The sequence below is a fragment of the Diceros bicornis genome, chromosome 11 (genome assembly GCF_020826845.1).
Source record: "Diceros bicornis minor isolate mBicDic1 chromosome 11, mDicBic1.mat.cur, whole genome shotgun sequence".
Taxonomy (NCBI): domain Eukaryota; kingdom Metazoa; phylum Chordata; class Mammalia; order Perissodactyla; family Rhinocerotidae; genus Diceros; species Diceros bicornis.
This window is the reverse complement of record NC_080750.1, coordinates 66,946,653-67,228,203: the sequence shown is the minus strand read 5'-3', so window position 1 is coordinate 67,228,203 and position 281,551 is coordinate 66,946,653. Positions and strand designations below refer to the sequence as shown.

Genomic DNA, 281,551 nt, shown 5'->3' with positions numbered 1-281,551 from the left:
TCAAGTCTTCACAATAACTATGTGAAGTAAGTCTTATTTTAGCCCCATTCTATTTTCTTTTGGTTTTTTTTGGCTTCATAAGCAAATTTAATGATGAATGACAGTACACAGCATTTTAAGGAAATTTCTAGCAAGACACATATAGATCAATGCTAAGCAAGTCTTGTTCAGCCCCATTCTATTTTGTTGTTTCTTCATTGGATCCCAGGTGCACAGATTGGGTTAATCATAATCCTAGGTTTATGACACATTCTTGTTAATGTGTCACACATGGTCTACTTTTATTTGCATAGTTGGATGTGTTTTATTAATGTGATAAACACCCCAAATCCGTGGCCCCAGACAAAAGCTAGGATCTTGACAATAGCCACATCTAGTCACATGGGTTCTACTTCTGTTACGGAACCAAGTGGGCTCGCCTCCTGCTGAGTTAAATAAGACTCTACAACAGTGGAAGTTGTCTCACAAAGTAAAGTGTATGTGCAACAAATAGGAGGCCATGAGGCATCATTTCCAAAGTCATGGTGTCCCCGGACAAAGGGATGCAGGGACTCGTATTTCAGATGGGGACTGAATATTCAAAAGGGAGAGGGAGGTATTCACTTGCACAGGCTCAGTTGGTGAACATGCTTCTGCATAATGAGGCCTAAGCTCCTCCTGGAGAGAACTTTGCATTAAAAACAAGGCAAAGGTCATGGGCATAGCTCTTGTGGTGTGGGTGGGTCAGTTTCCGGATGGTTGGTGGTTATATCTCCTTAACATACAAAAGGGAAAAAACAACTTGGAAAAACAGTTAATTGCTTCCAAACCCACCCTTGAGTTTCTCCAGGCACCTAGTCGGTGACGCTTCCATCTCACTGATTCCTCCCAACCAAGGTAACCATCATCCTGGATCCTATCTTCATTATTACCTTATGTTCCTTTTTATATCATTTTATTGCATCAATGAGTATCCCTCTACTCTTTTTAACTTTGTAAAATGTATGCAAAGTGGCTTGTATTTTTTGAAACCTACCTTTTATATCCATTGTGATTTGCTAAGGTTTGTCCATATTGCCATTGTAGGGGGAAGAGGGAGAATCTCCCTCTGCCCTTTCCCTTAAGGTTCTTATGGCTGGCCAAATAATTAACAAGACAGGTTAGCAGGAGAAAATAATACCAAGTTTAATAACATGTATACATGGGAGAAAGCAGGGACACTGCGTTTCTCAACACAATAGCAGAAATTCTCGTCTTAAATACCATGTCCAACCAAAGACAAGGAGGATGTTGGGGGTGGGGGTGTCAGTTACAGGAGATTACCACTAAAGCACACTAAACAAGAGTAAGGTTATTATGCAGCTTTAAGGCCTCAACTCCCACATTGATAAGCCTCTAGAAATGAGGCCATCCCCTTCTCTTTTCAAAACAGAGAGGGAGATACCTTTACAAATGGAGATTTCCCTTATAAATGTAAATGATTGTCTGGCAACTCCTCGCAGGGTCATCCAGGGTCATCCAGAGAATGTGGCCAGAGAGACAGAACTTCTGATAAGAGCGGCTTGTTGGTGCCTTTCCTATTGTAATCTCCATCCTACATTATCTTTATAGCCATCATGATAGATCTGTTCCAGGAAGGAGCCACCATGTCAAATTCTTTAGGCAGTTAGTGGGGGAGGTCAAATGTCCCTAGAGAAAACAACCAAGGTAAAGAGATAGATTTCAGGGTGGCCAAATCTTGATCTCCCACACCATGGATGGCCGTATTTCATTCATTTTATCTACTGTATCCTATTCCCTTGTGTGAAGACATCACAGTTTATCCCCTCTCCAGTTGATGGGCATTTGAGTTGTCTCCAGAATTTTACTTTTGTGAATGGTGTTGCTACGAACGTTCTTGTGTGTGTCTCCTGTTGTCCGTGGGTTAATCTTTCTCTTGTGTGTATTCCTAGGAGTGGAATTGCTGAGTCACAGAGGTATATACATGTTCAACCGTAGAAAATCACACCAAACTGTTTTTCAATATAGTTGCACCAATTTTCATGTCTATGAGTAATCTATAAGAAATTCAATGGTTCCACATGCTTTCCAGCACTTGGTATTGTCAGACTTTTACATTTGTTTCTCACTAAATTGGTATAAAATGGCATCTCCTTGTAATCTTGATTTACATTTCCCTGAACAAGATGGTGTTGACCATCTCCCCATGTATATTGACTACGTGTATTTCTTCTTATGTGAAATGTCTCTTTACTCCCATTTTACAGATAAGAAAACCTAGGCTTACAGAGGTTAAATATCTTGCCTACAGTTATGTAAGCATCACGTGGCAGATCTGGGCTTCAGACTCAGGTCTGTCTGGACACAAAACATTTGTTTTCTCCACTGCCTAACACTGTTTCTTTAAGCAACGGGACTGGTTTTTAATAACCATCAGGAGTCATTCACTCAAATAGCTGCTTTTGCTCAAAGGACTCACTTTACAAGTCTATGCCTTTATTCCAACAATGAGGCCATTGTTTGAACAATTTATAGATGTGTTTTCACACTTGTTACCATTTGAGACAGTTTGTTTACAAGACTTGTAAGAAAAATAATCTCGTTAAATTAAAATTTTCTCACTTTTTTTGGGAATCCAAATGATATTCCCCAGATCTTTCCTTTACTTGAGGAACTAGATCCATTCTGAATCACTATTGGCTCTTTCAAGAAGCAAAAATACCACTAAAAATATTGAAAACAATGTGTCTCATGGGTTCATTTTAGTTGTTTCCCAGCTGTGTCCCTTGAAGCCCTAGGGCCTGTGGACATCCCCGAGGGCTGGAGGGGACGAGAGGAAGCTGAGGGCTCCATTTTAACTGGACATTTTGTGTTTTCTATATTGGGATTCTATATAACATTTATTTTGGAGGAAAAAGAGCTGACAAAAATCAATTTATGAGGCGCCTTTCCTCAACCCTTACGCCCCTCCACCACTTTCCACTCCCTCATCTGCTTGATGCTCTTCAGAGCACTTGCTCACTGATCAAGTTCTTTGGTGGGACGTGAACGCCATACCCACTGGAATGTGACTTCCTCAAGGTGGGGACTATGTTTTGCTCTCGCATCCTCACCATCTACAAGAGTGACAGACACAAAAGGTGTGTTTAGTAACTATTCAATGAAAGAAAGCATGAAAAATGTTATACTGAGTGGCTACTGCTTTTAGAGGCACTCTCATTCCATCTTTACTTGTTGTTCTACCCCCACTCGCGGAGAGCGTAAAGAAGAGGGAAGACGGCCAGGGCGCATTGCATCATGAGAAGTTTAACACTCTTCTGCCCCCCATACTTAGGCACTCTATGTGGAAGTCAGAGACTAAAAGAACTCGACAGTAGTACCTTTGGGGGATTGTAGTTTTATATGTGCTTCATCTATTCACAATATCAGAGAGCCAGGTACTGGAAATAAAATTTGATTCCATTTTATCTTAACAGAATCACATCAGATAAAGCTTCCTAGACATGAAAATTGATCCGGAAGCTGAATATATCAACTCCTCTCCAGCTGCATATTTGAGAATAAAATTCAGTCAGCACCCTTTTGGAGAGAGTTCAGGGCCAAGGACAGTCCACACACCTTGAATTTTAGTAAACATTGAGTCCAGATGGATATCTTCTCTTTACTGACTAAGTCAACAGAGAACATTTCATCACGGGGCTTATGAAATCCTCCTGCAAAAGAAAGGAGAGGGAGCATCTTCCTGAATATTTGTATGGAGAGTCAAGTCAGAAACAACCTACTGCAGAAGTAGAACATTGTAGGGAATCATTTGCATAACAGGATGCAGGAAGACATGGCTTCAGTGACGAAGGGATAGGAATTTATAACAGGAGAACATGCTGCCTCGAAAGCGTAAAAAGGATGAGTCAAGAAGGGAGTTAGGTAAACCAAGGAACCACAGCAAAGCAATTAAAAATGCAATGGCTGAATTGCTATCCACACTCAAGGCAGTAAACTGCAGGGTGGACAGAAAACAATGGAACCACTGAGGAGGGGAACAAACATTATAATACATATACATATACACATATATGCATATACATGCATACACATGCATACATTAATATACATTTATTGATTTATTATAAGGAATTGGCTCATGCAATTATGGAGGCTGACAGGTCCCAAGATCTGCAGGCTGAGTCAGCAGGATGGAGACCCAGGAAAACCAATGTGTCTTTCCAGTTCAAGACTGAAGACTTGAGAACCAGGAGAGCTGGTGGTGTAGTTCCAGTCCGACAGGCCAACAGGATGACAGGCTTGAGATCCAGGAACAGCTGATGTTTCAGTTCCAGTCTGAAGGCAGGCAGGCAGGAGGGATTCTTTCTTACTCATGAGAGGGTTGGCCTTTGTGTTCTATTCGGGCTTTCAACTGATTGGATGAGGCCCACCCACATTAGGAGGGAAATCTACTTTACTCAATCAACTGATTTAAATATTAATATCATCCAAAAACCCCTTCACAGAAACACCTAGAATAGTGTTTGGGCACCCTGTGGCCCAGTCAAGTTGACACATAAAATTAACTATCACAGAACCCTCGCCTGTCTCTGATCACATATGCCAATTTTTAATGTTTTTTACCTTCTGTGGTTGGGGAAGGAGGGGCCATAGTGAATTGGGAATAGCCCAGAAACACAGGACTCTAGTCTTTTCTATGTCTCATAGGACTACTTCTGGGCATTGGGCAGGGGCCCCAGAGGTAGAAATCTGCCCTATCCATAAGGAAAAGCATCTCTTTGAGAATCACATCATACAAACCTATCTCCTACCCAAACCTGTGGCAGGTGGTCCTGACTGACAGTTTGCCTCTGTCAGGAGGACAGAAATGGGCTGCTGACAAAGCAGCAACTTTCCACGTCAAACAAACATTACTGGCATAGACCAGTGTTTCTTAACCTCGACTGCACACTGGAAACCCTTGGGGAGCTTTAACAAATGTGGATGCCTGGATCCCACCAGAAATTCTGAATTAATTAGTCTGGATATGGCCTGGGCATTGAGATTTAAAATAAAATATATACAGTAGTATTTACTTTTTTAAAATGTACATTTCTATGAGTTTTAATACATGCATAGACTCTGGCAACACTCACCACAATCAGGATACAGAACAATTCTAACACCCCCCGAATTTCCCTGGTTCCCCCCAAATTTCCCTTCGAGGTCAGACCTCCCACCCCCAGCCCCCAGCTCCAGTCCCTGGTAACCACTGATCTGTTCCCTGTCCTTACAGTCCACCCCCACCCCTGCCTTTTAAGGATGTCATGTAAATGGAATCATGTGTACGTCATTTTTGGAGCACTGAGATTTTAAAAAGTTTTCCAGGTGATTCTAATGTGCTGCCGAGGTCGGGAAGCACTGACACAGTCTTTGTAACTTGTTCCTTCAATAAGTGTGAGGGCTGCTTCCTTCCTAACTGAGCAAGCAGGAACGTTGGATAGAGACCCACGAATATTCCAACAGGAGATCCAGAAAGGTGACCCAATGGAAAAAAGATAAATCATTTTTAAAAGGAAAAAAAGTGATGCAAATTATCAAAAAGCTAGTCCAGATAAAAAATACCCTAAAATGGGATTGTTGTAAGAGCTGAAAAATAGGGAACAAGACTTCCTTGGCAAAGAGCAGCATCGGATGACATGTGAGCTCTCTGTCTCCTCTAATGGCCATACTTGAGGATTTGTACATAGGCGAGGAAATAAGACACCATTCATTCAATCCAAATGAGTAAATTATGATTGTGGCCAGATGTCCTTAGGCAAAAATAGAATTTCAAGCAAACGATGAAGCTGTCTCTTTTTGTGGCATTTCTTTGTAAGACTGTCGCTGAACTAAGACTATTACAAAAGCGAGATTCTAATTAAAGCGCCATCTACCACGGAGCCAATTCTCAGTGGGGGAAATCGCAGATGGCTTTGAGGATACAACTTGTGGGTCTTTCCTGCATTCCTCTGTGTCGGGGGCTCAGGGAGGAGTTCCCCTGGAGAAAGGACAGCCTCTGTCTCCCTTTTATGAGCTGGTTGTGAAGGCAGGATTGCCTGCTTCCCTTGCACCACGTCGTTTCTCTTCCAACCCCTCAGTGGACATTCCCCTGCTGCTATCAAACCTGTCCTCGGGCAGCACCAAGAAGAGCGTTGAAATTCAGACCGGAGTGGAAGGTAATTTTGAGGAAGCCCCTGGAGCCCATCAGTGTCCACAGAGGCGTATGCAAACGCACCTGGGGGTGAGATTTATAGTTGAGGATTCTCTAATGGAAGTAGAAGCCTCTCTGGGTAATGCTAGGAGGCCAGGAATAAGAAAATTAAGCTTCATAATTTAATTTACCTGCCTCTTCTGGTTTTGTGGAATGCATCAGGGGAGCCAGTGATGTTACAATTTTGGGTTCACCTAAAAATAGCCAGACTACAGACCTGAGACTGTAGAAGTTGTCCTTCTGGCAACAGGGACACTAGTCTATCGATAATAGAACAAATTTTGCACGCTGTTTTATTGAAAACAAATTGTGGTTTTCACCAAGAAGTTTCAGGATTGGGAGCTTATTCACTCTTCACTCTGTAAAGGTCCTGACTTCCTGTCCTGAGACTCTACATCCGAGGTCAAAGGACTATTATTGTATTATTGCTGCTTCATTAGGAAATACACTTTTTTCTTTTCTGTGTGTGAGTCTCTTATTGGACGGAAGTTCAGGCTGGATGATTTTTAATTCATTTACTTTTCAATCATCATAACAAGCAAGTGCTGGACAATGAATCAATAATTGAAATGGTTGCATCAGTTGGATTGCTTTAACAAGAGCCAAGCACAGGCTGTAGGGATCCCAGCCATCTGCTCGGCTGCGTGGCCATTCACACTGCCCGTGACAGGCCTGGGCAGATGCAGATTCAGCTCAGCAGCCGCGATCTTTAGTGTTTTTCCTCTTCTCTGAGGTCTGCACACTTGTGTATCAAGAAGCAAGTGATGTTGCAGCCCCGTACATCCATGGCTGATAAGGGTGAAGGACTGAGGTCAAAAGCCAGAGCAGGAAGAAATGGATCCGATGTTCTAGGACAGGATTTGGAGTTTCTCAGCACAGGCACTTCCGGCGTTGTGTGCCGGAATCTCCCATGGATTGCAAGATATGAGCATACTTGGCTCCCGCCCACTGAATGCCAGTAGAAGCCCCTCCTAGTCGTTTTGAGAGCTCAAACCTAACAAATCAACCAACTAACCAACTCGACAAATCCTGCTCCACACATTTCCAAAACGCCTTGAGAAGTGCTGAAGAGTAGACAGAATTTTTGGCAAGGAAGATGTCTAGGGAATGACCCAAAGTGATCAAAGGGTTGTGTGCCATATCTTCTTTTAAAGAGGTTACGTGTTTTAATTTATTATAAAAGTTACACGCTCACTACAAAAATTTAAGCAATACCAGCAGTGTGTAAAGTAAAAAGGAAATACTAATAATATCCCTGATAAACACATTTTAAACAGTAAACAAAGACATATCTGTATTTGGATTCAGCAATATCATTGCAAGGAATCTATTTTTTAGAAATAGTATCACTGTTATGTAAAGACACATGTATAGGAATGTTTGCGGCAGACTTGCTTATATAATAGCAAAACAGCAGAAGCAACCTAGATGTCCATTTATAGGGGAGTTGTTGAAGAAGTTATGGTGTGTGCCGTTAAAAGTGGCCGAAGTAGAGCTGGATGTCCTGATTCATCCCAGATACATTATTATTCCAGGTATATTATTAAATGAAAAAACAAGATGCAGATCATTTTGAATAGCAGGATTCCTTTTTCATTTTAAAAATGTGTGTAGATATGTATATGTATGTGTGTGTTTCTGTATATGCTTTGGAGTCACGAAAGAGATGTAGTGAATGGAGACTTTTTGGGGTTGGGATTAGATAGGAGGAGGGAACTTGGAGGGGAAAAGATGACCTGCCTTGACATAATTTTTTAAAGTGGTAGAATTATTGATGACTTTCAATTTTTTGTGATTTTTAAAGTGTTTTTAGTGATATTAATATTTTGTTTAATTAATTTGATCCTTTAAAATTATGTAATAGCACAGGAAGATCAATCTGTTATAAAGCAAAGTTGAATGGATGTATTTAACACTAGTAGACAATCAGTGACATTTAGTAAGTAAATTAGAAACAGCAGAAATCAAACTGTGTATTTTACTTGGGATTTTTAAAAGAGTAACTTTTAAAAAAAATTAAACTTTTTTATTTTGAGATAATTGTAGATTCACATGTAGAAGCCATCTCATGTACTCTTTACCCAGTTTCCCTGGTAGTAACATTTTGCAAAACTTATAGTACAATATCACAACCAGGATATTGACCTTAATAAAATATGCTAATCTTATTCAGATTTTCCCAGGTTTACTTGTACCCCTTTATGTGTGTATGTATTTAATTCTGTGCATTTGTATCACATGTAGAGCTTCCTGTACTCATTACTACAGTCAAGATACTGAGGAATACCATCACCATAAAGATCCCTTTGTTGGGGCCGGCCCGGTGGTTTAGCGGTTAGGTTTGCACATTTCATTTCAGTGGCCTGAGGTTCGCAGTTTCGGATCCCGGGTGTGGACATACACACAGCTCATCAAGCCATGCTGTGGCAGCCTCCCACATACAATATAGAGGGAGATTGGCACAGATGTTAGCCCAGGGCCGATCTTCCTCACCAAACAAAAAAAGATCCCTTTGTTGCCTTTTTATAACCACATGAATGTTCATAGCAGCTTTATTCATATTAACACCAAACTGGAAACAATCCAGATGTCCTTCCAGATGGTTACATAAACTGTGTTATATCCAAACAATCAAAATCAGCAATAAAAAGGAATGAGCTATTGATACCTGCAACAACCTGGATGAACCTCAAGGGAATTATGCTGAGCGAACAAGAGCCAATCCAAAAACGTTACATATGGTATGGTTCCTTTTATATAACATTCTTGAAATGACAAAATTTCAGAGATGGAGAACAGATTACTGGTTGTCAGGAGTTAGGGATTGGGGGCTAGTAATGAGAGAGGTGAATGCAGTTATGAAAGGACAAAATGAGGGATCTGGGTGGTAATGGAACTGTTTTAAGTATTTTTAAAACAAAATTTATATATTATCCTTTTTCACATGAATGGATCATATTATACATACTCTTCTGAAATTAAGTTTTTTCCACTGAATATGTATTGCCTATCTTTTCATAATATAAGGGTATCTCATTTATAAAAGTAGTTACATATCATTTAATAGGATGGATGTGGCATATTATTTAATCCCCTATTAATAGATTAGAAGGTTGTTCATATTTCAAATAGTAATGTACATGTTTAACAGTAAACAGTTAAATGGAAATGTGCTGCAATAAGCATCTTTGTAAATATAGCTTCGTGTACTAGTATGACTTTGTAGAATAAACGTATAGAAGTGAAATTGCTGGGTCTGGGGGCAACCACATTTTAAATTTTGATGTAGATTTGCCAAATCACTCTTCAAAGTAGTTATACTAATTTACGCTCCCACCAATATTAGATACATGTCTATTTCCCCACACTTACATATCATTTTAAAAGGATAAAGGCTTGTTTGTCTACAGAAGTAGCAAGCTGTTTAGAAATAGAAGCATTTACAGGGCCATGATCTGTTGCACCCAGGCCCATACAGTCAGTAGCATCTCTGCTCAGCTTTCTGATCAAGGCCTGTAGAGGCTTACCTCCAACTTCAAGAATGACCCAAATTACATGTAGGCCTGTATTAGTCAGTGTTCTCCAGAAGAACAAAATCAATAGTATATATATAGCTGGAGACCCAGGAGAGCTGGTGGCTACTTCAGTCTGATTCTGAAGGCCTGAGAACCAAGGGAACCGTTGGTGTAAGTCCCAGTCAGAGCATAGGAGCAGATCGATGTGCAGCTCAAGCAGTTGGGCAGAGGGAGTGATTTCTCCCTTCCTCTGCCTTTTTTGTTATATTCAGCCCCTCAATAGATTGGATGAGGCCCATCCACACTGGGGAGGGCAATCTGCTTTACTCAGTCTACAGATTCCAATGCTATTCTTTTCTGGAAACACCATCACAGACTTACCCCAAAATAATGTTAACAAATATCTGGGCACCCCCTGATCCAGTCAAATTCACACACATATTAACCATCACAAGGTCTATTGCTTGCCAAACCAGGAAAATCTCAGTTCCATTCCAGTGGGGAGAGGGCAGCACATAGAATGGCTCAGGACAACGGCTGGCCTAGGTAATTTCCCAGAACCACCCCATAATTGCTCTTGTCTCTGGCTGTGTGCTCATCCCACTGGCTCTCTGAGCCCTGGCTCCATGGGCTCTCAGTGTCTGAGGTTTTGTCTTCAGTTGTGATGGCTTTTTCCAATTTCCCTCTTTGACTTACTTGACTAGAGTCTTGGGTCATGTCTCTGTTCTGCACGTCCGTCTGACTTTGGTATCCCTGGACCTTCAAGGAGAGACCCCCTCCAGCACTCAGTTGAGCACGGGGTTAGGAGCACAGACTTCGGTGTTAGTCATGTTTGAGTTTGAGTTTGAATTCCAGCTCTTCCCATTAGCAGGCCTGTGATCTTGTGCAAGTTATTTAAAGTCTTTAAGCTTCAGTTTCCTCAGCTGTAAAATGAGAATAGCAATACAATGTCATGGTACTGTTGTAAAGGATCAAATGTGACAAGGCATATTAAATACTTAGCACAGTGCCTCACACTTATACCTTCCCAGTCTCACCATTGTGAGCCTATAAAGTGGGATTATATAAACTTTTCATACACTGACTTACTTTTTGGAAACATTATCCCCTGAAAACGTCAATCCCCTCCTCCCCGAGCTATTTCTGAAGGCTTCCCGGGGCCCTGACTTGGGGGTGTCTAGGATCAGTGCCTGAGCTTCCCTGGCTCCTCATGTGGCCTCCACCCTGCTGCCTCACAGGCCCATGTTTTGCTGGGAAACCCTGTCTCTATTGGTGACCACCACGGACACCCCACACTCTGGCCTTTGAAAAGGAGAAATGCCCTCCCCATGTCCCTCCAGCACAACCACAGCCAGGCTGTGGCTTCATGCACAATTAATTGAATGTTCAGGGCTAATGGAAGTGCCGAGACTATCCTACAGTAGTGAACAGAGGAAGGGGCTCTTGGAGACAACAGGCCCAGGCATGCCCTGCCTGGTCCTGGCAGGCCTGGGCATGGTGGGCCCACATCTAAAGCACCTCCATAGCTCAGAGTCCCGGCTGAGTCATCTTCCCCGGCCCAGAGCCCCGTTAACTGCCCAGGATTAACTGCTCTCCAGGATGACTGACCACTGGAGACTCCGTCCCTTAGGAGGACACCTTGACCCTCATTCCACCCTCAGGGCCCAGATAAGGCAACCACAATAGAGATTTCTCAAGGTGTGGCTTATTTTCTTTTTAATAATCACTTGTGCAAAATATCAACAGTCCAGTTGAATATGCTTTGTACCAATTTCTGTGCAGGCCTTTCCATAATCTTTCCTCCTGAAGAAACCAAGTCTACATTTTCCTCCTGCTGCATTCCAGACTCACCAGTCATTGCTGGTGAGCAAATGCCTGGACACAATGGCATGCACACATGCCCCAAGGGCAATTAATAATTTTCAAGATTGGGAAGTCAAAATAAAAATTTAAGGAAAACCTTTTCGTGTTTCACAAATGCAAGCGTTGCTATGCTCCAGAATCACTCAAGTGACCTTGCTGAATAGAGCACTTAAGCATCTGAGCCTGAGGCACCTGCACATGAATTATTTCCCGATGTTCAGAGCATCTACAAAAACATGTGAGTAACTAACCAGGTCTCACTAAGTGGTCTCTTCCAGAGCAAAAGAAACTCTGTCTTGAAGACAGTTTTGTTTTTTTCACTGTAAAGTGCAGAAACTACTTGCAACATTCCAAATGCCAGCTTTGGGGGCTTCAATAATTTGGAGTGCCATTGTAGGGACCCTGTGTTGACCAAGTCTCTGGCCCTGTGGGCGGGAGGGAGACTCAGACCCTGAATGAGGCAAGCTCTCCTTTGGTGCGTGAGCTTCCTAACAATCCTGAGAGCTGAGGAGGTCAGGAGTTAGTCACATTTTACAGATGAGGAGCTTGAGGTTCTGAGAAGCTAACTGAAGGCTGCACAGCTACACATACATTTGAGCTATGACTAGACCCTAGACTTTTTGAGTCTCAACCTCAAAATCCACATCATAAACACTCTGATCCAAGTCTTCCTCATAATTTTCCTGGGCTAATGCATTGGCCTCCAAGATGACGTTTTGGGGGTTCAGTAGATATCACCTCTTTTTGCCTGCCTGAATTCTGGACCAAATGAGAGATGGGACCAGGAGTAAGACTTTGGGTCTGAAGGCCAAATGGTTTGGCTTGTAGGTCAGTCCTCAATTAGCCAAGTTTACCCACACAGTCACAGGCAGCATTGACACACACAGGCCTCCCTGTAGCGGCCTGCCCATGTGAAACTTAGGGCGTGGAGGAGCCGAGAGCCTCCAAGGGAAGGCTAGAGAAAGGGGCTGAGCCTCCGATGCTCAGCTTCTTGACCCAAATGCACTGGGCACTCCTGCAGCCAAGGAGCGGAGGGGTGGTGGGAGGCCAGAAGTATTCTCTAATGGATATCTCAACACGAAGTCAGGAGAAAGGAAGTGCCCCCATAACACAGACCTTAATGTCAGTGTTTTCCTCGTCCAACCTATTCTGCCTATTGATGCCAGATAAATCTTTCTGAAGCATCATTTTTTTTTTAGTGTAGAATTTCTCTGAATACCAAATGTACATGTCTCTCCATCAACCCCAAATTTCTCCTAGGCGCCTCCCTGTCCCTATAGTGTATTTACCTCTGATTTCCAAGGGGGACCCTCTCCTCCAGCCAGACTGGGCAGCCCACTATCCCCACACAGGCTCTGCTCATTCTCACATTTACATATTTGCTCATTTTCCCCCCACATGAAGTGCCTTCCTCCCACCTTCTTCTCTATCTTGCAGTCTTCCTATCTTTCTAATCCTGAATGATGACCAAGCTCCTCCATGAGATTCCGTGGCAGCTCCAGCTCATACTCGTCTCTTCCTTCTCTCATAGCTCTTTCAGTCCTTCCACCTAGTTCTCTAGGGGTAAGGTCATAATTATTCTTTTGTTTTGTTTTGGGCACTAGAGCTAAATTACTTTAGAGCAGGATTCGTGTCATACTTTTTTGATATCCACCCAAAGCGACCATTTGTCATATTTGCCTATTTAGTAATCGAATCAATTCTCTTCTTATTATGGGGGAAACCCAAATTATGTGAGTCTTGGTGGAGGACAGGGTCCCTCCAATGGGAGCTGAGGGGACAGAAACTCTGTTACTCCTTGTCTCCATGCCTGGCAGATAGATGTGGACACACAATGTAAGCTTCGCTAGCCTGGAACTTTGATTTTGCAGAGTACTGTAAAGATGCATGTTAAGAAAAAAGAGCTAACAAATTGTTCAGGGTGACGATGGTGGCACTAACGGTCTAGCACAGGAATGGTTATCCATTGACAAATGCTGTTGGTGGCAACAGAGGAATCGGAGCCAGGAATGGCATCCTCACCTGACTGATTCCCTGACGTGACCTCATCTATGTTCCTCCTGGGACTCTCTTGATGGATCCTGCTCCTTTTCTTAGCCTGGTTCTCCAGCCTTCCTGCCAATTCTCTCAGCTTGTTGATAGTCTTCTAGTAAATTTCAAGTTTGTGAGAGTTGGTTTCTGTTGCTTGCAGTCAAGAATTCTGTCTGCTACACCTGATGCTGTTTAGTACAGGCTGAGCTCAATTAAGATGTACTGACTGTCCTTGGACCTGAGTCAAATGATCTGGCCCTCTATTGGGAGCTTGAAGTCAGATTGTGGAGGTCACTGAAAACCAGGCTAAAGAGTCTGCAAACTAAGGTTGTTTGAATCATGGAATAGCAATCATTTGAAAAGTCAGAGACTCAACCAACTAATTCACTCAAGGTTTCAATTTGTTAGAAGTAGTTTTCTTCCAGAGTTGATGCATGCCTGGGCATATGTAGACATACGCTGTATGTGTGAACCTTTGTACTAGATTCCCCCCTACAAGAGAAGTGGGTAATTCGGGATGGGAGGGCACTGATTATTTAGCTTCAGAAGTTTATATTGTGTGTTTGCATGTGAAGATCAGACTTGGCGATCTGGAGGGTCCTAGGGCTGAGGGCTGCCCAAGGTCAGGTCTGAGGTTTGACTTTTACCCTCCTTCCAAGCTATGGAGTTAGCCTGTTACTGTTTCATGGAGTCTGGCAGAAGACACAAGTCTCCTGAGTCAGAGACATAGGACTTTATCACTCCAGGTACATACTTATACTAAAAAATTATTTGTTGTTTATCTGAAATTAAAATTTAACTGGGCAAAAATTTAACTTTTATTTGCTAAATCTGGCAAATCCAAGCACAGCGCTCTGCATGAACATCAGCATATTTGTGTTAGCTGGTGGTCAAACTCTTGCAACTTTGGCGTACCCAGCAAGGCACACAGGAAGCTGAGAAACCCATGGGGACAGTGGCAGCAGCATTGGCAGGTGGCTGAGGGACTGCAGGCACCTGTGGGCTCCAGCAGCAGAGGTGTTTTCAGCAGTAACAGCGGGCTCCTGGTGACCTGAGCCAGCAGCAGGGTGCCTCTCGCAGCAGTGGCCACGCCTCTGGTAGCTCAGCACCTACTGTGGGCTTGGGGTTTCCAGGCCAGCTCTTGATAGCTCGGTGACAATTCTCTTTTCTCTTTTTCCCTCCCAGCTTCCCTTCCACACCCTTATTCCTTTGCGCTTCCAGCCATTACAACACATTTAAAACTAATTCCCTGCGTTATATTTCTCTTTGGATTATTTAGAGAGATGCTTATTTTTGTGGCTGGACGTTGACAGATACAGCTGCAGTGGCATATTCTTAATTAATAAGCTCATGAGTATAGCCCAGTGCTCAGCATGTAATGGATGAATTAGAAATGCTTACTTAAAATGAGTTAAATTATTGCTGGAGATTCATAGGTACAGACGCAGGATAACATTATGCTAAAATAAATGGGAATCAAAGGCACTGGGGACCATCACAGGCAAACTTTTTCAAGCCAAGTGTAAAAAAAGGTGGTGTTAGGTAAGACATTATGCATAGCTCAGAAGTGCAGGTAGTGGAAGATAGGCTATTGGACTGAAGGACTTTATTTTATTTTCAGTACACATTCATAGTATTAATCATAGCCTCAAATTGTTATTCTTATTTAGAAATATCCCAAAATGATGACATGAAATACAACATCACATTTATAGGAAGAAAGTGTGAGCAGAAAAGTAAAAATAGATATTCTGCAGTCATTGATTCAACAATATTTATTACGTGTTACGTGCAAAGCACAGGGTCTTAGGTGTGAATTACCAGGGTTAAAGTGACTTTTCAGATATAGCACATCAGTGCAGTGTAATGATTCTCAAGGGAATCTTAAAACATTCCTCTTGGAACCTATGAGCTTGATTTCTCAGTCTCTCTCAAGCATAAATTGTCAGAGCTGATTGCATGTGGGACGTGCACTGGGAAGATAAGAAGCCAACAGATATTTACATTGTTATTTGGTTTGCTAATAAATATTGCTTTATTTCATTGTTCCTGTTTCAGGATCCACTAGAGGAAGAGCAATTGCCTCCCATTACAAAGGAGAGATTCTGGAAAAATGTCTCATTCAAACTATAGCTGGAGAAAACCTGCAGGAAGTTTTAGTGCTTCCAGGTTGCTGAAGCTCTGGTTTTAGGGATCAGTGGTGCTTTATTCTTTTAGTAGAGTTGTGGCCAATTGCTACCCCTGTGTATCTCTCTGTGATGGTTAATTTTATGTGTCAACTTGACTGGGTGGTGGGATGCCCAGAGCCCATGGTCAAACATTATTCTGGATGTGCCTGTGAGGGTGTTTCTGAATGAGATTAACATGTGAATCAGTAGAATGAGTAAAGCAGATTGCCCTCTCTAATGTAGGTGGGCCTCATCCTATCAGTTGAAGACCTGAATAGAACAAAAGGGCTGAGTCAGAGGGAACTCCTCTCACCTGAGCACTTGAGCTGGAACATTGGTCTTTTCTCGCCTTTCGACTCAAACTAAAACATCAGCTCTCCTGGGTCCCCAGCTTGCCTGCTGCAGATCTTGGGACTTCTCAGGCTCTATAATCACATGAGCTAATTCCTTATAATAAATTCTTTCTCTCTATACATGTATGTACACATCCTATTGGTTCTGTTACATGGAGAAGTGTTGGTAGAAGTGTTGACTTGAGGTAGGGAAAAAAGAAGAAAAAAGGAGAAAATAAGAAGAAAATAGGAGAAATAAGATTGAAGCACAGGCTGAAGTAAAACTGTGGAGGAGACTGAAAACCAGGCTAAAGAGTCTGCAACTAACTTTATAGGCTATATATTGCCACTGAAGATTTGCCTTTCAAATGATACTTGAGAAAAATGAGTTTCATGGGTATATTGGGTTAAATGGTATCTCCCCAAAGGATTGTCCACCCAGAACTTCAGAATATGACCACCTTATTTGGAATAAGGGTCTTCACAGATGTTATGAAGTTAAGGAATTTGAGATGAGATCATCGTGGATTAGACTGGGCCCTAAATCCAATGCCAAATGGCCTTAAAAGAGATAGGAAAGGGGAAGATGCAGAGACTTACAGAGGAGCAAGCCATGTGAAGATGAAGGCAGAGACTGGAGTGATGCAGCTATAAGCCAAGGAATGCTGAGAATTTCCAGTAATTACCAGAATCTGGGAAAGAGGCATGAGGCAGATTCTTCCTCAAAGATTCCAGAAGGAACCAACCTAGCCCACACCTTGATTTTGGACTTCTGGCCTCCAGAACTATGAGGAAATAAATTCCTGTTGTTTTAAGTTGCCAAATTTGTGGTAATTTGTTATGGCAATCCTAGCAAACTAATGCAGTGGGGATGTGTAGGTAAATTTTATAGAGCAATGAGCCTGGAGGCAGAGCAGCCAGCTAGTAATAGGATATTTTGACAACTCAAGTTATTTTTGTGAGCTCTACTTTATCAAGGACCATCATCCTGTGTTGATTTTTTTTTTATTGCGGTAACATTGGTTTACAACATTATATAAATTTCAGGTGTACATCATTGTATTTTGATATCTGTATAGATTACATCATGTTCACCACCCAAAGACTAATTACAATCCATCACCGCACACATGTGCCTAACATTCCTTTCGCCCTCCTCCCTCCCCCCTTCCCTTCTGGTAACCGCCAATCCAATCTCTGTCTCTATGTGTTTGTTTGTTGTTGTTTTTATCTTCTACTTATGAGTGAGATCATACGGTATTTGACCTTCTCCCTCTGACTTATTTCACTCAGCATAATACCCTGAATGTCCATCCATGTTGTCACAAATGGCTGTATTTCATCATTTCTTATGGCTGAGTAGTATTCCATTGTGTATATATACCACATCTTCTTTGTCCATTCGTCCCTTGATGGGCACTTAGGTTGCCTCCAAGTCTTGGCTATTGTGAATAACGCTGCGATGAACACAGGGGGGCATGTATCTTTATGCATTGGTGTTTTCATGTTCTTTGGATAAATACCCAGTGGTGGAATAGCTGGATCGTATGGTAGTTCTATCCTTAATTTTTTGAGGAATCTCCCTGTGTTGATTTTTCATAAACTCTGTCCACATGACATGAATACTACTGGTTGAAAAAACGTTAGTCAGAATTTTGGGTAGCATAAAATCCAAATCCCAACAGAAAATTTAAAAAATACAACCCAATGTTTGTAATTATTGTTGTGGATAATTTTTGTCAACTTGAGTGAGCCATGGGATGCCCAGATATATGGTTAAACATTGTTTCTGAGTGTGTCTGTGAGGATGTTTCCAGAAGAGATCAGCATTTGAATTGGTGAACTGAGTAAAGCAGATGGTCCTTACCCATGTGGGTGGGCCTCATCCAATCTGTTGAGAGCCTGCGTAGAACATAAAGGTGGAGGAAGGTTGAATTCATGCACACTGCTTGATTACTTGAGCTGAGATATCGATCTTCTCCTGCCCTCTGCTCTCCTGGTTCTAAGGCCGTCAGACCTGCACTGGAATCTACACCACTGGCTCTCTGGCTCTTAGTCCTTTGAACTATACCAGTGGCCTTCCTGGGTCTCCAGGTTACAGATGGCAGATTGTGGGACTTCTCAGCTTCCATAACCATGTGAACCAACTCCTTATAATAAGTCTTTTTGTAATAAATATAATAAATCTTTATATATGTATGTCCTAATGATCTGTTTCTCTGGAGAACACTGACTAACACAGTTGTGTTTAACTAAATTTCGTGAGACAATTTCTTTGAATGGATGAATCCTTAAGGACCCACTCCTACAAGTTGGCCTATTTTGCCCCCTCATCCTTCTTAGTGCAGCCCATCCCCATGCTCATTCTGGAGACAGCTACTGTGCCTCTGAAGGCAGCCTCTGTGGGCTGGGGTGAGGAGATTCGATCCTATAAATGAACATGGCCCAGGAAAATGATGATACTGATGACATCCACAACAACTACCCTTATGAGGACTAGGAACTGTTCTAAACATTCACAAACACCATTTCATTTTATTCCTCCAATGACCTCATGAGGTGTCTTACTATCCTCCTCTTATGGAGGAAGACTCCCAGGCCTTGAGTGATTAAGGAACTGGTCAGGGTCTCACAGCTGGTAAATGATTGACAGAATTAGAATCTAAGTTTGTCCAACTCCAAAGGCTTATGACTGCCAACCAATCCCCCCGTGAGTAATCACATAATCATGGAATTGCAGAGCACTAAGGTTGGCAGTGCTGTTAGAAATCATCTAGTTTAGGGGTGAGATTTGCTTGCATACCAAGGCCTTAGAGTGCAATTTTTTCTGATCTGAGACCAGGATCCAGGGTTTACCAATGAAGACATTTTCTGCAGCACATTGATTTTGCACAGGTAAAGATGGCATGGCAGAGAGAAGATTTAATGGCTTTCATTTTTCTTTTAAGGGCAAAGAGCTTTCTAGGAAAAATAGCAGTAACTCAAAGGCCCAGGCTGACGCCTTGTGGGAAGAGCAGGACAGATCGATTTATGGGGAGTGGAACAGAAAATGTGGCTTAAGAATGACAATGAGGAATAAAATAACATGGCTTGGCTGACTGTGTTCCCGTGCTTGTTTGCGTGAGCCTGGTTAGGGAAGGCTTGTGAGAATGCTCAAGTCATTTAGGGAAACTGACACTGTCATTTGCAGGAAGGATAGAACAATTTAAAGCCAGAGTGGAAAGGAAATTAGGAACTCTGTGGTTAGCATTAAAACTGGAGCCCCACTTATTTTATTCACCTAGTCAGCAGAAATTTTTGAGCTACTGCTGTGTGCCAGGCACTGTCCTAGACACAGAGATCCAATAGGAATTCTGACAGATATGGTCCCCGCTCGCATGGAGCTCACAGTCAAGTCAGGGAGACAGATGTTGGCCAGATAATTACAAATTCATTATATAATTATAATTTAATAAGTGCTACCTTGAAGTATGGGATGCTATAAGAATGTATATAAAGAGGATCTGACCCAGTCTTGGGGTTGGGGAAGGGGCTAGTGAAGCTTAAGCTGAGATCTGAAGGATGAGCAGAAAGAGGCTGAGTGGAGAGGGGAGGAGCTTTCCAGACAGAGGCAGGAGGGAGCAGGTAAGTTCAAGGAGCTGTAAGCTGGAGTGGGTGGAGAGCAGAGAGGAAGGGGAAGAGGGGCCTGTTCAGCTGTGAACGTGTTAAGGATTTTGGATTCTACCCTAAAAGCAATGAGAAGTCGTTGGAGGGTGTTAAGCAGGAGTGACGTGATTGATTTGGCAGGAGACCAGGGAGGGATTTAGGCCAAATCCTCATTAGTAATGGTTGGTTAGTTGTCACTTGTCTGGCCTTGTCCTTTTTGCCTAAATGGCTGGAAGCCCAGCAGGAATGGCTGTGAACAAAATAGGATGCGAGGTTTCTGGATCCTGCCCACCCCCTCATCAGAATCATAAGCAACACCTACACTGCTGGGTAGCCAGGGCATCTGCCCAGGGGCCTGTGATTTCTGCAGCATTGTTCTTCCAGGTCCTGCCAGTGTGGGACCAGGGGCTCTTGTCTTGGACAAATTCCCATAGGAAGAGAGCAGGCCGTTGTGGTAGGAGAAGTTCTCAAAGGAGGAACGGGTATCGCTGGAGAGCAGCAATCAATTCTAGGGCCAGAGCAGAGTCAGCCTGGGCAATCACTTTCTGTAGGCCATTTCCCCAGTGAAGCAGGTGAGATCTGACCCCGGGAAAAATAGAGATTAATCCAAAGGTCACAGTGGACTCAGCTCAAATAGACCTCCAGGGTGCAGGCTTTTAAGATTGGAGGATGGCTCACCCTTGTCTCTTTATTTCTTTTTATCCTGCCCCTTGGCCCAGCTGACAGTTCCTTAATCCGGCACTCCAGAAAGAAGAGATTTAGGTGGGTACTACTGTAGCATGGAAATTTAAAAAAATAGACATTTATGTTTCCAATAAGCTATTGATGTCTATCCTAGGAACCAAATCATTGAATGGCATGGTTTTCTAGAGAGACATGGTATAGACGGTGGATCCTGGGTACAGGTGTGGTGGCAGCTGGGACAGAAGCAGCACAGAGCTTAGACTACCTTGGGATTGGTCGTCTACTTAGAAACGTAACTAGAATGACAGCTCACTCTCATATACCACTCACATATAGTCAGGCCACCCATGTGTCTAATCCTTTCACATATATTAGCTCATTTAATCCCTACAACAATCCTACTAAGTAGTTGATATTATTATCACTTCTATTTTACAGATGAGGAAACTAAGGCACAGAGTGGGCACTTCACTGCTAGTAAGAGGCACAGCTGGGATTTGAACCAGGCTGTCTGATACCGAAGGCCATGAGGTCAAACACTCTACTACACATATGCCTCTCTAGAATGAAGAACAGTGGGCTGGGCTTGCGGCCATCTATTTTGATGAGTGCTTCTTATGAGTGGTAGACACCCTATGTCTTAGTCCACTCAGGCTGCTATAACAAAATACCACAGACTGGGTGGCTTATAAAGAGTATAAATTTATTTCTCACTGTTCTGGGGGCTGAAAGTCCAAGATCAGGGTGCCAGCTCGGTCAGGTTCTCGTGAGGGCCCTCTTCCGTGTTGTAGACTGCTGACTTGTTGCTGTGTCCTCACGTGGTAGAAGAGGCTAGGGAGCTTTCCGGGGTATCTTTTATAAGAGCACTAATCCCACTCAGGAGGGCTCCACTCTCATGATCTAAGCATCTCCCAAAGGCCCCACCTCCTAATACATCACCTTGGGCATTAGGTTTTCAACATACGAATTTGGGGGACACAAACATTCAGACTATAGCACACTGTAAGTCAGAGTGGAGACTGTATCATTGGGCAGAACATACACTAAACTTGGCTTTGAGGCACCAGAGACTCAGGGATCAAGAGAAAGATGTAAAGAATCTCTGAAATATTGAAAATGGAATTTAATTGGAAGAGACACTGAGAGGAATAAGCGGTCTTCAGAAATGGCTTGGGAATTAGAAGGGCCACAATGCACATTGTGAATTAACTAAAAATTTTAAGTAATCACAGCTATTTCAAACATCTCTTTATGAGAGAGGATCTAGTTTCTCTTATTGATGGTTTCCACTCCCCCCCCCAAAAAAAAACTGAGTACAAATTAACCCTTTATTGGGCACTATCTCCCAAATGAGTTTGAGTTCACAGCAACACTCCTTTAGATTTGCTGATAGCCTGGAAAAAGAGAAGCCATGAATTCTTTTCCTCTTTCTTCTCTCCATTTTCTGTTTACTTATTCTTGTGAGAAATACACAAGTGCCAATTACAATCCATGGTTGGTACTAAAAATGTGTAGTCTTGAACCCCATTATGTGTGGGGTATCCAACCAAATAAAGGAATGAGTGCTTGTTTTGGAAGCTGCTGCAAGAAGTCACATCTGGTTCTGAGATTGTTTTTGTTTTCAGAATTCTGAGACTGGAAGGAAATACAGAACTTTGGAAAAGTGTGACTCATGGGTGGCTAGGCCTGGTCCACTCCAATTTTGGAGGTACTGAAGGAGCTACATCAGTTCTAGGGCATGACGGCCTGGCTCTGGCTGCTAAGGAGCAGACTCAACCCCCAGGCACCTGGAAGATGCTCTTCTGTTGGGCCAGGCAGCAAAAGATGGGGTTGGGAGCTGTTCTGACTCATATTTTATAATTTACATTAGAGGCATATAGGAAGATTCCTTTTGTAGGGCCATAATTTCTCTATGGCGATAGACCATTCAATTGATAGAAAAGTAAGGTTAAAAAGTAAAATTTTTATGTGGTAATGAGATATTTTAAATATCTGGAGCACATTGAATTAGCTTATCTGTTGAGTTTGGATGGATGAGACAATTGAGTATAATTGGAAATGGAAAATAAATGAAGTGGCTTCTTGATATGGTATTTATTGTGACATTGGGATAAATCAAATTCAAAGATTTATGGGCATAACAGAAAAGACACATTTGTCAAAATTCTGAGGGACTGAATACCTACCTCCTTTATTCCAGTGGTTTTATAGAAGCAGTGGCAAAGACTGAAAGTCAGCCACTGGAATTTGTTGGAATAATTAGATAACTATTTATAAAAAAAGAAATTTAGAGCCTGACCTTATATCATAAACCAAAATAAATTCCAAACAGAAGGAAAGAGTTAATTCATAAATACTTAAAAGAATAAGAAGAAAATGCAGTTGAAAATCATGTGATGGCAAAGGCCTCTCTAAACATAACCCAAATGAGAAATCACAGAGGAAAATATTAACAAATTTGACAACATAAAAATTTTAAAAAATGAAGCAAAATAAAAGCATGTTACATAAAAACATAATATAAACAAAATCTAAAGATAAGGAAAACACTTGGAAAATATTTGCTGCATATGTAATAAAGAGTTGAATTTCTCAGTATGTAAAGAGTTCTTACAATTTAATAAGAAAAGGCAAACACTACAGTGAAAAAGAGACAGAGGATGTAAAAAAGAATGAAGATATACAGACTGTCAATAAATTTATGAAGTAATGTTTCACCTTCCCAGGAATCAAATACATTTACTTGGCAAGCTGCCATTTTGGTCTGTCAAATTGAAAAAGAATATAACAGAATGATAATACTAAAACGAGTAGTGTGAAGGCATAGGCACATCTATGCTTTTGAACACTGCTGGCGGGAGAGCAACTTGGTCATCTGTATGAAAGACTTAAAAATTTGCGTATATTTTCAACCATAAATTTCACTTCCATTTATTATCTTAGGGAAGTACTAGTGGATATGTGCAAAGATTTGGCCATGAGGGTGTTTATGAAAGTGTTTTATAATAGAAAAAAATTGGAAATAACCTAAATATGCAACAATGGGCATTGGTTAAGGAGCTCATGCTATGAACGCATAACAGAAAACTCTGTGGTTATTAGGAATTAGTTCTATGTCCTACTTACTGACTTCATAATATCTGTGTATGGTTAGGTGTGCAAATTCTGGAGTCAGACCACTAGGTATTGAGCCTAAGCTGTATTTCTTGCTGACTGTGTGACCTTCAGCAAGTTACTTAAAACCTGTCTGTGACTTGGTTTCTTCATCTGTAAATTGGAGAAATATAGTAGTGGGTATGTCATAGGTTGGTTGTAAATATTTATTGAACTAAAGCACTTAGAATAATATTAAGTATGTAACATTAGCCCAAAAATGTTAGCTTTTTTTAAATACTATTGGTAAGTGAATAAAGCAAGGTATATGTTTGTTAAATATATTTTAATATATGCAAAAGAAATTATTCAGGAGTCTAATCACTAGAAGAATAAAAAAACGGCATTGTTCTAAAAGATTTCGTACATGTTCAATCGTGTAAAGGAATCACATAATTACAGAGCATGGAGAAGGAGCAAGCTGGTGGGCTGTGTATGACTGGCTGCGATGCAATAGCTGTGCTTCAGGGGAAAGCCTGACTGACAGTTGTTCTTGAAGACTGGACACACACACACACACACACACACACACACACACACACATATAATGGGCCAAAATAGCTGTTAAAATCACTGTGTTCTTTTAGAGATAAGATATCTCAACTCCAAAAATGTAAATTTGGAATAGTTGGGTTTTGGGGAAGTGACCTTCTACTCTAGTACATTTATATCTACAAAAAATAATAAAAATATACAGGTCATATATCCAAATATTAACCGTGATTGTCACTGCATGGTGATTTTTGTTTGTATTTTCCTATGTCCTTAATTTTAGCTTCTGTTTTTGTAAAGAAAATCTCTCTTTGGTAAAAGAGAAGAGGCATCACAGAAGATTCAGGTGGGATTTTTAGCACATCTGTTGATCTCCTCCATCAATGAAAGCAGCAGCATAAACATACGAAAATCAGTTGCATTTCTATCACTAACAACAAACCATCTGAAAAAAAAATCCTATTTACAATAGCATCAAAACCAATAAAATACTTCGAAATAAATTTAACCAAGGAGGTGAAAGATTTATACACTGAAAACTATAAGACATTGATGAAAGAAATTGAAGATGACACAAGTAAGTGGAAAGATATCCTGTGTTCACAGATTGGAAGAATTAATATTGTTAAAATACCCATACTACCCAAAATGGTCTATAGATTCAATGCAATCTCTATCAAAATTCCAATGGTATTTTTCACAGAAATAGAAAAAACAATTTTAAAGTTTGTATGGAACCAAAAAAGATCAGGAATAGCCAAAGCAATCTTGAGGAAGAATAACAAAGCTGGAGGCATCACACGTCCTGATTTCAAACTACATTATAAAGCTATAGTAGTCAAAACAGTATGGTACTGGCAAAAAAATAGACACTAGACCAATGGAACAGAACTGAGAGGCCAGAAATAAACTCATACGTGTATAGTCAACTAAATTTGAAAAGGGAGCCAAGGATACTCAATAGGGAAAGGATCATCTCTTCAATAAATTGTGTTGGGAAAACTGGATTTTCACATGCAAAAGAATGAAATTGGACTCCTACCTTACACCACTCACAAAAACTAACTTGGAATGGATTAAAGACTGAAATGTAAGACCTGAAACCATAAAACCCCCAGAAGAAAGCATATGGAAAAAGCTCTTTGTCATAGGTCTCGGCAACGATTTTTTGGATTTGACACCAAAAGAGCAAGCAATAAAAGCAAAAATAAACAAGTGAGACTACATCAAACTACAAATCTTCTTCATAGCAAAGGAAAACATCATGTTTCCTTATACATATACAAAAATGTATAAGGAGCTCCTATAATTTAATAGCAAAAAAACACCAAATAATCTGATAAAAAACGGGAGAAGGATCTGAACAGATATTTTTCCAGAGATACAGATGGCCAACAGGTGCTCGACATCAGTAATCATCAGGGAAATGCAAATCAAAACCATGAGAGCTCACCTCACACCTGTTAGAATGGCTATTACCAAAAAGACAAGAGATAACAAGTGTTGGTGATGATGTGGAGAAAAGAGAACACTTGTGCACTGTTGGTGGGAATATAAATTGCCACAGCCACTATGGAAAATAGTTTGAAAGTTCCTCAAAAAATTAAAAATAGAACTACTATATGATCCAGCAATTCCACTTCTGGGTATATATCCAAAGGAAATGAAATTACTATCTCAAAGATATATCTCCATCTCCATGTTTGTTGCACAATTATTCGCAATAGCAAAGATATGAAAACAACTTAAGCCTCTGCTGATGGATGAATAAAGAAAACGTGATATGTGATATATACACACACACACACACACACACACACATGCATATATGTATATATATGATGGAATACTATTCAGCCATAAAAAGGAAATCTTGCCATTTGCAACAACTTAGATGGACCTTGAGGGCATTATGCTAAGTAAAATAAGTCAGAGGAAGACAAGTACTGTAGATCTCACTTATATGTGAAATCTAAAGAAGTCAATCTCATAGAAACAGAGTAGAATGGTGGTTATCAGGGGCTGAGGGTGGGGGAGATGGGGAGATGTTGCTAAAAGTGTATAAACTTTCAGTTATAAGATGAACAGTTCTGGGGATCTAATGTACAGCACGGTGACTATAGTTAACAATATTGTTCTTTCTTTTTCTTGTATCTATGTGAGATGATGGATGTTAGCTAAACTTATTGTGGTAATCATTTTGCAATATATGTAAGTCAAGTCATTATGCTGTACTCTTTAAACTTATACAGTGCTGTATGTCAATTATATCTCAATAAAATTGAAAGAAAAAAAGCAATACTGTATTGTGTACTTGAAATTTCCTACGAGAGTGGATCTTAAATGATCTCACTACACACAAAAATAGTAACTATGTGAGGTGATGGATGTGTTAACTAACCTTATTTTGGAAATCATTTCTCAATATATATGTACATCAAATCATCACATTGTATACCTGAAACTTACACAGTGTTGTCAACTGTATCTCAATAAAGCTAGAAAAGAAAAGAAAAGAGCAGCATCTATCCGGGACTGGTTGTTTTGGGGGCAGGAGGATCCTGTGTGTGTCCCTCTAACCTCGCTCCCTTTCTTACTCCATCCCCAGCAGGAGAAGTGCTGATGTGGGTCCTGGATGTGTGTACTAGGCTTGGGCCGGGGGCTCCCCTGGGAGAGGTGAAAGGACTGTCAACAGAGCTGAGCTGGACTGAGAGCACCCCTGGTCCTGCCTCAGATGGCTCTGTGCGCTCTCCTCTCCCTCCGCGACGCTGGTGTGGTTAGTTAAGTGTTTGGAGGGAGGTCCCCCCATTCCTCTCCGCATCCCCACTGAAAGAGGTGTAGAAGACACCCTTGCCCCGTCCTGGCTCCCACCTCCAGCCTGGCTGGGCTTAGGGGTCCCCCTGCCCAGGAAGAAAGGCCCATAGAAAAGATATGAATTATCTTAAATTAACTTATGGATTTAATTCAATTTTAATCAAAATCTCAGTGATTTTTCTTGACTGGAACATGGTAAACTAATATAAACTGTAGGAAGGGGGCAGGGTTGGTTTGGGACTCAAAGCATGTCAAAGGTTTCAGCAGCAGCTGAGGAGAGTGACGCTGATCAAGCACGAGTGTGCCTGAGGGCCTAAATTGAATCGGAACTCATCAATCAATACATAATGGTTCACAGTGCTGATTCTCTAGCTGCTTGACCCTGGGCAAGTTACTTAACCTCTTTAAACCTCTGTTCTCCAATATGTAAAATGTGGATTAATAATTACCGTAATTACTATAATACTGCTATGAGCAAGAAATGGTAGTGCATGTAAAGCATTTAGTGTATTGTCTGGCATGTGGGGAGTACTCCGTAAGTGCTAGCAATGACTATTTTTGAGGCAGATGGTTGGTTTAGCTGTGCTGTGCTGGGAAGGATGACTGAGCCAGGGCACTGAGGGCTCCTGTGGTCCAGGGCTCCAGGTGCGACGAGGAAAGAAGTAGGACCACATGGGGAGAGAGAGCACGGAGCCATCAAGAGAGATGGGGATATTTCTCTTGATATTTCCAAGCACAGTCATAGTCATTCTTGTGGCCTTCGATTTGCCTCGTCAAGATCAGGCTTGTCCATGTATTGGCTGCTGCTCACCGGCCAACAGCTCTGCCCTGGCCCCAGGAGTCCACTCTGCCCTTTCATTGATGAAAGTTCGGAAACTCAAACCATCTGTCGTGTTGTTTTTCTTTGTAGAAGCACCATTTTAAAGTTGCACGAGTGGAAGGATGGTCTTCCTCTGGCCAGGCGCTAGTTAGAATACAGTTCTGGAAGAATTTATTTCTTGTCTGTAGGCTTACCCCGAGCATTTTTGGACCAAGGCCAGAGTGTCAAATCTGACGGCCAGATTGCCATCATCTCAAATCGAATACAGTCATCCTCACTATTCCCAGATTCTGTATTTGCAAATTTGCCTACTTGCTAAAATTTATTTATAACTCCCAAATCGATACTTGCGGCATTTTCACAATCATTCGTGCGTTCCCAGCTGAGGTGGAAGAGGGCGACACTCTGCCTTCTTGTTTCAGCTCTCATACTGTAAACAAATGTCCTTTAGGCAGTATATTTAGTGTCATGTTTTTGCAGTTTTGTGTTTTTTTGTTGGGGATTTCATTGTTTAAAACGACCCTCAAGCATAGTGCTGAAATGCTGCCTGGTGTTCCCAAGCGCAAGAAGGCTGTGATGTGCCTACAGAGAAAATACCTGCTTCGTTCAGGCATGAGTTACAGCGCTGTTGGCCGTGAGTTCAGTGTTACTGAATCAACAATATCTAGAGTTAAATAAGATGTCTTCAAATAGAAACACACATAAGACAAGGCTGTGTACTGATCAGTTGACAGATAGTTGTGACCACAGGCTCGCAGCAACCTAACCCTGAATTTCCCCGAGGGGCGATGGTTCAGGATTTGCTAATTCAGTGTTTGTGGTGACTTTTCAGTACAAAACTGCAGCGAATAATGGGAATCGACTGTATCCTCTTCCTCCTACCATGACAAATATACATTCAGAACGACCTGGAAAGCAGGTTCAAATGACCGAACCTGTGCGAAGAGCTGCCTCTGGCCTGCAGCTCACTTCTCCCTCCCCACTTCCAGCTCCATGGTGTGCCTGTGTCTGGATCCTGGGGCCCGTGGGTCCAGGCTCCACCCACAACCCTGTAAACAAGCTCCTGGGCCACTGCCTGGGCTTAAGTGGGCAGATTGAGGAGGAGGCCTGGGCAGGCTTTGGAAGCAACCTCAGGGCCGTCTGGGCATTCCAGGGTACCTGGGCCATGGTCTAGAAAGTTGGGGGCTCACCTGGCTTCATGGATTTCTTGCCATATCAAAGTGAGGCCTCTGAAGGTCGAGGCTGAGGACTCTACTGCCTGCCTACACAGCTTTTAACCCTAAGCAAGAGGGAAGGTGACGCTTGTCAGTCCGTGTAATTTTTCTTCATTTCTATTGACTATTTCCCCTAAAGCAGTGCACAGGGACCTTGTGCCCGAGACATGAGAATCTTATCTTTCCTGCTTTGTTCTAGTATTTTCTCCTCTAGGTTTACAGTGGCAGGCACAACTTGAAGATATCTCTTCCAAATATGGACGTGAATTCTTCTCACACCTCAATATTCTCGAGTGTTCACGGAGGGCTGAGCTGGACAGGAGACTCTTTTTTCTCTTACTAAATATTTATCCTAATGTGACAGGCCTCCTCCGGTCCTTTACGTGGGTAGTAGGGAGTGATTAAAGTAGCAACTCTCCAATTACCAGCTAACTAGGGGCCAGGGTATTAACTCTGGGGCTGTTTTTGCAAGCAATTAAAAAGAGTGTTACTGAGATGAATTCTAGGGGGAAATTTTTCTGGAAGCGATATCCACCATCTGGAGAATTTCAAGATCTGAGTCCTAAAGGAGGCATCCAGCTGCAAGGCCAGAAGTGGCTGCAAAGGAATGATAATTTTCAGTGCCTCAATGCTGGTGTCCACATTTTATTGGCGCTGGTTTCTTATTGCCTTCCTCATCAGAAAGTCATGAAATTGGAATGTATCAGCCCACTCATGGGATCATGAAATTAGTTTAGGGGCGACTTAATGTAGCTGAGCAGAGGAGAGTGTTAAACGGAGGATACTGGCTGTGAGACCTGAGGACCAGTGCAGTTCAGCAACCAGGTGTCCACGGGATGCACCCACGTCGAAATGTCTTGTCTTCTTTTTAAAATTGCACACCCTAATTTTGGGATGAGAGAATAATTGTCAACTGTGGGTGGAGAATGTGCTTTTGTAGAGAAGCCACAATAAACGTTTTATTAAATGCTTTATTATATGCAGTGGAGAATTTTTAAAGCAATGTTCTAATTTAAGGCAGCATTTGAATATTTTGCAATGCAGCAAGTTTCTTTGCCAAAAAGTGAGGTTTACTAGAGGCAGAGAGGAAACATGACTGGCATTCCACAGCTGGGAAACTGTGAGCAGGTGCTCCATCTTGCTAGGCCTCAGTTTCCTCACCTGTAAAAGGAGCATCCTATGTGCTGGAAAAGCCGGCTGTCAATGGCAGGGTGGGCAGTGTGTGTGACGCGCCTGTCATATAGGAGTCTGAAGGCACGTGACGAATGTGTACACGTAAAACGTTTAGAACAATACCGCCCCACCCCCCCGCCCCCGTCCATAGCAAACAAGTATTAGTCATCAATTTACTCAGAACTTGCTCAGGGAAGGAGCATGGTGGGTCTTGGGCTCCTTAGGGAGCCAATCTCAGTTCCTGCTCCACCATCGCCACTGCTCCTGAGCCGGGGCCTCTCCTGACCACCCCACCTGCCTCGGCTATAATTCCCAAGAATTTCTTCTTAAATACATGTGCATTCCTTTTCTAGTTTTTAAATAGATTATTCTCTTTGCTGGAGTGAAGGGAGCAAAATGAAAATTGAGTATTTGTCTTCTCTGTCATCATTACACTATTCACCCAGGCCGTGGGCCTATCCCCTACTCATTCACATTATTGATTCAAAGAGAGTTAGTGCGCCCTCTCTGTTTTCCACAGCCTTCATAAATGTCTGCTTGCTCTGGATTTCAGCCTTCAGGAAATCGTTCCTGAATATCTGAGCCCCGTTTGGTAATAATCTTTGGTTAGCAGCCCTCCGCTGATCATTAGCAGGATTCTTTAAAAACTGACCTCTATAGTAAGACACCCTGTCCCCCATAGCCTTTACTACCTATTCCCTCCCTCACTTGGGAAACCTTTATTGGCTGACTGCTACGTGCCAAGTCTATGAGAAGGTAAAGTAACAACTGGTCCAGAAGAATGTGTAGTTCAGTGGTGCTTAAACCCTGCTCCAGGCCGTCCTAAGGGTCCTGTAGAGACCCCTCAGGGTTCACGAGGGAGAGGGTGTGTGTGGTGGGGGTGTCTGAGTGGTTGGGGTTTTATGCTGCTCCCTACATTGTTCCACCACTGCCCTGCTTTTCTTTGTTCTGTATATTGGGCTTCTGCATAAGATTCCAACCAAAGAGAGGATTGCACTGTCAAAAAAAAAAAAAAAAAAAAATTTAAAACCATTGACCTAATTTTTTCCACTGAATTTGTTCAGAATGGCTTTTTATAGTGGTTTGACCCTTCCAGCTTGTTTTTGGCCAACAGGACGACAGAGCAATTTGGCCAAAGCATTGGCACCAGTCACATACAGAGTCAAACAGAGAGGACCTCTGAAGTTGTCCTCTTTGCTGAAAGGCTCACCTTCTGGGCTTCATGGTCAAGGCTGGTTCTATTTACGGTAATAAGTAAACAACATGGGATTTTATGGGTGAGGTGCCACACATAAATTGACTCCAAAGGCAATCTCAAAAGAGTTCCAAAAATACTTTAAGCAGTGACACACCATTGAAATAAGTTTATGGCCCCTAAAAACGCTAGAAGCTCTAAAATAAGCTCTCAAAATCTTTTTGTAGGACTCGTAATATCAAACCGTAACTTTCCAAAGGGCAGGAGACTGGACTTTGCTTTATCAATTTTGTGGGTTATTTGTTAAGGCAAAACTTCAGAGATCTAAGATAATCAGGGATCGACCAATTACTCAATGACAGACCTATAAAAATGCATCTAATGTAACCAATCAGAATATCTGGCTCATTCTGCTTTTATAAAGATATTTAAAGGATCCATATATTTGCATGTGCATAGAGTATTTCTGGAAGATGCTCTAGAGTGGAGGCTTCATGGGGCAAGCCTTTTTGTCCCTGTTTTGTTCATTAGTGTACCCCGAGATGATGCCTGGCATATAATGTATGTTCAATAGATAAGTGTTGAATGAATGAATTCACAAGAAAATGGTATGGTGGTTACCTCGTAGGACTGGAGGCTGGTAGAGCTATTAATTTTTCTTTCTTTCTCTCTTTCTCTCTTTCTCTCTTTCTCTCTTTCTCTCTCCCTCTCCCTCTCCCTCTCCCTCTCCCTCTCCCTCTCCCTCTCTCTCTCCCTCCCTCCCTCCCTTCCTTTCTCCCTCTCTCCCTCTCTCCCTCTCCCCCTCCCTCCCTCCCTCTCTTTCTTTTTTTTTGGTAAGGGAGATTGGCCCTGAGCTAACATCCATTGCCAATCTTCTTCATTTTGCTGAGGAAGATTAGCTCTGAGCTAACATCTGTGCCCATCTTCCTCTATTTTGTAGGTGGGATGTTGTCACATATGGCTTGATGAATGGTGCGTAGGTCCACGCCTGTGATTCAGACCTGTGAACCCTGGGCCGCCAAAGTGGAACTTGCAAACTGAACCACTATGCCACCGGGCCGACCCATATTAATTTTTAACTTATACCTGCATGTGGTATTTCTAGGGGTGGGTGGGAAGAATGTCTGCTTCTTTCTTTATGCTTGTGCCTTTGCCCACAGAGATGAATAAACTTCTGCCCTTGTTTCACTGTTGTCTTTTGCCCTTATGACCTCCCCGGCCCTGGCCAAATGGAGGAGAAATGCACATTCTGGCCGGTTGTACCTGTATTCTTAGCGGGCAAGATTCCACTCTTTCTGGTCCATTTCCCATCCCCATTGCATTGTGATTGAGGCCTCGCTTCCAGAAGGAGGCGTGGCCATAATTATACTGTCATTTCAGCTTTCTTATCAGTGCCTTGCTCCTGGGGCTGGATGGAAATAGACTTTGGGGTTTATTCCTCAAACCTGGACATTTTAGAATCAAGCAGGTGATTGTAAGAAACCTTGAGTGGGAATGGAGCTCTCCGGGGGATTTATAAAAGTTGTCCTTTGTTCCTCATTTGCCTCTTGTCTTTCTGTGTATAGTTCCTGCAGAAGAGAACTGCAGGGCGGCGTGTGGTAGCATCCAGCAACCCCAGATTCACCCCAATCCTGTGATGCTGTAGGGCTTCTATTCATGTAGTTTACCGTGTGCATGTGTTCTCTTTGAAAAGAGCATATGGGTCAGAACCTGATAATGAAGTGAGGAGTGCGCACAGGGATGGTGGGTTTTGTCCACCTATGCGACAGAATAATTTTTCATAAACTCTGTTGAAGGCAACTTGTATAAACAGAAGTGATAATAATAATTGGATGGCAGAATGGTTTGGCATTAAGAGGCTCTGTGTTTGAGACAATTGGTTCATAGAATCATTAAATACTTTGGTTAAAATAAAAATGTAAAGAAGCAGAATTATTACTGAAAAACTCTGGTGTCTGAAACAGACATTAACAAATTTAGTGTGGGTGGGGGTGAGGGGTCAGTTGCTACAGAATGTCTGAAGAGGACTGTAATACTGCCACACACGTTTAAGAAGAGTTGCTCCATTAGGAATTAAGGATGGACGCTTTCGCTATTCTGAGATGGTTTCTGCTTTGTGCCTACATGAAGCAGTATTATAGTAACAACAATAATCGCTAACATCCATTGAATGCTGACTGCGAGCTAAGCACAGAAATTCTTTACACGTATAATCCAACGGGGAAGGTGCTGTTATTATCCCATTTTACACACGAGGAAATGAACACACAGATAAACGTGGTCACACACTCCTAGGGGCAGGGTGGGATCCGTGGCGTGCTGAAGTTGGTTCATATGGGCTCCAGTAAGATGATTGTGCACATCTCTCCTTAACACAGTGCTCAACGACATCATGTTGGCAGCTTGCTATTGGTCACTGTGGGAGAATTTACATCATAGGAACTGACAAATGCTGCAAATTGTGGGGTGTTTTTGTTTGATTATTTTTTTCCTTGAGACGTGGTTGCTAAACATTTATGGACACATCACTGATAGGATTCAAACCCAGGCAGTTCAATTCCAGAGCATTTTGGTAAAGATGAATGTTTGATAAATTTGACAAATTATTGATAAAAGTGTATTATAAATTTCCTTATTGTGTGAGCCACTTCCATTTGGGTATTCTGTTACTTCCAGGCAAATGCACTCTAATTGATTCCCGGGCTTCCTTATAGGATTGTTAGGAGGATTAAATGAGATGATGCATTTGAACCAGTTAGAACAGGGCTTTCCATAGTAAATGCTAGCCATGGAAGAATGCACAGCAGAGACATGGTCCTACTGTCATTATAGCCATCTTTTTCAAATTGTTTCTCCACTTCTGTAGGGACTAATGAGTGGCAAAACTGACCATATTTCCACATTCTCTCTTTTCCATAGTCTATATCTTGGAGCAAAAAATAAATGAGTTAAAAAGAGAAGTCAACACGATAATCCAGTGATGTTAGTCTACAAACTAGTTATGCCACTTCCAAGCTCCATGAAAACAAAGCCTGAAAAACTGCAAATTTTGTGTACCTTAGGATGCCCTCTCACTCTGCATCTGTCCTCTACTCTGCACCTGGGGTCCAGGGAGTAAGGCCATTTTCATGCCAACTGAGCGTTGTGACCAGCAGAGCATCTGCAGGGCATCACACAATTTGGCAAAACCCAAATCAGTGTAGGAGATGTGGCACTATCATTTGACTTAGATGCTAAGGGCTTTGGGTAAAAAATAATGAACCCTCAGCATCAGGAAGGCAATGTCCATATTTGTAACCAAAAAGACAGCCACAACAAAAACAGCAAGATCAATGAGAAAAAGAACAACCTATAATTTCTGAGTGCTAACTAGATGTCAGGCATTTTTCTAAGTATTTTACACGCATTGTTTTATTATCCCAGCAACCCTCTGAGTGATGTACAGCAATTGTCCCCATTTTTGAGAAGAAGAAACTAAGATTCAGAGATGCTGAATAACTGGCTTGAGATAGTAGAGGTGGCGAGTGGTTGAGGGAATTTGAAGCCTGTGACAATTTGATTCCAGAGTTCTTATCCCCAATGATGACACCATGCTGCCGAGGAGTCCCACTGCGGGAATGGAGCTAAAGGAGTAGTCCTGGGGCTTCCAGGTTCTGAGAGCACGGTCAGAGGAGAATCTCCATCTAACAACTCTCCTTGAACTGTGTTGCCCAGGACCTTCTCTGACTGCTAGCCCCCCCTAACCTATTGTACTGGCTTTGGGTCACTTAATACATCCAGCCTTGAACACATTCAACATTTTTATGTGTCTGACTTCCACTGTCACCTGCCCCTGGCTCTAAACCTGATGATGCTGTTGTATTTTGGCTCTTACCTGTGCCTTGAACACTGCTAACCAGCACATCTTACGTACAATCTACCCTATTTAGCTAGCCAAAGACACCAACTCTCCTTCTTAGAGCTATAACTCCACTCAACAGACATATTAACGATACATTTTGAATGAAGAACTAGGGCATTATCTGTCTAGAAAGAGGTTTAAAACATTTTATTAGAGAACATACACCAATACTGAACAACACAAATATTATGGCATTCATATTTAGAAGGACAATATAAATGCTTATAATTTGAACAGTCACTTCATTAAACAAACAAAATAAATTCCTTTTTAACAGTGGATTGCATTATCCATAAAGTATATTATTTCAATAATTTATTCATCTGCTTAGTAATATATACATTTGTTTTCTTCAAAGAAAAACAAAACAATGTGATTGATCACCACATCACATCATAAACAAATGGACCTGTAAAAATGGTATGTAGAAAATTCAGGAACACTTAGCACATTCCAAGGATACTGAGTCCATTTCAAAGGAATTAAATGCTTTAGAAGCCATTGTAAGCAGCCTAGGTGTCATATATATGCATCCGTACGAAATGCTGTGGTAAATTCAAGTATAACAATTCACACTATAAACATATTTATTTGACATAGGAGAGAATCTCCCTCTTATGGCAGAGAGCACAGACCAAACTCTTAGCGGATTCAGATGAACTCTGTTACCTGGAGGGGAACGTGGTAAGATCAGCTCAACTGAACAAATGCCAAAACCTGGACAATGTGGGTGTGGTTCCCCAACACCACACAGGGAGAACTGGTACCTTACAGGGATCCTATTGCCACAGCAATCATAAGGATTATAGGGAAACCACAGCAGCTCAAATCAGCCAGTCAGCTCACATTTGCGTCCCTGGCAATGTGGAAATGCCGTGTTTGTAGTTTGAACAGATCTAATAAGGAATCAATCAAAAAAGCTGCAGTAAGCCAGGAAATGTCATGGGGTTCACATTTAAACCACATTGGCTTTACTTACTAAAATACAGTTTTAATTCCACAGACAAAATAAACCACCAAATTTATTTTCCATAGCCCCAGCAAGTCAAGTCCTTCCGAATTGCTAGTTGATGGCAAAAGTGCAGTTCCAAGGCCTTCACTTTTGTTTGCTTCTCCCACCCCCTCTGCTGCTCTTGGTTCGTAATGAATTCCCAGGCACCCTTTGCTACTACAGCGGTGCCCTCATAGAGCCGAAGACACCGACCCTTTGGTGACGGACCAGGTGAAAGCCAGCCTCTGGGGTACTATAGGGATCCAATTATTTTCTGCTTTTTTTTGTAGGAAAAACTCTTTCTTTTAAAACTTACTGCACAACATTTTCTTGCTAAAAACAATTCCTCAATTTCTAAAAATGCTGAATTGCCTCATGTAAGATTTGCTTGTTAAGATTTCCAAAGCGTTTGGTTATTCTTATGGATTAGCCACTTCACATTTGAGCAAATGTTTATTCAAACGATGAGAAAGAAATAGACATTTTTTTCTGTTTGGCCACTCACTGTAATGCTGTGCTAAGCCTTGAGAACAAAGAGGATCAGCAACTGAAAAACCAAGGCCTTTTGATTTTCAGCCAAGCCAAACATAGGAGCTTGGTCAGGAAAGCCCCTGAACTCTTTCTTCATTTATTCGCTGCTCCTTGGCCCTTCCTTGGCTTAAAAAGGAGTGAGAAGGAAAGCAGGTGTGGTTTGCCTGCAGGGGACTTCAGGGATGAGGTTTGCAGAGCCAAGTGGCCACCATGATAAGCAAGACTGACTTCCACGGGCCCTGACAGACTGGAGGGGGAGCAACTCCAGCACATGCCTGAGGTTCAAAACCCCCGGGCCTTTGCACGGGTTCATTCCCTCCTTGCCTGGAACAACTCCTTCTGTTCCTCACTCCATTTTGCCCTGCAGGCTCCGAGGCTGGGTTGGGTGCCTTCCACCACACTCCCACGGTGCTGTGTGAATACGCATGTCACAGTGCTTATCATGCTCTATGGAATTGTTGACTTGACTGTACTCATAGGTGCCTTGAGGGCGGAGACCATGTGTCCACCATTGTTTTTCTCCACCCTCTGGAACCCTCACTGAATATGACAAAATGCATAAACGAGTAGAAGAGCCACTGGGTGGCAAGGGCAGCTTCGCTTGGAGGAAGGTGATTTTGCTTTGCTGTAGGGCTTCTACTTCTACGTGCTAGAATTTGAGGGACACGAAGAGAACTTTAGTGTTTAACCTTTAAGAACACAACAGGGGAGTTGTACCAAGCTGACTTTCAAAAAATTGAGCTATTTATCTCCCAAATCTGTTTTTCTCTTTCTCTTTACATCCACAATCACTCCTTAAATCACTATTGTCGCAGTGTTGACAACGGTCATATGTTAGATGTGTGCCTTGGCTGGATGAATGCTTGATAAAGAAGTAAATCCACGTGGCAGGTAAGACTTATAGGCTCCTGAGGTGGATTCAAGACAGTGGGTAGCAGGAAAGGGGGCTGGGCTGGGTGCTCTCCTTCAGTGGGTGGCGAGGACAGCACTCATGGACACGAAGCTGGCTTCACATAATGGGTGTGCGTCCCCTCAAAAAACAAGGCAGACTGACCTTTAATGAATTATATTAATACTTTTAACATACTAGGTATCGTGCATCAACATGACTAAAATTTTATCCTTCTATAGAGTAAGAATTCTTACTCCAAACCCAATGTATCCATTTTTACAAATTCAGACTTCAGTAGAGCAGGTTCTTTGCAAATCGAGGCCCACACATATTTCCCTGTTAGCCAGCCCAGTCACATTCTGCTTCCCATGGGGTGATGCTCTCAGTTTTCCTTCTCCCAGAACTGAAAGAACGGAAAACTCTTCTTTTTAATTTGGGCCAACACCAAGCTGTTCACCCTTGCCACAGCTCAGCAGCTGCTTCTCAAAACCCAGAAGACCGAAATAGCCATAGACCGTGTTTATACCAAGCAGAGTTGGGCCAAGAACCTCTTCCCCAAAAGTGACTTTTCCTCTCTGTTTAAAACAAGTTTGAGATTCCAAGTCACAAGAGACCATTTGGCAGGAAGATGGTGGCAGGTCCCTGCCAAACACAGCCGTTGAGTATGGCTGACTGCCCTCAGCAGACTGCATCGTGGTGAACCGAGCTTGCTGTGTGAACTTTCCTGTCAAGCCATCTGCCCAGGGGAGTCCTGGAGATCATTTAATGGGGTTCACAGAAATGCCGGGGCTCTCACTGGCCGACCTTGAAATTAGAGCTGAGACTGTGATCCAGTGCTCCCATGTTGTGGGTTTGAATTCCGGCTGAAATCAAAACGCCTCTGGGTCATGACTGAGAATGTGCTCTTTGTCTTGTGAACACTTAACTTCTGACAGTTACCCAGGCCAAGCAGTGCCTGGCCTTATGTCCTGAGCTGATTTTAAACTCAAGCTTTGCTTCAAGTGCTCTCCTCTCTTCCAGTGGTCAAGATTACTTCTCTTTCTCAGAACGTCGGTTATATAAACACACATACCTCCTTTATATAGTGACTGCAGTCTATACAGTGTCTTTCATAGACCACTATGATGACAAAATACTTCCTATTGCCAAGTAAGCAATCAATGTGAGAAAGATGACAACACCAGCCCTGGGTACTCTTGTTCTGGGCTGTCTACAATCTGAAAGTAGTGCACTGAGTCTGAGTTTTAAAAATTAAAACAAAATGTTCTGGTGGGGATATTTCCAACCCAAAGAAAATAGTATAGTAGGGGTGGGGAGAGAAAGAACTGAAACTTGGAGTTTGGCGCCCAGCATTCCAAATTTAGGAATGATAGCCCCCAAGCAGTGGTACGACACCCCTTTTGGGACTTCCTTTCTAATGAAAGAGTAATTAGTGTCTTGAATTGGTGATGACCAACTTCCAGAAATGAATCACCAAGAACTAGGATAAAGGGCAAAGGAAATGGAAAGACTCATTCCATTTTTACCCCTGCATGTGGAGATCTCCACATCAGCTTCAACGTGATCTAATTTACAATAATGTTTTACTTATGTAGCATTTGGGAGGGGAAACGAAGGCAAGGAAAGAGTGTTAGCATTTATTGGGGGTGACTGATTTCAAATGTCTTGTTAGCTCACGAGGCATTTTCACTTACACCGTTTCGTTTGCTTACCCCATTTCACAGGCGAGGAAAACGGGGCCAAGAGAGGTGAAATGACTTGTCCAGGATCACTTAGTTAGGTACAGAGATGGGGCCTGAAATTATGCCCAGGCCGTGTGGCTCCCGGGCCACCGCTCTTCCCATGACACCACTTACAAGATCCCGCTAGTTCACCTGCTATGCTGGCCTTGTGGTGAAGGTGGTAAGGTCAGGCCACGGGCTCAGCGAGCAGGGTGGCCAGGACAGGAGAACTCCAGGAAGAGGTACACGGAAGGCTCTACTCTTTCCGGATTCTCTTTTTCCTGAACTCCCTACAGACTTCGCTGTCTTTATTCTTCTCACACCCATATCACAGTATTGTTCTCTGTGAAAATGTTTCTTTTGTAACGTGACTGCAGATTCTTATATTTTACCATATCAAAATGTGCAAAGGGATTTTCATATAGTAGATGCTCCAAAAATGTAATTTGTACTACTTAAACATTCTCTCTGCATACTTCATCACAGCGCATGGTATGGAGCAAACTCAGTTCATTGTCTGCAATATTGAGTTAAGTAGGTGTGGTAATACTGGAAAGTGGACTGCTTGTGACTTATACCCCAGAGACAAAAGTAGCTATTTTCCTCCCTCCACATCTGATGAAGAAAGCATGTGTTTTGATTCAGGCTTAAAAGGCTGAAGCAAAAGTTCTGTTGCAGAAGGTCAGTTCTCATGAGCTGAGGTTGAGGTATCAGGGTTGTGTGTGATGTTCAGAAGGGGAAGGCAGAGGGTCAGGTGAACTGCTGGACATGGAGACAAAGCAAGCGTGGGACCCCACTTTTTCATTCAATTACTCCCTAGTAAATGGGTAACTCCTTTAAGAAAGTATGTAGAAAACTAGCAATAAAATGTTATTTAAATATTTGTAATACTTGCTTGTGTTGTTCTTAAAAATACTTCATCAGCTCACTTTCTAATAGCCTTCGGATTGGATTTGGGCATCCTTATTTTTGATGAAAGCTGCTCATTTGCCTATGCATTCATCAACGCTCCCTCTTTCCCCGCACTTTACAACTGTCACCTCTGCTGTGGCACAGGGGCTGGTGGGGGAGGCACTGTGGACTGAGACGCATTCGTCCTGATGCTCGGCTTTTGATTAATGGGCCAAGGGCCCTCCAACTCTTGAGACAATTAGCCACATTGCAGAGCTGAGATCTTTTCATCAGGAAAGATAAGGCTGGGTTCAGCAAAAGGAATGGGGACCAGAGTGGGAAGAAAGACAAATTCTTTTAGTGGATAAATCAAAAAGCCATCGCTACACTCATTCAAATCTGTTTTTGGATGGTTTTGCCTTAAATACATGTAATGGTTTTGTAGGCCCTGCCTCTTCATGTGATTTTTCCTCCTATAATTTATAGATTGGACCGAAGCTGGCAAACCACAGTACTCTAGAAAATAAGAGTGTTCCATTGTGACGGATATCATGGGACCAGAAACACCTCCAATGTGAGAGTTCCTGGGGAGGGGGAAAGGGGACAGGAAAACAGCGTGGCGGCGTTCCTCGCCCAGAAAGCACCACAGCAGATGCCGTGCAGTTAGAGCAGTCCGGGTATTTCCAAATGAGAACGGACACTCTTCGCGTCTCAGCAGGAACCAGGCAGAAGAGAAGACATCCCTCTACGCTTGTCAGGGAAGCACCAGGCAGGCAATAAATTTGTCTACAATAGGGCCTTGCGTGGGTTGATGAAACAGAAATGGGATGGAATTTCTCGAGACAAACAAGGTGACCAGGGATGGAATTTCTTGAGACAAGCAAGGTGACCAGGCCAAGACACTCTAAGGCCATGCAGAATGGGCAGCGGCACCCAAGACGCAGGTGCAGCAGCAGTTAAGACTGTCCCATTATAGCCACTGGGGGCTTAGGTAGTGAGAGTGGGAGGCAGTCTTCAGAAGGTCTGAATTAAAGTGCCTTTTAGCAGGAATAGCCGTCTAGATCCTCCTATCCAATCAAGTCAGTGTAGCTTCCTTTCCTCTACTCTCTCTTAGGCTGTGAGATAAGGTAGAGGAAAAGCTACCCAAAGGCTTGTTGGCACCCATTTCCCAAGCTAACCCTCATGCAGGGCAGATGTCATTGAAATAGTGTCAACTCACCCATCGCTGGGACTGGGCCCCGTAGTGATTACAGCCTCCCATGTGGTCCTCCATGACCCATCTCCCAGGACTGGGTTCTGTCATTGGTTCTTGATCCCATCTTGCTCTGTCTCATCTTGCTCTCAGGGTCTAGCAACTATCCTCTTCAGTGATGGTGCTCTGCTTTCCTGGGTACAGATGTGTCTGAGGGGATACCACGCCTGCCTGACTCCAGATGGTCACTAGATTGGGGTTCCCCACTGCTGTGCTCTGTACCTCTGATGGGAATCTTACTGTAACTTCTCAAAAGCCCAGTGTTGTCAACTATTACCTGAGCCTTCTTGGTGGGTCATCTGGTATTTCCAAGTCCCTGTGGACCTGGTCTCCCAGACCCTGCCTGTAACTATTGCTTGAATCTTGTCCCTTCTTCTTCGTCCCCTTCCTGCTTACCTGCTCAGGAGGCACCCAGGTCCTCACATATGAATACCCAGGGCTGAGGACTGTTGTGTGCGTACGAAACGATATGACTGTTCCTGCCCTCTTGGAGTTTTAATCTAGTTGAAACGGCAGGACCCAGACAGGTACAGCATAAAGTGGGTTTTAAAGTGAAAAAATAAGTATAGGTTTTAAAAAGCAACAGAAAGAGCACAGTAAAGTGCACACTTAGTTGCCAAATACGTTTTATAGACAATTGCTATAGGGACTTGGTGAGGATGATCAGGAAAGCTTGAATTTGAACTTCTGATCCGGGAAAAGAATCGTGGATAAATTTTTATGGGCAGAAAGGAGAGAGGGGGGAAGGAAATGTTATGGGCTGAATTACGTCCCCCTAAATTTCATACGTTCATAACTCCTAGTACCTCAGAATGTGACTGGATTTGGAGATAAGGTCTTTAAAGAGGTGATTACAATTAAATGAGGTCATTGGCCGGGGCCCTATGTGACTGGTGTCCTTTTAAGAAGAGGAGATCAGGACACAGACACACAGAAGGAAGGTAATGTGCGGACACAGGGAGAAGGTGGCCATCTGAAAGCAAGGAGAGAGGTCTCAGAAGGCCCTGCTGACACTTGGACTTGGACTTCCAGCCTCAAGAATTGTGAGAGAATAAATTTCTGTTGTTCAAGCCACCCAGTCTGCGGTATTTTGTTATGACAGCCCTAGCACACTAATGCGGGGGATTACAAATGCATGGAGCTGCGTCAGCTAAAGCAGGAGCACGTCGGGTAGGAGGGGAGCCTTTGCTTGGAGTGGAGAGGCTCCTGGCACGAGGACATGAGGAGAGAATCGAGAGAGTCCGTGAGCAAGTTCCAGGAGCAGACGGGCTGGTGGGATAGGGCCAGGGAGCAGGAGCACCAGAAGAGAAGGACCCCCCTTCACCCAGTCGAGCTCAGCTTAGGGTATGCCGCTAAGGGAGTAATCACCGCTTAGTGTGAACAGGGACCCAAGTCTACTTTACGGGATCAATCAAGGCCTTGAAGGCTCTAAGGGAAAGGGAAAGGGAAAGAAACAACAAAGGCAAGAGATGAAAGACGGAGAAGAAGAGAAAGAGAAGGTGGCTTTGCAGGGCTCGGAAAAACTTCTGAACAGTCAGAGGGAGAGATGGGAACTGGTAAAAGAGAGGAGCACATCTGGGGTGGGGTAGAAATGCCACAGAAAACCCTCCTGCCTAGCAGCTCTGTCTCCAATGTGGTGCCTGTCGTGTTTGCACCCTTCATTCAGAATAATAGCATAAGAACAGAAAGACAGCAATATGGGCATAGGGTAAAAGTCCCTGGGGACGGGGCCTGGAGTGTGCCCTCACCCCCTGGGCGCCTCCTGCCCTGGGTGCACTGGAGGCCACAGGGGCTGAGCTTGTAGCACCAGGCCTGACCGGGGGAGGGGACGGAGCAGCTGAAGGGGCCCCATCTTGTCACGCAGGGCTGTGCACGGAGCATTGTCTCCCATGGGAACTGGCACCTCTGGAGCGAGGACACCTACCCCCATATTGTGCATTGCTTGTAAGTTTGGCAAGAAGTGGAGGGTGGAATTATGGAGAGAGGAAGGGATGAGCAAAGGAGAAAGGGAAAGGGTCAAGACAGACAGGGGACAAGAGAAGAAGGGAAGCTGCCACACAGCTGGCCCAAGCCTTCCCTTCTGTGCCCAAGATGGGCAGTGGCGTTATTATTGATTAGCCTCCATATTTCCAGGTCATTCCATATCAGTTCTGCACCCACTACCATTCCACGTCCGTCCCCCGAGCCCTACTGTAGAGTCTCATCTCTCAACGCTGTGGACAGCCTGCCCTAGGCCACACACCTTGTTTCCAACCAGGAACGTCTTCCTCCCCCTCACTGCCCATGTGGACTGGAGAGAGGACGGCGAAAGAAGTCCCTTCAACAAAGTGTGAGCTCAGGGAAATACGGCTTCGCCATCCCAGGGGAGGGCTAATTACGTTTCCCCATGGTAACGCCATTTCGAGTCTAGTTAGACTATTTCAGACTTAAACAAAAAGGAAAAATAAGAAAAGAAGAAGGAAAAGGATGAGGAGGAAGAGGGGGAGAAGAAATCCTGCTAGAAACTAGTATTTGTCTTTTGGAAGATGTCTCTCCCACCCACAACCGCTTTCTGTACCCCACTTCTTAGAGAGTTCCAGTGCCCTGATGCAGGGTGCTGTGGTTGGAGGCTTGCCCAAGGAGCCAAATGTGGCCCTAGAGCCTCTGCGGACCTCCACTTCAGCAGGCTCTGGGGGTCTGGGAGGGATTTCACATCAGCCTTGGTCAAATGGCACCCACTGGTTACTACTGGCTACTCACAGAGTCAGCCAGAGTGTGCTGGGGGATTTTGCTACCGAGGTGAAAAGCTGAAAGACCCCCATGGACTCCCCTGAGCTTCTGCTGACCTGCCGGTTCTACAGCATACAACAGTGGGTGCTTTCCTCTTAGCCTGATGCCCATGTAGAGAATCACAACGATATATACTAAAGTCTACCTTTTGGGTGGGCAGGTTATATGGAGCAGGCACCCACCACTGAATATGAGCTTGTCACTTTGTGTAACAACGCATGCAGGTGGGAACATTAACATTGCCAACTGGAGATGTGTCACTGGCATATTAAAAAAGATGCTTGTACGCTGAACACCAAATCCACTGCTTAGTATCATTTGCACTGCACTGTAAGCTAGCGATGGCACAGGTCAAGGATGGCAATTTACGGCCCATGGAATAAATCCAGCCCACGGCCTGTTTTTTGGCATGGCCTGTGAACTAAGAATGGTTTCTACATTTTTAGAGGGTTGTCCAAGTAAAAAAAAAAATCAAAGAAGAATATGTGACAGAGACCATATGGCCCAGACTGCAAAAAATATTTACTATCTAGACATTTACAGAAAAAGTTTGCCAAACCCTGGTGTACATTAAATAGATTTTTATTTTTTCGTTCATCTGGGAACATCCCCCCGCCCCTCCCCCCCCAATTTATAACAATGCCTCTTGGGGAAATGCATCCTTGACTTGCAACAGATGAGCTTAGAACACAGCCAGCTCATAAGCTAGGGACTGTCTGTGCCTCTCTGTACTTTTTGTGCCAAATACAGCGCCTGGTGCAGGAGAGGAAGTGAGCAGCTTGCTGATGGTGATGATCAGGGTGTATACAACTCTCAGGCTCACCGGAAAAGGAACGTTCCCAAAACTCCCTTTGAGACCTTTGCATTCCTGAGGTCCTTAAGGTGTCAATCACTGCTGGCTTTGCCTTTCATGCTTCACCCTGTTGAGCAAGCCAAGAGCCCCCTGCCCTGCTTATTCCCTTAGCTCTGCTGCTGCCTATCTAGGGAGAAAGAGCAGAATTACGTCTGCTTGTCTTTCAGCCAATGAGAGAAGCATAGACAAATATGCACTCAGCCCCTGGAATAATCTTGCACTGCCCAGCTACTGGAGAGATATAACAGGAGAGAGGGTGCAAATAGAGCTGAAAATACAGATCAGTGACAAATGAGTGAAATATGAAAGTTAGGGTGTCAGGAAACACAGCGAACCCAAGGGATACTGAAGCCATCCTGGAAAAAGGAGTCAGAGGCTGGATTTGGGGCTAGTCAAAGAAATCCTTAAACTTCTCCCTATCCCCCCTCACATCTTCATATGCTAAGTATAGATAATAATCTCTTTCTTCTTTTTATACCTCACAGGAATGACTTGAGATGGGCAAAACTGACAAGTATAAAGTGTTAAATAAATAGAAGAAAATATTAAACTCATGTTGGGACTTTTGTCTTAGCTTCTTTTCTACTGCATCTGAATGTACCCACTGTACTCAGGCTTTTTAATTGACCAGCAACTTCATTATTCTTTTCTCCAAGTACAGTATAAATTTGCTCTTAGATTTTTTTTTACCTAATCAAGTCTGTATTTCTCATAGTTTAGCAATAATCATTTCCAGCTTATAACGTGGCCCCATTGACTATGATATGGAGGGAAAGTAATGTAATAACTTCTGAGCCATAAGAAAAGACAATTATTTTGTCTTTGGAAATGAATAAGCAACCAGCTTTAGGGCAGTTCCTTGCTTATCAGTTGCAGCAAAGTATTACTAAACCATCCATCCTGCTTTGAGTAATGTCCGTGGTAAGTCTTCCCCCTCCTTCTCAACACGCCCCCCTCCCCACCATCATAACCTTCTCTTTAGGTGGGAGACTCAGTAATCCATGTTGCAGTAGCAAAGAAGAAATGATATTTTCCTGCATAGAGCAGATAAGGTCCATCCTCAGCGCCCATGATGTTTGGGTCGTGGGGAGCATGAATGAGTTAACGCTGATGGGAGCATTGGCCAGAGGCCGGGTGTCCTCTGCTGAAATCCTAACTTGCTTTTGCCAGCCGAGCCCCACAACAGTCATCTCCACTCACTCATCTTGCAGGGACTTTGGAGGGCCCGGAGGCCATTGCTGCCATTGCTTTTTGAAGATGGTGGACCCCACAGCAGTCTAGGCTCAGCCCCGCTCCACGGCACAGTTTGTAGACAAGGGGCAGGCGCCAACACTGTTCCAACCGGGCTTGACCGGCGCTGTGTGCAGGTGGTTTTCGTGGTTAAAAGTCCTAGTAGTGTAAAAAGAAATCAGAGTAACAAGTGAGCATACCTCTGATGCCTCCATATTCGCCACCTCTGTCTTCTTCTTGGTCACCCTGTTTTTGCTTGCAGAGTTTACCTTCCATGCGCTTGGCCTCCCTTCTCCCTTTGCTGATGAGCAGAGCTCTTTCCTTAATTAAGTCAATGAGTACTCATATGCAGAGGCAGCACCTCTTGTGGCAGGAGGACCTGAGCAGAACCAGCCCAGAAGCAAGTGAGAATGTTTGTCAAGCTGTGATTAAGCAGCTGTGATTAAAGCGTGAATAATTACCTGCCAAAGCCAATAGGTCCTCAAAAGTTCTCACTCCCAGGCCATAACCATGAAACCTACTGGGCCAGAAGGTCTGCGTGATGGTTCACTTTGAGGGGGTGGAGGGAGCTGAGATGCTGAGGACATAAAGCTTTCAGTTGTGGAAAGAAATCCAGGAACAAGTGATGCCAGCTAACGAGTAGCCACAGCTGCCAACCGATTCTTCATTTTCAAAGATTGCCTAGGCCTCTGGCTACCTGTAGATCAGCCTTCTGAACCACTTCCCCACCATGACAGATATGAAATCCACATGTTTGACACATTCTCTGAGCTCTGTGTAATTCCTAGCGAAATACCTACAATTCCTTCTCTCTCTCTCTCTACAACTCAAAAAAAAAAAAAAAAAGATGTTGGAATACAGGTGAGTGAGAGTGATGTCTTATTTAATTTTTTTTAAAAAGGGATATACTTCCTGAAAGCATGCCAATCATCTGTGGTTGGTAGTCAATAACTTCAACACACTACACCAAGTGTTTCGTGTCCACACTGCGTTTTGCTGTTCTAGGCCAATGCAGCCTCTTCTGCATTTTCTTATATGTCCATCTTCTCCCAATTTGATATAATTTGTCTTTGTTGCAAGGCCTGAATAACACTCCAGGCCATTATCCCCTAAAAGAGTGGTACATTCTGATGGTTAGAATCGTAGGCACCAAACCCTTCCAATTATGACCTGCTCTTGGGTTTAGCTGGGATGGAGATTTGGCAGCATATTTACTGAGGTTAATTGGAAGGCAAATCCCAAAGGAACAAAACATTAAAAAATTTGAGTATGATTTAGTATCCTCAGCATACCCAATCTCAACTGGGAGACTTTTACCCCAACAATTTATGAGGAAAACAGACTTTAGTGTTAGGGAGTCCCAGGATTGAATTCTTGTTTCCTCCTTGGCTTCGGGCAAGTCCTTAACCACTCCTAACTATCAGATTTTTATCTCTATAATAGGAATGTGGAATTGCTGTGAGGTTTAGAAACAACGGGAGAAAAACGCCCTGCTGATGCCTGGCACACAGTAGCAACAAACAAAAAAATCTTAAGAAAATATTTATTTACCCAAATATCACTATCTACCACAGATGGACCAGTCTAAGAGGTGGTGAGAGAGTTAGCAGCCTTAATACTTTGGAGAGTGGTAGCATACAATAAGTGATTACAGGCAGAAGCGGTCTTCGAAGAGACATGAGAGAGGCAAAAGGAAGAAAACTATGAGAAGTAAAATGCTTTTCTGAAGTCCTTGCAATAGTTTGGGGAAATTTTTGAATAAAGAGATTCAAGGTCTCTCAATGCACACAATTTGAGTTGCAGGAGAAACTCAAATTTCGCTTATCCTATAATGTCAAATTGATTTTTTGTGATATTTAGACAATCCCAAAGCAACTGCTTTTTACAACACATTAGAGAAGACATTTTGACCACTGTTACTCTGGGTAAATTCTTCAAACTCCAAATAGAAGCAGTAAACATGTGAGTATAAATATGACAATCATTTGTTTAACTGTGACAATTTTAGATAGTTTTTGGCATGCTCAAAGGTACAGAGATTTTTGTGGATGAGTAAAAAATAACTCGGATAATGTTTATCCCACTTTGACTAAGTCTTGGGTGACATTGTCAATTTCTTGTAAAATTGGCATGTTTATACGTAATATGTTATGGGAAAGGAAAAAAAATGTTAAAGTTTGCCTCCCTGGAGGGAGTGGGGTTGGAGAATAGCATAGCAGACAATTATTTATGGATAGTTTTACATGAATACAATTGTCATGGCTTTTATATGATGACCAAAAGATTTCTGATTAGAAGTAGTAGTAATGTTCGCTTTCTGGTGATCTTAAGCTTTCTAATACCTAAAATTTAAATTTGTCTGTAAAGGTGTTAAAAGATCATCTTAAACACGGAGCCATATTTTGCTGATGAAAAACTATTGCCATTCGTTTCAGGGGGATGTTTTTCCTCTAAGGGGGAGCCTGGCAAAAGTGGTTTTTTAAATTCAGATTCTGAAAGGAGCTTTTCTCAACAATAAAACTTATCTTTCCTATGAAGGCCACGAGAGGTGAGATTTGCATATTCAAGTCCTTCCCTGATGCCTACATCCATAAGAGAACATCCACATCTGGTAGAGCTGTTATGGCACAGGCAGGCAGACCAGAAGAGTCTGAAAATCCAGCCAACATCTATGCCAGAATCCAAGTTATGAGCACCAGGCAGGGTGTCTATCTGGTCAACAAAGAAGACACCTCCAGAAAAGGCTGAGAAAGCAGTAATATTCTATGTCCAAATGCAATCAACAACCAAGCTCAAATGCAAATGCAAATGTACCCTCCATGGCAGTGTGGAAAGATATTAGCCTTTTAGAAGGATTCAAGGAAATTATCATTTTGCTGCAAGGGAAGAAGGATAAGATGATGGGGCCACAACCTTTGCCATAAAGGTTAAATAATGGCTATAATCTGCTTTGAAATTCTTAGAGGAAATTATCCTAACAGGGGAAAGAGGCCACAGAAATGGTCAGGAGTTTTAGACCAGTGATTCTAGTCAAAAATTATTCCAAAACCATAAATCTTATTCTACATTCTTATTGCGGATCGTGAAAAATATTTTAATATTTACATATAGTTACCATCTTCCTCTTTAGTAATATACTGAGTTATTAAGGTTTACCAAAATTTGGTATATATAAGGGAAAAAATAGCATGTTTCCCAAGTTCCTATAAAAGTGGGAATAGAGGAAGTGAATAGGCTACTGGATTTTTTACCAAAATAAATGAGCTTCTGTCAAAAACTGTTTGCAAACTCCTGCTTTAGACGAGTTTTTGGTGACCAGTCTGTATTCTCCCAAGTTAAGCATTTGTATCTTTCAAAGTTCAGGAAGGATATACGTGGATCATGAGGCTCATTCCAGCATGACACACCTGCATTCAGGACCTTGAATCTCATTCATTATGTGATAGTGAAGCAGCTGAGAAAAAACGGAAGTGAAGACGTGCCTTCAAAATACTATAGTCTCTGGATTTTCATAATGGAGTTCTGGAAAAGGTAAGTGATTTGTCAAGAAAGGCCTTTCTAGGCCATGGCAAAAAGGCTGTGGAGCAATTTTGCAGTCTCTATCTTGCATGAAATCAGCACCCATCCCACTGCAACCTCTTGATCTTTAAATGTTACACAAGAAGCCTTCCTCCATCTGATCTGGGAACTGTTTAATGGAATTTTGTCTGTAGTAGCTAACTTGAAAAGATGACCCTCATCTCTACTGTTTTCCATTAGTGAAAGCCATCTTTTCCCTGACTGGTTCTTTCAACACTTTCTGGACTCAAGCATAGAGGATGTGCCTCCATTAGTTCAGAGACATAACGAGTGCCCCTCACTCTCATCCTCAGGGAATCAGGACCAGTGTCCAGTCAAATTGCAGCAAAAGGTAAATCCCACTTTACAATTTCACCCAAGTTGAGAAACTGGATGCATCAGAAATGGTGGAGTTTAAAACTTGCTCTAAAAATAATGTGCCTGGATATCAGCCACCATCTCAAGGCTCTTCCTCTCCAGGCCTGCTCCCCGTAAATATCCAACGTAGCTGTCAGTAAGTTTAGCCTGAAAATAAAATCCCCTCACTCCATCAAGAAATAGCTCCAAACTTAGAGTGTATGCTCAAAATATTCATGATGAAATCATAATCTTATATTTATAGTCTTCTGGATTGTGTATGAAATTTTGTTTCCCATGGCGTTTTTCATTGAAAGGGCCAGACGTGGAAAGTGGGCTCAGAGGATGACTGAGAGAGCATTAGCCTCAAGGACATGCTGTTTATCGTCATGTTGAGCTGGATGGTTGTGTGATGTCCTCCCTCTTACCTGATCCCTACTCATTTCCCATGAGTCAGGTCTCCTCCGCCACCCCATTCCCAGATGGTCCCTCGTTTGATGGTCCTGTATTGTCATCCAGGAAGAGTGAACTGGCATCCTGATAAGGAAGTGGAGTGGGTACCTAAGATCATCCCCCCTCCCTTCTGACCTTTCCTGTCCTCTAGACTTCCTCCCCGTTTTCACTGAGCGAGATGGTGTGGATCTTAATGGTTGGAACTTGATGGTTCTCTCCAAGGCTGGGGGTTGAGGGCCCCAAGCAGCAGCAGACCTGCAAAAAGCTTTTACTTCTCACCCGGGCTGTGGTGCAGGCTGATTGGTCTTTGTGCACTGTAATCCTGGCAGATCCACGGGGCAGAGAAGAGAAAAATTTCCATTCACAGACCCCATCCGTCTTGGAGATCTTATAGAAGGTCTCTCCTGATCCCACTGGAATCCGCACCAGGTCCTTGTGCTGCCCCTCCAGGGCATGGCTGGGTGGGTGCAGGGCATAGCCCAGGGCATGTTTGGAAGACTGCTTTCTGCGGAGACACTGGATTCTCAAGACATTCTGAAAGGCCTTTTTAAACTCTTGACTGGAGCATGGGTATATAATGGGGTTGATGCAGCTGTTTAGATATCCGAGCCAAAAAGCTATTTTAAAAACTGTTTCTGAGGGCTTGAAATCAGGGAAGAAAGACCCTGGAAGAAAACACACAGATTCATACATATTATTTGCAAGCCAACAGGCCAATTGGCTAGGAAAACAAGCAAACAAACCAACAAACCTCATTTTGTATCTTTAAAAAGTTCCAAATGATTCCAAACACATTTGAGTTTCCTATATTTGACTGACTAGCCCCTGCGAATATCCTCAAAGAACATTCTCACTTGGTCCACATGTACAACATCAATTATGGGAGCAGACCCAACAGGTAGGGTTGCACCTGTTCTCAGTGAAAAAATATCACTTGACATCTGCTATGAAGCTTTAAATAATGAAAACATGAAATTTAGGCTGAGTCATATGCAAATTGTTTTGCCTGAATTTAAAAATAAGTTGGAATCCATTCAAATAATCCATATTAAAATTGGGTCACCTGAATATTTCCTTTGTTCTCTGACACAGTGTTATACAGGCACAGCCTAAATAATTATGAATTCCTTTTCTCCTGAATATTAGAATTGTCTATTTTAATGAGAAGCCTAAATTAACAAAATATTGGCTTTGCCAACTTTTGGCCAGTGATTCTCGATTATTTTTCTTTGACGATGCCTTTTCAAGTTACAGTATACTCCCCTGCTGGGCATACTCCAGTGGCTGCCAAATGCTTGTCAAATGCTTGTCACTTACTGGACATTCAGGGTCCTCCACAGCACTCAACCTAATAGCTTTCCAATGTTAACACTTTTACTTTAGCCTGACTCACTACAAACTTGTCTCCAAGTCATTGCTCATTTTTTTTTGTTCTCTCCCATTGAGTCTCTATGTCTAAAATGCCCCTTCTCATTCTCTTTACCTACTCAAGTCCTATCCACTAATTTACACGGCAGGAATCAAGTTTCTATTTTTTTTTTTTTTGTGAGGAAGATCAGCCCTGAGCTAACATCCATGCTAATCCTCCTCTTTTTGCTGAGGAAGACTGGCTCTGAGCTAACATCCATTGCCAAGCCTCCTCCTCTTTTTTTTTTCCCCAAAGCCCCAGTAGGTAGTTGTATGTCATAGCTGCACATCCTTCTAGTTGCTGTATGTGGGATGCGGCCTCAGCATGGCCGGAGAAGCGGTGCGTCGGTGCATGCCCAGGGTCCGAACCCGGGCTGCAAGTAGCAGAGCGCGCGCACTTAACCGCTAAGCCACAGGGCCAGCCTAGGAATCAAGTTTCTTTACATCTCATACAGTAACTATCACATAGCTCTTGGCAGCAGAATAACAAAACCATGGAACCTTAAAGTAGGAACAATCTTATGGATTATTTAATTCAATTACTCAATTTCTAAGTAAAAAAATGATAACTAAAGAGGTTGTCACCAACATGACAGCTACAGTACTAATAGAGTGATGGATAAAGGGATATGGAACTCCCAGTCCAGTGTTCTTTATTTTCTGCTCTATGGACCCATCAGAGTCATGACAAACTGATGAGTGTGCTTAAAATCTGCTCTGGCAAACAATGCCCTGAAATTTAGTAGAGGACCTCATAAATATAAACAAAGAGCAAACATAAATATTGCAGAACCAAAGAAGACAAAATGGTACAGTGATCAACGGGAGCATTTATTATCTCTAAAGCACACTCCCTGCTAAGTTCAATGTGTCTCAAAGAAATTAACACACATGAGTGATGGCTGTTAAGTGACAAAGTATTATTCTTTAGCTCCAAAGCTTTTAATGTTGTCCTATAATAATAACAAAATTTACTTATTGAGTGCCTGGTTGGAGCACTCTGGGCTAAACACTTTACATACAATTTAATTATCATTAACAACATAAAAATTCATCTTATGTTAGGATGCCTGTATTTTGCCCAATGTTTCTTCCCCATAGCCACAGTGACATGATTAAGGGAACCAGCTTCACAAAGGCACGCCTTGCCCTGGGCTTAATGAGATAATGAGCAGGGCACACCAAAAGCTGTAAATCATCTAGAGAAAGGAGCGTATTTCCCTTATTTGAAGAATTTCAATAAAAAAAAAGAATATATGAACTATGAATGTCAATGCTAATAAAGTGATTTGGGAGCCTTGGAATTTCCCATAATTCCTTCAAGGACACTCTCTGCTTACAGAGCCCAGTTTTGCATTTATAAATCTCAACACTTTTTTAATCCCTCTCTTCCCATTCCTCTTCCCTCCCTCGAGTGCCCCCTACTCCTCAATCCCCCTTATTTCCAGGTCTGGCTGATCCAGAGTGAGCTCTTGGGCTCTTTTTGCTTTGGCCTTCTTGCTGTGTCCACAGCTTCAGAGGTAAATACTAGTTTCCCCTCTATGTGTCCTTCTCAAAACACCTATTTCCTCCCTGCAGCTGAGGTACAGGTTGAGAAAGGGAGATGGTTAAAAAGAATTTACACTAAGATTTGAATGTCAGATGGTCTCCAGCTTTAACACTCCAGGGACATTGCCTTGCTAATCCAAGCATATCTCTAGATGCCATCTCCAGACATCTCTAGATTTTTCTGGGCCAGAGGCATTCCCATAAATGACACCATTTGGTTTATCCCATGAAGTGTGTGCCAGCACCTAGGTGGGTCTAAGCCCAGCACGATTTGCCCACTCCCAATCTGACAGTTCCAAAGGGCAGGTCACGGGATCAATTTTTCCTTGCAGTGTTCTTCTTCTCTGTGTGTGTGGGGGTGATTCTCTTTCAGCAGCTGCTGGCTGGGGTTAGGAGAGGGACTCATAAATGTACTTCCTTCAGGAAATTTCCAAAAGGTAAGAAAAGACAGCAACGGGCTGTTTCCCTCCCTCCTTATTTGCATTATCCACATCTTCAGGTCTTTCTTCCCTTCGTTTTTCCTCTCCTAGGAAGGGGACATTGAGCTGGGTTCAGACTTGGAAAAGAGCTGTTGCTGCCGGGTCCCAGTCAGGGGCCCCTGACCCCACTATCTTCTTCTCTGTCCAAACCTTCCTGCTCACGCACTCTCTTCTCTGAACTCTCCATTATTTCTATTCTCAACCTCAAATTCTCCTCAGATCCCTTTCTTCTTGAGGATGATGATGCTTTTTATTTATTTTATTTTTTTGTGAGGAGGACTAGCCCTGAGCTAACATCCAATGCCAATCTTTCTCTTTTTTCTTGAGGAAGATTGGGCTAACATTTGTGCCCGTCTTCCTCTACTTTATACGGGACGCCACCACAGCATGGCTTAACAAGCGGTGTGTTGGTGCGTGCCGGGATCCAAACCTGTGAACCCTGGGCCGCTGCAGCGGAGCGCGCGCACTTAACCGCTGCGCCACCCGGCCGGCCCCCATGATGCTTTTTAGAATGGGAGGCAGCTGGATCATGCTTCTCCCTGTCCTCCACCCATCACTGCACGGAGCACCAGGGTAAAACCTGCCTGGTTTAGAGATGGACACCTCTGACCCAGTCACTGGGTTGTAAGCTCTATCTGAGCAGGTACCGTGTCAGTGTTGCTTGATCATGGGGCTCCAGAACCCAGCACAATGCTGGCATATCAAGGCATCCTCCCAGTTTTTGCTGAATGAATGGCCAGCTCCCTGACTGACTGACTGAATGCGTCTCCCTGTCCTCTCCACGACTCTGCTTCTCCATGTGGCCCAGCTCTCTTCTCTGCCTGACAGCTGTAGCCTTGTATTTTCCTTCCTGCCAGTGCCTTCCTTCTGTTGTCTCTTTCCCTTTTTCTGCCCAGTTCAATCCTCTGGTTTTCTCTGTGATACTATTTCGCCATCTTTTTTTCCTTGCTGCACTACCTGGTATCTAACACTCTAGTTTCTCCCCTCATGCTTCATAGCAAGAGCTAGACTTTTGAATCATCCACAGGAGCACAGGGACTCCTATTCCTCCTGTCACCATAGGTATGTTGTGCTCCTCAACAACTTCTGCCCAGACTCTGCTTCAAGAAGCATAAACAGCGCCCGGCTTAATTCCCTGAAGCCCTCGCCCTGTAGGTCAGGTCATCCTTGCATGCGAATCTGTCTGGTTTAATTCTCGAGCTTTGGAAAATCCCAAGCCCCTAGGGACTCTTCCCTTCACTGAGTTTCTTCTGCTATTTGGTCTGCTATGGAATTTCTGACTCTTTTCTTTTCAGGACCCTCCAAACATCCTGGTCAACTAAAACTTGGCCAGATTGAGATGGCTAGAGCATGAGTATATCCTGGAACACCATCAATGTCTTCACCCTTGGAGATGCAGAATCCTCACTCCACTGTTGAGGCCTCTAGATTCCAAGGGGTAATTGAAACTGATGATTTCAAATGATGCCACTTATGTCTCATCACCTGATGTCCTCTCCATCGGGAACATCTGATGTCTCATTTCTGTTGTGGGGCTCATCTGTAGGCTTATGATGGGGGACACTGGGGCAATCCTAGTGAAGATTTGGCCATTGTAGTCACATTTTAGCCACAAAGTTACAGCAAAGTTTGCTCTCAATGCCTCCTATACAAGAGAAAACCATTTTTCTGCCAATGTTGGTCTCCTAAGTGAGTTTTCTCCACCAGTGCTCACTCTAAAACGCAGTGAAGATAGAAATGGAGTTCTCAAATTCCAACCCAGCACTGGCAATTAGAAGGTTCCTCTTCAGTTCAACTCTTTCAGAATCAAGGTGACTCAGTATGGAAGCAGAAAGCTATGAGTCAGTCTTCGTTCTAGTCTCCCAGCTTCTATGCTTCATTTCACCTACCTGAAAACTTGACATCTTAATGACAACTTTGAGAGACATAGGGTTATGAAAAACCCGAATTAGCTGGAGTCATAGAATGCAAGAATGTGAAGACTGGCAGAAACTTAGAGACTAGCAAGTACTGTCAACCCCTCCTTTACAGATGAAGATAGTAAGGCTGAGGAGGGGAAGTGGTTTTCACAAAATCACCTGGCTCCAGTCAAGACTAGACCCAGACTCTGCTCTCCTTCACGCATTTCTGCTCCTGATCTTGTGTGCCATTTAGGAACCCCACAATGGCACTGGAAATGTTAATGCCAATATGCCCAGCTGTTGTCATAGAATGATAACAGGTTTTGTAGAGATAATGAGAAAGAAGGGGGAGGAGAGTGGCAATATCCGTAACTATATCATTTAAAAAGTCGTAATGTACTGTTCAGACACTGGAAAAAAGAGCAATGGATGATGATCTTGGAAGGGCTCATCTGCAGGGTATCACATTCTGAAAATTGGAGTTTAAATGACTCCAATTAAAAAAACATGGACTCTAAAGGGGAAGCTAATGTTATGCCACCATAAGAGAAAATAACCTTTAATTGTTTCTCCTTGTCCAACCAGTGGTCTCTCCGTGCATGTGGTACCAGTCTAACGTGACTGGTGTACATCCAACGAACAGAGGAGAGACACAAGCTGTCACACAAATAGGCCGCCAGTTCCCCAGGCCAAGACGCTCCAGTGCCTAGCAACGTTCACACCAGATCACTTGGCATCTTCTTGCCAGGAAGAAAACTCTGCCCCATTGAAATAAACCACAAAAGCTGTAGGAATCAGAGTGTAAGCATAGCCCCGATTTTCTTATCATCTTGGAGTCTACTAGATGCCTCCGTGTTGGGCTGGCACGGAGATTCACCCAGGGGCCACCCTTGGGCAGTTCTCAGCCAGACCCGGTCTTTAGGTTATCTACCTAGAATGGTGGTGAGGAATCTCTAAGAATGCTGGCCAGATTAACCGCGGACTAGAACCCTAGACTCTCAACCCAAGATTCATGGATAGACTTCGCATGAAATGAAATACAAGTCCGTGTATGTACAGAGATTCATTGTCCTGAGAAGAGGACTTCAGCTTCTATGGGCTTCTCATAGTGGTCTTGGGGACACAAAAGATGGCTAAGCCTTGCTCCCAGCTGCTGAGAACAAGCTCTCCCTCTGGCCGGTCCACCTCACTTAGCCCATATGTCCTGATGAGAGTGTCAAGCTTACAAACAGGGCAAAAGGATGTTAGTTCAACACCTCTTTAGAAGAACACGCTATTTTCTTCGACTTAACTGGGGCTCGAAATAGCACAGTTCTCGTCTTGTGCCTCTGAGGGAAGTAATGTGGTTGCTCCCTTGAGAGAGTTAATATGTTGAGTCTTTTCTGAACTTTCTGGCAGGAAGCTTGAATAGTAGTCAAGGTGAGGAAGAATGGAGGTGAGGGAGGGTGCAGTGAGTAGGGGCAAAGATGCACACCGTCTTCTGGGTACATAGCACCAAACAGAACAAACCCGGGGCACCACGGGGGCTGTGCAGTGTGGGATGGGAGCACTTTTCCCTTTTTCCAGGGACTGAGGTATATTGGCTTACTGTTACTGTTGTCGAGAATCACTGCTTCTTCCAACCTGGGCAAGGAAAGAGGTCGCTTGGGGAGACATTCTCTCATACCTCAGACTTCTGCAGGTGGGGGACACTCTTCATGGGGTCCTTCTGACGGCCAAGTGTAGCTCTGCAGAATCAGGGATTTTACCCTGGTTGAGTCCAAGCTGCTTGAAGTAAAGCTCTTCAAAGAGTTTCTCTCATTAATCACCAAAGCCCCAAACAGTATTTCTCCTTTTAGAAAGGGGGATCATGTCTCCCAGAGCATGCATGTTTGGCCCAAACACCCACGATAACCGGGAGAGAGTAACCCCTGACCCAGCTGTGCTAACTCACCGTTTTCCCAGAAGAGCTCCCTGTGTTGTGTGTTTCCTTTTGAAATGAATAAATAATTCAAACACTTTCAAAAGATAGCAAGATTTCTTTCCCTTTACTTAACAAAAATAATTTGATTCAGGAAAACGCTAGCAATGAAGTCACCATGTTCTTTATAGGTTGTTTCCTTAAAAGCAACCTCCTTTCATAAACCAGCTTAATTTCCAAACTTTGCCACTTTCACTAAGGTCACCATCATTTCATGAGTTTCACATTTGAAACATCTTCTGATCATCTCTACACAAAAGCTTTCTCCAACCACCCAGTCTAAAGAAGAGTAGTCCTCAGACACACACCAATTAGCATGGTTTCTTTCTTTCATGGCACATATCATGGTTTGTAAGTATTCTTTCTTTCTCAAAAACTTTTTGTTCTCTTTTCTTTTTTCTTGTGATAAGAACGTTTAAGATCTACTCTCTTAGCAACTTTTAAATATGCAGTACAGTATTATTAACTATAGTCACCATGTTGTACATTACATCCCCAGGACTTATTCCTCTTAGAACTGGAAGTTTGTACCTTTTGACCCCCTTCACCCATTTTGCCCCCTCCCCCACCTCCCTGTACGTTTTCTTGTTTACTTGTTTTCTTTGACTGTGTCGTCCTCCAGAGTGTGCAATAAGCTCTACCCTGGCAAGGCCCGGGCCGTCTTTCTTGCGGTAGTGCAAGCGCAGGGCCTGGCTCAGTTCCTGAAAGGAGAACGTATATTTGACTCCTGCTCCTCCTCTTTGTCTCTTACATTCCAACCAGTCACCAAGCCCCACTGACATTTTCCTTTGAAACATCTTTCAGACTTGCCTTTCCCCTCCACGCCCATCCCTAGCACCCCTGTGTTGTGCAGCAAAGCATGGAGGGGTCTCTTCACTTCCAGCCTCGCTCATTGCTAAGCTAATGGTGCTCAACTCATCACCCTGCAGCCTTGTCAGGATGGTGCCACTTTCCTGCTCAGAAATCAAGGGAGAGCTCAGGACCAGGAATCAGGAAGGCTTGGATTGATTGTTTAAAGCTGAGAGAGTCACTTTCCCTTCCTGAGCCTCAGTTTCCTCATCTGTAACATGAAAGATCTGGACCAGGTAATTGTTACCACTCCTTTCCCCCGTAGAAGCATATGCTTCCAGGAAAACTGAAATAGCCAAAAGTGAAAACCAGTGTGTCAAACAAGATGATTAAGGAACCCTGTGGGGAGATGGCCAGACAAGAGCGGACTAGAAGGGAGAGAACCCAAGGTTTTGGGTTAGGGTTTAGGGAGGACATCCTGAGGTCCATCCTGGAGATTTGTGTCTGAGCTGGAGGGAAAGAATGGCTGGGAGGAGAAACCTAAGGGCTATTGTCATGTGACACTCTGAGGCCCACTGACAGTGGGTTACACTGAGTAGGAATGGCATTTGCTCTTCTTCTGTGTGGAGCACAGCATGGTCCAGGCTGTTGGCAGCTCCAGAGCTCCCATGCTCCTTGGTAGTATGGGGGCTGCACACATGCACATCTGGGGCCTGTAAGGCTATGGCAGTGGTCATCTGGTCATCTTTAAGGGGATAGGATGGAAAAGGAAGAAAGTAGTGTAAGCCATGAGGGAAAATTCTCAGAAATAACTAGAGGGAAGGGAGGTTTTTCAAGGTGCTCAGTAATATAGTTAAAAGAACCTCATAATAGTGAGATCTGCCAAGACATGTGTTGTGCATTATTTTTTGTTGTTGATAAGATCAAGTTCAAGCTCATCACCTTGTCATTTAAGGCTCTTCATCATTTGGTTTCACCAGTCTTACATAACCTTCTCTCCCATTATTCATTCACTTAACAAATAATTTGCCTAGTACCTTCTATGAGACAGGCACTGTTGTAGATACTGGAGACACAATGGTCAGGAAAATGCATAAGGTTCCTGCCCTTGGAGTTTACATTCTATGAGAATTTCCAATAAATGCCTGTTAAATTGGATTGTGAATTTCCAACACAAAGGCTTTCTTCTTGCCATGGTAGACTTTTCACTGTGACTTTGTTGACCAACCAAGGTGACTACGGCCTCAGCTTGTGTGGTTCTCCGCTTCACTTCCTGCCCCTCTCTCAGTGACCTGGCCCTCTCTCCCCTATCTATTCAAACCTGAATCCATTCCGAGTCTCAGCCTATCTTGAAAGCTGTCTTCAAAATCCAGCTCATCCGCGAGCCCCTCCTTCATTACAGTCTGTATTTTCTCACTGTTTCCTCTAAGCATTACCCTTAGTTACTCTTCTCTATAGCACTCATCACCATCTTCTATACTTATTTCTCTTTTTGTTCCCTTTCTTGAATACGAACTTCTTGAAGGCAGAGGTTTTTGTCTCTTCATTTCGCTGCTGTATCCACAACACCTATATGAGCTATATGTTTACAGCACATAGTAGGCTCATGACAAATGATGTTGAATAAATGACACATTTCATCCTTGTGATTTCGGCCTCTTTAAAGACACATACTACTTCTTATCCTTCATTTATATCCCCCTCAGTGATGAACACAATTCTCAATAAATGTTTATTGAATCAACAGATGACATTTGTTGATGGAAGAAAATGACATTTTGAATAAAAGTCCTGCTTCAACTACTTACAGCTGGAAATATACTCTTAAATGGAGAAAGAGAGCCTGTCTTAACTCACATTCCAACATTTTATCTTCCTGATCTTTAAGACACTCATATTTACATAAAAACAAAACCATTCTACAGATAATTTTATACAGCTACGTCGCAGGCACTTCATAATATTCTTACTTCCAGTACTTATAAAGACATTTTATAGGCTCCTGTAGGAAAGGTCAAAGCCTGCAATTAAGATGAGATAGTCATCAGCAGTCTCTCATATTTGTGGGATGTGAATGCAAGGCCAAACACCGCAAATCCGAAGCAGTGACATAAAGAGTGAAAATTGGTTACCCAGGGAGGAGGTGCAGGAGTTTTTCAGGATGATGTCCCTTTGCTTTCAGCTTAAAGGCTAAGGCAGGTTCCATTCCAGAGTCTTGCCAGCAAGGACATGGGTGAATTGGCTGGTGCTTATGCAATAAGAGGTGAACAGCGGAGCAGGCAGATGGACTTTTGGTTCTGGACTGCCTGCAAAGATGCTGAATCAGAGTTCTCTGGACAATTCCCTACTTGGAAATGACATTCCAGGTTCTCTCACTGGCCACTGGGTCACCCAGAGGCATGTCCTCTGATACTGTAGCCATCCTCCAGGAATATTATCTAGCTCTGTATCAGGCAGAATATGTATAGCACTTTGCTCTCTACTCCCAGCTTCTGCACACCCCCTCCCTTACCTGGATGAAGCCAAGGATTGGGGCTGTCTGTGGACCCCTGCTACTTCTCCCCAGTATCAGGCTCAAGCTGGGCCAGACCAGCAGAGAGCCTGACCTCCATCAAAAGTGGGTGGTATTCAAACTGACATAACATATACTCATAGGCATTTTAATAGCTTATTTTCAAAATAAAAGGTGTCTTTTTGGAAGCTGTAATATGGCTTTTAAGTACAGGTGAGCAAACCAATTTTAAAGTGCAGAAATGGATTGGGAAAATTTACTCTTTAATTTTAAAAGACAATAGAGTATGGCACTGTTTTGATTATAGATGTCTCTGAAAAAAGAATTGACCATGCCTCCACCTTTCATAATAAATGCAATGTTGGGAAATCTCAGTTTTGCTTGCAGGGCACATCCTCATTCTCTTCAAACTTAACCCAGCCTTCTGCAGTCTCAACTGAGAACTGTCTGATACTCTAAGGGGGAAGATAGAGGTCACAGAAGCTCATCCATTTCCACAGTTTCAAGTTCCTTTTTAACCTTGATGACTCTCAAATCTCTATCCCTAGACCACATCTGGCTCCTGAGCTCCAGTCCTGCACACACAACTATTACCAAACATCTCTCTATTACCAGAACATCTTGATGTTCCCAAACCCTCTCACCCTTAACATAACCAAACTGAACTTATTGTCTCTCACAAAACCTACTTTCTTCTCTGCTCCATCCTCAGTAGATGGCACACCTTCCCCTAAGTTGTCCCAGCCAGAAAGCCACTGTCATCCTCAACTCTTCACTCTCCCACCTCCTCCACTACATCCAATCACCCAGTCCAGACCACTGGACATTCATTCTGCTTGTCACCATCCATCCTAGTTCAGGCCACCATCATCTCTAGGTGGGACCCTTTATCAGGTACTAACTGAGCTTCCCGCTTCTGGTCTTACCTCCTTCCAACCCACTTACCATAGTGCTGCCAGAGAGATTCTGAGACAACAAACCCGATTATATCTTCCTTGATTAAATCATTTCAGTGACTCTTCAGTGAATTCAAAACCAGATCCAAATTCTGTACTAGGAGTTATAATGTCCATAGGTCTGAGTGACTGAAAATCCACTTTACTAGATCACTAGTTAATGGAGTATGGTGATCTAAGTATCCATTCAAAGACTCTAATTAGTATTGTAGAAAAGCAGAAAATTATAATCAACAGGATTTGAACATTTGTGTAATTGTTAACTGAGTGATACAGCATCTTTGATTCACTATAATGTGGTTTAGGTTTATATTGGTTGATGTATCATAGTTTAATCCTAAGGAATAAATATCTGGCTTCCAGAAGGCAGCATTTCTACTAAAAAGTCTTCCCAAGGCCAAAGAGTAGAAACCACTCATGAATTTCCAACTGTTCAGTGGCAGTGATGACAATGGTTCAGAAAGTTTTGCAAGATCTGGAAGGCCTGAGTCAGGAATAAAGATATCTGAAGGATAAACACGGAAAGTGGCGAAGAAAAACCAAAGACAGAGGCAATCGCATTCGAGGCTGCCTGAAAAGAATGCATTCCTGGTGCATGGTGTGATTTTCTATTACCAACAACAGTCGTGTTTCTAAGGAAAGGTTGTTCCCCACTGTCACGATTCCCCTCTGAAATGCCCACTCAATACTTGCTCAAATTATGATTAATTCAGAACACATCAGATAACCACAAACACTATTTTCTGGATGTGCTGTTCAGAATAGCAGCCTTCCTCAGCAACTCCAGCACAGCTGTGTTCATTACCCAGGCAAATGTTGAAGCAACAGAACTTTTACCTTGCTGTTGTTGTCAATTGTCTTTCTCTCATTTACAGAAAAATTTTCATGAGAAGAGAAGAAAGCTACAGTAGTTTGTCAAAATGAAAATAATGACACTCATTGTTTTTGTTTATTCCAATTTGATTCTGGTGAGTTAGAAGCTCACTTTAGGTCTTAAGATAGATATAAGTGTTAGCAAGTGGCTGGCTTAGGAACATGTTTGGACCTGGTGGCTCTGGAAGGTTTCCATTTTCCTAAGTTTTTCATAAGCTTACACTTGTCTAAGAATAACTAAAGAGGGAGGCTGCTAGGGACAAGGAGACCAACTAGGAGACTAGCCCATTGGTCTGGCTTAGAATTCTGACTAGTGGCTAAAAGCTGTAGGAAGACAGATTTGGGCTGCCCTGGAAGTTGGTCTTCCCATCAATGGAAGTATCCTAGGATAGGATGGATAACCACTCACTGAGATTTAACATACTGGAGATTCAAGCATCATAAAGCATCCTATTAAAATACTCTTTTAGGTGCATTCTAAGTCTGAAGCTTTAGAATTTCCTGAAAAAGCAAACACTACTGGGGGAGAAACAGTTGTTTGTTCTGAATGTCTCACTTCTTTAATATTGCAATAAAGAAATTGTGCATTAGAAGCATTGTAAGAGGCACACACATATAGGAATATGGACATATTATTGGATCTGACAAATGATTTATTTAGTATAACTTACTTTTTTCTGAGAATGGGACTAGTCTACATGTATTTCAATAATTCCTAAATTTTCTTCATAGTCTACTTGGGATACAGTATACACATTTTGATCTAAATTGTTATTGAAATCATTTACAACCATTTCCTATAAACCCTTGAGGCACCAAGAACAAAGCTGACATCTAGGCTACAAATAGACAATGATGTGAAAGGGTAAGGCACTTGCTCAGGGTTACACAGTGAACAGAGGACTAGATTAAGAACTCTGCTCTTCAGACTCCCAGTTCAGAAATCTTTCAATGAATTAACACACTGAATTTTTCAATGCAAGAGTAGAAATATCTCCAGTTATTTGAGAGTGCTCAGAGAACTTACTCTAAAATATATGGACACCTTCAAGAAGACACAAAGAAATGGAAAGATATTTTGTGCTCTTGGATTGGAAGAATTAACATAGTTAAGATGTCTATACTTCCTAAAGCAATCTATAGATTCAATGCAATCTCTATCAAAGTTCCAACATTTTTCACAGAAATAGAACAAAGAATCCTAAAATTTATATGGAACAACAAAAGACCCCGAATAGCCAAAGAAATCCTGAGAAAAAAGAACAAAGCTGGAGGTATCACACTCCCTGATTTCAAAATGTACTACAAAGCTATAGTAACCAAAACAGCATGGTGCTGGCACAAAAACAGACACGGAGATCAATGGAATAGAATCGACAGCCCAGAAATAAACCCACACATCTATAGATAGCTAATTTTTGACAAAGGAGGGAAGAACATACAACGGAGAAAGGAAAGTCTCTACAACAAATGGTGCTGGGAAAACTGGACAGCCACACGCAAAAAAATGAAAGTAGACCATTATCTTACACCATACACAAAAATTAATACAAAATGGATTAAAGACTTGAATGTAAGACCTGAAACCATGAAACTTCTAGAAGAAAACACAGGCAGTGCGCTCTTCGACATCTGTCTTAGTAACATATTTTCAAGCACCATGTCTGACTGGGCAAGAGAAACAATAGAAAAAATAAACAAATTGGACTACATCAAACTAAAAAGCTTCTGCACAGCAAAGGAAACTATCAACAAAACAAAAAGACAACCTAACAATTGGGAGAAGATATTGGGAAACCATATATCTGATAAGCGGTTAATCTCCAAAATATATAAAGAACTCATACAGCTCAACAGCAAAAAAACTACCACCCAATTAAAAAATGGGCAAAAGACCTGAATAGACATTTCTCCAAAAAAGATATACAGATGGCCAACAGGCACATGAAAAGATGTTCAAAATCATTAACTATCAGGGAAATGCAAATCAAAACTAAAATGAGATACCACCTCATGCCCATCTGAATGGCTATAATTAACAAGATAGAAAATAATAAGTGTTGGAGAGGATGTGGAGAGAAGGGGACTCTCATACACTGCTGGTGGGAGTGCAAGCTGGTACAGCCACTATGGAAAACAGTATGGAGATTCCTCAAGAAATTAAGGATAGAACTACCATAGATCCAGTTATTCCACTGCTGGGTATTTATCCAAAGAATATGAAAACACCAAAGCGTAAAGATACTTGCACCCTTGTCTTCATTGCAGCATTATTCACAATATCCAAGACTTGGAAGCAACCTAAGTGCCCATCAAGGGACGAATGGATAAAGAAGCTGTGGTATATATACACAATGGAATACTACTCAGCCATAAGAAATGATGAAATACAGCCATTTGTGACAACATGGATGGACATTGAGGATATTATGCTAAGTGAAATAAGTCAGAGGGAGAAGGTCAAATACCGTATGATCTCACTCATAAGTAGAAGATAAAAACAGCAACAAACAAACACATAGAGACAGAGATTGGATTGGTGGTTACCAGAGGGGAAGGGGGGAGGGGGGAGGGCGAAAGGGATGATTAGACACATGTGTGTGGTGATGGATTGTAATTAGTATTTGGGTGGTGAACATGATGTAATCTATGCAGAAATAGAAGTATAATGATGTACACCTGAAATTTATACCATGTTATAAACCAGTGTTACTGCAATAAAAAAAAAAAGAAAAAAATATATGGACAACTTCAAGATTAATGTTGGTAGCTAGCACTTAGACATCCCTGTATAACTTGAGTTCTTGTTTATTTCTTTAGTTCATGACCCATACATGCATTTCCACCTAGATGTCTCACAGGAACTTCAATATTAATGTGTCCAAAATCACACACTCTAATCTGCTTGTCTTCTAGCATGCCCTATCTCTATAGATGATAATTAACATTACTTACTTGTTTGTGACAAAAATATGGCAGTCAATCCTGATACCTTCTTTTTGATAGCTCCAGAAGATTATACCACCTAACATTGCCTCTCCACATCCCTCTCTTTCCACTGTCATGGCCCAATCCAAGCTACCACCATCTGTCACCTGCAAGAGCCTTCTCAGGTCTCCTGCATGCATGCATCATCCTCCCCTTTCTCTACGATCATCTCTATGAAATGCAACTCCAGTTCAGTGACATCTCTGCTTATATGTCTCCAACACCTTCCAGCGATCTTTGATGAAATCCAAAATCACTAACACGGCCCATCAGGCCATATGATCTGTCTTGCCTCCCGCTCCTGCCCCATCTTGGCCTTGCACACTTTCCCTGACTCTTCCTCTGATCACCCTGATCTTCTCTTGATTTTAGAATGTTCTCTGCTCCAGGACTTTCACATCTGCTGTTCCCTTTACGTGGAATGTTCTCTCTACCCCCAGCCCCTTTGTGGTGCTAACTCATCTGCAACCTTTAGGTCTTAGCTTAAATTCCACTTCTTCAAGAAAACTATCTCTGATCTCTTTCCACCCATCTACACACCTCAGATTCCAGACTAGGAGAGTTTTTCTTGTTAAATGCTACCAAAGCAGCCTATACTCTTGATTCATAGCACCTGTCACAATTGTTCTTCTATGATTACATGTGTGATGATTTGCTTAACGTCTCTCCCTATACGAATTTCATCAAGATAGGAACCGTGCCTGGCACACCGTGGGTGTTTAGTAAATATCTACTCATGAATAAAATTAACATTAATTGCATCCTTATTATATGCCAGACATCATGCAAGATATTTCACAAACGTTATCAAATTTAATTCTCCCTACTGCCCTATATATTATCAACCCCATTTTACAGATGCAGAAACTGAGGCTTAAGCAGTTTAATTCACAACTAAAGAAATTGGCTGAGTTCAGATTCAAAGCCAGGCCCATTTGATGCCAAAGTTCATGCTTTTAAACTTCAGATTATGCCATCTAAGTGTCGGTCTCTGCTTTGCTGGCTTTACGGTGAAAACAGTGCACAGTGTTACAGTACTCAGAGTTCAAAACAAAACGATCATCTGAGTGGCCAAAAAAACTAATCACACATTTCATGTACTATTTTTCGGAAAGCAGAGATATGTATAACTCAAATCATTAAAACAAAAATAAATTCTTGAAAGTTAAGAATTTTGGCTTGTTCGAGATAGACACGGTTGCCCACGTGAAAAACCGGGAACATTATGTTCTGTCAAAAAACCTTCGACAAAACTATTAATAAGTATGCTTAGAAAACAATCAGGTAAGACACGGTCAGAAGGTACGACTTGTCATTTACAAATAAACATTAGACAAAGTCTAGGCCTAAAAGGCGATGAAACCTCTAGTTCTGGAACGTGGAGAGTCAGGGAAAGGGGAAGGAGAGGAAAATGGAAATAGTCACCATCAGTTGTGCTGCATAAAAGTACCAGTTCCTGCCCCAGACTTTTTAGAGCTGCCCTTGTCCCTGGGAAGAAAACCCTGAGAACTCAGCTCTTAGTCCACTGACGAGGACAAGTTTCTTATCTTCTCCGTGCCTCAATTTCCTCACGCTTATGGGCACAGAGGCTGGCTGTGGGCACTCATTACATTTGAGCTGTTTCTTCTTCCAGGCAGATCAGTTCTGCACCTGCTGCTCCTTCCTTAGTGTTCATCTTGTCCATGTTTAACCTTCAGGGATGCCATGTGAGGTCAGAAGCCAGGCCTTCTGACTGTCCATGAGTTATCTTCCTACTGAGACGCATCTGGGATTGTTTTGGCTCTATGACTCTGGCCATCCATGAGCTCTCCCTAATAACCTGCACACTTGCTTATCTCCTTAAACCATGACGAGCCAGGAATTTCACCTGTCACTTTCTCAGAGCAGCTGCTCTGAGAATCTCCAAGTACTTTGAGAGAACTTGCACTCTTATTCAGTGTATTGGGGAACAGGGACATTCACAGTGATTTGTGTCCACATTTCTTGAATAGCCTGCTGCCTGATAATATCTAATTTTGCCTACAAAAAGGAAAGGTCCGCTTGAGAATTTTCCAGGACTAGGTTGAGTCTAATTAGGTAGATAATAGGTCCTTTTCCAAGTTCCAAGCTATGTCCAGACTAGAGCGAGGGTCACATGTTATTATGTTGCATTTCTCTCTGGAATTCCTTCCTCATGAAGAGCCATCTGGCCTTTCTACCACATCTGGTACTTTGTTTCTTATTTTCATCTGTTTTAGATGAGAAGGCTCCTAGGAGTTAGACATAGTTTTTTTGTTTTGTTTTGTTTTTAAAGTTGCATGATCCCATAAAACCTACAAGAGTTCTTCAGAGCACCATGAGGGTGATGATGGTGGTTCTAGTAGTAATAACTATAATAATAGATGTAAACTATTGAGCATTTTCAAGTGCCCGGCATCATTGTGTTAAGCGCTTTTCACACATTACTTCATTATCTCGTTACAACCCTATAATGTAGATACTATTCATCCCCATTTTACAGATGAGGAAAATGAGACTTAACAGAGTTTAATAACTTGCCAAAGAACAGTCAGCCAGGAGGAATGAAGCTGGGTTCAAACCCACCTCTGCCTGGCTTCAGACCCTGCACTTCACCCCTGATACTGAACGTGCCGAACATCTGTACCGCTGCTGTCTGTGTGGGGCTGAGTGCTCACTACCACATTCGCAAAGGCAAAATCAGATTCTGATTTAAACAATGAAAACGGGGCAGTATTGAATTGATTCTTAAGAAATTGCTGGAAAATTCCTAACATAAAAATTGATAGTGACTTTCTTTTTGGAATTAGTTTATCTATATTTAGGCAACAAAACAGTTTGGAAAAGGTCAAAGCAATTAAGTTAAAAAATACTATATTTTTTAAATTACAAAATTAATACATACTAAATTTGTACAATCTGTAGTATCCATATGTGTGCCCACACGCATGCATGCACGCACACATACACACACGAAATAAAAATCAACCATGATGTTACAATCTAGAAATAACAACACATTTTAAACTGAGATGGCACTTATAGCACATTTTTGTGACCAGGCTTTTTTCACTTAATATATCATGAACATTTTTCTATTTTATTTTTATTCCAGAACCCTATTTTTCATGGCATCTTAGTATTTCATCATATGAATATAACAAAATTTATCTGCTCTTGCTAATTTGAAATTTTGGTCCTTCTAAGTTTTCCCTATTATAAATAACTATGAAATACACATTTGTGTGGATAGATTCAGAGGCACATTATGGAGTATTTTCTAAAGAAAAATTCCTAGAAAAAGAATTCTGGGTCATATGATATAAATTTTTGTAAGTTTTTTGACACATATTGACAAATTTCCCTCTGGAGAAGATATAACTATTTGCACTTGTATGCTAATGAAAAACAATGACAAAATTTTGTTGATGATGACAATGAATTATGATGAGTGCCTCCTGTGTGCTAGGCACTGTGCTAGCTTTCACACGCAGCAACTGACTTAATCTTCACATCTGCTCAATGAGGTTGGGTGCCATGGAGCCCCTCTCACACAAGACATCACTTCTCCTCATAGAAGCTAAGAAATAAATCCTGGCCGAGGACACAAGGGGCTGCTGACCTGGCCTCTGTCATTTGGTGAGAAAGCGTTTCATAGTTGTGCTGAACCTCTTTTTATTTCTTAAACTGCCAAGATTTCCCAAACTCACATCCTTGGTGCCTGTGTTCTGTCTTCGTGAGATGTTCTTCCCTTGGGTTTGCATGTCTAGATCTTTCTCTTTTACATCTCAGCTCCAAGGATACCTCCTCAGAGAGGCCTTAGCTGAGCACACCATCCAAAGGAGCGCCCATTTCATCTCTCTGCTCCCTGCCCCCTACCCGCCCACCCCCACCCTCAGCCACCCTATCACATCAGCTAGTTTTATTCCTTATCAGCTCTTGTCACTTTCTGAAACATTTTTTAATTGTCTGTTCCACCAATGAAATGTAATCATCTTAAAGGCAAGAAGCGCTAACACTGATAAACAGGAGGAACTCAATTCACGCTTGCAGGCTGAATGAACAAATGCCCGTAGGAAAGAACAACTAGAAAAAGCCATCAATATTGGAACCCAGATCCCCTTCAGAAACTCTTGCTTTTAGCACTGCAACATACGGAAAACACCCATCGTCTCCACCCTCAGCAGCAGCATGTCTTTATTATCTCTTTGCCAATTTGATAGGCAAAATATGATATCTTTTTATATTCTATTAGTCACTTGTATTTCTGCTTTTGCAAACTGCCTGTTAATTATTCCTGCTCGTTTTTCCATCGAGTGGTCTTCTTTTTTCATTATTTGAAAAATGTACATAAAGCCTATTAAATATTTCCTTGAGAGGTAAGAATAACAGATAAAAAAAAGAATATATGATTAACTTGATAGATATAAAAGGCACTTAGTGAAATTTATCAGCTACCCCTGATAAAATCCTCTTAATGCTCAATGACCAGGAGGACACTTCCTTAGCAGCACAAAGAAGACCTATCAAGTTCTGCAATAATATATAACTGAGAAATGCTGAAATCAGTGCTTTTTGCTAACTCTCTTTGCCTCAGTTTCCTCATATATTAAATACTTACCTCATAATCTCATGTTGTGAGAATCAAATGAGCTAACATGGTAGAGCTTTTGGATTAGTGTCTGCCACACAGAAGGGTCACACACTGGTGTGTGGTTAACCACACATTGGTGATTATTATTGCTTAATCCTATGTTACATGCAACATTAAAATAGTAAATTTATAACTATTTACTAACTAATGTTTATATTTTTAATATATCCGTGTTCACCCTTTGAGGAGTAAAATAAATTACAATGATGTTCAAATATACCAATTGAAAAGATACATGTAAATAGCTTAAGGTCTTGTATTAAAAGACAAAATCTGATAGTCTTTTCAACATATGGTGTCAGAAAAACTGAACATCCACATACAAAAAAATGAATCAAGACACAGATTTTACACTCTTCACAAAAATTAGTTCAAAATGAATCGTAGGCCTAAATGTAAAACACATAACTATAAAATTCCTAGCAGATAACATTGGAGAAAACCTAGGTGACCTTGGGTATGGTATTATTTTTGAGATACAACACCAAAGGCACAATCCAGGAAATAATTGTTAAGCTGGGCTTCATTAAAATTAAAAACTGCTCTGCAAAAGACAATGTCAAGAGAATGAGAAGACAAGCCACAGACTGGAGAAAACATTTGCAAAAGACACATCTGATAAAGAATGGGTATCCAAAAAATATAAGAACTCTTAAAATTCAAGGAGAAGAAAACAAACAATCTGATTAAAAAATGGGCCAAAGACGTTAACAGACACCATCAAAGAAGATATACAGATGGCCAATAAGCATATGAAAAGATGCTCCACGTCATATGTTAATAAGGAAATGCAAATTAAAACAACGAGATGCCACATTACACCCATTAGAATGGCCAAAATTGAAAACACTGACAACACCAAATGCTGGTGAGGATGTGGAGCAACAGGAACTCTCATTCATTGTTGGTGGGAACGCAAAATGGTACAGTCACTTTGGAAGACAGTTTGGAAGTTTCTTACGAAACTAAACATTCTCTTACTATACGATCCAGTAACTGTGCTCCTTGATATTTTCCCAAAGGAGCTGAAAACTTCTGTCCACATAAAAATGTGCACATGGATGTTTATGGCAGCTTTATTCATAATTGCCAAAACTTGGAACCAACCAAGATGTCCTTCCAGAGGTGAATGGATAAATAAACTGCGGTGCATCCAGACAGTGGAATATTATTCAGTACTAAAAGAAATGAGCTATCAAGCCATGAAAAGACATGAAAGAACCTTATATATATAATACTAAGTGAAAAGAAGCCCACCTGAAAAGGCTACATATTATAAGATTCCAACTATATGACATTCTGGAAAAGGCAAAACTATGGATACAGTACAAAGACTGGTAAAAAGCAAAGGGGGGTTGGGGAGAGGGAGGGATGAATAGGCAGACCACAGAGGATTTCTAGGGTAGAGAAACTATTGTATGATACTGTAATGGTGGATACATGTCATTATACATTATTCAAACCCATGAATGTACAACACCAAGAGTGAACCCTAATGTAAACTATGGACTCTTGGTGATTATGATGTGTCAATGTAGGTTCATCAATTGTAACAAATGTACTACTCTATTGGGGATGTTGATAATTGTGGAGGCTACGCATGTGTAGGGACAAGGGGGTATGTGGGGAATCTCCATACTTTTTCAATTTTGCTGTGAACCAAAATTGCTTTAAAAAAGTAAAAAATTTTATAAAACAAAAAAAGACAAACACTCTCAGAGTTAAAAAAAATTAAATATGTACTGTTTGTGAAAGAACCAAAATACAAACAAAATAAAACACAAAATACCATCTCATGGTTAAAAGAATAACATGGTTTGGAACTTTATACCAAACCAAGGCAAAAAATCCCTGGGACAGCAATATTAGTATCAAACAAAGCAGAATCCAGGGCACAAGGCATTTCACGGGATAAACAGGCTTATTTTATGTTGATGAAAGGCATATATCCCTAGAGAGCTATATTTGTTAAGTTTTATGTACCAAATGATATTGAATATGTATATGTGTATATGTATGTATATTAAAAAAGCTCTTAGAAAAAATTGATAAAATGATACGCAAAGTAGAATGACTAAAATATAGAGACAGCAAAATATCTGTTGATAATTTTCCAGTCGAAGAGTAAATCAAAACTGCAATGACAGACACCTTAGAAAATACTGAAATTTGAATTTCATGTAATTTTCATGTGTCATAAAATATACTTTTCCCTTGATTTTTTCAATCATTTAAAAATGTAAAAATAATTTCTAACTCACAGGCCATACAAAAAAAGGAAGCTGGTTGGGTTTGGCCCGGGGGCCATAGTTTGCTGACACCCAAAGTAGGATTTACCCCTCACTTTAAGGGGCATTTGTCTGAAAGCAGAAGTATTTTTTCTGTCCTTTGATTATTAAAAATGTTTTTTATGAACAAAAAAAGTCTAAAATTATAATTAATAAACGATGTTCTAGAAGACTAAGTCAATGCAATGACAGAAGAAACAAGAGATATACATAATGGAAAAGATAATTTATTATTATTTGTATACTGTATACTAATAATTTGTTACATGGAAAACAGATGGTGTATTTTATCTTTAAAAAAATCATATTTCCTAGCTTTGACTACTAAAAAGAACTAGAAGCAATGATCAATGCAGTTGTAATAAGCACCCCAGTAGATTATGTCCTCCAAATACTGTTTCCCACCAACAAGAACCAAGGATTCTTGGAGAAATGACTGATGCCAGGTCTGCACAGGAAACAGACAAAAACAGACACAGGTAGGGTGGTTATGAGAGACCACAGGCTCATGTCAAAAGAAATCAGAAACTAACCTGACCACTGACCAAAGCTGCCACAGTTTAAGACTCAATATGGATTTAAAAAGCACTAATCATCACAATAAGGATTAATAATGTGTTTCAATCTGTAAGTTTTAATGATGCTGGGGAAGGGGGGGAATGATTACTGATTACCTTTGAAGGAAGCTAAATACCTACTTTATTATTTTTAAAATTGGTAAATAAGAATCAAACATTTATCCAGCCATTCTTATAAAATCTACACATCAGTTAATCCAACAGTTGATGAGTGGAAGTTGCTCCTTGTAGATGTTTTCCAGTTAATAATAAGTAAAGATAGAATGATAGAGTTAGAAGGTTACCATTTTGCAATCCTAGTAAATAAAGCAAATTGATGAATCTAGGCAATGGTCATCATTATTGATATCTTAAAAAGAGAGTCAATAAAACATTATGTCCCTCCCGATGGAAGTATACACCATCTAAGCACTAACAAACATCTGATAAAGCTTTCTGAATCCAACGACCAATTTCCAGGAAACACAAGGAGAAAAGGAACATATTAAATGATACCACAGGGATGAAGGCAGCAAAATCCAGACTATGGAAACTGCTTGTTCACATAAAATAAAAATAAAAGTTTCAAGGAAAAGGAAAGAAAAAGAGAGAGGAAGGGAGTAAAAAGTAAAAAGAGTAAAAAGACTTAAGAGACATAAAACCAACCATAATATATGGACCTTATTTGGATCTCAATTCAAACAAAAAGATTCTAAAAGTATTATAAGAAAATTGGAGAACTGTGAACACTGACTGGATATTTGATAATAAGAAATTATTACTGACTTTTGTTTTAGAGATGATAATGGTATTATGGTTATGCTTTTCAAAAAAGAGTATTGTATAGAGGTACACGGTGAAATATTTACAGATGAAGTGATGTGTTGTCTAGAATTTGCTTCAAAAGAATCTGTGTGTGATGGGAAATTTGAATAAAACAAAACTGCCTACATATCTATTTATAATTGTTAAAATTAAGTGATAGGCACAGCATCCTTGTTACACTATTCTCTCTACTTTTGTGTCTGATAATTTTCATAATAAAAATTTTAAAAATTAAAAAAGAATGAAAGCAGATAACTATAAAAGCAGTTCACTTATTACCTGATTTTTTGTGCTTTTATCTGCATTTCTAAGCTTCTTAAAATTCTCTTAAGCAAATTTGCTCTTTAATTCATCCTACTTGAAGACTGAATGTATTTGGGTCGGTTGAGGGACAAAGAGAGGTGAGCCTTTGTTCTTCACCTCCCGGGTCCATTTTGAACCAAGACTCGTAGAAATCCACCAGTAATTCACAGCACTGAATGCCATGACAAGCATAAGAGGAGATGGTCAGCGAGGCATGGAAGCACTCATGGAGGAAAGTTTCGAGGACCAATGTACCCTACATGTGGCCTCAGAGAATAGATAACGTGTAGACCTATGGGACAAGGGAGGGGAGGGAGTTTCAAGTGAAGAGAAGGATCACAATGAACCTGGGTGGAAACATGATTAAATTAGAAAGGTTGGGCTGAGATGAAAGGAGTCCCCAGAAATTAAGCAAAGGCATTTAGATTTGATACAATGATAGTCCAGCAGCTTCTGCAATGTGTGATCACAGAAAACTCTTGGATACAGCCTTGCTTTTAAGACAGATATATTCAGGATATACTGGAGAGGTTTATTCACTCACTGAGCAAATATTTATAGAAATGAGACTAGAATCGAGTCTGAAATGAAGAGAGTTGTATTAGAGCATCAGTTCTCAAAGTTCTCTTCCAGAGGGCACGTAAGGTGGAAAATATGTTCATAATAACACTAAGACATCATTTTCCTTTTCACTCTCATCCTCTTGCAAGAGTACAGTGGAATGTTCCAGAGATGACACGATGTGTGTTATTGTGACAGATTGAATGCAGAAGCAGATACGAGAATCTGGCTGTCCTTTATAACCAGATATACAAGAGATTTGCAAAAATGTAAAATATTATTACTTTTTTCACTATACTTTTTTTCAGTTTGGAAAATGTAGTTTCTTTGCACAAAAATATGTTATTCTAACATGCAATGGGTTTATTATTGTTATTTTAAAAGAATTAATAAATATTTAAAATATTTCTCAGTTTTGGTTTCTAATATGGTAACATCAACAGATATAATCCACATAAATGGAAGATGTTTGATGGTCTCAATAATTTTTAAGAGTGTAAAGGAGGCCTGAGACCAAAAAGTTTGAGAACTGCTGAATTTGAGTGTTTATTAAGGATGTGGAGAAAAAATGGGATTCAAGGGGAATTTCAAGGAAAATTGGTCAAGACGTGGTGATTACTTCAATAAATAATCATTAAGCACTCACTATGTCCAAGGTACTGAAATGAGGCAGGAGAGATAAAAGATGTCTTCAGGCAGTGAAGCTGGCTTTCTGATTCAGTCAGACACAAATTGTCATCTGCATTGACAAGTAAGTTAGTTTTGAATAACTTCTAGTGATGCTCCAAATTATCTGCTCTTTTAGCTGAGTGGATGAGCAAATTTTTGAACCTCTCTCACTCAGAAAAGCATAGCTTTATTAACTCATGTAGAAAGAACATGTTCTAAAAAGGACTTCTAATATATTAAGCAGATCTAAATATCCTGTCCCTTTGCTTACACAAGTCATAAACACTGTCAACTCTCACCTACCTCCTGCTTATTCTCATTTACTTTTGTTCCAAGGACATTTTTCATTCCCAAATTATTTCCCCAGATAGAAATAATAATTTATTTATCTTGACATATCATTTAATGTGTGTGTAGCAAAAGCCATCTCATTTGACTATCTGGAGTCCAATGAAAAATAGAGATAGGATGGTATCTCCTGCAAAAAAGACACAGAGCTTATTAAATATTCTAAAGTTTACAAAAAGGGGATTTTTGGGGGTTTTGTAAGTTACCATTCTTCAAAACCCAAATGAAAGTTTACTTCTTTAAGAAACTTTTCCAAAACACCACTCACCCACCACCATCCCCAGGTCAAAATTAAACACTGCCCTTGCGCGCTCTGAGCACTTGGAATTTTATCCTACGGCATTTATTAACCTTTGGTATATGACATTTTGTTACGCTTCTTTCTGCTTTACCTCCCTGCCCAGGGAGACCCTTCAGAGCAGGTGTTCTACTTTATTCATATTTGATTCTCAACAATGCTTTACGCAGTGCCAAGTTTCAATAATGGCTGTTGAACTTAATTAGCTAAAAAAATCCTGAGAGTCATCTATGTTGCATTTGTTTATTTAATGTATGTAGTTGTTCAAACGCTTCTTACTGGGTTCTAACCATGACACAGTAATGGGTATCGACATACTCTCCTAGCATGAAAAATGATAGAACTGGACACAATATATGAAGTACCTGTTTTTAGGCAGTGATGGTCTTTTTTTTTTTTTTTTAATTTTTTGTTTATTGCAGTAACATTGGTTTATAACATTGTAAAAATTTCAGGTGTACATCATTGTACTTCTATTTCTGCATAGATTACATCATGTTCACCACCAAAATACTAATTACAACCCATCACCACACACATGTACCGAATTATCCCTTTCACCCTCCTCCCTCCCCCCTTCCCCTCTGGTAACCACCAATCCAATCTCTGTCCCTATGTGTTTGTTTATTGTTGTTATTATCTACTACTTAATGAAGGAAATCATGCGGTATTTGACCTTCTCCCTCTGACTTATTTCACTTTGCATTATACCCTCAATGTCCATCCATGTTGTCACAAATGGCTGGATTTCATCGTTTCTTATGGCTGAGTGGTATTCCATTGTGTATATATACCACAGCTTCTTTATCCATTCGTCCCTTGATGGGCACTTAGGTTGCTTCCAAGTCCTGGCTATTGTGAATAACGCTGCAATGAACACATGGGTGCATGTACCTTTACAAATTGGTGTTTTCAAGTTCTTTGGATAAATACCCAGCAGTGGGATGGCTGGATCATATGGTAGTTCTATCCTTGATTTTTTGAGGAATCTCCATACTGTTTTCCATAGTGGCTGCACCAGTTTGCACTCCCACCAGCAGTGTATGAGAGTTCCCTTCTCTCCACATCCTCTCCAACACATGTTGTTTCCTGTCTTGTTAATTATAGCCATTCTGACGGGCGTCAGGTGATATCTCATTGTAGTTTTGATTTGCATTTCCCTGATAGTTAGTGATTTTGAACATCTTTTCATGTGTCTGTTGGCCATCTGTATATCTTCTTTGGAGAAATGTCTGTTCAGGTCCTTTGCCCATTTTTTAATTGGGTTGGTAGTTTTTTTGTTGGTAAGATGCATGAGTTCTTTATATATTTTGGAGATTAAGCCCTTATCAGAAGTATGGTTTGCAAATATCTTCTCCCAATTGTTAGGTTGTCTTTTCGTTTTGTTGATGGTTTCCTTTGCTGTGCAGAAGCTTTTTAGTTTGATGTAGTCCCATTTGTTTATTTTTTCTATTGTTTCTCTTGCCCGGTCAGATGTGGTGTTTGAGAAGATGTTGCTAAGACTGATGTCGAAGAGCGTACTGCCTATGTTTTCTTCTAGAAGTTTCACAGTTTTAGGTCTTACATTCAAGTCTTTAATCCATTTGGAGTTAATTTTTGTGTATGGTGTAAGGTAAGGGTCTACTTTCATTTTTTTGCATATGGCTATCCAGTTTTCCCAACACCATTTGTTGAAGAGACTTTCTTTTCCCCATTGTATGTTCTTGGCTCCTTTGTCAAAGATTAGCTGTCCATAGATGTGTGGGTTTATTTCTGGGCTTTCGATTCTATTCCATTGATCTGTGTGTCTGTTTTTGTGCCAGTACCATGCTGTTTTGGTTACTACAGCTTTGTAGTATATTTTGAAATCAGGGAGTGTGATACCTCCAGCTTTGTTCTTTTTTCTCAGGATTCCTTTAGCTATTCGGGGTCTTTTGTTGTTCCATATAAATTTTAGGATTCTTTGTTCTATTTCTGTGAAAAATGTTGTTGGAACTTTGATAGGGATTGCATTGAATCTATAGATGGCTTTAGGAAGTATGGACATCTTAACTATGTTAATTCTTCCAATCCAAGAGCACGGAATATCTTTCCATTTCTTTGTGTCTTCTTCAATTTCTTTCAGAAATGTTTTATAGTTTTCGGTGTACAGATCTTTCACCTCTTTGGTTAAGTTTATTCCTAGGTATTTTATTCTTTTTGTTGCAATTGTAAATGGGATGGTATTCTTAATTTCTCTTTCTGCTACTTCGTTGTTAGTGTACAGAAATGCAACTGATTTTTGTATGTTGATTTTGTATCCTGCAACTTTACCATATTCGTTTATTACTTCTAAAAGTTTTCTGGTGGATTCTTTAGGGTTTTCTATATATAAAATCATGTCATCTGCAAATAGTGACAGTTTCACTTCTTCCTTTCCAATTTGGATCCCTTTTATTTCTTTCTCTTGCCTGATTGCTCTGGCTAGGACTTCCAGTACTATGTTAAATAGGAGTGGTGACAGTGGGCATCCTTGTCTGGTTCCTGTTCTTAGAGGGATGGCTTTCAGTTTTTCACCATTGAGGATGATATTAGCTGTGGGTTTCTCATATATGGTCTTTATTATGTTGAGGTACTTTCCTTCTATACCCATTTTATTCAGAGTTTTTATCATAAATGGATGCTGTATCTTGTCAAATGCTTTCTCTGCATCTATTGAGATGATCATGTGATTTTTATTCTTCATTTTATTAATGTGGTGTATTACGTTGATTGATTTGCGAATGTTAAACCATCCCTGCATCCCTGGAATAAATCCCACTTGATCATGGTGTATAATCTTTTTAACGTATTGTTGTATGCGATTTGCTAGTATTTTATTGAGGATTTTTGCATTGATGTTCATAAGTGATATTGGCCTGTAATTTTCTTTTTTTGTGTTGTCCTTGTCTGGTTTTGGTATCAGGGTAATGTCAGCTTCGTAGAATGAGTTAGGGAGCTTCCCCCCCTCCTCAATTTTTTGGAAGAGTTTGAGAAGGATAGGTATTAAGTCTTCTTTGAATGTTTGGTAGAATTCACCAGGGAAGCCGTCTGGTCCTGGACTTTTATTTTTGGGGAGGTTTGTGATTACTGTTTCGATCTCCTTACTGGTGATTGGTCTATTCAAATTCTTTACTTCTTCTTGATCCAGTTTTGGAAGGTTGTATGATTCTAAGAATTTATCCATTTCTTGCAGATTGTCGAATTGGTTGGCATATAGCTTTTCATAGTATTCTCTTATAATCTTTTGTATTTCTGAGGTGTCTGTTGTAACCTCTCCTCTTTCATTTCTGATTTTACTTATTTGTGCCTTCTCTCTTTTTTTCTTGGTGAGTCTAGCTAAAGGTTTGTCAATTTTGTTGATCTTTTCAAAGAACCAGCTCTTGGTTTTATTAATTTTTTCTATTGTTTTTTTGGTCTCTATTTCATTTATTTCTACTCTGATTTTTATTATTTCCCTTCTTCTACTGAATTTTGGGCTTTGTTTGTTCTTGTTTTTCCAGTTCCTTCAGGTGCATTGTTAGATTGTTTATTTGAGATTTTTCTTGTTTGTTGAGATAGGCCTGTATCGCTATAAACTTCCCTCTTAGAACTGCTTTTGCTGTATCCCATAAATTCTGGCATGTCGTATTTTCATTTTCATTTGTCTCCAGGTATTTTTTGATTTCTTCTTTGATTTCTTCATTAACCCAGTCGTTGTTCAGTAGCGTTTTGTTTAATCTCCACGTATTTGTGGCTTTTCTGATTTTCTTCCTATAGTTGATTTCTAGTTTCATACCGTTGTGGTCAGAAAAGATGCTTGGTATTATTTCAATCTTCTTAAATTTATGGAGACTTGTTTTGTGGCCTAATATGTGATCAATCCTGGAGAATGTTCCATGTGCCTTTGAAAAGAACGTGTATTCTTTGGTTTTTGGATGGAATGCTCTGTATATATCTACTAGGTCCATCTGTTGTAGTGTGTCATTTAAGGCCAATGTTTCCTTATTGATCTTCTGTTTGGATGATCTATCCGTTGGTGTAAGTGGAGTGTTAAAGTCCCCTACTATTATTGTGTTACTGTCTATTTCTGTTTTCATGTCTGTTAATAATTGCTTTATATATTTAGGTGTATCTACATTGGGTGCGTAGATATTTAAAAGTGTTATACCCTCTTGTTGGATTGTTCCCTTGATCAATATGTAATGCCCTTCTTTGTCTCTTTTTACAGTTTTTGTTTTAAAGTCTATTTTGTCTGATATGAGTACTGCTACCCCAGCTTTCTTTTCATTGCCATTTGCGTGGAGTATCTTTTTCCATCCCTTCACTTTCAGTTTGTGAGTGTCTTTAGGTCTGAAGTGTGTCTCCTGTATGCAGCATATATATGGGTCTTGTTTTTTTATCCAGTCAGCCACCCTATGCCTTTTAATTGGAGCATTTAGTCCATTGACGTTTAAAGTAGCTATTGATAAGTATGTACTTACTGCCATTTTTTAACTTTTTTTTTTTTTCTCAGTGTATTAGTAGTCATTCTCTGTTCCTTTCTTCTTCTATACAGAATTGATGGTCACTTTAGTTTGTGATGGTCTTGATCCTCGAGAGAAGGAAATGCATGAGATGTGCTCCACCTTTACCGTGGCTTTCTCCCTGGGGGCATTTTCTAGACTCTGGCACAGGGAAGTGCAACTGAAACAGAGAGCATCTCTCTGGGTAGAACAGACAGAAGGTTGTTGCTTAGGGAGACAGAGACGGATGAAATTTGCGGGGCGGGTTCCAGAGACGAGAAAGCTGTGCAGGGAAGTCCCAGCGAGCTGCAGATGGGTCCCTTTGAATCTATGGCCAAATAGATGTGCAAGCATAGGGCAGGTGCCCATAAGAAGATCTGGCAGGCAGACCAGTCTGATTCTGTTGAGGTTGGCTTTAGGCTTTGTCATTGCTTCTAGGGCTAGAGCAGCCCTGCTCCTAAGTTATGGTTTTCTGGGGTCTTAGCCAAGCCCCGAGTATGGAACAAGGTCTGCGCTCTAGTTGGTTTCTCCTTCAGTGTGACCTCTGGAATCTCTGTTGAGCTCCCAGCCCCCAGGGATAATAAGTGAATATTTTGGACTTTATGCCAAAAAATTCAACAACCTAGATGAAATGGATAAATCCCTTGAAATATACACATTTTCAAACGTGATGTACGAAGAAATAGAACATTTGAACATATCAATTTATATGGAAATATTAATGATCTAAAATTGCCAATACAACTTGGAAAAGGAGAACAAAGTTGGAGGAGTTATGTTACCTAACTTAGGTAACTACAAAGGTATGGTAATCAAAACAGTATTGTATGAGTGTAAGGACAGACTAACAAATGATAGAAGAGAATAGAGACTCCAGAAACAGACCACACCCGTGCAGTCAACTGCTTTTCAACAAAGGTACAAAAGCAATTCGAGGGAGGAAAGGAAAGTCTTTTTAACCAATGGTGCAGGAATAATTGGATATTCTATATGGAAAAAAGATGAGCCTTATTGTACCTTACACCATACACAAAAAATAATTTGATACGGATTATGAATGTAAACATAAAAGCTAAAATTACAAAGCTTTTACAGGAAAACAGAAAAATACCTTTGCGATCTTAGAGTAGGGAAATATTTCCTAGACAGGACTTAGAAAGCAATAACCATAAAAGCAGATAAATAAGCTTCATCAAAATCAAAACTCCTGCTCATCAAAACATAACATTAAGAAAATTAATAGACAAAACACAGCCTTGGGACAATATATGCAATATAAATATCTGAGAAAATACTTGTATACACAACATACGAAGAGATTCTACAACTCAATAATAAAAAACAAAAAATGCAATAAAAAATAGACAAAAGACTTGAATAGCCATTTGACATAGGAAGATATGTAACAGCTGATAAGTATGTAAACAGATGCACAGCATAATTAGTCATAAGGAACATGCAATTTAAAAGCACAGTGAGATACTACTACACACCCACTACGACAGCTATAATAAAGAAGACTGACAACATCATATTGTGGTGCAGCAACCAGAATTCTCGTACATTGCTGACGGGAATGTAAAATAACTTTGAAAAACCATTTGACAGCTTCTTATAATGTTAAATTTATGTCTATCATATGATTCAACAATTCTATGCCTAGGTATTTACCTAAGAGGAATGAAAATATATATTCACACAAGAGAGGTTAGTACCTGAATGTTCAAATTAGTTTTATCCATAATAAACCTAAAACTGAAAACAGCTAAAACATCCATCAACGGGAAAAAGGATGAATAAATTATGATATATTCACACAGTGAAAAATACTCAGCTATAAAAAGGAACAAACTACTGATACTTTAACAAAAGGGATGGATCTCAAAAAACATTATGGCGAGTAAACAAGCCAAGCTCAAAATAGTATACACTGTATGATTATATTTACATGAACTTTAAGAATAGGCAAAACTAATCTATGGAGATGAAAATCAATACTGTGGTTTGACTGAGAAGAGCAGGGGTTCATTAAGAAGGGGCAACAGGCAATGAAATACTCTATATTTTGATAGAGTACACAGGCGTACCTCGGAGATATTGCAGGTCCAGTTCCAGACCACTGCAATAGAGCAAATATTGCAATAAAGTGAGTCACATGAATTTTTTGGTTTCCCAGTGCATATAAAAGTTATGTTTATACTATACTGTAGTCTATTAAGTGTGCAATAGCATTATGTCTAAAAAACAAGGTACATACCATAATTAAAAAATATATTATTGCTAAACATGCTAACCATCATCTGAGCCTTCAGCGAGTCATAATCTTTTTGCTGGTGGAGGGTCTTGCCTTGATGTTGATGGCTGCTGACTGAGCAGGGTGGTGGTTGCTAAAGGCTAGGGTGGCTGTGGCAATTTCTTAAAATAAAACAACAATGAAGTCTGCCAAATTGAATGACTCTTCCTTTCGTGACCGATTTCTCTGTAGCATGCAGTGCTGTTTGATAGCATTTTACCCATAGAACTTCTTTCAAAATTGGAGTCAGTCTTTTCAAACTCTGCTGTTGCTTTATCAGCTAAATTTATGTAATATTCTAAGTCCTTTGTGGTCACTTCGACAATCTTCACAGCGTCTTCACCAGGAGTAGATTTGATCTCAAGAAATCACTTTCTTTGCTCATCCATAAGAAGCAACTCCTCACCCACTAGTTTTATCACGAGATTTCAGCAATTCAGTCACATCTTCAGGCTCCACTTCTAATTCTAGTTCTCTTGCTATTTCCACCACATCTGCAGTTAATTCCTTCACTAAAGTCCTGAACACCTCAAAATCATCCATGAGACTTGGAATCCACTTCTTCCAAACTACTGCTAATGTTAATATTTTACCCTTTTCCCATGAATCACAAATGTTCTTAATGGCATCTAGAATGGTGAATCCTTTCCAGAAGGTTTTCAATTGACTTTGCCCAGATCCATCAGAGGACTCACTATCTCTGCAGCAATAGTCTTACAAAATGTATCTCTTCAATAATAAGACTTGAAAGTTGAAATTACTCCTTGATCCTTGGGCTGCAGAAAGGATGTTGTGTTAGCAGGCATGAAAACAACATTAATTTCATTGTACATCTCCATCAGAGCTCTTGGGTGAGAAGGTGCACTGTCAATGAGCAGTGATATTTTGAAAGGAATCCTTTTTTCTGAGCAGTAGGTCTCAACACCAGGCTTAAAATATTCAGCATGTTATGAAAGATGTGCTGTCATCTAGGCTTTGTCGTCCCATTTATAGAGCACAGGCAGAGTAGATTTAGCATAATTCTTAAGGGTCCTAGGATTTTCTGAATGGTAAATGAGGTTTCACTTCAACTTAAAGTCACCAGATGCAGTAATCCCTAATAAGAGAGCCAGCCTGTCCTTTGAAGCTTTGAACCCAGTCATTGATTTCTCGTCTCTAGCTATGAAAGTCCTAGACGGCATCCTCCTCCAATATAAGGCTGTTTCATCTACATTGAAAATCTGTTGTTTGGTTTAGGCATCTTCATTAACTATCTTAGCGGGATCTTCTGGATAACTTGCTGCAGCTTCTATATCAGCACTTGCTCCTTCCCCTTGCACTTTTATGTTATGGAGATGGCTTTTTTCCTTAAATCTCATAAACCAACCTCTGCTAGCTTCAAACTTTTCTTCTGCAGCTTCCTCACCTCTCTCAGCCTTCATAGAATTGAAGCGAGTTAGGGCCTTGCTCTGGATCAGGCTTTGGCTTATGGGAATATTGTGGCTAGTTTGATCTTTTATCCAGACCACTAAAACTTTCTCCTTATCAGTGTTAAGGCTGTTTCACTTTCTTATCATTCGTGTGTTCACTGGAGTAGCACTTCTAATTTCCTTCAGGAACTTGTCATTTGCATTCACAACGTGGCCGACTGTTTGGTGCAAGAGGTCTAGCTTTCAGCCTATCTCGGCTTTTGACACGCCTTCCTCACTGTTGTTATGTGCCATCGAGTTGGCTCCAACTCTTGGCCACCCTATGAATGAGTGATGTCCACAATGTCCTGTGCTCAACAGTCCTACTCAGCTCTTGTAGACTCAGGCCTATGGCTTCCTTTATGGAGTCAACCCATCTTACATTCAGTCTTCCTCTTTTCCTGCTGCCTTCTCCTTTTCCCAGCATTATTGTCTTTTCCTAAGAATCCTGCTGTCAAGTGATGTGCCCACAGGAGGACAGCCTCAATTTTATCATTTTTGCCTCCAGCGATAGTTCAGGCTTAATTTGCTCTAGGACTCACCTGCTTGTCTTTCTATCAGTCCAGGGGATCCATAGAGCTCTCCTCCAACACCATATTTCAAATGAGTCCATTTGTTTCCTGTCAGCCTTCTTCACTGGCCAGCTTTTGCACATCGTAATTAGGAATATGAGGGTGTGGCTAATCTTAGCCTTGGTCTCTAATGACACTTCCTTACACTTGATGATCTTTCCTATTTCTTTCTTCGTTGCCCTTCCAAGTCTCAGTCTTCTCTTGATTTCTTGGCTGCAGTCCTCATTTAAATTGATGACAGAACCAACATAAACAAAATCTTTAACAATTTCAGTGTCTTCATTGTCTATGTTAGAGTTGTGTAGTTCTTCTGTGGTCATGATTTTTGTCTTCTTGAAGTTCAAATGCAGTCCTGCTTTGGCACTTCCTTCTTTCATTTTCATCAGAAGTCGTTTCCAGTTGTTGCTGCTTTCTGCCAGTAAGATAGTGTCATCTGCAGATCTTAGATTGTTGATATTTCCTCCACCAATTTTCATTCCTCCTTCATCTGAGTCTAGCCCAGTTTTTTGTATGATACGTTCTGCATACACATTAAACAGACAGGGAGATCAAATGCACCATTGTCTGACACCTTTCCCTATAGGAAACCATCCTGTCTCTTTATCCTGTCCCCACAGTGGCTTTCTGTCCACAATACAGGTATTGCATCAGGAAGTCTAGTGCTGAGGCACACCTATTTCTTTCAGAGCAGCCCATAACTTTTCACAATCAGTGTAGTCAAAGGCTTTACTGTAGTCTATAAAACATAGATTAACCTTACTCTGAAAATCTTTGGAGCATTCCAGTAGCCAATAAATAATCACAATTAGATTTCGTGTGCCTCTCCCTTTTCAAACTCCAGCTTGGACATCAGGCATTTCTTGCTCCATATAAGGTCAAAGCCTTTGTTGCAGCACCGTGAGCATGATTTTACTTGCATGGGAAATCAGAGCAATGGTCCTAGTGTTAATGCACTCCTTGGCATTCGGATTGGGATATCTATAATGAGTGTTTCTAGTCTGTAGGCCATTGTTTTGTTTTCCATATTTGTTGGCATATTTTTGTTAAGATTTTGACAGTCCGTCTCTGTGGCTTGAAATAATTCTATTGAGATCCCACCTACGCTGGTGACTTATTTCTTCCCAGTACTTTCAGGGCAGCTTTCACTTCACTTTCTAAAATTATACTTTCTTCTTTGTAAGAATCTTCTTCAAAGGAATCTGTCATCTGTTTGTCTCTTCTGTGTAGATCTTCAGTATATTGTTTCCACCTTTCCTTTATTTTCTCCTGATCAGATAGTGTGCTTCCCCATTGGTTGTTCAGCAATCCTAGTCTAGGTTTAAATTTTCCTTTGATTTCTTGAATATTCCGAAAGAGAACTCTTGTTTTTCCTTTTTTGTTGTTTTCTTCTCTTTGCATTGGCCATTATAGTAGTTCTCTTTATCTCTCCAGGATAGTCGCTGAAAAACTGTGTGCAGGATTCTAACTCTACTTTTGTCACCTTTTACTTTTGCTTCTTGCCTGTCCTTAGCAATTATTAGTGTTTCTTCTTTCATGCATCTCAATTTTTCTTTTCTTTCTACCTCAGGCATTGTCTTTTCGCTTTCTTCCTTAATAATATTTCTAGTTTCAGTCCATAGTTCTTCTGGTCCATGGTCAATTAAGTTCAACAATGCAAATCTGTGTTTTATATGCACTTTAAATTTGTTGGGAATGTTGTTTACATTATATTTTGGCACTATGATTCTTTTTAGTGCTCTTCTTCACTACGCTTAATCATTTCTAGCTTTTGATTTAAAGTGAGAGATGTGTGGCTCTTCCTTTCCCTTGAACACTTAGAGGCCATTGTAGGATTATTAATTTGCCTAATTTCAATGTTGCTGGGTCTCAGGGAATAGGGAGGCCTGAGGAGAGGGAGAGAAGTGGGGGAATGGCCAGTGGGTAGAGCAGTCAGAACACATACAACATTTATTGATTAAGTTTGCCATCTTATATGTGTGCAGTTTGTGGCACCTCAAACAATTACAACAGTATCACACAGATCACCATAACAAATATGATAATAATGAAAAAGTTTGAAATATTGCAAGAATTACCAAAATGTGACACAGACACAGGAAGTGAGCAAATGCTGTTGGAAAAATGGCGCCAATAGATTTGCTCAATGCAGGGTTGCCACAAACCGTCAACTTGTAAAAAACACAATTTCTGTGAAGCACAATAAAGTGAAGTGCAATAAAACAAAGTATACCTGTAGTTTACACGGGTATATGCATATGTCAAAACTCATCAAAATGGAGACTTAAGATCTGAGTATTTTACTATATGTAAATTATGCTTCAAAAATAGATACTTATTTGACAATAAAAAGGTAAATAACCCAATTAAAAAATGGGCAAAGGATTTGAATAGACATTTCTCCAAATAAGATATACAAATGGCCAATAAGCACATCAAAAGATGCTCAACATCATTAGTTATTATGAAAATGCAAATTAAAACCATAAGGAGATACCATTTCACACCCACTTAAAGACGGCTATAATAGAAAAGACAGACAATAGCAAGTGTCAGCGAGGATGTGGAGAAACTGGAACCCTCATACTTTGCTGGTGGGACTGTAAAATGGTGCAGCCATTTTGGAAAACGATTTGGCAGGTCCTCAAAAATTTAAACATAAAATTACCATATGACTCAGCAATTTCACTCCTAGGTATATACTCAAGATAATTCAAAACATGGCCACAGAAAAATTTGTTCATGAATGCTCATAGCGTCATTATTCATAATAGCCCAAAAGTGTAAACAATCGATCAATGGATAAACAAAATGTGGTATATCCATAAAATGGAATGTTATACTGCCATAGACAGGAATGAAATACTGATACATGTTATAACATGGATAAACCTTGAAAAAATTATGTTAAGTGAAAGAAGCCAGACACAGAAGGTTAAATATTGTATGATTTCATTTATATGAAATATCTAGAATAAGCAAATTCATAGAGACAGAAAGTAGATTAGACGTTACCAGGGACTGAGGGAGAAGAGGATAGGAGATATCGCTTAATGGGTACAGAGTTTCTGTTTGGAGTGATGAAAAATTTTGGAAATAGATAGTGGTGATGGTTGTACAACATCAGGAATGTAATTCATGTCACTAAATTATACACTTAAAAAGGTATGTGAATTTTACAGCATGTGAATTATATTTCAATAAAAAACTATATGAGAAACAGTACAAAAATAAGGCAGATTAATGGCTATATGAATGCATGGATAGATATGTGGTAAAGGTGGGCATATGGGAATTCACTGTGCAATTCTTTCAACTTCTCTCTATGTTTGCAAATTTTCATCCTAAAAGGTTAGGGAAAAAACAGAGAGAGTTCCTATCCTGCCATGGCATCATCCCTCTATACCCCATCCCTCTTGCTGGTTAAAACTAAAATTTCTGGACAAATACCTAAAACAAATAAACAAACAAACAAAAAAAACCCGAGTTCCCTGAAAAGTCAGAAAAGTAAATAAAAAGTAAAGGGAAAAGATGCTAGACTGTGCGTGAGTATCAAAATCTGGAGAAGCAACTTGCAGGGGTAGGGTGGGATGGGGAGAGTCCAATTCGTTTTGTTTTCTTCTTCCTCATGGCTTTGCCCTGAGGGTAGACCCCGGCTGTGGAGCTAAATGGTGGTAGTTGCATGAGTGGTTAAACTTCCAATAAAAAACATCTTTCTGGTCAGATGTACCATTAAAAGGAGTCTTTGTGGGCCAGAGAATGGGGGAAATCCCAAAAAAGAGATAACTAGAGAAGTGTACACCCTAATTATGTGTATGAACCTAGAGAAGTCTCAGGCTCTTGTCTGAGTCACCAAGCACTATGTATGTGTGGGACAGACTCAAACGAATATAGCAAAGGCTTAGAGAACTCAACTGAATCACTTCCCACAGAAAGCAAGAATGAATTTGTAGTCTCAAGGAAACTTGATATTCAAAAACATCAACAGTTTCCAGAGGATAACAACAGGACTCAGAGTCTACACAACATAACACTCACAATGTCCATGATACAATCTAAAATTACTCAAACTACAAAGAAGCATAAAAATGTGACTGTCAAAGGAAAAGTCAAGCAAAAGATGCCAACCCTGAGATGACCAAGATGTTTAAATTACAAGAAAAGGCTTTAAAGTATCTATTAAAACTATTGTCTATAAGATAAAGGAAAACATATTTGAAATGAATGAAAAGATATGAGTTCTCAGCAGAAAAACAGAAACCATAAAGAAGAACCAAACAGACATTTTAGAATGGCAGAATACAATACCCTGAAATTTAAAAAAAATCACTGGATGAGCTCAGCAGCAGAATAGCGATAACAGAACCTAAAGATAAATCAATACAAATTATCCAATCTGAAGAACAGAGAGAAAAAAGATTGAAAAAAATGAACAGAGTCTCAGGGACCTGTGGTCCAGTATCAGAGAATCTAACATAGACATCACTGGAATTCCATAGAGCGAGGAAAAAGAGATTGGGGCAGAATAGAATATTTGAAGAAATTATTGCCAAAAATATCTCAAATTTGGCAAAAGACACAAATTTACAGATCCAAGAAGCTCAGTGAACCTGAAACAGAATAAACTTGAAGAAAACCATGCCAAATACATCATACTCAAACTTCTGAGAACCCAAGATAAAGAAAAAAATCTTAAAACAGCTAAGAAAAAAGATTACACACAGGGGAACAATGATTCAAATTCTTGCAAATTTCTTATCAGAAACCATGGAGCAGAAAACAGTGAAACAATGTCTTTAAAGTTCTGAAAGAAATGAACTGGCAACCCAGAATTTTATGTTCAGTGAAAATATCTTTCAAAAATGAAGGGAAATAAAGACACTTCCAGATGAAGAAAAACTAAGAATTTGTCACCAGTGGACCTGCTCTACAAGAATTGCTAAAGGAAGTTCCTCAGGATAAAGGAAAATAATACCACAGGGAAACCTGAACCCTTGGGAATAAAAGAGAAATAACACAAATGGTAAATATAAATGCCTATTTTTCACTCTAAAGTTAAGTCAATATTTATGACTGTTGAAGACAAAAATGGTAATGTCTCATGGAGTTTTACATAGATATATAGAAAGCAACCACTTAATGCACATCTATACAGAAAAAATCGAATAGGTGCATTAAAAAAGAATACCAATAAATACTCAAATAATGCAACAGAAAGCAGAAGAAGGAGAGTGAAACAGAAAACACAGAGGACAAACAAAAATAAGTAATAAAATGGTAGACCTAAATGCCGCTACATAAATAATCATATTAGATATTAATTAGTCTAAATCATCCAAGGAAAAGGCAGAGATTGACAGAGTGGATAAAAAAACCAAGATCCTACTACATGCTGCCTATAAGAGACACACTTTAAATATACACACAGACACTACACACAGACATACGTAAAAAAATACAGACAGTTTGAAAGTGAACAGATGGAAAAAGGTACTAAGCAGTCAGTAAGCATAGCAAGGCTGGAGTGGCTATATTAATAACAGAAAAAGTAGATTCCAAGACAAATACAAGAGATAAAGAGCAACATTTTCTAACAATAAATGAGAAAATTCATCAGGAAGATACAACAATTATAGATATGTGCCTGCCAAATAACAAACCCTCAACATCCATGAACCCAAAATTGACAAACATAAAGGGAGATAGACACAATTCCACAATTAAAGTAGATTTTAATAGTCCTTTCTCAGCAAAGAAAAATGAGTAGACAAAACTCGGTAAACCATATGCACTCTGAACGTTACCAACCACCAAGATCTACTGTCATCTATAGAGAACATTATATCCAAGGAGTGCAGGGCACATATTCTTTTTCAGTGCACATGGTGCGCTCACCGAGATAGACCCTAAGTTGCTTCAGGAAACAAGTTTCAATTTGTTTAAAAGGACTGAAATCATACAAAATCTGACCACATAAGAAATTAATAACAATAAGATATGTAAGAAAACCCACATTATCTTATAATTACACAATACATTTCTAAATAATTCATGGATTAAAGACGAAATTGGGAGGGATATTAGAAAATATTTTGAACTGATAGGTAATAAAAATAAAACATACCAAAATTAATGAGAAGCAGCTAGAGCATATAATGATGCAGCTACAGCTGAGAGGGAAACTTAGAACTTCAAATGATTACATTAGAAAAGATCTAAAATCAATGACCTAAGGTTATACCTTAAGAAACAAGAAAAAGAAGAGAATAGTAAGTTCAAAAATGAGTAGAAGGAAGAAAATAATAAAAAGGAGAAATCAATGAAATAGAAAATTGTAATATGATAAAGAAAATTAACAAAGTCAAAAGCTGACTCTTTGAAAAGATCAGCAAAATTGATAAATCTCTAGCTCGACTGTTCCAAAGAGAGAAGGAGAAAGAGAGAGAAAGAGAGAGAGAGAGAGAAAAGAGGAATCACCAATATCATGAATGAGAATGATGTTACCACCACATACTATATAGACATTAAATGGATAATAAGATAATATTATGAACAACTATACAGCAACAAATTTGGCAACTTAGATGAATTAAACAAGTTACTAGCAACATATGAAAAGGATACTACATTATGACCAATAGAGTTTATTGCAGTAATGCAAGATTGGTTTAATCTTCAAAATATCAAATGATAAAATTCACCATATTGACAAAATAAACGAGAAAAACTATATGATCATTTCAATAGACACATAAAAATAATTTGACAAAATTAAACACTCAATCATGATAAAAACTCTCAGTAAACTAGGAATGGTAAATTGATAATGGTATCTATGGAAAACCTACAGCTAATGGTGAAATATTGAATTGTTTTCCCTGATATCTGCTCAGGATATCAGGAAATAAAAGGCACAGAAGTGGAAAAGATGAAACAAAACCATCCTTATTTGCAGATGATATAATTGTGTATATAGAAAATCCCAGGGACTCTTCAAAACAACTACAGGAATTAATGAATGCATTTAGCAAAGTCACAGGATACAAGATTAATATATAAAAATCAATTGTATTTTTATATACTGGCAGGAAACATTTGTAAAACTTAAAGTTAAAAAAATCCCATCTACAGTAGGACTAAAAACATAAAATACTTAGGAATACATCTAAAAAATTGTCAAGAATTTCTAAACATTTTTCTGTTTGATGACTGCACCTGAAATCACCTTAGCATATTTCCAGAATTTAATACAGGATTACTAAGTATAGTAACCATGTCTGTACATTAGATCTCTAGATTTCTTCATCCTACATAATTGCAATTGTGTACTCTTTGACCAACATCTCCCTATTTTCCCTACCTCCTCAGCTGGTGACCATCGTTTTATCCTCTGCTTCTATGAGTTGAACTTTTTTTTCATGTAGATTCCATATATAAGTGAGATCACACTGTATTTGTCTTTCTCTGTTTGGCATGTTTCACTTAGCATAATGTCCTCCAGTTTTATCCACGTAGTCACAGAAGGCAGGACTTCCTTATTTCTCATGGCTGACTAATATTCCAGTCTACATATATATACACCACATCTTTATCCACTCATCTGTTGATGGACTTGGGTTGTTTTCTTACCTTGGCTATTGTGAATAATGCTACAATGAACATGGGAATGTAGTTATCTTTTAAAGATCTTGTTTTCATTTCCTTTCGGTAGATATCCAGAAGTGAGACTACTCGGTCATATGGTAGCTCTATTTTTAATTTTTTGAGGAATCTCCATACTGTTTCCATAATATCTGTATCAATTTACATTCCCATCAACAGTGTACAAGGGTACTCTTTTCTCCACATCTTTGCCAACACTTTTTTCTTTTTGATAAAGTCATTCTAACAAGTATGAATTGATACCTCATTGTGTTTTTGATTAGCATTTCCCTCATGATTAATGATGTTGAGCACCTTTTCATATATCTGTTGGCCATTTGTATGTCTTCTGTTGAGAAATGACTACTTCTCATTTGCCCATTTTTTAATCAGGTTATTTGTTTTCTTGCTATTGAGTTGAGTTCCTTATATATTTTTGATATTAACCCTCATCAGGGGATGGTTTGCAAATATTTTCTCCCATTCTGTAGGTTGTCTCTTCACTATGTTGATTGCTTCCTTTACCATGCAGAAGCTTTTTAGTTTGATGCAATCCTATTTGTCTGTTTTTGCTTTTGTGGCCTGTGCTTTTGGGGAAATACCTAAAAAATCATTGTCCGGAACAAAGTCAAGATGCTTTTTCTCTATGTTTCCTTCCAACAGTTTTATGGTTTCAGGCCTACACTTAAGTCTTTAATTCATTTTGTGTTGACTTTTGTATATGGAGTGAGACAAGGGTCCAATTTCATTCTTCTTCCTGTGGAACACCAGTTTTACCAACATCATTATTGAAGAAACTATCCATTCCCCATTGTGTGTTCTTGGCACCTTTGTTGAAGATCAGTTGACTGTAAATGCATCTATTCTGTTCCATTGGTCTATAAGTATGTTTTTATGCCAATACCATGCCATTTTGATTACTATAGTTTTGTAATGTATTTTGAAATCAGGTAGTGTGATGCCTCCAACTTTGTTCTTTTTGCTTAAGATTGCTTTGGCTATTCACAGTCTTTTGTGGTTCTACACCAATTTTAGGTTTGTTTTTCCTATTTCTGTGAAAAATGCCATTGGAATTTTGATATGGGTTGCATTGAATTTGTAGGTTGCTTTGGGTATTATGAACATTTTAACAATATTAATTCTTCCAACCCATGAACACGAGATATCTTTCCATTTATTTGTGTCTACTTCAATTACTTTCATCAATGTTTTATGGTTTTCCATACACAGATCTTTTACCTTCTTTGTTAAATTTATTCCTAAGTATTGCGTTGTTTTGATTCTATTGTAAATGGGGTTGTTTTCTTAATTACTTTTTTTTGGATAATTTGCTGGTAGTGTGTATAAATGCAATTGATTTTTGTATGTTGATTTTGTATCCTGCAACTCTAGAGAATTAATTTTTTAGTTCTAACGGTTTTTTGGTGGAGTCTTTAGGGTTTTCTATATATAAGATCATGTCATCCGAAAACAGAGAAAATTTTATTTCTTCTTTTCCAATTTGGATGCCTTTTATTTCCTTTTCTAGCCTAATTGTTCTGGCTAGGACTTCCAGCACTATATTGAACAGAAGTGATGAGAGTGGGCACCTTTGTCTAGTTCCTGATGTTAGAGAAAAAGCTTTCCACTTTTCACCATTGAGTATGATACCAGCTATGGGCTTGTCATATATGGCCTTTATTATGTGAGGTACATTCTTTCCAAACCTAATTTGTTGAGAGATTGTATCATGAAAGGGTGCTTAATTTTTTCAAATGCTTGTCTGCATCTATTGAGATGATCATATGACTTTTATCCTTCATTCTGTTAATGTAGTGCATTGCATTTATTGACTTGCATATGTCAAACCATCCTTGTATTCCAGGGATAAATACCACTTGATCATGGTGTATGATCCTTTTAATGTGCTGTTGAATTCAGTTTTCTAGTATTTTGTTGAGAATTTTGCATCTATGTTCACCAGGGATATTGGCCTATAATTTTTTTCTTGTAGTATCCTTGTCTGGCTTTGGTAGGAGGCTAAGGCTGGCCTCAAATAGAAATGGATAAGTTCCTAGAAACATACAACCTATCAAGACTAAATCATGAAAAAATAGAAAATCTGAACAGACCAACAATGAGTAAGGAGATTGAATCAGTAATCAAAAATCTCCCAACAAATAAAAGCCCAGGACCTGATGGCTTCACTGGTGAATTCTACCAAACATTTAAAGAAGCATTAATACCAATCTTTCTCAAATTCTTCCAAAAAATTGGAGAGGAAGAAGCACTTCTAAACTCATTCCAGGTTTTTGTTTGTTGAAATCAATAAGCTGATTCTAAACTTTATAAGGAAATACAAAGCATCTAGAATAAACAAAGCAATTTTTAAAAAAACAAAGTTTGAAGACTCATGTTGCCTGATTTCAAGACTTAGAAAGCTAGAGGAACTCAGACAGTTTGGTATTGGCAAAATGTTAGGTATCCAGATCAATGACACATAATACATAGTCCAGAAAGGGACCTACATCTATATGGTCATTTGGTTTTTGAGAAGGATGCCAAGGCACTGTGTGGTAGGCAGAATAATAGCCCCCTAAAGATGTCCATGTCCTAATCCCAGGAACCTGTAGAATATATTGCCTTACATGGCAAAAGAAACTTTGCAGGTGTGATTAAGTTAATGATATTGATATGGGATGATTATCCTGGATTATCTAGGTGGGCCCAATGTAATCAGAAGAATCCTTATAAGTGAAAGAGGGAAGCAGGAGGGTTGGTGTCAGAGACAAAGACGTGACAATGGAAGCAGAGGTCAGGGCGATGTGAGTGCTGACGTTGTAGACGGAAGGGAGCCGTGAAGCAAAGCGCGCAAGCAGTCTGTCGCATTCTCTAAGAGGCAAGGGATGGTTTCACCTCTAGAACCTTTGTAAGGAACACAGCCCTGCCGATACCTTGATTTCAGCCCTGTAAGATTCATTTCAAACACCTGACCTCCAAAACTATAAGACCATAAATTTGTACTGTTTCAAGCCAAGTTTGTGGTAATTTGTTACAGCAGCATTAGGAAACTCACATACATCTAATGGTAGAGGAAAGTTTTTTTCAACAATGTTTCTGGATCATCTGGTTATCCATATGGAAAAAAGTGAACATTAACCCTTATCTCACACCATACACAAAATTAATTCAAAATGGATCATAGGCCTAAGTGTAAAACCTAACCTGTGAAATTTCTATAGGAAAACATAGCAGAAAATCTTTGTGACCTTAGGGTAGGCAAAGGTTATTTAGATAGAACACCACAAGTATAAAATATAATTTTAAAAACTGATAAATTGGATTTTACCAAAATTAAAAACTTTTGTTTCTGGAAGACACTATTAAAAAAATAAAAAACAGGGCATAGACTGGAAGAAAATATTTGCAACATACATATCAGCCAAAGGATATGTGTCCAGAATATACAAAGAACTCTTACAACTCAATAATAATATGTCACACACACAAAAAAATGTGCAAAAGATTTGAAGATAGACTTCACCAAAAAAGAAACAAATGGCCAATAAGCACATGAAAAGGTAACACACATTGTTAGTCATCAGGAAAATACAAAGTAAAATCACCATGAGATACCACTGCATATTCATTACAATGGATAAACTTAAAAAACAAACAAACTGACGAAAGCATGCATTGGTGAAGAGCAACTGGAAATCTCATACGCTGTTGGTTGGGATGCAAAATGGTTCAATCACCTTGTAAAAGAATATTTTGGGAGTTAAAACGTTAAAACATATACCTATCATATGACCCAGTCATTTCTCTCGTAGATCTTTACCCAGGAGAAATGAAAACATGTGTCCACACAAAGGCTTATATATGAATGTTGAAATCAGCTTTAGTTGTATAGCCCCAAGCTGGAAGTCATCCAAATGTTCATCAATAGGTGAAACCATAAACAAATTATAATACACACACTGCTCAGCAATAAAAAGAAACAAATTATTGATACACACAACATGGATGCACCTCAAAATCATGGTGCAAGAAGGGAAAGAGGCAGAAAAGAGTACACACTATATGACTCCATCCAGGCAAGATTCTGAAATTCCAAGCTAATAAACAGCGACAGAAAACAGATCAGCGTTTGCCCTGGGGCAGAAGTCTATGACTCCACGGGAGCCAGAGTTATGCTCTGAATTACTCTAATGTACGTCACTGTTTGTTTAATGAAGAAATGATCATATACAGTGGAAAATCTCTAAACTAAGAGTTTGGGGGCTAATTCCAGAATGACCACTGACAAGTCAGGTAACCTCTGTGTGTACCACCGGGAGAATATCTGATGCCTTAGAGGTTGGTTGTATTTAGAGATCAAATGAGACAACATATGTGAAAAATAATAGCAATTATAAGGCCTGATAGAAATTTAATTTATTCTTATTGTTTGTTACTAACAGCCAGAGAGAAGCCATGAAATTGGGCTTTCATAGCTCATCAGTGAGCATCAACCACGGGTGTGCATTAAAATCAGCTTTGGAGTCTCATATACACACACATGCACACACACACGTACATACATGTATACACACACACATCACCCAGGTTCCACACATGTTGATTACGCAGATCTGGGCACAGCTCTGACATTTTTTCTAATGCCTCTGGTGAGCTGGATGCTTATTTTAGGCTAGGAATCAAATCCTAAAAGATCAGTTAGATGCCACCTAATTGTGACCACTGAAAATGGGGGTCACATAGGCCTACCTATCTCTTTACCTACCATCAGCTTCCTGGTTTGTCCAGGGCATTCTCAGTTCACGCTTGTTCTCTTGGCATAGTTATTCACAGTACTTCCTTTCATTTTCTAGACTGTCATGGGCTGGACAAAAAAATTAACATTGAATTAGGTTAGGGTCTACAAGGTGGGTATAATTACCACTTTAAAGATGAGGCAAATCACTTGCTGCTATGAAGGGAGATCAAGACTCTAGGTCAATGAAGACCAAACCCTACTGCATGTTCACTTGGTGCCTGGTACTTTCTAAACGCTTTCCATGTATTATCTCATTTAATTTTCCAAAATTTCTACGAAGTAAAGTATTATTACAGATGAGGAAACAGGCACGAGAGGCTAAGTAACTTGCCTGACACCATGCAAGAAAGAAATGGAAGTGGATTTGCGTTCCTGCAACCCAGCTCCAGAGCTGATGCTCTTAGCCTCTACACCCTCCTTACCTTACCTCGCCACAGGTGGCCACATCCTTTCTGTTTGGAGGAGGAGCTGGCATGCCAATCTAACAGTTTTCTTCCTCTGAAGGAAAAGAGAAAATCTCTATCATGACCCCACTTCTGCCCCACCTAGCTCTCCCCCTACCTTAAGCATGACCCACTGTGGGGAGTGATTACTGTCCTATTTTTAACTGGGCTGCAATTCATTCAGCCTCCTATCTCTGTTTGTTTCAAAACAATTTCCCCACAACCTTCCTTCAGACGTGCTGAAACTGGCCCCAGAAGCTAAGTGTTTACGCTCAAGAACTTATTTTTTAATTGAAAGCAGGTTTCTGTTTTGCTCTTCCCTTGTAGTATAATAGATAAGAGCGTGTAAAAGCTCTTTATCAAGTTAATACAGTGGCCCTAGGTGGAAAAAAAGAGCACAATTCAAGTTTTCTGTGACTTCTGGCTCAGTTTTAATGGAATGTAAGTGCAATGCCAGAGCCTGATAAAAATAGCAACTCTACGGGGTCCAGCCTCTTCTGCAGATGCTGCGTGGGAATCCAGACAGCCACTCATCCCTGCGAAGAGCTGCTATTAATTAGTGGGAAGATGTCATGCCTCACATGGGGCAGGAAATGAAAATGGCTTCGAGTTTGGGGTGGAACTGCTGATATTGCCAGAGAATCTGGGTTGTTCCCCAAGTCTCTTTGCTCTGGATTAATTGAGAGTTCAGTCACTATATCAAGATGCCACATGCCTTGAAGGATGAAATAGGAAAACCTGTGCACTTGGCCCTGGTTAGAAATGGCCTGAAGGAAAGTCCTGGAAAAAGAGAAGGAACCAGTTACGGACCCACAGGAAGGATAAGTGACATTCTGGACTCCACTCAAGAAAAGTAAATGGAGAAACCGGAGGACCCCACCACCTTGGGTCACCAGAGTGAATGAGGAGGGAGCAGACACTTGTGAGCCCTGAGAGAAAATGAACTGGAGGGAGGAGCGCCAGCTCTCAGATACGTAATGGACCATCTGCTCCTTTACTGAGGGCTGACAGAGCTTGACTTAGGCTTTGTTCATAATGTAAAACTCATGTAGAGGAAAATGCTACAAAAATAAATGTATTCAATGAATGAGCTTAAAATTCCAGAAACTCTTGGTTCATCAAGGTCCTAGAACCAGGTGGAATGGATATAAGAATTCAGAGCCTTGTAATAGTTTTCACAACAAGAATTATTTTCCTTCATAAATATCACAAACTTAACCTCCTCTCATTAAGCACAGCCTCCTAAGAGGAATTAGCTTTTGGCCTTGGGCAAGCCACTTACCTCTCCAAGTCTCCCTTCTTTATCAATATAATGAGGAAGATCATAGCTATTTTCACAGGGCTTTGTTTAGCAATTAAATAACAATGTACGTGCAAGAATCAAGGAGGGTGACTAAGCACATATGTGGCTAAAAATATTAATTTAAGAAATGAAAGCAATACAAATGATTGGCACAATTAAGTTAGAGAGATTGGGATCACTCTGATTCTTTCTGATTTGTCTGGAGGGAATCTCTTCCCTGGTCAAGTCTTACAAATTTTTACCATTTAGAGTCAATGTCACCTATCTGACAAGCTGTTCCAGAATGCCATGCTACATTACTAATCTCAGTGTCTGTCTCTCTTAATAGACAGTGAACCCCTTTACAGGAGGGACTGTGCCTCATTTGGGTCTGGGGTCTGCCACTGTGTCTAGTGAAAGGAGGTGCTTGGATATTTATTGAATAAAGGAATGAATGATGATTTGTGTTGGTGGGAAACGTTGAGGAGAGTGCTCCCTTTGGTGGGAATGTGGCACAAACGAAAATAGGAACATACTTAGAATATTCAGAAAAAGATGGGGGAGGGCAGCCTGGCTAGAGAACAGGGGTTGAGGAGTATTGAGAAGGGGAGACGTCAGAGAGGCCAGGACCCACCTGCTTTTGCTCCCCACCTGTAAATTCTTCCCCCTCCCTCCTTTTCAAGGCCTCTCAAGATGGCTAATTCTTTCCATTATCACCTCCTTCTCCTCTTTGGAAACAGACCCAGTTCCCCAGCCCCTTATCTAGACACAGGGCTATGCACTTTGCACTTCCTTATTTTTTTTAAGTTCATACTTGAATAGCTAATACATTTACTTGGTTCAAGAATTAGAACAATATAACAAGGTATGCACTGAAATGTCATACCCCTTGACTCTACCCTGTTCCCCCTCAACCCTTACAGGTAACGTTTTTTTTTTTTTTTTTCGTGAGGAAGATCAGCCCTGAGCTAACATCCATGCCAATCCTCCTCTTTTTGCTGAGGAAGACTGGCCCTAAGCTAACATCTGTTGCCAATCCTCCTCCTTTTTTTTCCCCCTTTTTCTCCCCAAAGCCCCATAGTTGCACATCCTTTTAGTTGCTGTATGTGGGACGCGGCCTCAGCATGGCCGGACAAGAGGTGCATCGGTGCGCGCCCGGGATCCGAACCCGGGCCGCCAGTAGCAGAGCACGCACTTAACCGCTAAGCCACAGGGCTGGCCCCCAGGTAACCATTTTTATTAGTTTATTGTTCATTCTTTCAACCTTTTATTTTATGCAAATATAAGAAAGTAGGTCTATATAGTCTTATTTGCTTAGATTTCCCACACAACAGGCAGCATATGATTATATACTTCTACACCTTGCTTTTTTCACTTAATACATCCTGGTACTCTCTTCTCTATCAATGTGTAAAGATCTTGTCAGCCTTTTTTATAGCTGAGTAGTATTCCATCATGTATATTTAGCATAGTTTATTAAACCAGTCACCTATTGCTGAATACTTGGCTTGATCCCTATTTTTCCGACTATATACATGTGGAAATGGATAACCTAGTAATTTTGAAGAGTTTTTGAACTTGGTTTCTTACTTGTTGTTGCCTTTTGTTCCTTGGTGACCTCAGTCATTCTTAGGACTCCATAGATGACTTCCACGCTGATAACAAAGCCCTCTTGCCAGTGTGTCCCCTCCCCTGTTCCAGCTGCCTGCCTAATATGACGATGTTATTACCTCACAAACATCTCAACTGCAACTCTAAAATTGACCTCATCTTCTCCTTCCACCCTCTCTGCTTGTAGGTTTTCCTAATGAAAAGATATACACTGAGATGCCATGCTCGCTCTCCTCCTTACTAAGATGAGAAACTTCTGTTGCCTGTGCTTTCTTGCCTTCCTTGACCTCTACACTGGGGGCGGGGGGGGGGCGGGGCGTGGGAGGGGGTGTCAACAAACTCAATTTTTTTTTCTTGTACAACATTTTAGCCATGTGTCCTTTCTTTTTATTCTGATTGCTACTGTCTAGTTCAGGTCCTTGTTAACTCATACTTGGACATTTTTAAAAACAATATATAATTCGTTTTTCCACTCTAACTGTCTGGAAAACTCTGGGAGGCAAATTCCTACAATTTTGATGGGATTATTTCCTGCCATCAGGCATATCCCACTGTCTAGTGAAGAAAGTGTACACTACTGTTTGTAATCAGAGACTTAGATGTCTCTCTATTGATCTGTGAGGTCTGTAAGAGTAGGGACCTACCCGCCTGTTTACCATCTTATCCCAAGCATCTCTCATGAGGAGGGGCACATGCACGTGCTAAGTAAACAACTGTTGAATTTATCTCTACAACATAATTTCAATGGGCATTTCCAATCTTACTTCCCACTAATCTCTCATATGAACTTTATACCAAAGCCACCTTGAACTATAGTGAAGTATGCCTTTTTGGCTTTCATGACTTGGATTATGCCATTCTCTCTGCCTGGAATAGTCTGTCCTCTTCCCTCATATGTCACTCTGGCCACATACTGAGAAACCATTAGCCTCCAGGGCCCAGCAGCTCTGAGAAGTGCTATCTGATTACCCTAAAAACACTGCAGCCCCAAAGGAAGCAATTTACTCAAGTGGAGGAAATTAAACCAGAATCCCGGTGTCTCAGTTCCAGGAGCCAAGAAACAGTAGAGACTCTAAGATGAGGAACTACTCATTTCTATTTCCCAGTGAGCCAAGTCATCCTGCCCCAGAAGGTTAGACTGATACTTGCCTTGCAACTTTTATTGGAGAATAGGGAAGATCCCATGGAATAATACATAGTAACCATTTGTGAAAACACAAAGTCTTATCTACTTTAGTGAAGCATATATTACACTTAAATTCAAATAAATGAATGCATTGAGCTCCTATCTCTCTTATACACTGGGCACTGGGCTATACATGGAGTACAAGGATGGTCTCTTCTTTCAAAGGGCTGACAGATAGTCATGACCACCGATTTAGCCTCATAAAATGTAAAATGATGTCACCTACTCAAAGACAAAAGAGTGACAATCCTGGACATGGCTTACCTCCATAAATGGCTTGCTATACAATTTTTGAAAAGTCTCTCAAGCAATTTGGTCCTCAGATTTCCTAGATAGTTAATGGTACTTCTTTCTCAGATTATTACATTCTGTTCTGTGTCTTAGCTGGCAACTTTTATCACAGCAGTGGAACTCGGGTTCTAAGAGGGAGATCTTTCCTTGAAAACTGGCTGCCCTTCCCTTAACCGAGCTCCTCTGGCATGTACATGTCTTTTTTGTTAACTATTAATATTTTAAACTCAGAGGTCAAGTCAATAAAGCCAAGATCTTGACTGCTCAACTACCAAAGCAATTTTTACAAAAAAGAAGTCATGCAAGTTCTGGTAATTCACACAAATTCCACATTGAGTTAATTTCACGCTGCATTTCTGAATCCCCACTGCAATTTCGACTGAACATAATCACGACTGTGGATTTTTAACTTGTTCCATCCTAAGAGTTGGTGACAGGCAACAAGCTTAAAACAGCCGCTCTGTTTCACTGGGGAGAGAGGCTGCACGTGTACTCTGAATGAAACCATCTGTTGGAATCTTTCAGCAGTGTGCTAAGGAAGGAAATGGTGGAGAATCTTTCAAGAAGCTCAGCTAAAGGTAACTGAGTATTTAAGGGATGATCTGAAGCATCTCAAATAAGAAGGCAAGCAAGCCCTTAGTAACATCCCATTCTGAAGTCATACTGGCAAGGCAGACCTGGCATGTTCCAGCCTAAAATATGCCCAGTGATATTCCTTGCAGAAAACCAATTAGTTCATTGGAGAGATGGCAATGGAGACTTTAGCAGAGACCAGAACCCATATTTCAGGTCAACCCTCCAAACCCAACATACCTACTCTCATAGACTGGCCAATGCATCTTTGTACCTTGAATGACAGGTTTTGCAATTTTCAACTAGTATGCTTCCTATTTGACTGACACCAAATAGTTTGAAAGTAAAATAAAAAGTTGCCTTAATTTAAACTATGATTAACCAATTATTTGAAAAAGTATCTAAAAAAATCAAGATTCACCTAGCACGACATTTTCTTCTTTCATCATTTCCTCCACATGTGCTTCTGCGCTCAACCAGTTTTTGGAGTTAACCAATACAGAAACATGAATTTAAAGGAAATGCTTTGAATTCCTGCAGGGCATTCTGTATCAAACACTCAGTCCACTAACAAACAGACTCCCACAGGTGCCTTTATTTGTTCATCATAATTTTGTGTGAGGCCCTTGGGGGGAAACAAAGAGACAGAAGGCTGGATCCTGCCTGTACAGGGTTCACCATCTAGCTGTCTAAAGACAAACTGGTCCTTACACCAGTCTTTCTTCAGTCATTGCCACTAAACTCCAGTCCATTCAGAGCCCACTCACAAAACTTTTCATCAACCCATGGGAGCACGTAAATGAGTATCGACTCTCAAATTTCTTGCATTTAAAAAAAAATAGAGATATAAGATTTATAAAGTGTCCAAATCTTCAGTATCCAGCTCAATGGTTTTATACATATGTATACACACAGAAAATTGCTACCCAGATCCAGACTCAGAACATTTCCAGCACCTCAGAAGGCTCCCTTATGCCTGCTCCCAGATAATATTCCCCATAAAGGTAATGACTTTTCCAACTTCTAACACTATAGCTTAGTTTCACGTGCTTTTTTGAATTTCATGCAAATGGAGTATATACTCTTTTGTGTCTGACTTTGTTCACTCAAGATCATGTGTGTGTGATTCATTCACATTGTTATATGTATCAGTAATTTGTTTTTTATTGCTGTACAGTAGTCCACTGTAGGAATATAACACAATGTATTTACCTATTTAACAGGTGACGGACATTTGGGTTGTATCTTGTTGTTGGGCTATTACAAATAAAGCAGCAATGAACATTCTTATAAATATATTTTGGTAGACATAAGCCCTTTTTTAGGGGAAAAAAAAACCCAAATATCTGACTTGATAAATTAGATACAGTTTATGTCTTTTCTTTTTGGAAGAAGAAATGTGGTCTATTGAAATGGGAAGCAAAGAAAACTGGACTTTGATCAGATGAATCCAGAGGTAACCTCTGCAAATTGTGTCTTTTCTGTCTTTGATGCTCCCACTCCTGCCTCTTCCTTCCCTTCTGCCTCCACTCCTACTCACCCATTTTTGTTCTGGGGTTTTCTTCATACTCCATCAACTTATATCTAAAGAAAAAATTATAATCAAGCAACTAACACTTAGGTTTAAATGAAAATGACACCACCTTCCTGATTACACATGCATATCAAGAGGAAACAAATGAAACATAGTTTGACTACAATTTTTAAGCATTAATTACAACCATATCTGTCCTACAAATTCCCAGCCAAGGGACATGTAATGAAAGATTATACTTGCTTGAATAGTAAACTATACTAGAGGAAGGTTTTTCAGTTAGAGGTTCAGAGTAGTGAAAGCTGTCTAGTTGCTCTAAAAGAGCAAAAACTGAAAAATATTTGCTTCCTCTTATTATATTCATGATAGGCAACCTAGTCTAAGCCACCAAAGGAGCAGGTAAAATGATTTTCAGTGACATGACTAGCACGAGGCTTTTTTAGGCAAGATTACAAAGAAGGTAAAACAAGTATTTGGTGCCCTTTGTCTTTCCTTTCCCAACCCTACTCCCTCAAACTTTCTGCTTCATTGATCCTACTCCTCACAAAAAAGTGAATTAACAAAGACTCTTCCTGGAGGGGAACCTGTAGTTGAAAGAGATCTTAACTACCCTTGCATACATCCATCTGTGCATCCACTCATCCATCCAACCGTCCATACACCCATCCATCCATCCATCCATCCACCTATCCATCCACCCACCCACCCACCCATTCATCCATCCATCCATCCATCCATCCATCCATCCATCCATCCATCCATCCAATGCTTGGATCCCAGACCAGTATTCCACACTGTGGACATTCACTCTATGTTTAGTTCTTCCCAGTGATATGGGACTCACACAAGCCAACAGCCAGCTCATTCCTGACAAAGTAACAAGGTCAACAAGTAGCTTTGATAAGTTAGCATTCTTTCATTCTTCTCAATATTTTATTCCCTATTGCTATAACAGTTGTTTCAACTGCTGGGCAATAGGATATTAGAAACACAAGGCAATTTCATATGTAAAGGCCTTTTAAGACTGGACTCCAAAACCTAGATAAAATGAAGAAGAATCTGAGAGAAGAAATTTTTCTATAAGATTTGGAGGAGGAGAATAATTTCTGTATAAGTGATATGGTACTGATTCTCATTAGATCAAGTTTTGCAACCTGGGGCTAAGAGATGTGTTCTGTTTGGCCAGCATGATATTTCTAAAATAATAAATCACTTGCAAAACTTTAACATTAGACTATTTCACATAAAGCTTGAGTCTAGCTTATCTAATAAAAAGAGGGTGCTTAATGATTTTCATGATCTTTTTTCTTAACTTAAAAAAAAAATACCTTTAGTGATTATCATCTGATATGGTGAAGAAACATTTCCTGGGATTGAATAATTCCTTCAATTAGCTTTACTGTATTTTTTTCTTCTGTTAAGTAAATTAAATTTAATATTTTAAAATGAAAAAGTATACATGACACCATTTTATAATTTTCTTTCTATCTATTTATCCATCCACTCATCCAGCTAGAGAGACATCTAGACTGTGTTGGCCAAATGATAATGGTAGGTATTTCTGGATGGTGGGATTTTACTTGGCCTTTAACTTTCCTTTTTGTATTTTACTGAGTTGTTGTCATTTTTAGTATTCAACACATATCATTTTTACATAACAATAGTCCTTGTCATTAAAAAAATTCCTTTAAAATTCAAATATACCTCTTTTCTGTTATCTCTTGAACTGAACTTTTAATGAATGTGATTCAGTGAAATCTAAATTAATAAAAATGTCATTTTTCAGATCATAAGAAAAATTTAAAAATCAGAGTTTCTCTATTAGATAGCTTCTTCCCCTAATACCAACCATTATGTATTTAACTCATTTTAATAATTTACGAAGACATGTGTTTTACTCCTTTTGTTGCTCAATATCATCTAGACATATGGGCCAAAATGTTAAAAATTTTCACTACCAAATTCTCATCAAGACATACTGGATTAAATTCTATGGTAAAAGTAAAATAATTGTCTTAAAGAGACTTAAAGATCACAGGCAGACTTCCATTTCCAAAAATAAGACAGGCAAGATATATTGAAAAACCTCCTGTAACAGAACACGTAGACACAATGGATAAATTGAACAAGCTCCTTCTTTAAATACACAGTTAAGTTGCAAGATAGCAAAAAATTCTCCAAAGCCCAGCAACAAGACGTAGCTCAAAACAGAGTATTTACATGACACTGACCTAAAGCTGCCTTATGGGCATTTGTTGTTCTTGATTATCAAGAGATGCAGCTTTTACGAACCACCCGAGGACAGAAGATTAGGCCTTGGGCCTACATAAGACTGGGAGGAATATAAACTGAGATCCCTGTCTGAGAGCTGGAACCCTCAAAGGCCTAGGCCTTCACTGAAAAGTAGATGACTAGGAATCTTATCAGTATCAGCCTGGATCCTGATTGTGGGAGAGAAAAGTCTCTGCTGAGAACTGAACCATAACAAAAATTAAATATATCCACACTTGTCAGATGCAGCGAAAGCAGTACTTAGAGGGAAATTTACAGCCTTAAACACTTCTATTAGGAAAGAAGAAAGCTGAAAATTAAAGAGCAAAGTATCTGTCTCTGTTCTCTATAAAATACAGATTGATGTAAGATCAAGTGCTAAAGTTTTATTTGGAAGATTTACTCCCAGGAAAGAATGAGGAAAAAGTGAAGTGAGGCAAGGAAGGATAAGAAGCAATGTAATGTGATATATTTGTACACTGGCCATTGATTTATTATAAGCCACAGTAAGACCCAGCTGCTTGCTTGAGAAGTGTACCAATTTGGTCATCCTTTTCTATCTCTAGACAGGCTATCCAGAGAAATAGTGCCTCAAAACAGAATCACGAAAAAGCATCCTCCCTCCCTGTGTAGGACTTGGGGAAGGGAATTGCAGCACTTGCAGGAAAGGTATAAAATCTCACCTGGATCCTTCTCCCATATATCTCTAATGGAACAAGAGCCTTAAACTGATGTGGGAAGAACAAGAAACTCTGTCACTTTTAAAGCATTGGAGAAAACCTAGCAGGATAAACACAACAAAAAACAACACAAGACTGCTGATAACCAAAGACAAGGAGAAAATTTTGAAGACAGGCAGAGAAAAAAAAATACCTATTACATGCAGAGGAACAAAAATAAGAATTATAGCAGAGTTCTTATCAGAAACAATGCAAGCCACAAGACAAAGATGTGACATCTTTAAAGTGCTGACAAAAAAAGTCACTCTAGAATTCTATACCTGGTGAAGATATCTTTCAAACATGAAGGATAAATGAAGACTTTCTCAGACAAAAGAAAATTAAAAGAATTTATTGCCAATAGTCCCATACTATAAGAAATGTGAAAGGAAGTTATTCAGGCAGAAATCTGAATTTACACAAAAAAATGAAGAATGCTAGAAATAGAATAAATGAAAGTAAATATAAAATCATTTTCTCCTAATTTTAATTGTTCTACAGATAACTGACTAAAGCAAATATAGCAGAAATGTATTGTATGTTTATATCATTTGTAAAGGTAAAATATATGACAACATTAGCACAAAGAATGGGAGGAAGGGATTGGGAATATACTGTTGTAAGGTCCTTACATTACATGTAACTGATAAACGTTTATTTGAGGGCAGAGTATAATTAAAGATGTATACTGTAAATGCTAGAGTATCCATAAAAGTTTTAAAAGAAGCATGAAGAATAACTCAATAGTAAAGAAAAATTGAAATAATAAAAAATACTCAGTGAAATCCGAAAGAGGGCAGAAAAAGAGGGGGAAAAAATCCAAAGATGAAACAAGTAGAAAACAGCTAGCAAGGTAGTAGATTTTAACTGAAATGTCAATAATTAAATAAATATAAAGACTAAAAAGACAAATTAAAAGATAGAAATTATCAGACTGGTCAAAAAGCAAAACCTAACTATATGCTGTTTATAAGAAACCAACTTTAAATATAAAGACATAGATATGTTAAAAGTAAAAGGGGCCGGCCCCGTGGCTTAGCTGTTAAGTGTGCGCGCTCCGCTGCTGGCGGCCCAGGTTCCATCCCGGGCGCACATCGACGCACCGCTTCACTGGCCATGCTGAGGCCGCGTCCCACATACAGCAACTAGAAGGATGTGCAGCTATGACCTACAACTATCTGCTAGGGCTTTGGGGGAAAAAATAAATAAATAAATAAATAAATAAAAATTAAAAAAAAAAGTAAAAGGAAGAAAAAAGATATACTAGGCAAATACTAATTAAAACAATGCTGGAGGAGTTATTAATGTCGTACAGAGTAGCTTTCAGCTGGGATAAAGTGGGATATTACACAGTCAAGTTTCTAAGAAAATATAACAACCCCATAGGTGTATACGCTTAATCACAGAGCTTCAAAATACATAAGCAAAACCCAATAGAAATAAAAGAAATAGACAAATCCACAATTAAAGTTGGAGACTTCAACACTTCTCTCAAGTAAAGAGAAAATAAGTAAGGATATAAAAGGCCTGGAACAACACTTTCAAACAACTTGACTTAATTTATGGAACTCTCCACCCAACAAGAGCAGAATACACATTCTTTTCAAGTGAACATGGAAAGTTCCCAAAGACTGACTGTATTCTGGCCATAAAGAAAACCTGAATAATTTTAGAATAATTGAAATTATAATATTTATGTTTTCAGACCATAATAGAGTTAAAAGTCAATTAAAAGAAGATAACTGAAAAATCTATAAGAACTAAGAAAGTAAATAATTCACTTATAGATAACTCACAATCAAAGAGGAAATTGCAGAGAATCCATAGTCTTTTGTCTGAATGAAAATGAAAACATAACTTATCAAAAATGTGGTTCGAAGCTAAAGCAGTACTTACAGAGAACTACAGACCCTACAGATATTAAACTGATAGTGAGGAAATTCTACAAACAACTCTATGATCATTCAACAACTTAGATGACACGGACAAATTCCTCGAAAGACACAAGCTGCTAAACTTATTCAAGAAGAAATAAATAACCTAACTAGTCTTATATCCACGAAAGAAATTCAATTTGCAGTTAAGAACCTTACAATAAAGAAAAATCCAGGCCCAGATGGCTTCACTGGAAAATTCAACCAAACTTTTAAGTAATAAGTAATATTAATTATACACAAACTCTTTCAAAATACAGAAGATTCATTTTTGGGGGGTCAGAATTATCCTGACACCAGGTAAGACATTATAAGAAAGGATAACTACAGTCAAATACCCCTCATGAACATAGATGAAAAAAATCCTTAGCAAAATATTAGAAAATTAAAACTAATAATATATAAAAAGGATAATATAACATGACCAAGTGAGGTTTATCTCACAAAAGCAAGCCTGCCTCAATATTTGAAAATCAATCCAGGTAATTTACCATATCAATGACTAAAGAAGAAAAACATATGATCATGTCAATAAATGCAAGAAATCATTTAATAGTATTTAATATCTATTTGCAATAAAATCTCTCAGGATGTTAGGAATAGTTGGGAACTTTCTTAATTTTATAAAGGGTAACTACAAAAAACTGAGTCAATATTGTAATTGATGCTGAAAGATTGACTACATTCTCTCTTATATCAGGAACAAGCCAAGGATGCCTCCTCTCACTACTCAGATTCATCATTGTACTGGAGGTCCTCAACAGTGAAGTAAGAAAAGACAAAGAAATAGAAGTCACACAGACAGGAAAGAAAAACATAAAAGAATTAAAACTGTCTCTATTTATAAAAAATTTCAAAGAATCTACAAAAAAGCTACGAGAACTAATAGGTGAGTTTAACAAGACCATGAGATACAAGGCCAATATACAAAAATTAGCTGTATTTCTATATACTAGTAATGAACATTGAAAATTGATTTTTTTAAAAAAGTACTATTTACAATACTACTAAAAACATGAAATATTTAGGTAAATATCTTACAAAATATATATAATATGTAGCTGAAAATGCCAAAACACTAATGAAATAAAAAAAAAACCACCTAAACTTCTAGTTATAAAATAAATAAGTCCTAGAGATGTAAGGTAAAGCATGGTGACTATAGTTAATAATACTATATTGTTTATTTGAAAGTTGCTAAAAGGGTAGATCCTAAAAGCTCTCATCACAAGAAAAAAAACTGTAACTATGTGTGGTGATAGATGTTAACTAGACTTTTAGGGTGATCATTTTGCAATATATACAAATATCAAATCATCACGTTGTAGACCTGAAACTAATATGATGTTATATGTCAACTACGTCTCAATTAAAAAAAGAAAAAAATTTCAAAAGGGAAAAAAATAGTTTAGTAGATTAAAAAACCTCACCTGAATAAATGGAGAGATACACCATGTTCATGGATTAGAAGATGCAATATTGTTAAGATGTCGATTTCCCCTGAACTGATCTATAAATTCAACACAATTCCAGTGAGAATACCAGAAGGACGTTTTGTAGAAGTTGATTTTAAAATTCATGTGAGAAGGCAAAGCAATTAGGATAGCCAAAATAATTTTGAAAGAAAAAAAGAACAAAGTCAGAAAAATTATATTATCTGGTTTCCAGATCTACTATAAAACGACAGTAATTAAGACAGTGTAAATGTTAGACAAAGGAAAGACATAGATCAATGCAACAGGACAGAGAGTATAGAAACACTCCCATTTATATCTGGCTGATAGATTTTTTCTGAAGGTTTCAAGGCAATTCCACAGAGAAAGCATAGGCATGTCAACAAATGGTGCTGGGAAATTTGAATATTCATTTGCAATAAAATGAGCCTCAATCCCTGCCTCCTGTACGTCATAAAAAATCACCTTAAATGTAAAACCTAAAACTATAAAACATCTAGAAAAAAATTTAGTAGAAAATCTTTGTGACCTGGAGTTAGTCAAAGATTATGGGGTTAGTTAAAGATTTCTTAGATATGACTCCAAAAGCATGATCCATACAAGAAAAAATGATAAATTGGGCTTCATCAAAATGAAGAACTTGTGTTACTTGAACAAATTTGGTAACAGAGTGAAAGGCAAGCCACATACTGGGAGAAAAGATTTGCAAGTCACATATCTGATAAATGACTTCTATCCAGAATATTTAAAAACCCTCAAAATTCAATAAAGATGTGCACAAAAACATTTTAACATACACTTCACTAAAAAATAAGTAAATGAAAATGACAAATAAGTAAATGTTTCTGGATTGGGGCTATTACAAATAAATCTGCTATAAATATTCCTGTACAGGTTTTTGTGTGAGCATAAACTTCTCTGGAATAAATGCCAGGAATGCAATTATTGAGTTGTATGGTAGTTGCATGTTTAGATTTTTAAGAAATTGTCAAACATATCCTAAGTGTCTGTATCATTTTACATTGTCACCAGCAATGTTTCTCTGCATCATTGCTAGCATCTGATGTTATCACTATTTTTTATTAGGCATTCTGATAGTTGTGTAATGATATCTAATCGTTGTTTTAATTTGCATTTCCCTAATGGCTAAGGATGCTGAATATCTTTTTTTTTTCCGAGGAAGATCAGCCCTGAGCTAACATCCATGCGAATCCTCCTCTTTTTGCTGAGGAAGACCGGCTCTGAGCTAACATCTATTGCCAATCCTCCTCCTTTTTTTCCCCAAAGCCCTAGCAGATAGTTGTATGTTATAGCTGCACATCCTCCTAGTTGCTGTATGTGGGACACCGCCTCAGCATGGCTGGAGAAGTGGTGTGTCAGTGCGCACCCAGGATCCGAACCCGGGCCGCTAGTAGCGGAGCGCGTGCACTTAACCGCTAAGCCACGGGGTCCGCCCAGGTGTACATTATTATATATCAGTTTCTGTATAGACTGCATCATGTCTAGTTTTTATCTGTCACCATACATATGTGCCCATTTACCCCTTTCACTCTCCCCCTACCTCCTTCTCCTCTGGTAACCACTAATCTCTTCTCTTTATCCATGTGTTTGTTTATCTTCCACATATGAATGAAATCATATGGTGTTTGTCTTTCTCTGTCTGGTTTATTTTGCTTAGCATAATATCCTCAAGATCTATCTAAGTTATTGCAAATGGCATGATTTCATCTTTTTTTATGGCTGAGTAGTATTCCATTGTATATATATACACCACATCTTTTTTTTTTTTTTGGTGAGCTAACATCTGTTGCCAATCCTCCTGTTTTTGCTGAGGAAGATTGGCCCTGGGATAACATCCATGCCCATCTTCCTTTACTTTATATGTGGGATGCCTGCCACAGCATGGCCTGATAAGCGGTGCATAGGTCTGCGCCTGGGATCTGAACTTGCGAACCCCGGGCTGCCAAAGCAGAGTGCACGAACTTAACCACTACACCACTGGGCCGGCCCCCCACATCTTCTTTATGCATTCATCTATTGATGGGCATAAAAATCAGTTGCATTTCTATACACTAATAATGAACTAGCAGAAAGAGAAGACAAGAATACAATCTCACTTACAATTGCAACAAAAAGAATAAAATATCTAGGAATAAATTTAACCAAGGAAGTGAAAGACCTATACATTGAAAACTATAAGACATCATTAAAAGAAATAGAAAAAGACATAAAGAAATGGAAAGATATTCCATGCTCATGGACTGGAAGAATAAACATAGTTAAAATGTCCATATTACCTAAAGCAATCTACAGACCCAGTGCAATCCCAATCAGAATCCCAATGACATTCTTCACAGAAATAGAACAAAGAATCCTAAAATTTATATGGAACAACAAAAGATCACAAATAGCCAAAAGAATCCTGAGAAAAAAGAACAAAGCTGGAGATATCACCATCTCTGACTTCAAAAATATACTACGAAGCTATAGTAATCAAAACAGCATGGTACCGGCACAAAAACAGACACACAGATCAACGGAACAGAATTGAAAGCCCAGAAATAAAACCGTATGTCTATGGACAGCTAATCTTTGACAAAGGAGCCAAGAACATACAACGGAGAAAGGAAAGTCTCTTCAATAATGGTGTTGGGAAAACAGGACAGCCACGTGCAAAAGAATGAAAGTAGACCATTATCTCACACAATACACAAAAATCAACTCAAAATGGATTTAAAGACTTGAATGTAAGACCTGAAACCATAAAACTTCTAGAAGAAAATATAGGCAGTACACTCTTTGACATAGGTCTTAGCAGTAAAATAAGTTCTGAAATTGGATAGAGTGATTCCTCTTACTTGAAACTTCTTTCCAAATGTTTTTGGCTATTCTCGTTCCTTTTCTCTTCCACACAAATTTTAGAAGAGTCTTGTGTTGTGTATAACTACAAAAAAGTCTTGCTAGAATTTTGACAGTGATTGTGTTAAACCTGGATACCAATTTTGGGAGAATTGATGTCTTTACTATGTTGAGTCCATGGACACAAAATGTCTCTCCATTTATTTAGATCTTTGATTTCTTTCATCAGCATTTTGTAGTTGTCAGCATACAAATACCATATACACATTGGTAGATTAAAGCTAACTATTTCATTTTATGAGCAATTATAAATGGTATTGTATTTTTAATTTTGGTGTCCATGCGCTCATCACTAGTATATAAATATACAATTTTTTGGTTTATCTTGTATTTTGAGACTTTGCTGAACTCATTTATTAGTTGTAGAAGTTTTCTTTTTTAAACAGATTCCTTGAAATTTTCAAAATATATATCATATCATCTACAAATAACGCCAGTTTTATTTCTTCCTATCTAATCTGTGTGTCTTTTCTTTCATTTTCTTGCCTTACCGCATGGGCTAAAACTTCCAGCAATATGTTGAATAAACGTTGTGAGAGTGGACAGCCTTGCCTTGTTCCTGATCTTAGGGGGAAAGCAGGTACTCTTTCACCATTATGTTTAATGTTACCTGTAGGTTTGTTGTAGATAATTTGTATCAAGTTGAGGATGTTCCCCCATCTATTAGTAGTTTTATGAGAGTTTTTATCATAACTGCATGTTGGATTTTGTCAAATGCTTTTTCTGCATCAATTGATATGACCATGTGATTTTTCTTTTTTAGTGTGTTAACATTAACTACATCGATTGATTTTCAAATATTGAACTAGCCTTGCATCCTTGGAATAAATCCCACTTGATAATGATATATAATTCTTTTTATATATTGCTGAATTCTATTTGCTATTATATTGTTAAGGCATTTTATATTATATTCATGAAGGATATCAGATGAGTTTTCTTTCTCTCCTCTCTCTCTTTCTCTCTTGCCTGTCTTTGGTTTTGGTACTAGCTCCAAAATGAGTTAGGAAACATTCTATCTTCTATTTTCTAGAAGAGATTTTGTAGGATTGGTGTCAATTCTTTTGACAAAATTCTTCACTGAAACCATCTGGGCCTGGAGATTCTTTTCTGGCAGTTTTTATGTTATGAATTCAATTTCCTTAATAGTTATAGGGCTATTTAAATTATCTATTTTATATTGAGTGATTTGTGGTAGTTTGCACTTTTCATGAAATTAGTCCATTTCATCTAAGTTGTCAAATTGATATGTATAGAGATGTTCATAGTATTCCTCATCCTTTCAATGTCCGTAGGATCTGTAGTGATATCCTGCTTCATTCCTGATATTGTCAATTTACATCTTCTCTCTTTTCTTCTTGGTCAGTATTGCTAGATGTTTGTCAATATTATTGATCTTTTCAAAGAACCAGATCTTTTTGTCATTGGTTTTCTCTATTATTTTTCTGTTTTCAATTTCATTGATTTCTGCTCTTATCTTTTTATTTCCTTCCTTCTTCCTGCTTTGGGTTTATTTTGCTTCTCTTTTTCTAGTTTCTTGAAGTAGAAATTTAGATTATTTATTTGAGACTTTTCCTTTTTTATAATGTAAGTATTTCCATCTCAGCACTATATTAGCTGTGTCCCACACATTTTGATATGTTTTATTTTCATTTTCACTCAGTTCAATGTATTTTTGATTTCTGTTGATACTTCCTCTTTGGTACATGGATTATTTAGAAGTGTGTTGTCTAGTTTCCAAGTGTCTGGAGTTTTTCCTGTGACCTTTCTGTTATTGATTTCTCATTTGATTCCACTGTGGTCAGAGACCACATATACATGTATGATTTTAATTTTATATTTGTTGATGTGTGTGTTTTATGGTCTAGAATATAGTCTATCATGATATATATTCTGTGGGTGCTTGAAGAATATGTATTGTGCTATTATTGGGTGGCATAGTCTATAAATGTCAATTAGACTGTCTTAATTGATAGTGTGTTGAGTTCTAAGTGTTTGCTGATTTTCTATCTGGTTATTCTATCAATTGTTGAGAGAGGGGTGTTGAAATTTCCAAGTATAACTGTGGATTTGTCTATTTCTCCTTTCAATTATATCAGTTTTTGCTTCACACACTTTGCAGGTATGTTATTTGGTGCATTCACATTTAGGACTGCTATATCTTCTTAGTGGATTGACCTTTCTGTCAGATTAATTTTCATGCTTTGAAGACTAATTTATCTGCTATTAGAGTAGCCACTCTTGCTCTCTTTTGATTAATGTTTGTATGATCTGTCTTTTTCTGTTGTTTTACTTTCAACTCTCATATACCACTCTACTTGAAGTGAGTTTCCTGTAGACAGCATATAAGTGGGTCATATTTTTTTAATTCACTTTGCCAAGTCTGTGATACATGAGGTAAAATCCAAAACCCAGGAAATTTATCACTGTGTTGTTCTTCAGGTATGAAGGTCTTTAGGTGGTCTGCCTTCTTCTCCCCAGCTTTCAGAATCTTCTTATGTTTATTTTATATATAAAGTCCAGGATTTTTAGTTGTAATTAGTGGCAAGAACAGGAAAAAGTACATCCACTCCATCTTCCTTAGAAGTAAAAGTCACTAGTCATATTTTGTAAGCATTTTTTGTTGCTATTTCTCCATCAGGGGTACAGTACAGTACGGTGGTTTAGAGAGGAGATTTTGGCATCACACTAGCCAATATCCACCACTGTTCTGCCAACTACGATTCCTGACAAGTGACCAAATATCTCCAAGACTTAAATTCTTCATCTGTAAAGCCATACTTAACTCATAAATTGTTCTTGAGGGCTAAAAGAGATTATACATACAAATGCTTAGCATGTAGCTACTGAGAACTTGAAATATGGCTGTTATGATTGAGGAAGTGATGCTTTTAATTCACTCAATTTTAAGTCATTTAAATTTAAGTAGCCACATGTGGCTAGTGGCTACTATATTAGACAACACAGACTTACATTGTTATAAAAGAGAATAACAATAATCCTCATGGGATCAATGCAGAGTAAATAAAAATATGGAAAATAAAATATGCCTTGAAGACACTGTAGTATACAACTTAAGGTGATATTTGTTGTCAGTATAATAACTCAAGTACAGTTTGAGCACAGGTCAAAACAGTTTTTTCCCTTCTAAATGAGAACAGACATTTTTTGTGATAGAAATGAATTGAAGAATAAATACCAGCAAGAAATGAATGAAATAGGGGAGGAAGCAACAGGAAGCAAAATGTGTGGCTTTCCTTTCTCCAAAGTGTGCTCCTCTCTGTGACACACTCATACAGTCACACAGTACAGCATCTGCCGTCCACTCTGTCACCTGCTGAGCTCCACTCCACATGGCGGCTCAGTGCTGGGGGTTGCGCAAGCGATTTCCATCTGCTTCCTTATGGAGCACTGCCTCACAGAACTCATTATGGAGATAGGTCACCAATGGGAATATGCTCCAGTATGAAAAACTGGTCCCTGGTGAGCCCTATCTCTGATTCCCTTCAAAGAGTTATCCAAGGAAAGTAGATGAGGTTCATTGACAGATAGTTCATTATTCCCCAAGATAGCTGTGAATTTCATGAAGAAAAAAGAACCTTTCTTCCAACCTGGAAGTGAGGACAAGTGGACTAGCTCCAGGAGCATCAGGACGGGTGTCAGGCTGCTGGGGTTCTTGACATATTTGTGCCACCAGCTATCTATGTGGCACCAGGAACTCCCTTTCATCTTGTGTAAAATGGAGGGTCAGAACTTGATGGCCCAAGACGCCCACCAGGACCACAGTTCCATTATTTGTACCTGACATTTGTATATTTTTGTGGCTTCATGGAAACAACCCCTCCCTGACATATATTATGATTAGAGTTGTAGAGATGAGGAACCAGAAGTGCAATAAGACTGTCATCTGGTCAAAGCCTCACAGTAAGTTGGTGGCAGAACTAGAAACACAATCTTCAAACTCCAAGCCCTCAGGTCTTTGCCCCATACCATGTTGCTCTGAGCTCACCTAGAAGAAAGTATGGCTCAAGGACGAAAAACTCAGTGCCTAATGAATAGATCTGTTTCTCTCTCCTTCCTCTGCCCCTCCTTTCTCAATCCCCACACCTGTTAACACCAGCCCTTGTCTGGATGTGTAGAAAAGAGGGAAAAAGCAGAAAAAAAGAGATAGGGAGCAAAAAAAAAAGAGAACTGTTAACACCAGCCCTTGTCTGGATGTGTAGAAAAGAGGGAAAAAGCAGAAAAAAAGAGATAGGGAGCAAAAAAAAAAAGAGAAAGGCAGGCAGGATGCTTAATAGTTTCCATTAGTTCAGAAAGAAAGGCACTTAGAGTTTCAAGAAGAGCCAGTATCTTCATAGGATCATGAACAGTTAAAGAAAGTGAAGACAGGAAGGCGAAATGGCTTGTTCCACTTAACACAGGTTTGTTTGGTAAGTAGACACTAATAATGGACAGCACAGCCTGGGAATTAAGGCCAATTACAGTTCCCATCCCAGCTCTGCTGCTTTTCAACTGGGAAACCTTGGTCAGGGAAGCCTCTCTGAACTTTATTTTTCTCATCTCTCTAAAGGGGGTCATGATACCAACATCACAGGGTTATTGTGAGAATTAATGGAGATAATGTATGTAATACATTATCTTGGACAGATAAGAACATAATAGAAGAGAAAATTTATTAGTTTGGACTAGAACCCAGATATTCTGTTTCAATCAAGTGATCTTCCCATTATAATATGCTGCCCCTCGTCTTCCCTCCCTCCTATCTCAATGCCAGCTCATTCCCTTAAGCCCTCTAATTAGCTAAATAAAGAGTGCAGACAGGGCCTATGTAAAAAAATGCTCTCTGAGCCAAGTGAAGTCCCCAGGGAAGCAAAGAAACCCACATGGCCAATTACCATAGCATCATTTCATTTCCTCGGAGTGACTAATATCCAGTGACAGTCACTTAAACACTAATTGCAGGAGAACGGGTAGAAATCATGTTAAATGAGCCCATCTTTATTTATGGGGAAAAAGACAGCAAGGCTCTCTAATCCATGAGCAGGCTTGCTTCTTGACCTTCTACGGAAAGAGAGGGTGGCTTCCATTTCCAATTGGACATTGGATTTTGATTGATCAGTAGTTGATCTTAAACTAGCCAGCAGATTCACAGCGTGGAACTGAATTACCAGCATAACAATGTGCCAGCTCTATTTGGTCAGCATTTGATTTTTCTGAATTCAAGCATTGCATAAAACAGTGATGCCTACATGCTGCAGAGAAACTACGGATGCCCAAGGTCTTACCTTGAGCTTGCGAGACCTTCCAGAGCCTCGGTCCCCACTTCTGTGCTGAGGAGAGCAAGGAGAGCCTCTTCTTTAGGAGGATTTTATGAGATCTCTTCACCAAGGACTACTGTGAATTGTTACTCTCCACCCCCTAACTTGTTTTCCGCTTTCCAACTGTAGCTCTTTTTCCTTCCTTCTCTCTTATCCTTGCTGCCTTTAACCGTACTTCCTTCCATCCAACGCCAAAGTGAGCGAGTTGGGTTGTTTTACAAAAGGTAGAAGGCAAGTAGGGAGGAAGACAGATTTCCTTCACTTCCTAATTCCGCCCTACTTCCTGACCTACAATGCGCCCATGAGCACCTTTCACTGGTCATCCTAGGGTCTCTCATCCCCCAAAGGCTGAGTTTACCCCACCTGCAAGCTATCAGCCATTCTTGTCAAAATTTTCTAATCCCTCCTACTGAAGTCCTACTTATTCCCTAAGTCTCAGGTCAATGTCACCTCCTCAAAAAGTCTTCATTTAGTACTTCAGCCCTCACACAACTCCTGTCACTTCTTTAGAAAAAACAAAATTTAGTTCATAATTACATACAAATTGTATTGTCATGTAATTTAGACTCCCCATCCTGATTTAATGATCCTTAAGGGAGGGGTTCAAATCTCCCACCTGTGTCTTCCACAGGTGTCCTGGTTCAATGCTGGGCAGAGCTGGTTGCCTATTTGATACCTGCTTAAAACAGAAACCCACTTCTGAGTTCTGCATGCTGGTGTTTGCATGAGGACATGAGCTTGGTAAGCCGCAGAAACAGCTTTCCATGGTGCAGTGGTTCAGTTCAACACAGAACACATTTCTTGAATTTCTCCAGTGTTCGGTACTGGGCTGGCCACTGGCCACATCAGAAACACATTCTGTCCAGAGCAGTCTCCACTTCTTCCCAAGGAGATGGCCAACCCACCTACAAGGTGGCCTTATTCTCATCATGGAGATAACGAAAACAGGGTGCTTACAGCTGAGCCAGCACTTCATGCCTGTCAAGGCTCAGCTCAAGTTGAATGTCCTTCTGTGAACTTCCTCAGACTGTGTAACTACACGTTTCATCATTTTTTCTAAGAAAATGAAATAAGGAATGCTAGAGTAATTGACTAAGATGATTGTCTCATGGGATGATCTTTTGAATTGATTTCCACTTGTAGTTGGGTGATTCTGATTGGCAGGCAGCCCTCCCACAGGCTCCTTCCACCTGTGGCTCTGCCACTCTGTAAGGCCTTGGGGTGACCTGCAGGTCCAGGAGGCAGCAGCAGAGCCACATTATAACTTTCATGGCTCTAGTTACTTTTACTTTCATGGGCCCCTTCTTCCATATAAAATATTAAAAATTATGTTTTATGACTCTGTTGGTATAAAGATGAATATATTGTGTATTAGTAGACTTTCTTTGACCTTAAAAGTTTATTTTTTAATTATGATTTTAAGGAAATTAAAACATTTCCATGAGTACTTAAAAGTATCATGGTTCCTAGGTACTGAGCTCATGTAGTCTGCACTCATCTCTTCCTCATCTGAACTTCTGTAGCGCTGGTAAGCCCCATGCCCTTGGCACCCAGCTCATGCTGCCTGGCTCTGCCCACCTGATAGGTACACACTGGCCTTGCCAGACAGACAGCAGGGTCTTGGGCCTTTTGCTAGCTCTCTAGCACACTGTGCAGTGATTTGCCTGGATTTAGGGCTCTATATGTATCAATGACGCAGCTGTGCATGATTGGGCAACTTCCTTAACTCACTAAACCTCAGTTTCCTCATCTGTAAAATGGAAAGCAAGATTCGAATCCCTCTCATGGTATTCCTGTCAGGATGAAATGAGAGGATTCATGCTTAACCCAGCATCTACCACATGGTAAGCACTAAATAAATGTTAACATTTTTATCATTATGATTTAATATGACAATAACTTATATTTATAGAATACTTGGGTTCTCACAGAACTGCCACAGGATGAAACCATGGCTCCAGTTTTCATGTCTCATTGCAGCCAAAGCTTGTTTATGGAAAATGTTGAGGTTTAACGGAAAGGTTTTGGAATAAGACAGATGTGGACTTAAATCCCACTCTGCCACTTACCAGCTGGGTGATGTGTGGCACAGATTTAATCTCTCTGAGACTTTGTTTTCTCATCTGTAAAATCAAATCATAATAATACTTCCTCCACAAGTATTAAAACTGTCCCGGGTCTCCCTGTCACCCGGCTGTCTCCCTTTTTTGTTGAGAACGAAGTTTAGTGTCTAACCAAATACCTCCTGCTTGCCTGTGGTTATGGAAGCCTCAAAGTCCTCATGGGAGACCAGGAGATTTGTTGCTAAGCTCAAGAGTGCTAGCGCCCTTCCTCGTCCCTATCCCGATGAAAATAAAAATACCGTATGCCTAGCAGGGGTAATGCATAAATCCTTCATCAGTGGTTAACACTTTAACATACATGTGCTTCTTGTCTCCAGAGAGCAGCTCCATCAGCTGGTGAAAGGAAGGATATAAGAACACAAGGCTGGGGGCGAAAGCCTGGGATGCTGAGGACTGACTTTGTTTCCTTCTTTATACATATTTTTTTTCTGTGATATTGGCATTGCCACAATATGATGAAGTCCTCCTGGTTTTAGAGTGACAACATTCTTGTAGAATTCTTCTCTGCTAAATGAAGCTGTAGTGTGTGAATTTCAGTTCTTTCAAGTCTTTGTGGTCAGTGGCCTAATATTCCATTGACCTAAACACTGAAAACAGAAATCGTGCCCATCGCCTATTGAGCGCGTACCATTTGCTAGGGACATGTCATAACCATGTGCAGGACATTGGGTTAGAGCCCAGGACCTGATCCTAGTCTTGCCTTTGACACATACCAGCTCTATGAGCCACATCACTTAAACTTGGGATTCCTCCATTTCTGTTTCTTCCTTTAAATTTGAATAATAACAGTACCTACCTTATGAGGCTGTATGCATGAGGTAGTGCATGTCAAGTTTATGGTGTCTGGCACATAAAAATTTTGCAAAAGCATCACATCTCAGTACAGCAGAGCCATACTACATAAACGATTGTTGGAAGCTGGGAAATACACCAGGAACAGTGGTGCCTTCCAGCTGTCACCTGAGCTAAGGATTGAACCATCACCCACACTGACCCATAGAGCCACAGGCAGCCTGCCTGCCTTACCTGCTGGCGAAGACAGAGTCTAGATAAACCCTGCTGGATTCAAGACTGAATGATGAGAGGGCAAAATATAGGGCCGACAAAAAATGACCACAAAACAAGGCAAATTCTAAAGGCTACTTATAGTATCCATAAAACAGAGTTTCCTGAGAAAGAATTAACAGGAAGACAAGACAGTCCTGAAGAGCATTCTAAAAAATGAGATAATGAAGAGATATGCAGTTTCCTTAAAGCAAAGAACAATATTGCAAAGATTTCAATTCATCCCATATGTTAAATAAATACAATATTACTCTAACGGAATTTTCCTTGGCACTTAAAATTATGTTATAAATAACATCCACAAGAAAAAATGGCAAGGAAAAGATGGATAATTCAATAAATGGAGAAAGAAAACAACAACCAATGAAAAATAGGCAATATGATAAATTGCTTACTCATATATCAAAGAAACGCAGCTAAAAGTCACATAATCCCTGATTTCACTTCTGAACACATGGAACCCGCATTTGGAGTTTATTATAAACATGGGCAAAGAGGCAGCAACAAGATTCAGAAGAATAGCCTAACAGAAAATTAAAACCTAGAAAAAGATCAGTAATTCCATAACCCATCACTCCCCTTACAAACAACCCTACAGGTTCCTGGTAAGTGTCTACAGGGGAAATACTGAAAATCCTGATCTAAGGCTCAGGCAAGCTGAGCAGAGGCTGATTCATTAGGGAAATAGTGGCTCCACATTCCTAAATGCCAAGGGTGTGGAGGGAGGGGTGGACTGGGGTATTGCAGGGAGAAGAAATGCCAAATGCTTGAAGAAAACATCAGATGTGTGAGAGTGAGCCTCTACTAGACTCAGTTCAATTAACTATCTGTGTCAGAACCACAGGACCCACCCCAGCCGCATGAGGCAGAATTTCTGGGGGTGGGGCTGGGAATCTGTACTTTTTATAAGCTTTCTAGGTCATTCTTTGCTCACCAAAGTTTGAGAACCACTACTATAGTCCCTCCTACCCAGAGCTGTCCCTCCCCCTGCCAGACAAAAGATGCTTCATGGCTTATTCCGTACCTGCCCTCGAACCTCGGGGGCAGCCAGGGATACCCTTCTTTCAAGGAAAGGGGAGGACTTGGAGGAACTTGGCTGTGAAATCCCTGTGATCTCACTCTTGTCAACCTGGTTCCGAGCCTTGTTTTCTTCTGCTATCTCCAAAGCCCCAAACTTAGCCATGAGGGCTCCTTTGTCCCGAGTGTGAGGACGACACATGTCTGGACCATAGGGAAACGGCCATGAAAGGACGAAACTCCGAAGCCAGAGAGTATACTTTTAATACAAGAAGGGGAAGAGTCATCAGAAGGCAAAACCAAAGATGGTTTGGCCAGTGGGACAGCACAAAGCTTTATCAGTGTGGCTATGGCAAGAGTTTGCAGAAATGACGGTTTACTTAAGGAATTAACTGAGAAATAAGCTGTTCTGCCCACAGTCATCTCAGCTGCCAAAATCCAGTTATTTTCCTACCCTGGGATGATCCCAGGAAAAGAATGGTCCAAGTTCTACCACAGTGTCAACTACTCCCTCTGGACTTTGTGTTAACTCCTTTAGAATGTTAAAATGTGATTCTGCAGGCTCTCAGAACTGACCTGGATTGTTGCAGTAGCCTCCAAGATGGGGCTGGTTGGGGTGTCTCTCTCTCTCTCTCTCTCTCACACACACACACACACACACACACAGAGACACCTTTTTCCTCTTTATTTACTTATTTTCACAAGATTAAATGATTTGATGAAAGAAGATATTTGTCTTCATAAATGTCTTTGTTCTCACTGATGCACTGTGACTTACCAGACTTCAGGAGACTGAGGTCTTTTATAAAGAAATATGCTCAGGAGATGAGTCTGGGCAGGGGTTGGGGGGCGGGTGTCTGGAACTGTAACCTAATCACACATCCCTGGCAGCTAAGGCAGGATCCCCTGCTGACTTGTCAAACTCTCACAGGGACGTTAAGAAGATTAAGATAATAGCATGCCTAACATAGCTAATGAGAAAGACTTAAAACAATTGGCAAAAATAGATTGAGTTATGAAATGCTTATTAGGGATAACAATTCTGTGTTACAATAACAGCATGTAGGGTCAGCCTCATTTCAACACCAAAAGGAGGAGAGGAGATGCCGATGGCAAGGCAGGGAGAGACAGAATCGGCAACGCTTCATGCCCAGTGCCCAACCAGGCAGGCAGAGACACACTTGCCTGGCAACAAGCCCCCACCACACCCCAACACTGATCATGGTCGGTTTAGAAGGGTGTATAGGCCATGGAGTTGCTGGGTCACATCCGACATGTTGGACATTGGAGGAGGTGCATCTGTGGCCAAAAATCCTAAATAGGTTTTCCTCAATTTAAAAATAGTCACCTCAATCTTCCCCCTTTCCAGCCTGGGCACATCAGTGACTTGCCAGTTCTCTTCTTATTAGTTTTCAGGGACAAGAAGAGCATAATTCCTCTTACAGGGAACTAGCTAAGGACACTTCTGTGCCAGGGGGAGCACACCGTGTGCATCTCCTCCCCAGGCCCATCCTTGCCCCAACCTTGCCCTCCAGTGCTCCGTTCACACTTCTGGGGCTGGCCACAGCAGCAGCCCCTGCCCTATGGGCTGCCCCACCCTGTGCAGCCATGCGCTCCAGGCCAGTAGGCTGAAGCAGAAGAGGTCCTGCTGGTTTCCACTCCATATTTCTCATCCATTTAGAGGAAGGAGCCACCTGGAGGCCTAAGGACTTTCTAAGCCCATCGGACTTGTCTTCCCCTCACCAAACTCTCCTTCCTTTCAGCAGGGAGGGGACAAGGTTGGGTCTGCCGTGAGACATGATGAAGGCCCGAACAAAGGCCTGATCAAAGACTAGCTCTTTAATCTTCTGTGGGAACATAAGCAGCAGGGAACTCTTCAACATTGCTGGGGAAATAGTGTAACAGGCTCTTAAGAAGGTTATCTGGAAACATCTTTTAAAATTGAAAGTATGCATACCCTTTAAACCGGCAATCATCCTCTTAGGAGTCTATCCTACAGAAGCAAAAGCACCTACGTACATAAGCACCTTTATAAAATGATGTGCGCCATGTGAAGGCAAAAGCTCGGGAACCAGGTGAGCGCCATTGACAGAGGAACGCAATAGACTACAGATGCTTTTATAGGGAACTAAATGAACAGAGGAGAAACGCAGGCAGATACAAAATAGGTTGTGAACATATGTTTTCTTGGGAGAGGTCAGTGGGGCTGATGTTGGTATACAGGACAAGAGATGGGAGGAGTTGGGGAAAAAAAAAAAGCAAAAGGATGACACTTTAAAAATTCAGGCAGATTGTATAGGTCAGGGAAGTAGATTGAGATATAGACTCTACTCCCTGGGAAGTAGACTCAGATGGAGATTTGCCTGCAGGAGATTTAGGGGACTGCCCTCAGGATCACACCTGTGGGGGAGTGAAGCAAGCTGGGCCTCAGCCTATCCCAGTGGAGCTGGGAGTGCTCTGGACAGTTGTCCCGAATTAGGACGAAGACCAGTCATTGGATGCGAGCTGCTACCAGAAGGGAGACGGCTCCCATCAGCAGAGGGCGATCACCAGGAGGTGAGACTGAGCTGTGAGCTGTGAGCTGTCAGCACGGCCAGCACTGGGGCGATGAGCACTTCAGCCCTGGAGGGAAGGGACCCAACGGCACAGTGGAGCATCCGCAGCACGGGGCCACGATCTCATTTACGTATATTTGTGAAATTAGAGATAGAATGTATGTGCAGACATATAAAGAAAAAGAGTAAGCAGAAGAAGAGAGTAGCCTCTTTGAGTCTCAGATTTTAAATTTCTTTCTAACACGGACAATTCTGAAGCCTAACCAGACTCTGTACCAAAGGAAACAGACGAGACTCCCAGCCTGGGCAATTCTGGTGGTAATGCTGGCCCGACGATTTCCCCTGACCTTGTCACAATGGAAACCAGGCGCCCAGCCTCCCGGCTGAATTAATGTCTGCTCCTGAGAACTCTGACTGCTTTCTATTTTCGAATGGGTTGGAAATAGAACCAAGGGATAAATTTCGTCTCCCTGTTGCTTGTCAGGAGTGGGTACCTTCAACATGGGTTCGAATTGAAATCAAGCATAAAATATAAAGTAAAGATCTCAGAAGGACACCTGCTGTCTCCCGTGGAGGCAGAGCTACAATGCTGTAAAATTGAGGCGATTGCTCTGACCCAGCCCTAACTAGGAAGCCCAGTGGTGACTCAGGCCCCCTCCTGAGACAATTAAGATTCTATAAAAAATGTAGGAACCTCATAATTAGACATATAATCAGTGCCTCAATCCTACCTTCTTCTTACACCCTATTTCTAAGGCAAAGTGGAGACAATGCATTCAACTTGCATATTCTCCCAAGGTTGTCTTTCACAGTCATCTGAACGGAGATTTGACTTCCATCAGCAAGTGTTTGAGGAGCAACGGAGAGGGAGGGGAGGCTGGCACACAGCTTCCAAGTTCCGTGTTTCTGTTGATATGGAAAGAAAGATCCAGCAGCCTATCATGTTCTGACAGGATATCTTCATTTATTTACGTTGTTCTGGAAATAATAGCTAAGGCAATTAGCCAAGAAAAAGGTGAGTTATATGTATTGGAAAGGAGGGCTAGACTTAGTAAATGTAGATGATTTTTTTATATCTGGATACTCCAAAAGAATTAGAACTGTAATAAGAGAGCAGGAAGGTGGTTGGTTAAACATTAAATATGTTAAAATCTATAGCTTTCTTATATACCAGTAATAATTAGAATTAGAATGTAGTGGGCGACAAGATTCCATTCACAGTGACAATAAAAATATAAAATAGGGATACATTTAACAAGAAATGTATAGAATAAACAAAGAGAAAGCTACAAAAATTAGCTAACTTGAATGAAGTGATAACATTCTTGGACGGGAAGTCATTATATTGTGATGATATCAATTTCATTCATTTTTATAGATAAGTTAACAGAATTCCAACAAAATTTATTTAGAACTAGACAATTCTAAATTTCATCTGGAGGAATAAATATGGATGAAAAGCCAAAATGAGATGGGGGTTGCTCTATTTGATATTAAAATACATTTTAAAATTATATTAAGGTATAAATATCAATACCAAAATAGAAATTAGGCTGTCTGCTGATCATTCACCCACTTCTGACATGTCTGCACAGGAAAATTAGCATTCTCTCTTTCCTCAGTCGACCATGGACTCTTGTGAATGTTATTCCACCTCATGGCTTCTCCATCCAAATCCTGTCAGCCCAGGAAAAGAGCCATGAGCCCCCATGGTTCTCAGCCCCATCTTAGGAAAAGCAGTTGTAGCCCTAACCTTCCAACCTGTATTCTTGTTAATGATACCGAGTGAGTCTCCAAGGTCAGACATCAGAGCACGTCCTCTGTGTCTACAGGACACCAAACATTTGGGAAAAAAGTGACCTATCCATTTGGAACGAACTCTTACATTTTCCACTTCCTGTCAGCCTTTTTCTGGAAGAGTAAAACATGCAGACTCTTATTTTAATTTTTCAATTGTCTCCTGGACTTTTGCTATCTCACATACCATAGCTTCTCACATCATCTGTGTGAAGGGCCAGTTTTTTCCCAACCCATCATGCACCAGTACTTTTTTTAAATGTAAAAAAAGAAAATGACTAAAAGTGAAACAAAAAAAAAAATACCAAGCAAATACAAGCCCCAATTTTTATTATTATATTCAAGAGAGATAAAATCACTCTGTCATATTGCTATAAACGTCTCTAAACACTTACTCTTTTCACAGACCAGTGACAAACCGTCAGCAGCAGGGCGCCTGTTCACCGGCTGCACAGCTCTCACCTCATCACCCACAGACTAGGTACACTTGAGCTGAGGACTCTTCACTCCCTGTGGTCGATGTAACAAGACAACCTTATATTTTTATAGCGCTTAGCTTTTTATAGCACTCAAATCTCTTCCCTCATGTGACTCTCCAATAATTCTATTCTGAGGTAATTGGGCAGCTTTTAAACCAACCCCATTTGTCAGGCAAGAAATGCAGATCCCCACAGAGACATTCCGTGATGTGCTCAAAGTGGTTAGTAACAACGCTGGAACTCCCCTGAAGTGTTTTGACTCACGATCCGGGTTCTTCCCCCTCCTTAACTGAACCACAGATGTGGCGATGAACTCGATATTGATCTACTCAATGAGTCTAACCTCAAGGCTCTGACCAACAAAGCATTTTAAACACTAATACTGCAGAAGTCCCTTTCTACCTTTCTTTGCCCCATATCCTTGAAGAGAAAGCCCACCAGATTGCCCAGAGCTCTTGGACTAATGATGCTGTTCTTACACTGTGTCATTGCGTTAGGAGAAAAATTTCAAGTGATCCATGATTCTTAAAAACAATAGCAAATATCAAACTGCAGCCATGTCACTAAAAACTCTCCTGAAACTCTTTAAGAGAACGGCAGCAAATTGTTTAGGCTACACGGACATAACCAAGGCAGCACCACTGCCCTCCTAGCTGTTTTCCCAAACGACAAGTACATTATGTAAGAGCAAATGAGTAGCCTCTCTCGGATGCCAAGATTGCAAATTAAACTCCAGAGAGATCTCAGAAAGTTCTAACAAAATCCCTGCTCTTTATTCAGAAGGGGACGCTTTTCCCCGTCTTCTGCAGGAGGGGCCAGCAGTGGTGTTTGTGATGGGTGACACCAAAGGTAAGTGTGCAGGTCACCTCAGGGCTCATGCAGTTAAACACGGTTCCCAAGAGCTGCAGGGAAGCGAGTGACCAGCCCAGGAAGGCAGCGTAGTGCAGTGGAAGGGCCTTGGTTCCAGAGTCACAGGGTCCTGGTATGAATCCCAGCCCTGCCACTCCTGCAAAGGGCCTTGACCTAATAGAACTGTGATTATTAAACAAAGATATAAGTAAAATGGCTTAGCACATAAGTGCTGGAAAATGTTTATGCTTGTGAATACAGAAAGAGCATACGAGTTCACCTTCCTCTACCAGGCACCTGCCTGCATCTTTTCAGCCCCTTCTAAAAAGATTTTTGATTCGTTTTTGCCTCAAACTGATTAAATAGAATTAAAATAGCCTCAGGCGGGGTGTGGAATCTACATGAAAAAACACAGTTCAAAGCAGAAGAAGAGTCTACAATAGCCATTGGCTACTCGGTTTATAGTCTGAGAGCTGACTGGCGTCCACAGTGGGGATGTGTTATAGCACCGGAAGAAAAGGTTTGCTTTATGAAACAACTTTGCAAAGAATATTTCAATGCCCACCCCAAAGTTAACATGTATGGAGAAGATGTATCTATGGCGCAGCGTGTGCCCGCCCTTGCTGGCTTTGATTCCTATCCTAACACACGACTTTAGTCTCTATCAAGGCAACTCAGAGGACAGGGAAATAGAATCGTCTTTAAGTTACTGGACGCACTACAACATACAATCAGGACAATTCAGATTTTTTTTTGGCTTGAGTTGTTCCAGTTGGCCGTCTATACTGATCACAAGACTCCTGTTTCTCAGGCTGTATAAAGTTAAGCCAAGTAACCGAGTACAAACCAGGACAGGCATTCAATCATACAGATGTTTCACACCATGTTTTCTTTTCTGGCAGCAAAAGAAACTCAGAGATCTTCTTTAGTTTATAAGACTACATTTAACTACTTTGGATAATTGAATTTTTTTCCTTTTATATTTAAATATTTAACAACACAAGGTCTAGGCCAGCCTTTGCCTGAATCTACATCTGAAGAACCAGTTTAAAGATCCAAGTGGCCAAGGAGCTGCCTTCCCAGTCTCTGTGACAGTAGAAAACCCAAACCCTTGGTTCTGTCACTCAGACAAAATATGGCCCAGCCAATCAGGATCTCCGTGCTCTTCATTAGGACCAGTGCTATCACCTCACATGTAGGACTGCACTTTGAGTTTCTTTAATTTGATTCAACAAATATTTATTCAGTACTTACTACTGTGCTTCAGCCCTGAGGATTCAAAGCTGTTTAAGACTGATTCAGGTTAGGCCCGTAGAATACAATTTATAGCTTAAGAAATGATCACCTCAGCCAACCTCATCATTCTACTGATGAGGCCTGGAGAGAAGGAACCTTCCCAAAGTCACACAGAGAGCAAGTGCAAATCTTCAAAAGTCATACTTCTGAACCAGGGTAATTCAAAAGTTTGAAGGTATAGTTAAAATGTAGGTGCCATTATTATCAAAGAAATGGTAGAAAATAAAAGTACCGTATGCAAGTCTCCCATTCTTTAGCTTTTGGACTTAGTTGTCAATCCATTTCCCAACCTGGACACTGCACACTCAGCTGTCTGCACACTGTCTGCACAGGGCCAGCCCCCCACAGAAACTGCCTGTGGTCCTCCAATCTGCCCCTTCGGTTCTGAAGGCAGCGTCAAGGCTACGATGATCCTCACTATGTTCGCAGCTCTATTTAGGTAAGTGAGATTTAACCCAGTATAATAAAGACCAGGTTTTCACATTCACGATTTCTGTAATCTAAGGAGATATCAAGACAGACTTGCATGAAGATGTATGAATTTAGAACCAATGTTATAATTATGAAATGTGCATGATATTTATATTAGAACGCTATGGATCATGCTAGTGAAGTCACTGCTTTTATGAAGTCTTTTTTGACATCCTACCCCCCAAACTGGAAAAGCAACCTCTTCCAGCTGTGCCTGTGTAATTATCACAGCCCTTTATCGGCCTTGATTACATGTCGGTCTCCACCTTGAAGCTAGGATCTGCTTATGTTTGCCACCCAGTAGGCTCTCAATATGTTTCTTGCATAAAGTAAACAAAAGATATTTTGAGATCCTATTCCACTCCAGGGTGGCTTCCCAGAAGAGGAAAGCTGAGATTTATTTTAAGAAATGGAAATGATTTGGTGGAAGGAGGCACATTTCTTCCTCAGTTCCTTCACTATGCCTAGAAAATAGGAGCAGTGCTTGGGGTAGGGGTGGTGAGAAGGGTAGGGGGAAAGAAAGGCACACACTGTTCCTATGATTCTCCCATGATTGGAGAAAAGTTCTCAGGGGCAGGCTCACTCTTCCGAGGTCAAAGGTGAGAACAGGAGAGGAAGTCCTGACCCTCAGCACAAATTCGCTTGTACTGTCAGGCCATATGTTCTCCATGTGAGACACCTTTGTGCCGAGCTTTGCAGTGACCTTGAGAAATCACTTCCATCTGGAAGCCTGGGTGAGTCACAGGAAGGCAATATGCAATTTCTCCAGTTTGCATTTGGCCTGGACTGTCAAATCTACACTCTGACCCTTATGAAACACTATTACCCAAGAACACTCCAATGGTTGCAACATTAGTACATCAAAAGCCTGTGGCTCGAATTCCCTTCCAATTATATGGAACTGCACACAGTTATACATAGAGAGAAGTCACAGTTGGATGCAGCCAACGGTTTGACTTTGAGAGGACAGCCTACTCTGGGAAGCTCTGGGCACGTGGTCAGCACAGTAGCAAAGTGCAAGTGTTTGGGAAGGTAGTGGTTGGGTGGGAGAGGCTGTTGCATGCAATATTTTTTTTCTGGTATTTGTCCCAGGAGATCCATTTGATATTGACACCTGAACTTTGTGACATAGCTGGATCCTGCTCCACTGGCTTCCATGCAAAAAACATGATGCAAACCAGCTGGGGTAAAAGCAGTTACCATGGAAACCCCAGGCTTTGGGTTGGAAAGTAAAAGTGATATTTATGATGACCACAGCTATGGTTTGCACCCTGGGAACGTACTTCCTGGGAAGTTTCTTTTTATCCTGAACGTCAGGTTTTCCTTTTTTTCTTTTTTTTCCTTGCCATGTGGAATTTGGCAAAAGAGAAATTTAAAATCAGGTTGGAAATATTACCTTCCCAGTTAAATAGCTAAAACAGGAGGTCTTGATTTATTCAAACCATACTTGTTGAAGACAAATTTAACTCTAAACGAAGAAACTGCTTAAAGGTCAAGTTTTGTCTTGGATACTTGGAAAGAGTTGCTAAGCATTTTGTCCCCCATAGAGGCTGGGTTGACACCAGGAGGCGTTATTTGTCTTATTTCCCCATAACCATTTTTCCACCTCTCCATAACGAGAGGAGAATTATGGCTAGAGAGAGCAAACACAGCCTTATGTGGGCATGATCACAGTTGTGGCCAACCCAACCATGATAGCAGGAATAGACCAGTCGCTTTAGCACACTGGCCTGAGAACACAGAGGACATTAAGGGCAGGCGAGATTGGGCGCCAGAGAGAACCAGGTTCCAACTCCTGCTCTGCCACTTGTACTTGCTACATGTCCCTGCGCGAGTTTCTTAACCACCTCTGCCACAATTTCCTCATCTCTGAAATGAGACTCAGAGTACCAATCGCTCCAAATGTTTGCAAGGACTTCATGAAATAATGCACACAAAGCATTTAGTATCAGCCCATAATAAACTAAAATCAAAAATTAAATCAATCTCTAACAACTCTTTAATGGCAAAGAGGGCGAATTATCTTTGGTCAGTGGAGTTGGCAGTACACACATGCACGCACGCATGCACACACGCACACATATTCAACCGTATACATCTGTTTTTTAAAGGAGCTCTTCAAATAAAAGTGTAATTATTGATCTTTGTAATTAAATAACATTGAATCAGTTGCCCACATGTTGAACGTAGTATGATGAGCCCTGTGCGGCAAACATTAAACAGACCCTGTCCTTGTCCTTACAGTGTAAAACAGATGACACTGACGTGGACAAATACTAAGTGCACACGTATAGGGACAACAGATTTAGAGAAATCTCCACAGCTCAGCAGTAACATCATGCATAAATGTTAAGGTGTAACGCATTAGAAAAAAAATCAGAATTAAGTCAATCAACAGGAAGAATCCAGTGGAAGAGAAGTGGGGAAGACAGGAGAACAAAAGCACGCAGACCAAGCTGACACATTCTCTGGCTTCAAGCAACTGTTCCAAGCGCCGAGGACAATGGCCACAAGCCCACCCACAGTTCCCCTTCTCCCCAGTGCCCTGAGCCCCACAAAGTCTAACCCCTCTCCTCGTGACATCCCATTCCAACCATTAAGGCATTTGGTTTTCACAGGTACTCTCTTCTTCTAATCCTCTCAACCAACCACTGAAGATTCCCTCTTCTTCTGTACTTGTCTTCCTTTTCTTGGGGAAAAAAACAGTAGTTGACCACGAAGCCCTTGGTGGTGACAGTTCAGTCTCCTTCATTCCTCTCCGTTCTTCTCCCGGCAGCTGGCTCTGCTCCTCATCTCCATTTTCTTCCCCCCACATCCTCCTTAACAAGCCCTCCATCCCCACCACTCTACTGAAACTGTTCCTAGGTCCTGAACTCCTGCCTCAGTCTCAGAGAAAGCTGGTGACATTCCTATTTAACTGCATCTCTCGCTCACTCCTCCATCGAGTTTTGTAGGTCACAAACGACCTCAGATTACTAAACACAATTTTTTTTCTGGTTCTCTTTCTCCTTGACTTCTCCACAGCATTTGACATTGGCACCACTCCCTCCTCACTGACATTTTCTCCTCTTTTTGTTGCCAGGATTTTATGCTATGCTGAGTCTTCCACTTTTCCAAAATCTCGGGAAATTTCTGTTGGTTCTTCTCCTGCCCATTTCTCCCAATTTCATACATGTCCTAAATTCAGCCCTTGGCCCTCCTCCTTGAGAGATGACCCATTGACTTAGCATCACCATTTTCCCATTCTCATCTCAAGAGCTCTCTCTTCATCATAATGCTGACATTTGCTACTGCACTCTAGATCAGTCCTGTCCAATAGAACATTCTGAGATGATGGAAATTGCCTTACATCTGCACTGTCCAGTATGGTAGCCAGTAGCCATATGTAGCTATTGAGCACTTGCAATGTGGTTAGCCTCTTGAGGAACTGAATTTTTAATTTTATCTAATTTCAATAAATTTTAATTTCAATTTAATTCACCACATGTGGGCTAGAGGCTACGTATTGAACAGCACAGTTCTAGATAGTTTCACTTAAACACCATGATTTCAGGCTGACTATGGTCAAAACTAAAGGACTTCCAGAACGTATTCCTCCTCCTAGCATCTCTGTCCATGGCACCACAACCCCACTCCATACTTAAAGCTCGAATGCTACCTTTTGTTTATCCCACTCTGCCTCCTCATAAACAGGCTCTGATTTTCATTGACTCTGCCTTGAAATGTCCCCACTCTCTGCACCACCCTCTGTGTCTCATGGCCACATCTTTGTTCAGGTCCTCATTCAAACCTAAACAATCAGCCTGAATCTCTCTCTTCAATATATCTTGCCATCACGGCTGGTCTAATCTTATCCTAACACTGCTCCATCATGTCATTTACCTGCCCAAACCCACAGTGGCTCCCTACATTCACTTACTTGAAGGACAAAATCCTTGTCCAGTTTTCAAAAAGACATCCTGGAGAATGTTGTTCCACCAAGCGTGGTCAATGTTGTCTTCCATGGCTCTCCCCATATGCACTCACATGTACACACATGTACACACACACACACAATCAAACACCTCCCCAGGGGGATTATCTAACTAGTCCATGAACATGCCATACTCACTCTTGCCCTGGAGCTTGGCTTTGCAAATCCCACCTTTCAAGACCCAATTGAAGACTCCCTCCCTCCATGGAGATTTCCATGTCTATCCAAGCCCTGCCTGACATATCTCGCCTCTGAATTCCTAGAGCATTTATAAGGGATGCTATCTTGTCCTGGTAACTATTGTTTCCTGGGTGTTAGCCTTTTCTCCCCAATTAGACTTCAAGGCAGTGGGTCATCTTCAGTATCCTTCATAAGACTTAGCTCAGAACCGAGCACACAGTAGATGCTGAGTGCTTCATAAACACTTCTCAACTAATCAGCAAGTTCAGGATAAGAACAGGACTGAGGACTCAGTGGACATTAGACTCACATTGTTAATAATTTACTCCTTGCTCCCCCTCACTTTCTGCTCGTCCCTCTATTTGTCCTGGCTTTTTCCAGCTTCAGTTCCTCTCATTTGTCTAATTGTTCCCTTCATCCAGGACACTATTCAAGCTAATCATGACAGGGTCAGGGTAGAAAGTGCAGGATTTTCTCTTTCTTCTGGTGACTACAGCTAATGCTTTGTTTGCCATATGAACCATATGGTTCTACTGAGGAAGTTAACATACTATAGAGGAAACATCATGATAGACTTTCTGCTACCAGCTTGATGGCATTAGGTAAACTATTCAACCTCTATGAGCCTCATTTCTTGGGACAGGTAAAACAAGGATAAAAATACCTCCTCATAACTTTATAGGGGAATTACAGAGTTAAATAAAATAACACTTGATAACTGGCTAAAGATATAGGATTGGATGTACCAGAGACAGAATGCATGCACCTCATGGACGGCCTGGGCACTTTCATTTTAAAGAATGAGCCAAAGGGCATGTTTTACCAAAATAACTCATGAAAGAGCAAAATTCCAAACTGTGTAAACTAATCTGAAGGAGGAGAATCATCTGGAAATCACAAACAGCCCATGATGGCTGGAGAGGGCCACACAGAGGTGAGAGGGAAACTGGGCAGGTCCACTTCCTCTCGGAGTGATGAGGCAGAACAGACCTGTAAAAGGGACGGGGTAGTCCTCACACTGAGGCCAGACCAGATACCAGCCACCCAACAGCAGGAGGAAGATTTTCTTTGGTTTCCCACCCAGAGGAGCTAAGTAGGACCTTGAATTCATGGCAGCGTTTTCCTTTTCAGTTTCTCCCGATTTATAAAAAGAGGCTCAGAAAAACCACTCCCAACTTCCACTGCCAGAGATCACTTAAGTATTTTTCCCCACGGAACCTGTGTTTTGAAAGATTTGAAACGGGCTAGAGTAGGTGAAGTGCCTAACACATTGACTGACACAGATCAGTTGTATCACAAATGCTAGTTCATAAAACACATTGTGATCATTTGTTTTTCCTCGTGTTTTTCTAATCAAAGATAGAAAATCAGCAGAGTTTTGAGCATTATGAGATAACCAGTGTTGCCCTCATAGAATAATACAAGTCCACCATTCCTTTTCCAAAACCTTTGGAGCTAGGTGTGTTTTATAATTCAGGATTTTTCAGATTTTCTAAAGATAATACAGGTCATGTACTGTACACTGTATAACACCACCAGTAGGGTGTGGGGCAGCACCCCACAATCAAACACACAAATCGTTTTGCAACTCAATGTGTGAGAATATAGATTTTACAGTCTATATTCTTTATATTCTGAAATCTATATTCTCACAGATCTCATAGAATCTATAGATTCATGTGAGTTCAGATTGAGTTTGCTGCCAAATGAGTTCTGATCAGGCCAGGTTTTGGCCAGATTAATAATGTAGAACTTTCCATCTTCAGAGATTTCTAAATTAGGAATTCCAAAGGAATTGTGTAACTGTACTATTCTACATAGTTTTCTAAAAAAGAGGTAGTTTTTTTGAAAACTTCCATTAAGCTTTTGGGAATGTAAAAAGTAGTAGGTAGCAATTTCAAAACTCATTACAAAACTACAGTAATCAAAACAGTGTGGTACTGGCATAATAATAATAGACATGGAATATGGAAGAGAATTCAGAGTCCAGACAAGACCCATATACTATAGTTGATCAGATTTCAACAAGGTGCCAAGACCATTTAACGGGGGAAAGAATAGTCTCCTCAACACATTGTGCTTGGACAACTGGATTTCCACATGAAAGAATGAAGTTGGGAATTTACCTCATACCATATATAAAAATTAACTCAAAATGGATCAAAGGCCTAACTGCAAGAGCTAAAACTACAAAATTCTTAGAAGAAAGCAAAGAGATAAGTCTTTCTGACCTTGGATTAGGCAATGACTTCTTAGATATGACACCAAAAAGCAACAAAAGGAAAAGTAGAGTAATTGGACTTTATAAAAATTACAGACATTTGTGCATCAAAGGACACTATCAAGAAAGTGAAAAGACAATCCACAGAAGTGGAGAAAATATTTGCAAATCATGTATCTGATAAGGGTCTAGTATCCCGAATATATATAGAACTCCTACAACTCAGCAACAAAAAAGACAAAACAACCTAATTTAAAAACAGGCAAAGGACTTGACTAGACATTACTCCAAAGAACGTATACAAATGGCCAACAAACACATGAAAAGATGTTCAACTTCATTAGTCTTTAGGGAAATGCAAATCAAAACTACAATGAGATACTACTTTACATCCACTAGGATGGCTACAATTAAAAGAAAATAAAAAGGAAAATAAGTATTGATAAGGATGTGGAGAAATTGAAACCCTCATACATTACTGAGAGTTAGGTAAACTGGGGCAGCTGCTGTGGGAAACAGTTTGTTGGTTCTTCAAGAAGTTAAACATGGAAGTACCATATGACCCAGCAATTCCACTCCTAGGCAAATACCGCAAAGAACTGAAAACAGGTATTCAAACAAAAACTTTTACATAAATATTCATAGGAGCACTATTCACAATAGTTTAAAGATAGAAATAACCTAAATGTCCATCAACTAATGAATGGATAAATCAAATATGGTCTTTCCATACAATGAAATATTATTCAGTTATAAAAAGGAATACAGTGCTGACACATGCCACAACATGGATGAAGCTTGAAAACACGATGCTAAGTAAAAGAAGCCAGACACAAAAGGCCACATCTTGTATGACTCCATTCACATGCACTATCAAGAATAGGCAAATCTATGCAGACAAAAGCAGATTGATGGTTGCCAGGGGCTTGGGATGAGGAAAACGGAGGGTGACTGCTAATGGGTACGGGGTTTCATTTTGGGGTGATGAAAATGTTTTGGAAGTAGATAATGATGATGGTTACACCACATTGTCAATGTACTAAATGCTACTGAATTATACACTTCAAAATGGTTAACGTGGTGAATTATATGTTACGTAAACTTTACCAAATTAAAAAAAATAGTGAGTAGACAGCTATTACCATTTTAGGAAACTTGAGGCATCTGGAGACCTCACGGTTTTTTTGAATCACTAACCAAGATGTTGGAAACAAAGTAAAAAAAAATCTGAAAAATAATCAAACTTGGTGTTCTGTTTTAAGTGTGGTGTTTCTAAAGATTTTTATAGATTTTAGGATTCCTATAATATAACCAGAGTTTATCAATCTTGGCATTGTTGTCATTTTGGGCTGGATAGTTCTTGTTGTGAGGGCTTTCCTGTGCAACAGCATCCTTGGCCTCTATCCAGTAGATGCCCAAAGCACCTCCCACCCCAACTATGACATTGTGACAACCAAAAATGTCTCCACACTTGCCAAATGTCCCCCAGGGGTAAAGTCGCCCCTAGTTGAGAACTACTGCTATGACTTCTTTAGGAATGGTTTGTTATTCTGGGATTTCATGCTCTCCTAGAGTTTCCTTTAAAAAAATCCACTTCTGAGATTGTCCTTTTGTTATCCCCTGATGACGGCGAAATCATTTTGCAAAACAACACGACTGCAGATTGCAGGTAAACTTCGAAAACATTTCTCAATATAAGGGATCAAACTACATGATCAACTTGTAAACAGCAGGTTTCTCACTGGCAACTAACTGCCCTGGCAATGAGCTAAATGTGGATAGCACATAAAAAAAGAAAGAAAGAAAGTTAGTGTGCAATGTTCTCTTTTCAAACCCTTTTTGGGCAAAGACTACTGCTCTGCCAGCATTCCAGAATAATGACAGCTGATGTGCCCTTTGTCAACTTTCCCTCCTTCTTCTTTGAAAATGCAAACCAAATTCCTTCCAGAACTTCTGATACCATTTACTGAGATACCGTTAAGCACTGACAGCAACCTGTGCTCCAGGCCCCCCTGGGTGGCCGCTGCTGGACCAGGGTGCTGGGCGTGGGGCCACTTTTATCTGTTTTATATCTTGGGCCTCTGAGTAGGATTTCATTTGAACAAGGAGTTCTGAAGCTGAGAAGTGTGAAGCAACTGGCCCCATGCACACCCCTTTTTCTACAGACGAGGAGAAGAAACCCAGGGCTTTTAACTCATGGCCAGACCACTTTCCACTATTCCAGGGAAGGCAGCCAAGCAGCTTCAGCAAGATGTCACTTCATCTCTGTTGGGCCTCAGTTTCCGCCTCTCTACATGAGCAGAGCAGCTTCTATCTTACAGGCTTGTTCTGGGAATTAAATTAGATGCAGTAAGTGGCGTGCAAGCACCGCTGCTATGGACTGAGGTTTGCGCCCCCCCCAAATTCGTGTGTTGTAGCCCTAACCCCCAATATGATGGTATTAGGAGGTGGGGCCTTTGGGAGGTGATTAGATGAGGTCATGAGGGTGGAGCCCCCATGATGGAATCAGTTCCCTTATAAGGAGACGTTGGGACCAGAGCTCGCTCTTTCCACCATGTGAGGACACAGTGAGAAAGCAGCCGTCTGTGAACCAGGAGGAGGGCCATCACCAAGAACCTGACCATGCCGGCATCCAGCCTCCAAAATTATAAGAAATCAATGTCTGTTGTTTAAGATACTCAGTTTGTGGTATTCTGTTACAGCAGCTTAAACTGACTAAGACAACCACTGATTACATCAGATATGTGAACCACTTCATTTCTTTTCCCCAGAAAGAGACTTGTTAAACTCTTCACATGATTTCGTCTAATCCTCTTGTGATCAGGGCCACAAGAGAAAACTCAGCTCACTGAACTATATGGAACTCTGCCACTGTTTGACCCCATAGGTGTCTTCCTCTAACTGCTTTGTCTTGAACCACAAACTTCCATGGTACCAAAGGAAACAATCACACGTCAGGTTATTCTCATTTCTGCTTCACACTTTGATATCAATGTAGAAAGGTGCCTGAGCAGTGGCAGTGACTTCCAGATCAAGCTGAACTTCCTCATCCTCTTTCTAAATTCTTACTAAATCTAAAAGAATACACACAGGGGTAAAATTTTACATCATTGCTAAAAACACTAGGGAAGGGCAATATCATAAGCCAGAATCTCAGAGAAAATTCTGGAAACTATAGTTTGGTCATGACTAGCTTGAATGAAGGACTGATGAGTCCCCAGTTTACTTCAAGAAAAGGGGTTTGTAAAAGTAAGATGACACCCAGCTGCAGCTCAGTGACACCCCCAGAGGCTTGGAGTAACAGACGCTGAACACAGGCGGACTCAAGGGTCGCTTTTCAAAGACGAATCTCAACTGTACTCGAGCGTCTGAGGAGAGTACCGATGCTGAGGTCCACACAGGGTGGGAAGCCCCTTGGTTTTCCCAGGCAAAGTCAGCAGACAAGAAAAGGGGGCTCTTAGAGATATGGATCCCAGGGGGCCGGTCACGCCACCCTGAAGGGAGGCCACTGCACCTGCTGTGCCAAGCAAATAGGACAAAAAAACTCTGCTGCACAAAAGTGAAACCTTTTCCTTCTCTGCTCCCTATGGATAAACAGATCTGCACTCTGGTAAATTTAACCTACAACAAAGACAGTTCTTTTCTTCTCCCCTTAATTTGGCTCTGAAAGATTTGGACAGGGACCCACCCAGTTCCAAACAGAGCCCATTTCAAATTTTATGACTAGGTCATCTTCTGTGAGGTTGAACAAAAAGAGAAGCATTACTGTTGTCATGAAAAGATTCAGTTGTTCAGTAGACGAGATAGATCTGAGGAATCAGAGCACAAGTCCACCTTGAAAACAGTGATATGTTAGAAAATCTCTAAGTTGGATTGAAATGAGACTTAAGGAGCTATTGGGTTTATACAATGAGGGTAGGCGGTAATGAAGATGGAACAGTGTGCCAATAAAATGGGAGTGGAGTGGAGGGAATGTGGAGGAGATGGTATATTACTAAAATTAACTAGGTAAAATAGGACACAAACTTGAGAAACTCGAATGGAAGTCAGAAGAAAATAGTGAAAAGATGACTAATATGAGGAAAAGAGCAAAACAAAAACGGGGCAGATACAGAAGATCCAAAATATAGCTAATATGAGTTCCAAGAGAAAGAGTAAAGCAGAGGAAGTGATCACGGAAGTGCGCTATCTTTAGCTTCAGGACCAAAAATGTACACTGGGTTACAGACAATGGCAATGCAAAGTGACTCCTAAACCAGAAATCTCCAGGAGACATTTTTTTTCTTTTTTTTGGTGAGGCAGGTTGTCCCTGAACGAACATCTGTGCCAATCTTCCTCTATTTTTCGCATGTGGGATGCCGCCTCAGCATGGCTTGATGAGCAGTGTGTTAAGTCCGAGCCCAGGATCAGAAGCTTTGTACCCCGGGCTGCTGAAGTGGAGCACACAAACTTAACCAATACGCCACCGGGCCAGCCCCACGAGACATTTTTTAATTTGATTGGGAAAAAATTCTATAAGCATCTTGGCTAGAAAATAAATGCATAAATAAAGAGAATACTTGACAAAAAACAATAAAGTTGACCTCAAATCATTTATAATGTGCTCAATACCAAGAGACAAAGGAGTAACAACAACAGTATTTTGAAATTAAAAAAAAAAAACAAAACCACTCGAGTTCTATGCTCAGAAAAGTTGTCTTTCATGTCAACTCAAGCATGTGAAGGCTTAGAAAATGTGTTTTGTTTATGTCTTTATTGGTAAAATTTTATTTGATGTTATAGGCTTTTTAAATATGATAGTAAATATTTTAAACTGTGGGCCATGCAGTATCTGCAGCAACTACTCAATTCTACTGCTGTAGCATGGCAGCCGCCTTGGATGACTTGTAAGCAAATGGGCACAGCTGTATTCCAATAAAACTTTACAAAAACAGGCCATTGATTGCTGGCCTCTCTTCCATATGGTAGATAAAGCAAAATCCAGAGCTCATGAGTGAGTAAATCACAGTATATAATAAGATGGCAATTAGTATTACTAAACTAAATTATAGACAGATAAAAAAGATGGGGTAGGTAACACAAATATTTAATACCAATAATCTGGATTTAAAATGCAAAATTTTATTAACCAAAAGATGCGGGTTTCAGGAAGAGGAAGAAATAGAAGTGTGCTAAACTTCTTCCCTTATGTGGGCAAAGGTGGGTGATGAGAGGTGGGTGGTAAGAGAGAAATGAAGGTTAAAATAAATGCTCTTGAAAAACTCAACGATGACCTCTAGTAGAATTAAAAATAGGAGAAGACAACCTTTCCAAAGCACTGCAGAAATAACAAGGAAAGAAAAAAATTGGTCCAATTTGTAAGAGGCAGAAAACAAAAGAAAGAAAGCATAAAACAAGAAGATAAAAATCAAACTAAATATCCGTTACAATGGGAATTAATTAAATCCTTACTAAGAGAAATATCTAGATTTGACACACAGGCTATGAAAAATCCATTTGATGCAAGATACACAAGCTGATACGTAAAACGATGTGCAAACATATGTTGGCCAATGCAAGTAAAAATATATTAGAGATTACAATATTAATTTTTTAAAATGTACATATCAAGGAAAAATAAATGGGACAAAAAAGTCTGTCTGTAAATGAAGATGTTATCGGCTCAATCTTTTAAGCATCAAGCAGCTGCATCAACATATATAAAGCAAAACCTGTTAAAAAGATAAGAAATAATTGAAAGAATTATTCCCAGTAGCAGTGGGAAGGTTTACCATATCTCTCTCAATATTTGAAAAATAAAGGAGATGATGGATAAAGGTAAAGAATAATGGATAAAGAAGATCTTAAAAACACCACTTGTTAAAGTTTAGTTAATATATATCTATTAAATATGCTAATTGCTGATCATATATTGTCATAAAGAAAATCTCAATCAACTCTATAAACTAGAAATTATGTAGTTCACATTCTCTGACCACAATGCAGTAAATTTGAAATTAATTTTTAAAAGTGGAGGATTAAAAACACCAATTATTTTCAAATTAGCAAACGACGACACAACGAATCCTCTTCTGTCTACACAGGACAAAGGAGATATTAAAAGTGGAAACACAGATGAACCAGATGAGAGAGCACTGCCTAGTAAAACATAAGGCAAGGAACTCAAGCTTGCTGAGAGAAAAAGGCACAGCTTTGCTCACTTTTAATCTTAGGCAAGAAAGAATTAAAATACGTGAACCAAACTTTCTGCTCAAGCTAATATAAAGAAAGAAATATAACCAGAAAAATAAAAGAAATAAATTTCTAGAGATTAAATTAGTGCACTGGAGAACAGATTAAAATGATTAATAAATCCAAGACCTGAGTTCTTTGAAAAAACTGATAAAATAGACAATCTTCTGGGACATCTCTGTGAAGACAAAAAGAGAGAAAACAAGTACCTGATGTGGGAAATGAGCAAGATAGAAAAGAAATGAAAAATTACAGAATTTCATGTAGAATTCTATGCTAAAATGTTAAACTTCAATGAGAAGGAAAACGGAAAGTAAGAAAACAAAGATTATCAAATCTGACAATCAGAATAGACCACTATCCATGGAAGAAATAGAAACCAGTCTCCAAGAATTGCATCCATAAAAGGAGCTGTGCCCAAATGTTTTATGGGCAAGTTCTTTCAAACCTTCAAGGAACACATAATTCTTATGCTATTTAAACTGTTACATATCATAGGAAAAAAAAAAAAGCGTCACAATTTGCTTTATGAAGTTAACATAAACTTGATACCAAAATGTGACAAAGATAGCACAATAAAGTAAAACACTATACTCATTTCACATAGAAATATAGATGCAAATCAGAAATAAAATATTTAGTATAATGCAGTAACATAAAAAAGAATAATGCCACTGATCAGATAAAATTTAACCCAAGAATGTATGGATACGTTAATATCATGAAATAAAATTTATCAAATCAATGTCAATTAAAAAAAGATTATATTGATGGATATCAAAAAAGCAGCAATTGATAAAATTAAAAATTCATTTTTGATAAAATTGTTCTATAAACTATAGAAAGATACTTCCTTGATATGATGAAGTGTATTGATCTAAAATCAATAATCATGTCATATCTAATGTTGAAATACCAAAGCAGTATTTCCCAACATGATTGTAATAATCAGTTTTCCAAGACATGTTAGTAAGTGTGATTAAAAGAAAAATGTAAACAATAGTTCAAAAGTAATTTGGGAAGTAAATGGAGAAACATGTCATATGTCTTAACAGAAGGTCTCAGCTTGATAAAGATGTCACTTTTCAAATTATCTATACATTCTAAAAAATTATGATTAACATGTGACAGGATTTCTGTGTGTGTGTGTGCATGTGTGTGGTGTCGGTGGAGAAGGGGGTGTAACTTGACAAAATGAGTCCAGAGTTTTCCTGGAAGAATAAATGTTCAAGGGTAGACAACATAATTTTGAAAAAGAATATTCATCCAGAGACCTTAAACCAGAAAATATTAAAATGTATTATGAAACCACAGTAATTAAAATAATGTGACACCAATGCTAGAGTTGACAGACAGATAAATGGAACAGAAGTGGAAGTCCCAAAACAGATTTAAGATTCTTTCTAATATAACAAAGGTGGTTTTCCAAATAAAACAGGAAAGGATGGATTATTCAATAAATCTTTTAAGAATATCTGACTAACCATTTCAACATAAATATAGATAGATATCACCTACTAAAAGACAAAAATAAATTCCAGGTAGATTACAAATGATGCTCTAAAAGAACTAGGAGAAAATAGAGGTTATCTGATTTACATTGGGGAAGATCTCTCCAAGCATCCCCGAGAAGGCACAATCCACGAAGAAACAGATTAAAATATGTGACGATAGAAAAATTTTATATGTCCATATACTTGTAAAAACCACAAAAACAATAAAATACAAAAAACCCAATGGGAAAAATCGTTGCTAAATATGTACAAGGATTATAATATTGTTAACTACTCCTCATCTCGATTCTCGTTTTAGTAAGCCTGTCTCTCTCTACCTGCAGTCCATTTGCCATCGCTCTTCCATAGAGGGCGGATGCTACCCTGGGAAGCAGGAGGACACGATTCAGAGGAGTGTCCTATTAGGCAGAAAAAGGAAAGGAAAGTCTTTCCCATCTACCTCCCACAAGGGGACTGCGGGGAAGTGGGGAAGGAGGTAATGGAAACAGGCTGTGGGGTGTTTGTTCTGAGTTCCCCTTCAACAAGGACCACAGAAGCATTTAAGAAGATAAAGGTGGAAGTGAAGGTGCTTTTTCCCACTCTCCGTTCTGGGCGTCTGGGAGATGGCATTGCTCACAGCAGCGAGGGCAACAGCACCTATTAAAGTGGCAGCCAGCATGGCTGGGCAGAAAGCAAGCCAGAGTTGGCACGCCTACATGGTGTGGTGTAGTGTCATGTAGTGTGGTGTGGTGTGGAAGGAACCCACAGGGCTCTCCATTCCTTAAGACAGGAATGGAATGTTGCTGAGGATTTGGCTGAGGAGGGGAAAGGTGATCACTGGGGCCGTAGGGACAAAATGACTCCCTGGCCAATGGTAACAGAACAGGGGTCACCGCAGCCAGGAACCAAATGGAGTCACCAACAAACCTTGAGCATCTGCAGTTGCAGTAAGGACTGAGTGGGACTGAGTCATCAGGTGGGGCAACGGCCCATGGGCGAGCAGCCTCACAATCATCAGGGGACAACAGCGAGATGGCTGGGGACCAGCGCCTAGGAACCAGTCGCTAGACTGAGCCAACCCTCCCAGTGCAAGACACTGAAATTAACAATGAAGGGTCAGCCCAGTGCCCTAATTTCCTACCCACCCCCTCCACTACCATGAGGTTATGTGAGCCCTTGGGCCTGGTCAACAACTTAGGGAGCAAATCTGAAAGGCTGAGTTACCCAAAAGAGACTGAATATAGAAAAACACTGCTTAAAGGTCGAATCTGACTGAGCCTATTGGATTTAACTAAAAGTGTGTGCATTTCCGTGGAAGTTCATGAAAAAGATCACATAGATTTTTGGAAAATAAAGAAGCTACATTTTCTCAGCACGTCTGAACGCAGCATGAGAAAACGAGCAACCCAGTATATACGATAAATAAGCCATTAATATCTTCAATGTATAAAATGAGCTTACAAATAGAAAATAAAAAGAAATACCTTTATAAAAAGTGGCCAAAAAGCACAAACAAGCAATTTCACATCACAAAACTCAAAATATAAATGACAAAAATGTGGGGGTAAAATTTTCAAATAATAAAGAAATATACAATTTAAAAATGAGAAGTCACTATGCAAATGTCCAGCTGGCAAACCAAATGGCTGAAATACAGTGAACCTGCTAGACAAGAAAATGCCTGAGAAAAATGTCCTCACATCCGAACCTGAAATGCCTTAGTCACTACGTGTGGTCACTAATGACTTGCCTGTCTGTAGCCTGATTTGAGAGTGGGCTATTGTTCAAGCAAGTTAGAACTCATTGTAGAAGTCCTCAAGCCTGCAGCACATTCTCTTGAATATGATGGTAAATCTTCATTGACAGATTTGTCTTGTAGAAAGAGCCAAAATTAATTTAAAGCCAAGTCTGGTTATACTATTTATGATCAGAGAAAGGTTTTCTCGTAAACCTGCTCCAGAGGCAGTGATAAAAGAGGCATCCCAGAACTATGCAGCAGCTCACGGAAATAAATATTTTCAACCACATGTGAGAAGGATCGTACTTGGCAGGAAATCTCTCACCTGTCTTGTGTAAAGGTCTCCTAACTCGTCTATCTACAGTCTTCTTTTCACTAAGCCTTTGATATATAGACTTGATCATGTCATCCCTGTTCCTAGTCTTCTTCAGGTAAAACAAAAACTCATAAAATGGCTCTAAAGCCTTCTTTGGTCTGGTCCCTCTTTCTCCAGCTTCATTTGACACCAATTATCTCTTGGCCTTTCAGCTCTGGCCACACTGGTCTCTGGAAAATTCTCAGGAACATCAGGCCAGCCCTGTCAGAGTCTTTGCCCACTCTGTTCCCTCCCTCCCCGTTTTAGCTACTGAACCCCTCCTCATTCTACAGATCTCAGCTCAAATGTCAAGCCCTCCTTCCCAGCAAGGCTTTTCTGCCTTCCCTGCCCAGGGTCACCCTTAGCCACAGTATATGTTTTCAAGGCACCACGCACATCTTCTTTATTGTACATAGTTTTGGATTTTTTGCGTGGTTACCTGATTAATGGCTATCTCCCCATGGAGATTAGAAACCTGCAGGAAGGCAAGAACTCAGAGTGTTTTTACTTGGTGCATTACGTAAAGCCCAGCACATGGGAAGTTCTCAATGAATAACTGGTGGGTGAAAGAGAAATGTTATTTGATATACCTGTGAGGTAGATGTGCTGCAAGACAGCCACAATAATGCGCCTATCCCTCTACGCATCTGCTGCTCCCCCATCAGGAGATGAGTCTATTTCCCTCCCCTGGAACACACACTGGGCTTGTGACTTGCTTTCACTGCAGAACAAGGCAGCAGTGACACCGGGCCAGGTCTGGGCCTAGCTCTTCAAAAGCCTGGCAGCTTCTGCCCTGGCTCTCTTGGAGACGACTGCCACACTGTAAGAGCGCTGGTCTAGACCACTGGAGGAGGAGAGGCCCCCGATTCTGAGAGCCAGCCCCAACAGCCAGATGAACGGGGCCTGACCCGCAGAATCGAGAGCCATAAAACGGTTGTTACTTTAAGCCACTACATTTTGGAATGCTTTGCGGTGCAGTAAGAGTAACTGAAAAACCGGTCTCTCATCTTAAAATCATAATGGCTCTTAGATTTTCTCCACACCATTATCTCTAAGAGGTCAACTTCTACCATAAGAATCAGGGGCCCGATCCCTTTGTACCTGCAGCAAACAACACAATCTCAAGTGACCTTGGGCATCCACAAGGGTCAGAGTCATTATATGTCATTATACGTACTTGCCCTTTTTCCTTCCTGTTTTTCACATTTCACCATCTGAAACTTTGCTGTGTATTTAACTATGCAGATTTTCAGCTCCATTAGGGCACAGGTTTGTTTTTCTTTATCTCCAGTGATTCTCCAGCTGCCTGGCAATAGTTGATGCTCAATGAAATTTTGCTGAATGAATGAATGAATGAATGATTTGCTGCCTCACTGCTTCCATCTGATAAGCCCCTTGCCAGCTCTGCCTTCCCCTAAACGTCTTATTTTAAAACACATTCTCCCTCCTCACCACAGTGTTGTCTGCTGTCTTTTTTGTTTTAACGTAATTCTCAAATATTCTGTGTCCACATGAGCCACAGCTCAGCCCAATGCTGCCTCCTTTGATTCAGAGAAAACAGCAATGGCTAGGTCCAATAATAATGCCTACTTTGTATTCCCATCAGATAATGTGTCCAGAGTTCAGACATGCACTATGTGTTCAGTAAATGTTGCCCCCGCTTCGTCCCTTTCTTTCTGATGTTCTCTCCTTTTTAGACCTCCAAGGGCATCCACTCCTCATGGCAACATCCTTATGTCAACATATGTCAGTAATGGTCTGTGACTCATATGACTTCCGATAAGATGAACATTTATTGCCATTTACTCTGTTAGCACTATGCTAGGCAGCTGACGTGTATAACGTCCCCTATTTATGAAAAAGAAAGCCTAGGTTTAAATCTTAGGCCAATATGTTTTCCAGCTGGCACACTGCCCCTGGGGCTAGTGAGCTCTAGACAAAAGGATGAAATAGGTACAGATGATGCACATACTTCGGGTACCCGGGCTTCTGTGTGAGGCACATTTTTCCCCCTTCCTTCTTTCATATGTTGAAGGCTACCACCTTCATATTCTATTTATATCCATAATCAAAACTTGTTTTTTAAAAACATTCACTCCAAGGTATAAATGACTGATAACAAACTCAAACGTGATCCCCCTCCCCTGAAGGGGTTCTGAATTTCAACCAAACATTTAGGATGCAAAAAGAAAACAAGACTAGGAAGACTTAGACTTGAGAGCAGGCAAGTCAGATTCCTACCTGCAGTCACACCATTTAGTCCAGCAACCAATCCAGTCCTGGTGGGGAGGAGCTGGGGAGGGAGGGAAGTGTGGAGACAATAAGGAGACAGAGGCTTCTCACAAGGGGTGACCTTCGGCGATGAAATGGAGAGTACTCACTCAGCTGATTGCCCTGGGCCAGCTCCTAGGCAGGTCGGCACTTCACTTCTCAGCTTTGTACACCACACTCATCTCTGGTCTGGTTTTAGTTTCTAATCTCATCATTCTCTGGCAGCCTAGCACAGACCGATAACCCCTTCTTCCCAAGAGAGTATTTGTCATACTTGAGAGCTCATGTCCCTTGTATATGATAATATAATGGCATATTTATTCTTTTGTTCACATTTTGCATGAAAAATTTACTTAAGATACTTACTAAAAACAAATAACATCTCATTGATGACCCAGCAGAAGCAGTGCAGTCTGCAAGTCCCTCTCAGTCAACAGTAAGACTTCTAGAAGCTTCTGCAGTGACCTTCAGACACAGTTAACTGCTGTTATATTCTTCAGCACTTGTAATACCACTTTGAGGACCAATCTCACAGACTTGTGATAATTGTTCCTAATCTATCTCCTTAACTAGAGTATGTTTTTATTCTGTCTAACTCAGTGCCTGGTACTTATTATACAGTCAATAAATCCTGGAAGAAATAGTCTTTTACTCATTTGGTGTCAAGAAGAAACTGTGGACCATTTTTTTGGTATGTTTAAGGATCTTTTGCCCTACTGAGCAGGTTGGTCAGACACCACCAACTGTTAAGTTTTCACTTTCCCTTCTGCCACATCACATCATGAGGACTTACAGGAAGCCCAGGGATTCCAGGTGCTCCTGTCTTACCACAACTCCTTCCGCCATAACATCTTCACCTCAACATTAATAACCCCCAAGACAGCAGATCCGAGAGGGAGGCTGTGATTAGACCCGAGTCCTCCTTGCCCTTGAGGACCTCAGGACCCAGCCCATTGTGCTCATCTCCCCGGACAGCTCAGTCACCACCAGAAGTCCCAAACTCCTAGTCACCTATCATCACCTGAGCTTTTTCCACCATCTGACTCTGTCTGAGTCCTAATCTGATCCCATTTGTGCCCTTCACAAACAGCCTCTCTTTACTGTTGTTCCTAGATATAGTCAGTCATCAGCAGCCTATAATCCTCAGCCTTTTAGCTGTTAGGGAGCAACGTACAACCTTCTTGACTGGTCTGACTTTAAATTTAGGACCATAAGTCTCAAACATGTCCTCAGGACTTCCTGGTGACTCTACTAAATTTCCATAATCTATCTACTCTCTCACCTCAAAGACTAATATTTCATATCTTCTTTTGCTCCTCAAGCCACCATCATTTCCTAGTCCTTCCTCACTGTCAGTTGATGATCTTGCTTCTTATTTCATTGAGGACAGAAACACATTTTGAAGAGGTCTTTACCTCTCCCCCTCCATATCTACTTGCCTCTGGCTTCCCATCACTTCCCAGGCCTCCACTCGGGCACTGAAACCCATCTCTTCCTTGCCTGTACCATCAGCATCACTCTATTCCATCATCCCCATCAGAATATAAACATGATATCCTATCGCCCGCCTTTGAAATTTCTCTCTAGATTCTTCCAGCTACACTCCATTTCCCTGTTCCACTGTCTGGCAAAACTTTTGCAAAAAATTGTCTATTTTCACCATTCCCACTTCCTCTTTCATTCTCTCAAGAAAGCACACAATCCAGCTTTTGTCTTCATCACTCCACTGAAACTATTATCCTCAAAGCACCTCCTCATACCACCAGGGACCACCACACAGCCAAGTCCAATGTCGATTCCCAGTCCTCATCTGTCTTGGCCTAGCAGTTGCATATGACACAGCTGATTCTTCCTGCCTTCTTGAAACACTTCCATTTGGCTTTGGGGACACCACACTCTCCTGGTTTTCCTCGTACCTCCCGACCCACTCCTTCTCAATTTCTTTTGCTGGTTGGTTCTCTTCCTTTTCCCGACCCTCAAATATCAGAATGTCCCAAGGCTCAGTCCGTATCTCTCTTTTCTCTCCATACTTTCTCTCTTGTAGATCCTTCCATTTCTGTGGCTTTAAATATGTTGACATGTCCCAAGATTATATCGTAGCCCAACTTCCCCTCTTAGCTCCAAATTCATACATCCAACTATCTATTCAGCATCTCTGCTTAGATGTCTAATAGACACTTCTCAACGCAGGCTATGCAAAATACACACTTGTACTTCACACTCCCGCCAGCCCCTTGTAATCCTGGCATTCTCTGGTTTTCCCAATCTCAGTAAAATGCACTACTATTTGTCCAGTTGTTTAGGCCCCAAACCCAGAAGTTATCTTTAATTCCTCCCTTTTTTCTCACATCCTATGTCCAAACTTGTTAGCTCTACGTTTGAAATAAGTGCTGAATGTGATCACTTCTCACCATCTCCACCTGTCTCACCTGAGGGCAAGGCATCATGACCTTGCTCCCCTTGACTTCTCCAGCAGGCTCCTAACTGGTCTCCCTGCTTCCACTCTTGCCCCCAAACAGCCCACTCTCTACCCAGAAACTGTAATGATCCTTAAAAATATAAGACCAGCCACTCACCTGCTAAAAAGCCTCCAATTGTGATGGCTTCTCATCACAATTAGAATAATAGGCAAATTCTACTTTGGCCTAAAAGACCCACATTACTTTGACCTTGTCTAGCTCTCCAACGTCTTTTTGAACCTGTCTTCACCCTCATCCTCTGTAGTTCAGCCACAACGGCCTCCTTGCTCTGCCTTGAACAGATCAGATTCTTTCCCATCTCTGTATTCACTGTTCCCTCTGCCCAGAAAGCCCTTCCTCCCAGACTTTGCAGGGCTTGCTCCTCACCTCAGTCAGGTTTCTGCTCAAACATCACCTCTTCAGAGAGGACTTTCCCACCACTCGCCCTGTCATCCTGCCACTCTCTATCCCACTTATCCTGGTTACTTTTTTATAGTGCTTATTAATCCTCGACTTCTTAGGATCTATTTATTTGTTTGTGTCTATCTCCCCCGAAAGAATGCAAACATCTAACTGGCAAGGACTTTTCTGCCTTGTTCATCCTAAGTGTCTAGAACAAGTGCTAGAACAATAAACACTTGACGAGGGAATGGATGCATCAACAAGGGTGCAAACTTCAGAAGGAAGTAAGAGATGGGATGCAGGAAGGGAGGTAAGCAGGCAGTGGCTCAGGTAAAGAGCGCTATTTAAATAAATTCAAAGCTGTGATGTACTTCCAGGAGCAGAGTAAGCAATAATGATGGGCAGGCACAACAGAAGGCCAGGTAGTGGACTCAGAAGGGCCTCTCAGGCAACCCTGTTGGATAGAAATTCCTGCATTGATGAAAATGTTTATATCTCTGCTGTCCAAAACAGTAGCCACTGGCCACATATGGCTACTGAGCACTTGAAATGTGGCTAGTGGGACTGAGGAACTACATATTAATTGTCTTTAATTTTAATAAACATTAAATAGCCATATGTGGCTGGTGGCTATGGTACTAGACAGTGAAGCTCTAGAACCTGAAGAATCCCTCCCCTCCCCCACTTGTGGTTTCAGGATAATCATGCATACCCCACTGAGTCGTTGAGAGGACTAGCGAAATAAAAAGCCTTGTCAAATGTCTGAAATACAATTGGCTTTCAAAGAATAATAGCTGCTATTATTACACAGAGCTGCAAATTAAAGTATTTTAGGTACATGCCATTTAAATTTGCCTCTAAAGTGCTGAAAACAGACTTTTATTAATTTTTATCATTTTTTTTGTTTGCTAGAGTTAGTGGATAATCAATGTGTGGGTCTATATTTGAGCTCACAAACTAAAAATAGCAAACAACCATTTTGGGATCTCACAACGGCCTTTCGGAGATAGATGACTATTCCAAGTGGATCACCTTGCTGATACTGACAACGAGCTAATTAGTTTTGACAACAGCTAATTTAGCACTTGCAAAAATTGGATTTGTAACATTACTGTATTATTTTCAAACAGTGTCATCTGCAACCTCCTGAATGATTTTGGATAAGAGTAGTGTTTGCTTTAATACTTATTATTAAAATAAAAGGAAAAGTATTTACTTATTGGAAACACTATGTTGAATTATTTAAGCCCTAAATTGGCTTGGACATAAAATCTTTTTTTTTCTTGTCAGTGGCTCACCATACTTTCTTCCATACTGAATCCAGAAAATAAAATTAACACAGATAGAGAACATAAGCAGACCATTATAACTAACCCTTAGGAATAATCTAATCTAATAATAAAATTACACATTTGTTCAGAATAAGCACGGTGTTTATTTTTAGGCCAAGAGAATTTGTGGTCCACAGCAGCAGAGGGGAATGTGGCATTCCCAGCCGCTGCCTTCATGCAGGTGGAGACTCTGAGACTTGAAAGAGGATGTACGTATTTAAATTAAACACATGCTTAAAGTCATTAAGAAAAGTCGACATTCTTATTAAGGAGACCAATTAATGTGCATCGGTTGGAAGCCACTTTACATTAGTTGAAAAAGTGCCCTAGGAAATAATGTAAATGAGACTGGAGTAGAAAGGGAACGAAAGTTCACTTTTCTACAAGGGAGCCTTTCCTAACTGCCCTCCTAGTCTTGCTGTTTGAAATGCAGATCCTTTCTCTTTCTCAGACTGAGTCTGGAGCAGCAGAAGCGGAAGAGGGTGAAGACTCCCCAAACAACTAAGATGAGGAGTTGTGAAGACTTACCAATGGGCATCACCAAGAAAAACGGGAGCCAGCAGAGGACGAAGCAGCCGACCACGATGCCCAGCGTTTTGGCCGCTTTCTTCTCCCGGGAAAACTTGAGGAGCCTCACCGAGAAATGCGTCTTGTTCTTGGCGCTGACCCCGCTGCCTCCTACCGGGGCATTTTTCCGATGAATGCGGAGCGTCACCTGCTCCGAGTCCGACTTGTCAGTCTTGAGGCCGGACTTGAGGCCCCGGCTCTCCCTCTTAGCCACCACGTAGACCCGGCAGTACATGACCAGGATGATGGCCAGCGGCAAGTAGAAAGAGCCCAGCGCCGAGAAGAGCACGTAGCCCGGCTCCTCGGTGATCTGGCAGATGGTCTCGTCCTCGGGGGCCGGCTGCCTCCAGCCAAACAGAGGCCCGATGGAGATGACGAGGGAGAGCGCCCAGACGCAGAGCAGAGCCATGAGACCTCTCTTCTGGGTGACGATGGTGGGGTAGCGCAGCGGGTAGCTCACGCCGATGTAGCGGTCAATGGAGATGATGCAGAGTCCCATGATGGACGCGGTGCAGCACAGGACGTCCACCGCCGCCCAGATGTTGCAGAAGACCCTGCCAAAGGCCCAGTAGCCTAGGATCTCGAAGATAGCGGAGAAGGGCAGCACCGTGGAGGTAAGCAGAAGGTCGGCCACCGCCAGGTTGACGATGTAGTAGTGAGTGACCGAGTGCAGATGGCGGTGACAGGCCACGGAGAGGATCACTAGGATGTTCCCCAGTACTCCGAAGATGATGAGGCCCCCCAAGACCACCCCGAGCAGAATGGCCTTGGAAATGTTCACTGGTGCCGGCGGGTGGGTGCAGTTGGAACTGTCGGAGCCATTTCCAGAAAGAAACACCATGGTCCCAGCCGCGCCGGACGAGGTCCGGCTCTCAAGGGCCACCGGGGGAGCAGCGAGTCAAAAGATCTCGGCTCGGGGGAGCCTTGCCCGCTGGGGTTGGCTGGGGGTGGGAGAGAGCGCGCGGGGGGGAAGCAACCCTGGCCAGCCCTGGACACCCTCAGAAGGCCACGCAAAGGGGCAGGGCATTAAAGGCGACATGGCCAGGGTCGCGCGGGGCTGCCCGCGGACCCTCTCCACCCGCTGCGCGGGCCCCAGGCCCTAACTCCCTCCCTACCCGAGGTTTGGCGCGAAGCTCGAAGAGACGCGGTGCAAAGTGCAATTCCAGAATTACGGTTGTACGCTTTTCTGCACTGTCTGATCCGTCCTGGTTAGAAGTTGCAGCATTCTGCACATAATTTGGAATTCAAAAACCCAGCTTCAGTCTGCTCCCAAACCACAAGCAAGTACCGGTCTGCCGTCGACTCTCAAAGGCGGGCACTTCTGGCATCTGGGCACTTCTCCTGGCCCGCAGTTACCCACCGTGTGGCTGGCCCGCGGTGGACCTGTGCTAGATCCAGCTTCTAGGCGTGCAGGCCGAGGGACGTGGATGTGAAATGTTTGCCAAGACTGAGGCGGCTGCGGGGCGTTGATTGCCCGCGTCCTCCTGAAAGAGCGCAAAGAGAAAGGCGGGTGTAAGCCAGGCGTCCTGGGGAGCGAGGCCGCGCCCGGCTCGACGGGCGGTCGGACCCGGCTGGGAGCCCGCCAACTCTGCGGTCCCGGAGCGGCTGGCCCTGCCGCAGCAGAGGTGGCGCGGGAGCAGACCGCGCGCCGCGTCCCCGCTGCTAGGAACCTGCCCTGGCGCGCTCCGCCGCGCGGCCTCTGGCGGGGTGCAAGATCTGGAGCCAACAAATCCCAAACCGCAGCACCCGGCGGCCGGATCAGAGCGGCCGTACGGCGAAATTAAAACCCCTCAACCCCAGAGGCGCGACTGCGGCTGGCGTGTGTGTCGCACCCAGCCGAGCTGGTGGAAACCGGAGGTTCTACCCGGTTGCCATTTGAACAGGTTGCTTCGCAGTCACCTGGAGGAGGCGGCCTGGGAGAGGGAACCGCTGCGACCCGGGGACCGCGGGGCCAGTGCCGCGCGCACGCTCACCCCGGAGGAATTCACACTTGGGTATGCAGAGCGCGCGGGTCTGTCGACCAGCCGAGCCGGCCTGAGGGCCAGGTCCCGAGCAAAGCCCGGCGGGTCCCGGGGGCTGAACGCGACCTAGGTCGGTCCAGGATTTCTTTCCAAGCCAGGGGGTCAGCAGTCCCGGAGGACTTGAGCCTCGAGCCACACCCAGGAGGGCTGCTGGGCTCCAGGGGGAGGAGTTGGGGGGAACCTCGCTGCAGAAGGGGCTTTGCAGGTGGCAGTCACTGCGGATTTGGTAGGCGTAAAAATCATGCCCGCGCGCCGGCGTGGACAGGGGACGCCGCGGATTTTCTGGGCTGGGGGCCACAGTCTGCTTAAGAAACCTAGGTTTCCACAACCGCAAGCCGACCCCAGGGACTCAGGCAGGAGTACGAGGAATGGGGACCACTCTTGCCTTCTGAGGACTCTGAGTTGGGCCCTGAGGCGGGACCCCCGGGCAAAGGCTAATGTGAAAATCACAAGTTCAAGAGTTCACAGGTGGTACTAAAAGCAAGCAAGCACGCGCGGAAACCGGTTTTCCCCTACCTCGGGGCGATAAATACGGGGTTACAAACACACTTGTTAACCAGGAGATAACTTCCCAGAATATATAAGGGAACGGGGTGCGGTGGGGATGCTGGTGTCAGAGCAGGTGGAAAAAGAGGGAGGTGCTTGGGGGAATGTGGGGGTTCGGTCTCACCGCCAGGCCGAGGGAGATCTGTCCTCGCCCTCCCGGCCCTGCTGGACGCCCCGCGCCGCGGCACACTCACCTGGAGCGCCGATGCGGAGCCACCCGCCGGCGTACGGCGGCGAGTGGACGGGGTTTCGGTCCCAGGAGCAGCCCTGACGCCTCCTCTCTGGAGGGAGAGGGGACTGTCTCTCCGAGGAACCAATTTCTAGTCCTTTTGCACCCGCTGACTCACCCCTCCACCACAGATGTCTTTAAGCTCCTGGCTTGCTATCGCTTTACCTGGAGATTTTAAAATAAAGAGTGAAAAAAGGATAAGAAAAAAAAAATACAGCCAACCAATAACTCCACATTCACCCTTTTAATATTCATCTCCTCGACATCGGGAAAGGATGGCTAGGAACTTTGCAGCTCTCGCTGACGTCACACGGGCAGTAGCCCCTGCTAGTACCGTAAACTCCTGCTGTTACCGTATTACTCTGTGGCAACAGGCACAGTGCGCACAGCCGTAATTTTTTTTTTTTCCACCTGCCTTGAGTGGATTGAGTTCTCGCTTTACTTTAAAAAGGTGAGGGGAGGGATTTATTTGTAGCAAATAACTTCTTTAAATACCCTGATCTTAAAAATAAAGAAAATTTGACACTTGCCAGACAGATATTACCGTGTGTTTGGTGTGTTCAAAGAAATGCCCAATAAAGTTACTTTTCAACAGCTTGATTCGGTTAATACTTGGACTAGATTCTGTTAAAATCAAGAAGCATATTGTTATGCGAAATATGCAGGTAAGTTTAATTATTTGCAGATACAAGTAAAATCTTTAGATACAAGTAAAATCAGATAAAATTCAATTAATCTGATTGTAATAAAATTATAATTCCGGGAAGATAGAGTGAGCATATCTAAACCTTATTAAGTATGATTTACCTCTCATTTCTTTAGACAAATAGATTTAGAAAACATTATAGTCCCACTGTAGTTTCTTACGTGGTTTAGTGTTTTTAAAGTGCCACACATTCTTTTCCAGTTTTCGTAAGAAATGTATCCTTTAAAGGAATGTTGCTTCTCTTTGATTCTTTAATAGTTGCAATATGAAAAGCTAATTTACTTTTTTTTTCCTGGTAAATTCCATCTTCTGTTTACCTTGCAACTGAATAAAGCCATATGTGTTTTGGAATATTGGAAGAACACTAGAATTTTCTCCTCGCTGATTCCCACGTCTTAAGTCATCGTCTTTCATCTCTACTGATTCAGACAAAACATACTGTTCTTGAAATATTTACTAGGTTCCCTTAGACCTAGTAACAAAGATATAACTTTGAGCAGTGGTTTGTGCTTGAATTCCCTTCCCTGAACAAAAGTTTATGAATATTATTACCTTTTCCAAGGGAGATATTTGGGAGGCTCTTTTATAGCAATATATCTCAAAATGCCACAGAGGAATGCCAATGAGAGGATCAGGGAACCCTGCTTCATTGAAGACCTAACATTTAGATCTCCTTTCTTGCACGCAATGCCACTCCACCCCCCACATCTGTAGGGGTAGTATCCACACCTATCACATTTGATTAGACCTTAATATTATTTGATTTGACTTTAATATTATATTCAAAAATATACACAATTGGCTTGCTCATCCATAAACTGCATTTTTTGTTGTAGGAGAAACACACTGGGTGAAGAGACAGGAAATCTGGGCTCACTCTTATCACTAAGTCACCTGTTCTCTCTGGGATTCAGTCCCCTCAGGTGGAGAAGGCTAGACTACAGTTCCCTGCGATTCTGACATCTTATCATCAAATATGTATATAATGTCTATTCTTCGGAAATCCCGTCCACTAGAGGGATATATTATTGTTTAGTTTCATATTCATTAACCTTATACCATGAATGCGAGTTTTCTATAAGATCTGTTCCATGGTAGATAAGGGAAGTTGTGTTATCAGCAAGAAAAGCAACTGAAAATTGCTCAGCTCTGCAAAGTCAAAATGTACAAAGCTCTTTGGAACTCCCAGTCCCTCACCCCCCAACAAAGAAGCATACTCACAATCCCCAACCCCCCACCCCAACTCACTAGCTAGTGCCAAGACTGGGAAGAGCGGCTCCTTATTTCTAGCTTGGCCCCTCTTTGCTACCAGGTAGGTCTTTCGAATCTGCTTTTCAGCTTGTGAATATCAATCTTTGTGAAACTAACTCTCAGAACCATTTTTTCCATGGCTAACCATAGTTTCCACAAACAGGAAACTATCTATCTTTTGGTTACTCTTTAAAGAATGATTGACATGGATGTCCCAGAAGGGGCTGAGTTAAACATGTGGGAGGTGGGGTGAAGAGAGAGTAGGCTATGGAGTCATAAGGATGCTGTCCTTGCCCTGCTGTGAGACCAGGGCAGAACTCAGCTTTTCTAAGTCTTGGTTTCCTATTATTTGAAGGGAGATGATAAAACCCCCCAGGGTTGTTATCAGACTGAGTGAGATTATATCTCATGAAGCTTATCAACCCTCTTGTTATTAATATTATTAATCCTTTCCCTTTCTGCTCATTTTCCATGCTGCTTTAAAGTGAAACACATTTCTAACCCAGAGTGGTCCAAATCCCACATTTAACATGAGCACGATGTATTCAGCGGAAGAAATGTGCACAATGACCTGAGAATTACACCTGGGCCCACTGATGTAATCAGAGTGACCCAACATGGCAGGATGAGAGAGCTGGCCCTGGCCACTGGCTACTCCTCCTTTTCTTCCCACTCCCCCTTGTCCCACATCTTGAAGGGCCATGCAAATATGTGTGAACACTTCAGTCTGTACACCCAGACAGCTGTCCCTTGGCTTTGGGCCTCGGGGTGCGCACACCTGTGGTGTGGTCTGCCCTAGAGAGGATAGGCCCAGGGAAAAGGCCTAAAGGCCCTCAAGGTGGCTGTGTGGCCATTTGGGGCAGGGGATTCTGGGTCCTTGCATCTAGATGGGAGGATGATCTGCAAGAGAGGGCACAGGCTCCAGGCAGGGATATTCCCTTAGTCCTGTGGTCCTGTGGACACTTTGTCCCAAGGAAAAGGCCATGGCCAAGGAGAGTCAGAACTGGGCTCTCTAAAATCCGAAACCTGAGGCAAGGGTCCTCTTGCCTGGACCTAAGGGTGCTACTTTGTAGACTTCAGATGTGGTGGAAGTAGAGAAACCCACTGCAGGGGAGGTTCTGGGAAGGCTCATGGAATGATACTGCTCGATTTAGGATTTGCAGGAGAAGCAGGATTCAGACTGGTAGGCAAAGTGAGGAAGGCAAATCAATAGCAGCTGTACAGTAGAGTGGTGTGTGTGTGTGTGTGTGTGTGTGTGTGTGTGTGTGTGTGTTCAGAGACACTGGAGGAACCAGCCTAATTGGAAAAGAAGGGCTTGCAATCAGCATCCACTCCATGCCTTGGCTAGCAGGACTCTATTAGTCACTGGTCAGAAAGTGTGGGAGACTTTAAGGAAATAAAAAAAAGAATCTGTCAATCATTCTCTTAGAAGACAATACACAATGGAATTAGGAACTGTTTTCTGGGACTTATGATTCCAAGTGACAGAGTAGAGATGTTAGTATCCACCAAAAACACCTGGCTTTTCAACTAGTTCTCCTAACGGTTAAAAAGTTAAAATGGGAGGAAAATGAAAAACATTGTTCTGAACGATATTGATGCGGTATCAAGTCACAATTCTCCAAACGAGCATTGTGTGCTAACCCTTTATCAATATGAGAAAAGTGCGCAGTGCTCAGATACTGCTGAAGGAAGCCTTGGATGGAATAGTAATTCTGTCTTTGGCATCATTCATCCTGTTTGTTCTTATCACCCTGAGAAAATAACCTGCTCCAAGTCTTGTGAGTCGTGACATCCCACCCCTACATTGTATATTGTGGTGGGACTGTGAGGTCAAGTCCGCCTATAGCTAGATCAGGTAAAATTATTCCTTTAAAATGACAAAACTTTGCTCTTGCATAGCAAATGTGAGTTGAGACGTTATCAATCAAATTTTTTCAATACCTTTGCCAAACATCATCTGAAAGGAGAGTGAAACACTTAAATCAATGTCTGTACCGAACGTAGAAATGCTTTATCTCATTTCTCCGCCTGCTGATGGGCTGTTATAGGCACATTAAAATGCTTATTGACCTGTATTTCATTATAAATACATGGTCATAACACCACATTTTGGAAAGTTAGAAATGTATAAAAATAAAACATCTGTAATTCTACTGTTGCAGAAATAGCCGCTGTTAAATATTTGGTACATTTTCCCATTGTTTTACCTATGTATGTAAATGATATACATAGAAATATATATATGAAATATATACATATATTTATTGTGTGTGTATATGTCCATTATATAAATATGGTGCTTAAACTGTATCTACAGTTATATATCTTGCTTTTTCATTTAATATTATTTTATAAACACATACCCATATTATTAAATTTCTACCAAAACATGAGTTATAGCAGCTTCACAGTAATTCTGTTGCATGTATGTATCATGATAAATTTAAGTATTTGGATGCTTACTATTTGGATATTTAGGTTTTCTGAAAATGTCTGATTTATAACTTGTACTGTGATGAATACTCATATATAACATTGTACTCTAAATTTCTCTTAAAATTAACTTCTATAAGTGAAATTAGAGGATCAAAATTATGAGCATTTTAAAGGTTATAATATATATTGCCCTCTAGAAAGGTTTAACAAATGGAAATGGAAAATGTAAACTTGTCAAAGTAGTGTATGATAGAATCTGGATTTTTTTTTGCTTCTTGTCAACCTTGAGTATTTATAATAAAATAGACAAGTATATAAATATATATAAATGAAATAAACCTTAGTCAATTTGATAAGTAAAAAAATATCCATTAAAAAGTTTTGTTCTTTAACTATGGGTGCATTTTCATACAATTATTTGACATTTCCCTTTATTCTTTTGTGATTTGCTTGTCCCTGTTTCTATCAGTCAGGATTTAGTCAGAAACTGCTGTAGGTATTTCAAGCAGAAAGTGATTTAATACAAGGAATTAGAGGCTGATCAGACAGCTGGGAAGGATTGAGAAATAGATCAGGGAAAGCTGCTACTTGCTTTCAGGAAACCTGGAAGTACGAGGACTATCAGGAAACCACAATGATGAGTTCAGCTGCCTGCAGCATCAGTAATGTGCAGAACACCCAGAAGCTCCTGGCAAAACCTCACGTGTGCCGTTGGCTGAAGCCTTCATTCTTGCACAACACTGTTACAGGATGAACAATGGCTTCTGCTTCTCTTTTACTTTCAGAAATTCCTCTCATCGGTGGATTGTAACCCAGAATCCTGCTGACAGATTCCTCCAGCTATTGCAGTGCAGAGAAGAGCATAGAAGGAAAAAAAATGGTTCTGAGTGCCCATTAGACCATTTGTTATAGTGTCTATTGCCCATTTTTATATTGGTGTTTCCTTCTTTATCTTATTGATTTGCAAGAACTCTTTATATATTGGCAGTCATGAAATGTGCATCTCAGATCTCCTGCTGCGTAATTGAGCCTAACTGACTGACAGTCTCAAATTTTGTCCTTCTGGATCCATTCCTGCGCTCATGCCACACTTCCTACAGGCTGCTCCCAAACAACAGCTGTGCATGGCAGAGGTTTTAATGCAGGCTCATTATTGCTAGACATGAGATTTCTTGAATGAGAGACTTTGTCTCAAGGACTCCCCATCAACTGGACAAAACTTTCTAATAACTATGCAACAATCTGACAATGTTCTTTCCCAATCCTGCTTCCTTCCCCTCTGCTTCAAAGGATTTTGAGTTGGATCATAGTCAGAAGGTTCTCCTTCTCCAATTCTTCCTTTTTCCTTCACAGGAATTTCCTCCAATAAATCTTTTCTGTGATTAATCATGTCCTGGTGTCTGCTTCTTGGAGGAGCAAAATTAACACATATATTAAGGATGTTAGCCCTTTGTGATATTTGTTGTCATTTCTTCCTGTCATAGGTATTTAAAGGAAAACACTTCTTGGATTTATATAAAGAGAGAGGCTCTCCACATAAGTTCTCTCATAATCAACAGAAAGTGATATATTTATTTATACCTTAGCAACATATTAACCTAATCTGCCCATACTTTGTGCATATTTTATAGGATTTTACTGGTCAGTGATTTTTCTTCATGGTCAGAGTGATTGACCTCATGAAAAAACCTAGAGGAGCTCCCTTATTTCTCTCTACTCAGGGAATTTTTGTTCCACACTTAAGATTTCTGATAGGACTGAATTGAACCCATATGAAGCAGATGAGAGTTTTCACTAATTTTAAAATTATTCTAAAATGAAAACCTTATAGAGTAAGTATTGAGGAGGAGAGCTCCCTTAATTTCCTCTGGCTGCAGTTCAGCAGAAAATACATGATTATCCTAAAGGTTTAAAAGGAGAGAGTCTCATCTTTCTTATTGAAGGATAAGCTTAAGTTCTAGATCAATAATCAGAGTTTTTTATCCAGTCTTGTTAATACACCTGCCGTTAATGCAGTTTCTTTGCCTTCTGTAAGACATGGGACAAAAATTGACAAAATGGTCTTGTTCCTCTGTCCAGCATCATAAAAAGCAAAACAAAACAATTTTTATTGTTTTTTTCACTTTCTGAAACCACCTTCATCATTTTTGTTTACTCCCTTATAGTAATCAAATGAGCCCAGTTAATAAAGTTATAACAAGCACGTATGGAAAACAAAAAACCATCAGAAGTCAGGCCAATCTGATTTTATCGCACACATTTTTATTGGGAAATTCTTGGAAAGAAGAGTTAAATTATCAACAGAGAAATTTGAAAAAAAAAAAAAAAAACCTGGCAAGTTGAGGATCCTGAGCATCTGTTTGATATTTTCAGTGACAAGTAAGTTTCCAAATATGAGAAAGTTTTTAACGAAGCAAACTAAATACCAATTAAGTCTAGTGTAGCAGGTTTGATCTCCATTAATCTTCTCTCCGTGGTTCCCCCAAAACGTAAAACCTAAATTAAAAAGTGTACTTGCTATATAAACTCAACTTCAAGGCAAGAACCCTAGCCTTCCTCTCCAATCAGATTTGCACTTCTCAGTTCCCATATATAGAAATTGTGTAACTACCAGTGAGCTATGTCAGAAAAAGCAAAATGGATAATCAAGGCAATGATTATAATGGGAACATGGGGGAAACTAAAATGTCCAAAATGATTGTTGATTTTGGTAAAATTTCTTGGTGAGATACTCAATTTGTTACTTCCTGTATTGGTGAGAGTCTAATCAAGAAAAATATTGCACAATGAAAAGGGTTTAACTGAAGAAAGATTAATTGGTGGCGTTTGGACATTTGATTCTCCATATGGAAAAATTAAAATAAAATTCAACCTCTACTCACACTATACACAAAAATAAATACAGCTAAATTAAAGATCTAAATGTAAAAAATAAAATTTTAAACAAATAAAAATAAATATATGAGAATATATCTTCATACTGAGATTCAGGAAATGTTTTTTAAACAAGACACAAAAAATAGAATTTTTGAAAAAAATTGATAAATTGAACATACTTTTCAGTATGATAAAAGGGACAAAAGGGCAAGGTTAAATTATAACTTTAATTGGGAGCAAATATTGTAACCCGCGTAACAGACCAAGATGATTTTCCAGAGTATATGTGTTCTGTTGTCTTCTAACTGCCGTTGTTTCTGAGCAGTCAGACAAATTTACATCATTCTTTCACGGTAGATAGTATATCATTTTTCTCTAGCTGATTTTAAGATTTTCTCTTTCTTTCTGAATTTCAGCAGCTTGACTTGGATGTGTCTAGGTATGGCTTTGTTTGTATTTATCCTGCTGAACTTCTGGGATCTATAGATTTAGGTTTGTCACTACCTTTGGGAAAATTTCTTTAAAAATATTTTTCTGCCTCATTCTCTCTTCTTTTCTGGGATTCTAGTTGCATGTATGTCAGACCACTTCACTTGGTGTTGTCTCACTAGTCTCCAAGGTTGTTTATTTTCTTTAATTTTTTTCTCTCTGTTTTTCAGATTGGAAATTTTCTGTTGATCTATGTTCAAGTTAACTGACTCTTCTTTTCTGCTGTCTCTAATGTGCTGTTAGACCATCCAGCAATTTTTAATTTGTTAGTGTACTTCTTTATTTCTAGGAGTCCTATTGTATATTTTGTAAAGTCTTAATTTCTTTGTTAGGATTCCTCACCTGTTCATTCACTGTAACTATATTTCCTTTAAGTACTTGAATATATTTACAATAGCTATTTTAAATCTTCTCTGCTAATTTCAACACTTGAGTCATAATGGAATTAGTTTTTATTCAGTGTTATTCCCCCCTTGAATACAGATCATATTTTCATATTTCTTTAGATGTCTAGTAATTTCTATTATATATTGGACATTATGTTGATACATTTTAGGGATCTGGGTTTAGCTATATTCTTCTGAAGAGTGTTGATTTTTGTTCCAGCAGGCAATTAGCTTGCCAGAAGTCCAAATCTAAGCTGTTTCCTTTGTGGTGGGCAGCAGCTGAAATTTCCTCTTGGTTATTTTAGATTCCATCTTAGCTTTCACAGAGCTCCCTGGAATGTCCCCTGTATACCAATAATTCAGCATTCAGCCAAGGATTTGAGCAGATTTTATATGCAGATTTTAGTGCTCATGCCCTTTGTGACTTCCTCCTTTTGGAGATTTCCCCTCAATTTTTCAGCTGCTCTACCAACTTTGAATTCTGTCTTCTGATACCTAAAGCAAGTAAAACTGGAGATTTCTGTGACCCTATAAAATAAAGACTGGAATGTGCCCTAAAGCAAACAGCACAGATAAACAATCTCATCTGGTGCAATTTCCATCTTTTGAAGATGGACTTTCCTCCAGTTTCTGTCCTTTTTTGGTTAATCTATGGTATTTTCATATAGTGTGTAGATATATAGCCAATCCTTATTATTTGCAGATTTCATATTTGAAAATTGATAAACTTGCTAAAATTTATTTGTAATCCTTAAATGAATATTCATTGTGCTTTTGCAGTCATTGACAGACTTTTGCAAAACATCAAAAAATTGTTGCTCTATGTGCGTGTTCCCAGTTGAGGTCAAACAAGGTGATGTTCTGCTTTCTTGTTTTAGCTTCATACTATAAATAAGTGTCCTTTTGATGCTCTACTTAGTGCCACATTTTTCACATTTTTGTGTTTTTTGGTGGTGATTTTACTTTTTTGTGTGTGAGGAAGATCAGCCCTGAGCTAACATCCATTGCCAATCCTCCTCTTTTTGCTGAGGAAGACTGGCCCTGAGCTAACATCCGTGCCCATCTTCCTCCACTTTATATGAGACACCACCACAGCATGGCTTGACAAGTGGTTCGTTGGTCTGCACCCAGGATCCGAACCTGCAAACCCTGGGCTGCCGAAGTGGAGTGCACAAAATTAACAGCTACCCCACTGGGCCAGCCCCTGTGATTTTACTTTTTAAAATGGCCCACCAGCACAGTGCTGAAGTGCTCTTTAGTGTTCTTAAGTGCAAGAAAGCTGTGATGTGCCTTATGGAGAAAATGCACGTGTCAGATTATCTTTGCTCAACCCTGAGTACTGTTGGCCATGAGTTCAATGTTAATGGATCAACAATATATATTAAGTAAGTTGTCTTTAAACAGAAATACATGTACAACAAAGTTATGTATTGATCAATTGATGAAAATGTTGTGACCAGAGGCTTGCAGGAACCTGACTCTGTGTTTCCTGTAGGAGCAATGATTCAGTGTTCATTAATTCAGTGTTTGCAATGACTTTATAGAACATAACTACCATGAATGAGAATAAAGTGTGTGTCTGTCTGTGTATCACACACACAAACATACCCACATGCAGACGCATATACAGTGTGTATATGCACACACACATATATATAGGTAATCCAGGATTTATAATTGTTATGTGTAGGAGGATTACTATTACAAAAATACTCCAACCTTTCCAGAAGCTAGAAATTTGAATTTAAATGAGTCATTTAAGTTTTAATGAGTTTTCTGGTTTCCAACAAAAATCTTATTAGAATTTTAATTGTTATTGCAAGAGTTAATCTGTGGAGAAGTAACATTTTTATGATAGTCACATCAGCTACAATGAATATTTCCCCTTTTACTCATAATATATTCTTCAATAATATTTAAACTGTTTTTCATAAGCATCTTGCATGACTTTGGTTAGTTTTCTTATAACTTATAGTTCTTGTTCCTATTATAAATGATGTCTTTTTCCTATTAGATTTTAAGATTTTCTTTTGCTGATATATAGGAATGGTATTAATTTTTGCATACTGATCTTATTTGCCGAATTTCTTCTATTTCTTTTTTAAAAATTAATATTGATTTTTTTATTTGCAAATTATCTCGGATTTCCTGCAAAGACAATTATCTATATTTAATAACAATTTTATGTCTTTCTTTCAAATGCTTATACTTCTTATTCTTGTTCTTTTTATATTTCATTAGCCCCAGTATAATGTTGACTTTTAGGGATAACTATAGGCATTCTTGCTTTAATCTTTACTTTAGAGAGAATGCTTCTAGACTTCCAATATGATGTTTGTGTATCTTTTGATAATAATCTTATCAGTTAAATGGGTTCCCATCTAGTTCTAGTTTGCTAAGAGGCTTTTTTATTCTTGTAGCTCTTAAGATAATCATATGATTTTTCACTTTTAATTTATTGATATGGTGAATTACACAGATTGATTTTTTTTTAATTTTATTTATTTTTTTCCCCCAAAACCCCAGTAGACAGTTATACATCACAGCTGTACATCCTTCTGGTTGCTGTATGTGGGACGTGGCCTCAGCATGGCCGGAGAAGCGGTGCGTCGGTGCGCGCCCGGGATCCGAACCGAGCTGCCAATAGCAGAGCACGTGCACTTAACCGCTAAGCCACAGGGCCGGCCCAGATTGATTTTTTATATTGAATAATTTTTCCACTCTTGATATAAACACTGCTTGATCTTAATATTTTCTTCTACATACTTTTTGTTTCATTTTTTGAAATTTATTTAGAATTTTTTCCTAGTGATATTTACTAGTATGATTGGGCTATGGTCTCTTTTTCTCTCTTTTTTTTAAATAATTTATCATTTTTTTCTTTTTTTTTGAGCTTTATTTTTTTTTCCTCCCCAAACCCCCAGTACATAATTGTGTATCATAGTTGTAGAGTTGTAGCTCTTTTATATGGGACGCCACCTCAGCATGGCTTGATGATCGGTGAGCAGGTCCACACCCAGGATCCGAACTGGAACATGTGAACTTAACTGCTATGCCACCAGGCAGGCCCCTCCTTTTCTTTTTTTTTTTTGAGGAGGATTGGCCCTGAGCTAACATCTGTTGCCAATCTTCCTCTTTTTCTATGTTCTTCACAAATCCCCAGTACATAGTTGTATATCCTAGTTGTAGGTCCTTCTTGTTCTTCTATGTGGGACGCCGCCTCAGCATGGCTTGATGAGCAGTGAGTAGGTCCGTGCCCAGGATTCCAACCAGTGAACCCCGGGCCCCCGAAGCAGAATGCAGGAACTTAACTGCTAAGCCACCAGGCTGGCCTCTGGTTTCGTTTTCTTATGTTGTCTTTGTTCTGGTTTGAAATTACAATTATACTAGCTGAAAAAAAGATATCTAGTTCTCCTGCTTTTCTGTTCTCAGGGACAGTTAAAATAAATAGGAACTTCTGTTATTTGAAAGTTGTACAAACAAGTATAAAACATTTGACTTAATGTCTTTTTAGAGGGGGAATTTTTGTCTGTCAATTCTATTTCTTCAACAGTTTATAGTTTACTCTGGTTTTAATTTTCTGTTATATTTTAATTTAATTTTTTATAGTTATTGTCATATACATTTTTCATGATATTGTCTTACAACTTTTAAAATATTTACTCTATTTTTATGTCTATTTTTTTTATTCCTAACATTGTTTAAATGCTCTTTCTCTCCTGTCTCTTAATCAGTCCTTCAAGTGGGCTATGTTTTTTTTCAAAACACTGGTTGTAATTTTGTTGGTCATCTCTTTTATCGCTTTTGCTTATTTGTATTCTACTATATTAATTTCTGCCATTATCTTTATTCTTTCCTTCTTTCTTTCTACTACCTTTGGGTTTACTCTGCAGTCAATATCTTAGTATTGGGGCTGGCCCCATGGCTTAGCAGTTAAGTGTGCACACTCCGCTACTGGCAGCCCGGGTTTGGATCCCGGGGGGGCACCCACGCACCGCTTCTCCGGCCATGCTGAGGCTGCTTCCCACATACAGCAACTATAAGCATGTGCAGCTATGACATACAACTATCTACTGGGGCTTTGGGGGAAAAAAAAAAAAAAAGGAGGAGGATAGGCAATAGATGTTAGCTCAGAGCTGGTCTTCCTCAGCAAAAAGAGAAGGATTAGCATGGATGTTAGCTCAGGGCTGATCTTCCTCACAAAAAAAATAAAAAATAAAAAATAAAAAGAAATCCAGAACTTAAAAAAAAAAATCTTAGTTTTTTGGTGTTAATTAACTAATTTCAATCTTTATATTTTTTATATTTCAATCTTTGTATTTTAAAATGCATTTATGAATATAAATTTATTTCTAAGTGTCACTTAAGCTGTATTCTAGAAGTTTGATGTCATTCCTTTTTTATTATGTTCTAGATGTACTTTAATTTCATCAGTATTTTTCTTTAACCAATTATTTTTTCTAATTAAATTTTTTATTTTTAGATAGTTGTAGATCACAAGCCATTGTAAGAAATAATACAGAGAGATCCCGTGCACTCCTTACCTAGTATCTGCGTTAACGTCTTGCAAAACCGTAGTACAATATTACAATCAGGATGTTGACGTTGACAGAGTCAAGATACAAAATAGTTCGGTCCCCACAAGGATCCCTCATGTTGCCCTTTTATAGCTGCTCACATTCCCTGCCCCACGCCCACCTGTCCCGTTCCCCTGACAACTAATCTGTTTTCCATTTCTAAAATTTGTTCTCTCAAAATATTATAAAAGGAATCACACAGTATGTGACCTTTTTGGGGTTGACTTTTATAACTCAGCATAATACCCTAGATATCCAAGTGGTTGCATGTAACGATCGTTCATTCCTCTTTATTACTGAACAGCATTCCGTGGTATAAATGTGCCACAATCAGTTTAATCATTCACCTTTAGAACAATGTGTGGAGGGTTTTCAGTTTTTGGCTATTCCAAATGAAGGTGCTATAAACATTTGTGTACAGGTTTTTATGAGAACATGAGTTTTCACGTTTCTGAGATAAATGCCAAAGAGCACAATTGCTGGATTGTATAAGTATGTTTAATTTTATTAAAAACCTCCAAGCTATTTTCTGGAGTGGCCGTACCAGCAATGTATGAGTGATCCAGTTTCTCTGAGTTTGGTATTCTCACAATCTTTTTTATTTAGCGATCCTGGTAGGTGTGTAGTGATATCTCAACATGGTTTTAATTTGCATTTCCCTAATGGTTAGTGATGTTGAACATTTTTTTATGTGCTTATTTGCCACCTGTATATCTTCTTCAATGATTTTACTGAATGTCTGTTCATGTCTTTTGCCCATTTTCTATTTGGATTATTTAGTTTTTTTACTATTAAGTTTTGATATATACATCACATAATTATTTCTTCTATTGATGGGAACAATTAAGATCTAATCTCTTAGAATTTTAATGTTTATAATACAGTTTTGTTGTCTATAATCACTGTACTGTGTATTAGATCTCCAGGACTTATTTATCTACTGGTTTCAAGTACATACCCTTAAACTACATTTCTCCTGTTCCCCCACCCCGCAACCCCTGGTAACCACCATTCCACTTTCTGTATTTTCGAGTTCTGGTTTTTTTAGATTCCACATATAAAGATATCATACAGTATTTGTCTGTCTATGTCTGACTTATTTTACTTAACATAATGTCCTCAAGTTCCATCCATATTATTGTAAATGGCAAGATATCCTTTTTTTAAAATCATGACTGTATAGTATTCCATACATATGCATATGTGATACATATATATATCACATTTTATTTATCCATTTATCCACTGACAGGCACTTAATCCATATCCTATGGTTTCCATATTTTGGCTATTGTGAATAGTGCTACAATAAACATGAGAGGGCATATATCTCTTTGATCATCTGTTTTCATTTCCTTTGGATATATATCCAGAAATGGGATTGCCAGGATTGTATGGTAGTTCTCTTTTTAATTTTTTGAGACTCCATACTGTTCTTCATAGTGGCTGAGCCAGTTTACTATCCCACCAACAGTGTACAAATGTTCCCTTTTCTCCACATCCACGCCAACACTTGTTATCTCTTGTCTTCTTAATGATAGCCGTTCTAACAGGTGTGAGGTGATATCTCATTGTGGTTTCAATTTGCGTTTCCCTGACAATTAGTGATGTTGAGCACCTTTTCAGGTACCTGTTGGCCATTTGAATATCTTCTTTGGAAAAATGTCTATTTAGTTTCTCAGCTCATTTTAAAAAATCAGATTGTTAGTTTTTTTTGTTATTGAGTTGTGTGAGTTCTTTATAAATTTTGGTTATTAACCCCTCATCTGATACATGATTTGCAAATATTTTCTCCCTGTCCGTAGGTTGCCTTTTCATTTTGTTGATTGTTCCTTTTGCAGTGCAGAACCTTTAAGTTTTTCGTAATCCCACCTGATGATTTTTTGTTGTTGTTTGGGCTTTTGGTGTCATACCCAAAAAATCATTGCGGAGGCCAATATTGAGGAGCTTAGTCCCTATATTTTCATCTAGGAGTTTTACAGTTTCAGGTCTTATGTCTAAGTCTTTGATCCATTTTGAATTTCTTCCAGTTTTTACTTTTTGTGCCTTTAACAAGAGCAAAATTTCTTCTCATCAATTTATCCATTTTTCCTTTTATGTATTGTGCTTTTGGCATCAAGTCTAAGAACTCTGCCTAGCCCAGAGATGTTTACCTATGATTTTCTTTCCTAAAATTTCCATAGTTTTAACTCATTCGCTTTTTAACATTGTGCTTTTCGTTTTATTAGAATTGGTTTTGTCTCTTTAAAGAGTCTTTTTATTGTTGATTTCAAGTTTAATTGCTTTGGGGTCATAACACATATTACTATGCTTTCTCTTTTATTAATTTCTGCTCTTTCCTTTACTCTTGTTTTCTACTTTATTTAGTTTTACTCTGATGTCATTATTCTGGCATGTTGGACGTGACACATTGGATATTTTACTAGTTTACTTTTAAACCAAATACAATTATAGTAATAAATTTGTCTCAAAATTCCGCTTAACAATCCCCAAGGTTTGATTCGTTACATAGTGCTTTCCTAGCCATCCAGTTCTAAACACTTCAAACGTTCCAATATGTTTTTCTTCCTTATCCATGAATTAATTAGGAGTGTGATTTTGTTTTTAGTATCAAAATTGTAAGCTATTGTTTTAATGTTGATATGTAATTTGATTACATGGATGTTTGAGAAAATCATCTATATGATATTGACTCTGAAATTCTTCAGACTTACTTTGTAATTTAGTATATGGTCAGTTTTGAAAAGTTTCATACATGCTTGAAAAACACGCATATTCTTTATTTATTGGACACAGGGATCTCTGTACACCTATTACATCAAACATAATTTTGTTATGAAAATTTTATGTTTGCTTGATCTACTAGTTTCTGATATAAGTGATTTAATATTTCCACTATGATTATGGATATAACATTTTCTCTTTATAATTCTGACAACTATTGCGCTGTGTCAGTATTGTAGCCTGGTTCATTCCAATGCCTAATTATTCATTCTGTAATATTCATAGTGCTGAGGGGCAGACCAAGAAAAAGTCCCTGCTACATGATAATGTAATGTCCCTTCGTTTTTCCTATTAAGGATCTTTACCTGAAATTTTATCTGGTCTCATATTAATATTGCAAAACCAGCTTTGCTTTGGGCAACCTATTTCTGGTTTATGTCTTTCCAGACTTTCATTTTCAACTTTTCTGGATCTTTTTGTTATAGGACTGCTCTGCATAGGTACTATAAAGCTTCTTTATTTTTTTAATATAATTTGAGTTCTGTATTTTAATGGTAAGTTTCATCTGTTCACGTGCATTATGATTATAAATTGTTTGGATTTATTTATCTGTTTTCAAAATTAGATTTATCTCAGTCATATTATTTTGCTTTCTGATTATCATTATCTTTGCATTTTCTCCTGTTTTCCCTCTTTCTATTGTATTGATAAATTTATTCTTTTTCCCTTCATCTAATTTTTGTTTGAAAAATTGTATATACTTTTTCTATTCTGATCATAGTTACTATCAAATTTTTGTTATTCATACTTAAGTATGTGTTTTTCAAGCAAAAGCCAGAGTTATGCTGTGTTCCTCTTTCTCCTCCTAAAACTAACCATTTTAGCATGTTCTCATTATGCATTGAACTAGACTTTCCAATTCCTGATTATTGCTAATTAGAATTTAATTCCTTTTAAAATAAAGGAATAATCCTTTTAAAAATAAAAATTAACATTGGATAGTTATAATTAAATTTACAAGCATATTTTCTAATTTTTCCTCACTTGGCTTGTTGCACCTATTGTTTCCCTCTGAGTTCACTTTTCTTCTTCATTCAATAAATTTTTATTAAAATTCAAATAAATTAAAAATTAAAATAAAAGGAGATAAAAATCTCTTCATTTATAGATTTTGTATTCTTGTTAAAATATCATCTTTGGTAATTCTTCCACAAAAGTTTTATAAGTGGTATAAAACAATCTGTGTATATCTGAAAACATTTTTATTTCATATTTACTCTTGAAAGATAGTTTCTTTGGTGATGAAATTCTAAGTTAACATTTATTTTCTCTTTAGTATTTAGAAGATTAATCCTTTTTCTGCTGTTATTCATTTTTGCTGCTGATAACTGTGCTATCAATCTAATTGACATTTATTTGTAAGTAATCTTTTCTCTCTCTAGTAGCTTATATTTTTACCTTTTATGTTCTGCAGTTTAATAAAATGTGAATTTGTTTCTATTCTGTTGGGTACTATTGTGTTCTTTCAAAGTGAAGATGCCTGTAATTCTTTATTTCTTGACAATTGCATTATTCTTTGTTTAAACTTTTAAAATCGAAATAAAACACATATGCAGAAAAGTGCCCCGATTGTAAATGTACTGCTTGATGGATCACCAGTGCCCAGATTTTGAACAAGAGCATTGCCAATACCCTAGGAGCCTCCTTCACAGGCTTCTGGTTATATTTATTCCCTAAAGGTAACCACTATCTTGATGTCTAATTTTATACTTATGCCTATTTTTGAACTTTATATAAATCATACCAGTATATATTCAATCATGTCTTGCTTCTTTAGTTCAAGATATTTGTGAGATTCAATCATGCTATTTCATATAAATCATGTGGATCATTTATTGACATTGCTTTATAGTATTTCAGTGTATGAATAAGCCAATATTTATTTATCCTTTCTTTGCCCAGTTTTTAGCTATTGTGGATAATGTGTAAAACACTCTTGGTGCACATGTTGCAAATTTCCATCCGGTATGTTTCCTAGAAATAAAATTCCTGAATCATATGGAAAAATATACTTTCTAAATGTCCTGCTTTAGCAGATATTGACACATACTTTTTCAAAGTAGTTGTACCAATTACACCCCTATCACAGGAACAAGAGTCTCTGTTGTCAGTTTTCTTAATTTTAGCCATTTTGGTGTACGCTGAGATAGCTTATTGTGGCTTTAGTTTGCATTTTCCTGATTACTAATGAAGTTGAGAAACTTTTCATATGTTTATTGGTCAGTTGACTATCTTTTTTTGTGAAGTGTTTGTGCAGGTCTCTTTCTGAAATTTCTATTGAGTTTTCTATTTTTTTTCTTGTCTAGTTTTATTTTTTAAATAAAATTTTTTATTAAAAAAACAGGGCCAGCCTTAGGGGCCTAGTGGTTAAGGTTAGCATGCTCTGCTTCAGCAGCCGGGGTTCGGTTCCCAGGTGTGGACCTACACTCTGTTAGCAGCCATGCTGTGCTGGCAGCCCACATACTAAAAAATAGAGGAAGATTGGCACGGATGTTAACTCAGGGTGAATCTTCCTCAGCAAAAAAAGAAAAAAAAAATAACAGTAGTATTGTACAGCTAGCTAGATTTTCACAAAGTAAACTCCCTGATTAAGCAATACAATCTTACCAGAATCCCATTAGGACCTTTCATGCCAACTCCCAATTATTAATATCTCCTTCCTTCCTCCAGCATAGTAACTACTATGCTGACTTCTAAGACCATAGGTTAATTTTGCCTATTTTTTTGATCTTTATGTGATTGAAATCCTAAGTATACATATTCTTTTGTGTCTAGTTTCTGTCATTCAATCTTATATGTGAGATTCATCCTGTTTTGTATGTAATATTAGTTCATTTCTTCTCAAGGGTCCAGAGCAGGGCTTTCCAATAAACCTCTGTAATGATATAAATTTTTTACATTCTGTGATTTCCAATACGACAGCCACTAGCCGCATATGGCTACTGAGTGCTTGAAATGTGGTTAGTGTGACTGAGTAACTGAAATTTTAATTTTATTTAATTTGAAATAATTTAAATTTAAATAGTCCCATGTGTCTAGTGGCTATCATGTGAGACAGCAGATCTCTAGAATAATCCATGTATGAATATGCCACAAATTATTTGTAAGTTCTGCTGTTTATGTATGTAAGAATTACTTTAATGAATAAAGCTGCTATCAACATCCTTGTACAAGTCTCTTGGCACACATATGTACACGTTTTGCTGAGGAGTGGGATTTCTGAATCCTAGCACGCGCATATATTAAGCTTCAGTGGATAAATACCAAGTAGTTTTCAAAAGGAACTTATGCCGATTTACTCTCATATGGCAGTAGATGAGCATTCCAGTTCTTCCACCTCCGCAAGTATCTTCTTCGTTTTAGCCGTTCTTCTGGCTATGTATGCTATCTCTGTGTATGGTATCTCACAGCAGTTTAATTTGCATTAAAGCAGTGCATAATGAGCTTGAGCATCTTTAAAAATGCCTATTAGTTATTTGGAATATCCTAATTTTTGAAGTCTTTTATCTGTTTTTCTAATGGATTATATTTCTCTTATTGATTTGTAGGAGTTCTTTATATATTCTGAATACTTGTGTTTTGGCAGTTGTATGTATTGCAGATCTCTTCTAATCTATGGCTTGTCTTTTCACTTTCTTAATAGTGTCATTTGACAGAGGTTCTATTGCATTTTATTATTATTATTTTTTTGTGAGGAAGTAGCCCTGGGCTAACATCTGTTGCCAATCTTCCTCTTTTGGCTGAGGAAGCAAGTTTTATATGTGGGATGCCTGCCACAGCGTGGCTTCTTGAGTGGTGTGTAGGTCCATGCCCAGGATCTGAACCTGTGAACCCCGGGCCGCTGAAGCGGAGCGCACGAACTTAACCACTAAGCCACTGGGCTGGCCCCTTAGAGTTTCTATTTTAATGTAAGAGATATATTCATCTTTCCCTTTATGTTTAATGTGTTTTATACCCCAACGCCATGAAGATGTTACCCTATGTTATCTTTTGAAGCTTTGTTGTTTTACCTTTCAAATTTAGATCTTCAATCCGCCTAGAATAGGTTTTGCGTGTGGTGTGAGGTAGGGATCAAGGTGAATTACTTTTTCTGTGACCTAAATTATTTTTCATTTTTCAATGACCTAGAATCATTTATTGAAAAGATCATCCTTTCCCTCACTATTCTGTAGTGTCATTTTGGTCTTAAATAAATTGTTTGAGTATATGGGGTTGGTTTCTGGCCTTATTCTAGTCTACTGGTCTATTTGTATATCATTGTACCAATACCAAACTGTTTTCCTGTATCTTTCCAATAACTTTGATATCTGGTAGTGAAAGTCCTACAATTTTGTTCTTCAATATTGTGTTAGCTATATTTGGCCTCTTCATACTTCCATATACATTTTAGAATTCCTTGCCAAACTGCAAAATATTTCAGGTGGCTCTGATGCATTTTGTTTCTCATTCTTTAGGGTAGTCTCTATAATCTGGGTCCAACAAACCTGTTTCAAGCTCATTCACTGATTTGATTGTATCTGTTGTTTAGATTCATAGAGATATTACCTTATTTTAGAGTATGCTTTATATTTTTAGGGTTTTAAAATGGTTTAATGTTTTGTATATTGTTGCAGTTTATAGCAACTGGGGAGACGAAGGTAAAATAAACGGTGAAACTCACAGTGCCAATTTGACAAGAAATCCTCGACATTTTCCCAGTCCTGTTTCTCACTATTGCTCTTTTCTCACCAGCTATGTTGAATTATTTGCCATTCACAAAGCTTTGTTCTCATTCTTCATTCAGCCTGATTTGCTCTCATATCTTCATGTGAAAATTGTAATTGTATTTCAGAACTCATTCAAATGTTACATCTTCTATGATAATTTCCCTAATACACTCAGCCAAAATTATTTTCTCTCTTAAACTTCCAAAATTTTGTTTATATCATTTGTTGGTAATTATCACTTTGTACTTAATTTCATAGTTATTTGTGTTTATTTTATCTCCTGTAATAAGGCTTACATTCTGTGAGACACGAACTATTTGAATTGTATATACCTTTGTATTACGTATGATTTCTAGCGTAGTTCTTAGCCCATAGCTAAGGTGACGGTATGTTTCGTTTTCTCAGGACAGCCTAGGTTTATGCTATTGTCCTGATGGCCCATCTAGTTAGCACTCCTTTCTGCTCTCAACATTGTCCGAGTTTATATGTAGTGTTATTTGGTCACCCTATCCATGTTAGAAGCTCAAAAAAAAAAAAACAGAATGGACAATAATTTAGCAATTAAATTGATGTTTAATGAAAGGAGATACCTCCAAGTGACTGGGAAAATAGTCGGTAACATTAATTGAAGGAAGTCAGGTGCAGGAAAAGATTTGTGAAGTGGCTGATAAGTGTGATAAATGTGGCTTGGATATGTTGAGATTGCTAGTGAGCTATGTGACAGAATGCAGAGTACACACAGGATGATGGACAGATAGTGGTGGTTAAAACACTGGGAGTGAGCTGTGGGAGCCAGGTTCTATATTCCTTACAGAGGGATCTGTCAGGGAAGAAAACAAAGTTCCTGCCCTCATGGAGCTTAAAATCTAATGGGAATAGGTACCATAGACAACTATTTATAGGTATGAATGATTCTGTTGTCTGAAGGATGGAGCTGAGGAAAGAGTTGGGGTCAATCAAAAATTGTTGGGAAATGCTGGGAGAGTAAAATGTCAAAAATTTCAAGCTTTAAAAAAAAATAGTGTGGTCTGATGTCAAATGTTAAGGATTAAAAGAGAGTGACTGAACAATTAGAGATAATTTGTTATACACATTTTAGAAATGGACATACTGTTTACTATCCCAGTTTACCACAATTTGTTGATGTCCTTAAATAACCTTTTTTTTTTTTTTGAGAAGTACTTTGAGTCTCATGGGAAGAATATAAATTCATCTTTTGTCTGGTTTGTTGCAAAAGTTTGGTGACATTTAATAGCTGTTCAATTCCTAAATGTATTAGACAAGGTAGCATTGTGGTCACAACCAACTAACAGCATTTAACTGAATGTGCCTTTTCTCCTTACCAAAGTATATTATATTAATTTTCAGCAAAATCTCAATTGCTTCACTCATTTTAATTTCAAGAAGACAGAATTTTTGGCATTTGAAAACAGATTTCTACAAATATTTTTTACAAAAATAATTATTTTCCTTTTGTGGTTTTTCTTCTTTGAATGTGGAAGGTTAGGAAACCACAGTTTCTTTTCCATACAAGTAATTTCCTACATAAACAAAATAATAACTTCTAAGAAAAGTTTGAAGCTTTCTAATAATTTATGATTCAAACTAAATATTTCTTTGAGATTTTTCCCACAATCTATCATTGGAACTGTATATGTGCAAACTAAACTGTAACGTGATCAGAGTGATTCTATTTCCTAGGTGTTCCATAACATTAAGAGTGATAATAGCTAATACTTAAATAGAGTTTATAGTTTACAAAGAACTTTCATATACATGGAGTCTTTCTATAAGATATTCATTTATTACCCACATTTTTAAGATGAGGCGACTGAAGCTTAGAGAAGTCAAGTGAGCTGGCCCAAACCAAACAGCGACTTAGAGGTAGAAACCTAGGTTTTCTGAATCTAAATCCTTAACACTTTCAATAAGAAAAGGTGCAAAATAGGCTGAACTTGTTGTTGGGTAGGAGGTATCATCAAAGTGAAAGGATGAGGCTACTGCCCAGCACATCAATTCGACCTTATGCAGAGGTTGGTGAACTATGCCCCATGGGCCAGATCTGGCCTTCTAGCCTAATTCTTTTAGGTATCCTCCAGCTAAGAATGTTTTTATATTCTTAAGGTTTGTAAAAACAAGCAAATAAACAAAAAGTATGCAGCTGATATGTATGTGACCTGCAAAATCTAAAATACTTACAATTTGTTTTTTTGCAGACAAATTTTGCTGATCCCTGTTTTATCGCATGATTGGTATTAGACTCACCTGGAGGCACCTACTTTTATGGCAAATGCTGCCATGGGCTTAAGAGTTTGGGAGGAGGATTGTCTTAGCAGTTTTCAGGGCACCTCTGGCTTGTATTTCCCAGAAAGTCTCTAGGAATTGACCCATGTGGTTTCCGAGGCTAAGGACCTGGACCCCAGTGGAAAAAGGTAGTCCATTCAGGCCTGACTTCCACCAGGCTTCTGCCTCCAGGGGCAGGCGGGCCATGCACCTTTGGTACTGTGCATATGAGAGCACTTTAGGAGTCATTCTATACTTCAAACTTCCCCAATAATGTTCTGGAATGTCTGGCTTAGAATCCTACCTCAAGGTGGTAGCCTAAGGCGTCTTTATCAACACTGAGCAAAAAAAACAGGGTGGTTTTCCTATGCTCATTCTCATCCGGGACAATTGTGTGAGAGAATGTAGAGGGCATCAGGAAGTTGGATAGGTTTCCTTCCATTTGAAATATTTACTTAGCCTAGTATATCTAGCATTTAAAAGATTTAATATGAGACTCATAACTGAAAAGTATAGTTGCTAAAGATGGCCTTTCCATAGACTTGCATTGAATACCTACTATGTGAAAGGCACTGTGCCAAAAGCTAGGAATATGAAGATGAATAACACACTGTACCTGCCCTCAGGACTTCATGGACTGGCAAGGGAGATAGACGTAAATAGCTGCATAAACATGTTATAATAGGTATTAAAGAGAAATTTAATGGACATATATAAATGCAATTTTGGCATCGAATATACCTGGATCTTGACAACACCTATAGCTTTTTGCTGCTGAAATGAATTTTGAAGGTAGCTTTTTATCAACGACTGGTCGGTGGAGGTCCAGAAAATTCTACAAACATTTACTAGGAACATATTGTATACCAGGCAGTATTTTCTCCTCCCACCTAAGAAAGTTCTACAAATAAAATGGCAAGTGGCACCAACACTAAAAACCACTTAAGCCTCCAATTAAGCGTTGAACCAGGAACGCCACCATTGCCTAATGGCAACTCTGACAGGCACGGGCAGCCATCAAATCTGTTTGCTGTGTCAGCCTGAGACAGTCACAAGAAGCCCGGCGACAATCCACATCTAGCAAGCAAAACGAGTTCAGGAAAGTGAGAGGGTTTGGCAGAGGGAAGTCGCTGGGGTACCGACACATGGAAACATTTGTTATGTGACGCTATTTGGGGTGGCTCTGTCTTTAGTGTTTCGAATCACATGCAAATGTAACCTTTATCTGCTGCCATCACAGGCTGGCTCTGCTTTTTCACTTGCCCGCTTTGCCCACTCACTTTCAGATGTCACAGCTTATACTTTATACTGGAGCAAAATAGTCATTGACACCAAAAACAAATCTACCCATTGCAATTTATTTCCCTCTATACTCGGAGATCCCAAAAGGAGCATTTGCTTCAATTCAAACTGGCCTCAAGTCCCTGGAAGTTGCTGACTGGTGCTCACAGAATTACTCTCTCACGCTCTGGAGTTACTTTGGCTATCAGGGCATTTTGAGTCGTCCCAGGCTTCCAGACGAATTATGAGAAATTGGCAGAGGGAGCAGTGGTATCAAAACCAGAGAAGCAAAAAGTGTTGATGCCAGGCCAAGTTCAAATGGAAATAGTCATTCTCCTTTTAGGCCAATGAAAACTTAGGTTTATGCAAAGCGTTCAGAGGAGGCCTTCCCTCACTGTGTCACCCAACAAGTATTTCCTGGGTGCGTATCCTGGGTTCAGCATGTACCCGCTAAGAATCTCCTCCACTACAAAAAAGACCACATGGAACCAAGTAAATTGGAAAAGTAAGTGGACTTTATTTCAAAGGTAAAAGTAAAACTAATCTAAGACATTTTGGAATTGTTATATTTGTAGGAAGAAATGCAAATAGGTTCCAGTCCCAGTTGTGAGAAAGCTCATCCGTGCCGCGCTGCAAACAGCCTATGCTGTGGGAGACACAGTGATGGCTGCTGACGTATGGACCATGACTTCAGGTGCGGGGCGTCTGGAAGAGAACGTTCTTTGAAGAGGGAGAAATTCAGAGGTACTAAGTGAAAAATCTCCTTTGCTTTTAGATTATGTCCAACTCAAGTCGATTTGTTCCAACTCATTTTTATGGCCGATTGTTAATGTAAGGCAAAGGTTGTCTGTTACATACTTTCAGGACGACTATGGGAAAGGGAAGAACTGGCCACCAAAAGCCATTAAGAAAAGTGGGCTGTCTTCTGAGGACTTTCTTTGAGGTAATCTTGGTGGAATTCAGTCAAAACCATACATGCCTTTCCTGGAATTTTCAACCTCCCTGCTCCCTAAGACAAACCACAGTTACCCAACAGCAGAGGCATCTGAAGATCAACCCAAAGAAGGTAAACACCCCGAGAGTTAGCTTATGAGCTTGAGCAAATCACTTCATAACTCTGTGCCTTTACAGGCACAGATGCAGTCATATCCCTTTGTTTTTCAGGTTAGCACTTGCTCAAGTCCCCACCTGCCATACTAGAAGGAAATCAGATAAATTTGTCTTCTTTTCCCACTCCAAATATTCCAAAACTCCAAAGGCTTACACAGTCTTAAGGGAGGACCTTGGTGTCCGTTCAGTGTGCTCACACTAATGTCCACTCAGTAGAGTGGAGTTGATGAAAGCACGGGCTCTGTGGCCAGACTTCCTGGGTTTGAATGCCAATTCCACCATTTATTAGCTGTGTGATCTTCGACAAGTTACTTAACCTCTCTGTGCTTGATTTTCCCCAATAGTGAAATGTAGATAATAATAACACATCTTCATTGTTTCATTGTGAGGATTAAATGAGTTAATACATGCGTGTTAGTCTGCCCGAACTTCTACAACAAAATACTATAGTCTGGGTGGCTTAAACAACAGACATTTATTTCCTACAGTTCTGGAGGCTGGGAAGTCCAAGAGCAAGGTGCCAGCAGATTTGGTGTCTGGTGAGAACCCTCTTCTTGTCTTGTAGACAGCTGCCCACTTACTGTGTCCTCACATGGTGAAGGGAGAGAGAGAGTTCTGGTCTCTTCCTCTTCTTATAAGGACACTAATCCGTTTATGGGGGCTCCGCCTTCATGAGCTTATCTAAATCTAATCACATCCCAAAAGCCCCACCTCCTAATGCCATCACATTGGAGGTTAAGGCTTAACCATATGAATTTAGTAGGGAGGGGGCATACAAGCATTCAGTCCACAACAACTTGTAAATTGATTAGTGTTTGCTTAGAGTAAATGTTCAATAAATGGTGGTTCTTATTATTAGCATCTCTCTTGTTTCTCCGTGCTCATAGTGTCATGGTGTCACTGCTGAGAGTCTGTTCTCTACAGTCAGATGATGCTGTCCTCTCTGTAGTGACATCTTGTTAGTCCAGCCCTGGGATGGGAAGCCTCTAAGAAGGACCACAATGATTCCTGCCTCCTGGTATCCATCCCCTCTCGTAATCCCCTCTCTTTGAGTGTGGTGTGGACTTAGTGACTCTCTTCTTTTTTTTTTTGTGAGGAAGATCGGCCCTGAGCTAATATCTGCCAATCCTCCTCTTTTTGCTGAGGAAGACTGGCCCTGGGCTAACATCCATGCCCATCTTCCTCCACTTTATATGGGACACTGCTACAGCATGGCTTGACAAGCAGTGCATCGGTGTGCGCCGGGGATCCGAACTGGCGAACTCTGGGCCGCCGCAGTGGAGTGCACGCACTTAATCGCTTGTACCCCCGGGCCGGCCCCAGTGACTCACTTCTAATGACTGGAATATGGTAAGTGATGGCATGGTACTTCTGAGATTGTTACAAAATGGCTTCCATCTTGGGCTGCCATGTTGTGGAGAGGCCCATGAAGCAAGGAACTGAGCTAGGCCTTCAGTCAACAGCCAACAAGAAACTGAGGCCTACTAAGATCCATGTGAATGAGCTTAGAAGAAGTTCTCTCTACCTTTCAGTGGAGCCTTCAGATGAGACCATAGCCCAGCTGACATCTTGACTGCAGCCTCAAGAGAGACCTTGGGCCAGAGGTACCCAGCTGAGCTACATCCAGATTCCTGACCCACAAATACTAAGAGATAACGTTCATTGTTTTCAGCCACTAATTTTTGGGTAGTTTGTTAAGCAGTAATAAATAACTAAACATAGGTGGTCACAGTCCTCTGAGAGCAGATGAGTGCCAGGTTCATCCCAGGATGCTCCTACTTGGGCTTCTGTCTAGTTGATGCTCTCATGCTCAACAATTTCCCAAGGTTACAAGCACTGTGACAGGGGGTTTGGTCTGGAGGAGCTTCCAGCATCAGCCTTACTGAAGAAATGATGCTTTATATGGAACTTTAGGTCCTTATCCTGAATCTTCATCTTCAGCTTCAACTCCCACTTTCTCAATGAAATTGTATTTTAGAGACATCATTGTCCATCCCTGTCACTGGGACTTGGTTGAGGACACCTTGGCCTAACACATCAGGACTCCTCAAGTTCAAATTGTGAGGACCTGGGTTGTTTTGGTTCCCTCTTCCATGAGGCCCTATAATCTCAGGGAATGACAACCAAAAATCTGTTATGAAAAATTTTCTTACACTGAAATTCCAGAGCTTAAACTAGCCTCTGAGGTTGGTAATCCTTCCAAAGATCTTAGTGTGTCCCTTCCATTTGCCTTGGTGCTTCTGTGTTTCTTTCTCTTTTGATTGTTGGTTTCTTTTGGATTTACTTTATTATTCCATTATTTCCTCTGTTAGTTTAGAATTGATGCACTTTTTTACTATTATTTTACTGGTTCCTCTAGAAATTCAGCGTGTGTACTTGACCTACCAAAGTCTAATATTAACTGATCATTTTACCATCCTCTGAAACAATAAAAAGACCTCAGAACACTTTGCTTTATTTTAATCCTCTCTTGACTTTTATGCTATTATTCCCATTTATTTAAATTATATACATATAATATCCAAACAAGACATTATTATTGTTGTTGTACCATCAATGCTCATTTAGGTTTACCCTTATATTTATCCTCTTTGTTGTTCTTCCTTTCTTTCTGCATCTCAAACCTTCCATTTGAGATTACTTTCTTTTGGCCTGAAGACCCTCCTTTAGGATATCTTTTAGTGTGATCTTCTGGGGGCAAATGACCTCATTTTTGTTTATCTGAAATGTCTTTAGTTCAATTTTGTTCCTGCAGGAATTTACAGTCAGTATAAAATTCTAGGTTGGTAGTTATTTCTTTCAGTATTTTGAAAGAAATACTTCTGTTCTACTGTGTTCTGATTTCTGACATTGCTACTGAGAGGCAGGCTATATTTTGTCATTCCTTTGAAGGTAATCTATCTTTTTACCTCAAGCTGCTTTTAAGATTTTCTTTTTATCTTTGGTTTTCTACAGTTTTACTATAATGGATCTAGGTTTGGGTTTCTTTTTTGTTTATCCCACTTGGGATGTACTGGGCTTCTTAGATCTCTAGATGCATCTCTTTCATTGGTTTTGAAAAATTCTCAGCCATTATCTTTTCAGTTTTTTTTTTTTGTGAGGAGGATCAGCCATGAGCTAACAAACTCCAATCCTCCTCTTTTTGTGGAGGAAGCCTGGCCCTGGGCTAACATCCATGCCCATCTTCCTCCACTTTATATGGGACGCTGGCACAGCATGGCTTGCCAAACAGTGCGTCGGTGTGCACCCGGGATCCGAACCGGCGAACCCCGGGCCGCCACAGCGGAGTGTGTGCACTTAACCACTTGTGCCACCAGGCCAGCCCCTGTCTTTTCAGTTTTTGTACCTGCATCATTTTCCCTTTCACCTCCTGGGACTTTAATCAACTATTTGTTAGACCTTGTTACTGAATTTCCCACATCTCTTATCCTCTCTTCTGTAATTTCTTCCTTTTGTCATTCTATGATCTTTTCTTGATAGAATTTTCTGACCTATATGCTATTTACCAATTCTTTCTTTTCAATTGTGTGTAATTTTCTATTGAACATATTTAATTAAATTTTAGTGAATTTCTAGGGCAACTGCTAAAATAATAGTAAAATAGGGCATAAATTCCAAACTAATTAAATTCTTCATTTTGATTATTATATCAGTTTCAGAATTTTGGGGGTTTGTTTTTAACCATGAAGTGTTGTTGTTATGTTGGAGTAAAAGAAGCAGTGAAACAGTGTTCATGAGGGTTTAGGACCAGGAAAAGTTCAGAAGATGGGAGGGAGTTTGTAACCTGGTACAAGTTCTGACAGCTGAAGAAGGAAGTCCTAAGAGGCTTGTTAAAGCAGGAAAGGGCAGGAAGATGGGGCTCAGATCCATCATTTAGAGAGCCATCCAGAGAAGGACCCCTGAGATTGTTGATGGACTCTCAGCCCGAGGGTGATTTACTCTTTCCTATATTATACGCTGCCTGTTAGGTGTCACAGGTCCGGAGACCGGCACTGAATGTAACTAGAAAGGTAGGAAAAATCACACAGCTGAAACTAATCCCTAATTAAGACAAGGAAGCTAAAATTCCTTGCCAAAAGACAACATAGGTGATGACAGTTTTGTGGTACAGAAAAGTCATAGTAAAAGTAATGTTTTAGTATTTCTCTTTCTCTCTCTCTGAGTCCAATATTTTGCATAATCTTTCAACTATTTTACCTTCAGTAACTCTCACTATAAAAATGAAAGCATTAAAAAAGGAAGGAAGGAAAGAAGTAAGCTTATATTCTAAATCTAGAATGAGAAATGAGAATTTAATCTACAACTTTATCTACATGAACTATGTAACCAATTTTGTTTTGATAATTTTAGGCATTTTGTAATTTTATAAGCTGCCTAAATGCTTGCAGGGTCTTCCTCATAAAAAAAAAAATACACATTTAATTCATGTGATTTCTTCTATTCATTGCTAACACCTTTCAAAGATTCACATCTCAAAAAAAAAGGCATAATCATTACATTAGAGAAATGCAATTATAATTCAATTGATGTATCTCTTGGGAGTAAAGCATTTTTGGAGGAAATCTGCTTTGTTAAAAATGACAGTGAACCTTCCTTCACTCTGGTAGAACCTAAGCAGTGAGAGGTGGAAGAAATTTCAGTGTTGGAGGGAAAAGGGGCTGTACTAGTTTCTCATTGCTGAATTGCTGGTGGGGGCAGCATCTGAGCTGGGATTGGGCATAGGGATGGTATTACTTACTGAAGCCCCTGTGATTCTATAGCAGCAGCAGGGACAACTGTGGTGATTGTGCCTGAGGCCACAACAGGTGGCCCAGACGAAGTGGAGTTGGTGGCTTTGGAGTGGCAGCCATGTTGGCTTAAATACAAGTCATGTGTGGCAGGACAGAATCGAGGAATCAGAATGTGCTTGTAGAATGGTACTGGGGGTGAGGAGACCTGCTTCTGTCACCAATCAATTATGTAGCCCTAGGTAACTTGCCAATCACTCGAGGCAGCAATTTCCACATCTCTAAGTGAGAGTGTTGGAATAAATGTTCTCTAGTATCTTTCCCAGTTCTAAAATTCTCTAGTACTGTCAATGTATTCTCATGCCTTATATTGCTCCTACTGCTGGAAAACCTAAAATTTTTATAATGAAAAAAAATTTAAGCATAGTGAAAAGTAGAAAAATGTTATAAAAGTCCTCTAAATACTCCTCACCTACATTCGATAACTATTAACATTTTGCTATTTTTATTTAACTATTTTTGCTTAAGTTTTTAAAATTGTGGATATCTTGACATTCACCCCTAAATAATAAAGACATGTGCCTATATAACCACAATACCATCATCACAACTAATAAATTAGTAATAATTCTTTGACATTGCCTAATACCCAGTCTTTAGTCAAATTTCCCCAATTGTTCCTAAGATATTTTCTACCTTGTTTGTTTGAACCAACTAAGGTCCAAACATTTCATTGGGTTGTTATGCTTTAACATTCTCTTTTAATAAAGCAATCTCCTCCACCTTTTTTTGTGACATTAATTTGTTGAAGAAAATAAAAATTTTGATGACAAATAAGCTATTAGCCTGCATCCTCTTCATTAGTAGAGGTGCAATATTATGCTGCCTTGGATTGGTTTATAAGCACTATTTAACTCAAAGTCCCTCTCCAATAACTCTGTTCTCAGTAAGAAACAAAATAGGATAAAACTGACATCTTTGGCTCAAACAGCTGTGACTCAAAGAAACCAGCTCCTGTCCCCAGACTTTGGGGTCACAATTCTTCCGGGAGTCAGACTGGGGTGTAAGGTCAGTGGCTGATAACTGCAAAAGGAGACCAAAAGAAAATGTTTTCTTCGCTGAATGGGGAAAAATTTAATGGATGACATTAAATCTGCAATATAATTTAAAGGACTTTCTATTTTATTAGATGCAAGCCTAGAGTTTCTTCAGTTCTAGCAGAATTCTTAAAAACCATTCAACTACCTTTTTCCGTTGCAAATCTACAATTTTTAATATGCTTTTTAAGGATATTCTAACCAAAGACTATAATGTTTTTGATTTTATTGAACACAAGTAAGATGAAATTTTGGGGAGACTTTAAAACTTTGATCAAACAATTTGAAATGAAGCCACTTATACAAGATTCTCATTAGTGGCATCTTATGGCATTGCTACTTGCAGTACAGTCTGTAACTCCTATATTTTGGCATTTGCTGTCAATTGAACATTTGAATCTTTAATTGTAACTATGCATAGTCTGCTTATGTCTTTCTTTGTCTTCTGCCTACAATTTGTATATCTTTTTCTTTTCGCTAGCGGTATCTTGGTTATGACTTGGTCATCCAAACAGCTAGAGTTGTGGTTAACAGAAAGAGAGGGAAGAATGATTTTTAAATTTAATTACACCTTAAAATACTTAATGAAAACAGCTAAGCATAAACAGTAATAAATATTATTAGTCTTGTTCATTTATCTTCATTAAAAAAGACATATTAAATAAATATAGACACATTATATGAAATTAATAATTACAGAACAAGTATAGAAGCAGAAAAGGACTATCAATAATCTGATCATCTGAAGTCATTGCTGTTAAAATGGTCACACGTTTTGTTCTCATTTTTATGCATTTAACATGTTTACATATAAAAATGTATACTGTTACATACATACATTTATTATTGAAAACCTCTAGGTGCCAGCAATGTAATAGATATTTGTGATAGTCATTTGTGCTATTTACCTATATTTCTGGTTTTCCTCCTTTCACAAATGTTGTAGGATTGCCATTCTCTGCCCCTTGAATATAGGCGTAGCCATGAGACATTTTGGGCAGAAACTTAAGATCAGATGCGTGATTCGCTAAGGTCCTTCGCTCTGCCTTGGCGGCAGGTGATGGTCCAGACAGTGAAGTCTCTGTCAGCCTGAGTGCCCCATCAAGGATGATCTGGAGCACAGCTCCCAGGCATCTCTTGATGGACCTGAAGTGTGAGCAAGAAATAAACTTTTGCTGTTTTAAGTCACTGGGAATTTGGGGTTGTTTCTTACTGGAATATCCTGATTGCTGAAGCTTTTACGTGTGTTATCGAATTTAATTATCAGAGTGACCCTAATAGTAGATATTACCATCCCCAGCTAACAGATGAGGAAACTGAGGTTAAACAACTTACCATATGTCACATAGCTAATGAATGGTGGAGCCAGAATTACACACAGGTCTTTGTGACCCCTCCTCCCCACAAATCTGCTCTTAGTGTACACTGACTGTAGCAAAACATTTTTTCATTTTGTTCAAAACTCTTTAAACATAAGCTGCATGATATTCTGCCATGCCAATGCCCCAGGATCTCTTTATGCATTCCCCAATTGTTGGACATTTACATTTTTCTGTTTTCCTATTAAACGAATGCTGTAACAAACACTTTGTACAAAATCTTTCGCCTGAACTCCGTCCGGGGAGGTAGGATCTGACTGAGGCCCAGCTTTCAGGAGCCAGGGCTGGAAGTGGGAATGGTGTAGAGCTGGTGTGCAGCCACTGGCCATGGAGCCAGGAGACTGCCGCCGGAGGCAAACAAGAATCCAGAACCAAATTGGCATTAGTCCACATCAAGTATCGGTCCAGAAAAGATGGAGAAGAGGTAAAACCAGACCCGTGGAGCTACAAATGGAGATAGTGAGACAAACCAAGCAGGTAGAGAAGAGAAAAAACAGGTGGATCCTGGAGACATTCTCTAAGGGGCCGGAATACAGAGGCAGGAAATTTGCATGAGGATAGCTGCCAACATTTATTTAGCACTTACTGTGTAGTGGGCATTGTCTTAGCAAGTTCAGGCTGCTATAACAAAATACCACAGACTGGGGGGCTTAAACAACAGACATTTATTTCTCACAGCTCTGGAGGCTACAAGTCCAAGATCAGGGTGCTGGCAGATCTGGTGTCTGGTGAGGACTTTCTTCATGGTTTGCAGGTGGCTGCCTTCTTGCTGTGTCCTCACCTGATGTAGAGAGATATCTTGTGTTTTTTCCTCTTTTTATAAGGGCGTTAATCCCATCATGATGGCCCCACCCTCATGCCCCAATCTTACCCAAATAATGTCCAAAAGGCCCCACCTTCAAATATGGTTACACTGGGGATTAGGGCTTTAACATGTGGATTTTAGGGGAACACAGACATTCAGTCCATAGCAGAAGCTGTGCTAAGAACCATGCATGAACTACTCATTTATCCCTACACAGTCCTCATCTGCTTTACAGTGAGGGACTGTGATGGTTAATTTTATGTGGCAGCTTTACTGGAGTCAACTTGCCATGGGGTGCCCAGATTAAACATTATTTCTAGAAGTGTCTGTGAGGATGTTTCTGGATAAGCTTGGCATTTGAATTAGTGGACTTAGTAAAGTAGATTGCTCTCTGCAGTGTGGGTGGGCATCATCCAAACCACTGAGAGCCTGAACAGAGCAAAAAGTGGAGGAAGTGAGGATTGGTCGCCTTCCTGCCTGCCTGCCTGCTGAGCTGGGACATCAGTCTTCTCCTACCCTCGGACTAGGATTTACACCATCAGCTCTCCTGGTTCTCAGGCCTTCAGACTCAGACTGGAATTACACCACTGGCTTTCCTTGGTCTTCAGCCAGCAGACAGCAGATCATGGGACTTCTCAGCCTCCCTCATTGTGTGAGCCAATTCTTCATTATATATATTATTGGTTCTGTTTCTCTGGAGACCTCTGATTAATACAAGAGCTGAGGCTCAAAAAAGTTGAGAAACTTACTCAAAGTCAAAAAATAAATAAGAGAATCTGGGACTTGAATCCCAAACTTGTCCATTCCAAAATGTATATGCCAAACCGTCATGCCGTACTGCTCCTGGCTTCACCCATGGGTGCAAAGAAAGCTGTTAAGGGGTTGAGCCCATTGTAACTCTGATAACTTTTCACATAGTTTTCCAAGGATAGAGTAAAAGTCCTTGAAATGCAACAATGAGCTAACAAAAACTATTTAAAAATGTAATAATCTTCCGTGTTTTTATAAGAAACGAGGGTTACACAGGTTTTACATTCATACTAAAACTCAAGATAACTTTTCAAAAACATTTAAGTGAATTACACAAGCATCTGACTAGCTCTCACGGCTGGTTGACTACTTCAGCTTCTGCATAACGAAGACATTCAAGTAGAAGGAGGCGGCTTTGGAGAGGAGCCTCTGTATGCTCTCAGGGTGGTGGGGGAGGTTCTATCTGCCTTTCTCTGAAGATCAGGGTCTTTAACTTCCACCTCTTCCATTCTTTATTAACTGCTGGACATTCTTGAAACCTGCCCTCTGTGTCTGAGCTCATCTTGGCTGCTAAACTGTGAGACTCTTCTTTATTTCTCCCAATATCCCTATGGTGTCTTCCTTGTACTCATCCATTCCAAAAAAAAAATAAGAGATTTTATATTTTTAGAGCAGTTTTTAAGTTTACAGAAAAACTGAGCAGAGAGCTCCCATATATCCCCTCAGCACCCACTCTGCAGTTCTCCCTGTTATTAACACCTTGCATTAGTATATTTGTTAAAACTGGTGAACCAACATGGACATGTTATTATTAACTAAAGTCCGCAGTTTACATTAGAGTTCACTCTTGGTGTTGTGTATTCTTTGGGTTTTGAGAAGTATGTAACAACATGTATCCACCATACAGTATAAACAGAATAGTCACTGCCCTAAGAATTCCCTGTGCTCCTTCTATTCATACCTCCCTCCCCTTAATCCCTGGCAACCACTGATCTTTTTACTGTCTCCATAGTTTTGCCTTTTCCAGAATGCCATTCAGGTGGAATCCTACAGCACGTACCTGAACGCATCCATCATTTATTATTAGTCTCACGCTTATTGCCTACTCACCTCCAACTGACTCCACTCCATTCTCTCTCTTTACTGGGCTAGCTCCTTGCCAATTCTGGTCTTTTATGTCCTGCAGATGCGTTGTGTGCCCAGCAGAAGTGTGGTCCACCTCTGGCGTAGCACTCAGCTGGCTCTACACTGGGAATGCATGTACAATTATTAATATTTATCAGCCACCACTTGCAGACTGTCTAGGGAGTATTTACTTAAAAATGGTTTTGAAGGTGGTCCAATGGTTTGGTGATTCCAGTGGATTTAAGTCTCCAACTTGGTTTGTTATTTCAGTGATTTATTCTGTCACTAGGTTTTAGACATGTCAGCTGAAAGGGACGGTGTTGATCTTTAGCAGATTAGCTCAGAGACTCATATTATCACACATTTCATTGTAAGTTCATCTCTAACAATAATATTTAACTGTTTTTCATAATGAAAATAATAAGCCGTTAAAGTGGGGGTCAATTCTATTCGCAATCATTGTTGAAAAGGAGTCTTATGGCATCTACTCTTTTGAAATAGAATAAGAGAACACCAGGAAGTGGATGTTTGTAATGCTTGACTTTGATGAACAGTCTTGGGTAAAGGTTCCTATTGTTTTGATGTGAGTATAAACTGTTACTACTACTGTGAGCTGAGCCACTCATAGTAGTAGTGGAAAAGCTCCTGGGAATCAGTGAAAGATAAGCACATGGATTACTGAGAAGAAGGGAAAATGCAAGAGGAATCACCTATGATGGGGGTGGGGGGCAGTAAGTGCTAAAGTTGGTCACACAGGACAAAAATGAAATATAACTAAAATTAAACCTTGAGAATTCCTTAAAGTGCCCAGAAAATAAGTTTGCAGAGTTTGGGCCTTTTAACCCAGTACAGTAATACATAGTGTATGTATTAATATATATTGTATAAAAATATATAAAATGTAATTTTATGGTATTATAAGTTGCACTATTTAAATTGTTATTTTTCTTTCTCATTTAAAAATACCAAGCATATTTCAATAAATTTGTGGAAGTATGGTACTAGCTGTGAGTTTGAGATAAATATTTTTGTTATGTTAATAATATTTTTATGCTTTTTTATTTAAAGTTTGTATCAGGGATCAATGTTGAATAGTATGCAATCTTTTTTTCCTTTGCCTCTAATGGGACCACCATCCGAGTTTTCTTTTTTGCTTTATTGATGTGATTTATGTCAATAGATTTCCTAATATTCAGTTAGTCTTGCTTTCTTTAGTCGGCTGTCCTTGACTATGGTCTGTTGTTCTTTTGAATAATTGCTGAACTTTACTCACTTCTATTTACTGTAGTTTTCTTTCTAGTGCCGTCATGTTCAGAACTGGGTATTAGAGTACGTTAGCTTCATGAAACAAATTGGGAAGCTTTCCATCCTTTCCTATGCTCTGGAACAGTTTATACCACATGGGAATAATTGGTTCTTTGAAATTTTGGAAGAACACATTCAACTATAACTTTAGCAGCATCCCATAAATGATATATATATAGTGTTTTCATTGTCATTATAATCTAAATAGTCTGTAATGGTGTATTGATCTCTTTGACCAACTCCAGAATTATTTAGAACATTGCCTTTTAATGTCAGGGAGTTTTTGTTTGTGTGATTTTTTTCTTTGTTATTGCTTAATTTTATTGCGTTATCGTCAGAGATTGCAGTCTGTACAATTTCTAATCCTCTATATTTAATTTGGTTTTTGTTATGACCCAATACAAGACAAGTTTTGCATGCTTGAAAAAGGAGGTACTTTTGCGTTTAAGTAGTAAAGTATTATATCTATCTAATCAATCTTATTAAGGACATTGTTCAAATCCTCTGCATTTTGTCTGTTGATCTGCCACAGACTGAGGACGTGTGTTTGAAGTTACCCCACCGCTATTTCATTTCTGTTGGTTCCTATTTGTATTTCTAGCAGTTTTTGCTTTATGTATTTGAGTACAATATTAAGTGGCAGAGAAAAGTTTGTGATAGCTATATATATATATATATATATTTTTTTTTTTTTTTGCTGAGGAAGATTAGTCCTGAGGTAACATCTGTGCCAGTCTTCCTCTATTTTGCATGTGGGTCCCCGCTATAGCATGGCTGCTGAGGAGTGGTGTAGGTCCGCGCATGGGGAACTCAACTCGGGCCACCAAAGTGGAGTGCACGAAACTTAACCACTAGGGCATGGGGCCGGCCCATGTGATAGCTAAATTTTAATTATGAGTTATGTATTTTGCCAATATAAAATGATTTTTTCCTATGTACTGTTTTGATTTGTGTTTCTTTCCATTTTATATCGAAATTTTTACTGTTTGTATTTTTTTATTTGTATTTGCTTCATACATCTTTGTCATTTAAAAATTTTTGAACTTTTTATATCTCTTTTGTAGTTGTCTCTTAAAAACAGCATATAATTGATTTTTATTTTATGATATAATTTTATATTCTTTGTGATTTGGTAAAAGAGTTTACCTATTTACATTTGTTGTCATTACTCATATTTTGGGCATACAATTGTCACCTTAGTTTATGTTTACCAGTATTAATGCTTTTGTGTGTTTTTTATTTTTTTGGACTTTTTCTATATGAATTTGAATATTTTTTGTCTTTCATTTGTTCTGTAATGATTTAGAAGTTATATATGTAATATTTTATCCCACTATTGGTTACTTTAAGTTCTTAAAAATAATCTATTTAAATCCATTTTTCCTAAAATCAAAAGAAACTTAAGGGGCTGGCCCAGTGGTGCAAGTGGTTAAGTGCATGCGCTCCGCTGCGGTGGCCCGGGGTTCGCCGGTTCGGATCCCAGGTGCGAACCGACGCACCGCTTGGCAAGCCATGCTGTGGCAGAGTCCCATATAAAGTAGAGGAAGATGGGCATGGATGTTAGCCCAGGGCAAGTCTTCCTCAGCAAAAAAGAGGAGGATTGGCATTGGATATTAGCTCAGGGCGGGTCTTCCTCACAAAAAAAAAAAAAAAAAAAGAAACTTAAAACAGTTTTCATTGACTTCCAGACACATACACTATGAGACGAAAAATTTTCGTATTTATTTTTCTTACCAATACCTCTACTATTCTTCATTCTACTTCCCAAATTTTGTTTATGCATTATGGAATATTTAGACCCATATTATTATGTTTATATTATGAATCATCTCTTTAAACATGTTTTAGCATTTGTATTAATTTTTAAAATTTAACTCAGTGGGTATACGATATGGTTTCATGCTTTACTGCACCTTTCTGTACTACTTTATTCCTGTCTATGAATTTAACATGGGTCAGTAGCTGCAGTACAATGCTGAGTAAATTTTCTGCTTTAGTATGAGGATGATATACTTTCTGACCCCTTGTAGATCTGAAAATGTCTTTCTGTTGTTCTTACTGATGCACATGCTTAAACGGAGTGCAGAATTCCGGAGTCACAATGTTTTCTCTCAACATTCTGTAGATGTTGCTCCCCTGTCTTACAGTGTCTAAAGTTGCAAGAAAGTTTGATGTCATCCTGATTTTCATTCCTTTGAAAGTGATTGTTTTTTCCATTTGGATGCTTTTTGGACATTTTATTTGACCTTAAATTTTTAAAAAATTGCAGGAGTTTCTTTGATCTTGACCTTATAGATGTAGGCCCTTTTCACGCAGACTCAGGTCTTACTCAGGTTTAGAAAAATTTTCTTCTGTAGTTTCTTCTTTTTATTGTTATTGTTCTATTCTGTTCTTTACTCCTGGACTTCTGTTAATTATGTTTTATGTAACTTTGTTTTTTGTCTCTCATATCTTATATCATATTCATTTTTCTAATTTCTTCTGTGTTTTAGAGAATTTCTCAAGCTTGTCTTCTACTTCACTGATTAGATCTTCTGTAGTATCTACTCAGCTACTCAATATTACACTGAATCTTTGAATTCAGAAACTATAATTTTCATCATCATTTTTTCTTTTCTGATCTCAAATAATTTCCTTTTTATGAAGACCTGCTTTAATCTCATACTTGCAGTGTTCTTTTGAAACAGAGAACAAAGATTACACAATTTCTTTAAAATGCCCCCGTTTCCTATAATAACTGTGGATTTCAGAAGATGACATTTATTCCTCTTGTTATGAAATATGATGGTTTCAGTGGCCTTCTGTTTATTCTCCCTTCAGGAGGGAGGTCCAGGTTTGCTCAAGTTTGGCTTACAGAGAGAGATAGGATTTCGTGGTTTTGTGTGTGTGGGCTTTGTCTAAGAACGGATGGCCCTATCTCTTTCTCAGTCTTTCAGTCTAGTAGAAGGGAGACAGGACTGCTCAGCTTGTCTCTGGTTCACTTCATGCCAGTTTCCTGCTGCCACATCTCCAGCGCTGCTTCAACACCAGTCATTTTCAGTGTCTGGAAGCCTGAGCCAGAGCTGGAAGGCATCTCGGAGGGACCTTCCCTGTGCTGAATCCCTAGCAGAGCAGTTCCCTGATGCTTGTACCTGATGTGTACCTTCTGGGTGGCTCCAGCTTGGGAGAACGTCCCACAGGTGCTGGTAGAGTGGAAATGTTTCACCGAGCTCTTCAATATTACACTGAATATTGAATATTGGAGGCAATACACTCTTATCTTCCTCCACATTACCCCTCGGCCCATTGGTACCAATCTTCACTCCTTTGAACCCTAAGATTTTAATGCAGTTTTGCTGGATTCTCTTCCTCTTACTTTCTGGGCAGACAGCATGGTAGTAGATGGTTCTCTCTTTTCATCCAATCCCATCTCATTATAGCTAAATGATTTCCTCAATGCATCTAGCATATATACAATCTTTCCTCAAACCGCAGCACTGGATATCTTTTCATAATCTTTATAATCATTTGAGTAGGAATGGGGGAGGAGCAATTTGAAGTAAGTACGCATATCATCATCTTTTCTGGTCTCCACGATGCTTATAAATGCTTGCTGTTGAGTCTTATACATATTTCTAATTAGACAGCAGAGAGCTGGCTTTGGGTTTTCTTACATTTTCCACAGTATAACCAGTGCTTTGCATATCATTTACATTTTATAAACACTAGGAGAATTGAATTGAATTCTAATGCAATCTCTCCCACTTTCCTACCCCAAAATCCTAGCTTTAAATATCAATATTTTTGCTCGCCAGGATTCTTCTAAAATAAGAATCGACTCTCCAGTTTTCTTGTTCAGTTTAAGGAATAAAAAGGTAATATTAGAGCACCAGATAAGAGAAATTCTCTGCAAGTCATTATAAAATAATTGGGTTAATATGCCTGGGTATGTGTCATTACAAGTGACATCCATGCTTCACTGTTTTTGCACTGGGTGAATTACCCAGGGAAGCTGATAGACTGAAAATGAAAACAAGAGCTTGTCTTTCCCTGACTGCTCCTGCCCCCACCTTCATATTCAGCTTGTGCCCAAAGAACAAGACAGCAGGAGAACACTGTTTAAATCTCTTCTGAAATGTTCAAGTAGATATGGCTCTGATAGCCCTTATAAATGTCAAGATTAAGCCACTGCATTAGTCGAGTGAGTCACCTATGTCTGAGAATGTGAGCACGGGAAAGACATCATTTATAACTCATTTCCCAGTTTTATTCCTTCTTCCCCTCTTAGTGATTGACATAACCACCCCGTCATGTAGATGAGCGGTTTGACTCCTATTTTATCAAGAAGCAGTGGCAGAGGAGGGAGGGCAGTGTCTTAGTCAGCTTGGGCTGCCATAACAAAATACTCTAGACTGCGTGGCTTAAACAACAAAAGTTTATTTTCTCACAGTTCTGGAGACTGTAAAGTTCAAGATCAAGGTGCTGGCAGGGTTCAGTGCTTGGTGAAGTCTCTCTTCTTGGCTTATAGACAGCTACCTTCTCACTGTGTCCTCGAGTGGCCTTTCCTCGGTGTGTGTGTGGAGAAGAGAGCAAGAAAGCAAGCTCTCTGGTGTCTCTTCTTATAAGGACACTAATCCTATCAGAACAGGGCCCTACCCTTATGACCTCATTTAACTTTAATTACTTCCTCATAGGGCCTTTCTCCAAATACAGTCCCATTGGGGATTAGGGCTTCAACATATGAACTTTTGGGGGACACAATTTAATCCATAGTAGGTAGGGGGGCATGTGGGTAAATGTGGAGAGATCTGGACCAGGACTCAGAAAGCCCTTTTTCTCCCCTAGTTGCTACGTGAATTGAGCAAGTCATTTCACATTTCGAGTAGTAATTATCACTTCTGAGGGACTTGTATGAGAAAATCACAAGGCTCTTGCCAGCTTGACCCTCAGGGGTATTATGGTTCACAGTAACATCAGACATAGTCCAGTCTGTCCAGTCAGGTCCGTGGCCTATCACCACATATGCATGCTGCCCTTGACCAGCCATTGTTCCTTTGTCCACGGACATCACTATGTCCAGAAGGACTTTCTGTTCCCAGACTGTCAAATGAGATCCCTCCAGTCCTTCAGATCCATCCATCCATTCAATTACTTTACACCTTTTTTTTTACTGCTTTGTTCCAGGCACTGTTCTAGGTGCTGGTGTTGTCCCTGCTCTGTTGAGTCTTTCATTCTAGTGGGCATGGATGGATAAAAGGGACAATAACCAATAAGCAAACAAATACATGGTGTGTCAGACGGTGACATGTGCTATGGAGAAGAATAAAGCAGGGTGAGAGGGTAGGATGTCCTGGCAGGGGAGAGGACTGGAGCGTTGTTCTTTTCTATAAGACAGTCAGGAAAGGGCCTCGTGTGGGTATGCAGAGGATGTGGGCTAGCCAGGCGTGTTACGGGGGAAGAGGGTTCCAGGTGGGCAGGGCAGTAAGTAAGTAAGCCTGGAGTGTGCTTAGTGTGGCTAGAGAAGGACACGCAGGAGGAAGAGGGAAAAAAACAAGATCAGGAAGGCGGTGGGGACGGGTCACGTGGGGCTCTGATCTGCTCATCTTTGCCGAGTTCCCACAGACCTCAAGGAGTTGCTTTTTCTCTTTTGATCAGAGTTTATACCGTGATTTGTGGGAGATTGGTTTGTTAGGAGCTTGCTCCTAACAAGCAGAACTTTCCGGATTTATATTTTTTAAATGTAAATAGAATTATGTTAGTCAGTTGCCTAAAACACTTTTCTTTTTTTTTCCATTTTACCATTAGAAAGAAAATCAAAATCTCTCACCATGGCCCTCCACAAGCTCTTTCTTACCATCCTAACCTCATTTTGGCTGTCCCTCCCCTGTGCCTCCCTAAGCTCCAGCCTCAGCCCCTCCCCTCCCCCCCGCCCTGCAGCCTCCTTTCAGCTCCTGGAAGCCTCCAAGCATATCTTCACTCAGGGCTATTGGGACAAAGGTTCCCCATCTGGTCCTCACTTCTTACCTCGCTGGTCTCAGCTCAAATGTCCTCTCCTCAGGTAGGCCGAAGGTGACACTTTCCTAGTACTTATAACAATTCGTAATTACTGAATTCATTGCTGTTTCACTTAGCTTGGTTTGTTTTCCTTTTAAACGCTACACTTCATGAGGGCAGGGACCACTTGCTAGCATTGTATGTGAGGGTCTAGAACATGATGGATGCTCAAAATATTCGCTGAATGAATAATGGAGGACTAGTTGACTTCAGTATTCGATAGCATAGTCTAAAGTAAACTGGAATTTTCTGCAGGTTTTCAGGGAAACTGGAGGAGTGAAAAGTTCTTGGCCCTCATCTTTCTTTACCTCTTAGCAGCTCTCAAATCAGTTGATCATTGCCTCTTCTACGTTTGTAAAGCTCTTTTAAAATATAATTTTAACAATAGTCCTATTACAGACAAAATCTCTTTTTCCCCTTACCAATGATTTGCATAATTTGATTTACTTTATATTAATTGTGTAAGGAAAGTACAATTTATCGACAAATAAGTTAGAAACGACTAACTTATTTTTGGTTTGGGAATGGAATGTATGTTAATATGTAGATTAAAATGTAATTACTTATTGTTGCGTTAAAAATTGACAAAAACTGGTTTGTTGACCATGGGTTAAAGAAACAACGGTTTCATTTTTATGTTTCTACTTGATGAGACCAGAAAAGATTTTAGGCTGCTGTGTCCAACCTATTTTCTTAAATAACTTAGTTATTATAGTTATATAGTTATATACAGTGTTATTCTTTATATCCAGTAAATGAATAGTGAATTTAAATAAATTCATTACTATATTTCCTCTTTTTATTTTTTTAAAAAAGTAGTTCATATACCTTGATCTGCAGCATAAGATCAATATATGTTGAGATCTGCTAGAAAGTTAACTTGTAATTTATGTAAGTTACAGATCTAGTGAAGATCAATTTGAAATACGATTGTAGAATTGCTATTATTTTTATTCTTCTCATAACTTGAATTTTGACATTTTATTCTGTATGCTTTCTTTAACAAGTGGTCCATAACGGATATAAAGGAAAAACTCTAAGACTACAAGTAAAAGCAATTGAAAATCATCATGGCCAGTGGGATTCAGTTAAGTAACAAACTGGGTGAGCATGAGTTTGTTCACTTTGAAATTCACTGGCCACAGCAACCTGTTCACTAGAAATGAAGTGAGAAGTTAACAAAGTGTTCTTTTTTAAAGGGAAAAATATTTAAAATCATTGATTTATTTATTGATTAATTTTGAAAAACTTTATTCTATTAACTAACTGATAAAACTAGAAAGGAATAAGTGTCATTGTTGTGAATGAAATGAACCTTCTGGAACCCCTCCATTAAATCCCCAAGTGTTCTCTAACCACCAGCTGAGCAGAGCCACCAGCATTGGTGAGAGGCCAACGAAGGGATTTAAATAGGAACGCAATCAAATTTTCCTTTAGAAAATCCCTCTGGATTGGGCAATGAAGCCACTGAAGGCAGGGAAACAACTGGGAGTTGTTGCAATAGTCCTCCAGGTAAAGATTAGTAAGCAGGAATTTGAAGGGATGAAGTCAAGAGATTTTTAGGAAGTGGAGTCAACAGAACATGGAGATTAAGTTGGAAGAGAGCAAGAGGTGGAATTAAGAGGCTAAGATACTGGAATGTACAGTGGAAGGTATCTTGGATAAGGAATTCAGAGGGGCTTCGGTTTGGAGGGTGAGAAGATGAGTTTTCTTGGGACATGTTGAGTTTCAGTTGTCCGTGGAATTTACACGTGGACTGGTCTGTGGCACAGGCAATTAGAAATTTAGGTGAGGGCTTTAGGGAGCAGAGTTGTCCTTGCTGAAGACATATATTTTGGGATTTTGGAATTGTTGTGTTTTACAAGTATAATTTGGAACTGCATGGGGGCATTTTGGGTTGTCAAAATGACTAGGAGGAGTGCTACTGACATTTAAAGTCAAGAGGAGGCGAAGAAGCGTGCTGGACTATGCTATGAAGCAAAAGATGAGGAATTGACCATCTAAATACCAATTAGCACCCTCTTGAAAAACGGTGGATGTGGGGATAGAAATCATTAATCTGTGTAGAAGAGTACAGAACTGTATCTATCTATCTATCTATCTATCTATCTATCTATCTATCTATCTATCTAATCTATCTATCCATCTATCATCTATCTATCTATCATATCTATCTATCTATCTATCTATCTATCTATCTATCTATCTATCTCTATCTATCTATCTATCTATCTATCTATCTATCTATCTATCTGTCTGTCTATCATCTATCTATCAGTGCTTTAGGCAAAGGAAAGGGCCAATTAAAATTTTGCAACTACATGTGTATCTGGAGGTAACAACAGCAGGTCATCTGGTGCATATTCTTTAGTATAGTAAACGTCAATGGATTTGTCTTCTGTAGATTTATAAATACAAGGCAAGGGTGTTTCACTCTCTGAGGAAGGGTGTTAGAAGACACTCTGCTTTTGCCTTTCTCTCCCTGACTTGGTAAATTCTGTCCTTCCACAAACTGCTTGAGATGCAGAAGACTAGGTGGGGACAGGGGTGTCATCAAAGATTTTGCATCAGAGACTCAGAAGGAGGAAAGAAAATAAGATTCTCCTAACCTCCTCTTCTCAGGTTCAAAGTTAGATCAATGTTTGGGAACACTTGGGTGACTGTGATCAAAACAAAGGGCAATAAAATCCCCAAATAAAATCACTTTGAGTCTGGAAATAGTTGTTACCAGTGGCCTGGCCCTTGTTCTGGAGGCAAAAGAGATTGGTTCTGGGACTCTAAGGGGAAGTCGTCTAATGCAGTAGTCCTCTACCTGGCACACTGAAAAAATATGAGTGGATACAATAATATTATTGAAAAGCTCTCCAACCCACAGAATGGGAGAAAACATTTGCATATCATATAAGGGACTTATATCTAGAATACATAAAATTTGTTGCAATTTTTGCAATTTTGCAATTTAATAATAAAAAGACAACTCAATTGAAAATGGGCAAAGGACTCGAATAGACATTTCTCCAAAGAGGTTAAGCAAACGACCAATAAGTACAAGAAAAGATGCTTGATATCATTAGATACTAGGCTACAAATCAAAATTAAAATGAGAAACTTCACATCCACTAGGACAACTAGAATCAAAAAGTCAGATAATAAAAAGTGTTGGTGAGAATACAGAGAAATCAGAACTCTTAGATATTGCTGGTAGGAATGTAAAATTGTGCAGTCACTTTGGAAAACAGTCTGGAAGTTCCTCAAAACATAGAATTACCATTTGACCCAGCAATTCTACTCTTAGATATATAGGCAAGAGAATTGAAAACTTATGTTTACATAAAAACTTGTACACAAATGTTCATAGCAGCTTTGTTTGTAATAGCTAACAAGTAGAAACAACTCAAATGTCCACCAACTGATGGATGGATAAACAAACTGTGGCATATCCATACAATGAAATACTATTTGGCCATAAAAAGGAATGAGGTGCTAATGTATGCTACAACGTGGATGAAGTTTGAAAATATTATGCTAAGTAAAAGACTGCATATTAAATAATCTCATTTACATAAAATATCCAGAATAGGTCAATCTATAGAGGTAGAAAGTAGATGAGTGGTTGCTTAGGGCTGGGAGGATGGGGATGGGGTGGGGTTAAAGGGATCGTAGATAAAGAGTAGGAGGTTTCTTTTTAAGATTATGAAAATGTTCTAAAATTAATTGTAGTAAAGGTTATGCAACTCTGTGAATATACTAAAAGCCCTTGAATTCTAATCTTGAAATGAGTGAATTGTATACTGTATAAACTATATCTCAATTAAGCTGCTACCAAAAAACTCTCCCACAAACTCCCAGAGTGATTGTAATGTTCAGTCAGAGTTGCGAACTTCTGCCCTAATCTGTTCTAACCCATCCGTGGAGGACAGAGGGTAGGTGAGGTGGGCTGGAAGCAGGGACAAACTTAGTTCTTAAGGATTTGTGAGCTGTAACTTTGAGAAATCAGATCAGTTTGGGCTTGGATATTCTTGGTTGAGTTCCACAGTGGAAGTGGAGGCTGTAGTCTTTGCTCCTTTGCAGAATCATGGTAGCTTCGGCAGTTGCTGTACCAGCAGGAGCAGAAGGCTCGATCTGCTCAGCATCGCCTCAGATTTGGGGAAAAAACAGGGCCAAGCAATAGTGATTCCTCATACACTGGTGGACACTGAATCACATAAGGGGAGGGATTGAGATGGGAATAGCCTGGACTACTTGCTAATAGTCCACAGTAGGCTATAATTCCCACCTCAGCTGAAATGCTGGCATGCCATTCATAAATGGACAATGTCACTCAGGGAAGTGCTTAGTGAGAAGAAAAGGGAACCATGGATCAATCTGTTTGTTTAATTGAATTTAAGGATGCCAACATGGTGCTAAATCAATGGGCAAAATTTCATCTGTTGAGTAAAAAGAAAATCAGAGTCACAGAAATTTAAAGATGAATTATTTCTCAAGGAGCATTAAATCTAACATTTTTCCTGATGATTAAACAGCACCAAAAGGTCAGCTGACCACCCCAGCACATCACAAACATTTAAATCTCTGCTTATGGGACTCCTTCTAACTTGAGATGGTAACTAGCAGTCTGGACACGAGCTATATTGTCTTACAGTTCCCATGGACCATGCCCGGACAGGGGAAGCACAGTGTCAGTAGTAAGTACTATGCGGCTTGGCCTCTCAACGTTGGGCATCTGTATGCATTCTTCTTGGTACCTCAGAGCAAGGGCCCTGCGTGGACTAGAAATTTCTTAATGCACAAGAACCAGGAGAACATGCTGCCACTGTTGTACTTTGAGTGTATAATGGATGCTTAGAGAATGACAAGATCAGTGAGGTCAAGGGTAGCTGGAAGTGACACGAACTGAGCGGTGCCTCGAAGAAAGACAGTGCTTTGTCCAAGTGGAGAGGAAAGAGAAGGTAATCCAGTTGAGAAAGCAGCACGAACAAAGACATGGGTCTGGGGATTAGCATGAGGAAGTAGGTGCGGTGACAGGAGAAAACAGCCTGACTGGAACAGTGAGCATGATGGGAAACAAAAAGAAACAAGATGGATAGATATGGTGCCTTAAAAATTAGAGTGAAGAATATAAATTTCATGCAATAACAACAGGAAGCCACATTCTTGAGCTGGGCATTCATCTGATGAAAATAGCATTCTGGAAAGAGTTGTCTATTTGTTCACTGTAATACTTAGAGATAAATAAATGGTCAAAGCATTAGTCTCCAACAGTTGCTTATAATCAGCCACTGAAACAATCATAATTAAATGTATTTCACTTAAAATATAGTAATGAAAACTAATCTAGTAATGACAAAAATTTGATTTCATTCCTCTCTTTATATGCTGAGAAAATTAAGAAGCAAACTCTCTAGGCTTTATGTGAATTTCAGAAGTATATCCCGTTTTTACATATGGCAAACTGAGGCAATGGTTGCAGAATGTACTATAACAATGTAACCTTATATTCTTAAGAACTGATGTAAGGAACATCATTTTTAACTCAATTTTTACATTCTTCTTTCAATAATATTGCTACCAGTCTCGGAATATACTTGTACTCTGGGAATATTTTTCTTTCATTTACTTTGTATTCATAGCCCAAGCTTGCAAGGAAAATGCTCTTTTAGTAATTGAAAAACTGCATTGTGCTACCAGTTTACATTTTACCAACATTGCTTCTCCCCGGTGCATGCTTAGGAACAGAGACATTTCATCGTCACAGCAGAATAATTGCCATTTTCCCGTTCAGCCTCAGAGCCAAGTGTAGAAATGTAAAAAATGTTTTACAACCAACAGTTCTCAGACCTTACATGTGTAGGGTACATTTCTAGGACAAGTATTAAGATACTTAAGCTGCTTCTCAAACCATTCTAATGTTAACCTAGCTATTAAAAAGAAACAGATAAACCATATTATCAGAGCCACACTGGTAATTCCTTCAGAAAGAGTAAGAAGATGATGATCTCCGTAAGATACTTGCATGTGAATTTGAATGTGAATATCCATACGATATGTGAAAACCTGCAAGTTGAAATGTTTTGATACTTCCCACAAATCACACTGTACAACTTTTTGACATCTTTTGTCTTCCAATCAATATGAATGTATGAATGTCCATCAGAAGCTTTGGAGAAAATTATATATCTAAAGTGACTGATATTGTTTCTTCATTCTTTTTTTCCTTATAAAAGACTGATATCTATGTTGCAAGAATCTTCCCCTTTAAACTGCAGTGAAAATTGTTTTTAAAGGTGAGGGTGGAAGGAGCTGAATTGGAGAGACAGCAGTGCTCCAGAAAAGATGGGGTAATGTAGTGGTTCTCAAACTTAGCTGCACACTAAAATTACCCGGAGAGTTTTTAAAAATGCCAATGCCTTGGTCTCACTCCCAGAGATTCTGACATAACTGATGTGGGGTTCCACCCAAATGTCAAGATTTTTCAAAGCTTCCCAGGTGGTTCCAATGTGCACCCGAGGTTGAGCCACTGGGGGAATGGCCATGGGTTTGAGTACTAGCTGGAGGGTGTTGGGTGAGTCGTATAGACTCTAGGAGCCTCATTCTTCCTGCATTTGAAAATTAGATAAATACCAGTGTCTGAGGGGCTATTGTAAGGATCAAATAAAATAATGGATATGAAATTTCCTTGACAATTATAAAGGGCTATACAAATGTGCACTATCTGAGATATATTTACTCTCTCTTGCTCCAAAGAAATAATTTAACAATCTAATTTGCACAAAAAGTTATGCTTCAATCACCTCTACAGGAAACAAAAATCCTGCCAATTTTTAAGATAATTATTCATCATTCTGGTTGATTTTAGAAACCCAGTGACCATTTTGTATGATATGTAGATTTTATACTACAGAAGGATATTTAAATGCTATTACTAAAACAGATATATGCATAATTTATCAGTCCTCCAAGATTTTTTTTATCAGTTTCCCCAAGTGGAAAACTGAGGTAGGTAGACTGGCTGTAGGATTTTTATCTCTGTATATTTTGGATGTAGCAAAAAAAAAAAGAAAAATTGAAGTCACTGATACAATAAAGAAAATAAAATCCTTAATGAATGTGCAGAAATCTGCAAAGGATAGGACTTTTATTTATTAAGGAAACTAAGGATACAGAGATGATCAATGAAATGGACAATATGAAGGGGGTTTGAGACTTAAACATGGGTAGTGTCTGTAAAGTAAAGGAAAATGAAATCCAAGGAAAATGAGTTGAAAAATGAATAAGAATTGCAGAAAAGGGAAGTGGAGAAATAGACAACAAAAATAGAGAGGGCCAAGGGAGAATTTATTTATATGGCACTGGAGCTACTAGAGCAGACTTGGATAATAGTAGGATTGATCCATTGAGGTAGGAATGATCCATGGAGGAGTGCTGATGATGGAAAGAGGGGCTAATTGCAGGAGTGAGGTCCTGCAGAAGAGATTATGAGAAACTACCTTAAAGAGTGGTATCCGATAGGAAAACAGCTATTACATTTGTAAAAACAGGGAAGACAGAGATTTTGGATATAGATGCTAGCTGATTATAAATTTGAGGATGGGAAGACTGTTTCAATTTTATCAATAAAGTGATAAGCAAGATCATCAGCTAAGAGTGTTGGGGGATGTACTCTTGAGGACAGAGGAGAAGGTGTGCAATAGTTGTCCTCGAAGGTGGAAAGTATACTTAGGAAGAAAACGAGGTAGGATTGCTGAACAGTGTTTAATGTCAACTTGTTGGCATGCATGAATTTCATATGAGGGAAGTCAGTACTTTGGTCAATACTTGGGAATATGTGTGGGAAAGATAGATATTGAGTTTAAACAGGATGGTGGTTTTCCTGGGAAGGACAATGGAGGGAGTTATATTAGTAGATTTAGTTTCATGAAATATTTAATAAACAGTCCCCAGTGGGGTTTTGGTGGAGGAATGTACAGAATGCCATTACAGGATCTCTTCTTTCAAATGTCTCTTTCTTAAACCAGTGCACAACTTCTGCCCTCCTCTCCCTAGCCAAGAGCCAGATTTAGGATGAGGTCAGCTGGAAAGCTTCAAAAAGACAGGGTGGTGTGTAAGGGGCTCTAAATAATTGAAACACACCAGAAATACAGAATCAGCTAACTCAGGTTTTTCCACATCCTCTTCTTACTTACCTGGCATAGTAGGTTGAATGGTGGCCCACCAAAAGATATGTCCACCCGGAATCTGTAATTGTGACCTTATTTGGGAAAAGAATCTTCGCAAGTGCACTAAGGATCCCAAGATGAGATCACTCTGGATAAAGGTGGGCCCTAAATCCAATGGCGAGTGATTTTATAAAACAAGAGAAAGGAAGAATACAGAGAGGAGAAAGCCATGTGAAGACAGAGGCAGAGATTGGAGTTATGGGGCCAGAAGCTAAGGAATGTCTGGAGTCACTAGAAGTTGGAAGAGGCAAGGAAGGATTCCTCCCTAGAAACTTCAGAAGGAGCATGGCCCTGTGGACATCTTGATTTCGGACTTCTGGCCTCTAGAATAGTGAGAGAATGAATTTCAGTTGTTTTAAGCCACCAAGTTTGTGGTAATTTGTTATGGCAGCCCTAGGAAGCTAATAGAACTGGCAAAATGTAGATAGTTCCTGCTCCCAATGAAGTGAACAGTGACCCCAGGTAAACAGTAATAATAATAAATCTTGCCAGTGCTGACCTAGGTCTGTTGAGTTTGTTTGTGACGTGCACATTGTAGCTTAGAGTGGGCAGCACTGAGCCAGACACTAATCCTTGACCAGTTGGTTGATGGTTGTCTGAAGATGTCAGCAGAGCCCTCCAAAATTCTGAAATGGAATCGCGCGTGGACGGGAGCTGTTCTCCAAAAAGAAGTGACTCATTTTCTCCTCTAAAACTAAAAAGCACCTATATCCCATCTGAAAACTTTTTTTCAGAAAACTGAGACAGAAAACTCAAAAGAGAATAATTATGAAAGAGAAAGGAAAGTTTTGTTGATTTTTTTCCCCCAGTGGAAGTAAATCAATGATTTTGCTCTCGTTCCTCCTGTTCTGGGAAAACATTCCTTGCACAGGATCTGATTCCTATCTCAGTTTTAAGTAGATATTAAAATAGAATAATATTTTCCTTTCCGTTGTTTCAGATAATTAACTTCAAGATACAATAACTGAAAATTGACTAGATTAGAGTAGTGTTTTTTTTTTTTTCACATGAAACTGAAATTTCAGTTCATACAGTGAACTGGCATTTCACTGCTCCTGCTGACATTCATCACGGGTCTTCTGCCTGGTGCCCTGGATCGAGCAAACTCTGATCACACTATGCCATGAGAGCATGAGACTCAGTTAATCATGATTTTCTCTCCCTGGCTTCCAATATACGCAGAAGAAACACAAGATGGCAAATACTATGGAGTTTTGGTGGAGGGTAGGGAGGTAGACGAAGCACTAGTTGTACTGCTGCCAACCCGGGACCGGAGAGTATGGTTTGAACCTGAGAGCAAATGGGGCATTTTACTTCTGCCTCTAAGTTTAAGATAACTGGCCCCCACTGAAGAGCAGAAAGCTGACTCGAATTATCCACCCAGAGGCTGGAACAGAAGGATCAGAGACCTAGCTGGGGCATCTGAGCAGTGAGAGCCCGGTCTGCACACCCCAGGAGATTGGTGGGTGTGGAGGGCTAATCATTGAACAAGAGACAGCCAGAGAAAGGGAGCCTGGGTTATTATTATTATTTTTTTTTTGGTGAGGAAGATTGGCCCTGAGCTAACATCTGTGCCAGTCTTCCTCTATTTTGTATGTAGGACACCGCCACAGCACGGCCTGATGAGCAGTGTGTAGGTCTGTGCCCAGAATCTGAACCCCCGAACCCTGGGCCTCCGAAGTGGAGCACATGAACCCAACCACTATGCCACTGGGCCAGCCCCCAGGGTTGCCTTTTTTTAACACAGTAGTAGAGAATATACTCAACTTGCACCATCCCCCCACTCCTACCTCCAACCCCACTTACTCAACTGGCGATAGAGGGGAGGCGGGGAGTTGGGGTAAATGTTACTCCAACATGAAGTATAGGTGGGAGAAAAACTCAATTTATTTTAAAGATTCCAATAACTGCTGTTTTCCTGATTCAATATATTATGGTGAAAATGCTAACGGGAATTCTGTTTATAAACTTGTTTTGTAGTTTAATAAACTTAAAATTACTAAACTGTATTTACGATCATTGATGTCAAATGAACATCTGAATTCTCTGTGGGAACTTGTCAGTCAAAGATGTTTCTGCTATAAAAGTGAACATGTCAGAAAACAAAAACACTTTTTCCAGCATGAAAGCAAAAGCAAAACAAACAAAAAACAAAACCAATAAAACGCATTTATTTTATCCTTAGTCGAGTGACAGATGCTATCTAGTTATGTGACAAACTGTAAAATGATAAGCAATTCCAAATAAGTCAGAGAGTAAACTCAGTGAGAGTACTAAATCCCTTAACTTGAATCAATGAAAGAGATATATAGTTCCATTCATCATTGAAATCAGTTTCCGGAAATGGCATATCTTGGCCTGGCCATGTCTGTTCTGATGTGCGGCTAGTCCATATCAGGATGTGCAACCTAAGGAAATATTTGGAAAGCAAAGGAGAGATGAAAATGGTGGTTTAGCGTTTATTATTCTGTGATACTATGTAGTTAAAACATACCCGCTCCCCAGTTTCTCCTGCTTTCTGATTGGGCATATGAAGTAACCCCCCTCCCCACCCCACTTGCTTACTTATACTATGTGACACATTTATCAGTTCTTTTTGAAGGATATTCATATCCAGTTATGTTATTAAAATCTGTCCATGTCAAAGGAATTGGTTTTTATAAATTTTGAGGTAGTAATTTACTGATTTTAATAAGCTAACTCCCTTAAAACTGGAAAACATTAGAGGTTACTCTGCCCGTGTTAAGAATAGATCGCAGACAACAAATTTGCAAGAACGAAAGGAAATTAGAACTGGGAGAGCGTCACTTTGGTTGTATTGCCAGTAAACTGATGTTTCTACTTCTTTTTTTTTACTATTCCCATTAGCTCATTTTGGAGTACACTTTGACAACATACTTTCCCAGTTTCTTCAAGGGAGGATGAAAGAGGCCTCTTCTCCATTATCCTCACTGAAACAATGACATCGCTTTCTACGAGAACCATTGCTTATTACTTATTGCGACCACGATCTAGACACTGATCTAAGTGCTTTACGTCCATTAATTCACGTCACACAATAAACCATGCAAAGGTTACAGTTTTTATTCTGTTTTACAGACTATTTTACAATCATTGACACCCAGATAGTCTGACTCAAGCCCGCATTCTTAACCATTAGGCTATCCTTCCACTCTCTCTTGCCTCTTCAATGGCCATTTTGTTCATGAGTATTCTTCAACTGTCTCTTCCCTTGAGTCCTCTTCCCGTAAAGGTTTCTGATAATTCTCAAAGAGATGGATTGACTTGCTAAAATTTGCACAATGAGTAAGTGGTGGAGCTGAACTTAAATCCAGGCCTTCTGATTCCAAATTCTATTATCTTTAATGACATCACACTACTGGATATAGCTGAAGTTCTGAATTTAGGAGAAATTGGCTCTGAAACAAAACAGCTGGGACTATTTCACTTCTTTTGGAAATAAATTCCAGATGGATTTAAGAATTAAATCTTGCAAATGAAACCATAAAAGTACTGGAAGAAAATTTTGGTGAATATTTATGTAATCTTGGGGTGGCAAAGGCCATTCTAAAAATGGCCTTGAAGTAGGAAAGATGGATACATCAGATTTCATAAAAATGTAAAAGTCAGTATGTGAAAACACTATAAATAAAAAGGAAAGGCAAACAACTCAGTTCGGGAAAACAGTTCTCTCTTTTTATTGATTCATTCATTTATTCGTTGAAAAGTACTGGCACTGGGGTAAAATGGAGATTACAAACAGATAAGGCTCCTGCCTTCGTGAAGTGTATGATCCGGAGGAGTCAGACACTGACTGATGACTGTGTAATTACATGAAGCAAAGAGAGCGTGGTTCTAGGAATGCAGATATCAGATGAGCCTAATGTACATTGAGATGCCAGGAAAAACTTCCTGCAGAGTAATGCTTGAGTGGGGATCAGAAAGAGGAGTCCAAGTTTAGGAGAAGGCAGCAAGGGGAGGATTCCAGAGGACAGCAAGCCCTTCTGGAGAAGAAGGTATGGTCCATTTGAAGAACGAAGAGAAGGCCAGTGTGACCCAAAGCCAGAGAATAAGGTGAAGAGTGGTATGGGGTGAGGTGAAGAGGTGGTGCCATTCACCAATACAGGGATTCTGAAAGATGAGCAGGTTTGGATAGGATAGAAGATCAAGAATTTGATCTTGGATATATTAAATTTGAGATATCCTTGAGAAGTCCAAGTGGAGATTTCAAGTAAGTAGTTGGATATAAGGATGCAGTGTATAAAGGATAGGACTGGTCAAAAGATATAAACTGAGAGTCATTGGTATATTATATATACACCAATATGTATACGACCATGGACCAATGAAGCCATGGTCCTGGATGAGAACGTGCAGGGAGAGAAGATAGAGTGAGAAGAGTGCCTAGGGCTGAGCCTTGAGGAATGCCAGTATTGAGCGGCCAAGTAGAGGATGAGCCTACAAAGGAGATTGAAAAGGTTGAGCCAGTAGGAAACAGGAGAGTGTGATGTCATGGAAGCAAGGAAAGTAAGTGTTCCAAAAAGGAGAGAGAAAAACAGTGCCAAATGCTGTTTTAAGGTCAAATAAGATGAGACCTGAAAAATGCCCAGTGCATTTAGAAACCTAAAAGTCACCAAGGACTTTAGTAAATGCTTTTCTGGTAGAGTAATAGGGACAGAAGCCATTTTGGAGTTGGTTGAGGGGTGAGTGAGTAGGGAGGAAGGAAATTGAGATAGCTAGTACAGATTATGTTTAAGAAATTGATCTGCGAACAGAAGCAGCAAATGAGTGATAACAGAGAGAGAGGTGGGATTAAGGGAAGTTTTCTTTGTTACTTTATTAATTTATTTTTAGATAGGAAAGACTTATGGATATAGCAGTATGAATCTGAGTTTATAAATTCAGTGTGCAGGATATATAACTTTTCTTGAATTTTCTAAAACTGAACTTAATTTTTATTATGTCTTGTGTCGCCGGAGTGGTAGAAATTTAAGCTGGGTTAATTCGGAACATTTTCCTTTTCCCCAAGGTAGTATCTAGGTTCTGGTGGGTCCACCCAGTTATCACTTGTGCTCCCATGATCCCTTGCCAGGGATGCCCTGTCTGCCTGAGACACACCCCACAGACTCTACTTCTCTGGGTCTGGTTGTTCCCCAGGAGTACAGGACTCCTTGCTCTGAAACCCCATGAACTCTCCCTCTTGTGCCTTCCCCTCACACTCTTCTCCTATATAGGGGCATCTTTTCCTAGTCTGGGTGCTGGGAGTATCGGAGAGGAAACATTTCTCTGTCTCCCCCGCTTCATCTAACACTCCTCCCTGGATCCACTATGATCTGGTGAATCCCCAACTAGGAAGACTTCAAGATATGCTGTTTTCTATCCTGCCTTATCCCGTCACTGCAACTAAAATTTATCCAGGTGGTAATTCTGTTCTCTATTTAGCAAGACTGATTATAAACTCTTGGAAGGCAGAGAATGGGCTGTCTCATGTACTGTTATATCTTCAATGCTTAGAACAGTGCCTGGCAATAACAAGCTCTCAATGACTGTCTGATGAAATAAAAAAAAAAAAAAGAGACAGAAGAAAATAAGTGAGTGAGGAAAGAAAAGAAGGAAGGAAGGAGGGAGGGAGGGAGGGAGAGAGGGAACTGGTTTATGAATGAAAGCAGTGTATACTTCACTTAGCACACCTCACTGCCAAATATAAGTTGGGAGCTAACCTCTTAGCAAAATCTCCACTCTGTAATTCTTGGTTAACTGATGCATTACCTAGAGACATAAGCTTTAAATTTTCCCCACCTACAGCCCCAAGAGACCCAGGAGACCCTCTCTACATGCTCTCCAGGTGGGCTTTTTCCTCTTCATATGGTGACTTTAAGGTGAGTTGGCCCTTCCTTCAAGCCCGCCTCTTATTTCTTGCAGAATTCTGTTAACATTTCTGGCACTTGGAAGGTATGCTTCTCTAGCTTTCAGTGCCAATATAGATTTTTACCTGTGTTTCATTCTTGGGTCTTTCCAGTTGGGAATCTAGAAGAAGGGGTAAGTAAACATATAATTTCCATTTTGAATCAGAGTCTGTGTAATGTTAGCAAACAGTCATTCTGCAGCCACCTTGGAAAGGGAAGCTACTTACTGTTCAATACAGTCAGTGGACTCTTTGAGAAGGTTGAAGCCCTCTTGCTCTAACTCCAGGTAATTTCATTAGAGCCCGAAACAACTTGGCCAGGAGAAAAACTGACTAACAGTGTTTCCACTAATGGGATAATTAAGCCTTATTTCCCTCCCTGCCAGAAAGTGCCCTTAAGACAGAAGGGAAGGAAACAAGGAGCAGTAAGTGAAGACCAGTTACCAGCAGAGAGAGGGCTTCCCTTGCTCTAGCCATGCCCAGGACAACTTCACCATCAGAAAGTGCTAAGTCGTAGGGGCCTGAGCAGAGTAATGAGGACCCTCACCTGAGAAGCACATGTGGCTGGTGAGCCTCTCTGAGTCATCTCTGCTGCTCCACTCCTCTAAGAGAAAGGATTTTACAAAGTTGGCAAGAGTGCTTGGAATCTTATCTAATTCTTTTCCTGCTTCTGACTTGCTTAGCATCAGGCAAGCTCTCTAACCTTCGATTGAAGTAAAACACAGCCTCAACAGTGGTCCGCAATGGGAATGGCTTCCCCACTATGGGACATTTGGCAATGTCTGGAGACATTTTTGATTATCATGACCATGTGGGGAATGTTGCTACTGGCATCAGTGGGCAGAGGCCAGGGATGCTGCTAAACATCCTACAATTCCCAGGACAGCCCCTTACGACAAAGAATCATCTGATTCAAACGTCAATAGTGGTGAGGTTGAGAAATCTTGATTTAGAGATATATAGAGAGATATCTCTCAGAGCAAAACCAAAACAAAATAGAAAGTCATAGGGTTGAGTTGGCCAGTTTTTTTGGTGAAATGTAGTGAAGGACGGCTTTGATTTTATTTCTCAGATATTTTATGTGCAATTCTCATATTTCACAAGTTAAAGGGGATTTATAGACATTACGTGGTGTGGAGTCAAGGCAATAGCTTTCACCATGACATGTGGGCAAGTGTACTTATTAGACTCTCTTTTTTGTAATCCCCACTTCAAAACTGAATTCAAAACTTGTTTAAGTATCCTTGGTAAAAGACATATATCCACAGTATTGTGTTGTGTGGATACTTCCTCTCTCAACTCTAGCAACATTATGTATTTTCCTACTGCTTTTAAACTTTATAGCTAATTTTAATGGGCAGTTTATATCCATTCCTTCTTCTAAAGTTTTTGTGAGGCTTTGTCCAAAAGTAAAAATGTATTGATTAATGTAATAGTGTCTTTTACTATCATCTTTAAATTATTTCAATTTATATACTTTTTATGTTCATGGCTCCCTGATTTTACTCGTTTCTGAGAATGAGTTTATACGGATTGACTTAATTTCATGGAAATACTCATAAAAATTCCCTATTCTTGCTGTAAAATTCACTTTGAGTTATGACCAATGTTTTTTACTACATAGTCACAACTTCTTCATTAAGAACAACCAGGGGCCGGCTCCGTGGGATAATGGTTGGAATTCCACACGCTCTGCTTGTGTGGCCTGGGTTTGTGGGTTTGGATCCCAGGCATGGACCTATACCACTCATCAAGCCATGCTGTGGTGGCAACCCACCTATAAAGTAGAGGAAGATCGGCACAGATGTTAGCTCAGGGCTAGCTAATCTTCCTCAGCAAAAAGCAAAACAAAACAAAAAAACCCCACCCAGATGGCTGAGAAATTTCTCACACTGGGATTCCAAAAAGAACAGTGGATAAATGTTTAACTTCTTTAGAGTTGAGCCCTCAAAGGAAATTTTTAGGACCTCTGATGCTTTATGTGTTAAATCTGGTTTATCTCTAGGAATTGCATTTGGTTGTAACTCACTGGAATGAATACTGGCTTGAGCAGGATGGAATTTTATTTTTTTCACTCTTAAAATAGGTCTGGAGTCAGGCAGTCTGGGACTGATACAGTATGGTGGCTCCGTACTGTCATCCCTGGCTGTTTGAGTTGCTTCGTCCTCAATTCATAGCTTCTATCTTCAAGGTCCCCCAGAGTTCAAGTTGAAGGCTGAAATTCCAGCCATCACCTGCACATTCCAGGGCCAGAACAGAGGAAGCAAGGGGGGAACAAAAGGGTGGCCCTACCTTTTAAGGAGTCTTCCCAGAAGTCTCGTAATACTTCTGCTGACATCTCATTGGTCAGAACTTCATCTCTGTGAAGGAGGATGGGAAATGTAGTCTTTTGAGCTGGGTACACTGCCATCTCAAATAAGATTAGAATTCTGCTGCTAATGAGAAAAGACTTTGTTAAGCTAAACAACCTTTTTTTTTCCCCCAAAAAAAATCTTCTTTCAGAGCTCATTTTCACTGATGTCCTCTCACACTACTTTTCCCCCCCTTGCCCCTCCCAAGGCTCTGAAGGATTTCCATAGAATCCTAAGGGTTCCATGGGTTTGAAAATCACTGGTTAAGATCATTTCTAAGGGTATATAAAACTTTAAAAATTTTGATTCTTTGATTTTGTTGATTTCTAAGGTAATGTCTAAAGGATCACATTTCTCTAATTTTGATGTGCTTTTAAAAATTGTGGTTGCTAAAATATAGGTGTCAAGAATCAATGTTTTAATTAATTTTCCTCTATCTGAGCATTTCATATTCATGGAACAATATCCCCTCTTTCCCTCCAGCCCCTGTCAAGTTCTAAAAATGGATAAGGATGAATTAGATTTGGGCTGAGTACATTTTTGAAGAAATCTTTTTATTTGTTTCTTCTTTTCTGTTTTCCTCTTGGCATGTATGAACACAACGTTGTTGTTCTGAATTTGTTAAGTTGTGTTGGATTGAATCTTGTGTTTTCTGGGTTATTTGTAAGGCACATATTGTTCCCCCTACAGCTCAAAAGGAGCTCTACATTTTAGCACTAACATGAGACGCTGTAGAAAGAAGACGAGTGTTGAGAGCACACATTCATACTCAAGTATCATTTCTGCCACTTAATGACTGTAAGATCATAAGCAAATTAATTTTCCTAAAGGTTTCTTCACTTATAAAATTAACATAATATCTAACTCTGTTTTTAGAGTTAGGTGAAATAATGCATTGTAGGTGCTCGATAAATGTTAGTTTCTTTTTAGGGAGTAGAAGTTATTCACATCACCAGTAAGCTTTAGCTTCCTTCTTTGAAAGTGAAGAACCAGAGGGGATGGGTGTAAGGAATCAGAACTATTAAGATGACTTGGTCTGGGAATTCATGTCAAAGAATCAAGGAAGCAGCCACTATAGAACACAAGTTAGTGTATTTAGTCCCACTCTTACCTGTAGCACCAGTCACACACACACATACACACACGCACTATGTGAATGTGAAAGATGAAGCGTCAACAGAAATGTGACAGCAGAAGAGAATTTGTATTTTCCAGAATTGTACTACTCTGCTCGTGATTTTAAAATTTCTTGGCTTCAGAAAGCGGCTTTGGTCTGATTTAAGTTTATTCTTGGCTCTCACATGAAAAGAGCAGGCCTGGCCAAAGGCTAAATTATGAATCTTTCAAGTTTGACTTTGGCAAGGCTCTTCCTTTCAGCACCTTCTCAAACTCCAGAACAGCGTAGAGGAAAAGGATGGGGAGGTAGTGACCAAAAAAAGAGGAGGCTGGGCGTGGGCATCATTACCAGCTTCAGGGACATGAGGAAATGGTGCAGGACACACCACCCTGGGGTACAGAGTTCCTACAGAGAAACACTGCCTTCAAAGACAGCTCCTAAACATGTTCACTTTCCTTATGAGACTATAGCTGATCAAAGTATTTCACCCAGACCCGGCTCAAAGTGACTTAAAAAAATAGTGAAGGTATGTTATGAGCACATCTGTTGAGGAAATCACAAGATAAACTCTCTGTGGCAGCTTTTTATTTCTCTTTGTGTATTCCCTTCCTTCATTTATCAACTTTTCTTTTGTCAACCCATTTCTAAGGCATTGTTTTCATAATACCTGAAATCTCCAACTTTCCCAGCTATGAGCATTTAATCCTCTAAAAGGTTCAGCCAGCCCTAGGTCCTGCACCAATCTGAGAGGCCAGAATTAGTTTTGCTCCCTCATTCCTGGTATTCAGTGCCTGGGTTCATTTACCTTATTTGCTTGGGTAGCTGCTTTGGTTTCCTGATCTCTTAAGTCCGGTCTTGAACTTCAGTAAATTGTGCTGGAGACTTGATGCTGCTGACCAAGATTAGATCCCTTTCACCAGAGAAAATCTCTTTCTTTCTGCACCCCAGGATTTCTAGCTGAAGTTTATCTCAAATGTTTCCTCTCATTGGAGGCTTGTGAATTTCTGTTGTCTGATCAATCAGTTCCACCAAGTTCTCTTCCCTATTACTGTTGCTCTAACCAGAAACGGGTTTGCTGAACCTCTTTGGGCAGTGATATGGACAGTTGATCACCCCCTTTGGGGACCAATTATCATAAGAGTTAGAAATTTTAACATTAGCCAAACCAGTCTGTGTAGCCAATGCCAGCATATCCCAGGATTGAGCACCTGAAGAGTAGTGCTTATTATAGCAGTGATTGTATTTTAAAAGTACAATTGTGTGATGAAAGATTGACATGGGAGATTGGGCTCTGAAAATAGATCAGGGGAGGCAGATTTCAAATGCCACCTTCATACCATGTTAAATTCCATTGTAATTTTAGGTTGGTTTCTGGACTCTGTTTTTTATTCTGTTGAGTTTTTGGTCTATTCTCGTATCTTTACCACATTATTATAATTTTAAAAACATATTTTAGTGTATTGTAAAAAAACTTCCTACTATTACTTTTTCAAAATTTTCTTATTTTGGGAAATTCTTTCCTTTTATGATCATTTTCATGTTTTTGGCATTTTCCTCTGCATACTAAGAAAATTTCTCAAGCTTTTACCATTTATTCTACTTGATGCAGTGTCGATTCTGTTATTCTCTGCATCTGAAGTCATTTAAAAGTTATCATTCAGGGAGCAAGGGGGTCCAGGATGAAATGAAGAATGTAACAAAACAATCTAATTGTAATACAAATATATGAAACAACCTCATGAAGGTGATGGGGGGAAAGGCACTAACCTAAGCACCTGGGAATAATTGGAGTCTGTAAGACTAAGAGCAAAAGGAACTGTACATAAGCACTGTACTCTAGTTGATAAAGTTGTTTCCCTTGGGGGTACAAGTTAACAATTTTGATACCACTATATGTGCATACTGGAATGTAACAATTAAGTGAATGGATGTCATATGGTGGGAGCCAGGTTTCTCACTGTTGGAGTGGGAGGTTATAGATAAACAAGGGAAGGATACAAGAATGACCCATGTGCTAATGGATTAGATTTAGAGACATCAGTATGGACTCAGAGCTTAATACAGATACAGATGGATACACGTGGAAATATGATATGTGTGTACACTCGGGTTTGTACACAAATATATTTTCTTGCTCTGTCAGCTGAGAAGGCTTAGAAGCAATGACACTCCAGAGGCAATGAGCACGCCTAGTGCCCAGATCTTGGTTTCTAATACCTTTATCCAATAAAGAACCAGGGTTCCTTGTAGAAATAGTTGATTCTTGGACTGAGAAAGGAAATGTACAAGATGAGTCTAGAGCAACTCATAGTGCCAGAAAGTAAGGAATGCTAGAATTCTCAGTGATGGAGATGTGCCAAAGTGACACAGGAGCCAGTTTAAAGAGGTTCCAATGGCCAAAGCCAGAACAATTTGAGCAAGAAAATAAATAAATAAATAAATTGGATTATATCCCAAGTATAAAATAAATATCTATGAGTCGATACTGATCTAAATAAGTGATTGAATAAATAAACATGGAAGAATAGACAATTAGCCCATGCAGAATTCCAAATAGTTTATGCAGATCTTCTTCCCTCAAGGATGTGGAGCATAAATCCCCACTCCTTGAGTGTGAGCTCTACATAGTGACTTCCTTCCAAAGAGTATAGCATGGAGGGGGAAAAAGGTAACTTTGCAGTGGAGAAATCTGAGAAGCCCTACCTCAGCCAGGTGAATGAGGTCAACATCAGCAGTCATAAATCATGTTGATAGTGTGTTTTCTTGATGTGATGTGATGAAAAGGGCACTTTATCTCTGTGATCTTCTTCCCTAAAACACATAACCTTGGTCTAATCAGGGGGAAAAGAATCGGCTAAATCCCAGTTGAGGTACATTCTATAAAACACCTGACCAGTACTCCTCAAAACTGTCAAAGTCATCAAAAACAAGGAAAGTCTTAGAAACTGTCACAGCCAAGAGGATCCTAAGAAGACATGACAACTAAAATGATTGTGGTATCTTCGATGGGATCCTAGAACAGAAAATAGACAATAGGTAAAACCTGAGAAAATTCATATAAATTATGGGCTTTAAGTAATAACAATGTATCAATACTGGTGCATTAATTGTGACAAATGTACCATATAATGTTAATTGTTAATAATAGGGAAAACTGGGTGTAGAGTTAATGGGAAGTCCTTATATTATCTTTGCAATTTTTCTGTAAGTCTAATATTGTTCTTAAAAACAATGTTTATTTTTAAAAATTTATTATGGTATTGTTGTCTCTGAATTTTAAAAATTTCATTAGCTCTCTTATCATTTCAGTCTCATCCTTCTTCTATTTTTACACAGAGTTTTGTTTTATTTAATTTCCTTGTGAAAGATACCAGAGGATACTTAAAATTTCATTCCATTTCCCACAGGTTTTAAAAGTATGTTCTCCAGACTTCCACTTCCAACCAAAATGAAATAATGATAAACTAGATTTATCCTCCTGCTTGAAACAACTAAAAGACAAAAACAGACTATATGTGAAACAACAGTTTTTAAGACACTGGACATCCATAATGATACCTAAGAGATAGGGAACAAATGAAGTGAACCTTATAATTGCCCAAGCTTAATTCCTTAAGAAAGCATCCAACCCTCAGAACAAGGAGAGGAAACCAGGTGGAGAATGGTAGTCTCCTTGAATTGAGGACACAGAGCTGAAAGTCCAGGTAGAACAAGACTTATAAGACAGAGTACTAGAGAAAACTTCACAGAAAGAGAACACTGGAGATCTCCAAAGGGTCCCTGTTCAGTGTTCAGTAGGGTACAGAGCAGCACACCAGAAAGAAAATCTTGATCTTCGGGAAAGAAAATTCAAAAGAATGAAAAGGAGCAGTACCTGGTGCTCATACTGGACCTGAAAAACTGCCTATTTCTAGTAGCCAGCCTGGAATTATAATTAATGGAGAATTGGATAGAATGCCCAGAAGGGTCTTGTCTGAGTTGTGGGAAATAATTATCACTAGATGAGATGATGCTCTGGTCCTGTCTAGCAAATCTTAATAGCAAGATCCAAAAGGATCAAACTGTTTTCCAAATATTTAATTGCATCTTAAAACAAAGTTCAGGAATCTTTATAGGATCCAGTATCCAACAAGGCAAAATTCACAATATTGGGCATCCAATCAAAGATTACCAGATATACAAAGAAGCAGGGAAATACGACCTATAATGAGAAGAAAAACAGTCAAGAGAAACCAAGCAAAACTGACACATATGTGGAAAATTAGCAGACAAAGACCTTGAAACAGTTATTATCATTGAATGCTGTGTGTTCAAAATGTTAAATAGAGAATGGAAGTTATTTTAAAAGTTTAAATAAAACTTCCAGACATGAAAACTAAAATATGTGAGATGAAACATATATGTAAGTGATTAATAGCAGATTAGACATTGCAGAAGAAAAGATTATTATATTTGAAGACAAAGAAATAGAAACTATCAAAATTAATCACTCAAAGAAAAAAATGTAAATGAAAAGAGCACCAGTGAGCTGCGAGACATCATGAAACAGCTTGTATATGTAATTAAATCTCTAAAGGAGGGAGAGATAAAAGGAATAGAAAAAGTTATTTAACGAAGTCAGAGCTGAATGTTTTCCAAATTTGATGAAAATTATAAACCTGTAGCTTCAAGAATCTAAACAAACCTCAAGCAAAAGAAACATGAAGAAAACTATAACAAGGCATTTCATAATCAAATTGCTCAAAACCAGTGATAAAGAGAACTTTTAAAAGCAGGAAGAGAAAAACTATATATTACATATAAAAGAACAAAGATAAAGATGAAAGATTTCTTGTCAGAAAAAATTTAAGCAAGACTGCGAAGCAACAACTTGAAAATACTGAAAGAAAAAGCTGTCAATCTAGAATTCTCTACCCAGAAAAAAATATTTAAAAAATGAAGAAAATGTAAAGACTTTTTCAGATATAAAAGAGATCATTATCAGCAGACCCACACTATAAAAAATAATAAAGGAATTCTTTTAGGCAGAAGAAAAATTATACCAGAAAAAAACTTGAGTTTACCCAAAGGAATGAAAAGGAATGGAAATACTAATTACAGGGGTGATTATATATGATTTTTATTACCATTTAAATATCATTAAAAGACAATTGTTTAAACAAAAATAATAACATTCTATTATGAAGCATACAACATATGTATGAGTAAAATATATGACAAAAATAATGTAAAGGCCAAGACGGGAGAAATGGAAGTATACTATTATAAAGTTATCTTACTATATGTGAAGTGGCATAATACTGCTTAAAAGTAGCTTGTAATAAGTTAAATATGTATACTATAAACCTTGAAGCAAACACTAAAATAAACAAATATAACTTATAAGCCAATAAAGGAGTTGCAATGGAATCCTAAAAATACTCAATTAATCTAAAAGAAGGGAAAAAATAAAAAGAGGAAAAAAGGAGCAAAGAACAGATGGGACAAAAAGAAACCAAATAGGAAGATTATAGACTTAAACCTAACCATATCACTACTCACCTTAAATGTAAATAGTTCAAACACTCCAAATAAAGGGCAGAGGTTGTCAGGCTGGATTAAAATGTGCTGCTAACAAGAAATACACTTTGAACATAAAGACACAAAGAGGTTAAAAGTGAATATACTATGTTAACATATACATAGTATATGTTAGCATATACTATGCTAACACTAAAAAAAATATAGTTGAAGTGGCTAAGTAAAATTACATGGTGATTTCAAACAAAAGCCTGTTATCAGGGTAAAGAAGATCATTTCTTAATGATAAAGAGTTCACTTCACTAAGAGGACATAACAATCTACAATTATGCACTTAATAACAGAGCTTCAAAATTCATGAAGCAAAAACTGATAGAATTACAAGGAGAAATAGACAAATCCACAAGTATGGCTGGAGATTTCTATAGCTCTCACTAACTAATTGATACAACAAGTATATAGAAAATCAGTAAGGATATAGAAGACTTAAACAACACCATCACCAACTTAACCTAATTGACATTTTCAAGATGCTCCACCCAACAACAACAAAAAACTAGTTTTAAGTGCACATAAAACATTTACCAAGATAAAATATATTCAGGGCCACACAACAAGAATAAATAAATTTTAAAAGATTGAAGTAGTACAAAGTATGTTTCTTCAATTTAAGTAAGAAATAAATAACAGAAAGATCTTTTTAACAGTTCCAAAATATTTTAAAAATAAATAACACATTTCCAAATAACTCAAGGATTGAAAATAAATCAAAAGAAAAATTAGAAAGTATTTTTAGCTGAATTAAATAAAAACAGCATATCAAAATGTGTAGGATGCCACTAAAGCAGTATTTAGGGTGTAATTTGTAGTACTCAGCAAACTGTATTATAAAAGAAGGAATTTCTCAAGTCAACGATCTCTGCTCCAAACTTAAGAAACTAGAAAAAGAAGAGCAATAAAACCCAAAGTGTGCAGAAGAAAGGTAAGAATAAAGACCAGAGCAGAAATCAACAATATAGAAAACACATAAACATGATATAAAATCATTAAGACCAAAGCTGCTTCTTTGAGAAAAGCCATAAAATTGATAATTCTTTACAGAGACGATAGAAAAAAAGAACACACAAATTATCAATATCAGAAATAAGAGAGGTGATATCACTATAGAGTCTACAGATATTAAAATGTTAATAAAGGAATATTATAAGCAACTTGTGCCAATATCTTCAGCAATTTAGATCAATTGGATAAATTCCTTGAAAGACACAACCACCAAAGCATACTCAAAAAGAAATAGATAGAAGACAACTTTTGGAATTGTAGCATGAGGAGTTCCATGGACTGACTCCCCAGCAAAACAAGTACAACTAGAGAAAATTATTTTTAAAATATGACAATTTAAATATCTGGAAATTGTCCTAAGGCCATATAGCAAGTGAAAAAACAATTATTCAGGAAAATCTACTAACTCTTGGTAAGAACAGCAAGAGTCTGTGGCACTTGAACCATGACCCACTCCCGCCTCCCATCCTCTGCACCTCAGTGTGATGGAAATTTCCCTCTGTGCAATTGTGGTCAAGAACATGGGACTCCTTTCCCCAAGTCAAGGGCTATGGTATCTCCCTGAAAGGAGCAGGTTGCCAGAATTTCTCATCCTTCCAGTTTCATGTTATAGAAATGAGATTCCAGATGTGTGCAGCCAAGAGGTTGGGGGCTCCCTTCCTTCATTCAACCTCCATTCATAGAGTAGTACCCCAGGCATGGAGGCTGAGAATACTGGGGCCCTGATCCCCCTCACTCTAGCTTGCTTAAGGGACAGAGTTCCCACATTGGAAGAGTAAAGCTGAAATGACAAGAAGCTACTGCCCCCACCCAGTGCCCACTCATAAATTATGATGTCATTAAGACAGAAGTGGGCCACTATCCTTATTCCCAGCTCCAGAGCAGTGGCTTAGAGATTTTTCCCAGGGGAAAGGACAGATTATAAGAACAGAGTGCTCCAAAGCTCTCACTAAAGGAACTGATTTAATTTGGGACAGAGTATAGGGGGTTAAAGTCTAAGGATGCTCTTGAAAGCAGTGGAGATTTTGGTAGTAGGCAATTAAGAGGAAACTGGTAGCTCAATGAAAACAATAAGCTAAACTATGGGCCATCTAGTTTACCAAAGAGTACCAGAGAAAGAGACAACTGGAAAAAGCCCCCCTGTGATCAGAACAAACCTCCAAGACTCACTGCAAAAACTACTTCTGCAAAGGGGCCTGAATTTAATCAGATCAGCCTGTGGAGCAATTTATGCCCCTGATACTGTCAAAACAACAAAGTAATAAACTGGAAATTAGTAGAATCTAATAGCTGAATGTGATACCAGCAGAGAAAGAGAGCTTAACAGAGAGATAGGGAAAGAAACAGTCAAAGAGAGCCCTGCAAAAACTGTTGTCATCCCAGGGTGACTATGTGTTTGCCCAAGGCTGTGTCCTCTGCATAAGGACATCAGAGGCTTCACACTATGGGTAAAATATACATAACTAAAATAGTCTGGTCAAGTAATTATACAGATAGGCAAACAATCACAAATCCTGGCAAACCAGTGACAGTGGGGTAGGGTTCAGCAATATTGCAGTCTAGAGTTGCTGCAATATATATAAAAATGTACAACTTTCAACAAAAAATTATGAGACATGCAAAGAAGCAGGAAAGTGTGACTTATCCCTAGCAAAAAAATAAGCAAGAAAAATTGCCCATGAGAGAGGCCAGATGTCAGATCGAACAAAGAATTCAACATAACAATTATGAATATGGTCAAATAATTAAAGGAAGCCATACTTAAAGAAGTAAAGAAAGGCATGATGACAATGTCTCATCAAATAGAGACTATCAATAAAAAGACAGAAAGTATAAAAATGAACCAAACAAAAATTCTGGATTGAAAGGTACAATAAGTGAAATAAAAATTTAACTAGAGAGGCTCAAGAGTAAATTTAATTTGGCTGGCAAAAGAAAGAATCAGCAAACCTGAAGATAGATTGATAGAGATTATGCAATCTGAAGAACAGAAGAAATACAGAATGAAAAAAAAATGAACAAAGCCTCAGAGAAAGGATGTCATTAGTGCACCAACATACACATATAGAAAGTATCAGAGAAAGAAGAGAGGGAAAACAGAAAAATAATGAAGGAAAACTTCTGATATTTGATGAAAAATATTAATCTAAACATCCAAAAAGCTCAGTGAACTCCCTGTGGGATAAATGCAAAGAGATCTTACAACCAGATACATCATACTGAAAATAGTAAAAGACAAACAGAAAATCCTGAAATCAGCAACAGAAAAACATCTCTTCACGTACAAAGAAACTCCAACCAGATTAACAGCTGACTTATAATCAGAAACAATGGAGGCCAGAAGGCAATAGGATAACATATCCCAAGTTCTAAAATAAAAAATGGTCAACCAAGAGTTTTATATCCAGGAAAACTATTTTTCAGAAATAAAGGTAAAATAAAGGCATTCCTAGATAAAAAAAAAATTTGAGATTTGTTGCTAGTAGGGCCATATTACAGTAAATAGTAAAGCAAGTTCTTTAGACTGAAAGCAAATGATTCTAGACACACATTCAAATAAAGGTAATTGTGTAACTATAAAAGACAGTATAAATGTATCTTTTCTCCTTTCTTCTCTTAACTGATTTTAAAGAAATTGTATAAAACAACATCTATATAATTGTATTATTGAGACTATAACATATAGAAACATAATATATTAGACAATAATAGTCTAAAGGAGATGGGTGGCAGCAAAGCCATATCATAGTAGGGAAATGACACCAGATAGTAACTTGAACCTACAAGAATAAAAGAAGAAAATCAGAAATGTGGAGATAAAGGAAAATATAACAAACTTTATAAATATATACTTGTTCTCCTTTCTTCTCTTTAAATGACATAAAACTATATAAAGTAATATGACGTATTTAAACCACATAAAACTACATAAAGTAATAATTATAAAAATTTATTGTGATGTTTGTAACATATATAGTTTCAATATATAACATTAACCACACAAAAAAGAGGAAGAAGGAATAGAGCTACGTAGGAGTAACATTTGTTAGTATGAATCTGAAGTAGCTTCTTTTATGTTAAGATGTATATGGTAAGTCCTAGAACAACCAATAAGGAAATAGCTAAAAAAAATAGTGAAAAAATCATTAAAACAATTAAAATGTCACATTAGATAATATTCACTTACTGCAAAAGAAAGCAGTAAAGGAGGAATAGAGGAACAAGAAAAGACATGAGACATATAGAGAACAAAAAGTAAAATGGTAGATGTAAATCCAACTTTATCAATAATAAAATTAAATATGAGAGGATTAAACAAGCCAAACAAAAGGCAGAGAATATAGATTGGGTTAAAAAAAAAGACCCAACTACATATTGTCTCCATGAGATACAGTTTGGATTTAAAGATACAAATTGACTGAAAGTAAAGGGAAGAAAAAAGATATATTATGCAAACAGCAACTACAAGAAAGCTAGAATGGCCATACCAATATCAGAAAAATAGAGCTTAAAACAAAAAAGTTTCAAAGAAGAACATTTTATAGTGATAAAGAATCAATACTTCAGGAAGATATGACAATTACGAACTATATGCACCTAACAATGTAGCCTTCAACAACTGTGAGAATTGAAGGGAGAAATAGACAATTCTGCAGTAATAGTTGGAGACTTCAATACTTCACTTTCAACAACAGATAGAACAACTAAGCAGAAGATCAACAAGGAAATAGAAGACCTGAACAACACCATAAACCAATGAGATGTATCAGCCATCTATAGAATACTCCACTCCCAATAATAGCAGAATACACATTCTTCTCAAGTGCACATAGAGCATTCTCTGATATGCTAAAGCATAAAACAAGCCTCCATAAATAAAAAAGGATAGAAGAAATGCAAAGTATGTTCTGTAACCACAGTAGAATAAAATTAGAAATCAATAATGGGAAGAAATGTGGAAAATGCATTTCTAAACAACCAATGGGTCAAAAAAGAATTCTCAAAAAATGGAAAATAGAAAAAACTTTGAGATTAATGAAAATGAAGGAAAACATACCAAAACTTATAAGATGCAGCTAAATCAATGCTTAGAGGGTGGTTTATCATAGCAAAAGCCTAAGTTAACAAAAGAAGAAAGAACTCAAGTTAATAACCTGATCTTCCACTTGAAGACACTGGAAAAAGAGCAGCAAACTAAACCTAAAGGAACCAGAATAAAGAAAATAATAAAGATTAGGAAGGAAATTAGTGAAATAGAGAATAGAAAAACAATAGAGAAAATAAAGGGAACCAATTTATCAGTCTTTGAAAAGATAAACAAAATTGAAAAATCTTTAGCTAGGTTAACCAAGGAAAAAAGAGAGAAGATTCAAATTGATAGAATGAGAAATGAAAGAGGGGACATACTATAGATCTTACAGAAATAAAAAGTATCATCAAGAAATAACATAAACAACTGTATGTCAAAAATTTGGTAATTTAGATAAAATGGACACATTCCTAGAAAGACACAAACCACAAAAACTGACTCAAGAAGAAATAGACAAACTGAGTAAACCTTTAACAAATAAAGAGATTGAGTTAATCAAAAAACTATCCACAAAGAACAGCGTAGCCCCAGACGGCTTCACCACTGAATTCTACCAAACATTTAAAGAATAATTAATACCAATTCTTCATAAACTCTTCCAAAAAAATAGAAGCAGAAGAAATACTTCCTAATTCATTTTATGAAGCCAGCATTACCCTGTTACTAAAATCAAAACATGACAAGAAAATAAAACTGCAGACCCATATCTTTTATGAATATAGATGTAAAAACCCTAAACAAAATACTAGCAAACTGAATCTAGTAACATATAAAAAGAATTATACCTCAAGACCAAGTGGGATTTATTTCAGGAATGCAAGGTTGGTTTAACATCTGAAAATCAATCAGAATAGAATAAAAAACAAAAACCACGTGATCACCTTGATAGATGCAGAAAAAGCATTTGATGAAATCCAACACCATTTCACGACAAAAACCCAACAAACTAGGAACAGAAGAGAACAACCTGTGAAATGGAACCTATGAAAAATCCACAGATAACATTATACTTAATGGAGAAAAACTTGATACTTTCACCTTTAGATCAGCAACAAGACAAGGATATCTGCTCTTGCCACTTTTATTCATCATTTTACTGGAGGTTCTAACTAGGACAATTAGGCAAGAAAAAGAAAGTGAAAGGCCTCTGAATTGGAAAGAGAGAAGTAAAATTATCTCTGTTCACCGATGTCATGATCTTATATATAGAAAATTCTAAGACATTCACTAAATACTATTAGAATCAATAAACAAGTTCATCAAGGTTGTAAAATAGAATATTAATATATAAAAATCAATTATATTTCTATATACTTGCAGTGGATAATCCAAAATAAAATTAAGAAAACAATCTCATGTACAATAGCATTAAAAAGAATAAAATACTTAGGAGTAAATTTATCAAGCAGAGTGTAAAACTTATTCTCTGAAAATGACAAAAACTTTGTTGAAAGAAATTAAAGAAGTTCTTTAATAAATCTTATTCTATTAAATATTAATTATTTAATAATAATTTAAATAAATGGAAAAATATTTCATGTTCATACATTGGAAGACCTAATATTGTTAAGATGATTACAGTCCCCAAATTTATCTACAGATTCAATGAAATGCCTATGAGAATCCCTGCTAATTTCTTTGTTGAAGTTGAAAAGCTGATTCTAATATTCATATAAAATTGCAAGGAACTAGGACAGCCAAGACAATCTTGAAAAAGAAGAACAAGTGGGAGGTCACACATTTTCTGATTTCAATACATCCTACAAAGCTACACAATCAAAACAGTATGGTACCAGCATAAGGAAAGATCAGTGGAATAGAATTCAGCATGCAGAAAAAGCCATGTGTCTATGGTCAACTGAGTTTTGACAAAGATGCCAAGACAATTCAATGGGGGAAAGAATAGTTCTCTCATCAAATGGTGCTGGGACAATTGAATAAATAGACAAATGCAAAAGAAGGAAGGTGGACTCTCCTCACACCGTATATAAAAATTATTTCAAAATAGATCAAAGATCTAAATGTAAGAGCTAAAAGTATAAAACTTTTAGAAGAAAATATAAGAGGAAATCGTCACAATTTCAGATTAGGCAATGGATTCTTAGATATGATACCAAAAAACACAAGCAATAACAAAAAAATAGATCAGTTAGACTTCATCTAAATGAAAAGCTTTTGTGCATGAAAGGAAATATCAAGAAAATAAAAAGACCACTCACAGATTGAGAGAAAATATTTGCAAATCATATATCTGGTAAGTGACTTGTATCTAGAATATATAGAGATGTCTTAAAACTCAACAGTAAAAAACCAAATAAAACAATTTAAAAATAAGTAAAAGATATGAATTGCTATATATACAAAGAAGACATGCAAATAACCAATAAGATCATAAAAAGATGCTCAATATCATTAGTTATCCGGGAAATGCAAATCAAAGCCACAATAAGATATCACTTCACACCCACTATCATGGCTATAATAAAAACAATAACAAGTGTTGACAAGGATGTGGAGAAATCAGAACCCTTTCACATTTTGGAATACAGTGTGGAAATTCCTCAAATGATTGAGCATAGAGTTGCCATATGACCCAGGAAGTTTACTCCTACCTATATATCCAAGAGAATGAAAACATATGTCTACACAAAAATTTGTACATGAATGTTCATAGCAACATCATTTATAAAAGCCAAAAAAAATGGAAACAATCCAAATGTCTATCAACTAACAAATGGATAAATAAATTTGACTACATCCATACAATAAAGTATTTTTCACAAATACAAGGAAGGAAGCACTGATACTTGCCACATCATGGATGAAGCTTGAAAACTTTATGCTAAGTGAAGTAATCTATTCACAAAAAAACACATATTCATTTACATAAAATGTTCTGAATAGGCCAGTCTACATACAAAGAGTGTTAGTGGTTGTCTAGGGTTGAGGAGGTAGAGAGAATTGAAGACTAAGTGGTAATGGGTACAGGGTTTCTTTAGGGGGTGATAAAAATGTTCTAAAATTGGTTGTGATGATAGTTGCACAACTTTGAGAATATACTTAAAACCATAGAATTGTATACTTTAAAAGGGTGAACTGTATGGTATGTGACTTATACCTTATATATTTAGGTATGTGTATAATATATATACATATAATCTGTATGTATATATATGTATGCATATAATCTGTATGTATACATACATATACTCCAGACAGTCCTACATTTGTTAAAGAAATTGACTTTGCACTTAAACATCTACACCAAAGGAAACTCAACCGGTGATTTCATTCAAACATTTAAGGAATAAATAATAACCAAATCTACCCAAATAGAAAATTGAAGAGGAAGGACTTCTTCCCAACTCTTTCAATGAGGCCAGAATTAACCTGATACCAAAACCAATGACACAATAAAAGAAAACTATAGACCAATATCCCTCATGAAACCAGATGCAAAATTCTAAACAAAATTTTGGCATATTGTATCCAAAATTATATAAAAAGGATAATATATCATGACCAAGTAGATTTTATCCCAGGAATAGAAGGCTAGTTTAATACTAAAAATTCAGTCATTGTAATTTACCAACACCCTCCCACACACACATGAAAAACTATACAATTATATTAATACAGATGGTCCTCGACTTACTGTGATTTTATTTATGATTTTCTGACTTTATCACAGTGTGAAAGTGATACACATTCAGTAGAAACCATACTTCAAATTTTGAATTTTGATCTTTTCCCAGTCTAGTGATATGCGGTCCATACTTTCTTGTGATGCCGGGCAGCAGCAGCGAGCCACAACTCCCAGTCAGCCATGCAATCAGAAGGATAAACAACCGATACACTTGCAACCATTTTGTATCTATACAACCATTCTGCTTTTCACTTTCAGTACAATATTCAATAAATTATTGAATAATAAATTCAGTTGGATGATAAATTATTGAATACATTCAATAAAGTGAGATATTCAGCACTTTATTATAAAATAGACTCTGTGTTAGATTATTTTGCCCAACTGTAGGCTAATGTATGTGTTCTGAGCATGTTTAAGCTAGGCTAGGCTAAGCTATGACGTTCAGTAGGTTGGGTGTACTAAATGCATTTTTGACTTACGATATTTTCAACTTATGATGGGTTTATCAGAATGTAACCCCATCGTAGGTTGAGGAAGATTTGTAGATACAGCAAATGCATTTGACACAATCCATAATTTATTGGAATAAAAACTCCCAGGAAACTAGAAGGGAACTTTCTCAACTTCATAAGAGACATCCACAAAAACTTAGAGCCTCACCTTTAGAGGTAAAAGACAGAATGTGTTTCTCCTCTAATCAGATACTAAATAAGAACGTCCACACTCAACACTTCCATCCAACACTTTCCAATAACGGGCATACTGGAAAGAAATAAATAAAACTGTCTTTATTCCCAGATGACAGGATTCTATATGTAGGAAATCCTAAGGAATCAACAACAACAAAGAAATCTACTAGTAATAAATAATAGAATTCTACTAGTAATGATAAGCGAATTTAACCAGGTTGCAAGTTATAAGATCAACATAAAGAATCATGTTTACTTCTATATATTAGCAATAAGCAATCAGAAATTGAAACAAAAATGAGTGACATTTATAATAGTGCCAAAAATATGGAATATTTAGAGAAAAATATTACAAAAAAAACATACAATAACTGTACTCCAAAAATTACAAAACATTGCTGAGAGAAATTAGAGACCTAGATAAATACTTACTGTGTTTTTGGGTCAGAAGATTCAATATATTAAAATTTCAATCCTCCTCAGATGGATCTACAGATTTAACACAGTCCCAATAAAAATCCCAGCAGTTTTTGTAGAAATTGATAAGCTGATTCTAAAATTCATGTGGAAATACAACAGATCTCGAATTTCTTAATTTTTAAAACTAAGTTGAGTTAAGGGACTAACTCTACCTGATTTCAAGACTTATTTTAAAACTACAGTAATCAAACTCATGTGATATTGTTACATAGACAAACAGAAAGATCTATGGAACAGAATCAAGTGTCCTGAAACAGGCCCTCACCTTTATGGACAACTGATTTCTGACAAAGGTACAAAGGCAATTCAGTGTGGAAAATGTAGTTTCTTCAATAAAAGGCACTGGAACCATTGGATATTCATATGCAAAATAGTGAACTTTGATCCATACTTTACAAAAATTAACTCAAAATGGACCATAGACATATGTAAAACAAGACAAAGAAGGACACTTTATAATGCTATAAGCTATACACCATGATGATGATACAACAGTTAAGAGTCTCTATGTACCTCGCATATGACACAGAACCACCATGTGTACAGAGAAGAAATTACAGGGCATGACAGAAGAAATTATAAGAGACTTAAGGTAAGTCAATACCAACACAAAACAGGTCAAGCGGACAGATAATAAACAATTATGCTTTGGAGCTTAATTATCAGTTTGAATAGGACCACAACCCCTGCTTTTTGTTGTCTCTGTGTTGTATGTCTTTGCCCATCCCTTTATTTTTGTGCCTTTCAATTTATTCTGCTTTAGATGTGTCTCTTGTATACATCATGGAGTTGGATTTTACTTTATAAGCCATTTGGAAATTTTTCCTTTTAACTTCATTTATTTTATTGACTGACGTGTCTGGATTCAACTCTGTGTTATTATGCAGATCGAAGTTTTCTCTTATTTCTGCAAAGTTTTCTTTTCTCTATTATTTTGTTGAGGTCATATTGGCTTATAACATTGTGTAATTTCAGGTTACATTATTACATTTCAGTTTCTGTATAGACTGCATCGTGTTCACCACAAATAGTCTAATTTTTATCCATCACCATGTGTGCCCCTTTACCCCTTTCACCCTCCCCCCACCCTCTTCCCCTCTGGTAACCATCAATCTGTTCTCCTTATCTGTATGTTTGTTTATCTTCCACATGTGAGTGAAACAGTAAGGTATTTATCTTTCTCTGTCTGGCTTATTTTGCTTAGCGTAATACCCTCAAAGTCCATCTGTGTTGTCACAGATGCTACGATTTTGTCTTTTTATGGCTGAGTAGTATTCCATTGTATATATACACCACAGCTTCTTTATCCATTCATCTGTTGATGGGCACTTGGGTTACTTCCACATCTTGGCTATTGTGAATAATGCTGTGATGAACATAGGGACACATAAATCTTTTTGAATTGTTGATTTCATGTTCTTTGGATAAATACCCGGTAGTTGGATAGCTGGATCATATGGTATTTCTATTTCTAATTTTTCTACAAAGTTTTCTCAAATTATAGTTTTAAATACCAGTTCTGTTTCATTGTTTTGTTTTTCTTCTTCAGGGTCTCCAATTATATATGTTGAATCTTCTTTTTGGTCTTGTTTTCAACCAATTTCTCTCCGCCTCCTTTTGCTTCTTTATTTCATTTTTAGTCTTAGTGATTTTTCTGCCTTTCTTCATTATCCCTTATTAAATTTTTATTTGACTCTATTCCACTGGGGCCTTTGTAATTTATTCTTCATTTCTTCCCCTCCCCCAGCTTTATTGAGATTCATCTGTCAAATAAAAATTATATGTATTTAAGATGAACCATGTGATGATTTGATGTACATATGCATTGTGAAATGATTACCACAATCAAGTTGATTAACACATCTGTCACCTCACATAGGTACCATTTTCTTTTTGTTTGTGGTGAGAACACTTAAGATCTACTCTCAGCAGATTTGAAGCGTACAGTACAGTACTATTAACTGTAGTCACCATGTATTCTTTATTTCTGAGTTGATTTTTTTGCATTGCCTTTAATTTCCTTCCTGATCTTGATTAGCTCTTGTTCTATTTCTTTCTGTGTTTCGCATATTCACATTAATTTGCACATTCAGATTTTAAAAATGTCTTTAGATGCCTTTTTGAGGATATTGAATTCAGTATGGAGAATTGTTTTAACTCTTTCTTCTGCTTCTTGACTGATTTGGGGGGGTAGTTCTCATTTTCTGCTTTTTTCTTTCAGTGACTCTGTGTAAAATTGGTCTGATATTTCCTATTCCTAGGCATTTTATAGCCAGTGTAATAAAATGCATTTCCTTTAATGGATAATGTTGGGAAAGGAAAGGGAAAGGTTGGTATGCCTTGTTCTTTTTCATCTCTGCAGCATCTTTAATTTCCTCTCTTCCTTCTTTCCCTTCATTGCCACGTCTCTCAGGGAGACCTCTCCATCTCCTCCTCTCTGGACGCAATGCTTCTCTGAGGGGGCCACCTCCAGTCCCATTCACTTTCAAGCCACTTCCCTGTAGCTGATGCTGTGAACTTCCAGGTCTCAGGCCTGTGCTGGGCATTTTAATACTGAGTGTTGGGTTTTTTTCTTTCTCGGGTAGTGAGGAGGGGAGAGGAAGCTTTTGCTGCTAGGAGTAGCCCCTGGAGCTCAAGCTCTGTTGGAATTTGTGTTTATTTCCCTGCTTACAGGTAGATTGAGGGTAGTAACATTTTCTATGCTGAAAGCACTGGTCATGTGTGGCATTATTTTCACTCCCTGCTGATCTTAGGTGTCTGGGGGATGTTGTGTGGAGAGGTTTAGATTTAGGCAGCTCCCGTTATTCCAAGGTCAAACGGCATTCACCTAGTATAGGTCTTTTGATCTGTGTTAGAAAGTGAGTTCCTGGTGGGATGATTCCTTCCTCCTAAGGCCCATTCACATGCCTCCACTTCTTGTTCCTTCATGTCTGCAGCTGTAACAGGGCTTCTACTGGGATCTACTTTTATTTCCTGCTACCGCTAGTCACTCTCTCAATATGAGGATCTGTGAATCAGTTATCAGCTCCATAGGCGTGAAATCTAAAAGCAATTCCTCAAAATTTGTGGCAAATAGGAGGTCCCCTTCTCTAAGATCCAGCCCTCAGGGAGATTCCTCTAGTTCCAGTCCACTTGTCCAGCTGCACTGGCAGGGAGGACACGGAGGGAGGACTGTGCTGACTCCACAGTCTTCCCCAGAATCACGATAGACGCTTGTTTTGTGGGAAACAGTTAATTGCCTACCAGGTTGCCAGGAAATTATGTAGGCACTTTGAATGTCAGCCATTTAATCTCTAAACAACTCTGATACTGTTCTAGAGCACACTGTTCAAAAGGGGACACAAGCAAATTCAAGCCGTAGTTCGTTTATTCCAAATGCAACTTCCCCCCCTCCCTACTTGCCTTTTATATTGAATAATCATTTCAGAAAAGTGAAAGGTGCTTTTTCCAGGCCTGAAACTAGCTGATCCTTTTTATAAAGCATGTCCAAATATTCAACAATGCATACACGCACACACACACACACACACACACACACACACGCGAGCATTGTTGAATATATATAGCTGTGTGTGTATTTACATATATATATACAGATATACAAATTTTTTCTTAAATTAACCATATTTTGGCTGAAACCTTCACCTCTCTCTTATTCTGGTCTTGGTAGAGATAAAGAATAGAGATGTCAGATATATCTTCTTCATAACGAAAAGAAAAACACCAAAAAAATCCCACAGAAGACAAAATCCTTTGTATCCTCTGGTATACTCAGAGTTAGCTTAGTTGAGATAATGTTGAACGTAGTGAAAGAAGACCTCCTGTGTCTTCTGGGTGACCTGGGCAAGGAACTTCACTTTCCTGAACCTGAGATCTGTCCATTAAGTGATAATATTGGCTTGGATGACTTCTAAATCTCCTCTTGTCTCTAATTTTCAATAATCCCAGTCATCTATAGATCTCCTACAATATACACAATCCTCACTCAAATACAGAAGACCCCACCACCAAGCTCAGCTTTCTCAGTGACCAATATTAGCTTGTGGCTTGGATTCTACTTGATGGAATACTTGGAATGAAGAAGAATCTAAACTTTTAGAGATTTGGATTGCTGAAGATGCTGAAGGGGCTTTCTTGAGATTCTTTTAATGTTAGTAAGTAATGACAATCCTAATTAATTCATTGGCACAATTTGCTATCTAATGAGATGACAGCACTCTGACGCACTGAGCCTATGAGACGTGCTAACCTCAGGGTTCTTATAATTTAGTTTTACCTCCTGCTGAGTCACATTTTTCTAATGGCATGAATTGGCTCTTATTTTAACTCGTCTGCATTTTTTCTAATTTCCCTGCTGAAACATTTCCTGCCTACATCTTAAAGACAAAAATTGGGGATTTTAACTGTAGAACTGGAGAATTACTGAATGAGTAGGCAATTAGTTGCTGAAGGATGTGCCAAGTGTCATTGGAAATATAATCTCCCCCAGATTTGCAGGAAGGGATTTGGTTACACAGACTGCTTCTTCACAGTGGTGATTTGAGCTATGGTACTTGCCAGGCCTGTAAATAGGCACCTGAACTTCATATTTTTGGATCAAACTTAAAAGTCTGCATTTTATTGTATTAAGCATGTCTTCAAATTCCGTTTCAAATTTTATTGATGTACTGCTTGATTAAGAAGACTGGAAAATGGCCACTCGTCCTTTACTATTTTGTAACAATCATGTTAGTGATCTCTGTAGACAGATAAATGTGTCCTAAATATTATTGCATTTTTGTATTTCGGAATCATTGACCATCTATTCTCCTTTAGGGACAGAAGTTGTCAAAAAGAAGGCTAATGTTCCCTATCAAACTAAATAATTTTGGAGATAAAGAAGAGCCTCACAGATGGTAGCCATCTCATTTTACAGTTGAGGAAACCATGAGTCTCAGATGCTGAATGTCATGTTCAAGGTCAGAGAGCTAATTATTGAATAGAGTCACACCTAGTGTCTCTTCAGTCTAGTGCTCCTCTCCCCAAACCACACAGTCTGTCCAATCAGGGTCACTTCCCTGATGGGCCTGAAAGGCAGAAGAGCCACCAGGGTGGGCCTGGAGGACAGAGCACCAAGCCAAAGAGAATTACTCTCGAGCCTTAAAATCTAATGGAATTTTCCCTACTATCTCTCAGACTTGCTTGGACCCATGACTCCTTCCTTATTTCCTATTTCTTCCTTGTGGAATGGGAATGTTTATCTTATGTCTGTCCCACCATTGTATTTTGGAAGCAGATAACTTGTTTTCTGGTTTTGCAGGTTTACAGCTGGAGAGGAATTTTGATTCAGGGTGAATCATACCTAGAGTCTCACCCATATCTGATTTGGACAATATTTACATAAGATTTTGGACTTCAAGTTGTTACTGGAATAGGTTGACTTTGGGGGCTGTTAGAATGAGGTGAATGTATTTTACATATGAGAAGGACATGAATTTTGGAGGCCAGAAGGTTGAGTATTATAGGTTGAATTGTGTCCTCCCCAAATTCTTAGGTTGAAGTCCTAACCCTCCCAGTACCTCAGAATGTGACTGTATTTGGAGATAGGGCCTTTATAGAGGTAATTAAGGTAAAATGAGTCCTTAAGCGAGAGCCCTAATCCAACATAATCTCCTTATATAAGAAGAGAAGATTAGGACACAGGCACACACAGAGGGAAGACCAAATTGGCATAAATCTTGCAAGAAGAAGACAGCCATCTACAAGCCAAGCAGAGATCACCCTTGCCAACACTTTATCTCAGACTTCTAGCCTCCTGAGTTGTGAGAAAATAAATGTCTGTTTGTTGAAGCCACCTGGTCGTGGTACTTCGTTATGGCAGTCCTAGGAAACCAACACATCATCTCTGATTACATTGTGCAAAGCACAATCATCAGTGTTTCTGGATGATTACGTTTTCCTGCACTAATTTCTTTATACTGGCTCTTCCCAGAGTTTTTGTCACTCATCCTCTACACGTTAAGGATGTGGCTGAAATAACAAAGGGTATGGATGGAGGATTTGAAATAGGATAACAGCCTTCCTTCAGCTCCACATTCCCAGGTTATTTGTAAAAATGAAATCTTCCTTCTTTAAAAAAATGTGCCTAAATGATGGAATGACCAAAATCGAGAAGCTGTGCAGTATTGCTTCTACGAGAGGCAGTGGGGTAGAATTGGCAATATTCATTCATGAGAGAAATAGTGACTTCACGTTGAGGCTATAGCATAACCATATAGAACTAAAAGAACAAAATCTTCCCTTCCATCATGTCTTATTTTAAGTCTACATTAGAAGCCACAACTGTCTGTCTGGTTACTAAGTGCTTTGGAGGTTAATTTGAGTGTTTTAGATAAAAAGAATTATTTGGACTCCTTCCATTCTCTGCTCATCTACTGCACTTCATCTTTTATTAAGTCTAATTCAAAGCAGACCAAGAACTTTTTTTCTCTAACCTTTGTCGACCCTCCAATCCCACCCTATTCTTTTCATTGATTAAGCCATGGAACCCCTGAGGACCTGATTGGGAAAGAGAGGGATCAGAGACTCCAAATGTTTGCTTCAGCTGGAAAGTAACTGCAGGACAAATTTCCCTGCAAGGCCCTGGAACAGACCTATGCGCTAGGGCCGCCCTCTGGGTCAGTTACCTCCATGCTGGAGAGCCCATCTTGGTTAATTCCCATACTGGTCATTCTTTGCATTGGGAAGTAAAGGTCCTGCTTAAATGAACACGATATGCAGGAAGGAAAACCAAGAGTGGGGAGGGGCTTTCAGGGAAGGAGCCAGGGGCTTAGAGAGCAGGTTCTAAGGTCAGTCTCTGGACTGGCCTCCTCACCCACCTCCCGCCCCGTCATTATAGCCCGTTGAGTAATTACAGGCAACAGGGGAAGCTTTGGGCAAAGTTTTGAAAGAAGCACTTTTTCTTCTCTATCAGATACACTCTTATCCATTAAGGGGCTTTCTTCGCTGGTATCCGGCTTTCTCCCAGCAGCCAGGCGTTCTCCTCACTGGTGTTATGTCTTACCTAAGCCTCGCTAGCCCTCATCATTGAAATCCAGGCAACTGTCGGAAGAAAGGAGCTAATCCTTCAAAACCAGAGTGATAATGCTGACGAAGGGCCTCTTTAGTTCTCCAAGTGCCTCTGAGTGCCTGCTATTATCCTGCATGTTCCACATCCTGGGAAGGCACCTGACTCTGTGCCAGACACTGTGGGAAGCCCAATACCTGCATCGCCTTATTCAACAACTGAAGAAGTAAGTTCTATTATTAGCTTCATGTCACATAGGGACTGTAGCACAGACAGGTTAAGTCACTTGCTCAGAGTCACACAATGGTGACCCCCAGAGTCAGGATTTTTTTCCCCCTCTATCCTACCCACATACTTTTGGAATGGGAAAGGATAGGCCATCTTAAAGCAATCCACGTGAAGATATGATATCATTTCAGCTATTCCTGAATGTGTCTCTAACAGAAAAGAAATTTAAAGGAAGAATTCTTCAATATCATCTAATGCCTAGTCCATAATTGTTTTTAATGGCTGTATAAATCACATGGATAAACCACGATTTATTTAATGAATTCAAAACTGATAAATATTTAGTTTGTTTCTAATTTAGGGAGACTATAACCAATGTTGTTATTAATGTCCTTGTCACTAAATCTTGGCAGATTTCCTTAACATTGTTGTCACAAATTCGGAGATGTAAAACTACCATTGTAATGGTTATGTGGGGGATCAGAATTGGTCACCCCAAAATGTCTTTTTGGCTTGATTATTTTTAAGGACTAAAGACTCTGAAAGAAACTTTGACCTTCTCCCTAACTGCCTAAAAGAATTTAAGAATTTATGATGAGACGGGCCATCACCATAGATAACTCTGGGTACATAGACTGGGAGGGTACTTGCTAAGCCCATTTTTATCCAAGTTTTCTCTCTCTAGTCCCATAGTCTATAGTTGGCCCAGGGAATATTTGTTTATCAAACATTTGCTTTTCCATCTCTATGTGAATTGCCTTTCTCCCCTTTGAAGTTCCAAACCACTACCCCCAACATCCTCCTTTGTCCTTAGCTGAAGATGGTATTTAAGGTGATAGTTTCAGCCATTTTGGTAAGTTACTCAGTTTTGCTGGGTTTCTCTGATGTATACATGTTATTAAACTTTGATTTTCTTCTGTTATTCTGTCTCATGTCAATTTAATTCTTAGACCAGCCAGAAGGATCTAGAGGGTAGAAGAATAGTTCTTTCTCCCCTGCAGTTATAATTATAAAGATTTGTATAATATATATAATTGTGAGACTCTTTTCCATAAAGGTTCAATTTGCCAAACCATCATCCGTATTTGAGTATCTCTTCCTCTGCATCTTCACCAAGACTGAGTATTAGCATTTATTAGTTATCTTTTGGGCCAATAGGTGAAAATAGAATTGCATTAAGCTTGCATTCCTGTGCTAACTAGATGTGGGACATTTTAATATGTTTACTGGTCATCTTCTACATTTTGCCTATTTTGAAAGAGGTGCTCATCTTTTTCTTGAATTTTAAAGGCTCTTTTATATTAAGATGCTAATCCTTTGTTTATAGTATATGTTGCAAATACTTTCTTGCAGTTGATTTATTTCTAAAATTTTGATTCTTTTTGTTTTAAGACATTCACGACTACCAATCTTTTCCCTTATGCTTGCTGTCATCATTTTTATAAAGACCTTTCCCAACTCAAGACCCAAGATTATACAGTCATATATATTTTATTCTAGTATTTTGTTTAATATTATCATCTTTAATTTATTTGGGACTTAGTGGTATAAAGTGTAAATAACATGTGACTTTATTATTTTATATATTTTTATCCAATTTTTCCAAGATTTTATATATATAGTCTATATCTGTACATAGATATAGGATAGATTTTATATATATATATATATATATATCAAGACTACATATGTATATATCTTTTCCACGTTTACTATTGAGCATATGTTGTTTTATTTATCTTCTTTATTATCCATCTAGTCAACAATAGTTATTGAGCTCCTACTATATTCCATGCACTGTAATTAATAGGTGCTGAGGGTATCTTTGTGAACAAAACAGAAAAAGGCCTTTCCCTTTTGGAGATCATACTGCAGAAGAGGAGGGGGCAAGAAAAAGGAAACAAGTAGATGTGCAACGGAATCACAGTGCTACAAAGTAACTAAAGGAAAGCAAAGGATTAAGAGTCAGAGGACTGGCGGAATTCCTTTAGGGAAGTCAAAGAAGGCTTCTCTGAGGAGGCGGCTTTGGATCAGAGACTGTGATTAGCTATGGCACTTGTGTTTTATTTGTAAAGAATGAGCCCCTGGATTTATTTATCAGTTCTTCTGGCTCTCTATTTTCTAATCATTAATGTCTGTTTGTATATTTACTTAATTCTCAGCTTCTGGAGAGGATTTGTGCGTTCTGGATAGCGCACACGAGTAAGGAGGAGCTCACCTCCTCTCCTTGGCCGGGCTGACTGGATTGTTACTCCCATGCTTTGGAGGAGGCAAGTCTTCCTGAGGGCCCCAGGAGAGAACAAATTGAACAGCGGCTAGAGTCTGACTCCCTCCCTCAGAGGACCCTGCCCTCCAACTTTAATGAGAAGATTTACAGATCTTTATTTAAGTGGTTACTTTTTACGCTAGAATTTCCTTTTCTCGGGAAAGAAGAGAAAAGATTTCTTTTTTTTTTTCTTTTTGAGGAAAATCGGCCTTGAACTAACATCTGCCAATCCTCCTCTTTTCTGCTGAGGAAGACTGGCCCTGGGCTAACATCCGTGCTCATCTTCCTCCACTTTATATGGGACGCCGCCACAGCATGGCCTGACAAGTGGTGTGTCGGTGCGCGCCCGGGATCCGAACCAGAGAATCTCAGGCCACTGTAGCGGAGTGCGTGCACTTAACCACTTGTGCCACCGGGCTGGGCCCCAGAAAAAATTTCTTTTCCCTGACAGTTTTGGGGAAATCCAGCAGTCTGAAGATTGCAAGGAAGAAAGGAACATTCTCTGACCCCGAGGGTGGTACTTTTATGTGGTTGGCATTTGCTGAACAAAAGCTTTTTCGATTTTAATGCAGCCTGAAGCAGAAATCTATCTACAAGAAAGTGCTTTTTCATGCTAATTTTAAATTCAGGACTCATACTACTAAAATGGAATGGAGAAGAATAACTTGCTGTGAAATAGCATTAGTTCTATTTGAAGCTGGAAAATTCATTGACGTTCTGGCTCCCAGACTAGGCTTGTCCATTTACCCAATTTGTCTTTCATGCTCACAGAAAACTCATTTGTCCACTTTACTATTCAGGGTGATTTTTAAGTTGCATAGCACCTGTTTAAAAGCTGACAGGAAGCACAGAGACCGCGTATTAGAGATGGGAAGTATAATCAATCACAGAAAAATAAGGACAGATAGCTCTAAAAATCACCCATCAGAGAGCCACGATGAGCCCAGATATGGCCAAGTCGAAGCCCAGGAGTGCGCATCACTGTAGAATGAGGGCGTGACTTGCTGTCATCAGTGGGCAGAGACGCTGTTTCTTTGCACATTGAAAAATAGCTTATTCATTTATGTTAGATTATATATTAGCTTGTTAATTCGAGATGAAGATGAAAAGCTGTTTTTTTCAGTTCTGCATTATTTTTCTTTACTGACTCATGCACTGTTTTATCTCAAAGTCTCTTTAGGGAAGAGGAGACCATGCTGGTAATGGGAGTGGGCAGAACACAGGCAGAGAATGAGCCCCCCACCCCACCCGTTTGGCCTCAGAAACCAGCCTCCTGTCTTCTTGAAGAGGGTCCAGGCACAGACCTGTGACAGTCCTCCGAGATCCCTGTCCCTCCAAGTGCACCAGGGGCTGAGAGACCCAGCAGTCCAAGGAGCCCGTCCTCGCTGATTCTGTCTGAGGGCAATAGCATAAGTTGAGGTTTGAGGGGAGGAAGGGATGGCTGAGTCCCTAGGATTCCCAGTCATCCTCATCTTCCTTTCCAGGTGGTGCTGTGGGAAAGCCAGGGGCAGGATGGAGTGTGCTGGAAGACTCCTTCTGGCCAGTCTCTGGCCTGCCCCACGTCCTTCCGTGAAGATAGCTCTGTGCCCCGTGACTAGCTTGTTAAGGAGGTCTGTCATCAGATCCCCACCTTGGCTTGTGGCTCTCTCTTGCCCCCGCTCTTTTTGTTTCTTCTTCTCCTTCTTGTGCTCCTTGATGCTAAGGAGCTTGGCCCTGCAGATGCCCCCAGCCTGGCGGGGTCCTCGACTCGGTAGCAAGGGAAATGATCTAAGACATAGAGTATAACCAAACATTTGGACTGGGTAGAAGCAGTTTTGAGAAAGATGGAATTAAGTGGTTCTCATTTTCCCCAATCCACTATACTGGGACTTCTAAAAGTATGTTTTTTGAAGCACAAATCTATAGAGAGAGAGAGAGAGAAAGAAAGAGAGAGAGAGATTTTGGCAACATAGTTCACTGTCACTCCTTCTTAGAGATTCACTACATACGTCTTCACAATAAAAACTGAAAAAAATCCAGGAGTAAAAGAACCCTGTCTCATTTTATGTCACCTATCATTGCCCATAAAATTTTAGGAAATCAGTGTTTAATGAAATACACAGTAGAAAACACTGTTCTCTGCCCATCTCATCTTGCTGAATAGAAAAATTTAGTAATTTATGACACATCCTTTGACAGTTACCCCATTAATGTGGTGTCCCAAGCTTACCTTGATTCTTAATATTTTAAACCATCATAGAAAATAATGCTGTTCTGATCAATTTTTCTATTTTATACTCATCACCCGAAGGTACCACTATCACAATTCTTAAAATCCTTCCACACTCTGACATCTCTTCACCTACTTAATATGCTTTCTAAAGCTGATTTTCTTGTTGTCAGACAAGAATACTTTGGAATTCACAAAAATAAATTTGGAGCACAGTACTCAAGTCAATTCATAATATAAAATCTGGTTTGAGGAGAGTATAAAAGTACTTTCAAACCAGTTTGATGTGTTAGTGCTTTGAATTGTTCTCTCCTCAGTGTAGTCTTATTGAGCACAGGTTCATAGGCTTCTGGGGCCAGTAGAGAACTCAGTCCAACCAGCCCGAGTGCTGGTGGGGGTGCTAAAGACCTTCCTGGCTCCCATACCACTCTGCGGCCATGTGTTTCCACCTTGTAAGTCCGCTTTGCTCCAGGTGGATCCCAACCCTGGCACATTCAAATCACTTGAGAAAGTAAAAGCAACAACAACAATGTCTGGCTGCCATAGTTAAATCAGCACCCCTGGGGGTGGGGATAGAATATTATGCTTTATTTTTTAAAGTTTCCTAGCTGAATTTTACTATGCAGGTCATTTTTCAATGCAGAGAACCGTTGAGCTAGAGGATCAGTTTAATACTGTGTATTTCAGAGGGAACTAACAACCTTGAAGGTGCAGTATTTGTGGAACTCAACATCCAGCCAACTTGCTTTAGCTGTTAATCCCGTGTCCAATTTCTAGTACTTTCTCTTCTGCCTTGTTTCTGTGACTCAGGTCGTACTTTCTACCCTCAACCCAATAATCCTCCTGAGCCCTGCCTCCATATAGTGATAATCTCCCAGAACCCAACCTCTTCTGAGCTGGGTTATTATTTTGCTTCCTGGTTTTCTCAGGAGGCAAAATTCTGTGCAGGACCACCACTAACCCAATACATCCCGCGATTCCTGCCCAGGCCTCTCTACGCTCCATGGCCTGGGATGGAGGGAGCCCTTTCTCTCAGGCTCCACAGAGCTGGCCTTGCTGAGGGTGCACGCCATCTAGTACTTGTCTTTGCATCCCCACAGTTCCCACAGTGCTTCGACATTTTAGATAATTACAAAAGATTTTGAACCAACGAGTGATTTAGTAGTACATTATTCTTCTTGTATGAAGAAACTGCAGAATAATTGAAATTGCTATTGGAATTGGAGACAGGAGATCCAGTTTCTGGTCCTGCCTTGCCACCAACTAGGTCTACATTCTTTGAAAATCCATTAACCTGAGCTCTGTGCCTCGGATTTTTCATCTGTTAAGTAGGAATAATGCAACCCATTCATCCAACTTGTCAGGCTAAAATGAGCTGTGTGTAAAAAGTTGAAAAAGTTAAGAATACTGTATATATGGGAAATAAGTTTGTTGGCTTTATACTTGCTCCCTTTATAGTCCTTTGGCTTTTGTGTGAACTGGAAGCTACCACAGCATCAAAAGCTAAGGCCAGGGAGAGGATGATTGGCACATGTTGACACTACAAATATAACCAGCTCTAGGCAAAGCTGTGAAGAAAACTCAGCCACCTGTCTGCATTCAGTCTCCTCCTTGATTGCATTCTCCCTTTCAAGAAAGTTAGTGCTTTTATACTCCCCTTCTTTGGAAGAAAGCAATCTGAAAAATTTATTTGAAGGAAGTTTCTAGGGCCTCAGTGGGTTATGTTTACTTTATGAAGAAAACAATAGTTAACCTGAAAATGAATCCTTCATTGTGAAATTTCAGCTATTAACAAGGAGGACTGAGAAAATCTTTTTGCCCCTTTAACTCGTATCCCTTGTATTACATGCAACACTATGGGATAAGGAAACAGATCCATTGAAGATGACTTTCCCTGGCCACAGACTGTATGTTGAAGAAGCAGGATTTGACACCTGTCAGACTCAAAAACCTATTCTTTTCCCACAAATCATGATATCAGTGGTTGTCCAGGACCACATAACCCCAGACCTCCAGATGTGGAGAGAAGCAGTTGATTCAGTGAATTCTTCAGGCTTCCTTTGGATGTGAGCTGTCAGGAAGACAGGCCATGTTTGACTCCTGGAAAGTGCTGTTCAGTACAATTGAAATATAACTTCTAATAAAGACTATTGGAAGATATAGTGATATTTGAGCTGTTTCTTACTACCAACACTTCTCACACCAAGTATATGGTTTTTTTTTCTCACACTGACCAGTTCTCCAACTCTCCAGACACCAACTGAGTGTCCTACAATTCAATTCAATTCTGACACTAGCTACCTGGAGTTAGTGCAGATCCCACAGGTTAAGGGCTCAGTCCCACAAGACTGCTCTCTCTTCAGATAACAATTGCAAGTGTGGGCCAACTGCACGTCTGACTGACCAACAATAAATTGAGGGTTCTCATGACCCTTTGCTCAGGTTCAATAATTTGCTAGAATGGTTCACAGAACTCAAGAAAATGCTTTACTCACTATTACGGGTTTATTATAAAGGACACAAGTCAGGAACAGCCAAATGAAAGATACGCATAGGGCCAAGTATGGGGGAAGGGTGCAGAGCTTCGATGCCTTCCAGCACCTCCATGTGTTCACCAATCCAGAAGCTCTTTGGCTCCCTTCAGGTAGGGTTTTAATGGAGGCTCCATTACACAGACATGATTGATTAAATCATTGGCCATCACTGATTAACTCAATCTCCAGCCCCTCTCCTCTCCCAGGCGGTCAAGGACGGTTGGGGAGGGAGGGCTGGAAGTCCCAACCCTCTAATCGCATAGTCGGTTCCTCTAGTAACCAGCTCCCATCCTCCAAGAGTCACTTCATGAACATAAACTCAGGTAAGGTTGAGAAGGGCCTATTATGAGTACCAAAAGACACTCTTCCCATCTCCATCACTCAGAAAATTCCAAGTCTTTTAGGAGCTCTGCATCAGGAACCTGGGGATGAAGATCAAATACATATATATATATATGTCTTATTATCTCACAATATCACAAGTGATATAGCATAATGCTTATGAGTAAAGATATGGAGGAGATTGCTTGTGTTCTGATCTGGGCTCTGTTGATTATTAAACGTATATCTTGAACAAGTTAGTTCAACTTTCTATGCCTCAGTTTCCTTATCTGTAAAATAGAGATAAATATAGCACTGACCATTTTGGCTTTGTATCAGGATTATAAATTTCAAATTTAACTTACTGTCAGTTCTGTTGTAACACTTGTTTTGAAAACAGGAATTTGACCCAAAGTGATCCACATGTTGTGGAACAATTTGAGCATTCACTTGAATTTTGCATTTGCTTACATGTAATTTTATCCACAAGAAATACTCAATGAACACAGAAAACTGCACTAAGCCCAATGGCGGGAATATACAAAATTTGCACATGCACACACACAGACACATGCGCGCCCTCTCATTTACCATCTCCCTCAGTTCACTGCATGTATCATGAATCATATCGGGTGTTTCAATTTCCCATCCCATTTCAGATAATCCACCTTCTACCACTTCAAAATAACTCGCAGGCTACTACCCTTCTGAAGCCTAATTTCACAAGCAAATTTCAAGCCTTGTTAAAGGTAAAATGCCATATTGATTGTAGTATTTATATGTTTCTTAACCATCTAACATAAATCAAAGCATGCTACCATTTTTATTGGTTTTTCTGTCTTTTTTTTAATGTGCCACTGATGAAGTTTTCAAGTGTTGTGCCCCAACCTCCTTTTTTCCATAAGGGTTTTCATTGCTTGAGTTTGCATGGCGTGGTGATTTTTTGCAGTGCAAATATCACGTTATGGCAGAACTGACTGTATTAGAACAGTGCCTGTTACCCGGTACATGACAAAACATTCAATAAATCATAGCTATTATGCTATTATTATTCAGGAGGACAGAGATATCAGCATACATTTGGGGAAATGAAGGAAGTTTCCTTGCCTTTGTGAGAGGCAGGCAGGAAAGAGTAAAGAAGAGTGAAGAGGAAGATAGAAGCAAGTTAAGAAGTGTCTGGTAAAATCTACTAAGAAATTTGAACTTTATTCTAAAAGTAATGAGAGACCATTAAAAAGTTTTGAGAAGGGGATTCAGCTGATCAAATTTTCCCTTTAGGAAGATCACTCTGGCTTTGAATGAACGACAGACTGGAAAGTCTAGAGGCAGATCAACTAATTTTAGGAGGTTATTGCACAAAAATGGACAAGAAATAATGTTGCATAGATGAAGAGAGTTCAAGTGCAAAAAATTAGAAAGCTCGGAGGTGAAATGAACAGGATTTGGTGGGGTTGGGGGAAGGGAGAAAGAAATAAGAGTCAAGGATGACCCTAGGTTCTGGATGGGGCAGTGAGAGAAAGGTTTTGCTATTTCCCGAGAAAATGAACTCAAAAGAGAAAGCTGGATTTGGGAGGGAAGATGATGAGTTTTGAGTACACTGGGCTTTAATCATGGAATTATCATGGGACCAAGAACCATGCAGGGTGGAAAGGCTTAGGCCAACCATTCCTCAGTTCTCAGATGGGACAATGAATTTGAAAGGGAATGAAAACTCAGCTGATATTTTATTCTAACTGTATTTGGTAAAACATGACTTTGTGCTTCTAAGAACAAAGCGTTCGGTAGACTCTGCAGAGACTCAGTGTCTTTAATAAGCAAGAGTGTTTGGTTTTATTTTAGTACTTCCAGAGTCATGCTGTGAAAGTTTTGATGAGATAAGTGCAAATGAATCTGAAACTGATGTAAATGTTTACACAGTCACTTAAAAATAAAAAGAAAGAGTGTTTAGGACAAAGTACTTTCTGAATTTCTCTGAACACAAAACATTTTTATAAAAGTGTGAAATGTTTTAAAGACAGCTAAATTACGGCCCATCCATCCTTAATTATAACAGTAATATTAACAGAAACCAAAAGATGTTACCCCATCTGCTTTCTTGAATGGCAGTAAAAAATCCAGTGAAAAACCCCATTTTTCTCCTTTCTACCTTAGTAAGCATCAAATTCTAAATGGATGAAAAATATAGCAATTTTATTTCTTTTTAAAAGTGTTATTGTTTTTGCAATTTTATTTCTAACTGGGATAAATTTGTAGAATAAACTGGTAGACTCTGACTCCACTTAGTTTCAGTTTTCAACTAAGCTTTGTGAATAAGGGAGTGAAGTGCAGCACAGCTATAATTATGGTCTCTAAATTTGTATGGTTCCAGATAGACTCTATCATTATACCATACGTGCAAAGCTGAAATAAACACTGGGCTTTCCAAACACAGGGCTTACAAAACTACTAATTGCAATTTACCTTTGTTCTGCTTGTGGGGTTTGTCTTAATATACGCCAAATGACTTCTTTTTTTTTTTTTATTGCGGTAACATTGGTTTATAACATTGTATAAATTTCGGGTGTACATCATTATACTTCTATTTCTGCATAGATTACATCATGTTCACCACCCAAATACTAATTATAATCCATCACCACACACATGTGTCTAATCATCTCTTTCGCCCTCTTCCATCTCCCCTTCCCCTCTGGTAACCACCAATCCCATCTCTGTCTCTGTGTGTTTGTTTGTTGTTGTTTTTATCTTCTACTTATGAGTGAGATCTCACAGTATTTGACCTTCTCTCTCTGACTTATTTCACTTTGCATAATACCCTCAATGTCCATCCATGCTGTCACAAATGGCTGGATTTCATCGTTTCCTATGGCTGAGTAGTATTCCATTGCGTATATATACCACATCTTCTTCATCCATTTGTCCCTTCAGGGGCACTTAGGTTGCTTCCAAGTCTTGGCTATTGTGAATAATGCTGTGATGAACACAGGGGTGCATGTATCTTTATGCATTGATGTTTTCATGTTATTTGGATAAATACCCAGCAGTGGAATAGCTGGATCATATGGTAGTTCTAGCCTTAATTTTTTGAGGAATCTCCCTACTGTTTTCCATAGTGGCTGCACCAGCTTGCACTCCCACCAGCAGTGTATGAGAGTCCCCTTCTCTCCACATCCTCTCCAACACTCGTTGTTTCCTGTGTTGTTAATTATAGCCATTCTGACGGGCGTGAGGTGATATCTCATTATAGTTTTGATTTGTATTTGCCTGATAGTTAGTGATGTTGAACATCTTTTCATGTGCCTGTTGGCCATCTGTATATCTTCTTTGGAGAAATGTCTATTCAGGTCTTTTGCCCAATTTTTAATTGGGTTGTTAGTTTTTGGTTGCTGAGATGTATAAGTTCTTTATATATTTTGGAGATTAACCCCTTATCAGATATATGGTTTGCAAATATCTTTTCCCAATTGTTAGGTTTTGTTGATGATTTCCTTTGCTGTGCAGAAGCTTTTAGTTTGATGTAGTCCCATTTGTTTATTTTCTCTATTATTTCCCTGGCCTAGTCAGACACGGTACTTGAAAGTATGTTGCTAAGACCGATGTTGAAGAGCATACTTCCTATGTTTTCTTCTAGAACCAACTGACTTCTTATGCATGTAAAGATCCTTGAAAAGAAGATTTACTTTTGTTATAGCTAAAAAAAGTACAGTTGCCAAGTAAAGGTATATTTCAGCTAACTGTATTTAATATATTTTGTGAGAGCATAACATGAAAGTGGAGATTTAAATTTTTTTAAACAATCACTATCTGAGGAACCCACGGAGACCAGAGATTTATAAATATTAAATAATTTTTTCTGTCCCTGGAACTCATTCTTATCTGTGGATTTTAAGTGAAGAAAATAAATCAGTTCTCGATTTGGCTTTAAATCCTTTGTGGGTAAACAAAGCCATGGACTGAAAATTTCCAAAGCCTTTAGAAGGGCTGAGTAAGACAGTCAGGAGAACTGGCAGCAAAGTGTCAGCAGAGGTGGGCGCCAGGAGCCACGCATGCGCACCCAGCAACAGAGACGGAACACGGCCACGTGCAAGGTGGTGACAAGGAGGGCGGTGCTGGGGGAGCCTTCCGTGTTTGAATGGTAGGAGGTGCGGTTATTCATCAACCGTTAGAGAGAGGTCCAGCCTAGGAAGGAAAATTGTGCGTCCTTGTTTTGTCACTCTTGTCTGATGATGGAGAGAGCCCAAGAAAGTGTCGGATGTGTATGTGAGGATGGAGCTGGGTGGCTGTGAGGGCAGGTTGCCAGAAATGTCTAAATTCGAATGCAGGGGGCATGCGGTAGAGTCAGTACAGGAGAAGCAGTAAGGGGCTCTGTAGAATGTGATCACTTGCATCCTGGGTGAAGAAGACCAGGTAGTGTAGAGTGATAGAGAACTTGGGGTCTGTAGTCACACTTCTTGGGACAAAATCCTGCCTCCCGTTTTGTGATCTTGGACAAGCTAGCTCACCTCTCAAAACCTCAGTCTCCTCACCTGTAAAATGGGAACAATCATAGTACCTCCCTCACGAGACTGTACTGAGAGTTCAATGACAGTTCGGGTGAAACATTTAGCACAGGGCTTGGCAGGTAGAAAGTGCTTGGTAAATGTTAATTACCAGAATGACAGTTTTGGTTAGTGTTATTATTTTTTTTTTCTGCTTTTGTCATTATCAGTTTCCTCATCCTGCTTTCTTGGGTCACTTTGTCACCTTTTCTAGCTCCCTGTGCTACCTGCTTTATTTTATTTTTTAAAAATTTCCTTGATGAAAAATAGAAGCACTTAAGGCTATGCATTTTTATCCAAGAACTATTTTACGGCTATATCCATAAGCTTTGATGTCATGATTGCCCCATCTTCAAATAGTCTGTAACTACAGTTTTATGTCCTTTTCCACATTTGTTTTTAGGGAGAATTTTTTTTATTTATTTATTTTGTGCATGTTTCTGTGTTCCAAAGAATGAGGCTTATACAAGTTCTGGTTTGGAAAGTTTATTGAGGTTGTGACTTAGTGTACAATAATTATAGATAGCATTTATGAAAAGTTTACTATTTAGAGATATTTTAAGAAGTCCTTTATATGTAGGTTTTATTTAATTTTCACAATAATCCTATGACATGGATATGATTCTTATCCTAATTATACAGATGAGGACAGTGATGCTTAGAAAGGTTGTGCAACTTACCCAAGATTACACAGCTGTAAAAGCCAGTCGTTAAGGCGAAGTTAAAAGCCAAACTAAGGATCAGGCAAATTGGCAATGACCCAGGGTACCATGCTATAAAGGGGGATGTATTAATTTGCCACAGAAAAGCACCATACACTGGGAGGCTTAAACATCGGAAATGTATAGTCTCACAGCTCTGGAGGCTAGAAGTCTAAGATCAAGGTGTTTTCAGGGTTGGTTTCTTCTGAGAAACGTGAGAGAAGGATCTGTTCTGTGTATCTCCCCCAGCTTCTGGTGGTGTGTGGTCAATCTTTGGCATTCCTTGGCTTGTAGAAGCATCACTCTGATCTCTGCCCTCATCTTCACGTCTTTCTCCCTGTGTGCATGTCTCTGTGTGCAAATTTGCCCTTTTTATAAGAACATCAGTCATACTGAGTTAGGGCCCACCCTAATGACCTCATCTTAGTGAATTACATTTGCAATGACCTTATTTCCAAATAAGGTCATATCCTGAGGTATTGGGGGCTAGGACTTCAATATATAAATTTTGGGGGGATACAATTCAACCCATAACAGGTTATAAATCCCCATAGCAATAAATTAAAAATAAGTTTCCAGGTCATTCAGGTTTCCAAGCAGAGCTTCTTGAGTAACTGCTGACATGTAAACTGGTACTGCTCTGACAGAATAGACAGAGCTTTGAGAGGGCATCAAAACACAAACAGACAGATAAAACTCCTCTCCAGTGTTGAGCTGTCTCTTCTATTTTTTTTACTTTGCGACAACATAGGTAGATTATTGGATGTGACCATGGGCAGTGCCAGCATCTCTGAGATTAGCTAGGGGCTTGTGCCTGGTATTGGCAGCAGCAGCAGCTAACATTTTGAAACTAAATGAAGCATAGTGCTATTTATGAATAACAAATCACTTATTCTATAAAATAAATTTACACATTTCGGAAGTCTTCCCAAGAAACTATCTGGTCATAATATCATGTTTAAAAATGAAGGCAAATTATCCCCAAAGATATGCATGTCAGTGTTCCCCAAAGACATGCACTGAAAAGTTCACAATAGCACCGTTCCAGACGGGAAACAACCTGAATCCTGTCAACAGAATAACAGGTACACAATACAGTGACCATCACAAACACAATGATGAGCAAAAGAACCCAGACACCAAAGAGTACACGCTGTACGGTTCCACCCATCTAAGTAGCAAAACAAGAACAAGTCATTGTTGGATGTCGGGGGCCAGCTGTCCTCAGGGAGAGTTGTGACTGGAAGGGACAGGATGGGGCAGTTCTGGAGTACTGGTGATCTGGTTTTTGATCTGGTTGATGGTCACATGGTATGTTCAGTTTGTGAAAAATCATTGGTCTACAGCCTTATGACATGGACATTTTTCTTTAAGTGTATCATACTTGAATAAAAAGTTAAAAATAAATGAGAATTTTAAATCTCTAGTTTTTCTTTTTGTTTTCATAAAAGTCTGAGATCACATTTTTATTCTTGAATATTAAAACTTTTAAAAACGTTGAATCATTTCTTTCTACCCCCACAACGCGAAAGCCAAACAAATACTCAGAGGGAAAGAATCAAGCATTTATCCTGGCTTCTCCATACAAACTGTACCACTGGATAACCAGACAGTAGAAGAGGGAACGCATCTCCTTGCAAAAGCATTTCCTCCAATAAATGAAAAAGAAATAATGGAATTAGAAGGTCACAGTTTTGCAACCACCTATGAATGAATTAACTAGGCACTGAGTATCAACAGCTGCTAAGACTGCAAAGTGAAAGACAAGCAGACAGATGCCTCCTGGTGAAATACATAACATCACATAGTCCTGCCAAAGGGCTTGAACCTGAGTCTGATCAAATCTCTGAGTTCAGCTGCCCATTTGCAGGAAATACAGAGGACAGAGGAACTGTGCTATGACTATGCAATAAACAGAATCGAGAATGTGGAATATTCTACAGGGCAAAGGCCCTGGGGGTTTCTTTGAATAATAATAATCAAATATTATTGATTTCCCAATAAATAAATTATAAGAAGACAAAAGGGATAGGTGGGAAATCTGTAGGTTAAAATTGACATAAAATGTTAACACATTTTTAAAAACAAGTAAGATTAAACTATAGTCCCTAGGAATGGACATTTGGGTGATCTCTACAAAAGTCAGTATAGTAGTTACTTTGTGGGGAGAGGGAGATTATGATTGAAATGGGCCACATGCCTTCACCTGGGTGGTGGCTACAAAAGGACCTTATCATAACTCATTGAGGCTTCCTTTGTTTGGAAGGACTTGCTGTATTTGTGGTTTGTTTTATAATAAAATAGTTTTAAAAGTCAAAATTACATATAAATTATCTACACTTTCTTTATTATCCTTTGAACATAAGACCTCTTGACTATTTGCCTAAATTTATCTTTCTCTGGTAAGTTATTTACATATATAAATGTGCTTTTACTGTTCTCAAAAGAAATTTTTGAATTATATTCTGGTTTATGAGAAAACTTCGTGAGCAGCATGCTGATTTTGTTGTTTAATAAATTGCAATTGACCTAAAATATCTTCCAGGTGTTAAATACCACTTAATTCAGCAGTATTTGGAATCCTTTTGTTTATTAAGGTTTATCAGCAATCACATTTAAAACTTGCAAATTGAAATTATTCTGGCTGTACAGGAAGGAGGCACTAATTAACAAAACAAACAAAAAAGGACTTTGAGCAGTTGCTTCTAAGACAGTTTGTGCTTTATGCTCTGGAGCAGCTGTAGGCACTCTATAGCCTCTACTATTAGATTTCTAGAGAATTCCCTGAAGATGTTATGATTTGTCATAAGCGCTGATTTTAAGAAGCTAATTACACATTCTCCATTCTAGATCCATCCTCTATTTTTAAAGAATTATTTATTTTTTGTTGATAGATAATTCACATACTACAAAATTCACCTTCTTAAAAGTGTACAATTCAGTGGCTTGTAGTGTATTCACAAAGCTCTGAAACCATAATTGCTATCTAATTCTAGAATATTTTTATCACCTTAAAGAGAAACCTGCACCCATTAGCAACCACTTCCTATTTCCCCCTTCCCTCAGCTTCTGGAAAACACTAACCTACCTTCTATGTCTATTGATTTGCTTATTCTGAACGTTTCGTAAATGAAATCATACAGTATGAGGTTTTTTTGCACTTATTTCACTTCACATAATGTTTTCATGGCACATCCATGTTATAATATGTATCAATACTTCATTTCTTCTTATGGCTGAATAACTTGCCTTTTTATTTATCCAGTCATCTGCTGATGGATATTTGACTTGTTCCTGACTTTTGGCTATTGTGAATAGCAAAGCTATGAACATTCATGTACATGTTTTTGTGTGCACATCTGTTTTCAGTTTTCTTGGATATACACCGAGGAGTAGAATGCTGAGTCATATAGTAACTCTATGTTAAATTTTTGTGAAACTGCCCAGCTGTTTCCACAGCAGCTGCACCATTTTACATTCCCACCAGCAATATATGAAGGTTCCAATTTCTCCACATCTTTACCAGTGGGATTTATTCCAGGGATGCAAGGATGGTTCAAATTCCACAAACCAATCAATGTGATACACCACATTAACAGAATGAAGGGTAAAAACCATAAAAAGCACTTGACAAAATTCAACATCCTTTCATGATAAAAACTCTCAACAAACTGCATACAGAGGGAACATACAGCAACAAAATAAAGGCCATATATGACAAGCCCACGTTAACATAATACTCAATGGTGAAAACCTGAAAGCTTTTCCTCTAAGATCAGGAACAAGATAAAGATGCTCACTTTCACCACTTTTATTCAATGTAGTACTGGAAGTCCTAGCCAGAGCAATTAGGCAAGAAAAAGAAATAAAAGGCATCCATATCAGAAAGGAAGAATTAAAACTGTCTCTATTTGTAGATGACATACTATATATAGAAAATCTTAAAGACTCCACCAAAAAATTGTTATAACTAATAAACAAATTTAGTAAAGTTGCAGGATACAAAGTCAACATAAAAAAATCTGTTGTGTTTCTATACATTAATAACAAACTATCAGAAAGAGAAATTTTTTTAAAAAATCCCAATTACAACTGCATCAAAAAGAATAAAACACCTAGGAATAAACTGAATCAAGGAAGTGAAAGATCTGTTCATTGAAAACTACAAGAATTTGATGAAAAAACTAAAGGAGATACAAACAAATAGAAAGATATTCCTGCTTGTAGATGGACGAATTAATATTGTTAAAATGTCCATACTACCCCAAACAATCTACAGATTGAATGCAATTCCTATCAAAATTCCAATGACATTTTTCACAGAAATAGAAAAAACAATCCTAAACTTTGTATGGAACCAGAAAAGACCCAAAATAGCCCAAACAATCTTAAGAATGAAGAACAAAGTTGGAGGTAACACACTTCCTGATTTCAAACTGTATTACAAAGCTATAGTAATCAAAACAGTGTGATATTGTCATAAAAACAAACACATAAATCAATAGAACAGAATAGAGAACCCCAAATTAAACCCATCCATAAATAGCGAATTGATTTACAACAAAGGAGCCAAGACTATACCATGGGGAAAGGACAGTTTCTTCGATAAATGGTGTTGGAAACAGTGGACAACCATGTGCAAAAGAATGAAACTGGAGCCCTATCTTACACTGTACACAAAAATCAACTCAAAATGGGTTAAAACTTGAATGTAAGACCTAAAACCATAAAAGTCCTAGAAGAGAACGTAGAGGGTAAGCACCTTGACATCAGTTTCAGCAATGGTTAAATTAAAAGAGAACTACCATATGATCCAGCAATCCCACTTCTGGGTGTACGTCCAAAGGAAATGAAAACAGAATCTCAAAAAGATATCTGCATTCTCATGTTCTTTGCAGAATTAATTCCAATAGCTAAGGCATGGAAACAGCCTAAGTGTGTGTCAGTAGATGAATATATGAAGCAGTTGTGTTATGTGATGAATATATGATGAATATTACTCAGCCATGAGAAAGAAGGACATCCTGCTATTTGTGACAACCTGGATGGATGAAGGTATTATGTTCAGTTCATATATCACTTATATGTGGAATCTAAAAAAGCCAAATATATAGAGACAAAGACTAGAATGGTGACTACCAGGGGCTGGAGGTTGGGTAAAAAGGGGAGACATTGGTCAAATAGTAGAAGCTTACGGTGATAAGATGAGTAAGTTCTGTGGATCTAGTGTAAGACATGGTGACTCTAGTTAATAATACTGTATTATATACTTGAAAGTGTCTGAGAGTAAATCTTAAATTTGTTCACACCACAAAATGTTCTCACCACAAAAAAGAAACGGTAATTATGTGACATAATGCAGGTGTTAGCTAACCTATGGTGGTAATGAATTTACAATATGTAAGTGTATAAAATCAGCAAGTTGTACAACTTATACTTACGCAATGTTATATGTCAATTATATCTCAATAAAGCTGGGAAAAAAAGAACTAAGAAAAATAAAAATACATTCTGAAAAATTCTAGAACATGAAATCAACCTTCATGGTAATACAACATGTAGCTGTAGGGTGGAGAGGGACACAAGCATAGACAGCCAGGGTGTCATAGGATGACTACTCCCATGGCATGGCCATAACACTCATGTTAGGCCAGTCAACTCTAGACTGTTTCTGGGGTAGTCTGGAAAGATCTTTTTGCATTGGTATTATGGGTTGATTACATCTTTTGAGCTGCTAGAGACAGCTATGCTTGAAGTTACTTTTACCTCTGGGTATTTTCTTGCATGTGCCAATAAATTCTCCTTTTTTTTGTTTTTGTATAAACTATTGAATTTGGCTTCTCTCATTTGCAATTAAGAGTCCTGAGCAATGTAGCTTTCTGGCCAATATAGCCTACATTAAAAAGTTTAAAACATTGAATTCCTCATACGTTTTGAAAAAATGATTTCTAAGACCTTATACATTGTTTATTAATTGAGTACTCTTTTCCTTTTAAAAAAACGTGTAAAATAATAGTAAATAATAAACACTATGGATTTCTTCTAATTAGCATCCATCTAGCAGTCTACCAAACTTCTCAACAAGTTACTTAAGAGGAAACGCAAAAGACAAAAATTAACTGTCTCACTAAAAGTTCACAGACTACTGTCAAAATACATGTAAGTTTTTATACAAATTAGAAGACAATTGGGAAAAATTTCCTAAGGCTAATAACACACTCCCATGTTCCATTAATAAAATGAACTACAGTCATGCATTGCTTAATGACAGGGATACGTTCAGAGAAATGCGTTGTTAGGTGATTTTGTCATTGTGTGAACATCATAGAATGTACTGAAGGGGAATAAAATTTGCCACCCTAAAATGCATCTCTTTAACATGAAGATTATTTTAGGCTGATTATTTTTAAGAAACAAAAGATGCAGAAAGTTTTTCTTGTTACCTCTCCCTTAACTGCCTAAAAGAACTCAGATAAAAAAAATCCTGTCTCAGGAAAGGAGGTATCACCTTAGCATCACATGAACTAGGCAGGGAGGAACCTAGAAAAGCCTGTTTGTTGGGTTCCCTTCCGTGTTCTTCTGTTTCTGTGTGGCCAAACAAACATTTGTTTTTCAAACATTTGCTCCTTTTCACCTACCTGTGAATTGCTTCCCTTCCCTTTGAATTCCCTAACTCTCCCCACCCCCAACATCTTCTTTTGTCTTTAGCTGAGGATGAAATTTAAGGTGAAGGCTTTGGCCATTTTGGTGAGTTACTCAATTTTCCTGGGTTTCTCCCATGTATACATGTTATTAAACTTTTCTTTGTTTTTCTCCTGTCAATCTGTCTCATGTCAATTTAATTCTTAGACCAGCCAGAAGAACCTAGAAGAGTAGAGGAAAATTTCTTCCTCCCCTATAGTACTTACACAAACCCAGAGACAAAGAGAGTGCTCCAGCTCTCTGGTGTCTCTTCTTGTAAGGATGTTTATCTTATTGGATGGTATAGCCTACTACACACCCAAGCTATATCATACTATTCTTACAGGACCACCATTGTATATGCAGTCCAATCTTGACTGAAACTTTATGCAGCACATGATTATACTGAAAAAGGTAGGAAAATTGTACGTTTTCTGCAAACTGTCCTTCAAGTAAAGATCTGGGATCTATACCACTACAGATGTAAGCTGCTTTTTTCTACTCCATGAGTTCTGCCAGGAGGCAGGCAAAATACTGCATACCAACCCTTATGCCCATTTGTAAAACCATTAAAAGAATCCATCTATACACACACACAAGAAAAATTCCTGAAAGCTTCCAGGCAGAAAAAGTAGATAATTTACAACAGGCAAAAATTTGTCTTTCTTAAGCTCCTCCTTATGTAACATGAAATGTCAGAAAGCAATGAAATAATTATACAGGATTTTAAAGGACAAGGGTATGATCCAATAATTTTACGGCAATATTAATTCTTTCACACGTGAAATTAGCAGAAGATTATTTTCAGCAATGTAAGAGCTTAGAAAATACAGCCATGAAACCAAACTCTTGATTTTATCTGTACTTTTAGTTAATTATGTAAAATTGAGAACTCTAGGTGGGAAAACTATTGCATATCAGCAACATATAATGAGCACTAAAACCACTTAAAACAGAGATAAATGTAAATATTATTGCAAATCTGGTTATATTGCTCAATGTAAATGTCAAAAGTATTTTCAAATGAAAAACTATGAAGGAAAAACATAATAAGATAAGAGGAATAATATAGATCTACAATTTCCTGAAATCATCTTCTACAGTATATGTGCGCTAGGTTTTTTTCTTAACTGTCTGTGTTGCTAGAGTGTAAACTCCTTGCGGGCAGGTCCTTTAGTCTGCCTTGTTCATCGAGGTAGTCTCAGCATTGAAACATCCCAGGGCACATAGCCAGCGTAATCTGAATACATAACACATATCAGTACGTAGAGATTTTTGAGAGAAAACTTAAAAAGTGTATTAAACTACTTATCACAAATTAAGGGAGTCATAACACCCATTTTTAACTCTGATAATTAGATAAAATAGGTGAAAGAATGCTTTCAAAAAGTTAATCACCAAAGGAAATAAAAATAGGATATAATTGGATACAATTTATAAATAAAATAGGATATAATTTATAATATATAAATGTTGAAAATAAAAATAAGACATCATATTTCATTGTAAAAAAAAGAAAACATAGATATTAAAAAAATCATGAAACACAATGACAGATGTAAGATGAAATATAACTCAAATAATAATTAAAGACATTAAAGTATCCTGTTGAAACTATAGTCACACAGGGCTCAGACTAAAGTCAAGTACATGCTGTTTCTGAGAGATTCTCCTAAAACAAACTGAGGCAAAAAGAATAAAAGGATGGAGTTAGTCAAATGCAAACAAAAAGCAAGCAAAGCTTGGAAAATTAATGTTAAAGACAGTAGAATTCAGGCAATAAGAATTAAAAAGGAACTTAAAAAGGATTAGTTAATATTTTTAAAGATTAAAGTTCACACTGAAGATTTAGCTTCATGAAATCTTATACCTGGAATAATATTGCAACAAAAATTGCAAGCAAAAATCTGTAGAAACTCAACACAACCAGAATATTGGTGGAGACTTTAGCACACCTCTCCACCTCTTTACTTCCTCACAGTTCAAACACACAAAGAGAAAAAAACTAATATTAAAAGAAGCTTTAAAAATATAATGCATACGGTTAAATATTGTGTGTGTGTGTGTAACTTTGGCCTCTATAAGCAGAAAATGGACTTCCTTTTCCAGTAGCACTGCAGCATATACAAAAACAGTTTATAATCTAGGCCAAAAAAAATTCTTAATAAATTTCCCAAAGTAGAAATTGCATAGCAAACAACTTCTTAAAACAATGCGGTAGAATTAGAACTGTTTTTAAGTTCTAAATGTTAATTCAAATAATATAAACACCTAGAAATTGTAAAAATCATCTTCTAGGGCAGCAGACCACGTGGGCAGAGGGAGGAGCAGACCAGGCAGAAAGAGCTGCAGAGCCAATTGGGTGACATGGCTGTCAATCTGTTTGGAAGCAGCTGCTCAAAGTCAGCCGAAAAGAAAGAAACAAATCCCAAATCCTTGCAATTCAAAGTATCCTCCATGGACCAGCAGAATTGAACACACCTAGAACATGTTAGAAATGCAGAATCTCCACCCCTACCCCAGACTCATTGAATCCAAGTGTGTATTTTAACCAGATACTCCAGGTCCTTGTGTGCACATTACAGTATGTGAAGTACCGGTCTACACAGCCACACAGGAACGTATGTGCTTCACCGTGAGTCACATAGACCTTCTGCTCACCTCAAGTGTAATCATCAAACTTGCTAAGAGATGAGATCTTAATTTTTCAAACCACTAAAAAGAAATGATAACTATGTGATGTGATAGAGGTGCTAATTATTGCTACAATGACAATCATATTATAATATATAAATGTATCAAATCAACATGTACTCTATAAATTTACACCATGTTATATGTCAAATATATTTCAATTAAAAAAATCCCACTAATTTTACTAAAAAAGAGGAGGAGACTTGCTTCACTAAGGTGATATGTCCTTGGCACGTGTCACAATTAGTGAGAATGGATTCTAAATTAACATATTGGGATGAAAATGGGCACTGCAGCAGGACACAGTGCTCTCCTCACTAAAATATTCTGTATTTAAATAAGAAATTATGAGAAAAAAAGAGAAAGAAATGGGTGACGAGTCCTGTCTCAGTCTGTTCAGGCTGCTGTAATAAATATACCACAGACTAGTGGCTTATAAACAACAGAAATTTATTTCTCACTCTTCTGGAGGCTGGAAGTCCAAGATCAAGATGGCAGATTCGATACCTGCTGAGAGCCTGCTTCCTGGCTCATAGACCACTGTCTTCTCACTGTCCTCACACGACAGAAGGGGCGAGGGAGCCCTCTGGGACCTCTTTTATAAGGGCACTAATCCCATTCATAAAGGGTCTGACCCCAAGACCTAATCACCTCCTAAACAACCCCCCTCCTAATACCATCACACTGGGGGTTAGGTTTCAACATATGAATTTGGGGAGAACACAAACATTCAGTCTATGGCAGCTCCTATGCATATAAACTACTATGAATAAGAAAGCAGGAAATAAAATCAGAAGGCAAAGAATGAATACAACACAGAAGACAATTTTGGCCTCAAAATGGAAGAAAGTTTTTTAAAACATCCACAGTTTGAGAGGAATTAAAGAAACATGGCCTCTTTGAGACAAGAGTTAGAAGGAGAGGTACCACAGATCAAGAGAGCTACGATAAGCCCACAAAAGGCAACAAAAAAGTGAGCTGGCAGAGTTCAGGAAGGAAATGGAACAGAATACTAAAACATTATATAAATTAAAACCACATTTTGAGGAATGAGATTAGAATAAGAATGTGAAGTTCAGAACACAAGAAGATTGAAAAGATTAAAAATTTCCTAGAACAAAATTTACTAAAGTGTCAATATTGAAGGAGAGGATGATGTCCTAGGAAAAATGTAAACGGAACAATGTAGCACTGATCAATATACTGGTCATGTTTCTGGACCTCGAGGATGAAGGAAGAATCTTCTAAACATTCAGTGTAAAAGGGCAAGTCATGTTGAAGAAATGGAAAGATCAAATTGGCCTCAGACTAAGTCACAGAAGATACTCTATAGCAGAAGACACTGGAACAAGTGAAAAGTTAGGAGGGAGGGAAAGTATGACCCAAGAATTTTATCCTGAGCTAAGTTGTCCTTCAAAGGACTGGCCTTTTCAGGCATGCAAGCATTTAAGGAACAGAGCACACATCATTCCTTCTTTAAAAAAATTCACAGGAAGAGAAAATCTAACTCAACCCATAGATGAATCAAAATTAAGAACTCAGAGATGTGAAGGCTGTGGGAAGAAAGCATGGTTATGTAAATTTAATGCATTAAATTTAGAATTAAAGCTAAACTTCTGTGGTAATTATGATTGCCAAACAGAATCATAGATGTTCTATACCCTGACAATATAGAAAAAGATAATAAATTCAGATAATGAGAAGAGGAAACGGGAAGAGTGGGTTCAACAAGGATGCCTCCTCTGCTCACCTCCTCTGGAGCAGTCCTCTCCACTGTCTCCCCGTTACCATCTGTCCCAATATCATGTTTTATTTTCTTCACGACACTGAAGTGGGGCTTTATATCTTTGTTTATTACCTGATTCTCCCCACTAAATGGTAAGTTCCATGACCCAGGGGGCTCTCCCTGCTCTTTTCATCATGGTTTCCCCAGGATCTAGAACTGAGCCTGGCAGATAGTAGGTACTCAATAAGATTGTGGACTGAATTAATAAACACAATAAAAAAATAAGCAAAGGACGTGAACACACAATTCATAGAAAAAAAAGTCCAAATATCTTTAGAAAATATAAAAAGTGGTTCAATCGCACTCATAACTAAAGAAATGCAGACTTGAAAAGGCTACACCATTCTTCACTTGTCAGATGGGCAGAGATGGAGAACTTTGAGAGTTCACAGTGTTGCCCAGGACTTGAGGAAATGGCCACTCTCATGAACTCTTGGTGGGAGCACAAACAGTTACCATCTCTTTCGACAGCAACTTGGCAATAGTTAAAATATACACATTTTTGATTCAGCAATTTCATTTCTAGGACTATTTTATATAGAACTTAACATAGTTCTATAATTTACATAGAACATTTATGAATTCAAAAATGTACATGAATAGGATGTTTACTGCAGCATTACCTGAGATAGCAAAAGACTAAAAACAAAATACGTATTGTAGATACAAAAATTAATAACCAGTGTTGAATAGGATGCGAGGAAAACACACTCTTCATTAGTGTTAATACAAATATAAATTAATAAACTATTTGCAGAGCAAGAACTATCAAATATTGAGCTGTATCTACTCTTCAATTCAGCAATTCCACTTCAAGAAATTTATTTTATAAAATACTGGCATAAAAATATACATATAAGCCCGTTTATTATAGCAGTGTAATAGAGAAAAAATCGGAAGCAAACTAAATCGTATTCACTGTGCTCACGGTGTTTTTGCACTGCAGGTTTTAATTTTAGTGTAATCAAATCTATTAATCTTTTCCTTTATAATTGGCTTTTAAGGCCTTGTTTAAGAAAGCCTTCCATACTCTGAGATCATAAAAATAGTAAAAGTTTTCTTCTGAGAGTTTTAAAGTTTTCTTCAAAATTTTAGGTCTTTAACCCACTTAAAGTTTATTCTTGGCCATGATGTGAAGGTGAGGTTCTGGTCCCATTGTTTTCCACACGGAAGAACAATAGTTCAAGCAGCAAGTATCAAGTACAATCCATCATTTTCTTCTTGGTGTGTGACTCCATCTCTCATGCACACCAAGTTCCTACAAATGTGTAATTCTGTGTCTCAGCTTTCTACCCTATTCACATGTCCATTTGTCTATCTCTGTGCCAATATCTCTAACCTTAATGACACCAAAATTGCAAAAGTTTGTTGAAATAATTGTTTCTTTTCCCTCAATATGTTTAATGTATTATTATTATTCCATTGTATTCTAGCATCCATTACTGCTGGAGGGAAGCCTACTATCAAGTTCATTGTCATTACCTTGTAGAGTCAGCTTTTTCTTTCTAGTAATTTCTAGAATTTTCTCCTCATCCTTGATGCTCTTCAATTATACTACCCATTATCCAGGTATGGCTTAATTTTTTAACATCCTTCTTAATATTTAGAATACTCCTTTGCTTTGCAACCTTATTCTTTCTTCAATTCAGCAAAATCAATGGCTATTATTTCTTCATATATAACTCTCTGCTAATGGTCTCTATTCTTTTTTCTGATACACTTATTAGACATATGTTGGAGCCTCTAAATTTATCTTCCATATCTCTTATCTGCTGTTCCATATGTTTAATCTCTCCTTTTTTGTTCTGCTTTCTCGGTGAATTCTTCAGTAATATGTTCCAATTCTTGTATTCTATCTTTGATTTTACCCAGCATAGAGTTTATCCCATCCATTGATTTTTATTTACTTATTTTTTTACATAGTGCCTCCTTTTTTTCTCTTTTATTTATTTATTTGCTTGTTTGTTTGTTTATTTTATTATTGCAGTAACATTGGTTTATAACATTATAAATTTCAGGTGTACATCATTATACTTCTATTTCTGCATAGATTACATCATGTTCACCACCCAAATACTAATTACAATCCATCACCACACACATGTGCCTAATCATCCATTTCACCATCCTCCCTCCCCCCTTCCCCTCCAGTAACCACCAATCCAAGCTCTGTCTCTATGTGTTTGTTTGTTGTTGCTTTTATCTTCTACTTATGAATGGGATCATATAATATTTGACCTTCTTACTCAGCATAATACCCTCAATGTCCATCATGTTGTCACAAAAGGCTGGATCTAATCGTTTCTTATGGCTGAGCAGTATTCTATTGTGTATATAGACCACGTCTTCTTTATCCATTTGTGCCTTGATGGGCACCCGAGTTGCTTCCAAGTCTTGGCTATTGTGAATAATGCTGCGATGAACACAGGGGTGCATGTATCTTTATATATTGGTGTTTTCATGTTCTTTGGATAAATACCCAGCAGTGGAATAGCTGGATTGTATGGTAGTTCTAGCTTTAATTTTTTGAGGAATCTCCACACTGTTTTCCATAGTGGCTGCACCAATTTGCACTCCCACCAGCAGTGTATGAGAGTTCCCTTCTCTCCACATCCTCTCCAACACTTGTTGTTTCCTGTGATGTTAATTATAGCCATTCTGACGGGTGTGAGGTGGCATCTCACTGTAGTTTTGATTTGCATTTCCCTGATAGTTAGTGATGTTGAACATCTTTTCATGTGTCTGTTGGCTGCCTGTATATCTTCTTTGGAGAAATGTCTATTCAGGTCTTTTGCCCATTTTTTAATCGGGTTGTTAATTTTTTTGTTGTTGAGATGTATGTGTTCTTTATGTATTTTGGAGATTAAGCCCTATCAAATACATGGTTTGCAAACATCCTCTCCCAATTTTTAGACTGTCTTTTTGTTTTGTTGATGGTTTCCTTTGCTGTGCAGAAGCTTTGTAGTTTGATGTAGCCCCATTTATTTATTTTCTCTGTTGTTTCTCTTCCCTGGTCAGACATGATACTTGAAAATATGTTGTTAAGACTGATGTCAAAGAGCATACTGCCTATGTTTTCTTCTAGAAGTTTCATCCTTTCAGGTCTTACATTCAAGTTTTTAATTCATTTTGAGTTCATTTTTGTGTATGGTGTAAGGTAATGGTCTACTTTCATTTTTTTGCGTGTGGCTGTCCAGTTTTCCCAGCACCATTTGTTGAAGAGACTATTCTTTCTCCGCTGTATGTTCTTGACTCCTTTGTCGAAAATTAGCTGTCCATAGATGTGTCGGTTTATTTCTGGGCTTTCGATTCTGTTCCACTGATCTGTGTGTCTGTTTTGTGCCAGTACCATGCTGTTTTGGTTACTATAGCTTTGTAGTATATTTTGAAATCAGGGAGTGTGATACCTCCAGCTTTGTTCTTTTTTCTCAGGATTGCTTTGGCTATTCGGGGTCTTTTGTTTTTCCATGTAAATTTTAGGATTCTTTGCTCTATTTCTGTGAAAAATGTTGCTGGACTTTGATAGGGATTGCATTGAATCTATAGATGGTTTTAGGAAGTATGGACATCTTAACTATGTTAATTCTTCAAATCCAAGAGCACGGAATATCTTTCCATTTCTTTGTGTCTTCTTCAACTTCTTTCAGCAATGTTTTATAGTTTTCGGTGTACAGATCTTTCACCTCTTTGGTTAAGCTTATTCCTAGGAATTTTATTCTTTTTGTTGCAATTGTAAATGGGATTGTATTCTTAGTTTCTCTTTCTGCTGCATCATTGTTAGTGTATAGAAATGCGACTGATTTATGTATGTCGATTTTGTATCTTGCAACTTTACCGTATTCATTTATTATTTCTAAAAGTTTTTTGGTGGATTCTTTAGGGTTTTCTATATATAAAATCATGTCATCTGCAAATAGTGACAGTTTCACTTCTTCCTTTCCAATTTGGATCCCTTTTATTTCTTTTTCTTGCCTGATTGCTCTGGCTAGGACTTCCAGTACTATGTTAAATAGGAGTGGTGAGAGTGGGCATCCTTGTCTGGTTCCTGTTCTTAGAGAGATAGCTTTCAGTTTTTCACCATTGAGGATGATATTAGCTGCGGGTTTGTCATATCTGGCCTTTATTATGTTGAGGTACATTCCTGCTATACCCATTTTATTCAGAGTTTTTGTCATAAATGGATGCTGTATCTTGTGAAATGCTTTCTCTGCATCTATTGAGATGATCATGTGATTTCTATTCTTCATTTTATTAATGTGGTATATCATGTTGATTGATTTGTGGATGTTCAACCATCCCTGCATCTCTGGAATAAATCCCACCTGATCATGGTGTATGATCTTTTTAATATATTGTTGTATGGGATTTGCTAGTATTTTGTTGAGGATTTTTGCATCGATGTTCATCAGTGATTTTGGCCTGTAATTTTCTTTTTTTTGTGTTGTCCTTAGCTGGTTTTGGTACCAGGTTAATGTTGGCTTCATAGAATGAGTTAGGAAGCTTTCTTTCCTCTTCAACTTTTTAGAAGAGTTTGAGAAGGATAGGTATTAATTCTTCTTTGAATGTTTGGTAGAATTCACCAGGGAAGCCGTCTGGTCCTGGACTTTTATTTTTGGGGAGGCTTTTGATTACTGTTGACGATCTCCTTACTGGTGATTGGTCTATTCAAATTCTCTATTTCTTCTTGATTCAGTTTTGGAAGGTTGTATGATTCTAAGAATTTTTAAAATTCTAAGAATTTTTAAAGTTTAATCATAGCATTTTAATTTCAAGATTTCTAATTTGTTCTGTCCATATCCACTGTTTCCTATTTCATTCTGCCTCTTTTTTAATATAGTCTTATTCTTTTTTATGGATGTTATTTTTATATTTTTTTCCAAGAAACTAAATTTACTTATTTCAAGCCATTCTTCAGGTTGCTACACTGTTTATATTTATCTAAAATGATTTAATCTTCTGCATTTAAAATTTTTTATTATGTTTATTTATTACTTTTAGTTTGCAAGCTCATATTGAGTAAAGTTCTAGCTATCTCTCTCCCTCCTTCTCTCCTCCTCATTATGTTTTTTTCTTTCTCTCTCATTGTATTTGCTTCCATCCAACCTCTCAGTAACCCAGCCCAAACAATCAGATCTTACATTAAGAAGTGGTTTTTGAACCTCTCCTCAGAGTGGTATTTGTGGTGCTCCACATCTTATCACTAACCCCAGACATTCCTGTCTGGGAGATGTGTCTGGGTCCTCCAGCCTCCCTAGGCATGTCCCTTCACTCTCACTTCAGGCCCAAGGAGGGATGGGGCAGCAACTTTTGTAACCACCTTTCATGAGTACGGGAGACCACTAGAAGCCCTCATTTCAATCAGGGGCTGGTTCTGTACTCCTACCTCTTGTGGAGGCTTTTTATGATCTTGATACTGTAAAAGAAATTCTGGGCCAATTCTGGTTTCTTTGGGACTCAAAGCTGTGTTACCCACAGATTTCTCCCTGACTAGCCCTCTTCAGAGCCGTAAGTGGTTAATCTTTGTGTTTGGGTCTGTCTTTTAAATTTCTGTTTCTTAACAGTATCTTTCAATGCTATATGCTCAGCGTGTGTTTACAATAGAAGTGTTTCTAATAAAAGACTTTAACTCTGTGGATACTAAGAAATGTAATGTCTACCACTTCTATGAATTCAAATAATTCAATTGAAGCTGAGTTCAACAGATTGAAACTTGTTCCATCAGCCAGAAAAGCTCAAAAGGTTTTCCTTCATTATATAATGATTATGCATTTCAATTCTAAGAACAATTATCCTTTTACTAGATCAAAGCGTTTTCAAGGTTAGAAAAGTGTGCTTTGAATTTATTGATACCGAGAATCTCCTTAGAAAATCTTTGTTCATCATATAATTTTATGTGGTAAGTGGCACTCCATAAAAATATGAGTGACTCTAAAATAAAGATAGTGAACTGTGCTGGTTTAACAATGCCAGGGAAAATTGAGTGCTTTTTGTTACACCCAGCTATTACATCATTTCCACATTAGTCTTCTTTTAAATATTGAATAAAAAGGATACTGTGTGAATATGCACAAAATTGTTAGAGAAAAAATACAAAAATACAGCTTCTTCCCGTTTTATTAGTTGTGGTCATGATGTACTTTGGTCAATTAGAGTAGGAAATTGTCCCCTTAATGGACAGGTCTTCCTTACCCAGAATCCTGTTGGAGATCAATTTCTTTTCAATATCATCATCGCTTTCCAGAACTGCTTGCATTGTTAGTGCTTTAGTCACAGATGAGCTAAACTCTCCGTACAAAAATATGTATATTGGGAGAAGTTGGCATAATTTTCAAATCATCCACAGACATTAAAATTCAGAGAGTTGAAATAACTTCTAATTTTGCCAAGTTTTGAAATCAATTTTTGCACTGAGATTGTAGTAGCTAAAAACATGCAGCAATGCCTTAAAAAGATTACAATTTTTAAACAAAAAGAAAACATATTATTAGTTAACTGGGCAAAAACGTAAAACAAAAATCTCTCCTTTACCTGCAGCATTGTGAAAAAAATCATAATTTTGTTGAAGAAAATAAGGCAAGAAAATTCTATCTTTAGAAATTGATGATGAAGATGGTGTTTAAAGGCTGCAGATTGAACTTGAACCTTTATTTCTGCTCCCTCCAAAAACAGAAAATGACAGAGAGGGGATTATATTTGTGACAAAAGGAATAAACTCACACAACATAAGAAGGTGAGGAGACCATAGGGACAAAATTTTGGAAACTGAAAAGCAGGAGAAATGGTAATTTCCTAATTAGATCTGACAAAGTTGACTGTCAAGTTGGTGGGAGGAGCAGTGGAGAACCAATCCAGTGTCCATTGTAAAATCCCTAAGTCTCAGGATTTAGAGACACAAAGGTCCTTGGAAAGGTGTCTCAAAACGGAAGGAATGTTTGCAAGTCTATTTAGGAAGCATTTAGAACCTTTTATATCCCAGCAAAAAAAATTGAGATTTGTTCTCTGGAAAGAGCATATTGGAGCAGCAGGCAATAGAAACAGAGGCAAGAGGAAGTACCAGCTGGACCAGAGTTTAAGCAGAATCTATTATTCCATGTTGAGACTTCCCAATTTCTTCCCTAACTTGGTTCTCAGAACACTGGCAGTTATGTTTGTATCTCCCAGGTAAGACGTTAGAAGGTTTTTCTCTGGAAAAATCTGACCAGGCCAAAGAAAACAAAAACTAAACAGCAGCAACAAAATACAAAATTAAGAAAGAGACATCAAGGGTTCCACAAGGAAAATCTCAGCCAAATCATTCCACAGAAATGCACACATGTCCTATCCATGCAATGAAGCTTTGCAACAGCTTTTTAAAAGTACTCGCTCATTAAACATAAAGAGAAAGGCAGATACTGGTGGACTTCTGGGAAAAGATTCTGACAAGAAATAAGCGGGAAAAAACCCACCTGGAAGGAATAGAGATTATCTAAGGGGATGATAACTTTAAAACAATTACTAATATCTTCAAAAAGATAAAAAATGGCATTGCATTCATGAAAGAAGCACAGGAAGATTGCATATTACAATATACCAGAGGAAATATACCAGAAAGTAGAAGAAGAAGGCAGAGACGGAAACCAGAAAAGACGAAAATACAAGACAATTAGAGGATTAGTATAGGAGGTCCCAACATCTGAACAATAGGAGTCCCAGAAAGAGAGAATAGATAAAACAGAATGGAAGAAATGATTGAAGAAATAATTCAAGAAAATGTCTTACAATGGAACTACAAGAGTTTCCTGATTGAAAGAGCCCAATGAGTATTCAGAACAATGGTTAAAAATATGGCACATCATTGTGAAATATTAGACAATGGGGACAAGAAGTAAGATCCAAAAAATAGACAGGAGGAGGGGCAGAATTTCAAGCTATCAGTAAAATATAAGGAATTATAGTGGCATCAGATTCCTAAATAGCAATACTAGGAGTGAAAAGAGAATGGAGGCAGTGATTTCCAAATTCCAATGGAAAATGGATCCCTACCAAAAAGTCCACACCCGGCCAAGCTATTAACAAATTATGATGTGTGATAATAGAGATATTTTCAAATACAAAAGTTCTCAAAAAATTTCTCTCTTATATTTCCTTTCACAGTAAGTTACTGGAAGAGGTACTCTGTTAAAGTAATGTAGTAAATGAAGGGAGAGAAAGATGGGTGATCCAAGAAAAGGGCCACTCAGCAGAATAGAGAGGAGGAGAGAATCCCCAGGGTGACAATGAAAAGAAATGCTGCAGTGACAGCTGTACGGCAATCCTGAAATGCCATTGGTCTTGACTTGAGGAGGTTATCTTAAAGTAGGGGAAATTGATAGATTGGAGGAAGGGTAGTAGCAATTGGGGGTGAATTTATTATAAGGACACTGTGAGGACACTATGAGAACAACAAAACAAAGGAATCATTATCTCCAAAAATAACTAAGCCATGCAAGAAAGGAAAAGAGACTCTAGTACATGACATGACTTGTGCTATAGCACGTGATTCATAATGTACCTAGTCATACGTATTCATCTAACCAAAGTTAGGATATGAATCTACTGGGAAGATGGGGCTATGAAAAGTGTAAATATGTGTTGATTGAGTATGTAAAGGAGAGCTAAATTCTCATCTTCCACAGTGGACGTTCATTAGATTGTGTGTAAGATTGAAAAACCAAGAGTAGCAATAAAAGCCTGTTATTTAAAAATATTGAGATACATACCAAAGGAAATAGCTAAAAAAGTTGAGACTGGCTGTTTTTGGCAAGTATCAGATGGTATTTATGTGTGTAGAGGAGAGGGAGAAGAGTTTTTGTTTGTTTGGATTTTGGAATAAGTTTTGTAGAACCATATGACAGTTTTAACTGTGGGCATGCATAATTGATTTAAAAATAAGAAAAGTGTTAGAAAAACAATGTTTGCATGCATTTGTGATGGTTAATTTTATGTATCATCTTGACTGGATCACAGGGTGCCCAGATATTTAACTAAACATTATTTCTGGGTATATCTGTGAAAGTGTTGCTAGATGAGATTAGCATTCAGATCGGTAGACTGAGTAAGGCAGATTGCCCTCCCCAGTTGGGTGGGCATCATCCAATTCATAGAAAGCCTGAATCCAGGAAAAAGGTGTAACAATACAACAATTATTACATTGTTTTAATAGAGTACCTCTTCCAGTAACTTACTGAGAAAGGAAATATAAGAGAGAAATTTTTTGAGAACTTTTGTATTTGAAAATGTGTCTATTATCACACATCATACTTTGTTAATAGCTTGGCTGGGTGTGGACTTTTTGGTAGGGATACGTTTTCCATTGGAATTTGGAAATCACTGCCTCCATTCTCTTTTCGCTCCTAGTATTGCTATTTAGGAATCTGATGCCATTATGATTCCTTACATTTTATGCAAAAGAGAATTTACTCTCTCTCTCTCTGCCTGACTGTTTGAGCTGGGACATCAATCTTCTGCCTTCAAACTGGGACCTACATCGTTAGCCCCCCTGGCTCAGGCCTTTAAACTTAGACTAGAATTTAGACCATCAGTTCTTGTTCTCAGGCCTTCCGACTTGCACTGGAATTACACCACTGGCTTCCCTGGGTCTCTAGCTTGTAGACGGCAGATCATGAACTTCTCCATAATTGCATATATATCTCCTTATAGGTATTCTTTCTCTGGGTAACCCTGACTAATACAGTGTTATAGCAAGATAATGTAATATATGTTTGTGTATGGTAAGAGTTTTGTTGGTTTAACTTAGACTTTATAGTTTTGTTCAAGAACTTTCTATAATTTTTTTGGTTAATGCTTAAGCTATTCAATATTTTAAACATTTTAAAAACATTCCTCAGAAAAGATCACCTCAAATACAGATGGCTTTTTTTGGAACAAGGTTCTTCCAATAATTTCACAAATGATGTCAGCCTTCAGAGTTTTCTATGTTCTCACAAGCTCAAAAAATCTCCTTTTTTAAAAAAATATATTTATTTTCTAAACTGAAAGCCAACTTATCTATGTGAATCAAGGAGGACAGACTCCTCCAAGTTGTTCACTTCACACTATAGGCAGGTAAATAAAGCTCCTGGTATGAAGATTCTTCACATCCTCCTCAGACTCATCAATCAGGTCCTCTGTGACTTCTATTGGGTCCCATTGAAGACAGATGGGTTTTTGCCCCTGTAAAACTAGAGCCAGATTATAGTTTTCAGATGTTTTTCCGCTCCTCATGAGTAAAAGGGGTTTCCTTATGGAAAACTTGGTGCAAAATACAGTAGAGATCAGACTACTCTTAGTTTTGATATCCAGAGTTGGCCTTGCTCTTGGTTCCATAGCAAAGATCCATCTGACGTGGTCTTCGTAAGCAGCGATGTCCACCCATGCCAGTGTGCCTGATGCTCTGGTTGGTCCTACTTCAGAATGCAGACCATGAACCCTTAGCCCTACCTCTCCAGCTGATACCTCATCACGTACCCCACACACACCCCTCCCTCCTGAGGGACATCAGCAGTGGCATTTGGGATAACTCCTGAAAGTCCACTGTTTAACAAGGATCTGAGGAAGCTGATGTGGGAATGGGGGTTATCAAGGCCCAGGAAACCTTCAATGCCCATTCCTCCCAATATCTCATCCTAACCCTCCCATCACACTCATCACACCCCTCCCACCCCATTTGCCCATTATCTGTTCATCAATAACACAATCCTCACAGATCCTTCATTTTGCAATCCAATTTTACATTGATAATTCTTGGATCATAATTTTTTTCTCTCTCAAAACTCTGAGGCTCTTGCTTCACTGTGCTGGAATAAAGCATCATTGACAAGGTATCCAACCATAATTTGGGTACGCGAGTCCTCAAAAAATTTTAAAATTTAATTCCTTTATTGATTGAAGTAGAGATTTAACTTTTTTGATTCTTTCCACAGACAATTAACCTCTCTATGATCTCACCCAAAAGAAGTTTGTCTTTCTTTTTCCTTCAAGCACGTGATTTCATTTGCCTGGAAAGGAAAAATAAAAATATTGCACTTAAAAATAAAACACATGCTTATATTCACTGTGATAGAAAATGACATGACTGAAATCAATTATTACTCCTGCTTGTGGGTATGGCTAAAAGGATTGATGTATGACCAATAGTTCTTTTGAAATTTTTCATAAAAACTTACTCAGACATGCACATATACACCCATTCTCACTGCAATCATTCTTAATAGACCTATGCAAGATGGCAAGGTATATGTGAATTCACAATGTTAGGCTGTTATCTGAAAACTGAACTTCATAATATGATATCATAGTAAAATTTGGTAGGACAGAGCTCAGACCTATTTGCTCCACTATGCTCATCACTGGTCAGCTGTATATTTTTGAAAATTGTACCTTTCCTCCCACTAGAGAAACTGAAGGGAGGCAGTTACTCCTCTCCCCATCTCTTGGCAGCTTGAGTGTAGTCACATGACCTAAAAGTGACAAACAGATATTCTTGAAGTAGCAACACAAAAGCAGAGGGTCAGTAGGGATTATTTCTGATTGCTGCATCTCAGTTAAGAGTCTAGTGCATTGGGACCACCACTGGCCACTGCTATGAGAGGAATTTGGCTGGTCCCCTCCCTTGAGACCTGCCCAAGCCTGGTTCTCTAGCCTTATTATGGTCAAAACCTTCATAAAAATTCCCTTTTTAATAAAGTTTCAGATTCAGTTTCAGTTGTTTGTAACCAAGGAATCATGATCAGTTCTGATGAAGTTCATGACTTTATGGCTGTCCACCAAACTTCGTTCAGGAATATTGAAAGAGCAATGGCATGTCTGTGCATGATGAAGATGTGGAGAGCTTCCTTTTTTCCTGAAGTAGCAAAACCAGATGTCTTACTAAGTATTATAGGGGGTCCATCTGTGCAGCATGTGAAGCTACTACTTTCAGTGAAAGTGGTTTGGCAAAAAAACTTCCTACTATTTCCAAACATCGACAATTTTTGTAATTTCAAGAAAAGCTCACAAAATAAGATTTTTTTCTTTGATGGCTTTAGCATGTACATAGTGAATATAAAAAAGAAGGTGATTACATAAAAAGATGTCTTTAGTTTCATCCAGTTGCATCCTGAGAGGGATAAGGAGGCTGTCAATTGCTTGATGATCTGTTTCAAAAATGTTAAAAGCGGGGCTGGCCCGGTGGCACAAGCGGTTAAGTGCGCGCGCTCCGCTGCGGCGGCCCGGGGTTCGCTGGTTCGGATCCCGGGCGCGCACCGAAGTACTGCTTGGTAAGCCATGCTGTGGCGGCGTCCCATATAAAGTGGAGGAAGATAGGCACCGATGTTAGCCCAGGGCCGTCTTCCTCAGCAAAAAAAGAGGAGGATTGGCGGATGTTAGCTCAGGGCTGATCTCCTCACAAAAAAAAAAAAAAAAAAAAAAATGTTAAAAGCAATATCAACTATTCCAGAACATATCACTAGAAAAGAACACCACTTCCAGCTTTCCCTCTGTTCTATTTCACAAACCAGCTCGACTATTTGCAACACATGGCTTTACTCAAGCCTCTACAATAGAGTGGAGCTTCTTGTGTTTGGCAACTTTATAGGATGTGTCAAGAAAAGGTTTTTGGGAAACAGTAAATTCAAGATTTAGGAAGGTCCCAGCTCTTTTGAGTTGAGATTTCCTCCCCTAAAATATCTTGTTTAGATCCATTTTTGGCATGGACAGACGTGAAGTGCTTTATTGGTTTGCTAGATACATACTTTAATTGGCGAGATCTTTCAGCCCAGAAAATACTATTGTTTTTGTGTTCCATCCTCATGTCACATCAATAACACAAGTAAAAGCATGTTTTACAGAAATCATCATCCTTCCTTTTTTTTGATATTTCAACTTAAATTGGGTCTATAAAAATAAATAAATCTAAAATAATATTATTGATTCAATTGACATTTTGAAACAATTTTTTTGTGTTTCTAATTTGTTTAATCTGCATAGAAACAAGTAATTTTTATGTTAACTAAGCAGAGTATATGATATTCAAGAAATTTTTGTAACAAGTAAACAAGATACAGTAGATTTTATAGTTTATCCTAAATTTTAATTCATTTAATGACTTTTAATCCTTATGTTGACATACAAATTAAAACACTAGTTTAGAATCTATGTTCTTCTTGAAATTCAGCTACTGTCAAGTAGAGTTGCTTGTTGTTTTTTTTTTTTTTGTGAGGAAGATCAAACCTGAGCTAACATCTGATGCCAATTCTCCTCTTTTTTCTGAGGAAGACTGGCCCTGAGCTAACATCGTGCCCATCTTCCTCTACTTTATATCAGACACCGGTACAGCATGGCTCGACAAGCAGCGCATCGGTGACCACCCGGGATCCGAACCGGCGAACCCCAGGCCGCTGCAGCGGAGCGTGCGCACTTAACTGCTTGCGCCACTGGGCTGGCTCCTGGAGTTGCTTGTTTTTTGCCTTCATAAAATAGTGGGTCTTATTTCTGATAGATTTCACAATTTTCTTGCAAAGATATCTTTATTGTATGATATTTTCATGCAGTAATAATATATGAATATCATTTGTGTCATACATTGCATGTGTATGCCATTGCTTCATAGCCCAGAGAATAAACTAAAAAGGAATACAAAGAGAAAGCAAATTTTAAAAGACTGTTACTACTCTTATAACCCACTACATTGGGTATAGGCCATGCCTATATGAACATGAACATGGGGATGCAGATGCCTCCTTGAAATCATGTTTTAATTCCCTTTGGCTATATACTCAGAAGTGGGATTGCTGTATCATATGGTATTTTTAATTTTTTGAGGAACCTCCATATTGTTTTCCACAGTGGTTGCACCCATTTACATTCCCACCACCAGGGCACAAGGGTTCCCTTTTCTCCACATCCTTGCCAATACTTGTTTTCTCTTGTCTTTTTGATAATAGCCATTCTAACAGTTGTGAGGTGATATCTCATTGTATTTTTGATTTGCATTTCCCTAATAATTAGTGATGTTGAGCATCTTTTCATGTACCTGTTGGCCATCTGTATGTCTTTTTGGAAAAATGTCTATTCAGTTCCTCATCCATTTTTTTAAACTACTGTTTGCTTTTTTTGCTACTGAGTTGTATAAGTTCTTTATATATTTTGGATAGTAATCCCTTATCAGATGTATGAATTGCAAACATTTTGTTCCATTCTGTATGTTGCCTTTTCATTTTGTTGACAGTTTCCTTTGCTATGCAGAAGCATTTTAGTTTAATGTAGTTCCACTTTGTTTCTGCTTTTGTTACCTTTGCTTTTGGTGTCAAATTCAAAAAAATCATTGCCAAGACTGATGCCAAGAAGCTTACTCCCTGTGTTTTCTTCTAGGAGTTTTATGGTTTTAGGTCTTAGGTTCAAGTCTTTAATCCACTTTGAGTTGATTTTCACGAGTGGTGTAAGATACGGGTCCAGTTTCACTCTTTTGCGTGTGGCTGTCCCGTTTTCCCAGCACCATTTATTGAAGAGACTATTCTTCCCCCATCGTATATTCTTAACTCATTTGGCATAAATTAATTGACCACATATATGTGGGTTTATTTCTGGGCTCTCTGCTCTGTTCCGTTGATCTTGTATCTGTTTTTTTGTTGGGAGATGTTTGATGACTGATTCAGTCTCCTCACTGGCAATTGTTTGGTTCAGATTTTCTATTTCTTCACTATTCAGTCTTCGTGGACTGTATGTTTCTAGGAATTTATCCGTTTCTTCTAGGTTGTCTGGTTTGTTGATGTGTAATTGTTCATAGTAGTCTCTTACAATGCTTTCTATTATAAGTAGAAATTATAAATTATTTTAAGTAATGTATTTCAACATTTATCTCAACCATGAGATATTTAAACTTCCTGGCCTACAGTCTTATGGATCTAGCCATGTGTTGGTCAACAAATAATGATAAATAAGAAAATTACAAATATCAACATGGATGGTTGGGTCACCAATAACATGGATGGCTGGGTCACCAATATGAAAACAAGCCTACTCAATATTTGGGGCTAAATGGTCAGTTGACACAGTCTCTTGAGTGTTGACCAACTAGTCAAACAAGTGTCTGTAGAGGGGGAGACTGTGAACATGTGTGATCTAGTAGCAAGTCTATCACTGATGTGATTTTGAAATAGTGATGAGCATAAGCAGTATTTCAAGATATGTACAATAACTATTGTGTGAGATAAAAATACTTATGACTTCTATGGGTGAGAAAGTTCACTGCCCTTCAGGAGGACAAGCCTTGAGGTATCTGTTTGAACTAAAGGTAGAAGTTCTGTGTTTGTTAAAAGAACAAATACATTCTAGGAACACTTTATTTCAAAGGATTTTATCCGTGGGTTAGTTTACCTGGCAGACATGTTTAATTGTTTGAATGAGATAAGTCTTTTAATTCAAGGTTCTAAAGTCACTATTATGAATACTACTAAAAAAGTTACAAACTTTCTTGGCCAAGCTGTTAATATGGAAGAAGAGAGCATAGGCCAACACTTTTTGCAAACCCTCAAGTACTGAGTGAAGTACTTTTCATAAATGGAATTGAAACAGAAATTTCTTCACCAATGTATTTGAATAGAGAAATCTGTGAAACCCCTGGAAACGCTTCAGGAACCTTTCAAATGTTTTTTTCCCGCATTTTAGTGGTGTAAAGGGTAATCATAGATACACGATTCTTTTCTTTCTGATATAAACAGTCTTGAAGACATTGACCTAGCAAAAGTTAACTTATTGATCTTAGGACAAAAATAACCTATTATAATTGAAGGAATTGAAGCTTTGGAGAATTCTGGTGTCTCCTCAAAGTAGTCTATCCTTGCCTTATAAAGTGAGCTCTGAAGCTTTAACTCCTTTGCAACAGAGATTTTCAACATTTATAACTATTAAAACAAAAAGTCAAAATGAGTTATATGTCAACAAGACAGGCGTTTTTTCTTATAAAAGACCACTCCATAGTGATTTTCTTATTCAAACTTAACAACAATAGTCTTCATTCTAATATATCTTTCAAAAGTTAAGAATAACTTTAATTGGCCTAGATTTCAAATGTTTTCTTTCTTTTTTAATGCATTAGTAGAGCACATGTATTACTATAATACACATTTATGTTTAAATATTTTCTTTTTTTTTTGTGAGGAGATCAGCCCTGTGCTAACATCTGCCAATCCTCCTCTTTTTTTGCTGAGGAAGACTGGCCCTGGGCTAACATCCATGCCCATCTTCCTCCACTTTATATGGGACACCGCCACAGCATGGCTTGCCAAGCAGTGCGTCAGTGCGCCCCCACGATCCGAACCAGCGAACCCCGGGCTGCCGCAGCAAAGCACGCGCACTTAACCGCTTGCGCCACTGGGCCGGCCCCTCTTTAAATATTTTAATAACTGTATTTCAATATATTTGGTTTCTTTTGTAATTTTATGTGTTTACCTTCATTCATTTAAAAATTATTCTGAACCTCAAAAAATTAAATATAAAATTACCATAGGATCCAGCAATTCTACTTCTGAGTATATATCAAATACCCAGTCAAAGGAATTGAAAGCACGGTCTCAAATAGATATTAGTACACTCATGTTCATAGCAGTATTAATCACAATAACCAAAAGGTAGAAAAAACCCAACTGCTCATTGACAGATGAATGCATAAACAAAATATGCTATATACATGAAATTGAATATTATTCAGCCTTAAAAAAGAATGAAATTCTGACACATGCCACAACATGGATGAACCTTGGGGCCATTATTCTAAGTGAAATAAGCCAGTCACAAAAATATAAATATTGTTTAGTTCCACTTATATGAGTTACCTATAGTAGTCAAATTCATAGACGCAGAAATGTGTAGAATGGCGGTTGCCAGGGATGCGGGAAGGGGAGAATGAGGATTTAGTGTTTAATGGGTATAGAAGTTCACTTGGGAAGTTTTAAAGAGTTCTGTAGATAGAGGGTGGTGATGGTTGCACAAAAACGTGAAAGTACTTAATGTCATTGAACTATAAACTTAACTATGGTTAAGATGATAAATTTTATGCTGTGTATATTTTGTTACAATAAAAAAAATTATTCTGACAAGGCTAAGTTTCATTAGACTGCCAAAGGGGTTATTGGCACAAAAAAGTTCAAGAACTGGTTCTAGGACTTGAGAACTTTTACTACTGCCTGTGAAAGCTGGATGTCTTTTTAGTAGAATGGATTCTGTGTAGCACCTTGCTCTTCACTTCATTCATTTTTTTCTTTTCTTTCTCTTTTTTGGTTTTTAAGGTATTTTTTCATACTATAAAATTCACCAATTTTAAATGTACAATTTAATGAATTTTGGTACAGGTATACAAGTATGTAAATACTACCACAACTAAGTTACAGAACAGTTCATTCACCCTAAAATATTTCCTTATTTGCACTTAATCCCCTATGCCCACCCTGGTCTTAGGCAATCACTGATCTGCTTTCTGTCACTGTAGATTTTCACTAGAATTTCACATAAATGGGATCATATGGTATGTAGCCTTTTGTGTTTGACTTCTTTCATTTGTCATAATGTTTTTGAGATTCTTCCACATTGTCGCATGCATTAATATTTCATTCCTTTTCATTGCTGAAGAGTTTTCCATTGTAGGGATATACTAAAATTGGCCCATCCATTTGCCCGCTGATGGACGTTTTGGTTGCTTCCAGTTCAGGACTATTATGAACAATGCTTCTCTGAACATTTATGTTTACATTTTTGTATGGATAGATGTTTTTGTTTCTCACACTTATGAGTGAAAATGTTGGGTCATATGGTAAATACATATTTAACTTCGTAAGGTACTGCCACAGTTTTCTGAGGTAGCTATGCTATTTTCCTTTTCCACCAGCAATGTGTGAGAGTTCTGGTTACTCCACATCCTCACTACACAGTATTGTCAGTCTTTTTAACTTCAGTCATCGCAATGAATGTGCGGTGGTGTCTCATTGTGGTTTTAACTGGTAGTTCTCTGATGACGGCTGATGTTGAACTGAACATCTTCTCTTATGCTTATTGGTGATTCATATATCTTCTTTGAGAAATGTGTCTTCAAATCTTTTGTCTATTTTTTATTAGTTTTTTGTCTTTTATTATTGAGTAGTAAGAGTCCTTTATATATTATGACTATAAGTCCTTCATTTGATACATATTTTGCAAAAATTTCTTCTAGTCTGTGGTTTGGTTTTCATTACCTTAACTATGCCTTTCAAAGAGCAAAAGTTTTTAAACTTGATGAAGCACATTTTATCAGTTTTTTCTTTTACAGTTTGT

The 281,551-nt window shown here is 39.2% G+C and overlaps 1 protein-coding gene and 1 long non-coding RNA gene across 3 annotated transcripts; one reads left to right on the top strand and one right to left on the bottom strand.

Annotated features, from left to right (window-relative positions):
• Positions 1–44,904: 44,904 nt before the first annotated feature.
• On the bottom strand, positions 44,905–155,141 carry ADRA1A (adrenoceptor alpha 1A). Of its 2 annotated transcripts, XM_058550475.1 has the most exons (3): positions 154,225–155,141; positions 50,992–51,377; positions 44,905–47,154 (listed from the first exon to the last, which is right to left on the bottom strand). In XM_058550475.1, the coding sequence occupies exons 1-3, from the start codon at positions 155,102–155,104 to the stop codon at positions 47,038–47,040; spliced, it is 1,383 nt and encodes a 460-aa protein (XP_058406458.1). In that variant the 5' UTR covers positions 155,105–155,141; the 3' UTR covers positions 44,905–47,037. The 2 variants fall into 2 exon arrangements, with proteins under 2 accessions (XP_058406458.1, XP_058406457.1); XM_058550474.1 differs by lacking the exon at positions 44,905–47,154 and having other exon boundaries at positions 47,251–51,377.
• On the top strand, positions 49,728–59,354 carry LOC131411526 (uncharacterized). The gene is made up of 4 exons (XR_009221573.1): positions 49,728–49,875; positions 50,217–50,254; positions 53,568–53,639; positions 55,442–59,354. It is a non-coding gene; the product is annotated as an uncharacterized LOC131411526 (long non-coding RNA).
• Positions 155,142–281,551: the final 126,410 nt, after the last annotated feature.

Bases quoted from the DNA above. Each gene is read 5' to 3' on its own strand.
- ADRA1A (XM_058550474.1), bottom strand. From the start codon at position 155,104: ATGGTGTTTCTTTCTGGAAATGGCTCCGACAGTTCCAACTGCACCCAC. The intron at 51,378-154,224 runs GTAAGTCTTCAC...GTTTTCTTCCAG, and splicing joins TTTCTTGGTGATGCCCATTG to GGTCTTTCTTCCCTGATTTC.